The 229355-nt window shown below is 35.5% G+C and overlaps 11 protein-coding genes across 22 annotated transcripts; 4 read left to right on the top strand and 7 right to left on the bottom strand.

Moving 5' to 3' along the window:
• Positions 1–4551: 4551 nt before the first annotated feature.
• On the bottom strand, positions 4552–58361 carry fig4a (FIG4 phosphoinositide 5-phosphatase a). 2 transcript variants are annotated; one of them, XM_028439592.1, is made up of 24 exons: positions 58202–58361; positions 57978–58084; positions 54855–54953; positions 53053–53176; positions 47077–47233; positions 45790–45840; positions 45333–45502; positions 43242–43370; positions 41510–41610; positions 39150–39312; positions 37150–37247; positions 33562–33695; positions 31943–32059; positions 30899–30944; positions 29891–30039; positions 28599–28765; positions 25731–25869; positions 24036–24094; positions 22668–22815; positions 21862–21945; positions 19694–19892; positions 15824–15915; positions 14487–14561; positions 4552–5191 (listed from the first exon to the last, which is right to left on the bottom strand). In XM_028439592.1, the coding sequence occupies exons 2-24, from the start codon at positions 58038–58040 to the stop codon at positions 5014–5016; spliced, it is 2742 nt and encodes a 913-aa protein (XP_028295393.1). In that variant the 5' UTR covers positions 58041–58084; positions 58202–58361; the 3' UTR covers positions 4552–5013. The 2 variants fall into 2 exon arrangements, with proteins under 2 accessions (XP_028295393.1, XP_028295394.1); XM_028439593.1 differs by having other exon boundaries at positions 19694–19889.
• Positions 58362–58621: 260 nt separating this feature from the next.
• Positions 58622–77488, top strand: ak9 (adenylate kinase 9). Its single transcript, XM_028439675.1, has 35 exons — positions 58622–58665; positions 60144–60242; positions 60400–60463; positions 60547–60599; positions 60682–60778; positions 61559–61671; positions 61757–61894; positions 62056–62178; positions 63346–63420; positions 63550–63651; positions 63732–63871; positions 64453–64775; positions 65681–65802; positions 65988–66135; positions 66224–66320; positions 66425–66489; positions 67174–67224; positions 67367–67567; positions 67685–67818; positions 68698–68901; positions 68985–69245; positions 69367–69488; positions 70446–70665; positions 70743–70988; positions 71065–71283; positions 71349–71565; positions 72300–72501; positions 72716–72862; positions 72958–73175; positions 73916–74112; positions 74186–74355; positions 74627–74725; positions 75091–75193; positions 75273–75387; positions 76644–77488. Exons 2-35 carry the CDS (start codon positions 60150–60152, stop codon positions 76850–76852), a joined length of 5088 nt encoding a protein of 1695 aa, XP_028295476.1. The 5' UTR covers positions 58622–58665; positions 60144–60149; the 3' UTR covers positions 76853–77488.
• A 1426-nt stretch (positions 77489–78914) lies between these two features.
• On the bottom strand, positions 78915–104992 carry ppp1r13bb (protein phosphatase 1, regulatory subunit 13Bb). Of its 5 annotated transcripts, none has more exons than XM_028439426.1 (19): positions 104593–104992; positions 104244–104369; positions 97874–98021; positions 95943–96062; positions 94884–94954; positions 90854–90955; positions 88442–88616; positions 87547–87746; positions 87320–87460; positions 86603–86795; positions 86115–86243; positions 84801–84940; positions 83720–84170; positions 81605–82356; positions 80957–81094; positions 80663–80796; positions 80416–80582; positions 79209–79408; positions 78915–79119 (listed from the first exon to the last, which is right to left on the bottom strand). In XM_028439426.1, exons 2-19 carry the CDS (start codon positions 104250–104252, stop codon positions 79078–79080), a joined length of 3312 nt encoding a protein of 1103 aa, XP_028295227.1. In that variant the 5' UTR covers positions 104253–104369; positions 104593–104992; the 3' UTR covers positions 78915–79077. The 5 variants fall into 5 exon arrangements, with proteins under 5 accessions (XP_028295227.1, XP_028295225.1, XP_028295226.1 ...); XM_028439424.1 differs by having other exon boundaries at positions 87296–87460; positions 104593–104991; XM_028439425.1 differs by lacking the exon at positions 104244–104369 and having other exon boundaries at positions 87296–87460.
• Positions 104993–105000: 8 nt separating this feature from the next.
• On the top strand, positions 105001–108061 carry LOC114457510 (nuclear cap-binding protein subunit 2-like). Of its 2 annotated transcripts, none has more exons than XM_028439431.1 (5): positions 105001–105187; positions 105928–106014; positions 106165–106259; positions 106346–106492; positions 107448–108061. In XM_028439431.1, exons 1-5 carry the CDS (start codon positions 105113–105115, stop codon positions 107449–107451), a joined length of 408 nt encoding a protein of 135 aa, XP_028295232.1. In that variant the 5' UTR covers positions 105001–105112; the 3' UTR covers positions 107452–108061. The 2 variants fall into 2 exon arrangements, with proteins under 2 accessions (XP_028295232.1, XP_028295231.1); XM_028439430.1 differs by having other exon boundaries at positions 105026–105187; positions 106354–106492.
• Positions 108062–108213: 152 nt separating this feature from the next.
• Positions 108214–110527, bottom strand: LOC114457887 (histidine triad nucleotide-binding protein 3-like). Its single transcript, XM_028440022.1, has 5 exons — positions 110260–110527; positions 110044–110161; positions 109016–109085; positions 108768–108894; positions 108214–108661 (listed from the first exon to the last, which is right to left on the bottom strand). Exons 1-5 carry the CDS (start codon positions 110338–110340, stop codon positions 108614–108616), a joined length of 444 nt encoding a protein of 147 aa, XP_028295823.1. The 5' UTR covers positions 110341–110527; the 3' UTR covers positions 108214–108613.
• A 698-nt stretch (positions 110528–111225) lies between these two features.
• On the bottom strand, positions 111226–115627 carry LOC114457843 (histidine triad nucleotide-binding protein 3-like). Its single transcript, XM_028439957.1, has 5 exons — positions 114908–115627; positions 113235–113352; positions 113049–113118; positions 111616–111742; positions 111226–111526 (listed from the first exon to the last, which is right to left on the bottom strand). The coding sequence occupies exons 1-5, from the start codon at positions 115109–115111 to the stop codon at positions 111449–111451; spliced, it is 597 nt and encodes a 198-aa protein (XP_028295758.1). The 5' UTR covers positions 115112–115627; the 3' UTR covers positions 111226–111448.
• A 436-nt stretch (positions 115628–116063) lies between these two features.
• Positions 116064–137686, bottom strand: ncoa7b (nuclear receptor coactivator 7b). Of its 4 annotated transcripts, none has more exons than XM_028439848.1 (17): positions 137640–137686; positions 136908–137031; positions 129575–129726; positions 127688–127758; positions 127491–127598; positions 127289–127390; positions 125541–125663; positions 125096–125280; positions 124202–124356; positions 122228–122725; positions 120981–121152; positions 120743–120890; positions 119652–119777; positions 119403–119555; positions 118425–118520; positions 118261–118334; positions 116064–117524 (listed from the first exon to the last, which is right to left on the bottom strand). In XM_028439848.1, exons 2-17 carry the CDS (start codon positions 136943–136945, stop codon positions 117389–117391), a joined length of 2337 nt encoding a protein of 778 aa, XP_028295649.1. In that variant the 5' UTR covers positions 136946–137031; positions 137640–137686; the 3' UTR covers positions 116064–117388. The 4 variants fall into 4 exon arrangements, with proteins under 4 accessions (XP_028295649.1, XP_028295652.1, XP_028295651.1 ...); XM_028439851.1 differs by having other exon boundaries at positions 124319–124356; XM_028439850.1 differs by having other exon boundaries at positions 124202–124323.
• A 24415-nt stretch (positions 137687–162101) lies between these two features.
• On the top strand, positions 162102–174662 carry gata4 (GATA binding protein 4). 2 transcript variants are annotated; one of them, XM_028440291.1, is made up of 6 exons: positions 162102–162838; positions 169351–169517; positions 169614–169739; positions 170529–170610; positions 170753–170892; positions 171750–174662. In XM_028440291.1, the coding sequence occupies exons 1-6, from the start codon at positions 162310–162312 to the stop codon at positions 171873–171875; spliced, it is 1170 nt and encodes a 389-aa protein (XP_028296092.1). In that variant the 5' UTR covers positions 162102–162309; the 3' UTR covers positions 171876–174662. The 2 variants fall into 2 exon arrangements, with proteins under 2 accessions (XP_028296092.1, XP_028296091.1); XM_028440290.1 differs by having other exon boundaries at positions 171747–174662.
• A 12603-nt stretch (positions 174663–187265) lies between these two features.
• LOC114457535 (NF-kappa-B inhibitor alpha-like) lies at positions 187266–189477 on the top strand. The gene is made up of 6 exons (XM_028439466.1): positions 187266–187579; positions 188047–188152; positions 188248–188455; positions 188547–188635; positions 188731–188991; positions 189080–189477. The coding sequence occupies exons 1-6, from the start codon at positions 187350–187352 to the stop codon at positions 189107–189109; spliced, it is 924 nt and encodes a 307-aa protein (XP_028295267.1). The 5' UTR covers positions 187266–187349; the 3' UTR covers positions 189110–189477.
• A 1599-nt stretch (positions 189478–191076) lies between these two features.
• Positions 191077–197768, bottom strand: LOC114457507 (proteasome subunit alpha type-6). The gene is made up of 7 exons (XM_028439411.1): positions 197590–197768; positions 196540–196634; positions 194794–194875; positions 193880–194035; positions 193609–193787; positions 192486–192580; positions 191077–191284 (listed from the first exon to the last, which is right to left on the bottom strand). Exons 1-7 carry the CDS (start codon positions 197663–197665, stop codon positions 191227–191229), a joined length of 741 nt encoding a protein of 246 aa, XP_028295212.1. The 5' UTR covers positions 197666–197768; the 3' UTR covers positions 191077–191226.
• A 22481-nt stretch (positions 197769–220249) lies between these two features.
• On the bottom strand, positions 220250–224678 carry LOC114457788 (protein FAM177A1-like). Of its 2 annotated transcripts, none has more exons than XM_028439858.1 (5): positions 224532–224678; positions 223120–223314; positions 222955–223021; positions 221856–221953; positions 220250–221014 (listed from the first exon to the last, which is right to left on the bottom strand). In XM_028439858.1, the coding sequence occupies exons 1-5, from the start codon at positions 224610–224612 to the stop codon at positions 220802–220804; spliced, it is 654 nt and encodes a 217-aa protein (XP_028295659.1). In that variant the 5' UTR covers positions 224613–224678; the 3' UTR covers positions 220250–220801. The 2 variants fall into 2 exon arrangements, with proteins under 2 accessions (XP_028295659.1, XP_028295660.1); XM_028439859.1 differs by having other exon boundaries at positions 223126–223314.
• Between the last annotated feature and the right edge of the window lie 4677 nt (positions 224679–229355).

Raw genomic sequence — 229355 nt, 5'->3', positions numbered from 1 at the left:
GAAGGAAATGTGGAACTAAAGAACTGCTTTTGAAATGATGCTAAAAACACAACTGGTTTCCGGGGCGACAGTTGTTGGCCTGCTTTTATCAATGAATGCAGAGAATGGACAAACACTGTGATTCATAACCAAAAAACATACACAGACACAAACAAACCCCCACCACCATCTCAACATATTTAGAAGCACTTTTCCCCTTCCCAACAACAAATGAAATCTTACGGAAATGTCACAAAAAAAAATAAAAATTGGGACGTTGCGTTACTGGAACCAAATGTTCTAACCTCTCCACTCCATTTATCAAACTGCCTGGAATAAAGGCTTTAGAATAGTTCTTATAATAAAGTTCAGTAACTGTCCTGTATATATAAGGACGTGTCCTCTGTGTGATGATGACACACTGGCCTGTGGGAACAGGATTTAAATACAAAAACACAGGACTTTACACAACAATCCTACTTTCCCATCACAAAGAGCTTCTTTCGGGAAACAGGCCTCGATTTGTAAACACACATCACCGCGCCTCACTCCACGAGCACACACACACACCTGGTCTGGTCTCACTAGTGCCAAACAATTATCATCAAACAAAAGTCACTGAGATATTAAAAAGAAAAAAAGGCTAAGTAGGAGAATAACACCTCAATTTATTTTTACACTTGACCTAGTTCTGAACAGAAAAGCTACTTTATCCTCTCAATGAGGCTCAGTGACACATTCAATAAATCAAGTGGATCATGAACAAATAAGTTCCAGAAGTAATGGAACCTAATCAGTCTATCTTTGTCCAGATACAGTGCGTCGATTTGACCCTGAACACATCGCTGCTTAAAATGAACCTTTAGAACAGTTTGAATCAAATAGAAAACACCAAAATACTGTAGTTTAACAACAAAAATGACAAAAACAGTAGTTGGATTTATTAATAACAAGCACACAGTCATCAAAATCCCCCGTCAGATTTGTTGTCATAACTCACAACCTTTTCCTAAATGTCCTAAATCTAAGAACTTAGATGTACACAAAAGACAATATTATCACATCAGAATATGAAATTACTATCTTAAAAGGTTTCTAAGCTGTCCTCTTTGAAGATACCTCAAACAGAGTAAAGAAAAACAGAACAAGGGCAATAACTCCGGAAAAAATATTAGCGCACTTCTCATTTTCGATCTCAATCAAGGTATTGATACCCTGAAGCCACATACCGAATTTGGTTCTCCTATCTTAAACGTTTTCTAAGAAAAGCTGTCCCTATTAACTCAGACAGACGGACGCACAAAGCTCAAACCTATGTCCCCGGGAGATAATAAATGGCGTCAATAGGTGGATGGAATGGGAAACTCTAAAAAGTTTTGTCAAAAATACTGTATTTAACAATGAACCGTGGCATTAAAACTGATTCCGGTTGTTTATTAACCTGTACCTGTCAGTCACACCCACTAACCCTACCATCAGAGGTGTAAACAGTCCTGATATGTGCTATACTGAGAATTCCAGGAGCCACAGTGGGGGACAGTCGCTTCAGTGGCATCTGTCATTGTGTCCTTGGGCAAGACACTTCACCCACATTGCCTAGTATGAATGTAGTGTGAGTGAGTGTTGGTGGTGGTCGGAGGGGCCGATTGCGCACAATGGCAGCCTCGCTTCTGTCTGTCTGCCCCAGGGCAGCTGTGGCTACAATAGTAGTTTACCACCACTAAGGGTGGAGTGAAAGAATAATGTCTTAATGTCTATGATGAAGAATAAATATAGAATCCAATGCATTATTATTATACTCAAGTAGAAGTACTGTTACTTGATTGAAATTGTACTTAAGTACAAGTAAGTCATACATAAATTCACTCAATTAAATAGTAATCAAAGTAAAAGTTACTAGTTACTTTCACCCTCCACGTTTATTTTTGGTAATAAATCTAAATCTTGCCACGGGTTCCCTTGAACAGAGGTTCTCAAATTGGGAAACTCGAATGGCACAATAAGAGAGTACTTCAGAGAGAGAGAGAGAGAGCGAGGGGGAAATTAGCAGAGCATTACTAATATGGGTTTTATGTTTATTTTTAGTTGAAAATTATAATACTAATTATTACGAGCAACACACAAAACGACAAAAAAAATACACTAAATTAGCAAAAAACACACAAGATCACAAAAAAAAATATACACAAATTAACAGAGAAACAACCAAACGGCACCAAAAACACACAGACTGTAGGAGAATAATTAAAATAATATAAACACGCAAAAACGACAACAAAAAACACACAAAATAGGAGAAAGTCAGGAAGGAGACGATCATAAATGATAAAAACCAGAGAAATGAATCTATTCAGGAAGCCTAAATACTACAAATATTTACAAAATAAGATTCTATAAAACTCATTCATCCATAATTATGCTCTTTAGTTGTTGTTTCATAGTATTCTGAGCAAAATGTAGTAGTCGAACATAAGGGGGTACTTGGTTTCAAAAGTAAGAGAAAGGGGGACTTAAGCCAATAAAGTGTGAGAACCCCTTTTAAACATCTTATGTATAAACTTAAAAAAATAGAGACCAAATCTTGCACTATTGTAACTTAATTCATTTTCCACAAAGGCATCTGTATAAAATAAATAATTGTCTAAATGTACAATTATTTTCTAAATAAAATAACACCAATGAATTCAATTCAAACAAAAAATAAATAAAGATTAAATGTATGAACTCTAAAACTGAGAAAATAACCTCTATTCAATTTAATTTTTTTGTAGTTTCACAATGTTCGTTGATCATTTTAAAACAAAAAATAATATCTGACTAATCACCTGCATTAAACATTGAATAATACAAGGAGATTAGGATGGATTCCAGGCGAGTTGGATGTAGAAATGGAACAAATTACTTTACTTCTTTTAAATCGTACTTAAGTACAAATAAAATGACTGATTTAGAAATATATTCAAAAAAGTACAAGTACTCCATAAAAGCAACTTCATTACAGTAACGTGAGTACTGGTAATCCATTACTTTCACCTTTGACTACAGCACAGCAACAGGAAAAGCACTTTTTGTTCAGAGTTCAGAGAGTGGAAAGTCATTAAGTATCGTCTGGAAAAAAAATTAATAATGTTTCAAACGTAAGAGGCTTTTCTTCTGTAATGACAGTAACTAGGAATTCACTGAAATCTACGAAAACATGTCCTCCATTTGAAAATGTATTTCATTCATCTCTCAAAAGTAGGTGAAGACCCAAACCCTGAGCTCTTTGCTGCTTTTCTGAGGCATGTCACTCCAATTCTCCCACGTGTGTCAAAGTCAAGGCCAGGGGGCCAAATCTGGACCTTTAAAGCATCCAATTCGTCCCGCAAAAGAAAGTGAAAATGACAGAAAACATTCACTATTGTGTAAATTACCAAATAATCCAGTTGTAGATATCTCAAATTTAACAATTTAATGAAACTCTACAATATTTTTAGGGGCTTTCATTTTTCATTTGTTTATATCACATGAATGCAGTCATTTTTAATTGTAAATTCTGGAATGAACTCTCAATATCTCCAGAAATCTTGCAATTTCACACCAGCAATTGCACTAAATTCCTTTAAATTGAAAACGAAATCTAGAAGTTTTATACAGAATTCTGACATTAGCATAAAGCCATCATGAAGACTGTCATTAAGTGTCAATCGCTAAATTATGACACCTTTGGAGCTATGTTGGCCTTTTTTTGGCTAGGTGGAGGGATCTCGTGGGGTTAGGGGTTAGGGTAACGAACAACAAATCTTGCAATTTCTCACAAACAAATGCAGAAACTTCCTCTAAATTACAAAAAGATTAGTAATAAAATCAATATTTTTTTTAAGTGAATTGAACTGATAATGAAAACTAGGGCACAATGATGTTAAAATGATTCTTTTTTCCCCAGCTAAAATCTACGGCCCACTTGAAATCAATGTGGTCCGTATTCGACCCCTGAACTTTGACACCCCTGAATCATCCCAACAGGGTTGCAGGTTTGAAAACCGTCCTTCCCCTGATTAATATTTGGAGTGAACAGGTTTTTAAACCAGAGCAGAGGTGTTCTCCTCCCATTACTTCCCCCCATGCTGCCCACCATCCCGTCACATGCACATGCAGCACTCCCACACTCCCCCAGGCTCAGGCTCACGAGGCACCAGTGGACCGGTGGTGGCCAGTGCGCCAGTATCTAAGTGCATGTGTGATGATGATGATTTCACACTTTGACACTAGTGGCTGCTGCTGTAGAATAAAGAGTGTGAGGGGAAATTAGGAACGAGGGAGGGAGAAGAAAAAAAAAATGAAGAACAATTCCACAAAGTTGGTAACAGGAGACATAAATAGAGTGGAGAGAGCTTTGAAATGTAGGAGAGAGAGAAAAGGAAACAACGAGCAACGCCAGGAGGGTAGCGTTAATAAATAAATGTTTAATTTACAATTTCTGTACAGAAACATAATGACATTATTTAAAAAAAAAAAAACAACAACAATCTAAGAAGGGTTTGAACAGCTTGTTTTAAACGTTATTAACAAAAAAACAAAAACAATCTGGTTCCTTTAAAACTTGAAAAAAAGACACTGGCCTTTTAAACAAAATAGAAAAATACAAAAAAAGAACATAAAACATTGGCTCCACGTACAAACTGCTACATCTTTAACTTTAAAGACCAAAAACTTTCATCTCATCATCATCAGATTTAGCTTGTAATCATCAATCATCAGGAATTATGTCTATAATATAATATCCAGTATTTCAACAACCCAGTTTTGAAATTCTGGCATAGATTTAATCATTTGATAATGATGAATTGCAATTCAAAAGCTTTAAAAGAGCAGCACGTCATTAAACTGTGAAAGCATGTGTCCTGTAATAAAAAAAAAAAAAAAAACTTAAATCTCCAGAAAAACATTTAAAAAAAACATTTAAAAGTGAAATGACTTTCTATGACCTTACAATAAAATAATGTTAATGTTTGCTTTTGAAACGGTCCAAAGTGAAAGCTTGTTGGTGGTGACTCACATGTACCTGTTCTTCACATACTCCCTGTACATTAACACGTCCTCTCGGCAAAGAACCCTCGCCTGGCCTTGACCCGTCAGCACGTGGCTCTCCAACGCCTCGTGAGTGTCTGCAGAGGACTGAGGAGGAGACACCGCGTAGACGCTGTCCTCTGAGAAGATGGACACTGGAGCTCTGGAAGAGGAGGAGGAGGAGGATGCTTGAGATTAAACGTTTGAAAAAAATACATTATGGCTGTGTTCAAAACCGCATACCAACATACTACTCATACTAAGTTGAAATTGCCCATGGATAGTTTGTTTTGATCTCGACTGTAAACATTAAGGTTTTTTTCAATATTTTTGTAAAACTTAAGCACTTTGCATTGTGGGATGTGGAGTCCACTAGACGGAGGCATATTTTCTTACTGTGATTTTTTTTTTTTTTTCTTAAATAAATGAATTTATTTAATCATATATAGGTGCGTTTACACTAAGCATGTGGCGATTAATCGATACGAATCGAAAATCTAGATACATACGTGCACAATGCGGGTGTACATGAAATGTTACTGTATTCTATGATCCCTATGTTTTTTGTTTTTTTTTCTGTCCTGTATGTAATCTTTTTATATATTGTTTTGTGTCTTGCCATGTCTTATTGTTAAGTGTAACATTTTATTACATCAGCCTGTCTAGGGACAGCAGATGGAAATTAGCCGTTGGCTACAATCTGGCATATTTACATTTTTTTGAATGTTCATTAATATGTATTGTCCCTACTTAAATAATGAAATTAATTATTTAATTCAGTGTGCATCGGTACAATTTACGAGTGGAATCGAGATGGGTCGGTCACTGCGTGCCTGCTTCAGTAAAATCCATGGTTGCATCGATTTTTTTCATCCATCCATTTTTTGACCCACTTGTTCCTGTTTTCAGGGACGAGGAGCGGGTCTTTCATGCTGTATTTCATTCTATCCTGTTTTTCCGTGGCACATTGAATGCACCACGTGCTTCTGTTTTGTTTTGAACACGGAAGCCGGGAAGCACGTTGGTATAGCAACAAAGTTATAACACGAAGGTCAGTGAGAGGAGCCGCAGCAGCTAGAGAAGCGATTTATAACACACCTAAATACTTTAAATCAGGCGTAGAAAGACAGTAAACCTGACCAGATGCAGGAGGTTTGTAAAAAATGCTGTGCTGCTAAACCTACACAAACTGAGGGGCTGACTTGTACACATACAGCGCCGCTATCGTATCGCTAATGTATTGTATCGCTGGCAGTGTATTGAGATACACATGCTTAGTTCATACCGTCTGCGACTGCAGTCACTTCAATCGCCCGTGATTAGTCGCTTGAACATAGAGGCGCTTTTTGGTCGCTCCATCACTTCATCGCTCCAGTGAAGTGATGACCAGGGAACAGTGTGTAGAGGAGAGAGAGGGCTGATTACTTCTTCTCTGGCCGTACGTTTACAGCACTTATCATAGACAGCGCCGCTTTCACGGTTTAAATGATTGATAAATTGAATTAACAATCTCAGCACAGCGGAAGTAGCAAAAATTAATTTTCCGGTAGTGCGCATGTGCATATGCAATCCCAGTACGTCACACTGACTTAGAGCTAAAAATCAAACGTCCCCTTTTCAAAATAAAAGCATTTCTTCTTGTCTTATATTCGTTTTCTGTACATAACTGTAAATAGGGCTCTTGTTTTGAAGTTAACAGGAAGTTTTGTCAGTAGTACTGAGAAAATCTCTGAAATGTCGCCATTAAATGTGTTCCCGTGAGTTTAATGAGTCAAATGAGTACATGTTGATATTGCTGAGATATCTAACCTCAGTGTGATTCAGGTTATTTTTCCTTGTAGGTTTCAAATGCATCTTGGGAAACTTGGAAATATACTTCATTGGGAACGCTCATCATCCTAATCATACTTATAGTATATAGTAGACAAAATTAACTAATTGAGTGTGTAGCACGTTAGTATGCAATTTCAAACACAGCCTGTGTGTGCGAGTGACACAAGGGCATTACACACATCTCCATATGAAGTAGATGACACTTCTAAGATGTGATGAAGAAGAGCTGCTGTTGAATGGAAGCAAGTGGCTGCTGATGGTGGTGGAGCTTTTATCAGAATGACCCTTTTTTTTTCCTTCCTCTCAGAAACCAGAGACTCAAGCATGTGTCATCGTCTCTGGGATGGATTATCAACCTCGTGTTTTATAGAGCCATCATTTTATGTGAAAAAAACTGCTCAGACACGTGTCTATACATTTTTTTTTAAAGAAGCAGGTGGATTCTAGAGGTAAATTCAACACGTGTCGAGTTGCTGCTGTGGTTCTACTAATAGAAATAAAAGCAACTAACACTGATTTTTGTGAATGTAAGATGATGAATTGTAGGATTGACCTGGGAATGCTGGGAACTTCACATCATATTATCAGCACATCAAAATGTGCAGATCTAAAACTTCCTTCAATAAATGAAATCATTTTGTTTTTTTCATTTTAGTCTCGTGAACTAAATTTACAAACTACAAAGCTAACTTCAGCAAGATTATTTCAGTCTTTTGTGAATAATATGTTAATTAGGAAATCCACTTTGATCTCCAGACATGTTTCAACTGTCAACTGCCAGTCTACGTGAGAGGAGTCTGCTGATCGCTTTGATGTTTCCTTTGAAGTTTTTGTCTTCTTTTTGATCTGATTAAAGCGATCAGCAGATGCCTCTCACGAAGACTGGCAGTTGTCAGTCAAAATATGTCAGGAGATCAAAGTAAATTTCCTAAAAAAAAGTCTGAATAAAAAAATACAACATATTTTTAAAAAGAAGACAAAATAAACTTGCTGGAATTATTATTTGTATGTTAGGGTTTAATTTATTCAGACAACTGTTCATCAGGAAATCCACTTTGATCTCCTGACAATCGACTGTCAACTGCCAGTCTTCGTCAGAGGCGTCTTCTGATCGCTTTGATGTTTCCTAAATTAATGAAACCATAACATAATATTCAAAATGAAGACTTGCTGGAATTACTACGCCAAAGTTAAAGAAACTTGAAAGGAAACATTAAAGCGATCAAAACATGTCAGAAGATCAAAGTGAACTTCCTGAAAAAAGGTTGTCTGAATAAAAGAAAACCTTTAACTATAAATAATTCTAATGACTGAATTATCTGGTGTTTACAAACTTCAAATTCTGCAATTATTTGAATATTCATTTTGTTCAATAAAAGCATTTGCCTAAGTAAAAAACTAATAAATTAATACATATTATATTTCATTTTTAAGAAGAGTTTTTGCCATGATTTTTCAAACAAAACAAATGAAATAGTCATGGTTTTAATTTAAAAACTTGAAAAGATTTCAAGGTTCTACGACAGTAATTTTTGTGCAAGTTATTAAATAAATAATTATTATTCTCTGTGTGAATATGCGTACATTTACCTTTTTAGGTATTAGATTAAGGGGAAATAATTTAATTGTGATACAGTAAAGGCTATTGAAAATGTGCTATAGAAATCTTATTGTATATTTCTTTTTTATTAATATTAAAAATGCAAGAAAAGCTTCATAATGTATGTATTTGCATGGGGAATTATTTTTGACTCCAGACTCTTAACAAGATGAGTACTAAATAACTGAAAAATATACAAAAGGACACAAAAACACCTAAATCGACAACAAAAATACATATGCAGCGTCCCAAAGTAATCACAAAATAACTCTAAAAACACAAAAAACAAATAAAATAACTACGAATACGCACAAATAAAACTAAAAAATATAAAAAACACCACCAAAAATACACAAAATGATTCCAAAAAATATGAAAAAAAGCACAAAAGAACAACAAAAATCATTTTTGTATTTTAATTAAAGTAACAAAGAGCTTAGTGTTTAGAAATATACACTCATAACTCAAATATTTTAAGTAAATAAAAGATTTTCAAGGTCAAACCTTTTGTGTTTTTTTGTTTTGTGATGCTAGAATTGATATGTTGTCTAATTTCTAACGATCCAGCTTATTCCCTAATGGACCCACAGAGGAATCGCACGGCGGGAGGCAGATCAGCTTCTGGCGGCGGAAACACGTTTGGGCTTCTGTAACATCCTAGAATAGCACACTGTTTCATAACAACACGCGCACACCTGTCGCGCCGCATGGACCCGACAGAGGGGCGGGGAAGGGTGGAGGGACGGACACAGGAAAGAAAGGTTTGGAGTGATGAGAGGCCGACAAACAGGGGGAGAATAGGAGAGATTACCCACTGGCGAGCATAAAGGATCACATTTATACGTCTAGCGCCTCCGTAGAATATGCAACACCTGACATCTGTGCTTTTAAATACTGTATATAAGTATATCTATTTATACACTCACGTGTTTTCTCAAAGTTACATATTTATTGCACAGCGTGTGCTCAGCAAAAAGTAGCGAAGGCTGCAAAGGACATCTGAAAGTAGAATGAAGATCTTTTGATTCTCCTTTAAATTACATTTCAATTTAGGGCAGAAGTTAAAACGAATTATGTTTTATTGAATCTCAGCAGGCACACTTCAAAAAATGTGATAGAAAAACAACAGATTTAGATTGAAAACTTTAAAAAAAAAAAATCTAAATCAGGGATATTTCAAAATGAATTGAACAGAAACGTGTATGAAGTATTGGAAACAGTTATTCTTCAGCAGACATGGCCACCTAAATAATAAGAAAATGAAATAAAAAAATAAATAAATAAATAAAAATAACTTAAAAAAACATGCAAAAATCACAAATAAATACACAAAAGGACAACAAAACACATGAATTTACTCTAAAAGCAGACAAGACGACTACAAATATACACAAAAATAACCCAAAAAATATAGAAAAGGACACAAAAATATACAAAACCCCAATAAAGATAGATAAACCAACATCAGAAATGCATATGCAGCCACCAAAATAATCACAAAACAACTAAAATCCACGATAACTATGAATATGCACAAATATAATCAAAAAACATAAAAACACCAAGAACACACAAAAAAACCCCAACATCCAAAAAAAGCACAGAAAAAAAACAAAAACAAAATGCATACATTTTACTCTAAAAACACATGACAATAAAAAATACACAAATGACTTTAGAAACATGACAACAACAATACAAACAAATTCACAAAAATACACAAAACTTAAGCAGTTGATTTTGTAAAATAAATAAATAAATATTTTATAAAACCTTGGAAAATAAATAAGTCATTATTCTAAAAAGTATGGCATTGTTAAAATAATCATTATGAAATATTTCATTATAATAAAATAATGATCTCTTAAAATAATGATGAATGTATTTCATAATAATATTACCTTATATATATATATATATATATTTGTCTATTAGTTATCAAAATGTTGTTTTTATTTATTTAATTATGACTTTTTTGGGCTTCCATATTTTCTGCACAGGAACATTGATTACCCTTATATTTGATCCATGGATTATGTAAACAGATTCACTGTCTCACATGCGCACACTGCACACCTGTGTGTCTGACGTGCGCTGCTGATCTGGTCTGTAACATTAACAGTTGTTTTGGTGGTAAGCATTGCTTTTTATTAATAAACAAGCGTAAATATGTCATTTGTATGAGGAAAATAATAGGTTTTAACGGTCGGTTTCAGGTCGGGCTCTGATATACTGTAAATACCTGTAGGTTTAATTTTTGCTTTGTCGGGTTTGGGTCAAAGCTTGAAGGTTCATATCATAAAAAACAAAAAACAAAAGATCACAAAAAACGTTGAGACAAAGGCGTCAATACGCATCCGGGTCAGATTGAAGCCGTAAACCATCCACACCGGAGTCTGATACAAGTCACATTTTACTTAATTCAGTTCGTTAGTGTGTTCATTCTAACTTCCCCCTTAGAGCTAAAACAGTATTTAATAATAAAAAAAAAAGCTTAGAGGTTTAAAAACATAAATAAATCTAAATTTTGTAACTGACAACCTAATGGTTTCCCCTGCTAATAACGTCCTTTCACTTTCTTCAGCTCCATTCAAAAGACCCACTTCATGTCAAACATCCAGCCCTACATTCTATTCATGGACTTTCTCCTTTTTCCTCCTCACCTGCACGTTCGTTCACTCCTCACACAACATGGAGCACATGGAGGAAAAACTCAGACACGTGAAATTATTCTGGTCCTGCAATCGCCTGTTTTTTTTTTTTCATTTCCTTTAGATTTTAAAAAGGGATAATTTAAATAATGTCCCTCCCACATTTCATTCAGTTATCAGTTGTACAGACAGTCGCTGGATTTCCACCTACAGACTCTAAGTGTTACCTGAAGTAACAAAGTGCTTTTTTTCCACTCTTTTCTGTCCATGGTGGATCATCTGCTGTGTTCTTTATCAATAGTACAAGAAAAATGTGCAGTTTCAGGGTCATCAAGATGTTCTCCTCCCCCCTGTCTGTGCATTTTTATAAATGCTGTTTGATTGAACTAAACAAACCCTAAAATGCTTTTTACTTTCCACCTTTAACTTCTCCTCTTTGGTCTTTTTTTGTATAAATTTGCATAAAATAATTATTAAATTAGCGTAAAAACATCTTTTAACAAAAAAAACAAAAACAAAAAAACATCAGTGAGATATATAGTATGCATATAAATAACATGAATATGAACTAATAAAAAATAGGACGCATTTTGGGGTGGTGAATAAAACAAAAACATGTCAGGTAGTATGGAAAACCGTTATTCTACAGCAGACATGGCTCCCAAATTAATCAGAAAATGGCTCAAAAACAAAAAAAAATGAAGTAATAAAATAAAATGAACGAAAAATACAAAAAAACGACTCCAAAAAACAGGCCAAATCACAAATAAATGCACAAAAGGACACCAAAAATACACAAAAATAACCAAAAATATCTAAAACGAAAGCAAAAATGCACAAAACACAAAAAATACACGAAATGGCTCCAAAAAAACATGAATAAAATAACAGATAAAAGCTCAAAAGAACAACCAAAATGCATACATTTACTCTAAAAACACATCGCATGACTACAAAAATACAAACAAATGACTCCAGAAACACATTATGGCAACAAATACAGAAAAAAATTACTCCATTAAAGACCACCTTTATTATCGTAGTTAAGTCTCTAATTTAAAAATAAAAAAAAAATCACTAAGATGTATAGTACGAATATAAATTCCATAAACATAAACTAATAAAGAATTGAATGCACTATGGTAAATAATAGTGTGAAAGTGAAATCTTCAGTCCTGCCTTATGTAACTAAGGTTTATATTCTGTGAATTTTATTTCATTCACATCAAGTGTCTAACGTTAATTATTTTTGTTGTTGTTTTGTTTATTGTTGAACTTCGGAAACACAATTTTGTTATCCCTCAACTAAGCATCCGTCGTGCTCCATTTAGTGAAACAATCACATTATCACATTATCAACATTCATACATTTTTGTTGTTTTGGTGATTTTTTTGTGGTGATTTTTGCATATTTTGCCGTCAGTGAAACTTGTATTCTTTGGTGTGATTTGGGAGTCATTTAATCATTTCCCATCATCATTAGGGTTGATAATGGAAATCTGGTATTTTTGGACTATTTTTGAGTCCTTGTATATTTTTGTTGTCCATTTGAGTAATTGTCTATAATTTTGCAGTCATATCAATACATATTTACCACATCAAAGGACATTATTTGGTTAGATTCTTGTTTTTTTTTTTTTAAAGCTAGAGAGGAGTTCTTTTGTATCATGTAAGTTTATTAGCTTTGGAAAGAGGTCAAGAATTTAATCAAGGGGATTATTCAATTAATAAAATAACTGTTTACTGCAGTCTTCAGAGAAAACCAGGATCGCGAGTGCACGTGTACAGTCGTACCGAGCAGATAGGAAAGATGAAGTATTTAGAGAAATATTCAGACAAATTTCAATGACATGGCATTGAAAAGTGTACACTTCTATCTTAGGAATAAAAGAAAGCAAGGCCGAGGCAAAAACTTTCCTTATGTGCGGCTTCACATTGCAATTGCACATGTGGTTAATATTTCAATTGCTTAAAAAAAGAAAATGTTCCCTGTTTGAGCTGCAGGGCCTCAGCTGCTCTGTGCAGGAGGACTTTACACTGAATGATAAGAACTCAAAGAGTTCTGCACTGGTACAGAAGAAGCATCAGTACACCTGAAGACCACTTTGTCTCAAAACTCAGAAAAATTGTCGGTAGGTCTAGTTTAGGTACAATTTCTTTTTTTTTTTAACCTGATTTGACAACTTAAATTGGTTTTAATTAATTTCTTAACCATTTTAAGAAATAATCAGGTTCAGTTTTATTCAGTCAAGCATTACTGGACACCCAATAGTGGTATTGTTGGTTTGATATGGAGTAGGAAAATGTCTGACGGCAATTAAGCAATTTGAATATTTAGGGGAGTTTTAAGTTCTAAAATAAACTTCTGCACAATTTTTGACACGACTGTTATTCGGTGAAAACAACAGATGTGAAGGGAAGTGACTTTGCCAGAGTTTTGGGGGGAAAACACAAGACATCACAGCAAGAATGAAATAAAAACACTTCTATGAAACGCCACCTCCCACAATGCAATGCACGAAACTTAATATCATTAAGAGAGCATTTACAGTGGAGTAAATCTTCAAATTATTGATCCATGAGGCTTACGCTATCTAGAATCTCATTATCCGATAATAAAAAAAAATTAAAAAAGAATCATCTCAAGTTAATTTAGTTAATCAACAAAAAAAAAAAAAAAACTGATTAACACTTAATTAACACACTAAAAATTAAACCATTTAGATATGAGAAAAAAATAATGCAAAAACATATTACATGCGTATTATGCAAAATAGAAAAAGAAATAAAAAAATTGAGACAATATTTCACTACATATTTGTCAACCTAAGATGACAAATGCAGGCATGGTAAATGAAAAAATGTGAAAAAATAAATAAACAAACGAGGCAAACTTTATCGACCTTTTTTTGTTTTGTTTTTGTAATCGAGCAATTTGTAGACCTCGAGGAATCGTTGCAGCCTGACCAAAAATACAATGCAATCAGAATAGGTCAATATTTTTTTTTATCAATTTCTTTTTTTTATTTCTTCCATTTTTTCTCATTTCTTTCTTTCATTTTTATCCTCCTTTTTTGGAGTGAGGAAAAAAAAAAGCAGAAGGAAGGAATGTGGAGGAATCCATACATTCTATGGCTTAAAACTACTAATTTACTCAAAGTGAAAATAAAATACAGAGTTCCAGGCTGTTCCTGTGATTAACCAGTTCTGAATATTGACTCCAAATTATGACATCTGGAGTTTGAAGTCATTTCTTCAGAAAAAGTCTGAAAGTCTCAGCAGGCGTTGTGTGTGGTTAAAAGTTTCCTTATGAAAGGATCAGATTGTGTCAGATGTGGTGTGAGGAATAAAAAACAAACTGGACTTTTACTCACAGATTAATGGAGTTGGCCAGGCTTATATGCTCTGTTCTTTCCACAGTGTGCTGGTTCTCACCCAGATGTGCAAACCTGAAGGAAAAGCAGAATAAAAATATGAAACAAATAAACTGTTTATCTGATTTTCTTACAACTCGTTATATCACAGTTGAGATCTCTTAAGGTCATACTACATTATTATCAAAGCGCACATTTCCTCGATTGCCTATTTTCTCCGACAAAGACACGCTAATATACTGAAGCTAAGAGCTTCCTTCAAGCTGCTGCTTATGATTTTTAATATTAATGTATCAATTAGCGGAGCTCAGGCAGCAGCAGCAGCCAGCATCTCTGGAGCTGTGTCAACGTCTGCTTTAATAATGAATCCATTTCTTCTTTCGTTATGTGCCACTACTGTAAGAGAATTTGTTGGAAACATTTTCTCAATTCAATTCCTTTTACTTTGCTTTGTGCATCTAACGGTGCGCAGAACGTGCTTTTTGTATCAAAATTAGCTAAGTGTTATCTACCTGATTTACTTAAAGACAACTGTAATATTTATGCATCTGGCTTCAAAACAGGAATCTGTTTCTAGTTGCAATTACAAAAATAAAATCTTAATTATCAGTTTGAAATTATTTTAATCCTTCAAATTCTTCACTTTGATCCTTGTATGGTGTCTTGCACCCCAAACCTCTGCCCAGGATCATTGGATAATAAATCAGGCATGTGCAACTAACGGTTCTGGTGCTAAATGAGGCCCTTGGTCTAATTTTGTGCTGCCCCTAAAATGGAGCCCCCACCAATAATTGTAATCCAAAAAGTTGGAAGGAATATGAAGCTCAACATAATACACAAAATACTCCAAAAAACAACAAAATGTCAACAAATTTAACAACAAAAACGCAAAAAGATTCTAAAAACACCTAAAATGACTCCAAACACACAAAATAACAAGACACACAAAACAACCACTTATATAAACAAAATTAAAACAAAAAAAAATTATACACAAATTGAGAGACAAATACACAAAACAAGGATTCGGAAAATTATGGAAAAACACACAAGATAGCAAGAATACACACAATAATAATAATATAAAAAAAAAAAAAATTACTCAGAAACACAAAAAATGACAACAAAAATCCCTAAAATGACAGAAAAATACATAAAACTACTTCAAAAACAGACAAAATGTTTGCTATCACTGTAATTAACAGTTGCCCACCCCTGTGATATACATTAATACACAATAAATCAAAGATTTTAGCTGATTTGTCCATTATCTTTTAAGAAAAAGCTGAAGCATCATCTCTCATTGCTAAATTATAAAGGTACCAAGTTTGTCCTGCCTTTTGTAAATGTAGAGATCTTCTTCAGCAGGCAGTTGAGCCAGATTGCATCCATACGGGTCTTTAGTTGTCTGTTGCTGTGGCTGGATCTCCTAAAAAGAAAGAAATCAAAGAGACACGGAATTATGTGAGGTTGTTTTAAAAAAATGAAAAAAACAAAGCCCTGGCTAGTCAACATGTTATTTTCATGTTAATAAAGTTGATAAACTCTCCAATGTGGTGTGATGTTGCTTATAAGCACTTAATTATTCACAGTAAACTGTGATAAAATATACACCTTTCCATGAAAACTGTATTTTTCAAAGAGGAACACACTTCAACAAGGTAGACACTATTTAAAAGAATACTTCAAACCTATTGTGACTCAATGGATTAAGCACTGACCTAAATCATCCATTGAAACACCCTTTTCTCTCACCTCGTACGATAATATTGAAAGCTAATGTATATAAACAAGTACACTGTGCAGTAAATGTAACAATAGGGGTGAGTTGAAGTAGATGAATTGTACCATTGGTAAATTACATACGACCGAAAGGTCCTCGGACATACAATCTCCCACAAAAGCGAGGTTTACACACTCCTATTAACTAAGTTGAGCCGTGATGATGTTATGTAACAGTGTGCAGGGAAGGGGCGCCAACGTTTTTGCCTCTGCTAATGCTCTCGTTGACTTGTGTGACATTGCTGAGCATGAAATGCGGCTGTAAACGCACACATACACACAGAACTTTACTCACACGTGTGCACACGCCACGGGCAGACGCGCCGTCATAGGCTGCACAGGAGTCTGTGCGAGACCCACAAACACAGAAGGATCTACATAGACTCTCATCGCATCAGGCTTGAATACTAAACGAGTGCGTGTGTGTAATTGCACGGGCAAACGTGGTAATGATCCAACGTTTAAATATTTCAACAGTGGAGTGTTGCCGTGGCGCCCAGGTAATCCATTCTCAGGGACACGAAATGCGAGGCCAGGGAGTGTGTGCGGCAGACACGTGAGCCACAAATATTCATAAGCAGCTCATCGTTCACAGTCGTTAAAGTGAAGCATAAGACGTCATTAGTTAAGAGATGGATTCACTTGTTCAGTGTCTCTCACTCACGAGTCACTTCATATAATCAGTATATGTAAGTGATACAGTGAAGTGGGAGGAGGTCTTAACCGTACATAACTCACTTGTCAATACCTTTACTGGCCTTACATTCAATCATTATGGAAAGTCGTTTAAGCATAAATCTAATATGAGTCACATCAACCATAGTTAAGATCTACTAGTAATAATATTGGTGTAAATAAAAATTTATTCAGCAATATATTGTGATATTTCACTGCACGATTATTGTATCGATCCAAAAAAAGTCCAAATGTTTTTGTTTTTTTAAATCGTGTTTTTAACCAAAAAAAACACATTTAATTGTGCAAACATACATAACACGTAAACGGCCGGTCACTAAGTGTCAGTGAACCACATCACTCATCAATACATTTTAGTTTGGAATTTGATTGCATACATACATACTGAGCACTTTTATAGATGTATATGGTTATTCTTTATTTATTTTTTTAACGAATTTAAGAACCTAAGGGAATCAGAATTTGTTGTAGAAGCAAAAGTTAAACTTTTTTGAAAAATGTAATTTCACAGTTTGAAAACATACCATTTTTTGATGTTGATACTTGAATTACAAATCGTTACCATTTACTTGTTCTCGCAAGTTTAAAAAAATGAAATAAATTCTACTTGTAATGGTGAAATTTGTAATTATTGATATTGTGATATATATCGTATCGTTTAGTAGCAGGATGTATCGTATCGTGACATGCAAATCGTGAATCTCATCATATCGTCAGATTCATGGCAATGTACACCCCTATCTAGTATTACATTTTGGAGTACATGTACTTAATTTAAAGGGGACATATCATGGTTTTAAATCCTTCCTTTTTACATATAAATCATACAGTTGTGGTCTATATAAAGCAGAACTGCAATGCTTAGGTCTGAATTCCTCATTATTATTATAGCTCCACCCCTTTTCTACCCTTTTCTGATATGCTTCTGGTGCGGTCTCTTTAAATGCAAATGAGACAATTCATACCCCGCCCCCTCTCCAGGTTGCTGAGGTGACACTCGGTTCAACTCCACCCTGTTCGGCCATTTTTGTCGTTTGATAGAAGAGATACGATTATTTAGCGGCGCAGAAACTTTTTATTCACGTTATTTACAAAATGTAAACAACAGAAGACTTGTCCATCCAGCCTTACATGTTAGAGCCAGAGTCGGACCCGGTGGAGCGAGATGAAAATGAAGATGATGAACCTGCAGAACCCTAACAAGTGAGCTAACACAAGCACCGAGCTAACGCTAGCGCCAAGCTAACTTCACAAAATGCATTTTAATACAGTCTTTTCGGAGACAAAAACGGCAAAATGAAATGACTAATGAAAACTTTAGACTTAAATTAAATCACGTAGGCCATATCATCAAGGATCTAAAACGAGCACACAGCGCTAACATATGAAGACGGTGCAACTGCTAATGCTAACAAAACAATGACAGGGACGTCTTATCATCATACTTTTTAGCGTTATTTACATCTTACCTAAGTGCTCTGTTCGTCGTCTCCAAAGATAGAAGGAATTGAACCCTCAATCAGACAAAGTCTTTCAGCAAATCCTTCTTTATACTGGTGGAGGTTGATGAAGCAGTCATCCTTCAAGTGTTCGCGCGCACAAAAATGACCTTACCCACAGATGTGGATACATTTCCATAAAAAACAAAACTTAACCAGGCACTTTGAAAAGGTTCTGATGCTGGGAGACGGTGTAATGAAGCGTGTGGGTTACTACATCCAACAACCCAACATTTTGATTTCGCCTCTCGTAACTTCGGCATCCTTGAGCTTGGACTACAAAATAAAAGCGAGAGATAAAAATGGCGGATTGCTTGAAGTGTTGGGCCTGGAGTCGATGTCCTGGTGTCGTTATTGTTCAAAAAACGTAATAGAAAATAGAAAAATTTAAACAGATTGAAAAATATGACCAAAACAGAATATAAAGATATCAACGGAGCACCTGAAGAGACTAATTTGAACTTTTCTGTGCTTCTAAACACTCTAAATATACAACAAAATGCATTTAAGGGCTAAAAAACTGGATTTAGCATGATATGTCCGCTTTAAGTATACTAGTGCGCGAGTAGACGAGCCTAGTGAAGTAAAAAGTGCTTCATGTAAGCACTTGATTCTAATAAGGGGGCGGGGAAAGTAAATTCAGGCTTGCCATTGGCTTTCCAAAGTATTGCAACCAATCAGAGAGCTGGATTTGGTTATAATCCCTCCTACTTTACTTGTAGGTCTACCAGTACTACTAGTGAATTTTTTGGCTTTACCAGTTAGTACAAGTAGACTAAAAACAGTCTACTTGTACTACTAGTAAGGTATTTTATGTACTAGTATTAGTACAAGTAGACAAAGAACAATGACAAGCCTGAATTTGCTTTCCCGCCCCCTTAAAGGCATATGATGCTTACTGGTGACCAACATTTTGGTTTAAAAGTGCGCAAGTAGACTTAAGGCCGTTTTTTTTTTTTTGTTTTTTAGCAAAATATCATTGATTTATTGACATATGAGGCCTACACTATTAACTATATCTAGTAAAAAATATTGTCTCAAGCAGCTTTTCAGGAAACAACTAGTATGGAACTGAATAATGGAAAAGGTTTAAAACAACAATCAGGACAATAACAAAAATAAAAAATAAAAACATAATATTTTGGAGGGAATATTAATCTAAAATAAAAGAGCAAACATACTTTTCATGACTGCATGCGTTTAGCACTATTCCAACATGTGTAGCTGTACCTCGTGTATGCGATTGCTTTCCCCAGAATCCGTCAGCAGTTTGATGGGAGTGGATCGCTGCGACACGGAGCCGTCGTCATCGCGATCCTCCTCAGAGTCGTCCTCTGATGAGCTGGAGATGGCCTCTTCACTGGGGGGAGGAGGAGCGCTGGCCGCCGTCTTCCTTTGGAGCACCGTCTCTTCTTTGCTGCTCTTGCTGCTGCCACAATATTACACTCATTAGCGTGTAGCATTAGCACGTGTGTTACAAATTGCAGCGGGGGAACAAAATTTAGTTATTAACTTGTAGCCTCGCCTGTGCAAGGAAAGCCGGACCTTCTGTAAAAACATCTGAATGCCATGAAGGCAATTTATTCTTTAGCTTTAATGATCGACTACAAACTGGTTGTTCGTCTGCTATTTGAAAAGCTTTGTCTCACTCACAATCTGAGTTGCTGTCAGACCAAAAATACCCTTTCCACATTTTATTTCCCACGTTACTGAAATTGTTCCTGCAAACACCGCCATGGCACCACTTTCAGCATGACAATAACCGTCAGCTGCGTCAGCAACTGAATCTCAAACCAATGATGCTGGGCTCAACACAAGTGGGTTGTTAGGTTGCAATCAGTGCAGACACAAGGACAGCTTCCTTTACCGTGGACGATTGATTGATGATGACCCTCACAGTATGCATGGCCCCTTGTGCCTAATACAGTTCATTGCGTTTGATCCAAAGTTCAGGAAGGAAATATGGTCTAGGCCTGGGCAATATGGACCAAAATTCTTATCTAGATGTTTTTTCTCAAAATGGCGATATACAATATAAATCTCGATATTTTTAACTCAATTAAGTCTTACCAGAAATACAATTCTGGGTTAAATTTGCTCATGCAAAATGCCAGACAAGCACATTTCTTAACAAACAGCTGCACAATATGTGCCACTTTTGACTTTTTCGCCATTTGTGAGTGAGTTCTGTAGTGTGCCTTGTTTAGGGGAAGGTCTGGCGTAGGACGCACTCCGAAATCCATAACTGTGTTTTTCGTGCTCTTCTGAGAAATAGTGAAAGCAGCGACTCTTATAACAACATTTTTCACCCATTTTCATTTGTTCTAAGAACCCCAAAAATATAGTTCATGAGGTTTATTTTCTCAAACTCGCCTGTTTCCCAAAGTGTTAGCCCACTGAAAAGTGTCTTACAGAGCAACTGGCTGTTTGGTGCCTGCTTATACATATTCACGAGTGGGCGTGTCTACAGACGCTGACTTCATGACTCGCTCTTAAAAGGGAGATCGGTGATCACCAAAGCAATTTTCTTTTGCTATTGACACACTTATTGTTTTCAGCCAAAAAACTGCACATTACAGTAAAACACATGGATACTGAGGGCTGTGAAGAGGAGGAAACATAGTCCCTCCTACAAGCTTTTATAGGATAAATCTCTTAATTTCCAGCCTACTCGCACATCAGCGAAAACATCAGGGTTTAGTTACTTTAATATGCATGGAACTGTTGTTGACATCCTAGAGCGGACATTTTGTCCACTTTGGTGCTTCTACCAGAATGACTCTGGTGGGGAGTACGAAAACATAAAAATAACGCGACGAGGACAATGAAAATGTATGCAATCAAGCTTGCAAGTTGATCAAACAAAAAATACAGCAGAGAGCAGCTGCAGCTTTAAAGCCTTGATTAGCAGGATAAGATTGAAAACAAAGATTTAATAGCAAAATAGTCTTTTCTATTTAATAGACTACAATGTATTTAAGAAATGTACTGTAGGATGTGTACAGAATCAGTGCTAAATGTACTGAGATGTAAATTTATCAAATATTATTCTATAGGATGAGAAAGCTGACACAAAAATAGTTCAACAGAATCCAAATTCTGTCAAATATTTCAAAACTTGTTTCCTTCAGCGCAGGCCTGCCTGTTGGCAGAACCTCATTTATTGTTTTGGTGTACGCATACACAGATAGCTCATCAATATCAAAGCTCTGTGTTCTCAACAATAACAAAGAAAAGGTCACCGCGATGTTGTTTGGTTACCTGAGAACACAGTTCTGCTAAACAAGGCCTGTGTGTATATAAGGGCACAATGACATGGAACTTACAGCATGAAAAAAACAAAGATCAAAAAAAAAAAAAAAAAAAAACCAAGGATCAAAACATTTAGATCAACTCACCCCAGCACTGATTTCCCGGTTTCATCCGGCTTACGAACTGTGAATGGACTCGGATCCACTCCGACTGTTTTAGGCATGAACACCCTTAATGAAGACAAACATGGAGGTTTATTAGCTCACACCAGGCAGTATTATAAAAATAAAAGTCATACCTTTGTATTGAAGGTAGTGTGCAAGGTTTTGTACAAACTAACTTTACTGAAATACAATTTCCTCACCACATGAGTTAGAAAAGACATGAAAAACTGGAGGCCCAGGGGCCACATGCGGCCCTTAATCTAAGCTGTACAACCCTCAGTGGCCCTAAATGACTCCCAAAACACACAAAATGATAGAAAAATACAACAAAATCTCAAGACAAAAACAAATCTACAAAACGACAAAAAAAAAAAATGCCAGAAAAATACAGAAAATAACACAACACACAAAATTAGAGAAACATTTAAAAACAATAAAGTTTACACAAAACTACTCTAAAATTACATAAATAACAACTGTAATACACTAAAAAGAGAAATATTGAAAAATATACAAAACAAAAACGCACAAAATTAGATAAATAATATAATAAGCAAAAAAATACAGATAAAAAATTGAAAACTATCCAAAAAAGCACTTTGTTCTTTTCTGTATTAAAGCTCAGGTTGGTCATTATTCTAAATGCTGACATAAACTTTAATGTGGCTTTCAAAACAAACAATCCTATTTTTGTGGCCCCCCGATGTGGTAAAAGTTGCTCATCTCTGGCGTGTAAATATGAGTAAAAGGGTGTGTGTGTGTGTGTGTGTGTGTGTGTGTGTGTTCACCATGCAGAGTTGGTCATGGCAATGCAGAAGGTCTCATCAAAAGAGGTGAGTTCGAAGGGTCTGAAGAATTCAGTGTAAGTGTCGATCTCCTCATTGAAGCGGTTCACTCTCCTCACTTTCACCGTCTTCATGGTTTCCTCACAGGGAACTGCAATCACGCAGAAGTTCAATAACAAAGTCATTAGTCCACATGCCACACCATTGAAATCAGAAACATGAAAACATCTACTTGTTTTTCTTGAACTTTACTATGAAAAGCATCTCAGCTTACATTTGATTTTGGTGATATCAACAATAGTTAAAGTTAATGTGTGTACTGTGCACATTAATACGACGGCTTAATAGGGCAACATTAAAATAAAAAGAAATCTGTGCTCTATGTGATTAAGGTAGTAATATTTTGGGAATAAAGTCGTAATATTTCAAGATTAAAGAAGTAATGTCTCGACATTAAAACATTTTGAGAATAGAGTTGGAATTTCATGAGAATAAAGCCTAGAAACATAAACTCAACAAATGCTCCACATTCGCCATAACGCACAAGTGACAACACACACAACATCCTGTTGGTATTTGAATTTTTTTCTCATGAAATTATAACTTTATTCTAGAAATATTACATCTTTGATCTTGAAATATTATGACTTTGATATCAAAATATTACAACTTTAATCTTGAAATATGACTAATCTCAAATATTGAAATATTACAACTTATAATACGACTTTAATATTGACGTATTATGACTTTGATCTCAAAACATTACGACTCATCTCGAAATATTATGTCTTTAATCTCGTAAGATTACAACTTTAATCTTAAAATACTACGACTTTAATCTTAACATATTATGACTTTAATCTTAACATATTATGACTTTAATCTTAACATATTATGACTTTAATCTTAACATATGACTTTTATCTCGAAATATTACAACTTTAATCTTACTCACATAAAATTAAGATTTTATTAAGACACGACTTTATTCTCATAAATTACAATTTTATTCTCAAAATATTAAGACTTTAATCTCACAAAGTTTCGATTTTATTAACATCCGACTTTATTCTCATAAAATTCCAATTTTGTTCTCGAAATATTAAGACTTTAATCTCAAAATATGTTTTAATCTAAAGAATTTACAATTTTAATAGGATATGACAATTTTCATAAAATTACAACTTTATTCTCGAATCATTACAACTATACTTGTAGTGCCCAGATGTTTTTTTAGTTTAATGTGGCCCTAAAATACGCTGTCATACATTAAAAATGAATAGTATCAACATTTTGAAAATAGGAAGTAGACTTTTCAAAAAGAGTTTTGGTTTGAATTGATGGGTATTTAATAAGTTTGAAGAATACCTTCGTCGTAGGGTACAGGCAGGTAGGTAAGAACACCTGATGTCCACCATAGTGTGTAGCTGAACACAGAGCACACAGACATTTTTGTGTTAGAGACGACACCAATAAATTTCCAAAGATTCGGGTTCACGCTGCTGCTCAGTGGCTTTGGATAACCTAGATTTAAAAATTGGTTTGAGTCGACCCCCCGATGCACAACTTTAGCCTTTTATTCAATAAGAGCAATTTCAACCAATGTGCTTCGCTAAAAAGAGTGGAGCGAAATGCAGTTTCAGAGGAGACAAAGCTCAGCAAGACACAGTTAAGATAATAATGGTCGTGGGTTTCGTGGTGTATTTAGGCTAGATAAACGGGTGAAAGTAGGTCGTCTCTTATGCAAGTGTGAATTTAAAGAAAGGTAAGCAAAACAAATACATTCATCAACATGTATTGCAAAGAAGAATCAACGTATGACCTAGAATGAAACACAAAAGGCAAAATTGGATCATGAGCAACACATTTAAGTTGAAGAGATAAAGGAGATTTGTACGACAGCATTTAGACATTTAGGGAATGGTGTCAAATATGTTTTATTTCACATTATGAACACAGGAATATCTGGTAATGGTAATGATGAGAAGGAAAATCACATTAAGCTGCATTCATGCTCCTGATAGCTTGATGAAATGTAGCGTGAGCAACTAAATATTCACAAATGTCGGTGTGTGGGTGACACGTCATTTACTCGCTGTGCAAAAAAAAAAAAACAACAACAAAGAACAATGATTGCCATTTTTGATATTGACATTGTGACTGCTAAATGAGAGATTTTTACCACAGGGAAATGGAGCAACAATGGATGAAATGGAGATGGAGCTGATAATGAAGATGATAATAAAAGGGAATAAAGTGATAAACAGGAAATGAGAGTAGGGCTGTGCATTGTCATGAATCTGACGATTCACAATATGCATGTCACGATATGATGTGTTCCAACATATCCCTACACTAAACAATACGATATGCATCGTGATATCGATAATTACCGGTACGAATTTCACCTTTACAAGTACAAAATGGTATGAAATACAATTTTTAATTTTACTTTAAACTTGCAAAAACAAGTAAATAGTAACAAACTGTAATTAAAGTACCAATAACAAAAACAAGTGGTATGTTCATCAAACTGTTACACTGTTATTACAAGTGTTGCTTTACAACAGATTCTCATTCTAAGTTCTTAAATTATTAAAAAAATAAAAGTGCCCAGTATGAAACCTAGTGACCGGGATATTACGTGCTAATCATATGCATAAAAACATGACTTAAAAAAATTCAATTTGCATATTTTTTAGATCGATACGATAATCGTGCGGTGAAATATCGCGATATATAGCCAAATCGATTTTTTCTTACACCCTTAAATGAGAAATTACGAACATGTTTGTCGCGATTAAAATATTTTTCTCTCATGGTCGAAAAATAGATATTGTTGGTGAATTTAAGCTTCTGAACGATGTGTGTGTGTGTGTGTGTGTGTGTGTGTGTGTGTGTGTGTTTGTTTACCAGTCCAGAAGACAAATGTTACCGATAATCTATTAACAACTGTTAAAGAAGATATATAATTTTTTTTAATCCACTGATCATTTAGATTTTTTCTTTTTTTTTTTTAAAGAAAATGTGCATGAGGTGTGGTGTGTGCTTAGATTAGTTTACCTGCGTCTCTCTTGGGGGAGGGCCATGGTGTTCTTCTGATGGAGGTAGAAATCAGTGGGAAGCTCCCAGAGGTGCGGCTTGGACTCCGACGGCTGGAAAACTTGGAGGAACAGATTGATGGCATCTTGTCTGTCTGCGTCTGGACGAGACAGATGAGAACAACACTTGGTGAGGACAAAACATGTAGGACATCTACCATAGGGTTGCAAAGGGGTGGAACCTTTCCGGTAAATGTGGAGTTTTTGGTTAAGAGTGGGATTTTGGAGAAAATTCCAAAATCTAAATTTTTTATCTGAATTATTTATGGGAATTAACCAAATTTAAATTTTAAATCTCACGCTATGTAATCACACTGCAAAATGTGAATGTCATTCGCCGTTTTGTGGTTTTTCTCCAAAAAATGAAGTGGAAATTGATATATGACAAAGACTGAACCCTCACATTCTTGCGATGTAATCTCGTAGTTATGGAATGAATGACTGATAACAGACATTTTAAAGAATCTCATTTTGTAAATTAGTGAATGAAACAGTATTTAGTGCCTCCTGATTAAAGTTTTTTCTTTAGTTTTTATCATTTACGGTCATCTCCCTCAGTCAACAACTTGAGTAAGTAATAGTATCTCACGCAAAAGTGGGGAACCATGTTACAGTTCTGTGCACATTTCTACACATATGTAGTTAACAGTTATTAAAATATGTTTCATATCAACCTTTTCCACATTTTAACATTTGGGAAAAAAATTAGATCGAGGGGTATACTGACACAAAAAAGGCTCAGACACCCACACCATAATCATTAATACCTATATTTTCATTTATTAGGAGGCCTAACAAAATAATTAATAGATTGGACAGAAATTAGATGATAGATATTTGTTTTTAGTAGAGCTCGACCGATATATCGGACCAATATATTGGTCTAGTTTTTAGTGTATTTTACAGCTGATTTAGGACCTGTTTAGAGATGAAAACAGAAAGACAAAAAACTTTTATTAGGTTACTTATTTCAGGCTCAGTAATTGAACTTAAGTAAGTGAGAACGGAATTGTAATTGATATTCTGAGGATAAAAAAAATATTGTAAATGCAGGTCACTGTAATCGTAATTGAATTGTAATTGAACACGGGTAACGGAAAACATGATAGTAACTAAAAAAAGCAATTGACCCCAAGTATGATGAGGCCTACATTATGTCTTTATCTGATGTATTTATTTTTCACAGTAAATGGTAGATTAGAGGAAGATTGATGCTATTATGGGGTGTAAAAATAAAAAGGCTAATGACGGTAAATTTGCTAAAGAAACTTGTAGTGATTTTTAAAATAGGTCATCCACATTGTGATTACATCCCTCAGCCTGAGTCTAGTTGAATGAACAGTATTGTGATACGACTAAATATATTTGCTCCATCTTACAAAAGATATCATACAAATTATAATATTTTGATGGAAAGCAATCAGTGCTTTAAAAAAAATGAAGGATTTTCAAAGATTCATATAATTTTACCATAATTTTGTAGGCGGTCAAGTACCGTAGATATTATCTATGACAAAATTAGACCCATTTTGACATTAGACCCAGTTTTTCTTACATAAGCGTGTTTTTTTTTTTTTATACATGCATCTATCATTTTAGGATTCAACGAAGATTACATTTTCAGGTGTTGACAAAGGCACTTTGTCATCCATGCTTTTGATGACAACTTGGTAAAGCTTTGTTACATAGAAAACGACTGTCCCAAAAATGAAGAGGATAATTGTGCACGGCGAACTCAGCCAGTAGATACAGAGCCACGACCCTTGACCTAATTTTAAGCTTCGACTCTTGTATGGCTCGTCTTTGTGAATTATTGAATGCTTTTTGAACAAAACATGAATTCATCTGTTGTTGGTTTTGTAGAAAAAGAGGGGAGCAGTGTGTGTTCATCTAAATGTCAAGCGTGGGAGAAGCTTATATAACCTTTGAAAGTCCATGGCACACACTGTTTTGAAATAGACAATAAGTAACTTTCTGACCTACATCAGGTCTTACAACTTTAAGGAGGTAATCAAAGTGGATTGTTGCCTAGAATCCAAAGTATAAAGCCAAAAAGGACAATCCTGATTCATCCAGTGCACTCGATTCTTTGTTATGCAATTTCATTTTACAATTATAAACTGTTTATTATACAGTTACAACAATAACAAGACCGTGTATTTTAGCAAAACTGGCACAATTCATACAATCAATCTTTGAAATAGATTTATTTAATTATACCAATTGCTAAGGCTGCACGATTATGGCCAAAATGATAATCACAATTATTTGGATCAATATTATAATCACGGTTATAATCACAATTATCATCATATTAGGGAAAAATCTGGATTTTTATTGCACTGCTTTTAAAGAAACCATATGCGTACAGTTTACAGTGCAAAATTAAGCTTTGAAATGGAATTATAACTAAAAGAAATAATAATAACCCAAGAATTTAAAATTTACCAAAACTCTAACTAAATAACTACACTATTCCAGGGTGCAGGGCCAGAATATTAAATGTAAATAATGCAGACAATCAGGTTAATTTAATCGTGGCAACTGAAATCGTGATCACGAATAAAATTCAATTGATTGTGCAGCCCTACTATTTGCTCATTAGAAATTTGTGTTTGTTGGGCCAAAATAGTCGAGTGCCAAAAAATAGAGAACAGGTGATGTGTAATGGCAAAAAGTTGCTTAAATGCGCAAAATGTGGCAAACAATACTGAAAATGTAGAAAAAAAGAGGCAAAATATGGGGAAAAAAAAAAATCAACGGAGACGTGGAGGAAACGCAAAAAATAAAAAATAAAATGATGATGTCAAACATTGTGTTTGTAACACACCTGAGAAAGCATTGCTGTAGTAGCGCGACAGTGTCTGCATGATGTCCTTAGAGTGCTGGGTCCACGGTGCGATCTTGCGGTAGGTCTTGACCCTGTGGACGAGCTGTGATCCACCGTACTGCAGGGATAACGTGTCGCCATGGTCCTCGTACAGCTCCTCAAATAACCTGAACACACCAACGAAAACAACGGCAATGATTAAACATTCACAGCGCTGCTTGGAAAAACAAAAACGCTACCCTGCTTTTATCAGCTGATTAAACCTGGCAGTAATACCATCAACTATGCGTTTCCAAAAACAGATGTCAGAAACTAAAGTGAACTGCTCTGCTGATTTTGTTTCTCTACTTAAAAGGAACATTTGCTCATGTTGTGGGTTAGTGTATGTTTTGGTCATTGAATCAAATAACAATTGGTTATTTGATTTTCATTTTCAAATTGAAAAACAACCAGAAAACAGACATCAACATTCAAAATCTACCTTAGATGTATACATAAGAAAATATCACCACATCAGAATCTAAACTTACAAACTATCTTAAACGTTTTCTAAGAAAGGGGGTCCCCTTTGAAGATACCTCGAACATAGTAAAGAAAAACGGAACAAGGGCAATAACTCCGGGAAAAAATATTGCGCGCTTCTCATTTTCAAACTCCATCAAGGCATTGGTACCCTGAAGCCACACACCAAATTTGGTTATCCTATCTTAAACAGTTTCAGAAAAAAGCTGTCCACTTTAACTCGGACAGACGGACGCACGGATTTTTATCCCCCTTTCACTTTGTGGCGGGGGATAAAAATTAAAGGCACATTCCTTTATTAGGGTTAAGAAGGAATAACAAACCATTCAAAAATCGGTTGATTTTCAATTTTTGCTTCTTAAACCAAAAAACAGAAATACCAGTGGACAGAAACTAAAAAATGCCAGTTTTTCATGACGGCAAGACCGGAAGTTGTTCTTTTCAAAATAAGAACGCATATATTTATCTTTTCTTGACCATGAAAAAAAAATGTGTCTGGAATTTTAATTTGAGGTCTTCAATTTGAAAACAAAAATCTAATAACCAAAGGTTTTAGGTTTTGTATTTTCTTTTCTGAACGAAAAATTCAAGGACCAAAAACATACACAGACCGTTGTGCTGCAACAAAATGTGATAATGATTGAAGAATTTGGGCAGAAAATAGTACGATTGTGATGGAAAATTCCATACGAGTCCATTTCAATAATGTAGGTCCTAAAAATATCAACTGGAAATGTGGAAAACTTGCTGCAAAATGACAAAAATTTTACCTAACACAGTCAGTGTCAAATTGGAGCTTTGGCTTGTCAATCATTCCCAAAGCATAAAGCTGGTAGGCAAGGGCACACTTGCCCACCATGAACTGGGCAGTGTTGGTTCGGTCGAGACAGTCAACGCAGTTAGTCCTCAGCACGCCAGTCTAGAAATAATAGCAAATAGATCAATAACTTTAGATTTTGACTTAAATACAAATAGATCATTCCATGTAATTTCAACACATTTTCAGGACATCCCACACACCAATTGTTTCATGGTTATTCAATAGTCACACTGTACATTTTTAGTTTGATTGGATGAGCCCTTTTTGAGATATGGTCCATTTAGTGAGGTGGGTATGTGTCAATTTACGCAAGTCCTTTTTCTTCCATTTTCAGTTTCCATTATTTCAGGAACTACATCACATGGGAAACTGACAATTGGTTTAGTAATACAGCTCCACATACTCTCTCAGAATATACAAAAAGATCTGCTATAAATCCTATCTGGTGGACATGACAGCCCATCAAATTTGGAAAAAAGTTTGTTGGGGTTTTTGGTCTGGAACAACAATATAGTAAAAAAAAGTGGTTGTGGGTTTGGTTCTGGAACATGTTTGGGCCTTTATTAAACAACTTTACATATGCCTCAGCTCCCTGTAATTTATCAGTTTTGAGCTATGTACATACTGTAGACTGTTCACATCACTAATGATTAGTCACATATGCATTGGTTCTTGGGTGACAGTCTCTTGAAATCCAAAAATTGGCCCATAACTGCATGTGGGAATGTAGGAAAATTTCTGATCTCTGTTTTAATTCACAGTATAAACATGACTCTTTCTTGAGATATAAAAACTTTTCTTTAAGCGACTTTGGGCTACTTCACCACACGTGAATATTGAAAACCCTTTACACAAGGCCATTGTAGCTTTTCTCTGCGTCTTATAATCATGCATTGCTTAATAGTTTTTCATTAAGTCATCAAAAGCAAGTATTAAGCAACAAAAACTTGTCACGAACCTGCACACGTCCATTGAACGTGATATGTCCACCAAGATCTCCCCACCTGGAAATATAAGTTGGCTTAGATGAATTGGAGACGAGACACAACGAAAGAACCAGAGATTCACATATTTCTATACGCATCAGAAAGGGTGTGACACACTTTGAGTGTAGCCGTTAAAGAGATGTGTACGATCGTTATTTGAAAATCATGTCTAAATTGAGCCAAGCAGTGCAGTGATGCATCATTGTGGAGAAAGGAAAACGGTGAATGAAGATAGATAATGAAAATAAGTTTAAAAAAATGCACAGTGGAGTACGTCTGAAATTGGTGTAGTTATCAATGATCTAAAAATCAAAACAGAGGGTGTGAAAAAATAAACGAGACCTGACAGTAAATCATCAGGATTTAATGGATTTATGATTTAATTTAGAGTAAAGAATTAATTTACTCATGCTGTAATTCCACTGCGAGTGTAAAATTCTCTTGTTTTGTTTACTGTGTGTGAAGCTGGCTGCACAGAAAAAGACCAGACGTTTCCCTTCCTTTTAAAAAGTTTTATCTCATTGCATTGATTTTAAACTTGGTCATGCAAGTCGAGGAAACATCAAAGTGATCAGCAGACACCTCTGAAGAAGACTGGCAGTCGAAACATGTCAGATCAAAGTGAATTTCCTGAAAAAACTGTTGTTTGAATAAATGAAACCATAACATATTAAAAAAAGGTTAGCAAAAATCCCTCCACAATTCATCCGCCATCAGTCCTAATGTCCGATTCAAATTCAATGGCGGACAATTTTAAAATTAGCCATGCTCAATAAGTGCGCTAATGAATGAGTGCGCTAATGAATATGAATGACAAGCAGATCTAGAAACAATGGTTGTGTGCTTGGACACGAGGTTTCATTTATTTATTTATGTTTTACTCTTTTTATTTTTTTAGTCCCTCGTGTGCAGGACCTAACCAACCAAGTAGCACAGGTTTATCTTCAGGTTTCATTCAAGCTTTTCTAGAACTTTCAACATTTAAAGCACAGAGGAGAAGTGCAGCTTGGACTCACCTGTCATCAGGTCTGAGGGTGTGGCAGTAAAAGTCGGAGCGGTTGATGAAGAAACCTGTTCGTTTCACCACGTTCTCTGCAATCACGCTTAGGCGGTCCAGAACATTGCACAACTTACTGAGAAAAAAAAACAACAAAAAAAAGATTCATACTGATGTTTTTTTAATTATAATCTGCTTTACAAATTGTAAAGCCTTTAGCATAAAGTGAACAAGTAAAAAACAAATGCCAGTGAATACTTCTTAATTACAAATGCTTTTAAAAAAAAGAAAACACTAATTTCTAACTTTTTGTGCGCCACACAAATAAATTCACCAGAAGATAGCATGCACGCACGCACGCAATTTCATTCTCCATAGATGAGGCCAAGGTCTGCTGTGACCGTATGCAATTGCATAATTCACCTATAGCCAGAAACGCCTCTGTGGAGGATCATTTGAAGACAGTGTAACGCAAATTTTGACATTTTCTTCTTAACACAATAAATAGGTCATAAATGTATTCCATAAAACATGTACAAAGCCATTCAAATATTTAGAATGTAATTGTGAAGCTAGGCTTCACAAACTGTGTTTCAAATTTCTGTTTTCTGGATTTAATGGTCAGAAATCATAGCCACGTTGCATAACAGAGCCATCATTAGCATAAACCCGACCCTGCTGCTGAAGCACACCAAACTTCTGCGGCCTCCAACAGGGGCAAATCGGCCCCTAGCTGAAAACAAACCACACATTCAGACTCAGGGGGCTGCAGTTCTGACTCTACCCAGGAGAGATGCACATATTCAAACTTGGGCGGAGAAGACCTTTCCGCCGACACTTCGTTTGGCCCGATCCGAGCACTTTTGGAAGCACTATCGATGCTTTCATATTACTCTCTCCCATAGACACAGTACACGTGGCGTGATTCCAGCGCATCAAACTGACACGCCCCCATTGTCTCAGAGCAGAGAGAAGTGCTTGTTTTTAAATGATTTTGAAACCTTATTTTAGACACTTTTTATTTTTTCAAATTGTCTGTGTTCAGCTTCTGTGGGGTGACTCCCAACACAAATCTATTTCTGCTTTACACAGCCTTTAATTATCTTCAAAGGCAGATGCTGACATATTGGAAATTAATAAATGTTTATTGTAATATCTTGTCGTTCAACGAGACGTGAGCTAGAATGGCCTTGAGCATGAAAAACAAAATGTTTTTTTCTATGCAGTATATTATTAAAGAGCTTTATTACTGTTCCAAAACATGAGTGCAAATTTTATTTTATTTTATGAGATATGAAGAATAGTCCAAAAAACATGTTTGTTTAAGAAAAGATCAGCAGAAGAAGTTTGGGAACTACTGCTCTAAGGGCTAGCAATAAGTTTACCATAAAATTAGGTTTTTATGAACATCAAAACACATTTTTTTAAACAGTATAATTACATTTTTTTACAGAAATATTGGACAAAGTGCATCCTGTATGAGTTCAACAAAGGACATATAGTTTTATGTCCAAATTTAGGACCAACCTATATTTTAAAGGATGATTGACAACCCTAGTTATCATTTTAACTAAATTCAGACTAAGAGAAAAAACACAATCCTAGCGTAACTGCACATAAAGGCACAGTCGTGCTAACCTCTTGGTGTAACGGGCCATGTCCCATGCAATGTAGTCGATGCAGTGTTCTGGAGGGAGGAACTGGTTCAGGTTGGTCACAGCTGGGTAAAGTTCTTCACTCAGAATCTTCTCGTGCTTCCTCTTTTCACGTTTCTATAGTAGAAGTACAGGAAAAGTTACATTCAGGACAAAATGAGTAAAGGTAATTAACTTTCTTTTAACTTCAATGCATTTACAAAGACCAAACGCATCTTTTCGTCCATTCAATGGATTCTTGTGGACACTAATATTTCTTTCATTGCCATAGTATAATCCATATCAACTGTATTGTAGAACTGTAATAACTTAACTGTTAGCAATAATTTCGCACTAAATCCAAGGAAAAAAGTAAAATTTTTTTAACAGTGTTTAAATGTCCATCCAGAACAAACAAGCATAGATAATATTTTATAGTGTATTTTACAGCTGATTTAAAATCGACCCATTATCATTAGAGATGCTAACATAAAGCTAACACAAGAGGAATGCTACATTTTATGGGCTCATTTATTTCAGACTCAGTAATTGTGATTAATTTCGGGGGAAAATAATAATAATAATAATAATAATAATAATAATAATAATAGGAAAAAATGCTGGTCAATGTAATCATGGATAATTGAAGACGTAATTGTAATTGACCATAACCCTGCTGTTAAATATATGAGTAAAAAACCATTCAGCGTTGAGAACACAAAAAACACTCAAAAGGACAACCAAAATACAAAAAATTACAGAAAAATAAAGAAAACAGAAATATGGGTAAAGCCCTTTGTCGTTTCCTGTTTTAATGCTCAGATTGGTCAATGCCAACATGCATGTTGATAATGTGGCCCTCACATCCAACAATCACATTATTGTGGCCCCCATGTAATAAAAGTTGTCCATCTCTGGTCTATTAGGTTACATCTCTCTGTACTCCATTCTAATGTGTCTTTATGGCTCATAATCCTTGATGTAAATCAACACCAAAGCGTTATTTGTTATTAATGTCCAGCAACGACAACAGGTGGAATCACCAATCATTAAAGTCCTTCACACATTTGGGCAGAGCTGAGACACGGGTGTGCGCTTGACACATGGGCACACACTCACAAAAATACAATTACTTGATCAATAATTAGGAGGTAAAGAAGTGCAGTCACAGTACATGAACACAACATTAGCACTCAGACTGCACATGTACAAACAGGAGAGAACAGGAGAATTGCATTGATTTTGAGGTGATCGATAAAGGCGTTGGCCTCTTTAAGTCTTTAAATGATTCTTCAAGGTTATATTTGATTCAGTCTTCTTAAATTAAAAAAGATATCCTTGGAGGGTTGCAGCAATCGAAAAAAGGATTCATTCACATGCTCAACCACGTGCACCTTTACTTTTCCTGCTGCACACCATTGTATACGGATAAACCCATAAAAATAAAACATATCCACTGCAAGAGATTACAAGGCCAAGCAAACACCAGTCAGGAACAAAGTAATGCACAGTTGTTGCTTTATGGTTAAATTGTTTTTGAGTTATTCCTCCTTCGGCCTCTCGGGGAACCAGGGATGTACCACAAAGGCGGGGGGTACCCCCTCCCACATTTCCCGCAGATTGAAAATTTCACATGGCTCTGGCTGGTGTGCACCTCTGAGGTCTGTGATTGGTTCCCCGAGCTCACAGCCTCTCCTTGTGAGTGACAACGTGAGCTGGAAAGCCTGGCTGCACAATTGGAGCAGTGTGCAGAGAAGTAACTGTGTGATGTAATAGGCAATAAGAAGAAGGCGTCGGCAAACTGTTAGTCACGGCGTCTTTTTTGACTTGTTCGGAAGTGAGTGAGTGGGTTTAATGAAAAGACCTCCGAGTCCGTTTGGGCCATTGTTTCATCACAACGGCTTAAAGTATTGAATGAAACAAACCTTGCCTTCTAAAACGTTTCCCACGTGCCGTCATTAGACTATTGACTGCTTGGCTCTTTCATGGCCACTTATTGCTTCCTGTACAGGTTAGAGTTCCTTTCAGGTGCTTTTATTGCGAGTTCAACTTTTAATACAGCAGAATTCTAAAGTCTTTCAAGCAATATTCAGCCTGCCTTTCATTTTCAAAGGACAAAAGTGTAAGAAAAATGAGCACAAAGAGCAGGAACAGTCAAGAGCTGAAGCAGAGAACTAGAACAAAACACATGTCCCTGAATTGAATGAAAATGACCAAAGTTTAAACTTGAAGGAGATCTGTCCTCTCCTTTTTTGAGAGAGAGATTGAACATTTCAGTCAAAATGTATTGTGTCAATTGTGACCTGAAGTCCTAAACCAATGTACTGCAAAGGATAAAACCCTAATGCTTTGTCAGTCAGTTAATTTGAGAATATTTAATGCACAATTACAATAACTGCAACTTTACAGTATAACAATGGTTGTTTTTTTCAGTTTTACATATTCATAAAAGGAGAGAAGATGCTTATGTGTATTTAATCCCACCCCTTCTCCCCAAGTAAATCAAAGTTGCTCATTTCTTAAGCTTTCCTTATCAGAAATTAAATTACATTATTTGCAGTAGTGCCAAAATTAATTTGTCAGATATTGGCAGTTATCTGGATCAGTGATTCTGATCATGGGGCAAGTCCAAATGTATGGACACGCCCATGCTTCCGAAAAATCGCGATGAAATGCGTAATCCAGATCCGATCTTCATAAAACTTGGTGGGGTAATTCAGAAACCAATCAGACATACCTGAGTACAATTTCATAAAAGATCAGTCAATTACGAACTGAGATATGATTTTGTGATTTTTCGTCGATGATAAAAGATAGGGATTTTTCGATTTTTCAAACTGATCCAAAATCAGTATATTGATCTGGATCCCCTCCCAAATTTAATGGAATCTTCCATGGTGTAAGACAGGGGTTTCAAAATCATTTTAGATCAGGGGCCAAATATAAAGTAGTATGTATACATAAATTACAAAATATGTAAGAAACCGACCACAACCAACCAACAATTGATGAAAATCAGTCCCGACAGGATCTTCATTTTAAATTTCCTAGATTTTGTCACCATTTTTGTGTAAATTTGGGGGAAGATATGTGTAAACATTTCTGGAAAATGTAGTTCTTTAAATAATTTCAGATTTAAAATGACTTCCGTCAGGTGATAAAAGCGTGGGAAAGTTGCGATCCTCCAAATATTGTTGAGTTTCATTAAATTTGTGTATTTAGAAAGGCTGAGATATCTACAGTACAACAGAAATATTTGGGAGTTTAGACAATTATTTATGTTTTTTCTTTCTTTTTAACTTTCTCCTGTGGGACAAATTGGACGGTCTATTCTAAATGGCCAGATTTGGCCCCCAGGCCTCAAGTTTGACACATTTACTTAATATTTTGTTCAGTACTTTTGAAGTAATTCTGCTAACAGACAAACTAATACATAACTTCGACAATACATCTCGTCCTGTTTTATTATTGCGACATCTTGTAGCGCGATATATCGTCCCAACTTTGGGAGTTATTGCATTTTACTGCCATCAAGACTGTTTATTAAAAATGTTTTGAAGCAAGGGCTACAGCATCGGTCTGGAATAATTACCTTCACCAGGTTGAGGATGATGATGGGGGATCCAAATCGCTGCAGCATCTGGTCAAAATGAAGGGCAGCAACATGGGCGTATGGATCCGCTTGGTCCACTAGAGAAATACCAAAAAAGTAATTCATGCTGAGTTAAAACCCTTCATTGATCGCATTAATCAAGTGGAATTCAACTTTCCCAGATTGGTGCATGATGGGAAATGAGTTGTAAAGCAGTCTAAATAGTAAATAACCAACAGAGCAGCAGTTTGATTATCATTTTACTTTGAATGGAATGTAATTAAAATATTTTACCTCTTCAAACTGTATTTTACCAGATTCCTGTTGGTGGTCATGTTCAGTGATGGACACACTCTTTTGTACCTTTATTTGTTTGTTAAAAAAAATGTATTGCTTCAATTCAACAATCACTTACTGCTTCCAACTAAATTGGACTAGAAGAGAAGTTAGAGAATATAGGTCAGGTTGCGCGCTGCTCATTCCATACTGTCGCTTTCGTGCAGTTCCAATTCGATTTTTAGCTACTTTATCAAACTTTTCTCTCTTCTCATGTGAAATTATCATGTAAACAATCACTAATGGTGATGGCCAAGAAACGTAAGAAATTAGGATAGCGCAGATAAGAACAAAATTACATGCACTGGCTCATAGCGCAGGATAAAAAACAGCAGCAAGTTACGAAGCTATTGTATAAATAATTGGGGTCAAGACTCGCGAGACACTGGGAGGAGGTCGCCAGTTACCTTCAAAATACTGAGAATATTTTTTGAACAATTTGAGCCCATTTTTGCTCATTTTTAACATTTTTCTGCAACTACACCAAACTTGCTGTATTTTAACCTATTTTCATCACTTTTTATTGACATATTTTTGCTCCTTTTAATGCATTTTTGCTACATTACTCCCATTTCTGTCACTTCTGAATTCAATTTCAATGCATTTTCTGCACATCGTTTTCCACTTTCAAGACATTGTCCTCACTTATAAACCCTTTCCACCACTTTTTCCACCTAAAGTCACATATGTTTAATCAATGGTTATTTATAAAAAGCCATTTTCAAAGAAAGAATCACAAAACTCCAAATGGCAAATACAGATATTAAGGAATATAAAGTCAAATTTAAGGTGCAACTTTTGTCTTGTTTCACTGACAAAACTTGTGCTTGAAAAGACCTCATTGATGGCACTTAAGAGCAGGCTAAATATCAGAGAAAGAAAACAGCCCATCATCAAACTTGCAATTAGGCACAAACACAATGTCACAGCTGATCAGAGAAGGTTTGGGCAACACTTAGGGACAGGGTTTCAATGTTAAATTGTTGAGGAAAGCTTTTTGTCACAAAAGGATCTTAAGGACAGACTAGTCATCATGGAGGAAATTGTCCCCTGAGGATCTTTTCAGGGTATATTAGATGGGATAAAAGATGATGATTTAATAGAGGCATTGGACACGTCGTATACACAAGATAAAAACACAAACAGGAAATGGATTTCAAGGAGCTCTCACTCCCTCTGGCAGTGGCTTTGTACTTTTATGCTGCTCATATTGAGATGCTAGACTAGAGTCAAGGAAGTAAAACAACAGGGGGTTATCCTGCCTTCACCCATGTGTGAATTTTAAATCTGGGTATTAAAAATAAAAAGCTTGTAAAGAAAAAAAATGGACTTGATTTCTTTTTAAGAGCTTAACGAAATTGGAATTTGTTGTAGAAGCAAAAGTTTAACTTTTTTTTAAACTATTGATTTGACAGTTTGATAAACATACCACTTGATTTTGATATTTAAAAAAATGTATGTATTTCATACCATTTTGTACTTGTAAAGGTGCAATTTGTAATTATTGATAGTGCGATATACAGTATAATCATTTAGTATCAGGCTATATTGTATCGTGACATGCAAATCGTAATTCGCATTGTCAGATTTATGGCAATGTACACCCCTAGTAACAATGTAAAAAACTGATAAAAAAAAACAATATGAAAAAAAGGAAGCCTTACGTCGTATTGGTGGTTTTGGCATCATGGTGGAAATGTCCTGGGACCAATAAAGCGGCACTGAGCCTCGCACTTGTACATAAGAAGAGTAACTTCCTGCAGTAAAAGACATCACTGATGCATCGTGAATGATCTGCTCAGTCTCCACTTCATTAGCCACGTCTCCCTGGAACGACATAGGACAAACATTCAGAGGGTTCAAACGCAGCAAAATACGATACAAATATTTTATTCTAATGATTGAATACCTGGTGAGGGCTTTTTTTAAAAAATATTTTTAATGATAAATTTGGTCCAAATAAATTGGTCAAGTTCATGGAGCCTTACAAAAGAACTCTTAGTCTAATATAAGGTTTTAAAGTGCTATTTTATTTTATTATTCTAATATTGAAATAAAAACCTTCCCTAGAGCTTTAAAAGCTGCAAGGGACGATAATTTCCTTATCAGATAAAGACAGTGTAGGCTTTAAAAATCAATATTGAAGATTGTTTGCTTAACAAAATGACATTAAAGGCTGAAATTGGAACTCCAAAAGGTTATTTTAATCTCCACTGTAAACACTCTTTTTGATTAGTTTTGTGCATTGCATTGTTTGATGTGGAGTCCTGTAGATGGATACACAGAAGAGTTTTTACTTCATTTTTACTATGATTTCTTGTGTTTCTTTGATAGACATGGAAGACAGTGATACTCTTGACACGACTTTTGATCTAGTTTGTTCCTGGTGTTCACCGTGATATCACCTCCTTCCACGAGACATTACATTTCAGCCATATTCAGATCTTTCTGGGTAAGCCTCAAAATAAACCTCCGCCATAGTTTGTCTTCCTCAACTTTTCCCAAATTATTTTCGATTTATTGATCTATAGCACGTGTCAAACTCAAGGCACGGGGGCCAAATCCGGCCCTTTAGAGAATCAAATTTGGCCTGCTCCAGATAGTAAAAATGATAGAAAAAACATCAAACATTTTGTGACTTGCCAGCTAATTCAGTAGTAGATATTTCAGCTCCTCCAAATACAAAAAGTCAATTAAAATCCACTATATTTGCAGAGTTCAGTTTTCAACTTCTTATATCACAATCTCACAAATTTTCCTCAAATTAATCCACGAAAATTCCCAAAATCAGGGTAATTTAAGTGAAGTTCCTACAGGGATCGATATACTATATCATTTATATACAATTTATACGTGGAAGTGCAAACCAGGGCACATTAAAGTCTATGTAAAGCAGAAATAAGTTTGTTTTGAGTTAGTCACACCACAGAATTATGTGTCATTGACCACTGAACCAAATTTGAAAAAAGTCGCCAAGCATACTAAAATTAGGTCTCATGAAAAAAACAAGCACTTCTCTCTGCGACACTGCGGGTGTGTCAGATAGAGACGCGGGAAGGGCACCGCCTACTTACAGTGTCTATGGGAAAAAACAATGTTAAAGCGGCTCCAGCGTTAATTGTGCTTCCAAAAGTGCTTGGATCGGGCCAAATGCGGAATGTTCTTCTCCGCCCAAGTCCGAATATGTGCATTCCTACCGGATACAGTCAAAACTGCGCCCACTAGAGGCGAAAAACAAAATCGCGGTGTATAAACGTGCTAATTTCATGGAAAATGTGGCACCAGTGGATGCGTTATATTCTCCTGAGGGGGCCGAACTGCGCACGCTGGAGGCCAAGGAAGTCTGGTGTGCTGCTGCAGCTGGGATGGGTTTATGCTAATGAGGGTCGCGTTATGTAACGTGTCCCTGATTTCTCACCCGCCCATTAAATCCGAAACACAGATTTTGGAAATACAGTTTTTCAAGCCTAGCTCCACAATTAAATTATAAATGTCAGAATTTGCTTTACACGGTCTTTAATGTTGAATTTGTTCTTTTTTCCCCACCTACAATCTTAATCCACTTAAGATCAAACTGGTCCGTATTTGGCCCCTGAACTAAAATGAGTTTGACACCCCTGCACTATGTCTATTTTGATTTTTTTTTCTTTAAATCATCTCCTCAAGGTATGTTTTTCACAAGGTGTTTTTTTTTTTTTAACTACAATGATTTTGCTTAATGAGAATTAAGACATTTTATTAAGATGGCACATGGCAAACCCTTCAAACAAACAAATATTCATTAAACCAGCAAACGTCAGATGGTTTTTACACTGTAAGATACAGCCTCAAAAGAAAATGCTAGCTCCTAATGCTCCCCCTTTCATCTTTTCATCCATCTCACACCCACGCAGACGGCCATGAATTCTGGAGAAAAGCAGCAGTGGGTCAATTTAACCCCCCGTTAAGACCGTGAGTCATCTCAATCATCCCAATGGCCCACCACTATCTATTCTTCCATTTGTTGCCCCAGCAACGTCCGTACCTCGCAGTTGGCTCCTCTCTTCAGGAAGCGGGTACCGGCAAATTTACTGGAGCGCCTAGCGATGAGGGTGATGAGGACAGGTCGCCCGAAGATCAGGAGCTCTGGGGTCAGTGGATAAAAGACGAATAACAAAAGCAACTACAAAAATACAGTGGTGGGCCTTCATAGGTACAAAAACAGGTAATTCATTTTTTTAAAATATACTATTTCATCTATGACCTTAGAGAATACAAACGAGCTATGAACACAAGGTCTAAAGTACATTTCATTGCAAATACAGTGTCTAAATAATCTAATTTCTCCAAGAAAGTGTCATTTGGATTAAGCCTTCCTTTAACAAAACAATATATAGGTGATCAATCAAAATCTGGAGAGGCAAGAAAGGAAAATCTTATTTTGCCCTAAAATTTAGCATAAACTAAAAAAAAATGAAAATAATCATGTATTATATATAGAAAAAAATAGAAAAATAAATTACATATATATATATATATATATATATATACTAAAAGAAAAAAATACTTAATATATATATATATACAAAAATAGAAAAATAAAAATGCTTTATATATATACAAAAATCAAAAAGAAAAAAACTTAAAATATGGTATTTTAAAAAATATATGCAGTATATATATTGCCACTAACAATTTCTTTGAGCACATTTTGCAAGGTAATTCATAAATAATAATTGTACTGTGATAGCATGAAAAACACTAAAATGATAAGATCAGGTAAAAAAAAAAAAAATTTAAATAAAAAAGGACAAAATTATTTAATTTAACTGTCAAATAAATTAACTTCACAGTCGTGTGTTTACAAGCCAAACTATTTGGTTTTTTGTCTATTTCTCACTCATTTCTATGTTTTTAAAGCGATATGATACAAGCGAAGGGTTCTCATACATCAATAAAGGTTGTATATTTGTTAAAGCATATTTACAGCCTATTTATTCTATTTTCAGTTTATTGTTACAAGACATTAATGTCTTTCAACCTCATATTTTTCCATACCTCCAACCACTCCTAAGAGCAGGAATTATTACATATAAAAAAAAGGCAAAAAAACTAATATTCAAGTAGATTAACGGCACAAACTTTTGTTTAATGACTGAAATCTGCAGTATAAGCCTCAGGCAGACTTTAACACTCATAAATCAGACTATTTATTCAGGCAGAAAAACCTGCTGTTGCACTAACTCATACATCAATAAAACAAAAGCTTTAGAAAATAATTCATGTGCCGTCGAGTTTATCATTCTGGACTCAAAACCTGAAAATAGATGAAAACGCTTCCTGATTTATAACGAAATCCAGTCCCACAGGATGCAAAAAACAGTACCGTTAGTACCTAAACTAATTAATATGCACAACAGGAGCCCCTACAGATAAGAGGTGAAGCAGCAGTTTAGCCATCTGCTAACTATCGCCTAACACCCTCACACTGGCTTTGCTGTAGCCATCAAAGCAAACACTCACTGATTCCACAGTTTTTACAGTGAATCACATGCGTGCACTGCTTTGCCACGTGCTATGATAAAAGCTGAAAACAGCTCCACAGGTCAGAGTGATGCACAAAATGCATCACACACACATGTGGGTTCCATCTAACATCCCAACGGCTCTGTGCAAATTGCCCTTTACTTTTAAAAAGAAGTCACTCAAATCCATTTAAACAAAAAAAAGCAAGACTTTTTTTTTTTTTTCCCCAACACAGCTGAATGAAAGGATACTAGACTGGCCACAAAAGCCGTAAATGATGTACGTGAGCCAGTCATGATGCACAATGTCCTTCACGCGCTCTAGGAGCTTCCCGTTCCACACATACTTGTAGTACGGCTCGTTCTGCAGGCCGTGCACCACTGCAGTGGAGGACAAGAACAACTGATATTAGACACACTGCAATGAACTAGTGTCAGGTCAGCAGGCAAAATAAAAACAATTAGAGGCGACACTCAGACGATTGAAGAACTGCACAAAGACGCTTCAGGGTGAGGCGACCTTTGAGGGAAGGAAATCAATGAAGGAATGTTCACAGAAAGTTTATTTGTGGAAAAAAAATCCTACATTTTCGGAAGTGTAACTTTAGACAATTCTACAAACTTTAGCCAAAAAGTCTCATTACATTTTATCAACCTTTTTTTTTTTTTTTTTTAAGTAAAGCAGTGCTACAAAAGGTTACTTTTATTTGTTTAAACCTTTACGGATCAACTAAATTAAAGTAAATAGTAAACGTTTCTTGTTTTGCACATTTTATACGTTTTACATGATTTAAATACTAATATTTTTGATGCTCTACAACAGACATTTGCAACAAATTTCGTGCAGCCCCCAAAGAAAATGCACAAAATGACTCCAAAAGTTGACAAAATGGCTCTATAAAAACATTTTTTTTTTTTTAAAGACAGAAACACACGAAAGACCCCTCAAATAGCCAAAATGACTCCACAAACAAAAATACAGAATTACATTGTGAAATTAGCAAATTTTGACACAAAATGACGACGCAGAACGGCAACTGAAACAAGATAAGAAAAAAGATCTTTTATTCGTCTCACGGGGGTGGGGGGGTGGTTAACTTTGTAGTTAAAGTTTCAATAATCATTGGATTTTTTTATCGAGTGTGAATGGATTGTCTTCTGTGTGAATTAAACACCATGATCTGACACGTCGTGTTATGTTATGATGGTGATAGCGTTAATCTCGCAATTACTGTAAAGCAGGGGTGTCAAACCCATTTTAGTTCAGGGGCCAAACACAGACTAGTTTTCTATATCAGCATAATTCATTTAAAAAAACATTGATTTTGCTACCAATTTTTGTGTAATTTAGAGGAGATAATTTTGAGAAAAATGCAAGATGTGTGGAAATATTTAGACTTCTTTCCACAATTTGCAATTAAAAATGACTTAATAAATGTGATATAAACAAAGGAAAAATGCAAGCCCCTACAAATATTGTTGAGTTTCATTAAATTGGTGAAGTTAAGATATCTACAACTGGATTTTTTTTTAATTTACTCAATTATCTGTCATTTATACTTTCATCTGTGGGCTGAATTGGATGCTGTAAAGCATTTCTTTCAACACTAGTGGTGTTGGAAAGAAATGATTCGGCAATATATCGCGATATTACGTTGCGCGATTCTTGGATTGATTCAAAATGCATCCATATTGAATATTTTTTTTTCCCTTCATTTAACCAGGAAAGTGTTCTCCACCGCAGGAGACATTGTAACTGCACAAAAAAGTGCTGAAACCTGGGCATGTTGACCAGCTTGTGTTTTTTCAATAAAATCTAAAAAGAAAGTACTAACTTTCTGCATTTATTTGTTGTTCTACACATATACCTCAGTTAAGTTGGACCAAAGTCATGTTGCACTAAAGTCAAAGTTGGTTTAAAAGCCACAGGCAGATTGTATATTATTTTTTTTATTTTAAGTTGTTGGCACATGGCATGTTAAAGCCTATGTTTTGAGTGTAAAATATGCCAATAAAATATATTTCATACATAATGTTTTCATGAAGGTGTACACATTTACAGATTAGCTGTTTCTTAAGTCATATCAAAAAAGGGCCGAATTTGAGTTTGACACATGCTATAAAGTAACACATGTAGCATTTAATATATAATGTGTCAATAAAACCTTTTTATAACTGGAAATAAAGCACTGATCATTCTGCATGTTTCTTGCTCTCATTCTGTGTTTGACATTCTGACAAACTGGATTCATTTCTCTTTAATGCTGCCGTGCTGAAACCACATCTCCTGGCCTTAGGCTCAAAGATTAAATATGACAACATGAAATAACTTCATCATCTCACCTTGTGTGGGCAAGCCCTCATCCTCAAAGATGTCAAAACTGTCGTGTTTGCTGGCTGTATGAACCTCCTCCTCAGCAGAGGGGGCTGCTGCTGATGATGACCACAGTTCAAAGGGCCTCTGCAGCAGAGTCAGGTTGTATTGTAGCGAGTGACTCAGATCATAGCTGTAGCTGCACAAAAAAAAAACAAGTCAAGTCATGTGTAATATCCATCTGAATTAGGAAATTATGTTCCATTATCTCAAAACATCAATAAATCAACAAACTCAATAATTAGGGATGTTTGATATCAGATATGTCGATAATGACCAACGCAAATAAACAAAACATCCTCTGGAACACTAACTCAGTGGGAAAACTGATACCAACGTCAATCAATATAAGCCAATAATATCGACCCATCTCTAACATTATAATAATAATTTAATGCTAAAATAGAAGCATACACATGTACTTACCTAAAGTAGAAGTTGCTGGAAAGGTCGACGCTCTGAAATATCCGAACATATCTGCAAAAGAAAGAACTTGGTCAACCTGATCAGTTTAGTGCAGATATATCGCGATATTTCACCACACGTTTATTGTATCGATCGAAGAAGACAAAAAAAAAAAAAAAAAAATCATGTTTTTTAACAAAAAGAGACATTTAATTGCACTGACATATGCATAGCACGAAACACCCAGTCACTAGGTGTCAGTGAACCACATCAGACCTTATTAAACTACCTCACAACTCAATGGAAGTTTATTGCACTTTATTTTCATAAAACATACTGGGCACTTTTACAGATGTACTGTGTGTGGAAACTTTCTTTCTGTTCTTTTTTTTTTATATATAATTTAAGAACTTAGAATCAGAATCTGTTGTCGAAGCAAAAGTCAAACTTTTTTGAAAAATGTAATTTGACAGTTTGATAAACATACTACTTGTTTTTTTATATTGGTACTTCAATTACAGTCAGTTACCACTTACTTCGGGATATGACGTATCGTGACACGCAAATGGTATCGTCAGATTCCTGGCAATGTACATCCCTAGTTGAGAGTATGAACTGAGCGTGACCTTCATGTGCCAGAGAGGTGATGAGGTGATACGTGATCACGTGTTTGGCATTGATGAAGTTGCTGTATAACCAAGAAGAAAAAGTTTTTTATTTTTCCTCCCTTGCTGCTGGCCCTGGGACGCAGAATAATAACTTTAGCCCATTTCAATAGCTGCGTTTTCGATCACTCTTGCAAGTGCGCAAAATCTGGTCACTCAAATATCGCTAATAGGTTTTTACAATTTCGAGGAGGTTTTTCAGACGTTTCGATATTTAAATGTATCGCAAAAGCACAATGTTAACACTTTTTCCGCAATTACACATTACAGGACGCGACGTACTTGGTCACATGAACACTTCTCTCCGAGAAAAGATTTCTTAGCATTATACTTAAAAAATTATTACTGCCACATTAGACATGAAACAACAAAGGAATGTGGAGTGTTATAAAAAGGTTTGGAGCGTCCGTCTTCCTGCAGCAAAGTCTCGAAGATTTCACGGCACTTACGAGGTTCCAAAACAACCTTCAATGGGAAAGCGTTCAAAGCGCGATTATGCTTTGTTGAAACTTCAGAAATATAGCTTTTATTTTGCGAAAAACTGCTACGGAAACACAACTAATGATGTATAGGTCGGATAAATTGGACAGGGCGACACATTGCAAAATATTCAGATAAGTCAGTCTTTTATGACAACACGTACCTTGCTTCGTCGGGGTGTGTCACTCTGACTGAGTCATTGGGGATGTAGATCATAGTCGTGTCTTCGATCTTGTATATAGAATGGCCTCCGATGTCAGCCATCTTTCTGTGCTTGGTGATTAACACCATGTAGTAGCCTTCGAGGAAACGTACAAAGCCTGCCAAGGAAGTAAAAAAACAAACAAATATTGTATTCTGGGTGATACAATCTAAATAAACGAAGGAAAAAAAAAATCGTTTAGGTAATTTGTGGGTCAACTTTCTTATCGTCTTGTGTTCCCTGATGGCATTTGTTATAATTTGCAAAGGTGACTCATCAAGGTCATAACTAACAATTCTGATGCAATCCACTCTTTGTTCTTGCATAACTAAAGCCCGACCCTGAAAATGTTTGTTGTTTCTATTCAGCATTGTAATATAAATGCCGTGACCTTTACTACACAGTGTATTATGTTCAGTGAGCAGTTCTAGATTAACTACTCATGTTTACCTCCTTATGCTACTGGGACAATTGGTAGCCTTCATATAATAAATAATTAGAAAATTGTGCAGTGGTTTTTTTGTGATTGCAGATGAATAGTCTACTAACAACTTATAAATGATCACTTTTAAAAAAAAAAAAAAAGGGAAAGAACAAGGTTATTGTTGAGAGCTAAAAGCAGTTAGTAGTCTTTTTGCAACCAAAGACTGTAATTTACTCGACAAAACACTGTGGGAGAAAACGAGTGTTTTACAACATTATCAGTATAGGATACATAAAATACAAAATATTCAAGCAGATATCCGTCCCAACAGGGTCTTCGCTTTATATTTCCTAGATTTGTGACCAATTTCTAATTAATTAAGGAAAATGTTATGTAATAATATGAGGAAAATTAAAAGATTTTAAAAGAATTCGTTTTTTTTCCAACAGTTTAACATGACTGCAATAATGTGCTATATGCACTGGCAAAAATGTGAGTTTCATTTAAACAATACAAGTCATTTTTACGTTTTCCTGTGGGGCGTATTGGATGCTCCAAAGGGACGAATTTGGCCCCCGGGCCTTGAATTTGACAGTGTTGTAAATCAACAGAAATAAGAGACACTCAACAATCTCAAAGTAGAATTATTCGCTGTATTTACTGATTTTGAAAAGCTTGGATCTTGTAAAAATGCCATTTTTACCACTCAAATACATAATTTAAGTATATAAGGAGGTAGTAGCTTAAGTGTTTAGAGTAGGATAGGCTGCAAGTACCTAAATTATTTAGTTTTATTTAAATATGACATGTTTTACAGAATGTAAGTTAAGGTATTTTTCTTATTATGCAGAAGGAACGATTAAGGACATTCTGTAATTTTTAGCTTTGTCTTATGTCTGAATTTGTCAGTATAATAAAAATTCTGCAAAAATAATTCTGTATGTAAATTCCACTACAGAAAGTAGATGATCTCAGAGGGGAAAAATATCGGTATCGGCCAAAAGTGTTGTAAAATATCTGCCAAAACCCCAATATCGTGCATCCCTGGATAAAACCTGTTTCATGACGATTATAACCGAGCTCACGTTCCCTAATGGTGGGTAAACAACCCAATGCTTGTTAAGCATTTACTGTCAAACACTGTTTTCTATTCGTGCTTCCATTTCATTCCATTGACTCAATTATCCTAATATCTGATCTAATAATAGTCAGCGAAATCAATTAACAGGAGTTCATCTTACTTTTTGACTTCATTTTGTCGCCTTGTAGATGACTCAACAGTGCATTTGAAGCTTGTTATTTATCCTCTCTCTTTTACTTAGGCTCAAGTGTATTTTCTCAAGGAACAGAGAGGTCAGAATGACAAAACTGGCAAAGAAAAAATAATGATACTCATTAGACGAAGTAATAAGAAAGATAACAGGAAAAAAGGCCTCTCTCGGGATATTCTGTTCCATCAACACAGCCTTTTATTCCTCGTAAATGCTAAATAACATCTTGTGAACAAAAGAAAGAAAGCATCTCATCAGAAGGAAGATGTCCAAAGTCGGAAACCATCTGTGTCGATGAAACCATCCCATCTGTTGGCGTGAGATGAGCCCGTGACCCCGGACAAGAGAACTGTTTAGAGGCATTAAGGAACTCCAAGTGTTGGAAAAAGGTTATAAATATAAATATAATTCTGTATTCAGTATTTTCTTTTAAGAAAATCTAAAGTTTCCCCAGTACAAAAATGTTTGACCCAACCTGGCAACGTGGGAGGGTCCCTGTCAACACCTTTCACATTTAAAAACCTAAAATAAAAAGACTTTTTATAAGCAACACAACTAAAAACATATCGGAGCAAGAAAATCATCCAATAAATAAATAAATAAAAACTACTTGTAGGTTTTTTTATTTTTCTGAAATAGAATCTTGGGGGAGGTACAAAGCTTGAAGCTGCTGGAGACAAAAACTTTTTTATCAGTTAAGAACATAATGTAGAGGCCTAATAGATCAATAAAATCAAAGATCATTTTCCCAAAATAAAGGAAAAAAAAGTTTAAATTGCTCCACTGAGAACACTCCGTTATTGACGTTGTCTAAAAAGTTTGGTGCATTGCATTGTGTGATGTGAAGTCCCGTAGACCGCCAGAAGCCTTAAAAAAAACTAAGAATCTTTTTTTAACAATTTGAGCCCATTTCTACTTATTTTTACCCTTTTTCTGTAACTACACCAAACTTGCCAAATATTAACCCATTTTCATCACTTTTTATTGCCATATTTTTGCTCCTTTTAATGCATTTTTGCTACATTACCCCATTTCTGACAATTCTGCGAAATTTCAATGCCTTTTCTGAAAATGTTTTCTACTTTCAAGACATTTTCGTCACTTCTAAACCCTTTCCACCACTTTCCCACCTAATGTCACATATATTGACCCATTATAGTCACTTTTAACCTCTTTTCACCATACTTCCTGCTTATTTTTGCCAATTTAACCACATTCACGATTTGTCATGCCCATTATGTATCAGTTTAAACTAACTGTTCCAATATTGACTCTAAAAACCCTTTTTAACCACTTTGTGTAAGTTTTTGGCCACTTTAATTTACAACTTTTAACCAATTTCTGTGGCTTTTAAAATACCATTTCACCAAATTTTTTTACCATTTATTGTCACTCTTAACCCATTTCATTTCTGATCTGATCCGTCCGTCTTCAACCACCTTCATGTACAGTGGGGGTCTCTGGAACCTTTATTTTTTGATTTACCATGATTTATAATGATACAGATACATCATTACAAGGTCTACTGTTTGCTGATTGTGGTGCTGTTTCTGGGAGTAAACATCATTTTCAGTATTTCAGAGTCCAAATCTATTGTGATAATTACTTTTTGGATATTTGGGAAACTAAAATGCAACTGCATATTCCTGAAGAAAATAAGCACTTAAAAATAAATAAGATCTGTGTCAGTTAATGAAAGATCTTAAAGCATTACAGGATACACACTAATACCGATTATAGGAAATGCTTTATATTCTATGTTATTGTATATTTTATCATTTTTATGCAGAATATTATATATTAATATTAACAAGAGCCTCTCTCTGCAACTCATCCAAAACCGGAATAATGGAACTAATTAGTTGGTCTCTCAGTGCTATCGATCAGATTTTTTCGACGCAAAGAACCAGGGGTGGTGACCCCGCATGTCCAAGCGGGACGTTTGCGGCTGGATACACACTTGACCCTTGGAACAAGTGGCGAGTTGTGTGTCTGTCCATCCTTTCCGTGGAAGACGTGGAGGACATCTACATGATTGGAATAATGATAGTAGGCATGCTGCTGATCGGAACTGGTGGCTTCCTAATCTATCGAAAAGTCCGTACTACGCTGGCGACTGTTTTGGAAAAGCTGCCAGTGATTTCTGAAGGATGTAGCAGGGCTCTGAACACTCAGACTCATGTGTTGATCGATATCAAAAGCTGCTTTTGGATCGTCTACGCGTTATGGATAACAACTGGGAGAAGTTCGAGACCCGGCTTGGAAGTGGAAACTAGGCCATTCATTGGATTACAGCAGAGAGACCCAGGACAGAAGGCTATTGGAAATTAACATAGCCTGTATCAAATCACATTGCTTATCTCCCTTTCGGCTCCCCAGCTGCCAAGGCTAAAGCCAAGGTTGTCTCAACTCTTATCACCAGGAAGTTTCTGCAGACGGCGGCTCTTACCCCCCACTCCCTCCCCCCGCTCCTTCCCTACATTCCTCCTGGAACTGTTGATGCTGAACTTTTCCACACGTCATCTGGTCATCAGTAACGCAGCTACAGGTCTTCAACTTCAAATGCCTCGTCGGCCATCTTTCCCCACCTCCCCATCCACAGCTGCATGGAGGCGTGGTTGCAGCGCCGACTGGCAGCACGCCCATGTCCCCAAACGGCTGGACTCCTGTTGTTCTTCCCACCTGACCCCCTCGCCCAGCCAACCTCCCACCCAACCCTTCCTACATGCCTTGTCTCGAGTTGTTTGACTGTGTCATGCTTACATTTATGTTTGCAGAGGCGGTTTTTTCCTGGTTTCACACTGTTTGAATAAAAGCATAATAGAGGACATTATATTACTCTTTGGAATATCAATATCTATAGAAAACTGCTAATAGCAATGTTTGCTACATTGAGCAGACAAGGCCAGTGCAAGAACATTGATTTAATCCATGAATTAAAAAAGCTTTTTTTAATATAACTTTTGATTATATCTGTAATGAGGTTAGTGGGACACAAGCACACACAAAAAGCAACAACAAGCGGATACATTCTTAGCCTGAACTGAATTAAATAGAATTTATTAGGACTGCAGTTTCATACAGACTTCAATTAATAACTCATTGACTCTTTTTTTTTAATTACACATCCTGAATAATTATTCATTCATCACCCATATAGGTGGTAATGACTAATTGATGAAGGAATACATTATCCTCTTATTACTCATCTTTGACATACAGTATTATAGTCTTCAATGCAAACAGATTCATAGAAACATGATTTCAATCTACCATAAAAACAGCCTTGATGAATAAATATTAGTCCTAACAGACACTGCAGACCCTTTTACCTCATGTGTACTTTAGTGTTGTTTCGTGTATTTTTGGTGCAGTTTTTCTATATATATTTGTAGTCATTATCTGTTTTTAAGATTAAATATGTGTATTTTCGCTGTTCTTTTGTGTATTTTTCTATGATTACCTTGGCAAAGGAAGGAATATTTGCAACAGTGTTTATTAATGTGTTACATTTTGGAGGGATCCCAGATCAATATACTGGTTCTGGAGCAGTTTGGGGAAATTTTTTTAAATAAATTGAAAAAAGCCATCTTCTCATCATTAGCGAAAGTTGAAAAATGAATATCTTGGCTTTCTAAATGACCCCATAGAGTTTCATCCAGATCGGATATTGATTGGGCATGTCATTGCGGTTTTGAGGGTGGCCATACATTTGGACCAACTGTATTGTTATTAATGAGGATAGAAATTTCTTACAAGCCTTTAAATTGTGAATGATCAGTTTTTTTTAAGTCGTTTTGCGTATTTTTCTGTTGATTTGTATATCTTTCTGTCATTTTATATGTTTCTGGAGTCATTTTATGCATTTTTCTGTCATTTTAAGTGTATTTGGAGTCATTTTGTGTATTTTTCTGTCATTTAGTACGTATTTGAAGTTCTTCTGTGCATTTTTCTGTGATTTTGAGTGTTTTAGGAGATTTTTTTTTTAACTTGCTTTTGGGAGCCGCATAGTACTAGTCGTAGAGACGCCAGTTGCCCATGTCAGCCGTGCGTCAAATAAATAGAGCAATTCTTAATGGATCTATATCTGTTCTCTCAGGCGTTCCTTTTAGTCTATACTTTTTCATTCCTCAAACTTAAAAAGTTAAATAAGGTGACACAGGTAGGTAGCATTGCTCTTTGTAGCAATTGTTGCTATGGCAGTGAGGGAGGAGAGAGGAGGAGAGCAGAGACTGCACATACCCACGATGCCAAAGGCCGTCACGGCACGAGACAAGCCTGACGAGCCCTTTTGGCCAATCTTGGTGCGGTTTCCCTGATCCAGGCGGCCCAGCAGCTCCTGCACATCCTGCTGGTTATACACGTGCTGTGGAGAAAACAATTAATCAACTACACATATTGATGTATGCAGTATATTTAATATTCATACTGCAGTCAATGAGAATCCTCTTCTGTTAACACAAGGTCTCGACCTTTTAAATGAAGAATGATCTGGTGGAAACTTTACTTATTTTCCTTGTATTGAAGCAACATTCACAGAATTAGGATCACATATGAAGAAATGCAATGTTTTGCACTGGACGATAGCGCCTCAAAAAAGATGCAACGTGTTTTTCAGCATAAAAAATTCAGCCTAAAAACATATACCTGGATATATTCTTATCAATTAGAAAAACTGCAGTGTTTCCCATAGATTCATTTAATGATTTTGATGCTGTTTGTCCTCGCTCTATAAATGTAGCATGTCATTACAACTCCTGTACATTTGGTGGCGGTATGCAACGCCTCCGCCAATAAAACCAAAGAAGAAGACGTGCTTTTCAAGGCACTTGGTACGACAGAGAAGAAGAAGAAGAAGTTGCAGAAGCAGGAGACGAGGCCTACAACTGCGTTTTCGGCTTTTAACCGAAACACTTTTCCCACCGAAACCTCCGCATAGGTTGTAGACCTAACGTTGAGACGGAGCGTTAAACAATGAAAATTACTCCTCTCAAACGCTATTTATGTTTCTGTCACGTCGAGACGTCCGACTCCAAAAAAACCCGACTGCATCAGCAGCAAGATTTCAGCTTTAGTCTATAGTCAGCGCACGTTTCACAGAGATTCCTTGTACTTCATTACCACTGATTTAATTTAACTCTTTCAGCAGCCCCAGTCAGTTATAGGCCTGTGCATTATTATTTAACATATACATGGATGGGTCAAGTAAAACATATTTAGTATTTTATATTATATTGTGCATTGTTGGAATGTCACTGCTAAATAAATCTTTTTTCAAGCATTAATATTAATTTATGCAATTGTAATGCTTTAATTTTAGTGAGGTGAGTAACATTCAGAGCCATAAATGCATCGGTACAAATAAATGGAATTATTTGTTTTGGTTTTCGAACTTCGTTATCGGGCAATAATTGTCATTTGGGTGCATTTCTAATTATCAAAAATATTATGTTGGTACAAACATGTGGCAACCAAGCCTAGAAGTCTGAACAGCTCAAACTCATGTTATATTAACCTGTGTTTATATAAATGTAGCTGGAAATTCAACATAAACATTCACTCATGCTGTTTCTGTCACCACTTAATGTGTGTTGAGCTGCTGCCAGTTAGGCAGTTAAGTTACCAAATGTATTATTTTATTTGAGGTTTTTATTTTATCTAAGTTTATATATATATATATATTTTAATTTATTTTAATTTGAGTTTATTTCTAACTCCTTGTTAGCACACGTGGTAATAAGAGCTCCCTTCCACACCTTCACTAACTCATTACAAAGTGAAACCTCTGCAGAAGTGAGAGCATGGAGTGATGATGAATGAGTATTATTCACGAGTGCTCGCTAACAGCACACATCATAATCATAATCCTCTACGACGTGAGCACACAAATCAACAAACAGCTCGAGGAGAGAAAGACCTGCACTCTGCACACTTCATGGACAATACAGCAGCGACAGGCTGAGGGATTGGACCATTTCCTATGGGCGTACTGTACTCTACTCTGTATTATATAACCATCTGTAATAGCAATGTACAGAACTCACCTTATCATCGATTATGACCAGGTCTCTGGGCTCAGTGCGATCAATCTTTAACACTCGGTGTTTGGTCTTCGCCAGGTTGCTTCCCACCAAAAAATATCTCTAGAAAGAAGAACATAAAAAAAATCAGTATAAGCAGTCATATATACAATATTCATATATATGTAAGTGTCTGTATGGGGGACACATAGCAAAAAAGATGCTTTGCGTTTTTTGGTGTATTTGTAGTCATTTCGTGTGTATTCAGAGTACATTTGTGTATTATTATTGCCCTCTTGTGCATCTGTCCATGACTTTAAATTTATTACAGGAAAAGAACAAGGGGTTTTGTGCATTTTTGAGTGATTTCATGAAAGTTTCTCCCATTTCTGGGTTTTTGGAATACACAAGACAACACCAAAAATACACATTTTGACTCCAAACATACACAAATGGGAGAAAATTTAACGAAATGACAGAAAATACACAAAACCACACCAAAAATACACATTTTGACACCAGAAACACAAATTGACAACAAAAATATAGAAAACGGTTCCAAAAAGACACAAATGGGAGAATATTTCACAAAATGACAGAATAAATACACAACACCACATTAAAACTACATAACACTACACCACAAATACACATTGGTGTCGTTCTGTGTTTCTGGAGTCAAAATGTATATTTTTGATGTTGTCTTGTGTATTTTTAGGATCGTTTGATGTATTTTTGTATATTTTTCAGGGTTTTTTGTGGTTATTTGTAGTGAGTTGTGTGTTTTAGAGTAAAATTGTGTAATTTTGTCTCCCTATTGTGCACTTTTCTGTGACTTTTGGAGTTTCTTTTAATTTAATACATGTAAAACACAAAGGCTTTTGTGTATTTCTTTAAATAATCTTGTGAAATTTTCTCCCATTTGTGTGATTTTGTGTCTTTTTGGAGAGTAAATGCATATTTTTGGTGTTGTCTTGTGTATTATAAAGGCTGTTTCTTTTATTTTTGTAAATTTTTTGGTTATTTTTGGATACATTTGTAGTCCTCTGGTGGTTTGTCAATTTTTGTTGCCCTTTTGTGCAGTTTTCTGTGACTTTGCTTTTTCCCTGTATTAAATTCATAAACATTCAAAGGCTTTTGTGCATTTTTGAGTCATTTCATGAAATTTCCTCCCATTTGTGTGTTTATGGAGTCATTTTGTGTATTTTTGATGTCATTTTGCTTTTCTGGAGTCAAAATATGTATTTTCGGTGTCGTCTAGAGTAGTCTCTGTGTCGTTTTGTGTATTTTCTGTGTCGTTTTGTGTAGTCATAGGTTTTAACAACCCTTGTAGACATGGTTTCATGCTTATGTTTTCCATTATTTTTAGTCTAATATGTATCCCACAATAAGCAACACAAACAGCAAAGAAAGTGTGAGAAAATAAGACGCATATAACAAAGCCTGGACAAACTGTTGAAATTAGCCATTTGCAAAGATCTTTGTAGATCTGCAGCTTTTTCCTCAAGTCATTATTTTTCTCACACGCCACTGAAAGAGACTCTAAAATATTGAGTCCACAATAGAGCATTGAAATGGAACATGGTGTATCAGTACAGTCTGCAACCATTAAAGCCATCTTGTCCTGTTCCACACTTCCCAGTATTATACAGGGCTCTCTCTTTATCTGCAATAACGAGGCAGCCTATGAGTGCACTGTTGGTTAAAATGCTTTAAAAAAAAAAAAAAAACGGATATATCAACTCCTGAAAACTTCTGACAACGTCTGAAATGTGTCACCTCTGTTTTTTGTTCCTAAATGTAAACACAACCCTTTAACATTGTAGTTTATTGCTATTATTAAGCAGTCAAAAGGTGTGAGTGAAATTGTGTTACTGATTTTATGAATTAAAATGGTTGCAAAGCAGCAGAACATTTTGAATACATTTTCACAAGAACTTAAACTACAATTAATGATTGGAAATGACTTGAAATTAGGCCTAATTTTCAATAACTGATGCTGATGTTTAGATGAAATGATGCAAAAACACTTTCTTTTCCTGTTTATTCCCATTGGAAAGTTTCCAACTTTAAAAACTTTTAGAATTTTACAACCCTAGTTGAAATGTTCTGTTTTTAATAAAATTTCTAATAAAATCTTAAATACATTTTCATGGGACATTAAGCTCGGTAATTTTGGGAATATAAAAATAAAAAACTTTACAAGGGACTTAATGATGGGAATTCACTGAAAATTTGCTCTAATTTAAAATAACTCATGCTAATATTTAGTTGAAATGATGCTAGAATATATTTTCCGAACTATTTTAAACATCCAACCTCCAATTTTGTAAATTCACATTTTTTTCCCCCAGTTAATTCTTATTGGAAAGTTTCCAACTTTAATCAATTCTGAATTTTTAAAAAGGTTTTTTTAATTGCATTATTTTAAATAAATGCTTTACGTTTGGATTTTATACAGTTGTTTGAAATTAATCTAAATTTCTGGTGAATTCCAATAAATATTTCCCATAAAAAGTTGATATTTTTGAATATTGCCAACGTTTCTGAGTTTATGTTTGTGTAGAAAGTTACAGGAAATGTTTCCAACCATTTCCAACCCATAGGTATAAGTATGTGTTTAATGCTACAAGGTCAAGGTTTAGATCAGGGATGCATATATGGTTGGAGGATGTGTGTGCTTCCATTTTTTCATTGTAAACAAGTATTTTAGATCTGATTGCAGTCTCAAAAACGGCTGTAGGAATGATCTTTAAATAAAAAGACCAATAGACTGACTGTTGACCTGCACATGGTAACTGGGATGGATGTCAGCAGACAAATGTCTTTAACAGAGATATCGTTCTCTGATTGTGGGAGTAAGGGGAACATAAAAATAAATGTTTTGCTGCCATCTAGTGCTGTACACAACTACTATGTCCGAGTTTGCACTTTGTTGTATAACTCATGTATGTAAGGCACAAGCAATAAATGACTGATGTCAGTCAATGCAGGAAATGCGCTACAAAAAGTTTCTTCATTTTGTGACAAATTTTCATGTGAAATAAGGGAAAAATGATTGTGCAAAAAAGGACTGAACACTAGTACTGTTGCTACCTCTGTTTACTAGGGATAAATAAAGTACTTCTGATTAAATAGTGAACTTACGGCTCTGGTTTCGTACAAATCCATCCTCTGGATCCCACTGATAACTGCTGCTGATTGATGCATTTTGAGTCCAATGTTGTCCTTTAACCACGATGCAAACAAGACACCTGCAGAAGAAAAACGACCGTAGGTTAATAATTTACAAAATTAAACACGCATTGCGCATAGTGAAGTTTAAAACTGTCACTGTTTACACGCTATATCTCGGAGCTAAAGCTACTCACTTTAAAATCAGCTGCTGAGCTGCTTTAACCGTGAAGAACGTTCAGTTTTAAATCGCATTCCTTCCAAAAAAATACGATTATTTTCCCTGTTTGACAGCTAACAGCTACATACTATGTAGCACTTAGCATAAAACGGGAAAGTGCATGATGCTGTTTGAGTCAGGTGACTCGCGTGAATGACTCATCAGCTGATACGGTGGCCCGCAGCGGTCAAATATACCGGAAGCAAACACCATTTAAGAAAAAGTCTTTAAAAAGTGTCTTTTTTCACACTGTATTCAGATTATATCGCGAAAACATGGTTGTGTATTGTATTATTAGTTATAAAAAAGAGGACAATTAAAGCAGCGGCTGCACCTCCTTTTCGTTTGTGTTGCTATAGTAACAGGGTCTCTACCGTCTTGAGTAGCGGAGTTAGCTTTAAAGCTATTAAAAGCTATATAAAACGCGGTTTTGAAGTAACAGTAAGTATGAAATATTATTACATTTCACTTGTAGCGATGGTTTTCATGTGTGGTTGTCGAAATTACCCGTTAAATTGCGGAATCCAGTGTTTATTGTGTTATGTTTCCCCTCAAATGTTTCTATTTTATTTTGATACTCGAGTGAGAAACATAAAATAATGTTTAAAATTATCTTTATGAAGACAACTTCAAGACAAAAACATTTAATTTAATTTTAATTTATTTCTGTATTTTTGTGTAACCTGCCTAGGAACTGCGAATGCAAATTAGCATTTTTGCTACGATTATTTCTGTATAAATGTTTTTTTAAATAAATAAACAAATAATTCTCAAAACTTCTTCTTTTCAGTTTTGGTAAGATTTAAAAAAAAAAAAATCAAATGTTGTCACAAAAATAAATAATTCTAAAAGTAAAACAACTGCCTTGTTCCTGGCTGTTTAAAGTCATAGTTTAGCAATTTAATAATACTCATTTATAAACAATACCACAGTTCAAAACTGACCGATAGTGTGTAAAAATCCCAAAAAATCTTTTCACAATAAATTTTTTTTTTAATATGCAGCAATTGAAACAAAATTATTTTCACAATAATAAAATGTTTTTTAAATGCAGTAATTCAAAAATAAACTAAGATATTTTTTGACACAGTTACCCAGTAATTGTACAAGCCACGCCCTCAAAGCTCTGATAAAAAAAAACTGTTTACAATCTTCATGGTACCAGAGAAATATGAACTAATTATGATAATAAATCAATGGAATATACAGAATAAGTAGAAGCAAGTAGCTCATATGCTGACTTCCTAATCAATATTTTATGGTTAATTAAATACCATCCCAACAAAGGTTTGACTTAACTGCTTTCTCTGTGACTGTGACCATTTTTATTCTGTTAAAGTTTGTCACGGCAAATTTGCGGTTGACCTCATTTGGAGACATGATTTATTGCTCTGGTTGAATGATGGAGTCCAGGCGAGGCATTGATGATTTTATAAAAAAGGTTTATTATAAAACTAAATAAAAAAGGAGTACAAAGATGGACAAAATTAGTGACCGCCCCGGGCGGACGTCCGATGACAGAGTGGCATCATGTATATTCCCCCTCAGTCCCCCTCCCTCCTCCCCCCAGGAGATAAAGAGGACAGGGTGGAGGTGAAAGAAGAGGGTGAAAAGAGACAGTTTCTTCTTTAGGTCAAAACAGCCAGTTCTCTGGTATCTCCTGATTGTCGTGAGTGTTGGAGGTGTGTGCGTGTATGGTGTTTGTGTGTATGAATGGATGTGTATTGGGTGTGTATGTGTGACTATGTGAGTGTGTGATGCCTCTGTGTCTGAGGGATAAGATGTGTTTTGGGAAGCTGACCTCGAGAAGAGAGCAGAAAACATGAGACAGCAGAAATGAAAAGTCTCAACTTAAAGCCTCAAAAAGAATAAGGAGTAAATATGTTAATAAACATAACTAACAATTTTGCCCTGACAAGTTGAAAATGGAAGAGTTCGTGGACAACCTTTCAGAAGATGACGCTGAGACAAACAGCCTTCTCGCCAAACCCACTTGCTTCATAATAGTTGGAAAACCGGTAACTAATTTCTCTTCTAGTTGTTATTAATACACCCAATAGAAACACATTTTATTTATTACATAAAAATAAAACAAATACATATTGCCTGTACTGCATTGCTATCCTGCATTTGTGTATTATTATTAACTAATATATGACTATTAATGTGTGGAAGGGTGTCGGTAAATCCATGCTGGCCAAATTAATTGCTGAGTCCTGGAAATGTGTTCTGGTTGATGGTAAGTAAAGTTTTGTACTTTACATGATGCGTGAATTATATTTTATTTACTTTATTCTCCATTTGTCTCCTGTTCTTCTATAGATGCTGATCTGCTGAATGCCCACATATCAGAACAAACAGAGAATGGTAAAAAGGTGAACATAGCATTAATTCAATGTTCAATATGTGTTTCACAGTTAAGATAATCTAAACGTTGAATATTTAAACAAATTGTAGCTCTTGGACATCCTGTGTGAGGGGAAAAGTGTTCCAGAAGATGCCGTTCTGCAGATAATTCTGGATAAGATCAACTCGCCAGAAGTGGAACATTATGGTAATGCAAAATAATAATGCAAAAAATTGTTAAAAAAGAAATAATAATAACAATAATAATAATAATAATTATTATTATAAACACATTTTTGAAATTTTGTTCACAAGCCAACAAGTTTTTCAACCTTGGGGTCGGGACCCCATGTGGGATTGCCTGGAGATTAAATGGGGTTGTCTGAAATGTTTAGTAATTAATTAATTCTTTTTTTTAAACTTTTTAAATTATTATATAAGAGGGCAGATCATTTTTGACAAGATAAACTCCCCAGAAGTGAAACATTATGGTAAAGTATAAGGCAAAAAAAATAAAAATAATAAAAAAATAAAAAATAAATAAATAAAATAAAATAATAACAATAATAACAATAATAATTATGATGATAATAATAATAATAATAACGCTAAAAATGTATATTTTTTAAATACGTTTATTATTATTATTAGTATTATTATTATTATTATTATTATTATTATTATAGCCAACAAGACATTTTTCTTTATTAGAATGTTTTTCAACCAAATACCAATGTAGTACAAATAAAAATGCAGTGAAAAAAAATAATAATAATAAAAATTCTTAAAAAAAATAAAAAGTCTTTGGGATCGCCAGAAAAATTTGGTATCAAAATGGTGTCACTATCCAAAAAAGTTTGGGAACCATGTCTCTAATAGAATATATTTGCCCTTTTTTGATCAACTTATTGTTTGGTAACGTGTTATTGCAGGTATTCCTTGTAAGCTTATTAAAATAAATGTAATTCTGAAATGCTCTGTGACACAGGATATGTGCTGAGCTGTCTTCCCTTCATACACGAGGACAGTTTGAAAGTTAAAGAGCAAATTGAACTGATCCAAAACCTCCAGTTAAAACCTGATTTCATCATTCATCTCAAGGTCAAACTAACACACTTATAAATCATTTTAGTGTATTTATTAAATCATGGAAGTGGTTTAATTTTCAATATATGTCCACCGTCAGTGTGCTGATGTGGACCTGGTCCAGAGGGTGTCAGCACTAAAGCAGCACCCACAGACAGGGCAGCTGCATCACACAGATCAATTAGACAAAGAAGAGGTGTACGACAAATATGAAGATGGAGAAGAAGAGGAGGAGCCGGTATGGACACACGGAAATCAGCTTTTGAACTGTAAAATAATAGAATTGTGATACCGCAAACCTCTTTCTGCTGTTTCTTTCTTTCTTTCTTTTTTTAATATGAGTTGAATAAGTAGTCTTCCACTATTTGCTCTGCTTTAATACATTGTGTTGGTTTTTAGGTTGAAACAGGAGAACACCTGAAGGATGACACCGATCAGATGGTGTGGACGCCTGAGAATGTAGCAAACAGTGTGTGGAGGAGGATAAACATGTACAAAGATACTGTGTTCAAACCATTAGAGGTACGTTATCCTCCACTCTGTTATTACTTTATCACACAAATCCCTGCTACATCTGTCCCAAGATGCCAGAAAATGCAAATATGCTGATATTGTTGAAAAAGAACATGTCATTTTTAGTTCAGAGGCCACATATGGAGCAGTTTGATCTCAAGTGGGTCACAGATTTTATGCAGGAAAATTAGTAATTTCAACATTATTGTGCCCTAGTTCGCACTTGTAGACATGAAATACAAATTATGTAAGAAACCATTCATATTCAAGCAATAACTGATAGATATCAATCCCAACAAGATCTGCACTTTAAATTTTCTAGATTTTGTGACCAATTTACATTTAATTAATGGATGTATTATGTCATAATTTGAGGAAAATTTAAGGAATTTGTATGAATTTTGAGTTTTTTCCCCTGTTAAACATTAAAAATGACAGCAATCATGCAATATAAACTGGGGAGAATGGGAGCCCCCTGCAAACATTGTTGACTTTTATTTACACAATTATTCTTGTTTTCTCTGTCAATTTTAGTGACAGACTTTGGATGCTCCAAAGGGCCAGACTTGGCCCCCGGGCCATGAGTTTGACACATATGGTGTAGAATGTTCTATTTTGGTGTTTTAAATATTATCAAAGTTCACAAACTGATAGGAATATTTTTTTTGAAGAATTTCATGATGATGACATGATGTGTTTAAATTTTAGACTGGCATGAATTTTCAGTCTCAATTTTCAGAGTGGCACTTTTAAATAGGAAATATTGGTCTTATTGATGTTATTGTTTATTTAATTTATTCATATTCCTGTTCGGTCCAGTTTTTTTTTTTTTGTCCTTTTCCCCTGTCCAAAATATCATATTGTTATCATGAACCCATTATTATTTATCGCATCATATCTTTAACGCTGTCTTTCTTTTAAATCTTATTTTATTTTCATACAACTTTTGATCTTGCAAAAATAATATAATACATTTATTATATTAGATAGTAGTGACCTTCCCTACACACTAGTGAGGGGGGAGAAAAAAAGGGAGAGGGAGTTAGGGAGGGAGGGATATTAAACTCTGTATATCATCCTAGCCCTAAATCAGACATATCAAAGTAGATCATCCAGTTTTATTCATATTTCTGTGTTTATTTTTTTCAACTTAGATATTAATAATTGATTTTTCAGAAATACATGAATGACCACAATCCCTTCTACATGATGGAGCTGGATGCAAACAATACTCCAAAAGAGCTGCTGTTGGTAGGAAATTAATCATCTTTCAATAAATATGTTTATATTGTAAGAATACGTTAATCAAAAAAAAACATTTGTGGAGTGAGAATAGTGATTTATATTCTGAATTTTCTTTGTTTGTTGGTTTCCTTTCAGTCTGTTATGTATCGTCTTGGATCAATGGCTATAAAACACGTTCCTATTCCAACTGTGATCCCTCAGCCTAATGAAGAGGAGCTACCAGAGGATATAGACACAGTCTGGATATTTTTAAAGTTCACAAACCCTATGAACTGAGACACAAATATGAAAGTGTACATGTGATTTTTTTTTTTCAGGAGGAACTACTGAGAGCGATGTCCGCCTCACGAAGCGTCGCTCCAGGATTTAAATGGAAAAGAAGCCGCTGGGGTTGCAATTGTCCCGTTGCTCTAAAAGAGGGAAAAATCATCCCTGGAAAGCCTGAGTTTTGTTTAGGGTGAGTTATTCTCTGTCGGCTAGTGAGTTTTGTCTCAAAAATATTTACAAATATACACAATTTTCACATGTATTTTTTAGATTTTCATGTTTTTTAGATTTTCACGTGTTTTTCAGATTGTCACATTTTTCAAATCCACAAATATATCCACAATTTTCAATGTATTTCTTAGATTTTTACACATTTTTCAGATTTTCACATGTACTTTTTCGATTTTCACGCGTTTTTAAAATCTACAAATACATCCACAATTTTCACATGTATTTTTAAGATTTTCACAAGTATTTCAGATTTTCACATGTATTTTTAGGTTTTCATGTGTTTTGCAAATTTACAAATACATCCACAATTTTCACATGTATTTTTTAGATTTTCACATGTTTTTCAAATCCACAATTACAGGATATCCACAATTAGTATTTGTGGATCTGAAAACGTGAAAATGTGAAAATCGTGTAAAAATCTGGAAAAAACACATGTAAAAATTGTGGATATATTTCTGAATATTTCTGAGACAAATCTCCATAAGTGAGAAGCGAAATTTCAAGTGACATTTACCTCTGAGCTCTACTTCTGTGTAGATTTCAAGACAAATTCTACATCCTCTCATCTCAAGAGGCCTACCAGAAATTTGTCACAAACCCCCGACGGTATTTACTCCCCCCAATGCCGAGGCCACACTGCAAGGTTTCCATCATTGGGCCTCCGCTTTCAGGGAAGAGCACCATCAGTCAGCTACTAGCTCAGCACTACAGTGCAGTGTTAGTGGATGTGGAGGAGCTACTGCAGCCAGTGCTAGAGGCGCAAGAACAAGAAAGGATTGACAGAATTAAAGAGGAGACGACACAGGCTGCAGTTGAAAAAATTAAAAGGCAGATGGAGTCGGATGAAGGACAGAAATCTGGTAAGTTGAAAATCAGTGTTGCATAGACCAGTGTTTGTCAGCGTTTACAATAATTACCTATCTGAGCAATAATACCAGAAATAACAACTCATTTTGTGTATTCTTGTTGTAGTTTTGTGTGTTATGAGTCATTTTGTGTTTGTTTTGTACATTATTTTTGTGTATTTTTCAAGTTCTCGTGTGTTTCAGAATAATTTTGTGCATTTTTGTGTATTATGAGTAATTTTGTGTTTTTTTTTTTTTGTACATTTTACTATCATCTTTATGTATTTTTATAGTTATCTTGTTTGTTTTCTGAGTCATTGTGTGTATTTTTGTGTTCATTTTGTGCATTTCGCTGTAATTTTTGTATATTTCTCTCGTTGTCTTTTGTGTTTTTGGAGTAATTTTGCGGTATTTTTGTGTTATTTTGTTATACATTTCTGTAATTTTGTGGGTTTTGTTGGAGACATTTACATTTACTTTGGGAGCCGCATAAAATTAGCTGGAGAGCCGCATGTCACCCACGAGCCAACAGTTTGGATGCCCATGTCTGCCTTAAATCAAAATAAGCCACTGATTAGAAATAAATATTGTTTTGCTTCTGATTGTAATTTACATTTTTGACAAAAAATGACCCTTTCGTCATAGTTCTCGGCATTCTGTCTTTGTTTACAATCAGTCTTAATCCTGATTAAGTCAGATCAGAATCAGAATCAGAATCAGAATCAGCTTTATTGACCAGGTACAGTTTAGAACAATACGAGGAATTTGACTTGGTAGTTGCAGTGAAAGAAGACACATCAACACACCGGAGCAGCCATTTGCGGCGCCCACAGATTAAATACTATGAGGAAAACCAGAGCATTGAAAGAGCACAAACCTCCACCAAGCGCCAAATCAAATTCAATGATGTTTCCTCTCAGTAACAGAGGATCATCCTGAAGTCCAGGCCTTGGTGCTCAGTGCAGTGGAGGAAGCCAAGAAAGCAAAGTGGTCTCAATCCGACCACCTCTGCGCTACGGTCCTGCAGCGTCACATTAAAGAGGTTTGTTCCATATCTGAGACACTACGAGAATAAAATCATAATTTTATTATATTAAAGTCATAGTATTTTGAGAATAGAGTCATTATTTCAGAAAGTCCAATCTTACAAATCTTGTAATGTTAACACGCCGTTGTAGACTCGTGGGTAAAACTCTATAAACTAATGATGATGTTTTGTGGCCAAAGATTGAAAAGTCCACCTCAGATGATGAGGGAACACCTGGATGGGTGCTTGACAACTTTCCCCCGAATGTTTCCCAAGTGGACGTCTTACAGGAAGCTGGAATCCAACCCGACACTATTATCTGTCTCACAGACGGTGACGACCATCAAGGTAAAGGAGAAAAAACAGTCTTTACATTTACAGTATTCTGCTTCCTTTTCTTTGTGACATCTTTGTTGATATGCTTTCATTTGAGAAGTTTTAAAAAGACTTTATGAGGCAAACAAGGAAACTGTGGACAGAGCCATAATGAGGAGGATACAGGAAGAAAAGATCCAGAAAGAAAACCAAGACTTGTAAGTCCTGAAAATGGAATAATAGCATCAGATTTAGTATTAAATCAAACTAGAGATATTTGCTCTTCAATCTTTTATTTTTGTTTCATATTTCTTGTTTCTAGGACCCAAAAAGAGCAAGAATTTGAGGTTCCATCGGCTCTGAAAACAGTTCCAGAGGAGATTGAGGGTATCACTGATCCTACTACCGCAGTTCTCCAAACCAGGGTTCTCAACCTTGGGGTCAAGACACTGGGAGGGGTTCACCAGATGCCTTGAAGAAACTAGGAATATTTTTTTTAACAAACTGAGCCCATTTTTGCTAATTTTTTTTTTACAACTAAACCACACTTTCCACATTTTAACCTATTTTTACAACTTTTTCTTGCCATATTTGTGCTCCTTTTGCTACATTACTCCCATTTCTGTCACTTCTCCATCCCATTTCAATGACTTTATTGAACATTTTTTTCACTTTCAAGCTATTTTTAGCACTTTAAAACACATTCCATCACTTTTCCACCTAATGTTACACATGTTAACCCATTATTGTCACTTTTAAGCTCATTTCACCGTATTTTATGCATATTTTTGTCAGTTTAGCCACGTTCACGATTTGTTAAGCCCATTATTTGCCGCATTTCTGCCACTATTGACACTTATAACCTTTTTTTGGTATCCACGTCTGTGTTCAACCACCCTCAGGTACAGTGGGGTGTCCCTTGTCTCTAACATCTTTATTTTGGGGGCTGTGGGTTGAAAAGGTTGAGAACCACTGCTTTAAACCCTCATTTTTTCAATGTAAATGTAGATTTCAGACCAAACTTTGTTTTTTGTCCCTTTCCTCTTTTTTCTTCTTTTTTTTTTTTTGCAGAAAATCCTGAAATTCCAAACACAGCAGAAAATGGCAAAACAAAAAATGAATGTGAGACATTATAACACAATAAGGATAAATGTAGTGTGAAGTTTGGATTATTGGATGATTTTGGCTTCAGTTTGACTCTAATGAAGCAGAGGAGAGAAAAGAATGTTCATCACAGTCTGTGTTTTTTCTCTCGTCCGTGTAGCTCAAGCTGTGGTTCCACAGGATCATTTGGGTTTGGGTTATCCTGACTGTCCAGAGATGAATGAATACAAGCTGCTTTTAAAGCATTTTGTGGCTGAATGGGAGAAAATGCAGTTTGCGTTAAATGTTACTCACTGTGAAGTGAATATTGGCAAGAAAAGTCCTGGCGAACTTCTGCAAGAAGTGCTCCAACACATGGAGAGTGAGTGTTCACTTTGTGTATTCACACTTACACATTAAGTGTCAAAGATGTTCAAATTAAGAGTTAGTTTTTTGTTCTGTTTTGGACAATACTTTGTCTTGTGTGTTTGACTTAAAGAGCCCTTCTGCTATGAATCCTGGGAGCTTTCTGCAGAAGATTTGGAAGAGGAATCAGAGGAAATGAATGCCTTAAATGAACAGGAAAGAGGAGAGGACAGCATCAGTGAAAGCTTTTCTGCAGAAGAGGAGGAAGTCAGTGCAACGAGGAGCTTATCTCAATGATTTTCTACTTTAGATTGAACATTAAAGCTGCTGCAGATGATAATGTCTGATCAGATAGAGAGTTATAGTGTAGGGTAAAAGTGATGCTGATCTCCACTGTAATTGACATTGTCGGAAAAGTGTTGCGCATTGCTTTTTGTCAATTTCAACCCTTTTTATTTTTCTTTAATCTTTAATACTTGATCTATGAGGCCTACACAATGTCTTTATCTGATACAAACTTAACTTACCAACTTAAAAAAGCATATAGGCCACCATTAATACAGTCTGCCTCCCTCTGATATGCAAGGTGTAGCATCAAAGTTGCACACTTTAAAACAGAAACCAACTTCTAGACAACAATGTAGGAATAGATCAAACAAATCTATACTGGCATATGAAGTATAGGGTTAGGGTTAGGGTTAATTTATTCAGACAATCTTTTTCAGAAAGTTGACTTTGATCTCCTGACATGTTTTGACTTCCGACTGTCAATCATCCTCAGAGGCGTCTGCTGATCGCTTTGATGCGTCCTTATGAGGGGGCATGGCCAGCCTGACAGAACTGTTACGTTGGCCACGCCCAAAAAGAACTCACAAAGACACGTCACTCTGATGCAGACTCACAATCACGCAGATCAAAGTAAATGTCTTTAAAAAAGTTGTCTGAATAAATTTAACCATTACAAATTATTAGCAATATTTAAATACAAGATCTATTTTTATTTTTGAATAGAACAGATCATTCAACACAAACATTTTCCAAATTTGTATCGATATTTGAAGCTTTAGAGGCAAAAGATGCAGATCGTGCTGCTTTTTTTCTTGCTCATAATATTTTAAAGATACGGTGCATGTTTTCATCTCCCAGGTGGACACAACAGCTCAAAGAACCCTTGGCGACACACAACATTTCTGCCCCGTTGCTTTACAAACTCACAATGTCCTGTGGCCATGTGGGGACCAAATTGCAGCAAAGTATCGTGAGAAGATCTATTACTTCTCCAGTCAAGAAGCAAAGGACTTATTCCTGCAAAACCCTGCAAAGTTTGTCTCACAGACGGTGCCTCTAAAGGTACAAACTCACAGAAAAGGGAAAATATCACACAGAGATTGAGTAAAAAAAAGTTGTTATGTGTTACTCTGTCTCTGTTGAAGCCACCTGCTCTCAGGATCTTTATGCTGGGCACCCGAGGGTCGGGCAAAACCACTCAAGGTGCTTGGCTCGCTCAGCAACTTGGACTCTTTCACATTCAATTCAGGGAGCAGCTACAAATGCTAATCATGGCCAAGACAAAGAGACAAGTGCCTAAAACAGATGAGCTTGTTTCTTTAGAGGATAATTCAGAGGATTTAGATGCTAAAATAAAAGAAGCCCAGGGTATGGAAGACACCTCTGCCAACGACAATGACTGTGAGGTAGGCTGCACAATGAAATGTAAATGTGCTAATATTTCTAGTTATTAAGGATCTGAATGTGAGTGTAATTATTTATTTTGTGTGTGTGTGTCTGTGTGTGTGTGTGTGCGTGTGTTAACAGAAAGAAGGTGCACTGACAGATGAGGAAATGGCCATCAAAGCCTACCTATCAAATGATGAACCACTGGCTCCAAACATCCTGGATACAGTAGTGGCTCCTTTCTGGACAAAGGAACCATACAAGTACGTACATGACTTACTGGATACTTATTATCTTACTGTTCATTTATACATTTATTTTTCCAAATTAGTTAGTTCAGGAGCCAAATACAGACCAGTTTGATTTCAAGCGGGCCACAGATTTTAGGCGGGAAAACAACTAATTCTAACACTATTGTGCCCTAGTTTGTACTTCCACATATAAATGATACATATAAAGTATGCAAGGCACAGATATTATCCAATAAGTGACATAATTCATAGATAAATAGATAAATAGATGGATAGATGGATAGATAGATGCATAAATAGATGGATAGATAGATAGATAGATAGATAGATAGATAGATAGATAGATAGATAGATAGATAGATAGATAGAGGGGTAGATAGATAGATAGATAGATAGATAGATAGATAGATGGGTAGATGGGTAGATGGGTAGATGGATAGATAGATAGATAGATAGATAAATAGGTACTGTAGAGATATGGTGCGTTTCCACTAGCGGTATCGGCTCTACTCGGCTCGGCCCTACTCTCCTTTTTGTGCGTTTCCACTGGTATAAAGTACCTCCTCCGTGGTTCCTAGAGCTGCTTTTAGTACCTCCTTTGTTGAGGTTCCTGAGAATCATCACGGCGTAGAGTCATCAACTCACGCACAGAGAGGAAGCTTTTGGCCACCGTTGAATTTTATTGGCGATCTTGTGAGGATGGCAGCAAAAAAAGTGCATTTCATGGAGTCTGGCAGTTTCGTGTGTCAGGTTGGTGCTCAATGGAAACGCTCCAGAAAAACAGTATCGGGTCCCGAAAGCGAGGAGTGCGGAGCCGTGGAGAGACGATATCGCCAATGGAAACGCACCAATAGATAAGTAGATGGGTAGAGTAGATAGATAGATGGATAGGTAGATGGATAGGTAGGTAAGTAGGTAAGTAGGTAGATAATAATAAATAAATAAATCATTTATGTTTTTCATTTGTAGGTCCACAGGCTTCATTCTGGAGGGCTTCCCCAATGATTCCAGTGAGGTGCAGTACATGCTGCAGGAAGCACTTTTACCTGATGTTGTGGTCGTTCTTGAGGTTGACGTCACAGAGGTTCAGAAGCGTCTGTTGCATAAATACTTGGAACACTGGCAGGAGAGCAGCAACACCCGGAAAGCCCAGCTAGGCCTTCTTCATGAGCTGCTGAACAAACAGCGTGTGAGAAAGCACGGGCTGATAAAGAATCTACAAGGAGAGAATATCTTTGTTATTATGTGATGTATTGTTTGTAACAGGAGGAGAACATCTCCAAAAGAAGAGCTGAACTTCTGGCAGAGAGAAAAACCAATGAGGAAGAAGACACAGAAAGTGCAGATGATGAAGAAGATGAAATAGAGGTCAAGCTGGAGGAGGAGTTTCCAGTGGAGGAGGATGAGGAAGATGTGAAAGATGAAGAGACGGAGGACGCAGCTGCTGAAAAGCTGGAGTTGGAAATCGAAGAACGTTTCGCGACAGACGAAAGCAACCTCGCGGCGATAAGAGTACGCACATTGAATTGATTGTTTCACAGGAAATACAAGCTCCACAATGTCCCCATTTTGTGTTTTTCATCTTCAGGAACTCCTAGTTGAACTAAATATACCTATAATGGAAATAAATGCATCTCAGAAGCTGCAGATCTCTCAGAGGCAGTTACTTCGTAGGATTCTTCCTCTGGTTGACCACAGAGAGTCGCTCTTCCTAAAGTGTCGGCCCGTCTCCTGCAGCCTGGCCCGTAAACTGTTGGACTCCTGCTACAAGTTCCACAGCAGCTTTGGTTGCTGGGATCCTGTCCAGGTAGAAAAACGCTGCTGTCGTCACTTTCTCACACTGCTAACTTCATGCATTTTTCACACTTACAGCTATATAAAGATAAAGATGTAATCCAAGCGCTGCAGTGGCCCTTGAGTACCACATACCCCCTGCTCTTCCAGCAGTATGTCTACTTTTTTGTATCAAAGGACAACCGCAATACTTTTATGCTCAACCCTTTGAAGTATCTTCGTCAGCCGAGGCCCAGATTGTCACATCCTGTTGAAATCGCGATCATTGGTCCTCCAAAATCAGGAAAAACCACAGGTGAGACTTTACACTCTAACTAAAACCTGAGGTTTTCATGAAGTGCTGAATGTCACTGTTTATTAGCCGACATATTTTGAACATTTAGCTCACTTTCCTTACATTTAGCTAATTTTTCTTTCATTTGAGACAGAAATTCACGTGAAACAGCATGCTCTAAATCTACATCATTGTTAAAAATGTGTACACATGAAAAATAAGACTAAATCTAAATGTTAAATGTAAATCTAAATTTTAAATGCAAATCTGAATATTAAATGTAAATCTAAATATTAAATTTAAATCTAAATGTTAAATGTAAATGTAAATCTAAACGTTAATTCTTATTCTAAATCTAAATGTTAAATTGCTCACCAAGTGTAAAGCTAAATGTTTAGAAATTATGCAAAGCAGGTCAGTGCTGGTCGATCACGCAATTTAAAATTTAGATATACATTAAACATCTACATTACAAATATTTTGTCATAAAAAAGCATAATATGGCCAAATCACAAAAAATTTACTTCAATAAATAATAATTTTTTTTTTTTTTAAATACTTTATGTGTCAAAAGTTGGACAAGAATTAATTAACAACACTACTTCACACCTAAATAGATTTGTTTTCAGCACAAAAAAGTGGTTTTGGAGTTTAGTTACTATTTAAAAGTCAAACAAAGATGCTATAAATGGTGTTTAATTTTTGTTGTTGTGCACACTACTAGTGTTGATGATTGTTGCTCTGTGTGTCTGCAGCAGCTCAAATATTTGCCCAAACGTATGGTTTGGAGCGTCTGTCCATGGGTGGAGCGATGCGCTCTGTGCTCACCTCTCAGCCTCACACAGATCTGGCTGTTCAGATGAAAACTCGTCTGGATCAGGGCCTCGTCGTGCCCGATGAGTTGGTCCTTCGGTGTCTGGAGGTGGTTCTCATGAGCCCAGTGTGTAGCACCAAAGGGTAGGGCACAGTTTCATCACATTCATGTTGTCATGTATTTGGCGTCTGAGCTTCTTTATTTTCCCTGGTTAAAGTTGTACATAAGATATTCACTGGAGGCAGATTTATGTCTTTATTATTAAATCAAAGAAACAAAGTATCTAAATGCTATTTTTTTTTTTTTATTCAATAATAAAAACACAAATCTACGTCTGTATTCACTCTGATATTCCAGGTACGTACTGGATGGCTTTCCTAACACCCTCAAACAGGCTGAACTGATGGGATCCCACGGCATCATCCCCATGCTAGTTGTCGAGCTTCAACTGGAAACAGTGGAAATGCTGAAAAGAGGCCAAGCAGACAAGATGAACCCCAACAAGTCAGAAAAACGCTTAATTTCTTCAACCTAAATATCATAAAGACTAAAACGACTACTTCAAATCGAATCTGCCTGTAAATCCTTTCCCACTAAAGGCCTCACCTGACACACGACAGCTCTGAGATCCTCCAGATCGCCAACAACTGCTACGAGGAGGAGGCCACGCACGTCAGACGTCACTTCCAGAAGCAACACCACAACTGGATTCTCCTCGATGGTTTGAAGAGCAAGTGGTGGATCTGGGACAGGATTTTAAAGGAGGTCAGCCGCAGCATGAAATGTAGGAACACTTACCTGGAGAGGACGCAGAGAGGTCAGTGAGATATACAACACTTACTGACGTTATGTTAAGGTTTCATTTGTTCAGGCAACTTCTTTTCAGGAAATCTACTTTGATCTCCTGACAAGTTTCGACTGTCAACTGCCAGTCTTCTTCAGAGGCGTCTGATCGCTTTGATGTTTTCTTGACTTCCGCATAATAAGTCTAGCAAGTTCATTTTGTCTTCTTTTTTAATATTATGTTAAGGCTTCATTTATTCAGGAATTGTACTTTGATCTACTGACATGTTTTCGACTGTCAACTGCCAGTCTTCTTCAGAGGCGTCTGCTGATCGCTTTGATGTTTTCTTGACTTCCTCTTAATAATTCTAGCAAGTTCCTTTTCTCTTCTTTATGAATAATATGTTAAGGTTTCATTTATTCAGGAAATATACTTTGATCTACTGACTTATTTTGACTGTCAACTCTGCCAGTCTTCTTCAGAGGTGTTTGCTGATCGCTTTGATGTGTCCTTGACTTCCGTGTAGTAATTCCAGCAAGTTCATTTTGAATGATATCAAAAGTTTTAATTTATTCAGACAACTTTTTTTCAGGAAATTTTCTGATCGCTTTGATGTTTTCTTGACTTCCGCGTGATAATGATCATAAAAACATCAAAGCGATCAGCACATTTCCTGAAAAAAAAAGAAGAAATGAAACCCTAACATATTATTCAAAAACAAGACAAATTTAACTTACTGGGATTATTACTTACTGATGTTACTGACCCCACAGGTCAGGCAGCCTGCGTCCATAGGCTGTGTTTCACACCCACACAGATGGAGAGCAGCATGGGAGAGTTTGGTCACTACTGTCCAGTCTGCTTAGCTCTACTGCACCACCTCGTGGACTGTTCAGGTCATGCAGCCTGGACTTATACAGCCCAGTACAGACAACACTACTACAGGATGTGCAACGAGGACCATTTAGGGGTCAGTGACCATGTGGTGGTCCGAGTCTGAATCCTAAACGCTGCAGGTTTTAATGCTGAGCTGTGATCCACAGAAGTTCCTGTCCTGTCCTGAGGGCTTTGTGAGCCCCCACTGCCCACACACACTCCCAGCAGCCCACCTGCTGCCAAGGAGGCTCACTGAGATCCAGGTGAGAGACAGATTCCCACAGCAGGTTGAGCTCAAAGGCTTCTGTCCCGTCACCTACAAGGATGGAAAACAAAGGTAAACCTACTGACTACTTTTAGAAGTTATCTGATGTTAGATATCAAGACTGTTTCCAATTTGATGTCATTCCAGGCCAAATTAAATCAATTTCAAGGTTGATTTTTAGGGATTTTCACATCTGAGGCTGATGCTGTGTAATTATTCTTACATGAAAAGAATTAGTTCCAGGCAGCTAGTGACAAAAAACTAAAAATTGCCATCTCTGTTTTATAAATGTTTAACATGTGAGGTAAACGTTTTTTATTTATTTATTTATTTATTTTTCCAGATATGAATTCCTGGTCCGAGGAAAGATTGAATTTGCAGCTGAATACAGAAACCGTATTTATGTTTTTGAGACGAGTCACAAACAGGATCAGTTTCTGAGGTGAGTTATGATCAGAGCCGTATAGAGAGAACTCTGGTTAATGTGACAGTGACACTGTCACAGTAAAAGTGAAGTGACTCAACTGGTAAGATTATGAGCTTTTAATTTGATGGGGTTTTAGTCATGCAGCAACGTGTAATAAATTCACAAAAGCAAGACTAATGATGGTTGTGGTAGTTTAGTGCATTTTATACTGATAGTGCTTTTACTTTAAATCTAGTTTTTCATTCAAATCACTGCTTCTTTAATTTGTATTTACATTCTGATTTTATAATATTAAAGTAGTATGTTTATTTTGTATGTTAAAACACTTTAATCCTCTTTTTTATTCCATAAATTTGACATAATTGAAACATTTCCCTAAGAATGCCTGAAGCTTATTGGGACCAGCAGCTTCCCACTAAAGTCCCTCCTTTACTGGACCCCGTCCCACTCACCTCCCTCCCAACACTAGGCTACCTGGAGCAGGTGAGGATGAGAACTGTGTGCGTGTGTGTGTATCTTACTTTGAAAGGTTGTGTATCTAGTAAGTGATCTTCTCTGACAGGGCGTGTCTGTGGCAGTGATCAAAGCTCTGACAGCTGTCGGGCGTCTCAAACCAAAGTTTCCGTTCCTCAGCGCACAAACGTCTGCTGTCGTCTACGTAGCTTTTTACCTGAAAGGTAGGAATTAATCAAGTGAAATACTAGGGATACACGCTTTATAGGTGTTTGGGTGACATCATCCTGCAGGGATGAGGTCAATTACATTTTTCACTTACAATTACATACATATGTGTAGTACTGTACATAGAACTGTAACATGGTTCCCCAGTTTTGTGTTTTTTTAGAATTTTCATAGCAATTACAATTAAGTCAATTATCTAAACTTAATTACAATTATGACAGCAACAGCATTCTTCATATGCAATTACAATTATACTATAGTTGTAATTAATTATCAATTACACAAATGCAACTATAATTGACCCTAACCCTGATATTTGTTATTAGTGTATTTTGCAGCTGATTTAGGACCAGTTATCATTAGAGATGCTAACAGAAAGCTAACACAAGAGGACTAGGCTAACTCTTATTAGTTATTTATTTCAGGCTCTGTAATTGTGATTAATTGTAATTGAACTTTAGTAATTGAGAGGGTTATGGTTAGGGTTAACCCTAACCCTAACATAACTGTAATTGACTTATTGAGGATAAAAAAAACAATTGTAAATTAATCAAAATTGGAAAAAATGCTGGTTGCTAATTGTAATTGTAATTGAATTGTTTCCAACCCTGACAAATACTGATCATCTAATTTCTTTCCAATCGACTGGCAGGGTTGGCTCTGGGCATAGGCGAACCAGGTGGTAGCCTGGGGCTCCATCTGCTGGAGGGGCGCACAAATTTAATTCTTAAAGTGAAATTTAAGAATTTAAAATAATACAATATAATAATACATTTCAACCCATCCTTCACATTTACTTTTAAATAAATAATAATTAAAAAAAAAAAAAACAGTTCAATATGAAAAACCTATGTACTGACCCACCAGTCTACTCTCACCTGGAGCATCATATTACCCAGAGCCTGTCTTTTGTTTACCTCGTTAGGCTTCCTAATAAATGAAAATATAGGTTTATTTTATTTTTTAAATGGCATAATGTGGAAAAGCTTGATATGAAACATTTTAATAATTGTTAACATGTGTACAACTGTACATACACCCGTAACATGGTTCCCCAGTTTAGCGTTAAACTACAATTGACAATTTCAATAGATTTTTAATGACAATTACAACTACAAACTCAATTATTACAATTTAACTGCAATTACAACAGCAACATATTTTTAAAATTAAAATTTTTGGCATAATTGTAATTATCAATTACGCGCCTACAATTATAATTGACCCCAACCCTGCTGTCGTTTTTTTGCAGCGTTCAACCCAAAGAACCCACAACACACACGAGAGATGTACAAGAGGAAGTTGGCTTTGTTTGAAGAGAACTGTGCTCTCATTCCATACTTAGGATCAGTGATGGTAGGGAAATACAAACCTCCCAGTGAACGCCCACTGGACTATGACTTTAAAATGCATCGCTTCCTGGCCTTGGCTGGACCGCCTGCTGCTGGTCTAGATAGATAGAGTAGCTATTGATCCCACAGTGGGGATCAATAGCCGTCATTACAGCTCAGATAAAATGTAAGAAAAAAAGACAACAGGAACAACATACAAAAAATAGTGCAATAAGAAAGGAGATAAAATAAACAGTACAATTATAGAGGCGATATATAAATAGAAAAATATAAAGAATATAGACATTTACAGACAGTGCAACTATTGTAGCTACAAGGATACGTTTGGTTTTTAAGAACCACCCTGTGCAAGAAAATATTAAAACTAACATTCTTGATCGCCTAAATTCATGCAATTATCTTTTTATCTTCTATAAATAACAGAATCAATGCATAAACGGGTTAATTTGAGCGCCTTAAATGCAAACACAAAGTAGGTTACATGACATAGAAGTGATGTTAACGATTTATATTGTAATTCTGATTTATTAAAACTACTGGAGACAAGTTTAAAAAAATAGTGTAGGCCTCATAATTATTATTTTTCTACTGTAATGCGTGCACTTGTATTTAATTACCAGTCTTTCACTTCATTATGTACATTTTCTTTTCTTTGTTTAGCGTTTCTTTTCATCTGTAATATTTCTCGAGCCTCTGTAACAAAAATTATTTCCCCCTTGGATCAATAAAGTATTTCTGATTCTGACAGATCAATAAATGCAAGATCGTTATATCGGGGAGAAAGAAAAAAAAAAGATTCAAATGGTTGAACATTCCACTCCAAAGTTAGTTTTTATCCCCACTGTAAACACTGACCTTGTTGGAAATGTTTCACGCTTGCATTGCATTGTGGGATTTGGAGTCTCATAGATGGATGCATAGAAGTATTTTTACTTCATTCATACTGTGATTTATTGTGTTTACACCCAAAACCTCTGCAAAAAGTACTTTCAATTGCAATAGCAAGTTAAAAATGCTCAGTTTAAATACTTAGACTAAAACGTGATTAGTGGGATTAGGATAAATAAACCACATGAATTAATACCTAATAAGATTTAGTAAAACAAACAGTCAGTTGCATTAATGCATAAACATACTGTAAAATATACAATGTTTCATTACTTGAATCTCACACAGAAAAAAACAAACAAACCAATGAGTTTAGTCCAAAAGCTCACTTATACTTTATTTATGTTCTTGCCACACAACCAAAAATAATCCTGCATCCAACAGCAAATGAAAAAAAAAAAAAAAAACGCATCTCGTTGCAATGTTTGTGAAATGTAAATGATGACGTAAACAGTCAAAACTCAGTCATCGGTGCAAACAACCCAGACTGGAAAAGTTAGGACCGTGTGTAGCGTGTCCAAAAAATGAAAATGAAAAATAGAATACAATGAAACCTGGAAAACCAGACATGAAACTGGTTTTATTTTGTTAAAACGAAAAATATTCCGTTGTTTTAAAACAGATCAAAACACGTTACTAACTGCTTTTTTAGTAATTGTTTTAAACTTTAAATATCTGGCAACAACTGGATTCTCTGGTGGAAACCTAGAGGTGTTTCCTCTAGTATAAATGTTTTTTTATCTACACAATGTAAGACAAACACATACAGTATGTGACTTAACTGTAGATATTTCGTAGGTTTATTTGGGTTTAATACATTGTATTTATTCAATTTTTACATTTTACACAATGTCCCAACCTTTTAAAATCTGGGGTTGTATTAATTTAATTTTTTTTAACACAGAGGAATTCTTCCAGTAGGCCTGTGTAGATATTATTATACATATTTGTTGTAATTTTTGTTTCCCCCACTTTAAAAGCTCCAAAGAAGGCTGTGTTTGTCTTTGGCGTTTAGCCTTTGGGTCAAAGCATTTTAATCTGGAATAACAATTTATTTCAGGAGACCAAAATACATTTTATCCAATAGCTTTACTGATTAAAATTCAGCAATTTCATATTAACAGATACACGGAGCTCTTTGAGAGGATGGGCTGAGGAACAAACCGCATTCCCAAAAAATATGAAAATAAAAAGTCAAAATAAAAAAAGTGAGACGAGAATATTTAGTGTTTGAGTTGTTTGTTACAAAGCTGGCACTGAACTGGGAGTCGATGGGAAAGCTGGGATGAAGGAAGGTCATGTACAAGACTTTGGAGTGCTTGTGTGTGTCGACGTGTGTGTGTGTGTGAGAGAGAGGGGGAGGAGTTTAGTGTTGGGAAAGGAACGCGGAGCACCAGGCTCTTTGTTTTTTGTTCTCTGCTCTGGGTTTAGCCGTTAGCGTCGATGTTACGCCAGCGAGCGCTGACGGGGTTTGATCCTTGGGCAGAGCTGCAACGACAGAAACACAAGGAAAAGTGACAGTGAAGCAGCGATGATGTAACTGATGACAACACAGCAGGATTAAAAATGTTGGGTACCCCCAGCAGGTTGCGGGGCACGAAGCCCTCGTGGTCCTCCAGCCTGGCCCACCACCACTCCGTCTCACTATCGTCCTGCCGTCGTAGGATGGTGATGGCGTCGCCCTCGCTGAATGACAGCTCGTCGGGATTCTGGGCGTCGTAGTCCCAGAGGGCGTAGACGCACCCTTTGTTCATCACGCCCAACTTCTCCTGAACACCTGCACGAAAAACCAGTCACAGAATTTCAACTTCCAATCAAAAACAGGAGTCGAGCTTGAGTCTATGAACCTCCAGACACTTTTCTCTGAAAACCACATACCCATAACAAATAACATTTTTCTAAGTTTCTACATGACCTACATGTCACATTTTTGTTCAGATTGAAGTAGGACCCTTAGTGGTTACAGATGATGTGAAATTTTGGAAATACATGATACTTAGTGACAATAAATCATGTTTTAAATACAGAAATCTGTAGTCCACCCAAAAAAACCTAGAGATTTACATCAAATATAAAGCCAATTCTCAATAGGGAAGGCTACAAAGGCAGAAATAATTGCTTTCTGTTATGGACATTATATGGACATTAACTACAGCAAGTTTGGTGATATAATAAATATAAGGTTTTTGTAAAAAAAAAAAAAAGTCCAGGCGGAGTCCCACTTTGTTAAAACTCTGCTAAAGTTTTTCACAAGTTTGGGAACAAGTGTGAAACTGTAATGTCAGTCAAATTGATTCCAATCATTATTAGCCTTATGTTTGACCACTAGGTGGTGCAATTTGGCTTGAAATAAACAAATCCATTTTATTCGGTTTCTGCAGTGCCATGCGTAACGCTATTTTTCGTTCCACTCTTTGATGCCGTTCGATATTAATTACAAAGTCTCTAATTAATTAGATACATTTTAATTGAGTCCCACTACTACTTTTATTGTTTAGTTTTCGATGATCACAGATAACTGACAAAAAAAAAACGTTCTAAAATTTAAAAAAATTAAAAGCAAATTGACCCATTTTTTTCTCTCTCTATTTAAAATCAGGCCAAAAAATTACATACACAAATGTACAAATGGTGATTAGTTTAGCAGTTGATTCTATTAATCCTATTTAGCATGTTTGCTACGATTTTAAGACGATTTATAGCCAGTAAAGCCTCTAACAAGGAAAGATGATTAAACATAAATAGTAAACCCTGAAAGAGAATTAAAATCCAGTCCCTCCTCACCGTATAGAAACTGGGAGCATGTGATGAATCCTTCCTCCATTTCTTCACATTTATCTGCAGCCGTCTCTACGTCACTGATGGTGCTGGCAAAGATGGCGGCCCCCGACTCCACCAGCATCCTGCAGAGGAGGACACTGTTGCAGGAGGCTGCACAGTGCAGAGGAGTCCTGATGGAAACGAGCAACACTATCACACTCCACTATAAACTAAACTGTGTTTGTTGTTGTGGTGGTTCAGTTCTACTCACCATCCGTCACTGTCTGCAGCATTAACGTTCACACCAAAATCCAACAGGAACTTGACGATGTGATGATGTCCTGCACACACCGAGTTGTGCAATGGGGTGATGCCCTCATCGTTAGGAGTGCTGGGGTTCTCCACCTGCACAGGGAGCAGGGTTGGGGTAATTGACTTACAGAGGAAAAATAATAATGGTAATTGTAGTAGAAAAAAATGCCGGTCACCGTTATCATAAATGAGTTGTAATTTAACATGGATAATTGAAGACGTAATTGTAATTGACCCCAACCCTGCAACAGACCTCGTAGATGATCCTCTGGACGAGATCAAACTCTCCTTCCAGCGACGCGTCCAGAAGCAGCGCCAGAGGGTTGAACTTTACTCTGAAACCATGACCCGTGCGTTCTGAGTCGGGCTTTTTTAGGTTCGTTCGTTTCTCCTGTTTCAGAGGAAATAGAGGCTCAGTCACACACTCTTTAACGTCCACAAAAAGGCTCAAACCAGGGGTTTTCAATGTGGGGTTGCCTGAAATGTCTAGTAATAATAAAACAATAAATGAATAAAATTGTATTTTTACATAACAAATTCCTTTTTTTTTTAAAGTTAAAATACAATTAAATTTTAGTTTGATTCATAATTTCTAAAATATTTTTTGTTTATTTATCCATTTTACACAATTAGAAAAAACAATACATAACATCACAGATATAGATATACAGTGCAGGAAATGGTAGAAAGCGCACGTATTCTATACTTTCACTTTGTCAAATTTAAATCTAGTTAAAATAAAATGCAGTATAAAAAGATCTGCGCTGAGGTTTATTGTTACATTGTGCACTGATACTGGCTACTCTGTATTTGTAAAATTAAAGAACAAAAAATAAAAAAACTAATTTGATAAAAAAAAAAAAAGGTTGGGAACCACTGGGTTAAACCTCTGATTTCTCACCAGTGGCTGAGCGGTGCCAGGGCTGCTTTCCTCTGGGGTGCTGACCTCTAACACGGGGCTCGGTAAAGATGCGTCTGAGCCTCCTACGCTGTTGTTGTTGTCGTCCTCTGGTCGTTCTGCGTCTGTGGGCGCTGAGGCTCCCGACTCGTTGTCGTTGGTGTCGGTGGACGATGACGATGACGTAGCCTTAGAGCCCAGTTCCTCCTCGCCCGGCGGTGGAGGCAGGAGCGTTTCCCCGAGGTTCCCGTTGTCTGTGTCAGCCAGAGAGTAACCAGGAGGATTAGCCGGTTGGTAGAACGGCGTCCCGTTACCGGCGCCGCCACCACTTCCTGAGCCGCTGACGCCACTGCCCTCGATGCCTCCCGCTAACGTGTTGAACCTCTGGTAGAGAAGCTTCTGGATGTTGGGGCCACTGGGCCCTTCAGGCTCCGTGATGGAGCTGCGTTTCTTCAGAGGTCGAGGAGCGTTGGCCAGCTTCTTCCTCAGCACCTCCAGGTCGGCGTCGCTCTGGTAGCGCAGCGGCGAGTGCACCATGGGCGTTAGCTTGGTGGGGCTGAGCGGGCGTGGGATATTCTCCACACTGGGAGGGACCACCGAAGGCTCCAGGTTCTGGTAGATTTCCTGCTCGTCGAACTCTCCGTCTAACGCGTCCTCACCACCGGGCTGGAGTAGAGGAAACGCTCCTCCTATTGGAGCAAACGGCAGCGGCGAGGGGGGCGTGGAGCTGGAGGGGAGCACGGGCTTCCCATAGACTGGGAGGAAACAGAGGAGTTTTATTTTGAAAGAACATAATTTACAAGAGTTAAACAACTAAAATATAAACAGTAATTCAGGACAACATAAAAAACTATTCAATTTTAAACACAAAATGTGGAAAAAAAAAAAAAAGAAAACTATCCACAGCTTATAAAAAAAAACTTACCACAATAAAGCTCTACTCGTACTGAGTACATGGACTCAATATGATTTACTAGTGAAGTAAAAACAGTCACTAGTACTATTAGTAAGCCTTACTGGCTTTTGGAGATAATGAAACTAACCAAAAGAGCTGGATTTGTTTAATACCTTTCCTCCTTCATTTACAGTAGGTTCACTAGCACGACTAGTGAGATTTTGAGTGTATTACTAGTCTAGTCTAGACTAGACTAGACTAGTAATACACTAGACTAGACAAGATCTTGATGCCCTAGAGCAGGGGTTTCAAACTCATTTTAGTTCAGGGGTCAAATACGGAGCAGTTACTCTTTAATCGGCCGTAGATTTTAAGTAGGAAAATCAGCACTAAAATCTGCACAGCAATTTGAACATTATTGTGCTCTCGTTTGCACTTCTACGTATAAATAAATCATAAAATATCTATGGCACCGATAATATCAAAGCAATCAGTGACAAACATCAGTCCCTGCAGGAACTTCACTTTAATTTTTTTTTAGATTTTGTGACCAATTTTTAAGAATTTGAGTTAAAAATTGACTGCCATCATGTGATATAAGGATGGGAAAAATGTGAGCTCTTCAAATATTGTAGTTTCACTGAATTTGTGTATAATCTTTTATATATCTACAACTGAATTAGCTTGTAATTTCAACAATGATTCGTGGTTTCTCTGACTTTTTTTTAAACTTTCTGCTGTAGGGCCTAAGTGGACCGTCTAAATAGCTAGATTTGGCCCCCGCGACTCAAATTCGACACATGTGTGCCTTAGAGCCTAAGTTGACCTTACTAGTGAAGCAAAAGCCTTTACCTTTACTAGTAAAAAAACATTTCCTATTTACTAGTGCCAGTAGTACACTCAAAATCTCACTAGTAGTAGTAGTAAACTGCTTTTAGTCTATTAGTATCACGAGTGAAGAATGGTACGAGAAGACCTATGCAAATGAAATGTTAGGGATTAGAACCAAATCCAGCTCCCTGATTAGTTGTAATATTTTGGAAAAATCAATGACAAGCCTCAATTTTCTTTTCCCACCTCCCTATTAGCATATAAAGCTTACTAGTAGTACTAGTGACTGTTTTTATTCACTAATAAAGTGTACTCGTGCACTAATAAACCTAACTTGATCACGAGTTGCTTTATTTTGGTAAACTGATGCTCCTACGTGTGTACCAGCTCACCTGCTTTGAGCGCAGGCTTCAGTGGAGCCTTGGGCGCAGCCTGCTGGAGGTACATGTGATAGATGGAGCTGGAGTTCATGGTGGGCGGACCTTTGCGGGGCGACTGAGGCCGCGACCCTCTGTCTGGGATAAAGGGGCGCACTGCCACGGCCGGCGGGGGATCCAGCCGCTCGCTGAGCCCCGGGGGGAAGTGGGGGGCGCTGGGCTGGAAGGTGGGGCTCGGGGGCACCGAGATGCGCTGCTGGATCTGCTGGGATGACGAACCCGTGGTGGAAGGGACGCGGGGCCACACGGGAGGGGGCGGGTTGGGAAGCGGACGCGGAGGTGGAGCTGCGTCTTTGCGGCGCTCCAGCGAGCTGGCTGAGTTTGCTGAGGTGAGATGGGAGCCGTACGGCGGGGGCTGGGGCTTCGTGATGGCAGGAGATGACACCACCAGTTTGGAATCTGGCACCTAGAAAAAAACCAGAATACAACAATTATCATCTTAGAATCTCTACAACGTTCATCATTAAATGGATCAGCCTCTGTTTTTACAAATGTGGCCTAAAAAACACGCATTACTTTGCACCATATTCTTATTCAATAACTTTTAAAAATGGGACCACTTTATCATTTTAGAGCCTGTGTTCCACCATCTTGAAATCACATGATTGATGATGTCACACGGCCCCAATGCCTGTAAACATCCCATTGTTTTCTATTGGAGGGAAGCATTCAGCCTGATTTTTAAATCATTTTGAAGATTTTTCGGTCAAAATTACAACTTGTGGTACTTTTGGTTGCTCTAAATAATCAGGAAAAGATGTCGATATAACCCTATTTTGTTTACCGGAAGAAAACTGTGACCCGAAAAAATCTGTGACCGTAGAGGGCGACAGTTCCAACTCTGCGGTTTAGTAGTAAACAATGAAGCAGAGAAGAATAACTCTCTTAAGGGACCTGTACTTCCCCCCTAAACAGTGTGCTGACACGCTCTGGTGGCTGAAGTTAGCAAATAAATCACGGTTTTAGGCCACATTTGTAAAAACAGTGGAGGATCCCTTTAACACAAGTGGAACAACAACAGAACAGTGGACGTTACCTTCTCTGCACTGGGAGCGACAGGAGAGCCTGAGGGGGGGCTCTTCCCCTGTGTGTCAGACCCTGAGTCTCGTCTATCAGGAGGCTTTAGCGATGTTGTTGATCCAGTTTTACCAACAAGAGGCCAGCCCGTGTCATTAGCTATAGGACACAAACAGGACACAGTGAAACACATGAGAGACACAAAGAGACAAAACATTGCAAACAGCAGCTTTTAGTCATTTCTAATGACAAAATGACATGAAGATGGGCTTAAAGAAGATGACAATGAAAAGCTGACCTTGGTTTGGCTTTAAACGGAGACTCTGTGAGTTTTAGAAGTCAATTGTGTTTGCCAGAATAAGAACTTATAATAAAAACCTCCCGTAATGAAAGCATTGAATTTTATAACGTCCTATACTTGAAAAAACAGATGTCACTTCTCTTAAAAAAAAAAAAAAAAAGTAATCAGTTTTATGGAAACACAACATACCTTTACATCAAATTTTTATTTTATTTAAAATTAATTATTAATGGAAATTAAAATGTAATTAACAAATTAAAATTAAATTATTATAAATAATGAATGACAAATTTAATTAAATTATAAATGGAAAACAAAATAATAATGATATAATTAAATAAAAATAATATAATAATAGTAATACATTTAAAAACAATAATTTCATTCTTTTCAAATAAAATTATACATATTTCAATATGAGAAAAATCCTCACAAGCATGATGAAGATGAAGGTCTTAATTTTAAATACAAACGTAAAACCAAAACAAAGAGAGGACAGATTGATGGAGAAATAATGGTCAGTAAGTCTGTGGCTGTATGTCAGTGATTGCAGGGATGGGTTGGAATCCAGAGTCCTTTTGAGGCGATTCTCAATTTGTTTCCACAAATCAAGTCGGTTTAAAGGCATGTGAAACTTAAATATGGCTGTGAGTGCTGAGCACAAGATGGGAATAATGATGAGGTAAAAAGTAAAGAAACTGCTTGAATGTTTCAGGTTTCATCAGTGATTCTCTCTGTTTTCAGTCTACACTGAAAGATTGTAGCAATCTATTATTAATGTTTATTTAATGTAATGATACATTCATGTGTTCACAGCAGGTCTGATCTAATCCCAATATATCACATGGCTTGTGATTAACAGGATTAGTATTTCTGTCTCTCTTCATTTGAACTAAAAGCTCATCTAATAAATAATTTTGTGATATTTACACAAAAAGTCATTTTTGAAACCAACAAAAAAAGGCAAAACATCCAAAAGTAATAATGGTTAAACTGGGATTTGGATGCACATGCGCAGCACTGCGCACTCACGGGACGTGCCATCAGAGCCAGTGGGGGCCCCGGGGCCCAGGTGGGACTCTGGGAGGGTCGGGACTACTGGATCCACCACGATGTCTAAATCAGACACTTTCCAAGGGCTCGGAGGCTTTCGCACGCCGTCTGCCCCACAACCCCCACACCCCCCAGTGAAACAGAGACGTTACAGAAAAAGACGGGACGGGTGGGAAAAGGGAGGGAAGGACAGTTCACACACCACACAAAAAGAATGAAGTTAGAGGAAGGTTGGAAAAAAAAACAGAGTTCAGTCCAGTAGAGGAAATACAGAAAAACAAGGAAAAGGGAAAGAGAGTTCAGGATATAAACATGCAGGATGTGCTGGGATTAAAACTACATTCAAAGTTTTTCTCCCACGGTTTTTCCTTTTTTTCAATCTTTATCTTTTTTTTAACCTAATATTTGGACTTTCACACCAACATTTAAGGCATTCTGAGGACAAACGTGTAGTAACTCCTTCGTACCTGATTTGGTGCGACCGTGGTTGGCCTGGTTATTCACGCCCAGCGTCTGTGGCTTCAGAGGTTCTGGTGGTAAATTGTAGCCCCCTTCCTGTCGACTCGGTACGGGAACTTGGATGTACGGCCCCACGGCGGCAACACGGCCCAAAGTCCCCGGAGCAGGATGAGGGGAGGGAGGCCCGTTGGCTCTATTTAGCTATAGAGAAGAAAAAAGAAAGAAAGAAAGAGTAGGAGAATAAGAAAGAAAAAGAAGACGACGGTGGAAGAAATAGAAGAAGAATAAAACGTAAACAAGGGAAGTAAAAGAAGAAGAAAAGAAGAAGACAAAGACGGGGAAAGAAAAAGAATACGGAGGAAGAAGAAGAAAAAAGAAGACGGAAGAAGAAAAAGAAGACGGAAGAAGAAAAAGAAGACAAAAAGAAGAAGATGAAAATGGGGGAAGAAAAAGAAGGAGGAAAAGAAGACAAAGACGAAAGAAGAAAAAGAAGGAGGAGGAGGAGGAAAAAGAATAACAAAAGTTTCACATCAACACCTGAAACGATCTTTGTATCCAGAGGGACACAGAGGAAAGTGAAAAAAACTATTTTAAAATGTTTCCAAACTAAAACCTTTAAACCTTATATTGTTTTAGAAAAGCATGAGGAAGTTTTGGAAAAGAAAAGATATTTTGTCGATGTGTTGAGTGCCTAGTCTTACAGGAAGGTTCTCTTTTTGACGTGCCTCAGCTTTTTTCTTGTAGAGACGTTCCCGCAGCTCGCTGATGCGTTTGTCCATCAGCGTCACTTCCATGTTGCGCTTGTTCAGCACCTCCTTCTGCTGCTGCAGCTTGCTGTTCTGCTCCTGGTTCAACTTGTTCCGGATCTGAAATAAATCGGAAACAAACCTTCGTGTCGTCATTGTTTTGTCGTGCCCGTGAGAAACCCTGTGTCATGCCTTCTCCTCGTTACCTGAAGTTCCTGGTAAAGTTTACGGAGCTCCAGGGCAGCCGCGCCCGTCACCTGGCCGCCCAGCGTCGTTTGCACGCCGTTGAGCTTCCCTCGCCGCAGGTCCTCCAACTGCAGACTGAGCTGCTCCACACGCAGCACTGCAGCCTGGAGCTCCGTCTGCTTCTCCTGGAACAAACCGCTGACTTGCTCGATCTCCGCCGCTGCAAGAAATAAAAAAAAAACACAAGGTTTTGTGTAATTTGTGTTAAAAAGGTGAATAAAAATGTGTTATTTTCAAAAGGGATATGGATAGATGGGGGGTTCTACCCTTAACACTGTGTTAAGACTACTGTTCTATTTTTCCCCCAATAGTTTCCAGTTATGTTCCCACAATCCACCTTTTAGAATATGGGACAAAAATATATCAAGGTTTTTATGGCAAAACAAAAAAGCGAGAATTAAATATGACATTATTGCTTCCGAAACACAATAGAGGATTCAGTCAGCAAAGCGACTAAAATCACAACCATGAAGGACACAAGGAATTTCAAAAATCGTGTCTTTAAGAGACAAATTTTTGAACAACTCAAACAGGAATTCAGTTGACCAAATGGTGACTTTTACAAATATTTGCAATTGAGACATTATCTCCAGAAACACAAGGAGTGGAAAAAACTAGAAAAACGTAGAGGAATTAAAAATAGGAACTTGAAGCGAATGTTATACAAATATTATGATAACAAGGATTGGGAGGACACTTTGGCTCCAGGACATAAACTACAAACAGTCCTTCATGAAGGGAATTTGAATGTTTTGAATGAAAAATGTTCTATATAAATAAAAAATATAGTTACATTAGCTATCAAAGGGGGAGGAAACAAAGAGGATGTCTTGTCTGCACGTGTTGTGTACATACACAGGTTTCCATTGATGACCTTGCTGTAGTCCACCTGGCCCCGCATCGCTCTGATCTTCTTCAGTTTGGCCTCCTGGCTCTCCACGCGCTCCTTCAGCCTCTGCAGCTTCTCGCTCTCTGACACGGTCTGCTGCTGACGCCGCTCCTGCTGCTTCAGGTAACGCAGACGCTGCTCCTTCAGGATGTTCACACAGAGACTTTAGATTCAAACACATGCTGCTGCAGATTGTAGTGATGCACCGAAATTTCGGAAATACCGTTTTAAAACAGAAAAATGCTGCTTATCTGGTTTTTGATATTTCTGTTTTGGTTATAAGTCAGTATAACAAAATAATCACACCGGTTATTTATTATTTTGAAACGGAAAAACCACAGAATGAAGGGTACACAGAAACTGCCCAAAAGTGCGTTTTTGGTTTTCGGCCAAAAGACTTTTCTCACCGAAACAAGGCGATCAAAAGAGGATGTTGAAAAGGTCAGCTTCCCGATTCACGGAGCAACTGTATTTCAATACAAACGAGCACTAAAGAGTCTTCTGAAAAGAAGTTTGACAAAGAGCACATAAGTGTGATTTATGTTTCTGTGTCACATCAACACTGTAGTTATGCATCGCTCTCCGTTAACACGGACCCCTACACCGCAACCTGATGCATGGTTGCACATCAGCTACATTCATCCGGTTTCAGAGTGTGCATCTCCAAGAACATATTTGGATAATATTAATAATAATTTGTATAATAATTTTTTTCGAAGCATTTTTGGTTTTGGTCAAGAATTTTCATTTCGGTGCATCCCTAACAGATTGTATGGCAGTGTACGTGTATGATTACTGCTACAATTGAAACATCAGCAAGAATATCAAAGCTGTAAACACAGGCTCTGTGTGGTATTCTCCTACTAAAACTAGGCTAAGTCATTCAACCATGTGCGAGAACTGAAATGCTCTTCTTTGTCACAACGTGCTGAAGTCTAAGGAAAGGGTCAGATGACTTCATCTCGAGCCGACTGAGAAATGCTCCAGTTTGTTTCCTAAAATAAGAAATGACAGCTTTATTAAATGACTGCAGGGCTTGGCGCGAGTCTACTATTCAGACGCCACAACAAAGCCAATCAATAGCGGTTTCTATTGGCTCGTCCACAGCGACCTCCATCTTGCATGAGTGAGCAGCCCCACCATGAGGACAGGCCACTGAACCACTCAGTGCACCACAGATCTACTGAGTGACAGCACAGACAGTCGGGAGTGAAAGCCCAAGTCAAACAACTCGGTCCAGATCCAAATATATGGGACAGAAGGAAGAGGAAATGAACGCAGCTTGTTTTGCACCAACTCTGAATAATAATTCCACAGGATTGTTATGGAGCGTTGGTCATGCTCGAGTTCACACAGCACAGGCTGAGCAAGTGTTCCAATCTGTCAGACTGGACGATCCCGGCACCATGACTCATCGTGCATCTCGTCTCTGTTCTTACGTAACGGTAATTTCATCGCTCGGGTTCTGCCTCAGTCTTTGGGGGAAATACAAACATCAACACTGCGTTTTCCTTCTAATGCGTCAGGTTGGAAAGTATAACTGTGATATCAGTGATATCAACCCTACTAGTGCTCACATTTAGAGCACATCTACTGGTACACTTTACTAGTGAAACAAAAAGAGTCACCAGTACTACTAGTAAGTATTATATGCTAATAATGGGAGATGGAAAAGCTAATTCAATTACAACCAATCAGGGAGCTGGATTTGGTTATAATCCCTCCTACTTCATTTGAATTACATCTACTAGTATTACAAGTGACTCTTTTCACTTTACTAGTACTACTAGTAGACTATAAACAGTCCACTAGTACCACTAGTGAGATTTTGAGTGTACTAGTAGTACTAGTAAACTTTATTTTTTTTACTAGTAAAGGCTTTTGGGTGAATTACTACGAGTAGACTTAACACATGAAAAAACAAAAAATTAAGTTTTGTTTTTGGAGCCAATTATGTGTATTTTTGACATCATTTTGTTTATTTTCTGAGTCGTTTTTTGGATAATATACACTGTATTATGTATTTGTAGTTGTCTTGTGTGTCACTTTTGTGTATCTCTGTTGTCATTTTGTGTTTTATGTCTTTTCTGTTATTGTTTTTAAAGTAATTTATTTTTGTGTATATTCGTTTTCCGTTATTGTGTATGTTTCTGTATGTTTAAATTTGAGTGTTTACTTTGGGGGCCAAACCATACCAGATCGATACACATGTCTGACTCCACCATTGTTTTCCATGACAATGTTTCTCAGTTGAAAATAAAAGCAGCCTACTTTACCCACGTCAACAGGAATAAACATACCAAGTCACCGCATGCCGTTGGCGAATTAGAAACAAATGTAAGAAAACCTTTTCCAAACTATATCTCGGGTGATGTTACCTTTGCAACAAGCATCTGCTGCTGAGCTTCAATTTGTTGCTGTTGCCGTGTTGCCATTTCCTGCAGCTCTGACAGAGTGAGCTCCACACGCTGATTCCCCACCTACACACAAACACACACACACACAGATACACAATAAGCACCCTCCTCACAGTAAAATATAAGTGTCTCATAATAATAATATCATTACAATTTCAGATTAATTTCGAATATGACTGGAACATTGGAGAAGTTAAATTCAAATGACATTAAATCATTGTCTTTTGAATGGATAATGGAACGCTGTCAAGGATTTACCCATATAATTCTGTATTTCCTAGAGGGTCCCTCGTGAATAATATGTAGTTATTAAAATCTTATGTCTGCTATACAAGATTCCAATGAAGTAGAACAATTTTTAAATCCTTTAAAGATGCTGCACAATGAGGTTAATAGACTGGTTTCTTTTCTTTAAATGTGGATAAAGTGTTATTTCCTTTCTAGGGATAAACACTGAAAACAATGAGCAGAAGAACAGATTATTTTTTTAATTATTTGTGGGTAATGTAGCTAAAACCAGCAGAATTTCAAGGGTGAGCTTTGAATCCCATGCAAAAAAACCAAGCAAACCAATGCTTTTGCCATATTAATAAAATCATTAAAAACCTGCCTAGCATTTTTCACATTCTCCTCTTCAGCCCAATTTCCAAAATAAGTGTTTCTCACCTCCTGAAAAAGCCCAAAACCCTGATCTGTTTTTCTGCATATTTCATAATTCCCAAAAAGCAGTTTCTACCAAGTTGAGAGAAGCCTTTGAATAAAACATGCTGAGAGAACACGCTGCTCCAGTAGAAAAGCTTAACGCTGGGTAAAAATGAAGACTTTACAGTTTGCACAGATAATCTGTGAATATTGTGTTTAAAGTAGAGTTGGGGTCAATTACATTTTTCATTTACAATTGCTACGGTCAATTGCAACTCATGTACGATTACAATGACCAGCATTTTTTTTTTTCCAATTACAATTAAAATTGCAATTATTGCTTTTCCCCCTCAAGTAAATGACAATAATGTTCTCAATTACTAAAGTTTAATTACAATTAATCACAACTACTGAGCCTTTAAAACATAAACCCATAAAACATAACCTTCCTCTTGATTTTAAATGTTTTTGCGGCTGATTTTAATATTCGTATTGATTTTTAAGCTGTTGAATGTTTTCTGTTGCACTTTTTGATCATGTAAAGTTGTACTCAATAACTGACTGTACAAATAAATTTGCCTTGCGTTAGCTTTCTGTTGTCATCTCTTATGATAACGGGTCAGTTTTGACCAATGTCTTAAATCAGCTGTAAAATACACTAAAGCATTATCTATCATCTAATATAATTTAAATATTGATAATATTTTTGGTGTGGGCATCTGAGTCTTTTTTCTGTCAGTGTCCCCCTTGAAGTATATATAATTTATTTAATTTCTTTAAATGGTAAAATGATCCTGGACAGAATGGACAGGTAGCAGGAAAAGTTGATATTAAACACATTTTACTAATTGTTAACTACATAAAATGTACATGTAAATTACAGTTTTTATATAATTTACAATTACAAAGTAAAATACCTAAACTCAATATGAATTAAATTATGGTTACAAACATAAAAAAAAAAATTCTAATTACAATTACAGTTATAATTACGTCATAATTGTATTTCATTATCAATTTCGCAATTGCAATTATAATTGACCCAATCCCTGGTTTAAAGTAGAATTAGATGGAGTCTTAACGCTGGGACGTGCTCTCATCCTTTAAAGCTACATGGATCAGACTGGGTTTTCCTTCCTGTCATTTTGATATAATGATGTCTAAGGAGACTGTGGGAGAAGGGGGGAGGGAGACCAGGTGACGTGATGGAGGCTGAGATGTGAGCAAGACGAGACTGGCACGCACAGAACGCCAAGCACAGTCAGTGCGTTTAGCACGATTCACTCGAGGGAGACACGGCCACGAGAGCAGGAGGAAAACCTGAGCGTGAGACGCATCCCAGGAATCCAACATATCAGTCACATGATGGTGCAAAAAGTCTTTTAGTCACAATTTTAAAATATAACAAGTCTTTAGAAATCACTGTGAAGATTTTCTACTTGGATTTAGATTAGGAGACTTTCAGGTTCAGCACGCACAACAACACTACGAGACGTGTCCTCATTCCAGGGTTACTTCAATTACAACTAAATTACACTTATGTTTACGTTCCTTATTGCTGAAGTTCCATTACAATTAATTGTAAAATAATGAATCCCATAAAATGTAATGTTCCTCTTGTGTTAACAAAAAAAGCAACTTCCATCACAGTAGGGGCCACAAATTCTTAACATTCATTCACGTCACTGTTTAGAATGAGGATCAATCTGAGCATTAATATAATATAAAAGACAACAAAGGGTTTGAGTGTCTGTCTGTTGTTTTGTGTGCTTTTCTGTCATTTTTGTATATTTCTCCTGTCATTTAATGTGTTGTTGTTGTTTTGTGTGTTTTTGGAGTCATTTTGCACATTTTTCTTGTTGTTTTGTCATACTGTATAGTTTTGTTGTTTGGTATGTTATTTTTTAATTCATTTGTCGTCATCTTATGTGTTTTTTGTTGTCCTTTTTGCGTATTTTCCTAGTCATTTTTTTTGGTATTTCTTTTTGTCATTTGTGTTTGGGGGCCACACAAAATTAGACTGAGGGCCCAACACTAAAAACATTCATATATCATCCAATTTGTTCTTTAGCTCTTGGTTTCCTTGTTAGGCTTCCTTATCCATGAAAACATTGGTATTAATATTTTTGGTGTGGGCGTCTGAGCCTTTTTTGTCTTTTTTTTAAAATGGTAAAATGGATCATTAAGAGAACTGACAGGTAAATTTGATATGAGACTTATTCTAATAATTGCCATAGAACTGTAACATGGTTCTCCAGTTTTTGCGTTTAATTAAATTGTAACTGAAATTTTTTTAATAAAAATTCCATACCAATTGCAATGTTAATTATCTGAACTAAATTACATTTGCAACATATTTTTTCCATATCCAATTATAATTGTCATAATTGTAACTAATTATCAATTACGCCATTATAATTATAATTGATTCCAATTAATTCATAAAAATTATTTTCTACGTTGAGTAATCTGTTTAAACCAAAGCAGCAGATTATCAAAGACACAGACGTGAAGAAAATGGAAATCTTAACACCGTCACTGAGCTGTCATCAGTCGTTACTGTTATTATTAATAATATTAATAATGATAATTAAAGGTCTGTGCTTGTTGGAGCTTTCCCTGGAGGCTCCTCTGTTCTTTAAGAAGCGCAATCACACTCAGATGAAGATCAGCTCAGCTCGTTGGAGAGAGAAAGCCTCTGGGATTTGAGCAACAGCCCGTAACAAACCCAAAGCATTGATCCTCTTAGGGGCCGTTATTTCATCATCCAACAGATCCATGGATATAATCCTCTAATTCAGACACGCAACAATAAATACAACCCTTTTCAGATACTTGTGTGCAATCCTTAGATATCGTGACTTCATCCACACAAAAAAAGCGAAAGCTCCAGAGTCCTCCTCTGAAAACAAAAACCACTAACCTCCATGCCTCAGTGAGCTAGGCTCCTCCCACAACCCTGAAGGTTAAATTAGCTACGTTTCCTTGACTGCAACGCATTCTTTTTGTAAAATCTGGGACACACGGTGGAGCCTCAGGGCTGCTCTTAATATTGGAGTCATCAACATGTCTATGTGCACGTATCGCAGCGTAGACAACACAGACTGTAAAGGAATTCTATTTTCCCTTAGACAACATTTACTTTACTACCCACTGTTCAAAGGGTGATACAAATATGGCATAAAGCCTCCAAAGAAAGCACAGACAACAATGTTCTCCAAAAGAATGAAATCGTACAGGTTACATTATTTATTATTATTATTATTATTACAGGCTAACACCCTGACAGGTGACAGAGAATACGTTGCATTATTTGAACAATATCTAGGCACTGCTGCTAAAGACGTACCCCGTTTTCATTGTGCTTCTCTGCAGGATTCCCACTTCTGCGGTTCGTTTGATCCTGAGATTGCTGACTTCCTGCAAAAAAAAAAAAAAAGACTAAAATCATCAGAAACTTTCACAAAAACATACATATATACCAGTAAGCCACAACAAAGTAACCACTGGTAAAGGAAATAAGAGTAGTTATTCAACACGTGTCCAAATGTGATGGTTGGATAACAGCGTTTAATTATCATTATTATTATTATTTTATTTTATTTGCTTTACATATACACATAATGAAATGAAGAGTTCACGTCGGGGGTATACAGAGATATCATTTTTAAACCTATTTTGGTTTTAGTTTTCTGACAAGATTTTGGTTTTTCTTAATCTTTTTTAAATTAGTAGAATTCTTTTCACTTTAATTGTTAATTTAGTCAACTTTAGTAAAATTTAGGTGATTAAAATTTCAACTTAGTTGACAAAATGATTAAACAATAATAAAATGATTAATGTTTACGTTTATTATTACAAGTAATCTCCGACCAGGAACATAAATTCATATCACCTCATTTAACATCATGTACGCCCTTTTTACATGAAGTCACAATGTGCATCGGATTTATTTTGAAAAACTTGAGTTTGTCACGTGTTTAAGAGGTAAAAACAAAAAATATGGCAAAATGAATTGAAAACCAAATATATACAGTAGATGACTATTGTTACTTAAATGTGAACACACCACAAGACTTTAGGACAATCTGGATGAAAACTAAATTAATGTCGTTAATACTCAAATTCAAACACCAGATCCAAATAAAATAATGTCAAGGTTACAAATAAATTTAGCCATTCATTTTGGATTGTTCATTTTAACGTCATAAACATGTTTTTTTTTTAAAGAAATTCTACTAAGTTTTAAAGCAAAAATGTTAAACTGAAGTTGAGGATGTGAATGTGGAAAATCATTCTGTAAATATCACAAAGTGCAGCGAGAGAAAAAGCTAAATATTTGCTGGCTCCTCAGATGTAACAATGAGTTTAGATCTGTATAGCGAGTGTCTAACTTCTTCTGCCGCACCTTGGTCACTGCTTTCAGTCGGTGAGTCTTCGTGTCGAAGAAAGAACTTGACCTCTTGTTTCCTGGGTCCCCATTTCTGTAGGTGTTCATACATCATGTGCTCGAATGGGATGGCTCGCTCTGAGAGGAACAAAGAAGAGAGTGCAGTCGTATTATTATCTACAGTATTGAGTCAGTTTCAGGTTTTATCTCATACCCACTAATCATAAAGATAATAACTTGTGTTCTTGTGTAAGCCAGGAGAGTCAAACTCATTTTTAGTTCAGAGGCCAAATACAGAGCAGTCTGATCTCAAGTGTGCCACAGAATTTATGTAAGAAAACAAGTAATTTCAACATTATTGGGTCCTAGTTTTCACTTCTTCATATACATAAAATACAAAATGTGTAAGAAGCCGACCATATCAATGCAATAAGTGATAAATATCAGTCCCCATAGGATCTCCACTTTAAATTTCCTAGATTTTGTGAGCAATTTTTATTTAATTAAGGGAAATATAATGTCTTAAGTAGTAGAAAATGTAAGGATTTTGTAAGAATTTTGAGTTTTTTCTACTATTTAACCTTATAAAAGACTGCAATCATGTGATACACACACCGGGAAAACTGTGAGCATCTGCAAATATTGCTGAGTTTCATTTACACAATGATTCATGTTTTCTCTGTCATTTTTACTTCCTCCTGTGGACCAAATTGGATGCTCCAAAGAGCCAGGATTTGGCCCCCGGGCCATGAGTTTGACACATGTGGTGTAAGCTGTAGGTCATTTAAATGAACTTGGAACATGAACAACCATCCACATGCTGACTATGTACCCTGAGAATATAATCAGACACAGACCACCTGATGAGGAGCCCACTGAGTCTGATCCAAACCAATGCCTGCTGAACGTGTGAAGCTTAATATAAGAGATACGAAGGTTTCATGCATCATCACAATGTGACACAATTGCATAACATGAGTTATTAATGCCCTGAGTGTGAAGTGAGCCCTTGGTGAAAAACGCTGATGACTCTGGGTGTGTCAGCACATTGAGCACAGTGAGACAGACAGAGAGAGAGAGAGATCAGTGTGGATAGTGAGGTAGACTCTGCTCCATAATACTTTTTAGACAATTACACAATCTGAATGTAATTAACACAATAGGAATCCTTTTATGATACATGTGTTTTTAACTTGTTATGTGGACACATGATCTTTCATTATTACAGTAATTTTGTGTACATTTTGTTCTTATTGTGTATTGCTGTTTTTTTCTTGTTTGGAGAAATGTTTGCGTATTTTTGTGGTCATTTTGTATATTTTTCTTTTTTTTCTGTGTTTTTGAAGTAATTTTGTATATTTTTCCATTTTTTGTGTATATTTGTTTGTTTTTGTAGTTATTTGGTATATCATTGCTATTTGTCCATTTTCTTGTAATTTTGAGTGTTTTTGTTGTTGTGTTGTATATTTCTTTGTCTTATCGTTTAGTTTTGTTGTGGTTTTGTTTATTTTTCTGTCCTATTTGTATATTTTGGCTCTGTGTTTTTTTTCCTTTTCGTTCCGTGTGTTTTTGTTTTCATTTTGCATACTTTTTTCTCTAATTGTGTATTGTTGTTTGGAGACACGTTTGTGTATTTGTCATCATTTTGTATATTTTTCTTTCATTCTCTGTTTTTTGAGTCACTTTGTTGTGCATATTTTTAGTCATTTGGTGTGTTTTTGTTGTGTGTTATATATTTTATATCATTTAGTTTATTTGTGTTGTAGTTTAGTTTTGTTTTTTTGTCCCATTACATATTTTTGTTCTGTGGATTTTACTTTTTTTTGTTTTTTTCTTCTATTTTTCTGTCATTTTGTGCATACAATAAAGGGATTAAAGGCTACTGTGCATCACCCTCTACATCTACTATCGACACAAAGAGGAGAAAGGAGAAAAGGAACACATCTTACCGTTGCCTCTCCACACCTCAGCCAGGTGACAGCCACTCTCTCCGGGTTCTTTGCAGAACTCGACCACATCCCGGCACGTCGTCTCAGGAGTGATGGGCACCTCGGAGACGCTCTGTTCCTGGTCACTGAGGTAAACTGTCAAGATCATCTGGAGATGAGAAAAAAATGCAAAAATTAATCAACTGTTAGTAATTAACACAGAAAAGCAGCTCATGATTTAGAGACATTAGAACAAACACAATGTAGATAGAATAGGTTTATTTTGGGAATTATTACATATTTATTGATAGAATTTAATGCTCGAATTAAAAAAAAAATCAAAAAATAATAAAGCACATTAATAGCTACAATTAAAATATCTAATGATTTAAAAATTTTGCTTTCACCAAGCATGGCTTTCATGTTTAAACTGCTCATTCTCGTGCCTGTGGCTGCCACGGTTCTGTTTATGACGAATGTGAAAAAGACAAGCACAGATTTGACGAGAATGTGAAAAAGTCGCAACGCATGCCCTCACATGCTTGTGCCCTTAAAAATAAAATAAATGTGTTGCTGCATGTATAAACACTGTGAAAATGTAACACCACAAACACTGCATGCACACTTCAGCTTTTTTAGGTAAGTAGTTCTCTGAGTAAATAAAGTTTTGTCACCATCACGACACTTGTACATACTGCGTCTTTAATCCAAGACAAAATAATAATCTTACCTGTGATTTTACAAAAAATTATTCAGAATTAAAGTTAAATCCTTTTTAAAAAGATGAAAAATCACCTTGTGAACACAAAATAAAAGTAAAATAGTACTTATGTGAACTTCGATGTTGTAGCTGAAAAGAAAAGGTTTGTTTTGTGTTTTTTAGACCACTGTCCAATCAGAAACCTTCCCAACCCACAGACGTAATGCAGAATTAAAGTCGAATAAACGTGTTTTCATCCAAACCTCAATTCGGAATTACTATTTCCATGTAAACACGAAGCAGAACACTTTAATTCCAAATTATTTAATTCTGAATTTAAAAAAAAAAAAAAAACATCATACTGTATAACCGTGGCTAGTGAATGACTCTTCAAAAAACATCCTTTACTTCCTGCCATTGTCAGAGTACATTATCATCAATTACAGCATCCGTCAGTAAACCCATGCTGTCATATAATATCCAGCTTTAGTCACTATCTATAGATGTATCATTTTTTTTCAAGACGAGGTGACTCATCCTTTGTAACGATGCAGCTGTGTGATTCATTAACACTTTTATGCAGCCAACGAAATCAACCACTGGTGGACTTAGAAAGACTGATCTCTCTAGAAATAAGAGCCAATTTTAGGAGCCTTTTAATTCTGTTTTATTTATAAATTTAGAGAAACTCAGAGAGAGAGCTGAAAAGATGGATAATTACAAAGTTGGTGCTATGGTAACTAAAAAAACTTTCCATCAACAGCACTGTGCCCACATCCAAGAGATGCCAAATCACAAAGTCTAGAAACTACCAGTAAGTGACAACTGGAGACATACGAACCGCCCGCACTAAGTTGCGTCTGCCCATGATTTTGGCTCTTTTGGCCGCTCTTCGTTTCTTCCTGTTCTCCTTTTTTGAAAGCCGGTGATGCTCCTTTGCCCAGACAGACTTCTCCTTTGAGAGGCTGACAAGGCCACGCAACACCAGAGCAGCAAACCTCTTCATTATAGTGTCGAGAATTAATCGTTACGCAATTCCGAGCAGAGAGACCGCCAAAGCTGGCAATGTTGGAAGCAAAAAAAAAAAGTGCTGCAAAGGATTCTTGGAAGGACGGTATATATCTTGGCTGGATGTGCAAGATAGAGAGAGCTAGTGCAAAACTAAGAGCCAAAAGAGAAAGAGAGAGAAGAAGAAGAAGACCGAGAGATAGAGTGAAGTCACGTGTTGATGGAGGAAAGAGTGGACGAGTTGCCGGCAGTTAGAACACGAATGGAATGACTACCAAGTATTAACATCAGCTTGGTCACAGTGTTGACCTGCAGGCATGTCAGCATACCGTTATACATTCACTACATTAGTGACCATGCTAACACTATATCTATCTACTAGAATGGCCAGATTTTGACTTCCAAAATAGAGGACTCTTGGGTTGACCTCGATATACTCAATGTTTTATTGAATCTACCTTAAAACTGAAAAATACAACATAGTAGATACTAGATAGCTGATAACTTGTTATTGTCCATAAGGCTTAAAAAGCAGAAAAATCCATGTAGACACGTAAAGACCAGCTACACAAAAGCTGAACAACATTTATTCATCCAGAAATTGAACTTTTCGACAAAACAAAATTGGCATCTTAATGATTCCGTCACGTGTTCGTAAAGTCACCGTAATGACATGATACTGACTCTAAGGCAGGGGTCCCCAATCCTGGTCGTCAAGGGTCACTATCCAGCATGTTTTAGATGTTTCCCTCTTCCAACACACCTGATTGAAATGACCAGGATCGTTATCAGGCTTCTGCAGAGCTTGATGATGAGTTAATCATTTCAATCAGGTGTGTTGGAAGAGGGAAACATCTAAAACATGCTGGATAGTGACCCTTGAGGACCAGGATTGGGGACCCCTGCTCTAAGGGGTAACTCCTTAGCATTAAAAAAACTCCTGGAATTTCTCAGAAAGTGCAAATATTACCAGAGTTACGGTCTTTTAAAATAACATCTGCCTGAGATGCATTCAGGGCTCCTTGGAAACCAGGACATTTTCACCAGTATTTAAAATCTGGGCAGACGTCACGTTTAAGACATGAAAAGCACATGTCCGGGTAGAACCGGGCATATGGGTCACCCTATATCTACTGAACATATCAAACTGTTTCTCACTACAGTAAGCGTCACCATGGCGATCATTTTATCTGCGTGTAGGTCGAGGATTAGTCTCTCTAATTACATTTACAACACTCAAACGCATCAAGCGCCTAGGTGTGTCCCAAAACCACTTTTTCACTTCCGATACGTCACCGATTTTGATCTGATATCTGCATCAATCATAGATAGTTCCATTAATAATTTTGTAGTGTAGAATGTTAGAAAAGAGAATAGTCAGCAACAATACGTATGAGAAAAACTGACCCATGCAGTAATTACAGCCAGTTCTTTTTGTCTTCTTTTTGAATATGTTATGGTTTCATTTATTCTGACAAAAGTTCTTCAGGAAATTTATTTTCATCTCCTGATATGTTTCCACTGTCAACTGCCAGTCTTCTTCAGAGGTGCCTGCTGATTGCTTTGATGTTTCCATGACTTCCATGTAATTACAGAATTGATGCCTGAGGGGAAATTGGGTGATATTATTGCTGCTCTCATAAATCTTAATATGACATGATTAAGATTAATATTTATAAAGGAGCAGTCAGAATAATCCATGTCAGTAGAACTTATATCTACCTTTTAATTGTAGCTTACATGTGGTTGTAAATTCAAAAAACATTTTGACATATGGTTTCCTCACAGGAGTAAAAGTAAAAAACTACTATTTTCTGGAAAAAAATGACAAAATATTTTTTTAAATCTGAATTAAAAAAAATTGTTAAAAACATGGAATTTAGGGGGGAAAAAAAAGGATTTTATAGGGAAATATACAAAGACAAAAAACCAAAAACCAAGGTTATGTTTATTTTTCTGTAAGTCGTGCTCTGTCCAGTCCCACCATGTGAGATTAATACCACGCGACAATCCACTCAGCTCAAAAGTTCCTCGTAACAACAACAGAACATGCATTAGTGGACGACGCAACCCCACAGCGTCTCATTGGCTGCCGTGGTCACACGAGAACACATTATTATAGGGCAGCCTCTCTGCTCCACTGATCGCTTGTTTGTGCCACGGGGTACAACTGTCCACAGAGGGAGTCAAGCACTGCAGCAAATATGGACCTGCTACTGTTACTTCCATGGATGCTGATAAATACTGAAAAACATTGTGCCTGTACTTGTTTAAAAGCACTTAATCAGTTAAATGAAGAAAAAAATCCTCTAGAACTGATTCTTCTTCATTTACAATATGACCACGGTTTTGTGAACCTACTGTAAACAAATCCACCTTTAGAGTTCAGGTTCTCTGCAGTAATCACAGTTTACCACAGCAGCAGCAGCAATGCGTTCTCAGCATTTCAGATAACAAAAGATATCCCAACAAAGCAAACTCCACTGGAACTGCCATACAGGTTATTCTATTCTGTGCGACACAAGCCCCAGCTCACACAAAACCAACAACTGCAAGAGCAGAATGAAACCAGTCAGCCACTTGTTTCATTTACATTGAAGCAAAACTGCAACAATAGCTTTAGGTGCACCCTATCAGTTTCACTGTCTCACAACACAAAACAGGCATCATAAATATCACCAGTTGTAAACCAAATACGGAGCTCTTTAAGTGTGCAAGTGGTCATGCATTTACATTTTTATTTTATTTTTGAAAGCGCCTACAACAGCGTATACGGCCACATTAAAATTAAAATAAAAATCTGGGCACTACAAGATTAAAATTGTAATATTTCAAGAATAGAGTTGTAATTTTATGAAAAATAAAGTCATACCTTAATGAAATCGTAATTTTATGAGATTAAAGTCATAATAGTTCAAGATTAAAGTCGCAATCTTTCAAGAATAAAGTTGTAATTTTACGAGAATACATTTGTCTTAACAAAATCGCAATTTTATTAGATTAAAGTCAAAATATTTCAAGATTAAAATTGTAATATTTTGAGATTAAAGTCGCAATATTTCAAGAATAAAGTTGTAAATTTATAAGAATAATTTAGTCTCTTAATAATAAAAAAGAATTTAGGAAATAAACTCAAACTACAATTATTGTGATAAACGTAGAAGGTTCGCTGATAAAGTAAGATTTAGATTATTTTACAGCTACAGCATTGATTCCTTGAAAGATTTTTTGTGGTCTCCAAGGTAGAAATGCCGAGTCAGCTGCTAAAACTAATGCTGCACAAGAGCTGAAAATGCAGGTTTTTCCTGCTTTTTAAACAGTGACCAATCAGAAGTTTCACCTATGGGCCTGTTTAGTGTCTATCTTGTGCACTTCCTTTAAATTTGTAAATTGAATTAAAATAATAGCTTAATAAAAAAAATAAACATGGACCTGTTAGTGAAAGGTGTACTTCGTAAATGTACCTTTTCAAAGTGAGAACTCATACTGTTCTTTTCACACTCAGGAATCTCACTTGTCTCATCAATAATAATGATACATTTCATTAGACATTTTACAGTTGTTAAAACAATTAAACAAATAAAAAAAAGAAACTAACAATAATGAAGATAAATACAGAAAAAAATACATAATCACAATTTAAAAGCTTCGGAGAAGGCATGTGGAAGCAGAGGAGCCTGTCACTCTGATACTGCTTCTCTCATCGGTTTTACAAAAGTGCTTGAATATGTGCATCATTCCCGAGTAGAGTCCAAACTCCACCCGCTGGAGACCCAGGTAGTCTGTGTTTTCATGCACCAGGGGTCACCTGTGTGGAAGCGAGGGGACTGACTCGCTTCAATCCTGCTGCAGCTGCCGCATCGGTTTATAAAATGAAGCGGCTATCTACACGTAGCCATATGGACAACCCCCAGTGCTATTCGTACGTGGCCTATGACATTACCGGAAGTCATGTGACCATTCCGTGCAAGAAATTCAAATAAACTTCAGAAGGTTAGGGTTAGTTAGTCCATAACGTAGTTTAGAAATCTAGGTATTAATAGCCAACAGAAGTACGTAACCCACCCATCACGTCATATAAAGTGGCCAATGAGGGGCGCTACAAACAGATAGAATGTCGGTATATTGAATCGGCTAGGTAAGGATAGCCACTGCCTTTTTTAAAAGTGCTCGGATCGGCCAAAAGTGGCTTCAGCGGACGTCCCTGGTCCTTCCTCGAGTCCGAATATGTGTAATATTAATAATATAAACACTATTAAAACACTAAGGATCTCTGGAATAAAATTAGAAATGCTGTTAGGTTGGAAATATCAACAGAGTGAACGAGTTTGTTTACGTTTACATCCCTCTGACCTATGACTCCATGTGCAGTTCCAGAGTGTGAAAATGATTATTAGCAAACCTTTGATTACAATCACAACATTGTATTTTCAGAAATTTCGACATTAATCTCAACATTATATTTCAACTTTGTTCAATAAATTTCTACTTTATTCTCAAAATTTTAACTTTATTCTTGATTTGCCCAACATTATTTTCTTTATCAAAACGGGCCCTAATCAGCTTCCGTATGATTAGGAACAATGTACGAAAAATAATTCTTACTTTGTTATATGTGATTGTGATCAAAGCAAAGACAGGCATTGTATTTATTCAGAATGAATTCATACTAATGACACTCACAGGCATCATACTGGCAGCTGTGGAGGATCAAATCCAGCGCACATCGGCAGATCACCGATTATCTCTGGTGACGAGAGCCGCCTCACAGGGTATGAGCTGTGATAAACGTGACAACCAACTGGGCCTCTGTCAAGAATAAGATCATGTATTGATGTGATAGTTAGTTCACGGTGTGTAAAAAATGACAGGATAATCATCATGGTAAAACAACAAACACATTTAAATGGCTCAGGAGCGGCTCTGTGTGGCTGCTGCTACAAAGAAGCTGATCGGTAATAATCAGTTAGTAAAACAATTAGCAAATGGCTAATGCTAACACAATATAACTAATAATATAACATGGACTTACCGCTGTCAGAGTGTATTCATTATTCCAGTGTGAGATTGTCAACTATGTTGAAGTTGAAGGTGCCAAGTCAAACCGAGCCAGCTGTCAGCCTCTCGGCTAGCGCTAGCTAGCTGTGTTAGCTTGTGCCAGTGACGGCTAAAGGACGGTACGTTGCTCGCTCTTTCCACTTTCCTCCGTCCTTTGGTTCGCAATAGCCGCACATCGACACAATCTGTCGACTAATGGAGTTTCACGCAACGGAAAATGAGTAAACGTCCACCAGAATCGGATGACTCGCTTGTTTAGGGGCGATGTGGTTCATCGTTAGCGGATTAGCTCGGCTAGTTGTCGAAAATACACATAGCTGGAATCCAGTTGTTGACGCTCAGAGGGGCGGGGCCTGCGTCGCAACGCAGGGAGTCACGTGAACGAAGATGTGCGGAATAAAAACTCCTGCGCCTCAGTTCCTACCCGGAGGCATTAAGTGGACGCACACAAACATTGGCGGCGGTAACTCAGGCGATATTTTTCTTGTTTAACGATGTCTGTTAAACTTAGCGCATTATATAGTGACTCATATGTGGACATTGGTCAGTACAGAGACCAACACTTCAAGGTAAGCAAATAAATATGGCTTCCCGAGTTATGATTATTGGCTTTACAATTCACAGGCGACCGCAAACAAAGCCAAAAATAAAACGTGTCTTGTGTATTTTTTATTCTTTTTTTTTTTTAAATTACACTTTGGCAAAAGTATGCAAATAAATGTTTATAGACCCCCCCACACTTATTTAGCCAACTTTCTCTTGTCTTTAGAAGAATAACTGGATTATGAAACATATATATATATATATATAAAAAAAATAAATCAGAGTAATATTATCAGCAATAATATTAACTTTAACTGTAGAAACAACTGTAAACTGTTCGTTTTCATATCTGTAGGATTACACTTTCCCCATTGTGGGATTAATAGTATAATCTAAAGAAAATGCTACAGTTGAAATGTAATGTGTATGTGGGTGATTGTGCATTTTTGTTTTAAAAACGTGATTGGCATTACAAGAATTAGGTATTCAAAAGTTTGAAAATGTTATTTAAAAAAAACTGATTTAATGGTATCAGATCAGATGTATGTGAAATAATCATGGTAAATGGAAATACCTGAATATGGTGTACCTGGAAAAAAAAACAATATATAACAGAAATCCAGGTGCATGCAGTAAAAAAAAAAAAAAAACACATTATTCATTTTTAACCAATTTTAACCCTCTTGACTTGTTGAATTGGTTCAGAATGCATTTATTCGTTCCTTCTCCTTTTGATCTTTTCAACATGTTTTGCTTGTGTTTTTAGGGTCAGCTGGGTGAACAGGAATCACTGCTGAAGTACAGCCCGACACTGTATGTAGGAAACCTGTCCTTCTACACCACTGAGGAGCAGGTAAGACACTGTTAGCTTCTCATTATAACAGGTAGATGTGACCAATTCATGAAGGAATATTCAGTCTTTGTGGATGATTTCAAACTGTACTTTTAAAGAAAAGCTTATTAGAACCATCTGTTAAACTGTTGCATGGTTTTTCTGTTCCAGGTCCATGAACTGTTTTCCAAAGCTGGGGACGTCAAGCGCATCATCATCGGTCTGGATAAAGTCAAAAAGACGGCGTGTGGCTTCTGTTTTGTAGAGTATCCATTTTTTTAGGAGCATAACTTTCTGAATTTAAATCAAAATGTAATGGAGTACTATCAGAGTTTATCATCTTAACTCGTAGCACACCAGGTACTACACGCGTGCAGATGCTGAGAACGCAATGCGCTTCATTAACGGCACACGGCTGGACGACCGCATCATCAGGACGGACTGGGACGCCGGCTTTAAGGAGGGGCGCCAGTACGGTCGAGGCAAATCTGGAGGACAGGTTAGAACAGTGTTTTTCAAATGGGGGTACGCGGTGGCACTACAGGTGGTACTTGAGAGAGGAAGATGCACAAATGTAATAATTAAAAGAATAGGGTTTTATAATGTTTATTTTTAGTTACAAATTTTAATTATACTAGATATTAGCAGCAACTCACAAAACGATAACAAAAACACACAAAATAGGAGAAAACGACACTGAATAATAAAAAGAACAGACAAATAACAACAAAATATACATTAACTGACACCAAAAAACACACACAGTAAGAGAAGAATATTTACTACAACACACACGACGACAACAAAGACGCACAATAAATGAAAGAAAAATACAGATTAGTACAGAATACACAAAAATAACAGAAACAATCAGATGACACAAAAACACACACAGAGAATAAATAAAATAATACCACGAAGACACAAAATAAGAGAAAAATATACTGCCTATCCAATCCACTTTATTTACAGTATATAGCACATTTTATAAACAAGTGCTTCCAAAGTGCTACACATAAGATCAACAATATTAAATAAGATACAATAAAGACATAAAAAGATAAATACAATTGTAAAAACAATTAAACATAATAAAAGACAGAGAGGACCACACAACTCACGCGGTGTTAAAAGCCCGACAATAACAGTGGGTCTTAGACGAGACTTAAAACACTCCACTGTGAATAATAAAATAAACAGAAGCAACACAAAATGATGACAAATGATCTTGATTAGAACATGAACTGGGTGTTTGTCCCACATCAGAAAGGAAATGACCGGAAACAATTTAAAAAGTTCGAGAACACTTGGGTTAGAGCTCTCATGTTGTTTTTTAACTTTTAAAATAGATTTTTCTGTTTTCAGATTTCAGGCTATCAAAGTAAGAATTCCAAGTTTTTTGTCTCTTTGATCATAACCTCGTTTGTAATATCTGCTCTTTTCTTGGTGTGTAGGTGAGAGACGAGTACAGACAGGACTACGATCCAGCCAGAGGTGGCTACGGCAAGTTAGCTCAGCAGCATCGACCTGGGGAGGCGCGCAATAGTTTTTAGATCTTCTTCTGCAGTCTTAGATTAGAGCCCGACCGATTGGAGCCGATACCAGTTTTGTGGCGGCTTAAAAATAAGTACATGTAAGTACACCCTAAAACCATTTTTTTCTAGTGACAGGTCAGTAAAAACCTGGGGGTGTACTTACACTTTAAAGAAAGCCGGTATGTTTATCTGTGGGGCTGAAAAATCTCCCTGCATCTGAAACTAAAAGAAGCCACAGGGCAGGGATTTATCACTTTAAATTTAACCCCGTTTATCATTTAAAAAAAAAACTTTGATACTGTTATTTAAATCATGCAGTGGTTTATTCATAACTTCAACTCACATTCTGTAAAAACTGTGTGAATTCACCAATAATGCGCTCTTAAGCTACATCAGTGTTGATTAATCGGTCGGCACTACTATAGACCTTTTGGCCTAGTGACTGTTTAGTATCTTAAATGCTGTTTGGATCTCTGGATTGTACAAATGACACATGATTTAGTTTTTTTTAATAAAGTCTTTTTAATTCATTATTGCAGTGTGTAGTTTTTACCCACATATTCACCTCTAGAGCTAAAAAAGCAAGTTATTCAATATAATAGATTAGTAAAACAGTACAAATGTGTCGTAAACGTTTGACCAAAACAGATTCAACATTAAATTGAAATAAATCCTTATTACTGTAATTCCGTTTTTATGTCGATTTAAATTATTTAGTTGCTTGTGTATTGTGAAGGTGAAAAAATAAACATTTAGTCCACCTATGTTTGAAGCCGTTTTATTAATATTATTTTTTAAATATATATGAAAGAAAACATGGTGAATAAATCAGCAGCAGGTTTGATTGGTTTACATTCTCATACAAAAAAGTTTCAATAACAATGATTTTTTTTTCAAAAGATATTGCATAAGTTTGTGCAAAAGGTACAATTTCAGGATAAAAAATGAATAAATATTAACCCTCATTCAACTTATTTCCCGTTAAATGGAATTGTAATTCCAATTCAAGTTATTAGTCAGATAGTAAAGTGAGTAAATATAATATAAACCTAATATTACTGTACATTCCAACAGTATCCAAGTCATTATCTGACCTTACCACGAGTTCTTAACTGAGAAAGTACTTTGTCCACCTGCAATAAAGCAAAAACAAGACACGTTAAAAAAAAACCAACCGGTTTAAAGAAGAATTATCATTTTATGAATTTTCATGGCACAATTCAGACATGTGGGACCCACTGTGATAAACCAGTGACTTTTTGGTCCGTAATGAAGCTGCGACTTCAGGTCCATCTCACTGACTGGAGCCAGAGCGTGAAGATGAAGATGAGGAACAGAAACCATTGGAGGAATATGGAAACCAAACCTACACAAGACATCATCATCATCATCATCATCAATGGGATTTATTTGTTTTCCTTTTAGAAAAGAAAGAAAAAAGTCCAGATGAATTTTATGACAAATCTCATCTCAGGGAAATGACTTACCAAACATCTTTGGTGTCGCACACTTCGTTCCTTGCCAGAATATTTCTTCCCATTTCCTTCATCCGTTCAACTAAAAATAAACGTAAAACCCCAGGATTACAGAAGAAAGTATTCAATCATTTGGTCAGAAAAAAAAGATGTAAAAGAATAAAATTGTTGCTTGAAAGTTTGTTTTGATCTCCACTGTAAACACTTGATTTGTTGACAGCGTTGGAAACGTGTTGCCCATTGCATTGTGGGATGTGGAGTCTCGTAGACGGATGTGTTTTAACTTCATTCTTACTGTGATTTCTGGTGTTTCCAAAGTGACTTCCCAACACATTTCTGGTGTTTTCATTGAACGTTAAGGCGAAAACAATGGTGGATGTTTGTTTTAAGCTTAGGGTCAAACTTTCAAGCAACAATTTGATTCTTTTTTTCCCGACCAAATTATGTGATGCGGGAATTTCAACCTTATACAACTTTTTTTTTGCTAGCAAATGATCTTCAATTTACGAGGCTGACAGTATGTTTTTATCTGATACAAAATGATTGTCTCCAGCAGCTTATTATATCATATTGTACGAACAACATAATTAAATTGTACAAACATTATATTGTACAGACAATATAATTATATTGTAAAAAACATATATTGTACATATATGTTTGTTAGACAATATAACTATATTGTACAGATAACATAACCATATTATAAAAACATGATATTATATTGTACGAACAATATAAAATATTGTTCGTACAATATAATATTCCAAAATATTTTTCTCAGTGGCAGCTCTACGCTTCCATCTATATTGTGATTTTTATCATTTATTCTAAATATGTCGTAATCATATGTTTCAAAGTGATTCAACCTTTAAGAATGCAAAAATACAAAGAAATGTTACACATCGGAAGTTTAAACTTACGAGCAATTCTTAAAAAATTAACTCTATATTTGTTGTTTGCATTTTGTAATCTCACATTTCATATAAACGTATATGTGAAAAAAATAATGATCAAAACATAAATATATGTGTAATCACCGAGGCCCACGTGGTCTCCATTGAGAGCTTTGCAGTCGTCGATGTGACGTCTGGTAATGATGAGGTAATGATGAGCAGCGCCGGGTCTGACGTCACGGAAACAGAGCAGCTCGTCATCCTACGTCACAGACGGACATTCACAGAGTTTAAAATAAATATATCAGTGTCCGAACTGTTAATAATAAATAATAATAATAATAATCAGTGTTTACTTACCGACAGTAGCACCTCAGTGTCACTCTCATTATTCGCTATTTTACAGAAGGAACAACAGTCTTCCGACTCCTCGCTCGCCATAATGAGTTAAGCTGAGTCACAGCTGGGAGTGGGTGAAGGGCCCGTGTTGCCAGATACAGCAGATGGAATCCCGCAGTGAATGTTTTACGAGATAACAGCTGTTTGGTATGGAGTCAAAATCATGCCAAAGCCTCACAAAAACGAATAAAACATGTTTCAATTAAGCCCAGAGATTCACAAACAAATACAAAACATCATTCACAAAGAAATGCATTTTGTTTTGCAAATAAAAAATGCCACCAAATCAAACAAATACATGTTTTACACATACTAAGAAACATTTATTGAATTACAAAATAAATAAATAAATAAATCATTAAATACAAACTAAAAAAGTTCAAAACAGGACATTTCCATGGAGGTAGATTTGTGTCTTTATTATTCAATGAAAAAATAAAATAAAATAAACTTTTCAAATGCAATTATTTAGGACTCAAATAATTATTTTTTTTTTTAACACTTTATTTTCTTAAATAAGTAAACGTTTTAAAATAATGTGCAAAGGTAGATTTGTAGATTCAATAAAAAAAATAATTTCTACTAAAAACATCTTTTCAATAAAAAAAAATCAATCAATCAATTGAAGAACCAAAGTGTTAAATATATATATATATATATATATATATATATATATATATATATATATTTTTTTTTTGCATTTTCTTCAATGAAAAATATATTTTTTGAAGTAAACTTTTTTTTTTTTTGATTGACTTATATTATATACATTTATTGTTGTGGAAATATTATTTTGTACTTGAAGAAATATTTTGTGTAAAACATGCTGCATTTTTTTAAGTAACGTTTTATTAATTACAAAATAACCAAAGCATAAAATGTGTTTTTAAACAATATTATTAAAAGGATGACAAGCATTACAAATTGTTAAAATATAAATATCAATATTTATTCTTATTCCTTCACACACATAAGAAAAATGTTCAGTGGAAACAACCTGTAGTTAATTTACGTTTCTATTTTTATGATGTAAACACCTTCATTTTTGCCCAGTTTGGTTCCATATTGGGTTATCAACCTGTTTCAGAGACTTTTAGCCTATTCCTTTTCTATTACTTCACAGTGACACGTGTGTTTTGAAGCTGCTGGGTCAAAAGAATGACAAACAGTCAAATAAACAGTTATGAGGAGGTGTAATTTCCTGCAGACAACGTCGAAGAGTCCTTTCCTGGGAAAGAAAAGATAAGAGTAAGACAATTTTATAATTTTCCTCTCAAAATGTGTCTAAGAAGAGTCGCTGTCAGTAGCAACACTTACAGTTATAAAGCGGGGAGAATCAGGAATGAATTTATGTGCAAATAGTGTTGAAATTTGACTTTTCGGGGCGAGTACGTGGAGGTGGAGGTGATCTACTGAGGTGTAGGGCGGCTGGTGGAAGCCCAGACTGTGGAAGAAAAACATGTGATTAAGAAGGACAAACATGCATGTGTTTGTGCAGCTTCACTCCATAAACAATAATTAAACTCTGTCCACAAGACCAGAGAGCAACAATTTTAGGATGACTGAAATATACTTTAATACCTTTACTTTTTTTATTTATTTTCCTATTTTACTTTGCAACACACAAGACAAAGACGGAGAAAACAGTGCAATACACTGATAGGACGCCCGGAACGAAATTTACAAATATTTACAAATCCTTCATATTACAATAAACAGTGTGTGTGCGTGTATGTGTGTGTGTGAGGCAGGAAGGAAGGGATGGAGAATGTAAATAAATAAATGAATAAAAAGTCGATAAGTCAATGCAGTAGTTTGCCATTGATGGTGGAAGAAAGATACATAGATAAATATACAGATAAACAGATAGATAGATAGATAGATAGATAGATAGATAGATAGATAGACATTTTTTTCACTGCATTGTTGGTTCTAGTGTGGTGCGGTGTTTGTCTACAAAATTAAATAAATAAAAATTCTAATTTCACTTGTTTACAAAAATTCACTCGACAGAATAAAAGCTGGATAAATTAAAACTAATTTAAAATTTGCTCTTTAAACACTTCTGTCTAGACTTCATTATTATTATTATTATTATTATTATTATTAATACTTTGAACCATTTTGTTATATTTTACTTGTTGACTTGTTTGTGTGGTGCAGTATGTTTACAAAATGAAAAAAATAAAATTCTAATTTCACTTGTTTATTGAAACACTCGTCAGAATAAAAGCTGGAATAATAAAAACAAGTTTAAAATTTGCTCTTGAAATAAACACTTCTGTCTAGAATCTCTTCTTCTTATTACTATTATTTTCAACATTTTTGTTATATTTTACTTGCTGCATTCTTGGTTGTAGTGTTGCGCAGTGTTTTTTTTCTTTCTTTCTTTTTTTTTTTACAAAATGAAAGAAATAAAATGTTTAATTTCACTTGTTTACAGAAATTCACTCGTCAGAATAAAAGCTGGAACAATAATTAATTAATTTCAATTTTTCTTTTAAAATAAACACTTCTGTCTAGAAGTTTTTCTCCTTCTTCTTCTTCTAATTATTATTTTGAACCTTTGGTGCATTACATTTTTATTGTTTGACCAATCGACAATTTCATTGATTGTTTGAAGCTTAAACCAAACCATAATTTGAAATATTTCAGTAAATTTTAATTCATATAGCAATCGTTAAATATACAGTGTACATACAAAACACACACAGACCCCACTTGGCACCAAATGATGAACACAAACCTACCTAATATCATTCATATCAGTGACACCTCGGGCACGCAGAACATCTTTCCCCATTTCAGCCATTTTTTCAACTGTGGAATAAAACCCATTATTGGCTCATGAAGATGTGATGAAATCAGATGTTAAGTAAATTCACTGGAAATATATATATATATATATATATATATATATATATATTTTCACTGACCGAGACCAATTTGTTCTTTGTTCAGCAACAGGCATGACATGATGTGTTTTCTGGGAACCACCAGGTAGTGGTGAGGAGCAGCAGGACAAATGTCTTTAAAACAAACCAGTTCGTTACTCTGTAGAGAGAGAAGAAAAAAGAAACAGGCTGAATACAATCATTAATAATATTATTTTATTCTTGAGTACACATTTAGTTTAAAAGAAGTGGTGCAGATGCTGGTCAATAGGCAAGGCAAATGGCAAGGCAAATTTATTTGTATAGCGCATTTCATACACAAGGCAACTCAATGTGCTTTACATGATAAAACATTCAATTGTTTAAAATCAATACAAACAATTAAAATCACCAGTAAAATCAATTAAAATAAATTTAAATCACCAGTAAAATCAATTAAAATCATCAGTAAAATCATCAACAAACACATTACATCAACAACAACATGACCAAAAATCTCTCTCTCAATCATACGCAGTAGAGAAAAAAAGTGCCTTTAATTTTGATTTAAAAATGTTCACATTAGATACTGACTTCAGCTCTGCTGGCAGTTTGTTCCACTTCTTTGCAGCATAACAACTAAAAGCAGCATCACCATGTTTACTGTGAGCTCTGAGCTCCACTATCTGACCTGTGTCCATAGATCTGAGAGACCTGCTGGGTTCATACCTGACTAACATGTCACTGATGTATTCTGGACCAAACCCATTCACACATTTATAACCAGCAGCAGAACTTTGAAGTCTATTCTGAGGCTGACTGGGAGCCAGTGTAAAGACTTTAAAACTGGAGTAATGTGTTCTGACCTCTTTGTTCTGGTTAAGATATAAATAAACCTCTTTTAAAAGCTTTAATGCCCTCTTGTAATTTACATATGTATAAGACTCTTATTATGTAAGTGCTTTCTTGATCACTATATGATTAATGAGGATAACGCTCATTTTCTGAACAACTGCATTTAACTTGAATTTGGTATATTTCATTACTTTTTTTTGTATTAAATGTTTTTACTATCATATATGAAACCCACATATAACAAATCACATTACATACTATATTATATGGTATATATATTAAACATAATGAAAGCCATGTTACATGTTGCATATTAACAAAAAAAGACAGAAAAATATTTTTTCATTATTTTTCGAAAAAAAAAATCAAAATATGAAAATAGTCAAAAAGTAATTTTTTTATTTATTGGATGAACTAGCATTCAAATTACTTATTTAATGTGCATTGACTTTGTTTAATAAACTTGTACGGCGCACTGCATTTCTTTTAATACATTTGTTTATGTTTACATATTTTGATTGTTTTCCAAACTCTGTCATGTATTCATAGTTTAACACATAATTTATAAAGGAAACCCCCAAAATATATTATATATAGCATAAATGGGATAAAGAGCAGTGATACAGATTCCGTCTCTGCAGATGTTACGTAATTTATGTCATGTGCGTCATAACATGTAGCGCCGCCCCTTAAAATACAAACATTTAAGACGAAAAAATAAAAGTAGGAAAGTATACAGTAATAAACACTGTTTAATACATAGGCTGGACGTACAACTAAAGAAAACTAACTTACAGTGTGATTTAATAACCTGAATATTTATTTTACAGCACTGTTTGGAATAAAAAACCACAATAAGTCTTTCTTTTAGAGAATCTTACCCTTTGAATTACTTCCGCCTCTTTGTCTTCTTCGTTTGCGATTAAACAGAAAATACAACCGTCGTCTAAGAATTCTTCTTCGTCTGTTGTTTCTTTCCCACTTGCCATGTCGACTCGCGCGTTCCTGGAGTGTTGACGATTTCCCGTAAGTACGTAAAGCCGACACAACAAAGAGGGACTATCGGTACTCTGTACTTCCCTCATGTTCAGTTTATTGGTTTATACACATACAGTCTGATTAAAAATAAATAGTTTGTGTAAATATTTATATATTAAAAAAAAGTCAAAACATTAAATTTACATTTACCTCGCATAAAAAAATACTTCCTCTTACAAAAATAAAAAATGAATACAATGGTTTTTAAAAGATCAAAACAGGAAAATAAATGACTTACCATTAAGGTGATCAATCCCATTAGAGGACTCGACAAAGCCTGGATTAATACTGAAAAATAATAACAAACCAATAACTTTATGCATCTTTGAGCGAGTAAATGGGAGTCGCACTGTATATTAAAAACACAATTAAGTCTTCAGATACTTTACTTTTACTGTAGTTTCATACATCAGTTACAGTCTGTCTCACGTTAAATATTTAAAGTGGAAATTTTAATCAAAATATTGATCCCCAAAATAGAATTTCTTCATTTCAGTATTTCTGTGTTAAAATTAACACTTTATTATTGTTATTTTTTACTTATTAAGCAGTTATTTTCTGCACAAATTTACCCCTAAAGCAGCAGCTGATTTCAGCAGATAACTTGTTTCAAATGTATCTTCATACATTAATAACACAAGTATTTAACTATCAAAACAAAGCTCTAATTTTGCATTTGATGTGCTCTGAATAAAGTATTTTAAGTCCATGAATGAGTGAGTAGTTTGTCTGTTTATTTACCTTCAAACATGATGCTCAGAGTTGCCAGATAGAGCTGTCAAAATTCAGAAACTGTCAAAAATCCACCTTTACCACGCAATCTAAAACCAACCTGGCAACACAGCTTCTGCAGCAGTTTGCTCTCCTGTCTCAAATGCTGTTTCGATACTTTTCTCATGCCCATTTTTCGCTATTCATTAATTATATACAATAAAATAAAACAAAATGTATTATCTTAAAAATGCCCCCCCACCCAATGAACACCACAACCCCAAATCATACAGGTATATATTCAACATTTATTCAGGATTAAATGTAGTCGCAAACAACACAATAAATAAAAGTGGTCTCACAATACACAGCAGTTTCAAATTCACAGGAAATAATATTGGGGGGGAGGGGGGTACATTCACAGTTGCAACACTAAACATAAAAAAAAAAGCTTAATTTTTACATGAAGCCATAACAGGGCCTTAATGGAGGATGAGGCTGGGGATGGAATAGTGTCAGACAATTGATTACTGCAATACACGACAACAAACCTCTGTGTCGCATACAAACCGCATAAACATACGTTTGTAAATGTCGTTGTTTATTAGTGGCATATGATAGCAGGCCATCCCTTCCTAACAAAGGCAGAAACATTTTACCCTGAAGTAAACAATTAATCTGACTGTAAGATGTGGAATAATATGACTAAAAATAAGATTGGCCAGTAGGGGGAGATATGACTTTAATACTGATATCAACAAAAATATTTCTATCATAACAAAACATACTTATAATAACACAACTATAAAAAAAGCCACTGTAAAAATAAAAAAATTATTAAAAAAACTAAGAAAATATGTTGAATTTTACAAAATATGCAATACAACAAATGTGAGATTAAAAAGCGTCATATTTGGTCAACGCAAAACATTTTTGGATCGCAGATGACGCTCTTTGATTATGTATATTAAAAAAAAAAAGTGAAAATAAGACAACAGCGCATCGTTTTTGGGGGAAGTCAGTCAGCACTTCCACTGTAAACAGTTTTATCTTTCTAAAACACCATGTTTAAAAAAAAAAAAAACTAAAACCATCGCTGAAAACGTTCCTTTTCCCTTTGTCTTCGTCTTCTTACATTTCACCATGACAACGGTTTTACGACATTCCCCAGAAAAACACAAACTTTACCATCAGACGAGCTGATTTCGGCTACGTTTCCTACTTTCATACAGAAGTATGACGCGCTCTTTTTTGTCAAGGGAAAACCTCAACGCGACGTTTTTCAAAATCCCTCACATCCAGATGTCAAACCTGGCAACACGTCGTAATCTTTTAACGCTTAGCGTATGGCAGGAAGGCAGACTGCATGCTAACGAAGGCTGAAGTCTAAGGCAGCCAATCAACTGAGAGCAACATACGCACGTCTGAGCCAATCAACAAAGCCCTCCTCGGTAGAAACTCCACGAGCTTTCTTCATCTGGAGTCTGGACACCTCACACACAACATTTAGTGCTAATCGAGGGTGGTCGGGTTCACCGAGTGAAGCAGCGAAGGAAGGCGTAGGGGGAGTTTTTAAATCTGAAGGTGAGCACAGCTAGAGCAGCTGGTGGCGACTACTCAAAGCTCCACACCTCCAGACTGTGGATGTTGAAGTCCTGCTGTGACGACAGAGGCTGGTTGTTGAAGGTGGAACAGGTTTTAGTGGTGCCTCGGTACAGCTCGGCGTCCAGCCACAGACCCAGCTGCCCTCTGCAGGGGGGAGGGGGAGAGGATGGACACGGGCAGGGGGGGGGTCGGGGGCGTTATAAACATCACTGTGAACATCTGCGGACTCCTATAGCGTATTAGGACCACATTTAAAATAAAAACAAATCTGAGCACTATGAGAATAAAGATGAAATAGTTTGAGAATAAAGTCTTCATTTTATCAGATTAAAGTCTTCATTTTATCAGATTAAAATCATAATATTTCGAGAATTAAGTCATAATTTTATCAGATTTAATTACTTTAATCTCAGAATATTACAACTTTATTCTTGAAATAATTACTTTAATCTCGAAATAATATGACTTTAATCTCAAAATATTACAACTTTAATCATGAAATATTATGACTTTAATATCAAAATATTCCAACTTTAATCATGAAATACTACGACTTTAATCTTGAAATATTCTGACTTTAATATTAACATTTTATGACTAACCTTGAAATAATGACTTTAATCTTAAAATTTTACAATTTGAACCTTGAAATTTTATGACTCTCATCTTGAAATAATATGACTTTAGTCTCAAAATTTTACAATTTGAAATTTTATGACTTTCATCTTGAAATTTTACAATTTTAATCTCGAAATACTCCAACTTTAATATAAAACTATCATGACTTTAATCATGAAAGATTTTTATTTTTGTTAATGTGGCTCTAATATGCCGTCACAGCTGACACTAACTGGACAGATGTCATTATATCATAACATACCCTCCTCCGCCCATCTGCAGGGAGTCAATATTGCCTTTCACAAAGTAAGAATTCTCCCCCGTCCACAGATAGACCTAAAATTTCATGCAAAATTTGTCTGAGATTAAAAACGTTAGAAAAACAAAATATAAAAACATTAACTGCTCAACAACTGAGGCTCAAACCTTCATTTCAGGACAGAAGCTGAACAGGAACGTCTCTCCCGTGCCGTAGCAGTGTTCACTGACTCTGAAGGGATGAGTGGAAAAAGCTCCAAATATCTGGAATGAAAATCAGATTCAATTTAAAAGCATTATGATAGTAGTACTAATAATTGATGTATAAATGTGAATTTTGTGAATAAAAATGAACAATTTTAATTCTCTCAATAGCAAGTTACTATTGTGACACCCCCCAAAATAATCAAAAAATGACTCCAAAAACACAGAAAATCACAGAAAAATACACAAAAAGACATAAATATACTCTAAAACACACAAAAAGACAACAAATATATATAAAAAAAATATATATATATTTTTAAAATCACACAAAAATATACACAAAACGACACCAAAAACACATAGAATATTGAAAAATACACAAAATAACCCCTAAAAACATGCAGAAATCACAGAAAAATGCACAAAACGATAGCAACGTTACATAAATATACTCTAAAAACACACAAAACAACAACAAATATACACTAAAATATACAAAATAACATCATAATTACACAAAATCGACTCCAGAAACACAAAATGAAAGAAAAATTCACAAAATGACTACAAAAATACACAAAATCCTTCATTGTTTTCTTGCATTAATGCTCAGATTGGTCGTTATTCTAAATATCAATGTTGATCATGTGGCCCATGGATCAGACAATGGCATTTTTGTGGCCCCTGCTGTAATAAAAGTGGTCCATCTCTGCAGTAAAGTGTGATTTCACCACAAAAATCTAACCAAAGAAATTTTTTTCCAAACAAATTAAATGATCAAGTTAAATACAATATTAAGTTAAGATTAATATCCTGTGTAATGTGCAAGTTCTGTGACTCATTTGTTGGAAATTGCAAGCAAAACCAAACAGAAAAATGTGTGTTTGTGTCATTTTCACACTAATGTGGACATTTTAACGCTGATCAAACCTCGTCTACCTGATGGTCCATGTCTTTAATGACCAGCAGCACAGGACTGTCCACATCTGCCAGGTTTCTGTAGAGCGTCTTCAGACTGCTCCCGTGTTTCTCCGTGCTGTAGCTCAGCCTCCACGGGTAACCCTGCACACGGGCCGGCAGACGATGGGCGAGCTGCAGAGCGGAAAGTTCATTAGAGAGTCAGACGTGGAGCGGATGGAGGAGGAAGAGGAGGAAGCTCACTGTGCTGAAGGTCCTGCTTCATGGTACCTTTTCGATGTGCGTGTCCTCCAGCAGGTCACTAGCTTCGCTAAGCAATGGCAGCGCGTCCGCCGACAGCTCTCCATCACAGCTGCCAAAACTCTGACGGCGCATCGCCTCATCGATGGTGATAATCTGCACAATTTTAAAGACACAATGATGCAACATTTTAACTGTCAACTGCCTTTTTCTCCTCTAAGGGACAGCACGTGTGAGTGAGTTCTGTAGTGTGGCTTGTTTAGGTGAAGGTCTGGGTTAGGACGCACTCAGAAATCCATATAATGCTGTTCTGAAAAGTAACGAATGCAGCGACTCCTAAAACAAGCAACAATAAGTGGGGAATGTGGTGGAAATGTCTTAAAAGTGGAAAAAACTTGCAGAAAAGGCATCGAAATTTGATGACGAAGTGGCAGAAATGGGAGTAATGTAGCACAAATGCATTAAAAAAAGCAAAAATATGGCAAGAAAAAGTGATGAAAAGTTTGATGCAATTGCAGAAAAATGGTAAAGAAAGAGGCTCAAATTGTTAGAAAAAAAATCTTAGTTTTTTAAAGTATTTTAATACAAAAATAGCTATAAAATATATATCTTACATTTGGAAAAGTTGCAAATAAGGATACTGTTTGACTTGATCTAAAATCATACAGACTCTCAGGTGGTATTTTCCTCCGAAAACTAACTTTTTGTTGCCGTGATGTGTGTTTGTGAGGTATTTTTGTTGTCTGTGAATTTTTGCTGTGGTTTTGTGTCTTTTCTTTCATTTTGTGTGTTTTTAAGAGTCCTTTCTGTGAATTTTTGTTGTAGTTTTTAAGAAATATTTTTGTCATTTAGTGTTTTTTTCTCTTATATTTTTGTTGTCTTCTTTTTTTAAAAATTATTCATTAAGTTTGTTTTTGTCATTTTGTATCCAGTTCCGTTTTGTGTTCCATTTTTCTCACACTGGTTACATTATTATTTTAGCTAAAAAGTTACTGAATCGATTTCAGATCAAATTGTTCTAAATTAACCAATGTCGTCCATGAGTCGAATCGGCAACAACAAATCGTGATTTGAATCGAATTGTTGCTAAACATGGAGGCAGAAGGTGTGTGACCTCTGACCTCCCAGCTGCAGGACGCAGGGTCGCTGAAGAAGTTATCGATCATGTCCAACTCTTCTTTCTCCACCACCACAAAGCCCTGCTCTCGCGCATCCTTCCCGTACACGTCAGGAGACCATTGGACGAAAAACGAGTACAGGTCGTTCACCCTGGTGCAAAGACAATGAAGGGCTTTTTGTTGAGTTTCTCATGAAGACAACAGGAAGAGGATGAGTTTCCCACTTATCATCCAGCCTCACCTTTCCTGTGGCACAGCAAACCAATACTCAGGCTGCTTTCCTTGGTTTCCAAAGGAGGGGGCGGGGCTGGAAGTCATGCCAATCACAAAGGACTTCCTCATGGGCTTTCCCACTTTGAAGCAGAGGAACATGGGCGGGTTTTTGCTTTTCTCCTCTGATGAAAACAGCATGTCTGGAAAAAAGTCAAGTTTTCATCAGTAATCGTTTTCTTTTATCATCAGAGAAAGGTTTCTTTAACCCTCCTATTATTCTTGGGGTCAATATGACCCCATTAAATGTTTATCATTTAAAAAGTGGACTTGTTTTTTTGTTTGTTTCATATTTCATGACTTTTCCTAATTTCATGGGTACAACTGATTAAGCATGCAATTATCATGATGATATATTTTGTGTTGAATGCATATTGCACGCATTGGTGTTCCTCTGGGGTCAAACTGACCCCAAGCTGTTTTAGCTGTGTAAAACTTCATTGAGGTTTTGGAACAGCTCTTTCACAGTAAAAGTGACGTAGAGGAGGATGTGTCTGAAACTTTATAGTGAATAGCCACAAATATTGATAAAAGGAAATAAAAATAAGTAAATAAACATGTTTATGAGAGGAAAATGGGAGGGTCATCAACATCAATCAAAATGGCTTGTTCTGTGAGTCACGAATGTGCACCACAAATTAGAAAAGATTTGAATGAAAGGGAATATCATCACCACAACCAATAGGGTTCATACTCGTTTGATCAATAATGTCTGTAAATTTGAGAAAATTTGGATGAAATCTATTTAGGATAAATTAATTCTAATTTAAAAGTTTGGCCCAAAGGTGGCGCTAGAACACAGGTTAAGGTTTCATTATCACTGGCCTATTTACTGTATGTATTCAACAAATAAACAAAGTGCCTGATACAAAAACTTGATCAACAATTTTCTGAAGGCAATTATCGCTGGGGTCAAATTGACCCCAAGGGTAAAATGTGTTACAAATATTTAATACATTTATTTTTTTTTTAAAGATATTCGAAAATGTTTCAAAGCAAAAATGTTAAACTGAAGCTGGGGGATGTGAATGAGGAAAATCATTCTATAAATATGACTGACACAAAAACTTGATAAACAATTTTCTGAAAATCCTTTTCTGGGGGCAAATATCCCTGGGGTCAGATTGACCACTGGGGGTCAGATTGACTCCAAAGGTAAAATGTGTTAATATTTGCAGATAATAGGAGGGTTAAGTCTGTTTTTGACAACATGCGTACCTTCTATTGGAGCCTGCATCTTCTGCAGCAGCCAGGACTTCATCTCTGCTTCGTAGAGCTTCTTCCTTTTCTCCTCCTCACTCAGTCCCTCAGCTCGCTCAGAGTTCTCTCCCTCTGATTCCGTCTTCTTACAAACCTCTGCAACCTCCTGCAGACTCACCTTTCTGCTCCCAGAGGCTTCCACTAGCTTTTCTTCAGATTCTTTGGTCTCACCCTGCGTGCGCTCTACTTCCTCGATGGAGCTGTTCTGAGCCACACCTTCATCCTCTTCGTCGTCCAGCTTCCCCTTGGTTTGGTGGAGGGTCGCGTTCCCCTGGATGTCGGTCAGACCAGAGGAGGAGCTTGGCTCTGAGGGCTTGCGATGGTCGTTGGTGTTGGCGCGGTGCGTTTTGGAGGAGGCGCTCTCCAGCTCCTCCGTGCTCCCGTTAAAAGTCGGCTCCAGCTCTGTAAATCCTTCATCGGACGGAGATTTCTCCATCTGCTCCGCCTGTGAACTCACTGAAGACAAAAATATACTTCATATATATTGCTGTATTTTTTTTTTTTACTTTGGGGTGGTTTCAAATAAGTTTTATCCCATTCTATTTTGGGAATTTATGTTTTATTTTTTTATCTTGTTTCAAGAGCCAGATACAGACATAATGCATTTCCATTTTTGCGTTTGTTTTATGGCCTGGCTTGAATAATAAAAAAAAAAAAACAACACACATATATATATATATATATATATATATATATATATATATGTTGTTTTTTTTTTTTAAATGCATGATTGGTCAAGTGAATTAATTTATTTACTCCATGGTTTTTGTTTCACTTTTTAAAATAAATCTGTATTAATACTGAAAAATGTGAATTTGATATTTACACAAAATTATAAAAACAAATATAAATAAAAGTTTGGAAAATAACTTTTCCAGTTTCTGACTGAAATGAAAAATGTCTTCTCCATATTGAAATATTGTCATGAATATCATACCTGATATTTTCATGTTCAGATTTTTCACAATAGGTAAATCAATACTACAAACAGTGTCAATTTTAAGTTGAAGTCAATGGACGTTGTTGGAAAAGTTTGGCACATTGCATTATGGGATGTGGAGTCCCATAGATGGTTGCATCTAATTTTTGTTGTAGTTTGTTACCGTTAATTCTATCACTTCTATCTGCGAGACATTTAACACCAAAAATGTGTTGGCATAAAGTGGGTTAAAAGTGACCAAAATGGCAGAAATGGGGGTTGAAATGGGATTTTAAAAACCACAGAAATTGGTTAAAGTTACAACTTATAGTGGCCAAAAATGAACAGAAAAAGTGTTAAAAGTGTCAATATTGGCTTAAAAATGGGGGATTAGAGTAATGTAATTTAAAAAGTAGGAACAATTACTGGTAAATAATGGGCATGACAAATCATGAATGTGGTTAAATTGGCAAAAATAATCATGAAATATGGTGAAAAGAGGTTAAAAGTGACAATAATGGGTCAACATATGCAACATTAGGTGGAAAAGTGGTGAAAAGGGATTATAAGTGCTGAAAATATATTGAAAGTGGAAAAATATTTGCAAAAAGGCATTAAAATTTGATGGAGAAGTGTCAGAAATGGGAGTAATGTAGCAAAAATGCATTAGAAGCAGCAAAAATATGATGAAAATAGGTTAAAATGTGGCAAGTTTGGTGTAGTTGCAGAAAAAGGGTAAAAATAAGCAAAAATTAGCTCAAATTGTTCAAAAAATATTCTTAGTTTCTTGAATGCATCTGGCGACCCCCTCCCTGTTGAAAACACCTGGTCTACAGGACTCCACATCCCACAATGCAATGCGCAAAACCTTCATGAAAATGTCAAAAAAAGAGTGTTTGCATTCAATTTCATGCTTTTTCATCTTTTCCAAGCAAATGATCTTCGATTTATTGACCTTCATCGTCCGGAGCAGCTTTAACAAAAGCCGTGCAAACCTGTGTATCTAATCTCACCATTTTCAGAGAGCGTGGATTCGAAATCATCCAACACTATGGGCCGTTTTGGATCCAGAGCCTCGTAGCGGCTGAAGGGGTTTAAGTCGCACTCTGAGGGCAGCTGCTCCCACTCACCAGGCCTGTACACAGGACACAGATCCTGGGGTAGGTCTCTGCGCAGCCGGTTCCAAGGAGGAAAACACACCGACAAAGACGATGGTGGAGGGTGGAGACAACAAGAAAAACCAAAAACAAAAACAAAATATGCAACAAAAATTAACATGACATGTAACATAAAAAAACCACAAAATAATATGGTGTAATGCAGGGGTGTCTAACTCATTCTAGGTCAGGGGCCAAATACGGACCAGACTGAAGGAAAAAGAGCAAATTTAACATTATTGGTTTGCACTTTCACGTATATCCGTCCCTGCAGGATTTTCACTTACCTTTCCCTGACTTTGGGAATTTCGGGAAATTTTGTGGAATAGTTTGAAGAAAATTTGCCCAATTTTGGAAACAATTTTAGATTAAAAATGGCTGCTGTCATGTGATATAAGAACTGGAAAACTGAGTTCTGTATATATTGAAGACTAGAACTGAATTAGTTGGTCATTTACAAAAACTTTCAAGCTTTTTTCCTATCATTTTTACTTGAGCGGTGTCCTAAAGGGCTGGATTTGGCCCCCGGCCCTTGAGTTTGACATGTGTGGTGTAATGTGTTTAAATTAAAGTCATGACGAATCAAATAGCTTGAATTAACGATGGAAATGATCAGCAGTGAAATAAAGATGATTCATCAAAAGGAAAACTGATAAATATGAACAAGCACACTGATTGGATGAGAAAACATGAAAGGAAGTGGAGTTGCCATGGTTACAGCCAGGGATGATGTTCGGACCGAGGGCTTACGATGGCAGAGCGTCTTTGAGTTTCATACGCGATACGTCGTCGTACAGCGCCACAGACACCACTTCCTCCATGGGGCAGATGAGGCCGTACTCCTCACAGCCGTGCTCGATCACCAGGGGGTCTGACTTGTGGGGGTCAAACATGATATTGTTGGGCGTCACAATGAGCACGCCTCCCACCACTCCCTGTAACATAAAAACAACACAAACACACCGACTGGTGATGAATGAGCATTTCCTCCTCCTACTTCCTGGATTCCTTCCCCCTCCTCCAACACTTCCTGCTCCTAGTTTCCCTAATTCCTTCCCTCCTGCCGATACTCCTCATTTGCAATTTTTCTATTTCCTTCCTGGCTTCTTCTTTTTGTTGAGGGAGAGATTTTATCTTCTGTTAAAGTAATTGGGAGGAAAGGTTGGCCAGTTGACGTCAGTATAAAACTTCTCACCATCCCGTCAGTGAAGTACTTGCAGCTCATTTTGATGAATTTAACGGTCGCCGGGCTCTCATCCTCAGAGTTTGGGGACAGCACTCGTCTGATGGACCTCGCTGACATGCAGTTTAGCCCGTCCTGTGAGATGAGAAACATCAGTGAGAAAACAATACGGGTGGGACTTGATACATTTTAAAAAAATCTAATTAATTAGACACTTTTTAATTAAGTAATTAATCTTGTTTAATCACATAATATTTGACATGAGAAGCCATGTTTTAACAATTTAAATAGATTTTGGTGTATGACTCAATCAATGAAAACAATAAATGAGCCTAAACAACAAAATTGTGTGTATTTTTTTTCATCACCGAGCGCTAACATAATGTGGAATATGAATAAAGAATATTATGATTGCATTGTTCACAAAGCACAAACTTAAATTTAACCTCTTAAGCCGCAGCCACTTTTCTCCGAAAATCACATATTCGTAACAAATAACATTTTTCTAAGCTTCTAGCTCTTAGTGGTTACAGACAATGTGAAATTTTGGAAATACTGAGTGATAATAAATCATGTTTCAAATACAGAAATCTGTAGTCCGTCCAAAACATTTTTAAGATTTACATCAAATATAAAGCCAATTCTCAATACGGAAGGCTACAAAAGCAGTAAAAAAATAAACTAATGTATGGACATCAACTGCAGCAAGTTTGGTGATAATAATAAACATTAAGCCAAAGATAAACATGTTTTTGTACAAAAAAAGTTCAGGCAGAAGCCCACTTTGCCACAACTGTGCCAAAGCTTTCAATAAGTTTGGAAACAAGTGTGTAACTGTAATATGTCAGTCAAATTGATTCCAATCATTGCTAGTTTTATTTTTGACCACTAGGTGTTGCAATTTGGCTTGAAATAAACTCATATCCATTTTCATTGCGGTTTATGCTGTGCCATGCGTAAATAATATTTTTCAATCCACTCTTTGGTGCCGTTACGCAGGGCTGTTATTCAGTATTGTTTTGACCAATCGGAATGTTTGACACAGCGTTGTAAAGCTCAGAGCCTGTAGAAATTGGTAATATCAAACACTACTAAGGGGGTGGGTTTTAGCTCTGGCCAATCAGAGTTGGATAAAGGAGGGACCTGCCATTTTATGCATGAGCGCTATGCGCCACATTGGACGAATTTCTCGACTGAGAAATGCCTAGATATCTGTAATGGTGGTATCTATCTGACGACATGATTTGGATTTATCAAAATATGGAGTTTTTTGCACATTGGAGCAACTTTTGATAATTAACAACAAAGGAAAGACACAATTTGTCATCACTGCTGACTTTTGCCGCTGTGTATTTTCTGATTTTGTGTTTTGGTACGTAACATACCCGACTTGTATATCAGTGGATTCAGCTTGGCCTATAGTTTCACGTAGGCTCTTGTTACAGAGCTCTGTGTTTATTTTGTGAAGCATAGGACTGAAAAAGGAAGGGTTTATGGAGTTGTCGTCTTTTCCCTCTTTGAACTTAATGGCCTGGTGTGTGTGCTGTGGTGTTTTGTTCTGAATGTGGGTTGGCTACAGTTTTAGCTGAGTTTCCTAGGATTACGGAGAGGTATAGAATGCGTGATTTAATTCATTATTCTCAACATTTAGATCTGTGATAGTCATGGAAGCTGGAGCTGCCCCCGCGGGCGGGTCCGTTGGGGCTGAAGAGGCAGCATGTAATTGCTAACCAGCATTTTTTAAAGCTGCATGATCTTACATGTGACGATTCCTCTGAAACACCATTAGGGAGGGAGAGGTCTGAGGAAGTTGGAGACTTAGAGTTACTCTCTGACTGCAACACATCAGGAACAAACAGCTTCTGTAATCGTGAAGAACAGGCAATCCTCAGCACATTTTATTATGAAGGTCTTTGAACAACGTGCACGTCACGCAGGACAGAGCAGGGGGGAATGTCTCACCTGACCCGTGTACACGCTGCGTGAGAAGAGCTTGTTCAGCTGAACCAGTTTGTTTGGGGTGATGTTGAACTTGAGTGCGACACTGTTCAACGAGTCGTCTGGTCCCACCTGTGAAAAAGAGAGAGAGAGAGAGAGACCAACCATTCTGTGAAGTAGCATTTAAAAACACCAAACCTGCATGTGTTTGTTGTTCTCACGGTGAACTCCACGGTCCCTGGTGGTCTCCTCTTCTCCATCTTGGCCTGATTGTTGCTTTTACTTTCATGATCTGTGAGCGAATCAGAGAGTGAGGACAACATTACATCCATTTAAACTAAAAAGCAGATCCTAAATATCCAAAGGTTACTTTCTCTCCCCCTCTCTCCGTTGCTGTGCATGATGGAACACTTATTGTAAACAAACACAGCCCGACCCTTGTACGAGAGAACATGCAGTGTCAGCAGAAACAAAGGAGCCATTAATGCAATGCTGGACTTTCAGTGGAAACACAGAGACCATGACTAAGTGTCAGACAGCCTGTCTCCAGCTGTGTGGGCTTCATCTTTCCCCAGGATGTCGTTGCTTCTACTGGTGTATTAGTCCACGGTATATGCGGCGTACAGTCGATATTGCAGTATACTCATCATTCAGTGTGATAATTTCATAGTAAAAGTGGCATCTGATTGGTCAATCTAGTGGAAGGGAGGGGCTATACACAGCATGGTGAGCAGGGCACCAAACAGAAGCCAGAAGGGAGGGAGATGGCTTTTTGTTGCCATTTTGTGTATTTTCTTTTCATTTTGTGTTTTAGTTGTTGTTTTTTTGTGTCTTGGAGTCATTATTTATATTTTTATTGTTTTGTATATTCTTATGTTTATTTTTTGTGTGGTCGTCTTTGTGCGTTTTTTGTTGTGATTTCATTAATTTGTTGTCGTTTTGTTTGGAATGATTTTGTGTATTTTCTTTTCCAATTCTAGGTGTTTTAGTTGTTGTTTTGTGTGTTTTAGAAGTCGTTTTGTTGTTTTTGTGCACATGTGTAGTCTTCTGTGTGTTTTTGGTATTGTGTTGTTGGTTTGTGCGTATTTGGAATATTTTTGTGTATTTTTGTTCTATTCTTGTGTACACGTCATGTAGTTGTCTGTGTGTGTTTTTGTTGTCATTTTGTGCGTATTTGGAATGATTTTCTTTTCATTTTATGTCTTTTAGTTGTAGTTTCTTTGTGTTTTAGAGTAATTTTTTATATATATATATACTGTATATATATATTTTTTATGTTTATTTTGTGTGGTCGTCTTTGTGTGTTTTTGTTGTCATTTTATTTATTCGTTGTCGTTTTGTGGATGTTTGGAATTATTCTGTGCATTTTTCTTTTCACTTTATTTGTTTTAGCTGTATTTTCGTGTGTTTTAGAGTCATTTTGCTAATTTTTGTTTTCTTTTCGTGTATTCTAGTTATTTTTGTCTACACTCCTAATCATTTGGGTGTTTTTGTTGTCATTTTGTTAATTTCTTGTCGTTTTGTGCGTGTTTGGAATAATTTTGTGTATTTTCCTTTTTTATTTTATGTGTTTTAGTTTCTAGTTTTGTGTATTTTGGAGTCATTTTGTTTTCATTTCGTAAATTCTAATGTTATTTTTGCGTACACTTGTAATCGTTTTTGTGTGTTTTTTTGTTGTCATTTTGTGTACTTTTTTTTTCATGTGATTTAGTTTTGTCTGTTTTGGAGTCACTTTGTGCCATGTTTTAGAGTTTTGATGAACTTTTCACGCTGCATTGGCTGCATTTTGTCCCGTCTGCTTTGTTTTGTTTTGTATTGTAATTTTTTCTGCATCTTGTATTTTGAAAGGGGGCTTATCTTACACTTTGTGGAAAGTCTCTGTCACGGTTTCCAACAAGTGTAAAACAGAACAGGATAGGGATTTTGCAACATCCTGCCTGTCTAAAACTGCTGACGCTGTTCCACTAACAAGGATTTCGCCCTCATTGAGGCTTTAATTAGTGATGTTGCTATAAAAAAAAGAATTTAATCAACCCCTAAAAAAAGACTTTCAACAGAAAATCAGCACATGCAAAGTTCTAAATTCCAAGATGGACAACAAGTATTACCTGAACCAGCCACAGGCTTGGCCGTCACACTCTTTACGTCGGTTTTCTTGTTTACATTGCCGTCGTGTGGGAAATCAGCGCAGGAGATAATCGCTAAGTTCTGCTCATTCTTCCCAGATTGGCTTTGCTTCAGCTGGCGTCGCCTTTTCAGCCTGTAGGGAATGGGATACAAATGTCTGTTTATATTCTGCTGTTACGTAATGGAAGCAAAACTCATGTGGTTTTCTTACTTTCCATTTATCTTTTGTTTCAATCTGAAGAGAAAACCGGGACTTCAAAAATGTTTACACAGAAATCATACGTTTTTAAAAACCTTCCAAAAAAACAAACCTTGGTTTGTTGGGGTTTGGGTCTGAAACATGTTTGGGTCTTCAGTAAATAACTTATCATATGTCTCAGCTCAGATAAGACTGTTCACATCACTAATGATTAGTCACAGATATGCATTGGTTGGTGGGCGACCGTCTCTTGAAATCTGAAAAAATACTTAAAATAATCTGATCTCATTCCCATTTTAATTTATAGTATAAAGACGACAGTTTCTTGGGATATAAAACATTTTTTCTTTATGCAACTTCTTTCTTTTTTATTTTGGACCCTAATTTTGGGTTAATTCACTGCTCGCAAATATTGAAAATCATTTACATGAGGCCAAATTTCAGTTTCCTATGTGGTGTAGTTCCTGAGATATCGGAAGCCCCCCCCCTTCACTAAATTGACCATATCTCAAAAGTATTCATCCGATCAAACTAAAAATGTACAGTGTAAATATTGAATAATCATGGAACGATTGGTAAAAATATTCAGAATTGTTTTAGACCGAAGTATGTGGGATGAAAATGTGTTGAAATGACATAGAAACACCCGCTTTCTTTTAAGAGAACTGGCTCTTTTGGCTCCTCAAATGTTTTGTCACATACAAAATTATCAAGTACAAAAGATTACCGTACTTTCTGCAGGTTTTTTTGTGGAGTGGAGTGACGGATATCAGTTTCTGCAGGATCTTCACTTCACATTTATTAGATTTTGTGGCCAATTTTTCAGTAATTTGGGAACATTTTGTGGAATAATTTAAAGAAAATTGCATAAAACACACAAAAACAACAAATACACACAAAAATGACTTCAAAATAACCACAAATGTACACAATGACTCATAACACATAAAACAACAATGTAAAATCCCTAAAATAACAGGAAAATATAAAAAATTACTTTAAAAACATAAAATGACCATATAAAACACACAAACCCCTATGTTCTTTCCTGCATTACTGCTCAGATTGGACATTATTCTAAAAAGTGACCAAACATGGTGCTACAATAATAAATGTTAACATACTAAAAGTAAAAAGTTTTTTTGTTGAGCAGAGTGACAGATATCAGTCTCAGCAGGATCTTTACATTTTTTAGATATTGTGGCCAATTTTTTTGTAATTTGAAGGAATAATTTGAAAACAATTGCAGGAATTGGGAAAAATTAAGAGTTATTTTAACAATTTCGGAGAAAAAATCAATGCCATCATGTGACATAAGCATGGGAAAAATGTGAGCCCTGCTAATATTGAATTTGTGTATTAATTTGCAGATATCTACAACTGAATTCATTTGTAATTTACACAGTGATTCATAGTTTCTCAAAAAATGTTTAATACTTTAAGACTTTTTAATACGTTTTAAAGCCTTGCTTTTCCAACATTTGATTTATCATTCATTTTTAACACATTTTAAAACCCCGTGGACACCCTGTTATCATCGTGGCAACAACAACGACAAACAATTCAACCACTTTTCGGAGGTTTATCGTGAGCTCTTGATGCTGACTCTGAGCTAAAAGATTAGCAGAAGTATCTGAGTGTGCAAATGTTCATCTCACAACCCCAAATTATCTACTTTAGCTCAACTGACGCCACTATTTTTGTCCGTACCTGACTCAGGCCACGAGTAAACAAGGCCAGCCAGAAACTTTGATCAGAATATAAAGATAGACGGATTTGTGTTTGGATAAAACAAAGGTCTCTGAAAGAGTTGTCAAAGTTTTCCCTTGTACCTTGGCCAACTGCGCTGTCTTTTACCTACTGATGGGTAAAGAGGATGTCAAAGGTATTTGCTAAGTGCAAACCCTAGAGTCTACGATGCACTCTGAGACTTTTTTTTTTGTATGCCAAGCAAAAGATACGACTGCGTTGAGGAAGGATCTCAGCAAAGTGATTGGTGGAAAGCTGTTAAAAGCTATTTTGTGCAGCTGGTAAAGTAGCAGCATATAGAGTAGCGTAAGTGTTGAAGTGCTTTAATGGAAAAGGAGCGATGGGTCGATAAGGCTGCAGAATATCTGAGCTCAGGCCTTTCCAAAAGGCAACGGCACACATCTGGGAAGCAACTAAAATATCACATTTCAATGCATTTCTCATGCTGTGTTTAGACCCTCTCTCTCTCTCTCTCTCTCTCTCTCTCTCTCTAGGTAAGACACAACATCAGCTCCAAATGAACAACAAAAATACAAATGCAAAAACTTTGTTTCACCAACAGTATCTTAAAGCTCAAGAATTTAGCATAAAAAGTCACTGGTAACAAAAGCTGACTGGACTTTACAGCATGTTATTATCATTATTATAATGACTACAAAAACCACATAATGACAAGAAATATACACAAAAAAGACTTCAAAATTACCACAAATATGCACAAAATGACTCATAACACAAAATGACAGGAAAATACACAAATTTACTTCTAAAACATACGAAAAGCCAATAAAATACACAAAATGACAACAAATATACACAAAAATGACATCAAAATGACCACAAATAAATGCAAAATAATTCCACAGAACAAAGCAACCCCCCCCCCATTACAGTAAATACACAAAATGACTTCAAAAACACATATAGGCTAACAAAATACACAAAATGACAAGAAATCTACACAAAAATATTTTAAAACTACCACAAAATACACAAAAAATTACTACAAAATACACAAAAAATTACCACATAATCAACATATACAAAAATGACTCATAACACAAAACAACAATGCAAAACCCCCAAAATGACAGGAAAACACACAAAACACCAACAAAATACAGAAAAAGACAACAATAAACACATAATGACAACAAATTTACACAAAGATGACTTCAAAATCACCACAAATAGACACAATTACTCATAACACAAAACAACAACGCAAAACCAGAGTCAACTTACACAGAAATACATTATTGACTTACATAGAAGCAACTGATGCAATTCTACTCATTAAAAATTAAAACGCACACAACAACCAAAACAACAAATATCTACAAAAATTACTTCAAAATGACCACAAATACACACAAAACGACAACACAAAAACCCCAAATGACAGGAAAATACACAAAAACACTTCACAAACACACAAAACGCCAGCAAAATACACACTGATGCAATTCTACTCATTAAAAAATCATGACTCATAACACACAAAACAACACAAAAATTACAACAATAAACATATGACAACAAATATATACAAAAATGACTCATAACATGTAAAACCACCAAAATGACAGGAAAATACACAAAATAACTTCAAAAACAAACAAAATGACAACAAAAAAAAGCAAAGAAACCTTTGTTCTTTCCTGTATTAAAGCTCATATTGGTCATTATTCTAAATGTTAACATGAATATGGCCCTCAGATCAGAAACAATCACAATCAACCCCCCCCCCCCCCCCCATCTGTTAATAATACACTATGATGTCATATTAAAGTGGTCTGCACGTGACCCCTGAGCTACAATGAGTTCTGCACTGAAATGTCCAAAGCAACCTGTACTTGAGGGGAAGTGTCTCTGTCGGCAGCTGTGAGCTCAAATAAAGAAACAAACCTGCTGCTCACGAATAGAGTTGTTACTAAATAGCAAAATATTTGTCTCAACGTTTTGAATGAATGTGTAAACAATAATGTTTGAACAACTTTTATTGGCATCACAAATGTGCAGCTTAAAGTGACCTTTGTATTGTTGGTGAGGAAGCAGAGAAGCATTGCATTGTGATGTGTTTGTTAGAGATAAGGCATCAGTTTTACCCCCCCAACATGTCCTTTCTCCGTTTAAACAGGCCCATTAAGGAAAATCAGTGACTAACAACAAGTTTAAGTCGTTGGGATTATGGCTGAAAAGGGGCTGAACATTTCTGGTAAATTCCAATGGGAATTTAAACTCTGGAATTTTAGCAATATTCAAAAAAATAAACTTTTTAAGGGAATTACTTATTGGAATTTACTGAAAATGTAGAAATAAATGATAAATTATGTACAACACTGACAGATATCAGTCCCTGCAGGATCTTCACTTTAATTTTTTGGCCAATTTTTTTGTAATTTGGGGAAATTTTGTGGAATAATTTGAAGAAAATTGCAGGATTTGGGAAAAATGTTGGGTTCTTTAACAATTTGAGATTAAAAATGACTGCCATCATGTGATGTAAATATGGGGGAAAGTATGAGCACTGCTAAAATTGCTAAAACTGAATTGGTTGGTAATTTACACAATGATTAATAGTTTCTCTGACTTTTTTTATTTAACTTTCTGCTGCAGGCTGAATTGGATGCTTTGAGTTTTAATTTGTGTGTTTTAGATGATACTGAAATATATTTTCCCAACTATATTTAAAGTCCCCTTTACGGGTCAACCTACAATTTTCTAAATTACCTGTAATTCACATTAATTCTCAAGGAAAGATTCTAAATTTTAAAATTCCTGGTATTTTAGAACTCTAGGTTCAAACATAATGTTTTTTTTTGTAATTGTTATTTCTTAAATTGATTCTAATATTTATGTTTGGATATGACGTAGTTTTTTAAAATTACTCCAAATTTCCAGTTGATTCCAATAAATAATTTCAATGAAAAGTTTGTATTTTTGAATATTCCCAAAATTCCTGAGCTTCCCGTCGAAACTTACAGAAAATTTCCCGCCCCTTTGCAACCCTAGTTGAGATCATATTTTCTTCTTGTCATGTCGTGCGCAACAAAATTGAACAACAGATCAGGAGCTTTTTAAATAAATACCAGATTAGATTGAAAGAACTCCAGGGTGGATTATTATGTCTAATTGAGGAAGTTCAAGGTCTACATCACATTACGCTCTAATGCACAGCATCCCTGACAATGAGAGGCTGACTTAATATTGCACACCATCATTTATTTTCATACAAAGTGACCGACATAAATCAATTAAATGATGACACAAGACAAATAGCAGATTTGCAACAAGCTGTCAGTGCAGTCCAAGCTAGAAATCTGAGACGATAAGACTGAACGTAGTTAATGGGTAAGCTAATCCAACAGTGTCATTTTACACAAAATACATTATTCGCCTCGAAGCAAATAATGCAATTCTACTCATTAAAGAATAAATGATTCATAACACACAAAACGACAACGACAAACTGACAGGAAAACTCACAAAAATTACTTTAAAATGACCACAAATACACACAAAATGACTCATAACACAAAAAAACGACAACAGAAGAAACCCGAAATGACAGGAAAATATACAAAATTTCTTCAAAAACACACAGAACGACAGCAAAATACACAAAATGACAACAAATATCTACAAAAACTACTTCAAAATGACCACAAATACACACAAAGTGACTCACAACACACAAAACGACAACACAAAAACCTCAAAATGACAGGAAAAAAAACAAAAACACAGAACGCCAGCAAAATACAAAAAAAGGCAACAAACATCTACAAAAATTACTTCAAAATGGCCACAAATACACATAAAATGACTCATAACACACAAAACGACAACACAATAACCCCAAAATGTAAGGAAAATACACAAAATTACTTAAAAATAACCACAAATACACACAAAATGACTCATAACACAAAACAACAACACAAAACCCCCAAAATGACAGGAAAATACACAAAAACACAGAACGCCAGCAAAATACACACAATGACAACAAATATCTACAAAAATTACTTCAAAATGACCAGAAATACACATAAAATGACTCATAACACACAAAACAACAACACAATAACCCCAAAATGACAGGAAAACGCATGTTTGAATCTTTTCTCATTTCCTGGTCCACACACCATAATTTCCTGATATCTTAGTTCACAGTGATGCCAAAAGCATTGAGTGTAAATGTGAGATGTTGCTAACGGAAACGTATGACTAATATAAAGTGGATGCAGCTGTGATGAGACGATGGTAATGATCGCAGCACTGAGCCATGACTCAAAACGCTGGCATATTTAACAGGATGTAAACCATAGAATGTTGGGAACAGTAGCAATGCAAGGATTTTCATTGTAAGTGGGCTCACGTAAAATAAAAAAAATAGAAAAAGCCTTTAAAATTAATTTTAAAACCACAAAAACAGCTCATTTTGTGCATTTATTTTGATACACAAAAATACAGTAAAAGACAAGAAAAACCCAGAAAATACTCCAGAAACACTAAAAATGACCACAAACATTTACAAAAAGACAACAGACATACACAAAAAACTCTAAATAACACAAAAATGATAATTAAAAATACACAAAACTACTAAGTACATAAAAAGTCAAGAAAAACACCCAAACCCATAATACTACAAATAAACAAACAAACCGACAGCAGAAAAACAGAAGAAAAAAAAGACTCCCAAAAAAAAATACACAATATGATATGACATATATTATTTTAATATAATTTTGTGCGTTTACTTTGGGGGCCGCATACAATTAGACCAAGGACCGCACGAGGCCCCCGGGCCGCCAGTTGACTATATCTGCTCTAAAGAGCCGGATACACACACACACACACACACACACAAAATGGCAAGAATACACTAAAATATACAACGTTTAAAAAAAATACAGTAAAACACAAAAAATAAAAACTGAAAATACTACACAAACATAAAAAAATACCACAAAAATTTACAAAAAGAGAACAGACATATACAAAAATATCCAAATTACACAAAAAGATAATAAGAAATACACAAAATGATTAAAAAAAAAAAAAAAAAAACACCCAAAAATTACTCTGCAAACCCACAGTACTACAAAAAACAAACCAACAGCAGAAATACACAATATGACTCCAAAAGAGATATATTATTTTAATATAATTTTGTGCATTTACTTTGGGGGCCACATACAATTAAACTAAGGACCGCATGTGGCCCCCGGGCCGCCAGTTGACTATGGCTGCACTAAAGGGCCGGAATTGCAGGTTGATATAATCTGAAATAATACTATTTTTCAGGTAAAAGCTGTATATGTATGAATAGATGGATGGACATGTGAGTTGCTCACCTGGCCAAATATCCCAGCTTCCGATCTCTCTTTTCCATCAGGACAGTTTCATTAAATCTGCATGAGGTTCAGTCAGTGAATCCATGCAAACACCCAGATAATTTAAAGTAGATCCTCTTTCATTCTGCAGAAGATTATAAAACGGAAAAACACAGGTTTTCTCATCAGATATGTGTGACCATGGAGTTCCATCATCAGCCTAATAAAGTGGAAGGCGATGAAAGCATCCCTCAGTAGAGATGATGGAGGAAAACAGGAAGGCCCACAGCGTGCATTTAATGTAGCTAAAATATGACATTTACAGACTGGAAATATAGGATTAACCGTATTAAAACTGAGTCACATAACGGGGAAAAAAGAAGGAAATCCTTAAACCTGAAGCAGCACATACTCACCCGGACTCAAACTACGTGTTTATAACCTATTCCTGGTTGTAAAAATCCACAAATACGGTGTTTAATCCAATGCTAAACACGAGCAGCACTAGTCCCATTAGCTACAGCAGCTAGCTACTTTGTTTACAACACAATAGCAAACCTGGCTTTAACGTCGAGGGCGTTTCTTAGTTATTGTTCTTGTTGTTGTTTTTTTAATTTTATATCCTACAAACCTCCCCCCCAACGTAACAACACGCTAATATTCAGACAACGTGTTCAAACACTAGAAATCAACAATAACGGTACAATTAGATAATTTTACGTTGGAGCAGAAAGCAGAAAAATGCTCACATACCTTTCGTTCATCCTCAAAGACAGTGACTGTCACTTTAAGAAATGAAGCTAGTCTGTGTATAGAGCCCCCTGCTGGCAGGAGTGTGTTAGTGCATAGAGCCCCCTGCTGGTAGGAGTGTGTTAGTGCATAGAGCCCCCTGCTGGTAGGAGTGTGTTAGTGCATAGAGCCCCCTGTTGGTAGGAGTGTGTTAGTGCATAGAGCCCCCTGCTGGTAGGAGTGTGTTAGTGCAAGCAGAGGTCGGCACATGTCTGTGACCAACATAAGGCTGGCGGGCAAAATGAGGCCCGTTTAACACGACTTTATACAGGATAAAGAACAGTAAGTCAAAAGTAATACTCTAAAATGTGTATTTTGCAGAGGTGGCAAAAGTACTAGTCTTCAGTACTCAAGTAAAAGTATAGATATTTGAATAAAAAATGACTCTGGCAAAAGAAAAAGTATTGAAGTCACTCTCTTACATGAGTAAAAGTAAAAAAGTACATGCTACCGAATGTACTTAAGTAGAAAAATAAAACAAAACAAATAATAATAATAATAATAATAATAATAATAATAATAATAATAATAATAATAATACTATATATTTTATTTTTTAAGAACTTGTAGAAAACGGATACATGGAAACAAATTAAATGTTACCTTTGAACACCTGGATAATTAAGCACTCATAATAAATACAATTTGTAAATAAAATGTATCAAGAAAAACAAAAAAGTGCAAATGCAGCTTTGAGTTTAACATTTTTAAGAACTTGTAGAAAACCTGTACATGGAAATAAATTAAACATGTTATCCTTTATGAACACCTGGATAATTTAGCACTTATTATAGATATAGATGTTAGCACATTGACAAGCACTAGCATCTCCTCCAGCTCTGCGGTTGTTGGTTTGCGTCTTTTTACGCCATGACGTCATCATCAAAGGTTTTAAAAGTAACGAGCTAATTTTTAAAATGTAATCGGTAGAAAGTACAGATATTTGTTTCAAAAAAAGTAAAGAGTAAAAGCCCAAAAAAAAAAAAAAAATATTCAGGCAAAGTACAGATACCAGAAAAAGTACAATAACAAAGGATTTGTACTTCGTTACTTGTCACCTCTGGGTACTGAATAATCCAAAGGGCTACCGGTTGGATACATTCTTCTTAAAATTTAACGTTTAGGTAAATGGAAGTAAAGTAGCAGGTAGCGTAAAATGACTATCAGAGATGTAAAGAGTACTGATATATCTAGAGGTGAAAGTAATAGATTACAAGTACTCACGTTACTGTAACTGAGTTGCTTTTATGGGTACTTGTACGTTTTTGAGTATATTGCTAAATCAGTAATTTTACTTGTACTTAAGTACATTTTAAAAGAGGCAAAGTCATTTGTTACATTTATACACCCAACCGTTACTGAGTAAAATATATTGATTTTTTTGTTTTAAAATGATCAAAGGACATAGTGAAACTACAAAAAATGAAATAACCATACAGCAATCAAACGCATCACATCATAGCCGACCAATCAGAATAACAACACACTTTATGGCTGATAATATTGCTACAGGTAACCAATCATTACATAACACAACCACTGTACTGCTGTTTCATGAGAACATGCAATAATCTGAAAATGACGCCATGATATGTTGAGGTTTCATATATTCAGACAACTTTTTTCATGGAAATTTAACACAAATGACAGAAAAATAACTCAAAAATAACTCCCAAAATGACCAAAAATACACAACTTTTTTCAGGAAATGCACTTTAATCTCCTGACACGTTTCAACTGCCAACTATAGTCTTCTTCCGAATAATCCCTTCTATCTCTTTTCCTATCCACCTTTCCTTAACCCCGTGGATGATGTCACGGGGTTAAGGAAAGGTGTTAGGAGAGGAGTTAGGAAACGGCCATCACGTTTGTTTTGACAATCAGACGCACTTCCACTAGGTGACGTAATTATCTGACGGCCGCGAATGTTAGTGACGTCTGGCGTGGTGAAAAAACTACACATTTCCAAAAACACTTTCCTCTGATATAATCCCAAAAATCACAGGGTTTGAATGTAAATCAAAGAAAAAGAGGTTACCATGGCTACGAGGAACAAAAGTGAAACGTCACATTGAGAATGGTTGCTCACACTCACCTTCCACTCATAAACATAAATGATGTTGAATAAAACATAATGTGGCTAAAAATGTCTCTGATCACTTTTTATTGTCAGTTATAATCTGATAATATGTGTTACATATAATAATATATGGGTTTTACATTATTTATTTGAAGCTGTTCAAGGCATACTATTATATTGGTAACTTACGTGATCTCCGTTACTTGTCGGTCATCGTGAGTTTCCGTGAGCTCTCGGGTGTGCGTTTCCCTTTAAATGTTGTCGCCGTAAAGAATTGTGGGTCAGCATTATGTGGTCTCCTTTGGTAAAGGATGTATCAGTGTTTCCTAGGCTAAAGGAGGTTATAAAGGAAGCGTTGAGCCTCCTTTCCTCAGCTTAAAGAGAACTTGAACGCTCTTTATCATGGCCGCCACCTAAACACTTCCGGGGGTAAAGGAAAAGTGGATAGGAAAGGAGATAGGAGGGAATACAGCCACTGTCTTCTTCAGAGGCGTCTGCTGATCACTTTGATGACATGTCCTTATGACTTCTTACCGTAATGAAACTGTAACATTTTATTTTAAAAAAAATATGACAAAATGAACTTGCTGGAGTTATAACGCCATGGTATTGTTTACTAACTGCCCACATTCATTTCATATAATTGTATCTACTCAACCACTAGGTGGCAGCAGTTCCCATCACATGTGAACCAAAGGGGCTCAGAGAATAAATATTAATGCAACCCATCCCAGCAGAAAGATGGGACAGAAACACTGTAACACACTGATCTTTCCTTGAGTTTATTTCAACGTTATCTTGACACACAAAGACAAGCTCCATGCAGCTCCAGTCACAAACAGAAACAGCTTCTGCCATACCAGGTACAGTATACACGTCTGAAGCTTATCCACAGCTTTACATTTCATTCCCTTGATAATGTTCATGAGTTAAACTAATTTAGCCAAGTGAAACAAACATGTTTGAGTAACCGAGAGCAGAGATAAGGCCGGTGGTCTGTGGTCAGAGACTGGCTCTCTAAGAAAGAAAGCACCTTGACTGGGATGGTCTGAGAGTATTAGTCTGCAGTTCCCTGCTGCCTGTGTATCTTGGCAGTTATTTTGACAGGCACTATCATTGACAGAAAGGAGATAAGTTGTCTTAGGAATCACCATGGCGCCTGTGTGTCCCTCCTATGGCCTGTTCAGACTCTTGTCAAAGCCCCATATCTGTCCTGCCCCCTTTTTTCTCCTTTACTTCAGCACAAGGGAAAGGGTTATGGGAGGGGTGAACTATGGGGGTTTGTGTTGGCAAAGGACCGAGTGTTTCTGGGTATCATCGTCCCCCTTTCAAGACATCTGGAACATCAGTGTGACTTTAGAAATAGGAGCACTCATGTGCAGGCCACCCTCGCTCTTCTTTGGTCACTACAAACGCATCGTTTTAACTGTAAATCTACGTTTCTTTGACATTTTATTACGCACAAATGAAGTCAAAGATGAACTACTATAAATGCTTACTTCCTCAAGTCTCTTTATTAATTGAAAGTTATGAATTTGGTAAAAAAAAACCCCACAGTTTTCTGTCTTTTTTTCAAATACACTCACAAAAAAGCCCAACTAAGGGTTTTTTATTTTTATTTTTATTTTTTACTTCTTCTTAAATATAAAGTATTATTTTTATTTGTTTAAATCTGAAATAAAAAATAAACCACTATACATTTTAAATCCTTCTATAATTCATTTTACTGAAAGTCATGAATTTGGTAAAAGAAAAAAAACCCAACAAAAAAATGTTTTTGTCTCTTTGTCAAATACACTCAAAAAAAGTCCATCTAAGGGATTTGTTACTTCAACTTAAGTATAGAGTATTACTTTTATTCATTTAAATCTGAAGTTAAAGATAAACTACTGTAAATATTAAGTCCTTCTAGAATTTATTTTATTTAAAGTCATGATTTTGGTAAAAAAAAACAAACAAACACTGTTTTCTGTCTTTTTGTCAAATACACAAAAAAGTCCAACTAAGAGGTTTGTTATTTAACACATTTTCCATGTAAAGTCATTTTGTTAATGTATCAGTTCAACATGGGTTAATGTGATTATTTAGACATACATTGCATATGTAAGGGTTATTGTAACATATTTAGCAAAATATGATCAGACTTTTAGACTACTTGGGCTATTTAAAGTTGCTGGAGTCTATCTTTTTATTTACTTATTTTATATAGATCAATAAATCAAAGGTCATTTGTTCGAAAAAGATCAAAATTGCCATAATTAGTTTCCGTATGACAGAAACACAGCTCGTAAGAATGAAGTAAAAACACTTCTATGCATCCGTCTACAAGACTCCACCTCCCACAATGCAATGCACGAAACTTTTCCAACAATGTCAATAAAAAAGTGTTGAAAATCAACCTTCGAGTGACATATTTGAACCTTTTTTGTCTTTTTTTCCGAAACAAATGTTGGATTTATTGATCTGTGAGGCCTACACTGTCTTTATCTGATATAAAAAATCAAGCTTATAGGATATGATTGTGTCTTAATTCCATAGGGTCGTTACAAATGCTATAGAAGTATATACAAGTCATTTCCATATTTTGTTTTATAGCATTATGTATTATTTAAACTAGTGGTTCTAAAAGGTTTTTGGCTCAAGTACCCCCCTTTTGTCCAACAACAACAACATTTTGCTCAGAATACGATTTAAAACAACTATAGATCATTTTGATGGAATAAATGAGTGATAACACACATTTTAAATAAGCCCATTTTGTAAATAAAACAGTATTTAGTGCCTTATTATCATTTCTTGCGTGGTGTGGAACCAAGACTGACCTTTGTATTTTCAGTTCATGTTCTAATTAAGATCATTTACTGATTTAAGCAAATTAATCTAGAGGTAGGCACCTTTTATCACAGCGGGGCCACAAAAATGTGTTTGTTTGATCGGAGGGTCACATGATCAACGTTCATGTCAGCATTTAGACTAATGAGTGATCTGAGCATTATTAAAGGAAAGAAAAAAGTCATTTTGTGTGTTTTTCTCTCATTCTGTGCACGTTTGTTGTCGTCTTGCTCGTTGTGAGGCATTTTGTGCATTTCTGTGGTCCATTTGTGTATTTTTCCTGTAAAATATATGTTTTTTGGAGTCATTTTGAGTTTTTTGGTGTAATTTTTGTGTATTTGTGTTGTCGCTTTGCTTTTTTGTTAGTTCTGTGGGTTTGCAGAATCATTTTTCATGTTTTTCTTGTCTTTTGGTGTACTTTTGTTGTCATTTTCTGTAATTCAGTAAATTTTTCTGAGTAATTTTGTGTATAACTATTGTTGTTTTGTTCATTTTTGTAGTAGTTTGGAGAATTTTCTGTGTTTTTCTCTTGTCTTTTACTAGATCTTTCTGCAATGTTGTAATTATTCATGTTTTTTTTTTTTTTTAATGTATTTTTGCTCTTGTTTTGTGTATTTTTCTGTCATTTTGTGCATTCACTTTGGGGGCCGCATGAAATTAGACCGAAATTAGACCTTTCAAATGTAGTTTTTCTTCTTGACCCATGTAATATATACCTGAATGAACCGATATATGTACATTTAGATTGAAATCAACACATTTCTTTTGAATGGTAACGCTTTCCACTCATTTATTTGGTTCATCCATTTTTTTTCCGTGTAAAAAGAGTTTGTGATTTTAATTCTAATGTCGGATCTGTTTCCTTCAGTCTCATTAAATGTCACATTTTAACCAAAGTCTGGTGTCAAAGTGACAACGACAGCAGCACAAACCCAACCCTCTATCGCTCCATCCTGTCCTTTGTTTATGCTAACTCACAGAAAAAAAAACATGGAGGATATATTTCTTGTATCTTTTAAAAAACAGTCAGGGTGGGGGTGGTGTGGGGGGGGGGGTCACCCATGGTGAGCGTCGTTCGTTTTGGCCTTGAGGAGATTTAAAATCATTTCTGCTCAGATGTCACACTTGAAGCTTAGACTATGACCGCTGATAATTTCAAGTACACCGTCGCAGCAAAGAAGACACCGAACCTAAACAAGAGAATAAGGAAATGTCACACAAATGATAAGTGATTGGTAGAAAGAGACGAGACGGGCCTCATCATTCTTAATAATGAGTGGAAATGCGTGTTAAAAATGTGCTGTCATACAGTATTTCAGTGGGGAAAAATGGGCGCTTTTTATCAGCGTGTTTAGTCGGAGATTTACTGCTGACAGACTGTTGTGCAACAAAGCAATTAGAAAAAGACACACTTAAAACTAAGTGAATGAGTGAAATACTTCTGTCGAGGCAACGGCCGACACTTTTGGCGTGCTGATAAGCTTTAGACAGATGAGACGGAGACACAAATAGGTTCAGGCTGTTTTAAATTCACGTCAGTACTTCATCTTTCTTATCATTCCACTGAATAGTGAATAGTATGCACTTCTTTCCCCTCGACTTTATTCTTTCTCTTGTCTCGTTTGTAATGAATACGTTATATTGACTCTTTTTTTTTTTTTTAAAAACTTCTTTAAGTGAACGTTTTTAACCTTTAGGATTGTTTTCATTATGTGTGAAACCAAAGGTGATAAGACAACAACAATTATAGTGAAATGATGTCATAAATGATGGCTGTGCCTAGGCCGTAGATACGGACTTTTATGGCAAAAAAAGCAGTTTTTATGTGTATTTTCCCTAAACTTTCACCTTCTTCTAACTTTAAAACATGAATAAAGTGACACTAAAGTTGTTTTCAACTGGTCCAACATCAGGATCCAAAATTACTCCTAAGTAACAATATGGTTTTTTTCTTTTTAAATAAATAAGCTATTAAGACCACATATGAAATTGATTAGATGTCAGTTAATATTTGTATATATAGAGAGAATATTTTATTTTACCATTTTGTTAAAATATGAACTCACTTTGAGCAGTTTATGGCTGATTTAGAAAAGTATTGGGTTTTTTACTTAAATTTTTACCGTACATGCCCTAATATTAGAGTATTTTTAATCAAAATTTAAATTTTTTTATTTTAACAATATCCTGTAGTACATATATGTTTAATTTTGTGCGTCCCCGAAAATAAAACTACAAAATGATCACCAAAACATACAGAATGACAGAAAAATACACACAATGACCAGAAAATACACAAAGTGATGACAAAACATGATATATGACAGAAGAAATAACCTAAAATAACTCCAGAAACACACAAAATGACAGAAAAATGAACAAAATGACAACAAAAAAATACAAAATGACAGAAAAATAACTCCAGAAATACACAAAATGACAGAAAAATACAATGACTAGAATACACAAAATGACAACAAAAACACACAAAATGACAGAAAAATAAACAAAATGACAAGAGAAACATACCAAATGACAGAAAAATAACCAAAAATCACAAAAAAAACACAAACAATGACAAATTGACAAAAAAAATCTCACAAAATGACACAAAACCATTGTTAAATTCCTTTAATTTTGTTCCGATTGGTCATTATTCTATTCTGTGGTTCTCATATTGGTCAATTACACTTTTGTGATGGTAATTGTAATAATAATTGTAATAAAAGTTGCCCATCTCTGCTGTAATATATATTTCAGATTGTTTTTGTTTTTTTTAATAAAACGGTCATCGGTCTGGATCATATTTTGAGCATTTTATTATTTGTAAATATTTTCTTTAACTTTTATTTCAACTGCAGAAATCCCATTGGAACACAAAAAAAAAAGAAAAAAGAAAGTTTGGTGTATTGTTTTTGCGTGAATTCATATAAATTATTAAAAGCGTGTTCCAATCGAAGCGTCCAGTTAAATGTAAAATAAAGTAATTTATTGTACAGACTGAGTTCAGCTCGTAGTCATGAGTTTGTGATCTCAGCAGCAGTATATTATTCATCTTATCACATTTTCTTTTGATGACACATTAAAAAATGTGATGGTTTGGACGGTACGGAGACACCGCCTCTTCTTTGGTGGTCTCTGACACATCAGACTGACTCAAAGACCACCTTCTGGGTTATTTTAAGGGTAATGACCCTCGACACACACGCACACGCACACACACACAACTATTTGCACAACTCCGCTCCCAAAGACAAAGGGAGGAATGAAAGTGAAGAAGAGATGGTTGGAGGCAGGTCGATACTGTATCCCATCCAGTGTCACTACACCTACTGTCAATCTGACTAGTCAGCTGAGGCAATGCAGCCGCGACCTTTGACCCCCGACGCTGAACAGCAGGGAAAAGGTTATCAAAGCTAAGGTTGGACTTCTTCAGACTATAGCGATCAGCCTACGGAGGAGCGGCACCTTACTGTGTCCAAACCCCACGGGATGATGGACGTAAACAGAATAAAATCCCTCTCAGACACAAAGACACGCAGCCTATCATCTGGGCTTTTTGATCATGTGACAGTGAGAGGGGAGCAAACAGAGCATGCATGTTTACTCTGCTTATCAGTGGTGTTGTAACAAGTAGAGAAACACACAAGCTGACCCCAACACATGCACACAAGGTAGGAAAAAAACATCTTGGACAAACGCTACAGTGTCAAAAAAGAGTTTCATCCATCAAACTTTTAAATAAAATAATGACATATTCACACTTACTTCTGTTCTATTTTTACTGAAATCTACGGAGGCCTTAAGCGGCCATGCATTCATATTATTTTTTTTTGGTCCGTTTCCCAAGATAACTAGATCATTTTCAGGTAGGAATATTTTTATTTGGCTCAATTTTCTGGGTAAACAAGATAATTTTTAGGTATTTATTTGGTCTGTTTTCCTGAGATAACAAGAATATTTTCTGGTATTAATATTTTCATTTGGTCCATTTTGCCGAGATAACGATATAATTTTCAGGTAATAATATATTTTGATTTGAAAACAAGATAATTTTAAGACATTAATATTTTTAATTTGATGCGTTTTCCCGTAATAACAAGACAACTTTCAGGCACTAATATTTTTATGTGGTCTGTTTTTCTGAGAAAACAAGATAATTTTAAGGTTTTCATATTGTTATTTAGTCCGTTTTCCTATAAGGCATTCATATATACATGTATATGTATAAAAGTTTGGCCCATCTGATGTTCAATCTCGTTATCAAGGGAAAACGAATCCAAATCATGAAGGAAACATTTAACCAAGTAGAGGTAATCATCTATTGCAGGGCCGTCCAATTTGGGGCCCGCGGGCCAAAGTTGGACACTTGGCTAAAAGCTAAAGCTAACCACTTCATAAAAGTTAGAGACCAGTAAAAAGAACGCGTCTTACTGTCATCAAACCACAAAAATCTGTGTATCATTCGTTTTTCATTATGTAACAAAAACATGAAAAACAAAAAAAACACTCATTATTTCATATTTGTTTCCAAAACCAAAATAAAAAAGAAAACGGAAAACGCCTTGTTTTTCAAAATCAAGCTCTTTTGCTTTGGTAAAGAAAATGAAAAACGGAAAACGAACACCGTTATTTGTTTTCTCCATTACCGAGTACGTGACCTGGAAGTGAAGCGTTACACATTCTGAGAAATCTTTAGCTCTGCAACACTTAGGAGTCTCTAAATCCTCTGAAATGTCTGTGAGGAGGTTCTGTGTCCAACACCAGCTAAAGCGAAAAGGACACGTTTCTGATGCACAGTTGGAAGCAGCGATCTTGTCATGCTGAACTGCCGTTAGCATAGCCGTTAGCGTCGGATGACCGTACACTTCCGGGTCACGTACTTTGGCAAATCGGTAATGGAGAAAACGAATTAAGTTGTTCGTTTTCCGTTTTTCGTTTTCTGTACCGACGCAAAAGAGCTTGATTTTGAAAAACAAGGCGTTTTCCGTTTTTTTTTTTTCATTTTGGTTTTGGAAACAAATATGAAATAATGAGTGTTTTTTTTCGTTTTTTCATATTTTTGTTACATAATGAAAAACGAATGATACACGGATTCACAAAGAGCCACTGATTTGTTTATGGTAAGATTGAACTTTTAAAAACCAGGAACAGGCTTCATGTCTCCCACTAAAAGGCCTCCTGCGTGTGCGCTGAGGATTGTCTGCATAAAAATGGATGTTCCTCGTAGTGATGGATGCAGCATTTTGTATCTCATGTTTCTCCGTGCACCAAATGTCTTTCTTTTTCTCATCTTTTTCAGTCACATTGGAACATGTTCTGCTCTCTATAGTTAATATTATGAAATGAATGTAATACAGTACAGTGATTTCAAAAATAAACAAAAAAATATTAAGCTGATGATCAATGACATTATTTTTCTTGAGTTTTAATGATTCAAGGCAGTGGAAAATGTAGTGTTTTGATCGTATAGGCGAGGTATGTTGTGTCCCATTTTGTTAAATTTATATTGTCTTTAAAGACATTTAGATGTTTCATAATTTTATGCAATGAAACACAATTCTTCGATTTCAAAACTACTGTAAGTGTTAATTTTTCACAGTGATGTCATTGGCATATTTAATTTCATGTGCGCCAACATGAATGTTTAGTTTGGGTCCGCGGCCCTCCACCGCGATTCATTTTCGGGATTTCAATTAAAAGAATTTGGGCACCTCTGCTCTATTGGTCAATATTACCAACAAGTGGACCATTCTGCCATCCTGTTACTGACATTTTTATTTTATTTTGGCGAGGCAAAATTCTTTCTAAAACACATTTCATATTCAGGCTGGAAGAAAGACTCCTGTTTTTGATGAACTGATGGTTCGAGCCACTAATGCTAATACATAGCCATTTGTGTGTTTTTAAATTTGTGTGTGTGCACGTGTGTGTGTGTGTGTGCGTCCCGCTTAGTTTTCACGCCACTGCCACATCAGTCCATCATCACAGATATGCTTTGCGGTCAGATAGCAAGTCTGGCGGCGCACAAGACATTTTGTCCACTCTGTCATGTTTACTTAAAATGATAAGGTTTTGATGGATTCCCCACGAACACACACATACATGCACACACATACATGCACACACATGACATGCACACAAATACAAATCAATATCTAAATCATTCAGATCATGTGAGCAAAAAAAAAAACACAAGTTTAAAGGTTGAACTTGTAATTTTGCTCATCATGTGATGAAAAACTGTTAAAAATCATCATAAAAGTCCATTTTTATGTGCAACTTTTAATCACAGCATCTTTAGTGAAACCCACAAAAAGTGAGATGATTCTTCTTCTTCAAGAATTTGAATTTAATTGATCAAACGTTTGTTCAAATATATGAAAAAACTCTCCCGTCCTCCTCTCAGTCTCTGTTTAGTGTCTCCACTCACTCAGTTTACTTTAGTCTGGCCAGCAGCCAGAATGTAGTCCAGTTCAGTGTAAATGTTCAGAACCAATTTAAAAAAGGCTAATGACGCCCAAAGCTTCTCATGTCATGTCAAATAATAGAGCAGATGTGGGCAACAGGCGGCCCAGGGGCCACATGTGGCCCCCGCTTTAAATTTGTGTTTACAAAATGACTTAAAATTAACATACAAAGTTCAAAAATTCACAAAATGACAACAAACCAAAAACACAAAAAGAGCGAATATACAAAATGACAGAAATGTACAAAACGACAAGAAAATCACAATTAAGAAAAACAAAAAAATGAAAGAATTTCCACAGGAGGGAAAAAAAGAATGTACAACATGAGAGAAATAACAAAATATATAAAATGACATTACAAAATGACAAGAAAAACACAAAAAGAAAGAATATACAAAATGACAAAAATGTCAGCAAAAATACAAAAAAATCTCAAAAATTACATAAAATGACTCCAAAATCACACAAAACGACAATTAAGAAAAACACAAAATGAGAGAATTTACAACATGAAGGGAAAAACAAGAATGTACAAAAATGATAAAATAATAGGATGTACAAAATGACAAAGAAAATCACGAAAGTAACAGCAAAAATACACAAAATCACATAAAACGACAATTAAGAAAAACACAAAATGAGATAATTTACAACATGAGAAAAAAAAGAATATATAAAATGAGAAACTAATAGACAATACAAAATGACAGAGAAATTTACAAAAATACTGTAAACAAAAACACACAAAACAGCATCCACGCACAAAATGAGGGAAAATTGCACAAAGTGAGCACAAAAACACACAAAACGACACCAAAACACACATAATGACAACAACACACAAAATTACCACAAAATTACTTGAAATGACTCCAAAATCACACAAAACAAAGATTGAGAAAAACGCAAAAATGAAAGAATTTATAACATGAGGGGGAAAATATTAGAATATACAAAATGAGAAAATAATAGAATATACAAAATGACAGAGAAATGTACAAAAATGCTGAAAAATATACAAAATGACTTCAAAACGACACAGAAAATACACTAGACAACAGCAAAAATGCACAAGTGAGGGAAAATTCCACAAAGTGTACAAAGCTACATCTACTCAGGACGCTTTGGTGTTTAGTAAATAATGGTGTATTCTCTAAATAAATATAATTATGCAGGGATTTAGCACAAGTTTATATTAAAAACTCCTGTCTGTTATGTTAAACTCTCCAACAATCATGACAAAATGACAAATGAAGTGATTTCTGTTTAAATAACTGAATATCAGTGTATTAAATGAAGTGATAAATCATACGTGCATCCCTAAAACTACCTCCAGTATATAGGCTGGAGTCAAGGACAGTATGTTCACTGGTTGAACAAAGAGATGAAATAATCAGGAGCAAAAACAACGGTTTCCTTCTTCTGATTCTTATTTTGCATCTCACCCCCCCTTCTCTCGCTCTGTCAAGGCCACACTTTTTCCTCCTCCTACTTGCACCCTGGAGAAGAGGTCAGAGTAACGGAGACAATCACACACACACACACACAGATTCAGCAGTGACTGAATACAAGCGCTACAAATCTTCTCCGTCTTATCGAGAACAACACACTGATAAGTGTGTCTCCACTCCCCATCCGACAGATCCATCTCCGAAAACATCTGTGACAAAACGAGGAAATATATGTGCGAGCGAACGACACGTTGATGCTTCCATTCACGTGAAACTAGCAAAGTTTAGATGACATGTGTGTGTGTTTGCGTGTTTTGGGAGATGAGCACCTGCAGCTAATGATGTGAAACCTGCTAACTTCATCTGCTACAGTTGGCCATGCATGCATTCACTCCCCACATATCAGCCCTGCACCTGTTGGGCTGGAACAACACACACACACTCACACACACACACTCACACTCTTATTTTGAAGCCCAGTGCCCTTAAGATGTTTCCTCTGATTTCACAAAGCCATGTGAATTTATTCCTCCCAGATTTAAAACCAACTCTGATATGAAAATATGGGCTGAGATTTGTGCCGCTAGAAACTGAATTTGAATAGTTGGTATTGAATTTGAAAGTGACAGCTTGAAATTTAATTTACAGTTTTGAAAGTGAATTAGTAACATGAAATTGTAGTTTTTGTAGACGTAAACAGGAGTTCTATGAATCAGTGATTGATTGCTCAACCTAACGCATGTCTCCATGTAGTCAAATTGAATTGCATGCAGTGAATCTGAATTTAAGTAGCAGAAATGTATTGAATTTTTGTAATGTACTTAGATGTTTTTTGCTTTTTTTTTTAACTTTCAAGTTACTAATTCAGTGGGAAATTAGTAAGCTGGTGGGAAAAGTGGTGGAAAGAGTGTCAAAAATGTCTTGAATCTGTAAAAAATGTGTAGAAAAGGCTTTGAAATTTGATGGAAATGTGACAGAAATGGGAGTAATGTAGCAAAATGCATTAAAAGGAGCAAAAATGTAGCAAAAAAAATGATGAAAATAGGTTAAAATACCGCAAGTTTGGTTTAGTTGCAGAAAAATGGTAAAAAAAATAAGCACAAATGGGTTCCAACTTTTCTGTAAATTAAAATTTGATGGAAAAGTGGCAGAAATGGGAGTAATGTAGCAAAAATGCATTAAAAGAAGCAGAAATATGGCAAGAAAAGGTGAAATATAATACAAAATGTGGCAATATTGGTGTAGTTGCAGAAAACTGGTAAAAAAAAATAAGCAAAGATTGTTTTGAAATGGGTCAAACAAATGCAACGTTAGGTGGTAAAAGTGGCAAAAAGGATTTATAAGTGGCAAAAATGTCTTTAAAGTGGAAAATATTTGGAGAAAAAACATTGAAATTTGATGGAAAAGTGGCAAAAATGGCAAGAAAAGTGATGGAAATGGGTAAAAAAATTGCAAGTTTGGTGTAGTTGGTAGAAAAGAAGCAAATATTTTCTCAGATTGTTCCAAAAATATTCTTAGTTTCTTGCAGGCATCTGGCGACCCCCTCCTAGCGTCTGTGTAAGTGACAGTGATGGGTCAACATATGCGACATTAGGAGGGAAAAGTGGTAAAAAAAGGGTTAATAAGTGGCAAAAATGTCTTGAAAGTGGAAACATTTGCAGAAAATGCATTGAAATTTAATGGGGAAGTGGCAGAAATGGGAGTAATGTAGCAAAAATGCATTAAAAGGAGCAAAAATATGGCAAAAAAAGTGATGAAAATACGTTAAAATATGGCAATATTGGTGTAGTTGCAGGTATAAGTTTGGTTTAGTTGCAGAAAAACGATAAAAAATAAGCAAAAATGGGCTCAAATGGTCAAGGCCAAAGCTTTAACTTCTCATTAATCTCCTGGAGCTGTTGAAGCTACAGCATTAATTAGCCAATGTGCGTGTGTTCCTCTTTAAATAATCATAAATCCTGTGTGTGTGTTGTTGTGGAGGACGTGCGGGGCCACATGGGTCGACGGGGGCTGGGTCCGTGGTTCCCACAGCCTCTTTGGAGGCAGTCTCTGCTGCACTATCAGCCTCTGTCTCCGGCCCCCCAGCACCAACGGGCCCCCCTGACGTCACCCTGGCCTGATAACGGGGGTCCACAGCAAGCGTGGAGGGTTGGTAGGAAATGATGAGGGGAAAGGAGGGGGGGTTGCTGAGGATGGAGGGATGAAGTGGAAGGAGAGCGAGGGAGGGAGGGAGGGAGTGGGGTTACACTAACAGAGCCAGGGCTGGATAAGCTGCTCAGACAGATAAGAAAGGAGAAAAGTGTGGAGCCTCTTTTGTTTTCCACTGCTCCTCCTGTGTCTGCTGGCATCTCCCTGTTCTCCTCCCTCTCCCTGTTCTCCTCCTTTTCCTTTCACTTCTCTCATCTTTTTCAGTCAGCTCTTCTCCTCCTCCTCCTCCTCTATACCAGAGCTTGTCTCTTTGTCCAAACAGAACTACAGTATTCCTGCTGTTATCAGGCTTTTCTATTGGTGCACCTTTTCTCCTCGTGCTTCCTTATTGTGCTTTTCCCTTGTTTTGGTTTGGTATCTATCACTAGCTGGGTTTCCATTACCCTTGGACATGTGCAAAATCTAAATAGTGCAATAAACGCTTACATGAGGAGGAATTTCAGACGTTTGGATATTGAAATGTGTCGCAAACGCGCCATGGAAACACTTTTACCGCAATTACACGTCACATGACCACTTCTCTCCGAGAAAACATGACGCGGTCGACAGAAGAGGAGGTTAGCACATTTCTTCGCGTTATACAAGCCTCCTGCTCAAAACACTTTCAGACTTTGTCGACATTTAGAAATATCGCTTTTATTTTGCGAAAATCTGTAACGCAAACCCAGCTACTGACACACAGCGTTAGTTTTGTTCATCTTCGTCATAGCTTTTGTCGACTAGATTCCTTTAAGTGACAATAACGAGGCTACAACTAATTAAGAAAAATACATGTGGACAAAAGCCGCAGCACAATATATAAAAAAACGTTCCGTCAACTAATAAAAACAAAACTGTAATGTTTACGTTTGATGAAATCCAATCAGAACTACTTTTGTTGCGTGGAAGGCGGGACAAGCCGTTAAGTGATCCAATAAGAAGTGAACTGATTGTCTTTGTGGACTCAAGACGAGTTACTTGGTATTGATCACATCAAATCTTTGTGTGTGTGTGTGTGTGTACATTAATACCATCCAATATCAGTTTGATCAACGATAATTTAATCTTTAAAAAAATCAAGTTGCATTTTAGTTCAAATTAAATTGATGAAATCAAAATTTGCTCTCAAAATTACCACTTACAGGCACATTTTTTTTTCTTGAATTAGTTTTTAATCATGTTTGTTATGCTGCGTTAAAAATACAGAGTTGCTAGGATTATAGTGCACATTCACAAAGTGACAAAATCCACCAGCTTAGATATTTCTATTCTGAATTTTTTTAATTTTTATATTTGAGAAAGTGAAAGTATAGAATAGTTATTTGAGATAATCGGTGATGTTTTAATTGACAGAATGCACCAGCTCAGATATTTCTTTTTTTTTTAGCTCAGATATTTCTATACTGAAATTGAGAAAGTGAAAACCTAGAATACAGTTGGTTGAGATAATGGATGGTGTTTTATTTTGAAAATATGACGAAAAAAACGTCATTTTCATCAGTATTTTTTTTTTATCAATTACTTATACTAGACATTTCAAGCGGCCTAATTTTATATCCAGGCGACCCCTCATTAGGTCACGACTCCAAGGTTGAGAAACACTGCTTTATACGTTCCTGGGCGTGGCTAAAAGCTCTCTCTCGTTTAGCATCTCACACCGTTAAAACCTTTTTCTAGCGTCGTGAGTTTGAACTCCAGGTGAACTCTTCATTAGCGCTGGTTTCTATTGTTTTGATGACGTCACCTCACCTTTACCTAACCTGAATCTTACCCTTTTCTTGCCCTCGCGGACAAACAAACAGCATTCCCCCATGCACGCCACATCACACAGCAGCTAAGCCCCCATGTATGAGCATATTAAACACTGGGCTCCAGTCTGCATGTGTGTGTGTGTGTGTGTGTGCTCTTTCGCTGTTTGCTCTCCAGGCCTGTGCTAGCTAGCCAGCGGACTTTGGCCCCTGCTTATCACATGCTAGGGAGAGGTCCTGGGATCCCTTGGTCTTCACGGCTAAAAATACACTCATTATTGCTTGCATACAATGACCCTCTCAGCAACATGATGAGGTTTCTGAAAAACCGCTCATCATTTCAGTATTTGGCTGGAGCGATTAGCAGAAACGTGAATGCTAACAAATTAGCCACTCGGATGACTTGGTCTGGATTTTTTACGTCCAGACGATGAGATGTAAACTTTTCTTTTAGTGCTAAACGGTAATAAACTTTAAAAGTCCATTTAATTCTTTCTAGATGACTGAAAGACTCGTTTGCCGCTGCGCTCACAGTGAAGATCATCAGGACAAAAGAAGTTTTTGATAACCCCAAGTGCTTATCTGGCTCTAATTGAGCGTTGTGCGACATGTTTGCGCTGCTCTTTAAGTTGTGTGAATCAAGAGTTTAGTTTAGCACTTGTGCCTATAACTGTCTGAGTTAGAGAGGCTGGAAAAGTTAATGATTTATTCCCCCAAACACACTCCTGGTTAATGGTGTGTGTGTTGGTCTGTCACAGAGATGATTTGCATTGCTGTATTCCAGGTGTCTCGCTGTGAAAATGTGTGGTCAACCAGTGGTTCTTAATCTTTTTTGTCCCGTGTACCACCTTTGTATTTTTGTCAAATCCCGTGTACCCCCTCTTCCTATCATTAGTACCCTCTACATAATTTCAGATAGTTTTTCATTAGTGGAACAGCGGGTTCTCGTAAACCTATGAATGTGTCTTGAACATTGGTTGCCTAAGGCTTGCTGCACAACAACAGTAGCTTGGAAACTCTAAACTCTAAATAGCGCCATAAAAAAAAGGTGATGGGTGAATTTCGAAAAAAAACACTGAAATATCGCAAAAAAAGTTGAACTGTGTCACAAAAGCGCAATCGAAAACACTTTTTCCCGCAAATACACGTCACAGGACGTGACGTACCTGGTCACATGACCATTTCTTTCCGAGTAAACATGACGCGGTATGTGTAGACAGAAGAGGAGACCTGGACATTTCTTAATGTGTTATACTTAAAAATCAATTACTGCCACATTATACGTGAATCAACAAAGGAATAATACAGAGTGTTATAAGGAAGTTTGGAGCATCTGACTTCCTGTGGCGAAGTCTCGCAGCGAGCCCCCTGCCCAAAACAGCGTTCAACGGAAACACGTTCAAAGCACAATTATACTTTGTCGAGATTTAGAAATATCGCTTTTGTTTTGAGAAAATCTGTAATGGAAACCCAGCTAATGAGTAATTTATTTATTTTCTAAAATACAATGCAACTTTTATGTGATGACTTCAATAGTAAGTAAATATGGTCTCCTTTGTAGTTAATTATTGTCTCCTATTCTCAGAAGGGTGATAAAAAATGATCATGCTTCAATAAATTACAACATAGAATTTTATTGAGCAATTGTTTTGTTAGCATCTGGTGAATTTGTCCAAAAAAAATAGCATAAAAGGAACTGGGAACATTTTCCGATTATTTTTAAATTCACACAGAATTCTCAAGAATTAAAGACAGATACCTTAAAAAAAAACAAAAAACCATCCAAATACTTTCAAATATTTTCATCCGTATTTATAAATCGATACGTTCAGACTAAACGTTCTGATAATCTAATCCAATCACCTAATCTCATCACTTTATCACCAGTAATGTCATTGCTTTGGCATCTCTGACGTCTTTAACATCAGAAATCTCCACAAACACTGTTAGTTTGCAGGGGAGTTAAACTTATTTTAGTTCAGGGGCCAAATACAGACAAGCTTGATTTTGAGTGGGCAGCAGATTTTAGGCAGGAAAACAAACAATTGCGACATTAACGTGCTATAGTTTGCAGTTCCACATAAAATGTGGACGGCACCGACAATATCTATACAATAAGTGACAAATATCAGTCCCTGCAAGATCTTTTCTTTGACTTTTTGACCAATTTTTATTTAATTTAGGTAAATTGTGTTGAATAATTTGTGGAAAATTGCAGAATTTTGGAAAAATTGAGAGTTCTTTCAAAAATTTGCGATTAGAAGTGGCAGCCATAATGTGATATAAGCAATTTTAAGCTTATAGTTTCATATCCATACCTGAATTAGATCATATATATTTTACACAATAATTTTTTTACTTTTTTATTCTAATGTGGAGGAGCAATATGTTTGTTTTAAAATGTCTTAAAATAAATAAACAAACAAAAATACAAAAACAATATATCAATATAATCCAGTTTTTTTCAAAATAAAGTGATTAAAATACAAACTGACAGCATTACTTTTCCCTATCACCAAGTGATAGCATCAGGCTAATCTTATTTATAGCTGATAACTCAGATTTAAACAGAAAGAAAGCATTTATGCTAGGTGTTTGCTCAATTGTAAGCTGTAAAAACAGTATTTTGGTTCATTATCAAACATATTATTAGCACCTAAACCAGTTAAATGAGTTGATTTAATCAGTGTAAAAAGTAAAGATAAAGTTGATCAAACAAATCAGACAAAATCCTCTAAGTTTTTTTTTAATCTTCATGCATCTGATGTAAAGAATTACAAGATTGGATAAGACTGAATTGATTGATATCTATTGTTTCACTTCTATCAGTCATTGATGAGCTCCCATTAATCCCATCAGATCAAACAAAACAAACTGGTGACGTCAGTGAGAACAGATGCTGGGAGGATAAAACAGTGCTGGGCTACTTTCTGCTTACTCTGCAAAAACCTAAATACCATTCAGGAGTAAGACTGTCACAACTGTGTGTGTGTGTGTGTGTGTGTGTGTGTGTGTTTCTCTGGGTTCATATCAATCCCCCTTGCCAGGTTTTCCTGCTCCACCATTTGAAGTCCTCTTCCTGGAGCCAGGAGTCTACTGGCCTGTGTGTGTGTGTGTGTGTGTGTGTGTTGGTTGTAAGTGTGTGTGCGTGTGTGTGTGTGTGTGTTGGTGTAAGTGTGTGTGTCAAAGGAAGAAGGGCCAAAGTAAGTCATCGACCCCAAATGATTGAATCTTTGCCCCAGCCAAGACGGGGACAGTTTTCCTGGTGCCTGGCTCTGACACACACACACACACACAGACACTTACAACCAACGCACACACACACCTCTATGTGTATTCTTAGTGTAGTTTTGTATATTTTTGTTGTCCTTTAGTGTCTGTGATTTGGCATATTTTTTTAATTCATTTTATGTTTTTTTGTTTGTCATTTAGTGTTTCTCAAGTCATTTATGTGAATCTTTGGTATCGTTTGGAAATTGTTTTCATGCTTTTGTGTATTTTTCTGGGACTTTGCATAATTTTGGATACATTTTGTGTATTTTTGTTGTTGTTTAGTGTATTTTTCTGTCATTTTGTACTTGTTTGTTGTCATTTTGTGTTTCTTGAGTCATTTATGTGTATCCTTGGTGTCATTTTGTATATTTTTGTTATGCTTTTATGTATTTTTCTGTGATTTTGCATATTTTTTGGAGTCAATTGGTGTCTTTTTGTTGTTGTTAAGTGTATTTTTCTTTCATTTTGTATTTTTTTGTTGTCATTTTGTGTTTCCTGAGTCATTTATGTGTATCCTTGGTGTCATTTTGTATATTTTTGTTATGCTTTTGTGTATTTTTCTGTCATTTTGCATATTTTTTGAAGTCAGTTGGTGTCTTTTTGTTGTTGTTAAGTGTATTTTTCTGTCATTTTGTGCTTTTTTGTTGTCATTTTGTGTTTCCTGAGTCATTTATGTGTATCCTTGGTGTCGTTTTGTATATTTTTGTTGTCCATTCTCTGTGATTTTGCAAATCACTGACCCCAAATGATCGACGCTTTGCCCCAGCCAAGACGGGGACAGTTTTCCTGGTGCCTGGCTCAGACACACACACACTAACACACACACACCCACACACACACACAGTCTTCGGACACATACCGGCATCTCTATCCCTCACCCAACACCTCATTCTTAAACACTGACAGAAAACACACACTGAGCTCTAACGGTTGCACACAATCATCATCATACACACACACGCACACATGCACACACACACAGTTTACAGGCTCTGTCTCCTGTCACTGTCAGCGCTATAGTTTAGCATCCACAAACACAAACACATTTAAAAACACTCAAAGTACTGAACTGAACTTTGCTTATTTTAACATAAATTCTGCTTAATTGGAGCAAAATTTGTTTTAATCTTTGGAAAAAGTCTCAAATAAGTGCAGAATTGACTTGACTTTTGCACTTCTATGCGTGAGCAAAGGAAAATACCAAATTTTGTGAGGAATATCAGTGCATGCTTCCTCCAGAACACTCTGTGTCTGTGCAGAGTAAATTTTTACAACAAAAAATGTAATTACAGAGGGGTGAAATGGTAATTTTGTAGCACATTTTGTGTTTTTTGAGTCATTTGTGTGCAACCTTGCTGTTGTTTCGTATATTTTTGTTGTCCTTTAGTGTATTTCTCAGTGATTTTGCATAGTTTTTGGGGTCATTGGGTATATTTCTGTTGTTGTTCAATGTTTAGTGTGCAAAATCGGATTTTTTTTATTCTAGTTTTGAATTATTTTTCAGTTAAAATCATGAATATGCTAACATGCTAACACATGACAGTAGAAACACTATACTGCAGGTTTAACCTCTATATAATAACTGAAGCCATAAAAGCACGAGTCGTCTTTGAGCCTTTCTTGGACTTGGAATCCCACGCCTTGATATTATTAGCAAAGTAATTTGCAGCTGGATTATTGACCTGCAGTTACACATTGATGACACTTCCCCATTTTCACTGAGGCAGCAATTGCAACAAAGCCTTGACTTTTGCACTTCTGCGTGAGCAAAGGAAAATAACAACTACACGAGGAGTATTAGTGCATGCTCCCTCCAGAACACAAAATGCATTAAAAGTTTTCATGCAGAATACATTATTATAACAAAAACGTGATTAGAGATGGGTCAAAACATGAACTCGTATAGCCTTAAAACTCAAAGTTTATATAATGTATGCACCTCAAATTATACATCATAATGACTCGTGTTGTCTAAAACAGAGATATGCCACTTTTATCACAGCGGGGGCCACAAAAATATACTTGTTTGCATGATCCAAGGGCCACATTATCAACTTGCTCACAACATTTAGAATAATGACCAATCTGAGCATGAACACATGGAAACAACAAAGGGTTGTGTGTATTTTCTGAATCATTTTGTTGAATATTCTTGAGTATTTTTGTTGTTTTTTCTCGAGTGATTTAAACGTATTTTAGTGCCGTTTTCTTGTCATTTTGTGTTTCTTGTGTCTTTTTGTTGTTGTTTGGTGTATTTTCCTGTTATTTTGTGTGTTTTTGTCATCATTTAGTGTTTCTTGAGTCATTTATCTGTATTCTTGGTGATGTTTTGTATATTTTTGTTATCCTTTTGTGTATTGTTCTGTGATTTTGCATATTTTTGGAGTCATTTTATGTATTTTTGTTGTTGTTTAGTGTATTTTTCTGTCATTTTGTGTGTTTTTGGAGTGTTTTAGTGATTACTTTCAGGGGCCGCACATTAGACGAAGGGTCTTCTGCTCTACGAGATGAAATGTGAAAGAAAATGCCTTCACTTATGGTGTTATGAATTTCACATGCAGAGTTTGCAGGTTCTCCTCTGATTTTTATTTGTGGGAACTCTGGTTTCTTTGCAAAATAAAAGAATAAATCAATAAAATAATAAAAAAAGGAGTGATATAATTAATATCAACGTTGATATCAAGCCAATTTGCATGTCGAAAACTGGACAACATGCACATGGGAATACATAACCTTCCTTATAATAATAATAATAATAATAATAATAATAATAATAATAATATCTATTTCATCAACAACAATCTGCAATTTTAGGTTACCTTGTGAATTTTAATTTCACGCACACACACGCACACACACGCACACACACACACACACACACACACACACACACACACACACACACACACACACACACACACACACACACACACACACACACACACACACACACACACACACACACACACACACACACACATCCTTCAGGTGTCAGCTGGAAGTGGCTGCACAATGACTGTTTACGTCCACTGGTGTCAATGACAGCCATTAATCCATGAATTCATTCTACTGAGGACAACAACGGCAACTCACTTCCGACTCAAGCATAATTCATTTTGACACAATCCCAAAGCCAACGGAGGAAAAAAACAGCTCAAATACTGTAATATTGATCATGTATAATGGCAAAAGTAAGAGTTAACAATATTAACATTAACGTTTTTTTTTTTTTAAAAAAAACAAAAAAAAAACACACTCATTGGAATAATAACATTATTTTACTCAAATGCTTTCTAGTTTTGGTTCTGAGCTTTTATTTTGATAGGCACAATATATGCCACTATGACAACATTGCATTCAATATTGAAACCGTTTTTTATGCAACTTCTGTAACTTCAGTGATTGACTGGGCAACATTCTCAAAGAGAATCAGTTGCAATGAGGAGTGATTTTAGATTTTATAAATGTTTGCCAATGTGTGAAAAATAGCAAAAGGCCTGATCATTTACAAAAAAATTAAAAATAAATATTAAAAAATGTGGCCATCAACAAATTCACTTTTAAAATTTATTAGGAACATATATATATATATATATATAAAGATATATAAAATGATATAACTATATATATATATTTTTTAATGACCATTGCCGTCAGTTTTCGCATTCAAAAGGTAAAGTGTAAAATCACACTTAATATGCAAACATACTTTTAAGGAAGAAAAAAAAAGATTAATTTGAAAAATCAACAGCAATAATGATTTCCCGATTAAAAAATATATATTGAAAGAATTTTATTCGGTCAAAAAATTTTATTAAAAAAAAAAAAATCTCATATATATATATATATATATATATATCATTCTTTATATATATATATATATATATATATATATATATATATATATATATATATATATATATATATATATATATATATATATATATAATTAGACAATTATCACGTTATCACGGGAAAACAGACCAAAAAAAAAAAAAAAAAAAAAAAAAAAAAAAAGGAATGCATGGCCACTTAGGGCTTCCGTACAAGAATGCCAGAAAATTATCTCGTTATCACAGGAAAACGGACCAAATAAAAATATGAATATCTGAATATTATCGCGTTATCACGGGGAGATTGACCTAAAATAAATATATGAATGCATGGCTGCTTAGGGCTTAAGTTGAGATAGAAAAATATTAAAAACTGAATTATCTGGACCTCTAAGGATGAGATGATCATTGGAAATATCTGGAATAACAGGAAGGTGAGAGAGAGAGAGAGAGAGAGAGAGAGAGAGAGAGAGAGAGAGAGAGAGAGAGAGAGAGAGAGAGAGAGGTACAGATGATAACAGCTGGAACTTGATCACAGAGAATCGTCAGCTCTTCACTCCTCCTCTCATGTGTCCTCCTCCCTCTTTTAGCTTTATTTTAATTTTCTGGATGCCTTTCTGGACCTGAATCCCCTCTCAGGGCTTTGCAGGCCGTTTTCTCCTCCTGACCACCTGTATCTGTATCCATAACTATCCACACACCTCCACCTCCTCCTCACATCTCCCACACATCCACGGATGTCCAGCACCGAGCAGAGGACATGTATCAGGGCATAATGACCACCAACCACGGGCCCCCGTCCTACGAGGCCGGATTCCTCCACAACGCCTCGGCGGGAGCGTCGCCGGTTTACGTGCCCACGACCCGGGTGGTGACCCCCATGATCCCGACGCTGCCCTACCTGCAGACGCCCGTCGCTCCGCAGCAGAGCAGCCCGGTGTCGAGCCACTCCGCCTGGACGCAGCCACCGTGCGCGGACTCGGTGTCGTCGTACAACCACTCCCACTCCTCCCCGGTGTCCCCGCGGTTCACCTTCTCCACCAGCCCTCCGCTGTCCTCGGGGATGCCCGCGGCCCGCGACGCGGTGACCGGGGTGTCCTACAACATCTCCGGGAACGGACGGGATCATTACGGAGCTCGGAGCCTCGGCGGCTCGTACCACAGCCACTATCCGACCTACATGAACCCAAACGTGGGTGGAACGTGGGCCGCGTCCCCTTTTGATAGCCCGGTTCTCCACGGCCTCCAAAGCGGTGGTTCTCCCGGTGCAGCACGGCACCCAAACATAGGTGAGCATAACTTAAAAAAACAAAACCTAACAAAAATACTTTACATTTATTAACATGTTTAATAAAAAGTGTAGATAGACTTTGTAAATATTTTTTTTCTACTTATAAATTGGTTTTACGGACATTTTACGCAATTATATAGAGCTTTGTATTTATTTTATACATATTTATTATCTATTTATACACGAAATTTCAGTTTCAAAGCTAATTTGGGATTTACTTACTTTTCGTCTTCCATTTTTCCTTTTCTTTTTTCTTTATGAAGCGTAAATTATTTATGAGCCATTGAAGGCCAATTATTTGTTGTTGATTAATAAAACAATGTATATAGACTTTGTAAATAGTGGTTTTTTTCCACTTATTAATTTGTTCTATAGACAATTTACGCAAATAAATAGAGCTAATTGTTAATTTTAATACATGAACAATTAATGGGGAAGATGTGGAGTTTTATCTTTTTTTTTTTAAAGGTAGATTTGTGTCGTTTTCATTCAATGAGAAAAAATACTTTTCAATAAGAAAAACACAGCATTTTAACATTTTTTTTTAAAAAAAATATTTATTTTTAATTGAAGTAAACTTTTTTCTTTTTTTTAGATTGAAGTGATTTTCTTGTGATTGAAAAGTTTTTAGTTTTATTATTCAATAATAAAGACACAAATCTATCTTTTTTTTTTTTTTTTTTTTTTTTAGCGGAAATTATTTACGAGCCATTGAAGGCCAATCATTTCAATAACTCTTTTTTTTAAGGGTTTCGGGCTTAAATATGTTTTTATCAATAAAAACTAATCAAATTTCAGTGTGTTGCATTGATTAAACAGTTTTTAAAGTCAAATTGCATATACATTAAAAAGCCATTTTTCTGACTGTAGGCCTCAATATTTCATAGATTTGACTGTGACATGCTCACAAATAAACATTTAACTCTAACCTGTAGGCCTAAATGAACAAACTACTTTCTAATATATTTTTGAGAATATAAATGCATCCATTGATTTTGTAAAATAGCATTGAAAGAGCAAAAACATTGTATTTTATCATTTATTTAATTCGTTTATGGATGTCTATTTAAATATTAAATGTGCAACCTTTTACCAAAACACCAGAATGTTTTTTTTTTTTTACTTTTTTATGAACTAAATAAATAACTATTGTGTGATAAAATCTAATGTTAAACAGATAACAGGGTGGATAAATATTGTCTTTATTATCTTGTCTTGCATTTAAATCATTTTTTAAACACAATTTTTTATTTTATTTTAGGATGAAACAGCATTTTAGTTTTAGTTTTGTATCAATAAAGAGGAGTTCCTTTAAAATTGGAAATAAAAAGGTAAAATCATCATTTTTAAATTATAGATCCATGGTTTCTAAGGCAATCAGAAAGTAATCTATGATTTCAAACCCATACTCTGGCCACTATTTGATAAAGAAATAAAATGAATCAACAAGTGCTTTCCACATGTGATAAGAGCATTGATCCCTGTCTTGTTCTAATCAGCTGCGTCTCATTGTTTCTCAATCACAACAAATTCAATCAAACCTCAGGATACAGTCAGCAGAACGTCACATATCACAGATGTGCTGGTGAAAGTCCATTGTTCCGCTCAGGAATGAAGAGAATGGAAACAAAATGTAGCAAAAAGGAAATAAAGATTCCTTTGCGGGCATGTTTTCAGTTTTTTTCTAACTTTAACACTTGTTCGAAATCATAGAAATCATCATCATTTTTAAATTTAAATAAATACTACACAATTTAAGTCATTTAAAACAAAATGCCTTTAAAAAAAGAATCCTAAAAGGCCTAATCTGACCAAAATTAACCGAGTTTCTGTTCGTTTTACAAATTCCCCTATTTTCAGAATTTATTAATCATGTCACTAATTAACATGTTGAACATTAAAAGTTATAGTCTGTTTTTACCTATTACATTGGTATTTCATTTGATTGTTTTTAACACATTTTTATTTTGTTGATGAAAGACTATGTATTAAAAAAATAAAAAATGTAATTAAACATTTAGAAATGCATTATCATTTAAAAAAATGAAATGACATAGTTTTTATGAAAGTAATAAAATCATTGATTTATTTGTGTATTATTCTTTAGAAAACCATAAATTCAAACTCAGTTTAAATTAGTTCAGTGGACTTTAAACTACTGCACGTTAACTTCATTTTTTCTTAACATTATCATCGTCCAAATCGCAAAAATCCTTATTTATCATAGTCATTCCTTTGATCTTTCTACCACCAATATATATAATAAACGACATTGCAGATTTACATGTGTACATTAGAATTAGAAAATGTTTAAAACATCACATGAGATGCTTTTTAAAAGCGAAACCATGATTTAATATAAATATATGTGACAATTTTCACAGTCTTTACTGCTTTTAATCAAATCAAATTAAGTGAAATAATAACTAAGGCATTCAGATGATCAAAGCTGACATTCTGGCATTTCACGCAACAGTGTTGGAATTCGAAGAAAGCGGTTGAGTTAAGATAATCAGTAATAATTGTAAAAATGATAAGAAAAGGAGATTAATTCCTGTTTTTTTTTTTTTTTTTTTTTTTTGGTTTGTTGTTTTCATCACACCACATTTACCTAAATCTAAAATAAAAAAAAATAATAATTCATACATAAAAATAAGTTCAAAAACAAATTCTTCATTTTCATATTCCTGATTCAGAAAATACAGGTTATGGTTTCACATTCAATTTTAAAAAGAAAAAAAACCTGCAAATGTAATTAAAATAATTGAGAATTTTATTTTAAATACAAAAAAACCTTCAGTAGAATATAAATCCTGAACAAATACAACAAAAGTACATTTCATTTATTTGCATACGTGCAGTTCTAATTATCTTTTTTTTTTTTACAGTTGTCATTGTGCAGTGATCACAGCCTCTCTCTCTGTCGCCAAAGTAAAATATTGATGCCACGTATCACTGTTTAGTTAAGATTAGTTTTTATAACAACTATTAACATCCCATCTGTGTACATTTAGCGATGGGATCAAACATTTCAATTGCACCCTTTATCTATTTTTTTTCCCTGATCAATAGCCTCCTATTGTCACCTTAAGACGACTTATTTTAACTACGGTATCTGTTGGCTGTATTTCTTAGCGTTTGGTGTGTTTTTAAAGACACCTTGATAATAACACACACACTTTCCAAACAGTTTAAAGGGAAGATAAAGTCTTTTTTCTGCGTGTATGTATTGTCTTGAGTTGCTCCATTGTGTTGGCTACACATGGTGCCAAGCTCAAGGTTAGCGCGCCCTGCCAGAACTGTTTGGCTCCCTCTCGTCATTATTAGGGACGTCGGTATATAGTAAATGTCAGCCTGCTTTTTTTGTGCTGTGCAGAATAAAAGGGGAAACAGTCAAAGGCTGATTAGCATTATCTGGTCAAGAGTTATTATGTGCACAGCTCGGTGATAATTTGATGATCCTTGTTTTAGTCTTAACTCCTCATAATTAATATCCCAGTTTATGGCTGTAGATGTGATGGATTATGAAGGAAAATCCCAGGTTTATGTATTTCTAAATGAACTGGTGCAGATGATATAAATCAGAGGAAGAAGCAACGATGTGGACAGAGTTGGAGGTTGGATATCATGCGGTGGCGGCTCTATTCCATCTCTATTTCCAGCTGGTTTTTTATCTGAGCTTAGAGATAAGGACTGAATGCACTCATAGTGCTGCCTGCCTACACTCTCTGCTGGTGTATCAATGGCATTGCATTTACATTACGAAACAGTAATTGGAAATACGTTCAATTTATGGAAAGTAGACTATAGTAAATACAGGCTTTCAGAGGATCTATTCAGGATTTTTAAGTACCAGGCAAATGTATTTGTATAGCGCATTTCATACACAAGGCAACTCAATGTGGTTTACATGATGAAAAAGTGCAACAGAAAACATTCAACAGCTTAATATTAAGAACATGAAAGTCGGCAAAAAAAAAAAGGAGATTGTAGGGAACGACTAATTCTGTAATCACTGTTTGCACTGATTTATTTTATTAAAATGTGTGAATAAACAGTGAAATTAAATACAAAGGTAATAGGTAAAACAGACAGACCAGTTGCAACTATAACTATTAATGTTCACCGCGTTAAATTTATTCTGTAAATGGTGAAATTATGCCTATACTGTACAGCTTTTTTTCTTTTTCTAAAGGCATTTTGTTTGAAATTATTAAATGCATCGTGTATCATTTATTTCTGTTTCATTGAGCAAAACGAGCATCTATTTATATATATTTTTGTTTGTCTTTTAGCAGGATTACCTCAAAATTTATTCACAGATTTTGACAAAATTCCGGTTCAATAAGTGATTTTGGATCAGTTCTGAAAAAAACTCTCTTAACCAATCTTTATGACATTTGATGGGTTGGTTCCTCAATTACCAAGTTCCATCTGCATCAGATCTAGATTGTGCATTTTATCACAATTAAAATAAATAAATGGTGGTGCCCATACATTCAGACCTACTGTACTGTTATCAATACATTTCATCCAAGCCTTTAAAGTGTGATTGATCACTGTACCATGATCAAAATCACTGATCATTCATCCCGATAACTGCCAATATCGCTGATTTTTGGTGCTTGGCGAAGGTTTTGCGCTCTCTGAGTGCTTTTATTTTGTTTTGTTTCTACATTCCAAGAATAAGAAATCGTTGATTTAAAATCAAGAAATAAATTGAGAACAGCAACAGTTTTACGCACAACAAGCAGGACACAGACATTATCTGGAGAGGGAAGAAATAATGTAAGCCCATTGACAACTATGCAATTTAGATCCCGGACAAGCCCCCATTTGTGTCTTGGTGTCTAGGAGGGGCCAGGCCTAAAAGATAAGATCTCTACTGAGATCAGTGGACTTGAAAAGTATCAGAATCAGAAATACTTTATTGATCCCAGGGGGAAATAACTTTTTTTTTTTTTTTACTGAGGCTCCAGAAATAGCAAAGGGTTTATTGACCAAAAAGCAACAAATCAGAAGGTTTTTAATAAAAAAAAAAAAGTAAAACCAATTCCCAGCAGGGATGCAATGATAACTTAAACAGAAAAACACTCCAATGGAAAACACAACAAACTACACAACACTTCCAACTCTAATTCACAACTCACGCTAATAACACAAAAAGGCACCTAACGGCATAACGCACTAAATCACTGTACACAAATCAACACAGGCTACAGTCACTGGCCCTCAGTAGTGTTTTAGCTGATCTTTTGTATCTGAAATGAGAGCACACACACACACACACACACACACACACACACACACACACACACACACACACACACACACACACACACACACACACACACACACACACACACACACACACACACACACACACACACACACACACACACACACACACACAAGCCAAGACACACACTGACAAACATAGACACACACTACATAGTGCGTAATGCAAACATTAAAACCCAGAAATGGACCAACTCTGCCATATTTCTAACACCTGGGCCCGATTTTTCAAAAGATTTTATCCGGATAATTACAATTTTTGGCCTGAAATCAATGTTGAATCCACCCTTCTGTTCTGATTAGGGGTGGGAACCTCTGGGTGCCTCACGATACGATACAATACGCGATACAAAGCTCACGATAACAATTGTCTCACGATATGACGATACTGCGATTATCAATAAGTTGGTCAGAAATCAATCTACGATAATCTATGACATAACAAGAAAAAAAAAAGATTAAGTGAAAAAATACAATTTGTATTTCATATCTCTGAAAGACATTACATTGAAAAAGTGTCCTATGAACAGTGGCACTATTTTAGTGCAACATTTCTGTAAATAAGTGTCAACATACCAATGTAAATGAATTAGTATCTCCAATCGTGCTTTCTGTAAACAAAAAATAGGGTCTTTCTTACCAGTGACACCATTATAGTGTAATATTCCAGTAAACAATATATTGGTGCCTTCAACAAACAGTGACAAAATTCCTGCGAAGACGTACCTGCACATTTTAGTGAAAAAGCAAAAAAGGTTTAGAAAAAAAAAAATCGATACTTAGCGCGAGCATATCGATAGTCGATCGTGCGAAAAATTTCGCGATATATCGCCGTATCGAGATATCGTCACACTCCTACTTCTGATTGGATTAATTTAATCCAGATTGTTTGGGTCAAAGCGATTCCAATCCAGCTAAAAAGTTCTGTAAAAACCCAAACTAAAGATCTGGATCAAATCCGAGATTGAATTACGTGATCTAATCCATGTTCCAGAATCCAAGTAGATAACTTTTGAAAAACCGGGATTTAAAGACAGATCCCACAGTACTTTCTAGAAATCTTGAAATAATAGTTTGTTAGATCTGCTAATGCAACAGGAGTTTTTATTCTTACGATCACTTTAAGTTTCCTTGTGCTGTTTAAATACATTTGGCCTTTTTTTCTTTGCCGGTTTGAATCCAGAAATTCCATGTTTTTAATTTTCCCACCAGATTATTTCGATGACTTCGCCGAGGGTCGAGAGTGCGTGAACTGCGGGGCGATGTCCACTCCTCTGTGGAGGCGCGACGGTACCGGTCACTACCTGTGCAACGCATGTGGACTTTACCACAAGATGAACGGGATCAACAGACCTCTCATCAAACCCCAGCGACGCCTGGTGAGTCACAGCGGAAATAAGACGTGTTTCTACAGTGTTTATACTTCATTCCTTCCTCTGTTCACTTTACTGACGACGTGCACGTGTCATGCACAGTCTGCGTCCAGGAGGGTGGGCCTGTCCTGCACAAACTGTCACACCACCACGACCACCCTGTGGCGACGGAACGCAGAGGGAGAGCCCGTCTGCAACGCCTGTGGGCTCTACATGAAACTCCACGGGGTACGACCACGTGCAACACGTGCACTCGCTCATGCATTGTTTTACGATGTGTGTTACAAAATGAATGAAAGACATTTTAACACATGTATCAATTGAGGGTGAGAGAAAAAAAAATCGATTTGGTGATATATCGCAATATTTTACTGCGAAATTATCGTATCGATCCAAAAAATGTCAAAATAGATTTTTTTTTAATCCTGTTTTTTAACAAAAAAAAGATTAATTGCGCTAACATACACATAGAACGTAAACGCCGATAGAACCACATGAGACTGGAAATTTAGACTAAAATTGTGATTCGTGTGGGTTCATTTATTTAAAAAATTAGGTATTTGGGATGAGTCTTATAAAGATTATAAATATTTGATATATTATATATTATTATGTTCTTGATCTTTACCATATTTATTAATATTGATAGAGAACGGGACCTATTTTTGATTATTAGTGTTGTACTAACACTTAGTGTGTCATATCAACAGCAATAAATGAACAAAAATGGACCATGTGGATTGTTTGTAGCAAAAAGCTTGTCTTTCCTAATCAATCTAAAATCCCTACAATTACCATAAATCGCCAAATCAACCATTTGGTGGACCATCATTTCCAAAACATTTTTTAGACATTTAATTTGAGATTTTTTGTCTGATGGAGCAGGCAGTTAAAGGTTTAAGCAGCTTTAACTAGAATAACATGTGATGTATAAGCTTATAAGCAGAGATTGTAGTGTTTTTCGTGTGTGCCAATAATGCCACATTTAAATATTTGTTTTCCCCATGTTCTGAACAGGTCCCTCGACCTCTGGCTATGAAGAAAGAGGGGATCCAAACCCGCAAACGCAAACCCAAGAACCTCAACAAGTCCCAAACTGGTGAGCTCATAAAACGAGTAGTGGGCACTGGGCTCGCTTTCGTAAACCATTATCTGTAAATCGTCATTTATTCACGTTTTTTTTGCTAACTTCTGCACACGCTCATTCACGTATTATTACATGTTTACTACCCTCCCCTCAGGGACTCCAGGCAGTGAGGGAACTCCAGTCACTCCCAGTAGCACTCCTTGTTCCACCAGCTCCACCTCGGAGGCGTCTCGACAGATCAAGACAGAGCCAGAGAACCACAGCTTGTACACACACCACAGCACACACGCACAGGTGAGAAGATGGGATTATGGACTACAATCCAAAGCTTCAGGAAGATGATTAGACTGTCTAGATCAGACATGGGAAACTGGCGGCCCCCAGGGGCCACAGTCGGCCCTCGGTGTAATTTTCTAAAGCATAGAATTACAGAAAAATACAAAAAGCTGAAAGAAAAACAAAAAAAAAACCCACACAAAATGACTCCAAAAACACACAAAACAAGATGAAAACAAACAAAAACAAAAAATGCAAAAACAAAATTTTACACAAAATGACACAAAACAAGAACAAAAAAACTTAAAATGAGGGAAAAATGCTGCAAAAATACAAATATTCAAAAATGGACAAAAACACAACAGTTAACAAAAATAATAAAGAAGATGACTCAAAAAAAAAAAACACAAAACAAGAACAAAAAAATAAATGAAAACAGAAATATACACAAAATGACAACAAACTACACAAAACAACCTATGAAATAAAACAAAATTACACATGACTGCAAAAATCAAAAATATACATTAAATGACATCAAAAGTGCACAAAATGACCCCAAAAATAAACAAACAAAACAAGAGAAAAATACACAAAACGACTCCAAAAACTCACAAAACGACAACAGAAACACAAAAAAAGTATTTGTTATTTTCTGTATTAATGCTCAGATTGGGCACTAATATGAATGTTAATAACTTGGTCCTCAAATTAGATACAATCAGAGTTCCGTGACCCCCACTGTGATAAAAGTTGGCCATCTCTGGTCTGAATGATATACACTTTGTGGCGTGTTTAAGCCTAAAAACATAAGGATCTACAGATCAAACATGGAAAACAATCCAACAGGTTTTGTCTTTGATGTGTCCCAGCAGATTTCAGCCCTGCCAGCCTACATGGCCACTCAGGGGGGGGTACTTCCTGTTAAAGCATCTCCTGGAGGACACGGCGGCTCCTCCGGCACCAAAGCTGAGCCGTGGAACAACCTTATCCTGGCTTAGGAGAACGCTGCAACATCTCAAAGATCGTTCACTGACAAATAAGACGATGAAACTCTCTTAAAGGAGCAAGTTGTCGCTGGCAAACTGTGGGTGTCGATTCAGCCGATCACGTTATTGATTAACACGGTGGACGAGACACTGAACAAGCACCGCAGCGACAACCAGAGCAAACCAAGACGGAGCCAAGTTTTGGTCAAAACAGGGTAACTTCGGAAAACGATTACATTTCCGACATCGTCAGAAGCTGTATTCCAAGAGAGGATTTTTTCTATTACATCATCACATGTTCTTAGTTGTATTAATTTGATTGTGATTGTCAAAGATTTTGCCAGAAATAATGATGGACGTGAACATTTCTACTGGTGTTCGATGGATGGCTGATGTTTTAGTGATTGCATTAAAAAAAAAGAGGTCAGTTCTCATCAGAAACAGAGCTCGTGGTGTCTACGTAACACAGCAATGCATTGATATGTGTTTGTTTGAGGTGCTAAAAGTGTGTTTAAAAAGCTCAAACCAGATGTTCACTTTCTAACGTGACCGAATACAGAATGAATCGGAAAAATTTGGACTAATAATGATGATGGTTTTGTTTTCTTTAGACTCGTATCACATCTGCAAATGCAAACTTATGACATTGTCCATGAATCCACTGTAAGCTACATCTGTAGCTACATCTGTCCTGGTGCAGTCGCACAGAGACACAATTCCTGCCTGCAGAGAAGAATTTGGATCTCTGGTTGCAATTGACTTCATCTCATGATGAATAAACGTGATTACGCAACACGACCTCACGGGAAACATGTGTTCACACAGAACGTGACTTTAGCGACTACAGTTGCTTATTTAAATCATTCGTAATGAGTTGCTTGAACATAGTCGCGCTTTTTGGTCGTATCGTCGCTTTATCAGTGACGTGACGTGGGAAGAAACCAATTGCCGATTGGATGTAGCAACACAGCGTCACTTGAAGTTGCTTAAAAACTTCAAAATGTTCAAATTTGAGCGACTTCCAGCGACTCAGATTGCGCGATTGAGTCTCTGGAATTGTGTGAGTCGCGTCACTTGAAGGGAGGTCGCATCATTTACATTGATTTTGAAAGTAATCTAGTTGCCAGAGTCGCTGAAGTCCTTTTTGTCGAGAACACACTTTAAAGGTGCGTTCACACAGAATGCGACTTTAGCTACTATAGCAGCTTAAATCACCCGTAATGAGTCGCTTGAACATAGTCGCGCTTTTTTGCTCGTATCATCGCTTTATCAGTGACCAATGACGTGACGTGGGGAGAAACCAATTGCCGAGTGGATGTCGCAACACGGCGTCACTTGAAGTTGCTTAAAAACTTCAAAATGTTCAAATTTGAACGACTTCCAGCGACTCAGATTGCACGATTGCGTGTTTCGCATTTAGACTGATTTTGAATGTAATCTAGTCGCCAGAGTCGCTTTCGCCGTTAACGCCCCTTAAGATGGCTAATAGTTTAAAGAGTAACTAAACCCAGAGGTTATGGCTGACGGCTGTCTAGATTGGAAATAAATAAAAAAAATACTGTTCTTATCGGCACCTGGAACAGTTAAGACACGCCCAGTTTATGCTATAATATCTCTAAAGAACAATTTCATTTCATTCATGTATTTGTTACAATCATGGAAATATTCAAAATCTTCCATATATTAAAGGAAAACACACAAAATACCAAAACAAGACGAAACGAATATCAGCTGAAACATTCCATGACCAAAAAGGTGCAGAAATCTATGCTATGCTAACTAGCTACTCAATACTCACTTATTATCTCAATCCAAACTACTCCCCACAGAGTGTAGAGTCCACAGGTGCTAGTTTTTATAAAAGGGGCGTGGCCAACAATGACGATTCTCACCCAGTAAATCTAAATACTTTGACTAAAATGTGAAGGTAATTCCTGAAAGTTCTTTTTGTCTTGTTTTTTTTAATACTATGTTCAGGTTTTCTTTTATTCAGAAAATGTACTTTGATGTCCTGAGAAAGGACATATCAAAGGGTATCAGCAGACGCCTCTGAGGAAGACTGGCAGTTAACAGGAGATCAAAGTACATTTCCTGAAAAACAGTTGTCTGGATAAATGAAAACTTAACATATTAAAAAATAACTTGCTGGAATTATTACGCGGAAGTCAAGGAAACATCAAAGCAATCAGCAGACGCCTCTGAAGAAGACTGGCAGTCGAAACATGTCAGGAGATCAGAGTACATTTCCTGAAAAAAAGTAGTCTGAATCAAAGAAAACCACGTAAAATGTGAAGGGTTGGACTAGAATCAACAAACAACACAAATTAATACTAAATACATTTGTTTTCAGCAGATAAAAAGTATTTATGGGGTTTAGTTACTCTTTAAGTTGATAAATCCTAATGATATACATCGATTCCCAGCACCTCCACACAAATTTGTGCCGCGCCGCACGAAAAAAGTGAGAAAATTGTGTTGTCGCGCACAAATAAATGACTAAGTGTTGCGAAATGAGCTACTTCTGTTCATATTCCCTGTAAACCTGATTTGATTTGTGCAATCCCAGCAGCTCGAGATGAAGGTTCGAGTTTCAAAAACAACAACAACACAACATGTCAAAACTACCTACGCAGCACGAATGTTGCACCTTGTTGGATATGAATGTGAAGTGATTGTTACAAATGTTGCTCCAGATGTACAGTACCTCTGCTTTGCTTTAAAAAAAATAAGAAAAAAGCTGAAACAATCTGTTAAAACCCTCCAAGTATTTATAAAGAAATAAACCTAGACGTCAAAGTGTATCATCTATGCATGGATGTGTTAAGGGTTGCCACAGTATGTGATATATTGTCATTGCAATTGCAAAGAAATAAGAAATATATGGGCTTTTTTTTTTGTTTTTTTGTAAAAACTCCACTCCAGCATAGTCATGCACTTCTCCTTTTTTGTGATATTTTGTAGATGGAGAATAATAAATACCAAGAAAAAGCTTCTCAAATCTGACTGATAAAATGGTGTCACGGTAGTTTTTTTTTTTCATTTTGTTTCTGCACATAGAAATGATCATAATTTATATAAAAAATACCTTGATCTTAACTGTATTTTCTGCTCTGTGATAGAAAATTAGATTATTTTCTCTGTTTTCTTATTTAAGAAACATATTTAACCAAACATATGACATTTATATTCAATAATTAATACATTTATATCTCTTCTAAAATAAATCCTATATTCATGTTACCATTTATCTGTGGTTTAATATTAAAGAATTGAGGTTATGGAATGCAAATCTTGAGAAGATGGTTTCTTTTATAGATTATTACAGTGATTCTCAGTTATTTCATGTTGCTTTAATTGTCATATTATTGGTCTATTATTGTTTAATCCTGGTTTTAAAAAAACACCAGTACTTTAAATACGGTTAAATGTATATAAAAAAGATTATTTTATCAACCAATTGATTTGATTCATACTTTTATCATACGTCAAAAACTAATGATGGGGTTTTAATTACATCTTTAGGTACTTCAAAAGCCAGTTATTGAGATGTATTAATTCTAATTCATTTAAATATTTGTTTGTTTGTTTTTTTAAATATGCAGCATTTTTGTTTTGGCTTAAATCTAAATCTAAACCAGAGATGGGCAATTTTTAATTACAGTCGGGGGCCAAAATATCAACATTCATGTAAATGTTTAGAATAATGACAAATCTAAGCATTAATACAGGAAAGAACAAAGGGTTTTGTGTGTTATGAGTCATTTTGTGTATTTGTGGTGTCATTTTGTCAATTTTTTCAGTTATTTTTGTCTATAACTGTAGTCATCGTGTGTGTTTTTGTTTCCGTCCTGTGTTTCAGGAGTCATTTATGTGTAATTTTAGCATTGTTTTGTTTTTTTTTTTATGTCAATTTTGGTATACTATATTCTATTCTATAATTTCTGTTATTTTAAATGGCTTTTGCTGTCATTTTGTGTATTTTTGCTGCCATTTAGTGTTTCTGGAGTTATTTCTGTCGTCATTGGTGTCGTTTTGTTTTTTTCTTTATGTCTTTTTGTACCGTATATTTCTCAGTTAACATCTGTGTAAATTTGTAATCGGGTTACGGTATTTTTAAAGTAAATTTGTGCATTTTTCAGTTATATTTTATATTTCTGCTGTTGTTTCGTGTATATTTTTCCATCATTTTGTGTATTTTTGTTGTCATTTAGTGTTTCTTGATTAATTTCTGTGTATTTTTGGTGTTGTTTTGTTTATTCTTTTACGTCTTTTTGTATATTTATCAGTTATTTTTGTGCATGTTTGAAATCGTGTTACGGATACTGTAATCTAATGTGTTTTTGGAGTAAATTTTTGAGTAATTTTTTTGTATTTCTGCCGTTGTTTTGTCCATATTTTTCCTTCATTCCGTGTCTTTCTAGAGTCATTTTGTCTGCTAACTTTGGGGGCCGCAAAACACTGTACCTAGGGCCGAATGTGGCCCCCGGGCCGCCAGTTTCCTACGTCTGATATAGACGGAATGGTGTCGCAATTCATACACAAGTGTCCACAAGATGGTGCACCGTCGAGATCATTATTTTTTGCTTTATTACACAAATTTACTCCAAAAAGACACAAACGACGACTACAAAATATACTCAAGAATAAATGAAAAACATACAGAACGACACCGAAAAATACAAAAGAAATACTTGATGACTTTATTATTAAATTTTTTGTTTATCTCTTTAATTACACCACTTCTTTTCTTTCTTTTAATTCAATAAATTGTATTTGTTGTAAAATCCAACATTTCACCATTCCACCACATGAGGGCAGTATAGATCCTTAAAACACTTTAAGGTAAATTTTCCTCTGGAGAATAATTTAATGTTAGAATCATAAAACACAAAGTGTAAAAGGATGAAGAGCAAAGAACGGATGAGTGCATATTACGGGGAAAAGGACGTTTAAAAGACTGGGAGATCACAGTGTAATTAATTCTGACACGGTACAAAAAGCTGCAGAAAATTAATAAGCTAATGAAATATGATATTCCTCTAGCCATCGGCTTGTTTTTCTAGTTCAGAAGAATAATGGATAAGAAGGAACTTTTTACACCGACTCAGCATTTTCTGCGTGAAAGCTTGACTGATTATTTCCATGAATGCCAAAGTCTGTGAGTTGTTTTCAATAGAAATAATAAATAAAGATTCAGGAAGTTTAACTTCCTTATGAGAAAAATCCCTTTGTTTTTTAATTGTAGCAGCGTGTCAAACTCGAGGCCTGCAGGCCAAATCCGGCCTGGCAGAACATCCGGTTTGGCCCGCGAGAGGATTTCAAAGTTAAAATGATTTTAAAAAAATAGTCTCTCCAAATTCATAAAATCAATAAAAACAAAATATGTAAATGTTGTCCCATTTTTCTCTGCATATTTACTACATGTAATAAAAATTGTACATATTTTTGTTGCAAATAATGCCACACTGAATTTCATTGAAAATTTAGCAGAAAATTTGTTTTAGTTTAAAGTATTACCGTAAACATTTTTTGCTTAAATGATCTAATAATCGAGTTATATGAATTTCTAAAATACATTATGGAAGTGCATTATATTGTTGAAATTGCTCTTTCAAAAATCTGCATTTTCCTGTCCAGCCCAGTAATTAATAAATTAGACCGGTGTTTTTCAACCTTGGGGTCGTGACCCCATGCGTGGTCGCCTGAAATTTAAACGGGGTCGCCTGGAATGTGTTACAATAAAAACCAATTGGGAAAAAAAATAAAAAATTATATATATGTATATATATATTTATTAATTAGTATTCCTTTTCAAATTAAAACACAACACACATCTTAAGTATTAACTGTATGCTGTACCTTCACTTTGTCAAATATAAATCTAGTTAAAATAAAATACAGTATAAAGAGAAGGAGTAAGATAAAAAGGAAGTAAAAAAAAAAAAATAGACAAATTTCACAAGAAATTGAGGATATAAAAATCAGGTCACGATACAAAAAAATAAATTTGAGAACCACTGAATTAGACACTCCTGATTTAAAGCGACATTCATACAAAATTTATGTACAAAAAACTAAATAAATAATACCAAAAATGTCCATACCTCGATTTAAACTTCTCATGTACTTAAGATCCACACTAATGTAAATAAGCCAAATTACAGCCATTTTAATGAGGATTTCTTTATTTTATTTTTATTTTTTCCCCTTATTTTATCAATTTTAGGATTTTTGATTTTTTTTTTGTTTTTTGAAGAAAATGCAATAAATTAGAGCTAAGTGACGTTATTATACTGCCCTCTGGTGGTTTTAGACAGTCTGACAAAGACAATGTAAAGAAAACAGGGAAAAGTCACATCATAATTCTTCAGTGTAAATTATATATAGGTTAATTATCATTATACAGTACATAATGTTCACATGCATCCATTTGTATTTAAAAGAAAGTGAGTGTATTTCTTTGTTCTGGGGACACAATGTTAAAAAAGAAGAGATTTTTGTTTCATTTGTGGTTTGTTCAGCAGTCGTGCTGTTTGTGTAACGCGTCGCTTCCTGCCAGGTACATTCATTCTTTACGGCTGTAACCGTGTCAGGATCATTTGTGGTTTTCTTCTTATATTTGGGGCAGTACAAAGTACAAACCATGTGTGAGCACAAAGTCTGGGCTGTCAGTGTGGTTTAGCTCACGAAGCACCACTAAAGTTTCAACACAAGCAAAGACTTCATACAGATTTTTCTATTGGATTATGAAGTTTAGAGAATTTAAGAAAAGTCCAAAAGTCACAGCTATGATATTAACATTTAGAACAAAGAGCATTAATACAGGAAAGAACATTTTTGTTGGCGTTGTGTATATTTTAGTTGGTGTTTGGTGTGTTATTAGTCACTTTTATGAATTTATGCTGTCATTTTGTGAGTTTTTTGCTGTTGTTTTGGATATTTTCAGTTATTTTTGTCGTCGTCTTGTATAGTTTTGAAATTATTTTATGTATTTGTGTTTTTGTTTTAGATACTTTTATGTCATTCTGTGTATTTTGGTTGGTGATCAGTGTGTTTTTAGTCATTTTTATTGTCATTTTGTTTCATTCTTATTGTTCTTTCATGTATTTTTGTTGTTTTCTGTAATTTTCTGCTATTTTTGCGTATTTTTGTGGCCATCTTCTGTGTTTTTGGAATAATTTTGTGTTTTTTTTAAACTGTTGTCGTTATATATATATTTTTCTACCACTGTGTGTATTTTAGTTGGTTTGTTGTGTTTTTAGTAATTTTTTGTGTATTTTTATTGTTATTTTGTTTAATTCTTATTGTTGTTTTGTGTATTTTTGTTGCAAATTTTGCAAATTTTGTTGTTTTTGGGTAATTTTCAGTTATTGTTGTGATCAGCGTCTCTGTTTTTGGAGTCTTTTTCTGTTATTGTTATATATATTTTCCTGCCATTGTGTGTTTTTTAGTTGGATTCAGTTTGTTTTTAGTCATTTTTGTGTATTTTTATTGTCAGTTTGTTTAATTCTTATTGTTGTTTTGTGTGTTTTTTTTTTTGCCATTTTTGCTATTTTTGTTGTTTTGGGTAATTTTCTGCTATTTTTGTGGTCATCTTTTGTGTATCCCTAGTTTTATATGTTTTTCTAGTATTTTGTGTACTATGGTTGGTGTTTAGTTTGTTTTTAGTCATTTTTGTGCATCTTTATTGTCATTTTGTTTCATTCTTATTGTTGTTTTGTGTATTTTTGTTGTTTACTGCAATTTTCTGCTATTTTTGTGTATTTTTTGTGGTCATCTTCTGTGTTTTTGGACTCATTTTGTGCTTTTTCTGTTGTCGTTTGATATATTTTTCTACCATTGTGTGTATTTTGGTTTGTTTTCAGTGTTTTTTTTGTGTATTTTTTATTGACTAATGATTGATCATCCGGATAATGCTAACAGGTAAAACCTTTTGTTACAGTGAACGGTTGTATAATATAAAGGTGTGTTTGTGCTGCTGTGACTCAGAATACTTTACCTGCTTTGAATCTAAAAGAAACGTTTGGCACGATATAATCCACGTACCGACGCCACCCTACGTGTGTTGGAATAGATACGACTACGTAAATCACTGGAGCCAGACTATTTTCATACAGCTCACAGGATAAAAATAGTGTCCTCCTATTTAGAGAAGAGTTATTGAATAAATCATACCAGTACAATGAGGAAGACAAAGCAATGACATAATAACAAGCCATAAAAAAAGGTAAATGTGATGCTTTTTTTAGGAATAACTAATGATTTAGTGTAAAAAATGACAGGTAAGGTTCCACTAAGACAACTTATTGTTTGGCCCCCAAATAGAACACACAAAATAACTCCATAAACACACAAAATGATGGAACAAATACACAAAACAACAGGAAAAATACACAAATCGACTCCAAAAAACTTATAAAGTCACAGATAAACACACACATGGACAACGAAAACACACACAACACCTATAAATACACACACACGACACCTATAAATACACACAAAACTAACTATAACATGTATGAAACGACACCAGGACCTCCAGGAAACATGTGTTTCCAGGAAATATCAAGCCGAACCTATTTCTCAAGCAAACCATGCTCTACTTTCACGGTTCTAGGCTAAAACAGACTCATCACTTCTCTGTGAGTTACAGAAACTAAATAATCATCATAGATGACATGTCATTGTACATTCCATAATAATGTCATAAAAATCAATCATTTGCCACCAACAGTTTTGGGACATTTTAAACATTATTGCTTATTGTTACCAATCTGCACCAGTAACAGTAGTGTAGTGTCTTTTTCTCCACCACAGCCCTATTTTAGTCAACATCTGCAGCCTAAAATAAACCTCAGCTAATAGACGATTTGTTCTACATTCACGTCAGCATTCATAATAATGACCAATCTGAACAAAGTGATGTTAGAGTCATTCTGTGTATGTGTGTTTATTCTGTGCACTTCTGTTGTTGCTTTGAGATGACTTTGTTGTATTCTGCGCTATATAAATAAAGTTGAATTGAATTGTTGCGCTTTTGTGTGTATTTCTCCTGTAAAATGTACCTCTTTTGGAGTAATATTGTGTATTTGTGATGTCATTTTTTAGTCTTTTTTGTGTGTTTGTTTGTAGTACTGAGTCATTTTTGGCTGTTTTTCTTGACTCTTTGTGTACTTTTGTTGTCAATTTCTGTAATTTTGTATATTTTTTGAGTCATTTTGTGTATTTTTATTTGTCATTTTGTGTTATTTAGAGTTTTTTGTGTATTTCCGTTGTCGTTTTGTTAACTTTTCTGGTAGTTTTGTGGGTTTCTGGAGTATTTCCTGTATTTCTCTTGTCTTTTATTGTCTTTGTTTTAATGATTCAGCATGTTTTAGTGTATTCTGGTTGTTGTTTTGTTTGTTAGTAGGGTTTGTAGAGTCATTTTTGGCTGTTTTTCTTGACTCTTTGTGTACTTTTGTTGTGGTTTTTTGTAATTTTGTACATTTTTTTAGTCATTTTGTGTAACTTTATTTGTCGTTTTGTGTTATTTAGAGTTTTTTTTTGTGTATTTTGTTGTCGTTTTGTTAACTTTTCTGGTAGTTTTGTGGGTTTCTGGAGTATTTCCTGTATTTCTCTTGTCTTTTATTGTTTTTGTTGTAATGTTTCAATATATTTTAATGTATTCTGGCTGTTGTTTTATTTGTTCGTGGTCATTTTTGACTGTTTTTCTTGTATTTCGTGTATTTTAATATAATTTGGTGCTTTTACTTTACATATTCTTATACCATATATGGACATTTCTTTGATTGCATTTTAAGTAGAGATTAATCATCCTGGTATTTAAGTTACTTTGCACCAGTATCAGTAAACTGGGTGTAATGATGACTCAGCTATAATTGACATTTTCTCTTACACACACAATCACAGCTAATAGGATGATGTGCTTCGACTTGTTCAACTGGCGTCAGTGTACTTTCTCAGTGGTTGGTATCCATAGCAACCATAGGTAAACAAACCAGTGGCTGCCAAAGCGTGTGGTGCATATGAAAAAGAACAATAGGATGTGGAAGTCCCAGAGTGGCCCATGTGATGCATTCAGACGTACATACTGTATTTGACCATAAATTACATGACAATGAATTAAAAAAAATAATCAAAGGAAAAATGTGACTGGAATGCTGAACATTTTGTTCCAGTGTGAAGGAAGAATGAAAAGCATGTGATACCAGCACCACTGGTACATACTGGTAGTGTGACACATAGTTGAAAGGTTTATAGGGCGTGTAGCTACGTTCATGTGTGTGTGTGTGTGTGTGTCATTGTTGCCATGTTATCACTAAGCTTGGCTTTGGCAGTGTAAACAAAGGCTGTCCTGGGAATTTCTGGATAAAATGTCAGGGAAACCCAGACAAAAATCTCTCAAGCCGTGACTTTTGTATCTTGTTATGCAAGAAAATATATTTCCTGTCTGTTGGAAATCTTAGATCAGAGACGAGATTGCCTCCATGGAAATTCACCTGAGATTTAGCAAAGAAATCTCACAGAAATGTGCAAACTTTCCCCCCCTTTTTTAATCAAACTTTTAAATTGCGATTCAGTTTTTTTCGTTTTTCCTACGAAAGACGTTGAAATTCTATATAATTCTTTATTTACATGTATGTTTAGTTTTATACCATTATATGGAAGCTTGTTTCTGCAATTAAAAAAAAAAAAAAAAAAAAAATCACTATGGAAAGTTAGTAAAATTTGCAAAGAAACACAAAAATGTGCCAGAATCATTTTAGCAATAAATACGTATTTAAATACTTTAACTATTTTCTACACTATGTACCATATGTTAGATTTTAAGAACTTTAAACAGCCAAAACATGTTTTAAATAATAGTATTATTCAATTAAGAATGGTAACAGTCAGTGTTAGTAGACTGCTCCATTTGTATCTCTTTTTTTCTCATAATTATGACTTTTATTGTCATAATTATGACATTCTATCTTATAATTGGAATTTTTTTCCCCTAAATTATGACTTTTTTGTCACAATTATGACTTTTTTCTCATAAATATGACCTTTTTCACGTAATGATGACTTTCTATCTCATAATTATGACTTTCTATCTCATAATTATGACTTTACTAACTCATTATTATGACTTACCGTGGTGATTTTTACTTTATTTTACTTTTTTTTAGTGGCATAAACAGGCTTCCATATTAAAAGTTGGTACCAGTGTTAATTTTGTCGACTAAGAATTTTTGTTGACTCGTTTTTTTAAGTGACGTTAACTAGATTATAAATACATTTTTAAAAAATTACATGTGGACAAAAATTACATCAAAACATATAGATTTTTTTGTTAACTAATAAAAACGAGACTCTAATTTTGTCCCATTGAGAACTCTTCTTAGTTTATGTTTAATTTTTTAAATGTATTTTGTTATTATGGACACAGAATTGGTTACACTTTAACATACATTGTCTCTTACGTTGGACGTGTCTTTTATTTTGAAAGAAACATTTCTTTTGACAGGCATGCTGTGAAATACATGCACAGGAAAATTTATAGATTTATTTTTTTTAAAAAAAGATCACGTGTGTTTTCAACAGGTATTTTTGAAAAACTAAATTTGGTTGTTTGAATTCTAAAAAAAATGTACATACAGTAAAAAAAAAAACAAGGAAAAACACAGAAAATACTCCAGAAACGTGAAACTACTACAAAAGTTAACAAAATGACAACAAAAATACACAAAATGACTCAAAAAATATACAAAACTCTATTAAAAAATGTAAAAACTCTTATTTATTAAAATATTTTAGCCTATTATATCTGTAACGCATTTAGTCAACTAAAATCTTAATGTCATTTTTAAATGAAACTAAATTTGGTTGTTTGAATTAAAAAAAAAAAAAAAAAAAAAAAAGTGGGTCGCGATTGAATGACAATGGAAAATTTTGGGTCCCAAGGTGAGACCAGTTGAGAACCCCTGCACTAAAAAAAACAAACAAAAAATACAGTAAAAGACAAAAGAAAAAAAAAAAAACACAGAAAAACTACAAAAGTTAACAAAACGACAACAGAAATACACACAAAAAAACTCAAAATAACACTAAAAAACAACAAAATGACTCAAAAAACATACAAAATTATTTTTCTTTCAATGCCACAACTCTTATTTTTCATATTTTAGCTACTATATATGTGACAGATTTAGTCGACTACAATCTGTCATTTATAAATGAAATAGTCCTGATGACTACATTTCCTGTTTGTAGATCACCATGGAAATTCACCTGAAATTTAGCAAAAAGATAAGAAAATTGTGCAAACGCATTCTTCCAGTAGTTTGATAAGGTTTTTTTTTTTTGCAAAGTGTTTCCGCGATTCAGGAATATAAAGTGTGTATTAAAAAGGATGGGTATTTCCCTGACTGTTCTATGGCACATGCTGTTCTAAATGTTCTAAAGAAATCACTCTAGCTGTAGTGATTTCAACATACTGTGTTCTCCCACCTTATAAAAATTTGTGATTAGAGAAGTGCTGAAATCCTGCCACTTTCCTCTCTCTCTATTCTATGAACAAAACACACAACATGGCTAATAATAATGTGCATGTAAATATCTCTCACACACACACACACACACACACACTCATTTACACTGACACTGCGAGAGGAAATCTGATCTATTTGCTGTGTCGGTTATTCCATGGTCAGCCCAGAGCAGCAGAGGTGGGCAACTTTAATCCCGGGGGGGGTTTGTTTGATGGAAGGGCCACATTATGATTATTCATGTAAGCATTCAGAATAATGAGCAAAGGAAAACGTCATGTTGTGTGTTTTTCTGTGTAGGTTTGTCTATTGTGTACATTCATGTTCTCCTTTTGTTTATCTTTTCCTGTAAAGTGTATCCTTTTTGGAGTCATATTGTATATTTGTGTTGTCATTTTACATTTTTTTGCCTTTCTATTGTTTTGTTTATAGTACTGTGGGTTTTCAGAGTCATTTTTGGGTGTTTTGCTTGAAGTTGTGTTCTTTTGGTGGGTTTCTGTAATTTTGTATGTTTTTTGAGTCATTTTGTGTGTTTTTGTTGTCGTTTTGTGTATTTCTGTTGTCGTTTAATGTATTTTTCCTGTAAAATGCATCTTTATGAAGTCATATTGTGTATTTGCGTTGTCATTTTGCTTTTTTTGGAGTCTTTTTTGTGTATTTATGTTGTTTTGTTTGTTTGTAGCACTGTGGCTACAGTTTGCAGAGTCATTTGTGGGTGTTTTTCTTGACTTTTTGTGTACTTTTGTTGTCATTTTCTGTAATTTTGAGGTTTTTTTTGGTGTATTTCTGTTGTTGTTTTGATCATTTTTGTGTCACTCTTGCTATTGTAGTTTGTGATTTTATTGTCGTTTGTTGTTGTAATGCCTTTTTTAAGCATATTTTAAAATGCATGAAAAACATATTGACATGGTATTAATCATTATAAAACAATTTTTTTTTTTTTTTTTAATTTACATTCACTAAAAATCATGTCTATGTATCCCAGAATGCAACAGGGCCTTATAGCCAGCTACAGGTACAGAAACTACCAGCAGGGGTCACGCTTTTACCCTTTTGCAGTGCATTGCTCTTTAACCTACACAAGCTTTTATCTTCACAATATTTCATTATTATTATTATTATTATTATTATTATTATTTCATTCCTCCAAATTGGACATTTTCCCGGATTTCCTTTCTGATAATAGTCATCTTTTCTTAGTGTAATTGTAGGATTAAACAGAACTAAGAGTAGTAAACATGGTTTATAGTTAAGATTATGCATTAAAGCTATTAAAGATATTCAAATGTCAAACTCAATGTCCGGGGGCCAAATCCGGCCCTTTAGAGAATTTAAAAATGGACCCAGAAGAAAGTGAAAATGAGAATGAAAGCATTCATCACTGTGTGAATCACCAATTCATTCAGTTGCAGATAACTCACATATTCAGAATATTGTCAAAAATCCAGTATATTTGCAGGGGCTCATTTTCCCTGTGTGTACATCACACAACTGTGATCACAAATAGTCCATTTTTCTAAAAATCCTGCAATTTCTCACAAACAATCCTACAAAATTGCGCTGAATTACAGAAAATGCTCTGACAAAATCAAGTTTTGGGACTGATATCTGTCATTTGTTGGATACTGTTGGTGCCTTAAAATACACACACACACACATATATATATATATATATATATATATATATACATAGCCATGAAGCAGGTGACAATAAAGACATGGAAACAACAAATCTCAGACAAAAAAAAAACAAAAAAAACAATAGAACAAAATTTAGATGCTGAAAAAATAATGTTAAAAATGTGAGATAACTTGCAAAAAAGAATAAAATGTACTCTGCAAATAGACTAAGTAGACTACATAATTACATCATCAAAAGATGTGTGATAACAGGTACTTCCCCTCTTTATTTATCCCACATTTCCTATTATACATTTCTTTTAAACTTTTGCTTCACCTTTTTCTCTCTTTTGTATGTAGGTGGTGTGTGTGTGTGTGTCTCTTGTCTTATTTAATTAATATACTACTTGCAGTGTAGTCTCAATGACAGCTGTCTGTTACAAGGATTTTTTTTTTGTTACTTATTGCAATAAAGTATAAAAAAATTGTTAGTTAGTTTATCTTCAAAAAACAAACAGATTTTGTAGGAAAATATGCTCACGTTATTATTTTTTCCACTAATGCCATTTAATATTACTCATTATGTTGGAAATACATTTGTGAAAGTTTCCTTCGAGAGCAGGGTGTTTTTCAGCCTTGGGGTCGTAACCCCCTGTGGGGTCACCTGGAAATAAAACGGGGTCGGATGAAATGTCTAGTAATTACAAAATAGAATACAGATTAAAATTATGCATATATTTAAAAATGAAATTGTATTATTTATTTGTATAAATATTGTATTTACTTATAAAACAATACATAATTTCACAGAAATAGATATACAGTGTAAAACTATCTGAGCTGGAGCATTTATATCGCACTGATCTGTGTTTGTAACACAGTATAAAAATATGTTTAAAAAACCAATTTTAGAGGGAAAAAAGTCTCTGGGTTCGCCAGAAATGTGTAAATATAAAAATGGGGTCACGACCCGAAAAAGGTTGGGAACTATGGCCCCACGTACCCCTGTTTGGGAACCATTTGTGCTCCTCATTCATGCTCAGACAGTCATTAATGAAACGTCCTTTAACCTACATCAGAGGTGAAAATAGACCCAAGAGGAAACTACAGGTTTTCTTTCTGACTGTTTAATGGGGGGTTTCTCACAAAAGCACAGTCAGGTGCTTTTCTTTCTTTTCTTTTTTTTAAAAGATAACTCCAAGTGGAAACCCCCTTTTTTAGGCTCCGCCCACCCGAGCACAGCAAAGGCACAGCGCTCGAGCCTTCCGTGCACAGTCTGATCTGAACCTTCCCTGGAACACACTGAGCTCTTAAAGTGTCCTACCGAGTCGTCATGGACGTGCGCAGAGTGTCGAACCACAACAGGACGGATTACCCGCTGAGCATGGAGCACAAACACGGGAAAGTCAACCCGTGCCACGAGGATCGCTTTGACAGCGGCCTGGATTCACTGAAGGAAGACGAGCCGATGATCGATGCCGAGGAATCGCCGATATTCACCGACAAGGATCATGCGCACGAGTGCCAGCCTTGGATGTCCGTCGTGAGCGAGGACGGAGACACGTAAGTGGACCATTCACGCGTATTTACGCATTTTGGATTTTTACGCACCACGGGTTTTTATTTTATCTTTTTTTTTATTTTTATTTTTTTTCTGCACTTTGCACAATTTGAAAGTGTTAGACGATGCTTTTGGGAAAAAAAATGCGTTAAATTATAGTTTAGAAGCATTTTTTTGTTTTGCATGTTTGCAAATAATGTGTGTGCGTGTGTGTACTTGCTAAAAAAAATGGGCGGGGCTTAGGTCTCTGTGCGCGTTCAGGAAAGTCCCTGGCCTCGTGCCAGTAACTGATAAAGCATCAGATGTGTCAAGCCACAACTGGTGGAAATAACCTGACAAAAAAGTCCATTCTTGCGTAACGCCCCACGGCTTTGTTCTGCCATCAAATAACTACAGCCATTCAGGGTTTTGTTTTAAAATAAAAGTCTATTTTAAACTCATTAGATGTTTCTTCTTCTTCATGCTACAGGTTTCTCCACTTGGCTGTTATACACGAAGCTGATGACAACGTTCTCAATATGATCAAACTGTCCCAAAATCACCCTTTCCTCAACGTCCAGAACCATCAGAGACAGGTTCGTCCCAATTCCTCTGCCTTTGTTTAGAATTCTTTCACATTTGCCATTTTCTTGAACCCAGACTAACGTGTGTAAATTCTGGTTCTCCGCAGACTGCCCTTCACCTCGCAGTGATCACAGAACAGCCTCATTTGGTGGAGAGACTCCTGAAGGCCGGCGCCGACCCGCTTCTGGTCGACAACAGCGGCAACACGGCCCTCCACATCGCCTGCAAACGAGGCTCGCTTGCATGCTTCGGGGTCATCTCCCAGAACTGCCAACGGCATCTCAACGCAATTGTGTCCTTCCACAACTACAGCGGTAAGAAGCAGGACTAAAAAGCGCACATTTAACGGTAAATTATTATATGTATTTTGGCTGAGACTGACTCTCCCGAAATATTCCGCTACAGGGCACAACTGTCTTCACTTGGCGTCCATCAATGGCTTCGTTTCGTTGGTGGAAAGTCTCGTGAAACTCGGCGCAGACATTAACGCACAGGTATGTTCCGAAAAACAAGGAGAACTTTCCTACTAGGTTCTTGGTCCAAAGTCGCAAGTGTCAAGCTAACTTTTTCTCTACGTTTCTCCGAACAGGAACAATGCAGCGGTCGCACGGCGCTCCACCTGGCTGTTGACCTACAGAACCTTTCCCTCGTTCGTCAGCTCATCGATCTCGGTGCCGACGTCAACTGCTCGAACTACGGCGGCTTCACGCCGTACCACCTCACGTACGGCCGCCAGAACGAAGAGATCCGCTCGCAGTTGTTCGAGAGGACGGCTCACGAGCTGAGAGATCTTCCCGAAAGCGAAACGGACGAGAGCGACTTAGAGGACCTGGAACTATCGGAAGACGAGGTCAGTATCTTGTTTAAAAGCGTCAAGAATCTTCTTTTTTTTCTTCTTTCGTGCAACTCGCTAACATTGCGTCTGTGCTTTCCTACAGATGTACGACGACATAAAATTCGGAAAGTAAAGCACCCAAACCGCTTCTGCGGTGTTGAATTTCAAGCTGCTACTGGGTCCGTCCTTGACCCCTTACCCTGGATCGGGGCTCAAGTCCCTCGCATGTGCTGGCCCCCCCGAGGTCGCCAAGAAAACAAGAAGGAAGATGGAGCAAGTGTGGTCACGGTCACTGAAGGAACCAAAAAAAGACTGTCTGTCTGGTTGTAACTACGTGTGTAATATAATGTAAATACAAAGCTATTATTATTTTTCTACGTGTATAGAAAAAAAGTGTGAATTTCAACACTATTAACAAGTGTTGGAAATATTAAAGAACGTTTATGAATAACATAAGGATGGCAATGGCGTGTTTTCCTTGGTAAACTTTCCCAATCATGACTTGACTGTTGTGCAGCCATAAAAAAAGAGTTCAAACAACGTAATGAGGGGACTTCACTCAGACTTGTGAAACACACACACATAAATCCCACACTGAAAACACTATGGGATTTCCTATGTTGGGCGAGGTCACCGGGTAACTGAGTCATGGCGCTGAAAGTCCCGTCTAGGCACAGCAGGAACACAGCGTGCCTGAATATTCCAGAAGTGGAACAAGCCAGACAAGGGTAGAAATACCCAACAATTTATACAGACGGGGATTTTTTTTTCTTTCCCAAATATGGAAAAACGGGACATACCGAGTCAGGATTTAGTTACTTGTGATTAAAGTGCCAGGAAACCTTGCCAGAGATTGAATAACATTCCCTTATTACAGTAGTTAATTAATGCAGTAAAACCAGGAATTTTCTTGGAACCATTTAACATTTTCAAGTTTGAAGTAAACCAAGAACAAAGATTTTTTTTTTTTACATTTATGGGGATGTTTGCGTTACACAACAATTCTTTTCAAGTCTGTATTCATTCAGGATGTGGTAAACTTCTGCTGTATTCTATCTTTAACACCACAAATGTACAAAAACAGAAGTAAGAGACCAAAGGTGAAGTCATTGGACTGACTAAACAAGTGAAATGACTTGCTGATGACGCATATTTTATTGCGCATATTACAGAATTGGAGATTTTTTTTTATTTCCCGACTACGCACACAAAACAAAAAACACCCTCGGAATCATTAGATTTGTTCACGCAAATAATTGGATTCTTAAAAAGTTTTGATGTTAAAATATAAACTTTGCCGTTACCCAGAGGTGGCAAAAGTACTAGTCTTCAGTACTCAAGTAAAAGTATAGATATTTGAATAAAAATGACTCTAGTAAAAGTATTTAAGTTGCTCCCTTACTTGAGTAAAAGTAAAAGTAGATGCTACTAAACGTACTTAAGTAAAAAAGTAAAACAAACGTCCCTTCAATAATAAGACAGGGTTTTTAAACCAGAAAATTCAATGTTTTATTTTTTGAAGAACTCGTAGAAAACTGGTACATGAAAACAAGTTAAATCTGTTACCCTTCATAAACACCTGGAGAATTTAGCATTCAATTATAAATAAAATGTGTAAATAATATTTTAAGAGAAAAAAAAGGAGCAGCTTTGAGTTTAACATGAAAATGTTAACCATAAAACAAAAGGACCTGCCCAACAGAAAAAAAAAAGCTTAAACTACCAAAATGTTGCGTCTTTTTACGTCGTCTTCGAAGATCTTAAAAGTAACGAGCTCATTTTTTAAATGCAAGGATTAGAAAGTACAGATATTTGTTTAAAATAAGTGAAGTAAAAGTAAAGTGGCCAAAAAATAAACACTCAGGTAAAGTAAAGATACCAGAAAAAACTACTTAAGTACAGTAACAAAATATTTGTGCGTCGTTTAATTTTTTGCAGTCAGCCACAACAGGAAGCTCAGAGACAGAACTGTGCACACGCTCATGTTCTTAGAAACATTACCACATTGCTTATAAAACACAGGCATCACTTTACCAAAGCCAGGAGGGAAAAATGACCAAAGTGGGAGTGTTTTTAGGAAAAGGAGCACACACAGCACAGTGTTTTTACTCCAAAACTTGTTTTTATTCTTGAATCAAACGGTTGGTGAATGTACAGCAAACAAAGATAACACCAGCTTTTAGCATAGAGAGGAACTACATGTCCCATCATGCTCAACTCCAATCAGACAAGTGAAAGCTCGCTGCTCGCTCAATCCCGCTCTGCCAGGGCCATCAGGTGGGTGTCCACTTCAGACTCTGTCAGAATCCTGTTGGACATCATAAATTAAAGCAGCTTTAGCTTTACTGTATCCATATAATGCACATATGTAACGATAAACTGGTGACATACACAAAGAAAAGCTACAAGTTTGTCGCAAAGACTTGCAACCAAATAAAATAGTAAGACATATGTAATTAACAATTATTAAAATATGTTTCATGTCAAGCTTTCCCACATTTCTAGGGGTATACGGACACAAAAAGGGGCTCAGACGCCCACACCATAATTATTAAAACCTATATTTTCATTGATTAGGAAGCCTAACAAGGTAATCAATAGATAGGAAATAAATTAGATGATAGATAAGTTAGTTTTTAGTGTATTTTACAGCTGATTTAGGACTCATTAGCATTAGAGATGCTAACAGAAAGCGAACACGAGAGGAAGGTTAACTTTTATTAGGTTATTTATTTCACGCTCAGTAATTGTGAGTAATTGTAATTGACTTTCTAAAGATAAAATATTATTGTCATCTAATTGTAATTTGAAAAAATGCTGGTCACTGTAATAGTAACTGAATTGTAATTGAACACGGATAATTGAAAACGTAATTGTAACTTAACAATGTAATTGACCCCAACCCTGATCCACACATGATCAAATCATTTTCTACAAGTTAGATGTGGGACTTGATTAAAAAAAACATCTAATCTAATTAGAGACTTTGTAATTAATTAATTAATTAATCGTGATTAATGTAAATTAATCTCATAACAGTATTTGACACGAGAAGCAAAGTTTTTCTAAATTAACTGAATCAATGAAAACAATAAATGAGCTTAAACAACAAACCAGTGTTTATTATTTCCATCACTGAGTGCTAACATAATGTGTAATATGAATAAAGAATATTATGATTGCACAAACTTCAATTTAATAAATCTATATTCATGCTTTTCTGGATTTTTTTTTGGTAAACTTTCGAAAACAAAAAGTGTTTTTGTGTATTAAAATTTAAATAAAAAACAGCACTTAGTACAGAACATTCCAGAGAAGTGGAAACTGAACATTGTAAAAACTAATTGAAATATCTGTGGCATTAAATAAACAGACCAACTGATGAATTTTGTTTAAAAATTGTCTAGGTTCTACTGTTGTAGTCTGTGCATCAGTATTATGGGTATTTTTCTGCAAGTCAAAAATGGTGATTAATGCATTTAAGTCCCAGCCTTAATAATTTTTTTTACCTGAATTTAGGTTCCTGTGTTGTGATAACACCCACTTCCAGCTCCGAGGGCTTGAAATCGATGGAGAGAACAGTTGTTAGGCAGGAGATGGCCGTCTGAGAATGAGAAAACAAACAAAACATTGATTTAAAAAACTAAACAAAAACCGGGCTTTAATTGGAAGTTTTATTCTGAAAAACTTCCATTAATTAATAAAAAAACAGCGTTTTGCTGAGAATTTGTTACTTCATTAGATATTAGACGGGGGCAACCTTAAACCATTTTTTTGGAATTTTTGTTTTCTAACATTTAGCAGAAATCACTATTTTTAGCCACGCAACCACAGACACTGTATGTAAACATGCCAACACAATCACTTTCATTTTTAAAACAGGGTTCCTACAGCTTTAGTCAAATTAAATACAGGACTTTTTATTGCCATTTGAAATTGAATTTAAGACCAACTTCACAGTAAACATAATTGGGAAAAAACCAAAAAACAACAACAAAAAAAACATCAATTCCTTAGTATACATTTTTTTCTAGTGTCTAGTGCAGACGTGCAACTGGCGGCCCTAAAGTAAACACACAAAAATACACAAAATGACAGTAAAATACACAAAAAGAACCACACTAAAATAATCAAAATCATTCCAAAAACACAATATGACTAAATAATAGCCAGAAATCCATAAAACAACAAAAATACAAAAAATAAAAACCTTTCAGAAAAATCTACATTTTCCCACGTTGTTAATGCATTTAAAAAAATAAAAATAAAATAATGTTGGCATTTATTTTGAAATGTGAGACTATTTACAATCATAAAATCATGTCTTTTAAAATGTCTCAAAATTTAAGACATTTTAATGACAATTAAGATGTTATTTTTCGATTCATGAATTTAATGCCTTTTAAGACTTCAACCCTGTAAACAGAAGCTACGCTGAGAAAAAGAAGCTATACATGATGCACATTGGTTGGATGTTTGTTAAAAAAGAATCTACTAGATTATCCTTGTTGTTCATTAGTCACGTGCACGTGACTTGAAAGCTAAAAACATTCCTGGGAAACTACCTCCAAGTCCTTCTAATTACTTTCACATTGAAAACCAGTAAAACCAGCTGCAGATTAGAACTCGTACCTCGATGGTTTGCTCAAAGGTCCAGTCCAGTTTCTTTTTCACCTTCTTCTCCAGGAAGCTGGTGGCTTCCGTCTGCTTCACTCCTGCAGCCGTGGCCTTAAAGCCGCAGTAGTAGCCCGCCGGGTCACATTTATACACCTGTGGTCCCAGTTCCTCGTCGATGCCGATCACAATCATACCTGACGGAGGGAGAGAGGACGGAGGAGGGTCAGATGAGACTCTACACATACACACAGATGATCCACCACTGGAGAGGAACGGTCGTACTCACAGCAGCCGAGTGGTCGCATCTCAGCGTTCTGCGTGTACACTTGTGAGATGTCGGCGATTCTCTTACACAACATGTCCACGGGGATCTCGTAGCCGTACTTGTACTGCCAGTTGGCCGCCTCATAGCGAGCTCGCTGCACCTGAGACCTGCTGTCAGCTGAGAGTGATTTGAAAAAAAAAACACAACAGATGAGGCTGTTTATGTCCAACCAACACTTTGAAATCACTCTATCCAAATAACTATGACTAAAGAACACAGGTTTGGAAAAAGAAACATATTCCTGGCATTGTAATTTAGTTTCACTATTTTAAAAAAGAAACACATCGTATTTAGAACAGGGGTGTCCCACTTCTGATACAATATCGATATAATGCCAGCACAAATCATACATACTTTTAATTGTAATTTTATTAGATTAAAGTCATAATATTTCAAGATTAAAGTAAAATGAAACATGTATTATTAAAATATGAACATTCTCAGATTTGTTTTTCTTTTAATGTGGCCATAATAAGCTGTCGTAGAAAAGGTTTGATCAAGTAATATTAACAGAAAACATTAGTAACAGTAGATATGAGAAAAAAATGACTCATTTATTATTTACCAATGCGTTACATACATTTTAACCTTAAAACATAACATTCTACAATACACTAAAATAAAAAAAAATAAAAGACTGCAAAATAAACTCAATAAATCCAATAAAAACAAATGATCAGAGTGCTTATCGGAGATTTTAGATGCAGGCCAATATAATCTTAAGATTGTTATTATGGTGATTATGGATCGATATCAGATCAGGACACTCCTCGTTTAGAGCCAAAGAAAAAACGTTCAACTATATAAACGGTTAATAAAGCCCTTATTAATGAAAGGTAAAATATCAAAAGTCTGTATTTCACCCTGAAACTCACCCGTCATCCCAGACATTACACATCCAATGTTATCTGTTATTCTGAAAAGGTGGGTCACTGTGGAGGCGTCCAGTAGCTTGTCCTGCAAAACAAAGAACACATAGGTTGAATTTTGTTCTCAATGTTTTCAGAAGATTAACTAACGACTAAACTGCTAAAATCCATCATGGCAAATCAGATTGTCATTAAAGTGCACACACAGGGCTACTCAGTAAATCAAGGTTAGCATCAGTGGTTAACGCTCGGAGCATCTTTGTGACCAAACGTGATCGATTTCTGTGTTTTTATTTTTTGGGCTCTGAATATTCTGGTGATATTAAAAGTCCTATATTATTCTAAATCAACTGTTTTGAGCTTTTAACCTTGTTAAAATGTATTATTGGGCATCCTTCCTGCATCTCTGAACAATCCTCACTAATCCTGCTCCACAGTGAACATACACGCCCACTCTCTCGAAGCTAAAGACATGCAAGCTATCCCTGAAAAGCAGTGGGCAGCAACAGTAGCACCCAGGGATCAGTTCCATTTTTAGTAACCGTTATATCGCCTCGTATCGCCTTTGACTTGATTTGACGTGTTTGTGACACAATGTGACGCATCGGTTGGACAAAACAAATATGACTTTAAATGCACTATTCCTGTAGTTAATAGAGATGAGGAAGTAAAAAAGTGACTTAGCAGCTTAACACTCCAGTGATTGAAGCAGCTAATTTACTCCGCTGCTGTTGCGATAAACCCAGCATGAAGCGCTGAGACAGACTCACAATCACAATAGCCGCTTAAATATCCATGTGTTTCACTGTAATGTGCAGTTTTTTGGCCGAAAACAACAGTGTGTGGATAGCAAAAAAAAAATAGCTTTGATCAATGATCAAAGCTATTTTTTGTGAAAATAAAGCTTAAAATGCTATGTTGTTGGGGTTCTTAGAACAAATGGAGATGGGTGAAAATAGCATGATATAAGACTTTTAAAGGCTGGCTGTATTAATTTTTTTCCAGTATTAATTTTTCATTTTTATTTGCTAAATTCCAATGTCCTGTGTATAGAATAACATGCATCATACTACACTTAGTAACCTTGTGACCAAATTTGCCCCCTTGACTCCCATTGTAACCACATACGGTATCTTTCATATACTGTAATCATTACATATTATAATGCTTTTTCAACCAATACCCAATAGTGCTTTGAGATGACTTTTGTTGTAATTTGCACTATATAAATAAAGTTGAATTGAATTGATAGATCCAAGCCTCGACCTTCAAAATATAGGGAAAATGTGGTATAAGTGTAATGCCCCCCTACCAACCAGAGACCATTGCATAAGTTTCAGGGAAATTTCAGTGAAGGCCTGGATATATTGCAAAATGCTTTGCGTTAAAGCAGAACAAGGCTTATTTTTGGAGATATTGCATTTTTAGTATTTTTGCTGTTAAAAAAAATAAAAAAATCAGGGGTTGTCATGGCAAAAATTCCATACAAACATAAAAACAGTGCGAAAATGTATGTAGTATATCTCTAGACAATGTTCATGCTTTAAAAGGCTTTTATGGTTCCACCCTCATTTTTGGGAAATATTTTTAGGTTTAATGAAATCATAATTTTAGTCCAGTCTCATTTGTAGTATGTACTTTTTCCACAGCCTAAAAACATGTGACCACAGGAGTCAGTTTCTCTGTACATGCTGCTCATACAGAAACCAATCCACACAACATTTTTTATTATTATCAAAGCTTTTGACTCACCGGTACTTTTTTCTGTGTGACGACCACTGCACAGTCCTTTCCTCTGACTGCAACTGATGTCAGTCCGCCTTGGTTTATAGCCTTAAAAGCATATTCTACGAAAACAAAGAGCACACAGTGTCTCAGCAACCAACATTGGAAAATAAGATGCACCACACACACACAAGTACAAATGTATAATGTCAATAAAGGGCAGAAATAATCTGGGATGGCCACTAAACTCAATCTGAAGTGGGAATTCCATAAATAAATCCCATAATAAAATTTTATTTCCCCTTTGTTTTTTTGTCTGTGCTAGTTTGTTTTTTTTCCTCAGCCTAATTTGAATTTTATTTTTATTTGATTGTTTTACAATTATATGTACAGCAATTTGGTGAATACCTACATGTAAAATGTGCTATATAAACAAATAAAGTAGACTGCAAGCTGTGATTTACTGCATTTCATATACAACCACACAATTGAATTTGAGTAAATACGTATGTTTCAGAGTGCACATAGTGTTTACTATATCGCCCACCCGATTAGACTGTAAATACTAAATCTAAGACTTAAATTCGTTACTATTTCATGGAAAATTGGAAGTAAACAAAAAATGACCTGAACGTATTTAAAATTTCACTTTTAGAAATCCGAACAGCCGTAAAAAATATAATTACATTTAAATGAATAATTTATTGCTGAAGCCATATTTAAAACACGAAAAAAGTTGTGAAATAAGCTTTAAATGTCCATATCTCAAAGTGTGGACTGCATGATTCAGCTTACTTTTGCTGCATTGCTAACCATGCTAACTAGCCACCTAGCTAGCTAGCTTCTGTCCTATTATTTTGTTTAACAGATCGGCAAACACGTTCACATCATATATCATTTTGTACACAACTACACACAAATCCACGATCACACATCCCGTTTATTTCACTTCCCCGCGGTGAAATATTTGAAATATAAATCGGGCGAAGCCAACCATGACAGAGCATTTAGCTAGCTAGCTAGTAAACAAGACGAGCCCAAAACCCGGCTTCTGCACAAACAAAGCTCATCACTGACCAACTTGATAAAGCCTTCCTTCAGGAGAAAAGATGGTAATGTGTCGGTCAAAGCCTGCACTCGAGCCTCGGGACATCTCAGAAGCTTCAAATTTACGGATAAGATCGTCCGAATGAATTGAAGTGCTAATTTGACTTCATGCACAATTTTTCCACCCGGAAGTTGAAGAGAATGGACGGAACCACATCCGGTTCAGAGTGACGGCGCTTGTTTCCATAGAGACAAAAACTGTAAAACTCAGACCAAAAACATATATAAAATACTTTTCGAAAAATCATGTTTAAGTGGTCTGCAAATGTAAAAAAATATGCAAAATGACTTAAAAAACAAACAAAACTACATTGAAAACACAAAACAACAACCAAAATGAAAAAACTCACAAAACAACAATAACATACAAAACAAAAATATACAAAAACAAACCCTCCAAAAACAAACAAAACAACAGTAGAACCACACAAAACAACAAAAATGAAAGGAATTTACACAAAAAACAAAATCATACAAAACAACAGTCAAAACACACAAATCCTTTGCTCTTTCCGAGTTATTGTTCATATTGGTCATTATTCTAAATGCTGACATGAATGTATATAATGTGGCCCTCGGATCAGACTATCACATTTTTGTGGCCCCTGTTGTGATAAAAGTTTCCCATCTCTACATTACAGACACTTCTTCGTGGTGCAAACCATTAAATGAAAAACTACTCAACACTCCATCAAGTAACTCTAAAAAGTGAAATATGTTCCATGCACAATAAGGTAAGGTGGAAGTTATACAAGGTAAGTACTATGTAAAGTAATATGTGTCACTAATCATTGTGATGGTCCAAGGTTTATTGAGGTGAGATCTTATAAAATCTAATCAACGCTGTGCCAAAATGAAAGCAGTATTTCAGGTGACTCAACATATTTTAATCTATACAGCAAGAAAAATCATTAACTGTTAATTATCCAACAACTTGTTCTTAAAAGGAAGTATGTTGTTTTATTACCAGACCACATGATGATGATGGATCTTTCTAAAAAGTCCAATTCCTTCCTCCTTGTTCCTGAAAACGTATGTGCATAACCAGGGCGTTTCTTCTGGTTCCATAGAGCAGATTAGAGGATGTTTGCACTCATATTTTACAAGTTATACTTACATGTTTGGATTATGACTCATGGGGTGTCATACTGTACGATAAGTCACATTCATAGGTTTCATCTTGGGTTTGCAATGCCAGTTGTGGTCAGTGGTTTCATTGTAATAAATCCCTGTTTTTATTGATCACTTTTAATACAGCAGGGGCCACAAAAATAATTATTTGTCCCTGGAGCAACAGCGGTGTAAAAAAAAAACAATTTTTCAATCTTAAAATTAGTTGACTGTTCGTGCCACACACACATACACACAAAAAATAAATTTGAATTCTAAAAAGAAACCCAAATTGTGCATTAGGACCTGCTGTCTGAACGTTTAGCTATGAAGCTCAACTCTTATATTAAGCCAGTGCAATTACGTCTCTATTAGCTAACATCTCTCTGCTAGCATTTCTCTATGAGCTAACATGTCTCTGGTAGCTAACATGTCTCTGCTAGCATGTTGTTGATAGCTAACATGTCTCTGCTAGCATGTCTCTGGTAGCTAACATGTCTCTGCTATCATGTCTCTGGTAACTAACCTGTCTCTGCTAGCATGTCTCTGGTAGCTAACATGTCTCTGCTAGCATGTTGCTGGTAGCTAACATGTCTCTGGTAGCTAACATGTCTCTGCTACCATGTTGCTGATAGCTAACATGTCTCTGCTAGCATGTTGCTGCTAGCTAACATGTCTCTGCTAGCATGTTGCTGGTAGCTAACATGTCTCTGCTAGCATGTCTCTGGTAGCTAACATGTCTCTGCTAGCATGTCGCTGGTAGCTAACATGTCTCTGCTAGCATGTCTCTGCTAGCATGTTGCTGATAGCTAACATGTCTCTGCTAGCATGTTGCTGGTAGCTAACATGTCTCTTATAGCTAACATGTCTCTGCTAGCATGTCTCTGGTAGCTAACATGTCTCTGCTAGCATGTCGCTGGTAGCTAACATGTCTCTGCTAGCATGTCGCTGGTAGCTAACATGTCTCTGCTAGCATGTTGCTGATAGCTAACATGTCTCTGCTAGCATGTCTCTGGTAGCTAACATGTCTCTGCTAGCATGTCTCTGGTAGCTAACATGTCTCTGCTAGCATGTCGCTGGTAGCTAACATGTCTCTGCTAGCATGTCTCTGCTAGCTAACATGTCTCTGCTAGCATGTCTCTGCTAGCTAAACTGTCTGTGATAACCTCTAATTCACCTGCCTCTGCATATTCAACATTTGAACCTACTTTAACAGCATCCCACCCACTGACATCTTTTCATCCTGACACCATTTACCAACCTCCCCCTCCTCTGCCCTGATCTCAACCTTTCTTTTCTTTTTTAAAGCTGTGTACTTTTACTCCTGAGACCAGAAAGACCCCCGCCCCCCAGTCACATGGCAAGAGGCGTAGGGGGGAAGTGAGAGCAGATTTCTGGAGTGCAGGGGGATCTCCACCATCGACGAAAAAAATCATTTAAATACATATTCACAGAGAAAAGCCACAGTTGGGCTAATGTTTTCCATGAACAAAGGTTGAAAAGTTTAAAAAAGGTGAGAAACATAATTGAGAAAACCCTCTGAATGAAGTGTGAGGGACCAAAAACCACGAGTCATACTGATTCGCCCACAGCTTTATTCATAAAAATACATGTCGATTTCTCTGAAACATCGCAATAGTTTTTTATCTGCTGAGATTTTATTGGTTTCTACATAAAAATAGAAACATGATTTTAACTAACTGGGGGGGTATTTCATCAAACCCAGCTCAGAGTTAAGGAAAAAGGAGATTTCTGTTATACTTATTTTAAATACCGCTTTAATACTGTATTTTAAAAGGAAATTAAACAGAATATCATGGTAAATGTTTTAATAGGGCTGGGCAAAAAAATTGAATTAATCAATAAATTGAATTTGTAGATAAAAACGATTTTTATTTTGCAAATTTGAGTTTAAAAAAAAAATATATATATATTTTTTTGTTTTAATTGTAATGTTACATGTTATAGAATATGTAGTTATTACAGCAACAAAGCTAGTTCTATTATTTTATTCTTAAAAAAAAAAAAAAAAGTTTCAAAGTTTCATGTACAGCAGGCCTAATCATGTGCATCCACCAAAATAACACACTAAATAACTCCAGGAACACAGAAATGACAGAAATATACACAAAATAAAAGACAAAATACACAAAATGACTCCAAAAAAATACAATATTACAGAAAAATGTACTAAATGATGACAAAAACACTTAAAATAACTCATTAAAAAAACAGCAACAAAATTACACCAAAATTTACAAAATGACTCCAAAAACACACAAAGCAACAACAATAAATGTATACAAATTTATTCTAAATTCTTGTGGCCCCCGCTGTGATAAAAGTTGCGTATATCTGAGGACTTTATTTCATTTGTAAAAACCAACCACTGGTAACTCACTGGTAATCTAGGTCAAATTCTTATTTTGGACCAAATGATTTATGAATATTATTTAATGAGTTATTGTGGTGCCACTGGTAAACTTCCTTGTAGTACAAAGACAAAGACAAAGTGCGTGTACTGTACACGTGGTGAAAGACCAGTTATGATACTGTAAACGGTCCAACTGTTACAGGAATATCCTTGGCTCAAAGCATGTAATTATTATAATTTATGATGTTTGAAATGTCTAATACATTGTTACGTCTGTCAAGGAAACGATGGTTTGTTTGTTTGTTTGTGAACAGTCAGACTCACAAATGAATGGACAGGTTTTAATGGAATTTTCAAGAAATATCCAGAATGGGAAAATAAACAATTGATTAAATTCTGGAGGAGATCTGGATCAATATACTGATTCTGGATCAGTTTAATAAACCAATGATTCCCTATGTTCAGCTCTTTCTGCTGGTTCTACAGCGCCTCCTGCTGGTGACGTTGTGCCTTTTTTTTAAAAGTGTAAAATAATCTTGATACCATGTGGTGTTCATTTTGTTGACTTAAATAAAATGTTTGGCATAGTTTTCTTCAAATATCTATTTTTTAAAGTGATAATAACGAGACTAAGACTAATTTAAGAATTTCGTTTTTTTTTCTTTTCTTAAATTAATAAAAACGAAACAAAAAATTTGGTCACAAAATCTAATCAGATCTCATGTGATCATGTGTTCTTATGCGTTGATCTATGAATTATAAAGTTGCGTATGCTAAAATGAACAACTTTTTTTTTGCAAAATTTAGCAACAAACCATGTTTAAAAATTGGTTGTGAATTTTTAACTTTTTACCAGATTTACAGCAATATTTGTGAAATTTGTTTTATAATTTTTTTTTCATAAAAATATTTTGTCAATGTTAAATGTAGATTTAAATATCAAATGTAAATCTAAATGTTAAATTGTGAAACTAAATATTTAGCTAATATGCAAATTCACCAATACTACCAAAATAAAAGCTCATTGACGTGAACTGGTGCTATTTCACCTGTGACATTTAGAATTAACATTTAACATTTAGATTTTAGATTTAGATTTAACATTTAGATTTTAGATTTAGATTTAACATTTATATTTAGATTTAACATTTTTATTTAGATAAAATATTAACATTTAGATTTAGATTTACCGTTTAGTTTTACAATTGCCATCATATTTTTACGAGAAAAAAAAGCACAAATTTCTCAAGTATTGCTGTAAATCTGGTCAAAAGTAACATACATTTTGTAACAAAGTTTCTGTTTATTTTAGCATGTGCAACTTTCCAATCGGCGTCCCATAGTGATCACATCAAATCTCTCTGTGTATTTATAAACATTAATACCATCCTATATCAGGTTGAAATAGTATTTTAATCTTTTAAAAAATGCACTACTTCTATGCTTTTTAGCTTTACTCGACTGTTTTCTGTAATTAACTTTGTATAGGAAACATGTAGATTTGGGGCCGTTTGCTGCGTTTCTGAACATTTGGGGAAAAATAGATGAACTCATCATCTACTGAGATGAACTCAGATGAACTCAGAAAGATGAACTCATCTTTCTGTAAAAGTGGGGGGTGTTACAACACTCTCATCACACCCTGTGGTGAAGCCCCATCAGGTCAACCCACAGCTCCACAAACACTTATTAATAACACTTGTGTTTTTAATAAAAATGTGCTTCTTTAACATTCATGTCAGCATTTAAAATAATGACCAATTTGAACAAACACGCAGGGTTTTTGATGTTATTTGGCATATTGAAGTTGTAATTTGGGGTATTTTTTTTGTCATTTTGTGTATTAATATTGTAGTTTTGTGTGTTTTTAGAGTCATTTTAGTGTATTGAAGTCCTTTTGTTCACTTCTATTGACATTTTGTGTGAATTTTGACTAATTTCATGCATTTTTGTGTGGTTTTGGAGTCATTTTAGTGTTTTCTAAGTCATTTCGTGCATTACTATTGTAGTTTTGTTGTCACTTTGCATATTTTAGTTTTCATTTTGTGCATTTTTCTGTTGTGTATTTCTTATAATAATAATGTCATTATTGTAATTCTGTGTGCTTTTGTTTAAATCTGTGTTTATGGAGTCCTTTCAGTTTTTTTATTGTAGTTTTTGTTTCCATTTTGTGTGTTTTTTGAGTCATTTTTTGTGTTTTTTGAGTCATTTTGTGCAATTCTATTGTCATTTTGTGTGTTTTTTGACTAATATCATGCATTTTGTTGCCATATTGTGTGGTTTTTGAGCCATTTCAGTGTTTTAGGAGTCATTTAGATTTTTCCAACTCATTTTGTGCATTTTTATTGTAGTTTTGTGTGTTTTTCTTTCAATTTTGTGTGTTTTTGGTGTCATTTTGTGCACTTTTATTTTAATTTTGTGTGTTTTTGGACTTATTTAATGTGTTTTTGAAGTTATTTTAGTATTTTCTGAATCATTTTGTGCATTTCTATTGTCATATTATGTGTTTTTGTTTCCTATTTGTGTGTTTTTGGACTAATTTCATGCGTTTTTATTGCCATTTTGTGTGGTTTTGCTCCCACCGGTGCCAAAGTTTGATTTAATGTAGTTTGTGTTGAGTTCCTCCCTCAAACCTGTCAAATTCTGAAAACCTCTTAAGCTAAGCATTGTTGTATGCACTCTGTTTAACTCATTTGTGTTTTGTTCAGCAGAAACTAGAGGAAGAAAAGGATAAGCAGGAGTAATTTTCTGTCATTTTCAATTGCTTTTGTTGCCATTTTGTTTGTTTTTGTTGCTATTTGTATATTTTGGAGTCATTTGAGGCATTTTTGTTGTCATTTTCTGCACTTGTTGTCATCATTTTATGTATTTTCCTGTCATATTGTGTGTGTTTTACATTTATTTTAAGCACCCATTTTGTTCTTTCTGTGCAATAGGTCATTGCTTCCAACCAGCTCTTTCCATTACCACACAAAGTGGCACCAAAATCTAATGTGTGGTGTTATGAAAGCTGCAAAAAAAGAGCTGAATTTACACGAAAGCCTGCAGATTGTGGAAGTTCTGAATGTTGTGCAATTGCAACATGCACTGTGAAGAAACCACTGGCTGTAATAAACAAACACAGTTGTACCGTGAGACATGCTAATGATTTATCTTGTGGTTTTCTGCTCAGCACTAAAGTAAACAGCAAATATGAATGAGTGGGATTAGGTCAGGTAAAGCCACACTATACTGCATGAATGTATTCATGACACACATTTGTTTGCGTGCCTTTTTTAGAACAATTCAAGATGAATGGTCTGTGGTAATAATAGTGAAAGCACTAAAGGGGTCAAAAAAAGCTCAAACTAACAAACAGATGAAATCCCCGTAGCACACATTTAAATTGTGTTTTAAATATACATATAAATATGAATATGCAGAGAGAAATCTCCATGAAAGGAGTATTGGATGAGTAATTCTGTGCAGTCTTATAATTCATTTTCTGTATTTTTATTGTCATTTTGTGTGTCTTTCTGTTATTTTTGTTGTTGTCCTGTATGTTTGTGTGTCTTTCTGTTATTTTTGTTGTTGTCCTGTATGTTTGTGTATTTTTGTTGTTATTTTGTATATCTTCTCTTAATTTTTGTGTTATTTAGATGTATTTTTGTAGTCTTTTTGTGTATTTTGGTGTTTTTTTGTATATTTTAAAGTAATTTTGTATGTTTTTGGAGTCGCTTTGCCCATGAACCTATAAAATAAAATAATGTAATCAAATAATGACTCAAAAAACATACAAAATGACTCCAAAAAAACAAAATGACATAAAAATATACAAAATAACAACACCAATACACAAAATAACCACAAAAATACACCTAAATAACACTAACTATACAAAATAACAATAAAAATGGGCAACTAACCTCCACATAAAACATCTAAAACAATCTAGAGTACATTATTCAAAGCTTAAGGAAGTAAATAACCCGTCTCCTCTGTGCCATAGAGCAGCAGGAAACCCAAAACCTTCCTGTTTTTTTTTATTTTCAGGGCCTGGGACATTTCACATCTACAGGCACATTCACACAGACTTTCTGGTAGGTTTTTTTAAGCGATACCTCAGTCATACTTTACTCACTGTATTACCTTCCCTACAGCCAGCAGCGTCTCACACGGTAACAATAAAAAAAATCACCTTGACAACAGAAACGAGAATAGAACAAGTGTGGACAAGATGCTGTTTCCAGTAAAAGACAGTCATGACTTCAATTATCTTCATTAAAAAATAATATTTAGGTGAAGCAAGTTTGAAGAATTAAAAAAACCAAACATGCACACTGTAACACCACAGCTAAAGTATTAGCATCCATTAGAATAGAGACAACAACAACTTCTATCCACAAAATTATGATTGTTTGATCAGATGGCCACGCTATCAATATTCATGTCAGCGTTTTGTGTGTTGTTGTTCATTTGAGTATTGTTGTGGTTCTTTTGTGTGTTTTTCTGTCATTTTTGTCATTCCTTTTGTGGAGTTTTGGAGTCATTTTGCATTTTTTTTTACTGTCGTTTTGAACATCTTTGTTGTCTGCGTGTTTTTTGTTGTTGTCTGTGTGTTTTTTGTTGTTGTTTTGTGTGTTTTTGCTGTTTGAGTATTTTAGTTGTTCTTTTGCAGGTTTTTTTGTCAGCCTTTTGTGGATTTTTGTTGTTTTTTGTGTATTTTTAGTGTTGTTTTGAACATCTTTGCTTTCAGTTTGCGTGTTTTTTGTTTTGTGTGTTTTTGTTGTTCATTTGAGTATTTTTGTGGTTCTTTTGTGTGTTTTTCTGTCATTTTTGTCATCCTTTTGTGGAGATTTGGAGTCATTTGCATTTTTTTTTACTGTCGTTTTGAACATCTTTATTGTCTGTGTGTTTTTGTTGTTGTTATGGGAATTTTAGAGTCACTACATATTTTTATTATTATTTATTTTTCTTTGTTGTTGGTTTCTGTGTTTTTTGTTGTTGCTTTTGTTGTTTTGTGTGTTCTGACAATTTTGTTTTGTGTGCTTGCCTTTGGAGTCATTTTGTATATTTTTGTTGTTATTTTTTTCTTTATTGCTTCGTGTGTTATGAATTATTTTGTGTGTTTTTGGAGTCATTTTGTGTGTTTATGCTGTTTTTTGTGTAGTTTTGTGTGTTTTTGGAAGTATTTTACTGTTTTCTGAATAATTTTGTCCATTTCTGTTGTAATTTTCTGTGTTTTTGGACTCCTTTCATGTGTTTTTGAACTCATTTCATATGTTCTTGGAGTTATTTTGTATTTTCTGAGTCATTTTGTGCATTTTATTTATCATTTTGTGTGCTTTTGGACTCATTTACATTTTTTCCTAAAAAGTACATAAGTAATCTTTATTTATAACACGCTTTTCTCAGATAAAAAAAAAAACAACCACAAAGTGCTTTACACAAATTTCAGTATCATCCTGTCTAAAGAGAACATGGAAGAACAGCAACAAGCAACATGGGAGACAAGAACGGGAGAACTGTTTAAAACTGTCTAAATGCATGGAAATCACCCAAATAACAATCTTTGCTGCCAGGCTTTTACCACTTCTCTGGAAAAACAAACCAAATATAACAATAGTCACACAGTCTTACTACTTGTGTATTGGAAGGGAAATATAATCTACATTATACCAATCCAATTAGCCTTGGGGAACCGTCTCAAATTCAAGGCTACGGCACACAAACCTGAACAGTTGCAGAATATAAATGTGAATAAAAACATCTTTTTCTGCCAGGAAAAGACAAAATTCAAATGCATTTCCATGTATTTCTTGCATTCTTTGAGGTTTTAAGAGAGAAACAAACCGTGCTGCGTTGCATATTATACTGTTGAGCTAAACATTAAACCAACAAGTTGGAAATGAACACGAACAAAGGAATTTTCTATGTTCGATCAAACAGTGCATCTTTATAACCATGTCAGGTGACTGCAAGGGTGACTAGCCCGAGTGAGCTGATGCTATGATTCATACTCATTCATTAATTATATACTTTTATTGTCTACAATAAAAAAAACAATGACAGTAAAAAAGGCTTAAATTTGTGAAGCAATTTTTGGGAATTGTGAAAATAACCGAGATGAGACAGTAATTCCGATAAGATCAGGCTGTAATTTATTGTTGCTAGCTGGTGAAAAACATGCAAAAGGAATACGTTACATTTTCAAACGCATGAACATGCAAAAACCTAAAAAAATGCCCATATTCCCTAACGGGCTCAAAGTTTGGTGCTTTCAGGAGATTTAGTCGCTGTGAGCTAACAATACAAGCTAGGTTGTCAAACCAGAAAGATTGATTGTTAGCTTAAGGCTACTCTGGAGTTTTTTATTTCTAAAGAAATGCCCCATCACTGGAGCTTTGACTTTCATTTCAGCTGTGAGATGTTATGAAGAAAACAGGAATGTGCTCACAGAGGACTGGTGGAGTGGAATTTTTGCTGGGAATTTCCCATTAGTGTGTGTGTGTGTGTGTGTGTGTGTGTTTGCACAGCCGTGCTGTGTGTCTCAGAGCAGGGATAATCCAGTCACTGACTCAGGTATGAATCCTTCAATTTGAACAAGAGCGACTGGTTATTCGTGCAACGGTGAGCAGCTAAACTGGAATTTTTCACTTTAGTTTTTTTTTTTTTATTACTGTTGTTGCTTTGGAAACGATGCAAGTCAATAACATTTGAAATAATCTAAAATATAAGGCTGTGTTCAAAATGGCACACTCCATACTATACACTACATACAAACTCAATGAGTATATACTGTCTACAAGATACTGTAAGTGTGATTAGGATGATGAGCGTTCCCACTGAAGAATACTATACTTCCAAGTTTCCCAAGATGCATTTGGAACCTACGATGACCAAAACCTGAATCACACTGAGGCTAAATATCTCTGTTGATTCTCCATCTTTGAAAGTTCTGGAAAGTAGAATATCAACATGTGCTCATTTGATCCATAAAACTCATGGAAACACATTTTATGCCGACATCTCACAGATTTTCAGAGACCCTCCATTGTGCTACTGACAAAACTTCCAGTTAACTTTAAAACAAGAGCCCTATTTACAAAAAATAATGGAAGACAAGAAGAGATCCTTTTATTTTGAAAAGGGGATGTTGGATTTTTTAGCTTGAGGCGGGTGTCACGGTCTGAGTTTACCTCCGTACTGAGATTGTAACCCTAACTTAACCCTAACATAATCCAATAAACAAATTAAACACGTGTCTGTTCACTTTGACAACAAAACTAAACAAAAATGAATACATTTTTTTTAGCAAAAATTAATTTTTCGGTAGTGTGCATGAGCATATACAATCTCAGTATGATGATATCACTCAGTCTGTGACACCGGTGTCATGTACTGAGTTCACATGGTACTGAGATTGTATATGCGCATGCGCGCACATGCGCACTACCAAAAAATGAATTTTTGCTTTGAACGGACACATGTTTTATTTGTTTATTGGATTGTGTCAGGGTTAGGTTAGGGTTATAATCTCAGTACGGAGGTAAACTCAGACCGTGACACTGTTCCCAGGACCATTTTACGTTCGGCTTGCAATGCATCATGGGACGGTTGAGTATCACTAGTGTGCCCACTGTGCAAACTTAAAAATTTCCAGATATTGCATACATCCGGGTATTTCTCACTTACTCAATCTTTTCGTGCTATCTAATGTGAACGCACTACATACTAATTTTGACATCAGACTTAGTATGAGTAGCACGCAGAGGTGAAAGTAACAAATTTTAAATACTCACATTACTGTATTTAGATTACTTTTATGGCTACTTGTATTTTTTAGAGTACATTTCTAAATCAGTCATTTTACTTGTACTTAAGTATGTTTTAAAAGAAGTAATTTGCTACATTTTTACATCCAACCGTTACTGAGTAAATTTAATATGTTTTTGTTTTAAAATGATTAACGGACATTGTGAAACTACAAAAGAATGAAATGACCAGACGACAATCAAATGCATCACATCATAGCCGACCAATCAGATTAAGCGTAACCAAACAGCATTAAACAGAGGTTATCTCATAAATGTAGCTATACTTAGAGCCTGAGAATTTTTTTTTTTTAAAATTTTGAATCAAATTCATTGGTGTTATTTAATTTTTCAAAAGAACTGTAAATTTTGACAAAGCTTTTATTATAAAATAAGTTTTTATGCTTTCATGAGGAGCTTTTTCATACGTTTCGATATTGGAACGTATCGCAAACGCACGTGGACCAAAGAGGACACTTAAAAAATTACTACTGCCACATTAGACGTGAAACAACACACGAACATGAGTGTCATAAGGAGGTTCGTAGCGTCCATGTTTCTGTAGCAAATTCTCACGGAAGTTACGAGGCTCCAAAACGACCTCTAATGGAAACACGTTCAAAGCGACATTTGGAAATATCGCTTTTATTTTACAAAAATCTGCAACGAAAACAGCTACGAGAGAAGAGAAAATCGACAGAATTCTCCCTGCTTTCGATTTGAAACCAGACATTTTAGGCCATATTCAACTGCTTATTATTAAGTTACAAAACCTTCAATTCATACAGGGTAATTTTAGGCACATTAAAGTCTATTTAATGTCAATAAAACTGAGCGCTCGTAGTTGAAATCAGGTGTAAAACCCATGATATCAGCTTTACAGCTCAGGGTTTGTTTTTCCTCTGCTCTACTTACACAAAGCTGTATATTTACAGAACGTTCCGAGTCTTTCATCTCCCTTTTATATTTCCTCCACACAAAAGCACCCCCACCCCCCCACCCCGACACCCCCCCAATGCCTCCTGGTGCCATTACCACACCAGCCTGTTTGTCCATCATGACACACAAAGAGAAATATGAGAGGAAGAACAGAGGGGAGTAAGTCAGGCCATCTATTGTCCTGATGTGAGGATCCAACGGGGATGCACAGAGAGGTGACAAATAACAAAGTACATATCATTTGTTACTGTACTGAAGTAGTTTTTTTTTTTTTTTTTCTGGTGTCTGTACTTTACTTGAGTGCTTATTTTTTAGGCAACTTTTTACTTTTACGTCATACTTTTTAAAAAAATATCTGTACTTTCGACTCTTTACATTTTAAAAATCATCTCGTTGCTTTTAAGAGCTCCAAAGATGACGCCACGACGTGAAAAGACGCCACATTTTTAGTAGTTTGAGCTTTTTTTCTGTTAGCTTTATGGTAAACATTTTCAAATTTAAAAAATGTTAAATTCAAAGCTGCTCAGGGTTTAATTGGGCAATTGCAATTTTCTTTGTTCTTTGAATATTTTATTAACAAATTTACGGAAGAGGATTAGGGCCACTGGGGAAAAAAACCCCCCAAAAAACAAAAAAAAAACAGTCAGTTGTGGAAGAAGAAAAAAACATCACAATTGCAATCAAAGTAGTTTTTTTGTCTGATTTTTTTTTCCTTTTTTGTCTTCATTTGGATTTAATTTGATCTATAATTAGTGCTAAATTATCCAGGTGTTAAAGAAGGTAAAATATTAAACTTATTTCCATGTACCAGCTTTCTAAAAGTTCTTAAAAATGTTAAACTCTGGGTTTTATTGAGCATTTTCACTCATTTTATTTTTTGACACATTTTATTTATTATGAATACTAAATTCTCCAGGTGTTTAGATTCAAAGGTAACATTTAACTTGTTTCCATGTACCAGTTTTCTGGTTTAAAACCTTGTTTTTTTTAATTAAGTACATTTAGTAGCATGTACTTTTTTTTTTCCATTCAAATAAAGGAGCAACTTGAACTCTTTTACCAGAGTCATTTTTTATTCAAGTATCTACACTATTACTTGAGGACTACTGACCAGTACTTTTGCCACCTCTGTCTGATGCGCATAGAGCAGAGGAACGCAGAGGAATTCCCCCTTGAAGTTGAAATGTTTGCAGATGTGCTCCTGGCTATGCCCACTGCGGCGTCCAAAAAAAGCTTCCCCTTCCATCCTCTGAGTCCTTTTGTGTCTTGTCTTTGTGTCTTTGTGTCGTGGCCCTGCCCCGCATGTTGTAAAATCATTAAATGGAACACATGGCAGCCGTAAAAATTATATACGCGGGCCTGCAGTGGAACGGCGAGCAGGACGTGTATCATCATGGTAGGCCTGAAAAGACCATTATCCTCCTCCTGGCAGCTGGGGGAGAGCTTTGGCTGCAGGAAAGTTTGGGGGATTTCAGAAGGGAGCTAAACGTCTCTGAGTAACAGTGCTACTGGAGGTCAGACAGAGGAGCATGGAAAAAACACACATCCACCAAATATAATATACAGAGGTGTAAGTAATGGATTACAAGTACTCAAGTTACTGTACTGAGATGCTTTCATGGGTACTTGTATCAGTAAATCAGTCATTTACAAATGCCACAACAAATTTACACTTTTGAAAACAAATATACATAATTATCAAAGAAAAAAATACAAAGAGCAAAAGACTTTTACAAATGTTGAAACAGATTTACAACAGCGCATTGTAAGTGCAAAAGTGTTTCCATATTTGTTTTGACCTTTTGTAAAAGTGTTTCGGTAATTTGTAAATTTGTTTTGGGCACTTGTTAATTTGTTGTAATCATTTGTTGATGTGTTGTGATCATTATGCTCTAGATCTAGATCATTATATCCTGGATTGATCTCCATTAGAGGGATTCAACAAACCAAACCTTCCCTGTCAGAGTGAAGCTGTCCTACGACGATTGATCACAACACGCTAATTTAAGCCCAGTGATTTCAGCCTCGGTACGTGTGCGTTCACGTAAAAGGGGTGGAGACTGCAGCGTCTGACCAATCACAGGAGGAACAGCTTGTGATCAGAGGGCAGATTAGATTATTGTAATGTTGTGTTTGCAGGTCAAAACAAAACAAAACTGTAGATTCAGCAGGTCCAAAATTTTAACGCACTGTCGTTTAATGCAGCATTTCCCAAAAATAATAATTCTTCTATAATCAATGCTTTTATTTTGAAATGCTCGTTAAGGATGAAGCTTAATTACCTGATTTTATTGTTGCTTTTCTTAACTCTGTTTGGCATGTTCACTATTTTACTGATGAATTTTACAATAATTTAATATTGTAAATTAATGAACATATATTGTAATAAAAATTTGGTACCGTCTGATTTTCTGGTTTTATATTGTCTGTCTGAAGTGTGTACATGTGTGATATTGTCGCAATTGTGAGGCATTTCTGTGACATGTTGGGGCCCGATTAAAAAATAAAAGTAAAATGTGAGTTTCATTTTTTTCGTCAGTTTTTCGCTAAAATCTGAGCCCATGTATTTCTTTTAAAGTTCATGTAAGGTGTGAATTGCCACACGTTAGCCTGAAATGCCTTTTGCTGCTAGAATAACGAGGATCCTTCATTCCAACAATGTTCCCAGTGTCACATTCTGTGCTGTTTCACTCCATCCCAGACATATTTATAGTGTTCTCTGGTTAGTTGTATATGAGCTCTGTGAACAGGGAGACACAAAGGGTGGTGTTTGTGATGGTGGGAGTTACTTTTTTTGACCAAGGAAAGTACCTAAAGAATACAGTTGGACTTCGATGTGGTTTCCACCCATGGTTGTTCGATCTGCGGAGGATGTTTCACGACCGTTTCGCCCTGTGCGTTACATAAGGACGTCCTGCAAAAGGCCACTATAGTCCAACCTGCAAATAAAACAGCCTAAACTTCCTAAACGTGTCCCCAATTTGCATTTAAATTGAAGAATATATCACCAATTCCTTAACAAAACTGCGCAATATTAACTTTTATGTTTAAATGAAGCATCACAGGGTCAGCAGCACAAAGACAGTGAGTGTTATGATATGACTAATCAACACAGACATGGTAAACATTTCCTTTTGTCCTTCCTACACTGCGGCTTTAACACCCATACTGAAAAACCCACATCTTTCTCTTTTTTAATCATTTAGCACCTTTTTAAATCACCATCACTGTCTGGCCTGCAGTCGTAATTCATCAGAACAGTTTTTTATTTGCTGTTTTGTTAAAAGAATACTGAGCTCATTTGTCTTTTTGCACAATCAAAATATAGTATTATGTAGTTATGCATTACTAATGAACAAAAACACACATTAAAAACTACTGTCCTGATAAATTTCATTCCGCAGTTATTTTCTGTGGACACATCCTTTGACTTTCCTCTTTAATTACATTTTTTTTCAGTGATTGTGTTTATTACGGACAACATAAGGATGTGTGTCTGGAGTTGTTGTGCCTCCAAGCAGCCACAGCTCACTATTAATATTCCATTTACAGTTGAGAGGATATTCTAGTGATTCCGAGGTGGACCAAACCAACAGAGATGTGCAAGATGGCACATTCAAAACAAAAAAAGCTTCAATAGACACCGTAATTCAACATGTTTGGGCTTAAATGTTTTGGAGATTATCTAAAAAATGTCAGTGTTTTTATACATTTAAAAAAAAAAAAAAAAAAAAAAAAAAGCATGACATTTTTAATTAATAGAAAAAAGTTCAGGTTTGATTTAAAAAAAAAAAGATTAAAAATCATGTGTATTTAATGTTGGACTTGACCAAATATAATGGAAAAGAGCATTAAATATGCAAGTTGCAAGACATAGCTCAAGTTTTTACATTAAAAAAGAGTAAACTTTAAAAAAAAAAAAAATATATATATATATATATATATATATATATATATATATATATATCAATCCATCTATTTTCTGACCTGCTTGTTTATTTTTTCAGGGTCACAAGGGTCTGCTGGTGCCTTATTTAAATATATATTTATGACATTATATAAAATAATGGTTATTATTATATTCCCAACCAAACCCACCAACTATTGATGTATTGATTTTTTAAGTTTTGCAAGTTGCAGCAAATGAAAAATTCTCAGGCTCTAAGTACAGATACATTTATGAAATAACCAGCATTCAAAGCTGTTTTGGCGCCATGCATTACGTTTAATCTGATTGGTCGCTATGATGTGATGCATTTCATTGTTGTGTCTGATCACTTCAAGGTCATGATCATTATAAAACAAAAAATATATATAATTTACTCAGTAACGGTTGGGTGTAGAATTGTAACAAATGACTTTACTTCTTTTAAAACGTACTTAAGTACAAGTATAATGACTGATTTAGAAATATACTCCAAAAAGTACAAGTACCCAACTAAATTGCAGTAACGTGAGTACTTGTAATCCATTACTTTCACCTCTGGAAATGTGCAATACAAAGCTGCCTTTGATGCCTTCAACCTTATGATGTTACAGGAGCTGGATGTACGATGCACTTGACTATAAAAAAGGGATCAAATTTAACTTTGCGTGTTATTGCGAGCTGCAGAGGCCTTTGTGTGTGTGCAGAGGGACTGTGTGTGTGTGTGTGTGTGTGTGTGTGTGTGTGTGTTATTACACTGCCTGCCTGCAGCCCATGAAGAAGCTAAAGGCTAAGGGGGCGAGACAAGCAGAGCATAGCTGGAAATCCCCTTGTACTTGTAGAGCTGCCTAGTTGTGTGGACACACACACACACACACACACACACACACACACACACACACACACACACACACACACACACACACACACACCCGGAGCCACATCAAAGCCACTCCTGCTGCTGTTCCTTTCTGTCTCAGTCTGTGTGCAGTTACCTCTTCACCCTCTTTTTTCTATTTATACACCACTAAACTCTTCTGAGTCGTCCTCACCCAACGCATGTCTGCACTGTCACATGTACTGTACATGCTGCACCTCTCTCTAACAACAACAACAACAACAACAATGTACCAACTGCTCATTGCACACGACTAACCTGCACAAAACGCACCAATTTTTCACGAATGAATCAGCACATTTTAGCAAACCTGGTCAAACGTGTACAAAGTTGGACAAAATCGGAAGTAAATTAAAAAAAAAACAAAACACACAGGCGTGCAAAACTGGTCAGCCCAGATGATTAGCAATTTAATTCCAACAAGTGATCATTTTGTCTTCTTTTTGAATACTAATATGTTAAGGTTTCATTTATTCATTACTTTTTTTACCCCCAGGAAATTTACTTTGATCTCCTGACAAATTTCCTGGAAAAAAAAGTTTTCTGCATAAATTAAACCTTCTCATAGTGTTAAAAAAGAAGAAGAAAAATGAACTTGCTGGAATTGCTACGCAGAAGTCAAGGGCAAATCAAAGCATTCGGCAGACGCCTGTGAAGAGAACTGGCAGTTGTCAGGAGATCAACGTACATTTTCTGAAAAAAAAAGTTGTCTGAATAAATGACACATTATTGAACTTGAGGGAATTACCATGCGGAAGTCACAAGGACACATCAAAGCAATCAGCAGACAACCCTGAAGAAGTCTGGCAGTTGGCAGTCAAAACATGGAGATCAAAGTAAATTTGTCTGCATAAATAAAACCTTAACATATTATTAAAAAAAGAAGACAAATTAAACTTGAGGGATCGATTATGCGGAACTAAAGGACATATCAAAGCGATTGGCAGATGCCTCTGAAGAATGGCAGTTGACAGGAGATCAGAGTAAATTCCCTAAAAAAGATGTCTGAATAAATGAAAACATAACATATTATTAAAAAAGAAGACAAAATTAACTTGAGGGAATTTCTACGCGTAAGTCAAAGATACATTAAAGCGATCACCAGATGCCTATGAAGAGAACTGGCAGTTGTCAGGAGATCAAAGTACATTTTCTGAAAAAACGTTGTCTGAATAAATGACACTTTAACACCTTATTAAAAAAAAGAGAAATTGAACTTGAGGGAATTACCATGCGGAAGTCACAAGGACACATCAAAGCTATCAGCAGACAACCCTGAAGAAGTCTGGCAGTTGGCAGTCAAAACATGTCAGGAGATCAAAGTAAATTTGTCTGCATAAATAAAACCTTAACATATTATTCAAAAAGAAGACAAATTAAACTTGAGGGATTGATTATGCGGAACTAAAGGACATATCAAAGCGATTGGTAGATGCCTCTGAAGAAGACTGGCAGTTGACAGGAGTCCCTGAAAAAAAATGGTCTGAATAAATGAAAAATTAACATATTAAAAAAGAAGACAAAATTAACTTGAGGGAATTTCTACGTGGAAGTCAAAGACACATCAAAGCGATCAGCAGATGCCTATGAAGAAGACTGGTAGTTGACAGTAGAAACCTGTCAGGAGATCAAAGTAAATTTCATGAGAAAAAGTTGCCTGACTAAATGAAGCATTACCTTATTATTCAGATCATTAGAAACAGAAAGTGAGCAACATCTTCCACCTAAACTGAAGCCAACGTATCTCAGAGAAAAGTCTGGTGTGTGAAGGACAGACAAGGAAACAAGGTTAATGAATTTGGGACTTTTACCCTTTTTGCATACAAAAGAAAAAAATGCATATAAGTTAATCGCTGCATACATGTTACAAGAAATGTTAATTTAAACACTCAACTCTGGAGTTTCCATTTTCAATTACTGAATGTCTCATTAGGCAGGATGAGGATGTTGTTGAAGGTATACTTTTCTATTTGTTTTTTTTTTTTTAGAAAATTAATGTGAAAAGATACATATTTTATTATTTATGTGCATTTCCATCCCTTTTATCAAATGTTTTTTTTTGTTTTTTTTTTTTGCATTTGTTCACTGAGTTATGCTGTCCCTGTAAATCCAGTGGCGCCCTCTAGTGGACAGTTAATAAACTGTTGATTTCAGCCTTTCAGAGCTAGAATCTTCCTTCTCAGCCAATAAAATCCCAGTAGAGATTCTTTTTTTTGTGTAAAAAGGGAGGCAGAATACACAATGTACTAGACAGACAAATAAAAAAAGAGGAAGCTAGAATTGGCTGTGCACAGTAGCCAAGTACTCTCTGGTTAGGGAATACAGATGTTTATGCTGGAAAAAAAAAAGCTACTTCTGGGGCTCTAGTTCTACATTAGCTTCTTTTTTTTTGTTTTTTTTTTTTGCTTTAATTACAAAGTTTATAATGCTTTCAGGACTTTTCCCCCATTTACATATTTAATTCCCATAATTTTGCAGTCTGTTGAATTCAGATGCAGTCAATTAATTTTAGGCTGACACAGCTGAAGCAAAAACTCACACCAAAAAAAAAATGAAATAATAAAATAAATGTTCATGCAGCACAGAGTCGGCTGCTGCCAGGCAGGAAATGCAAATCCTCAGTAAGATGATCATTTTAGGGGAAGGAAAGATTTCCAGGAAATAAAAAAAGAAATGGTCTTTAAATCAATGACGAGGAACTTTGGCAACTTTTTTTCAGAAAATTTACTTTGATCTTCTGACATGTTTCGACTGTCAACTGCCAGTCTTCTTCAGAGGCGTCTGCTAATCAATTTGATGTGTCCTCAACTTCTGCGTAATAATAAATGTCTTCTTTTTTTAAAAATAATATGTAAAGGTTTTATTTATTCAGACATTTTTTCAGAAAATCTGTCAGGAGATCAAAGCAAATTTCCTGAAAAAAAGTTTTATTGTTAATGTTAATTATCATTGTTAATGACACCTTAAAACATATTAAAAAAAGAACTTGCTGGATTTACTTGCTGAATCTGTTGTGAAACTTTTCTACTCCGTCACCCGTCTTTGCATTCCTCTACGGGATTTCCAATCCCACAATGCAATGCGTGAACATTTTTTGAACTTCAAGTTACACCATCATTTGTCAACAAACCAAATAATATATTAAGGTTTCATTTATTCAGGCAACTTTTTTCAGGAAATGTACTATGATCTCCTGATGTTTTGACTGTCAACTGCCAGTCTTCTTCAGAGGTGACTGCTGATCGCTTTGTTGTGTCCTTATGAGTTTTTTTTAGGGTGTAGCCAATTTGACAAACGGGACTCACTTCTCCAGAGACCATTGAGCAACAGGGGGCGTGGCCAGCAAGACAACTGTCAAGTTAGCCACGCTCAATAAGTACTTATAGGACATGAGTAAATAAAAAAAAAAGCTTGATTTACAACAATCACAAAAAGATGGAAAACTATTTTAGAGAACATCAAAGGAAGAGATCAAAGAGCAGACACTTTCTAGAGAGAAAAAAGGTCAAAGGGCACAGATCAAGAGATTGGAGAAAGAGAGAAACAGTTATGAGACGGAAGCCCAAGCTTGATCACCCTGTAGCTGACCACCTTTGATGAGGGTGTCTTGTGTTAAAAAGGCCGAAACGTCCCCAGATTGTTTTTTTTTTTAAACGTTTGATCACAAAAATGCAATATAACGTACAAAACAATCAAAAATGCAACAACCATTGATGAATAACTGATGTGAGCATTGAGGAATGGACACACAACACATGCAAAAAAAATTTGTGGCACCAAAGATTGATAAAATACCACTAAGTGTTCAACTCATAAAAAATGTATAAACGTTTGCTCGATTGCCTTCAAAGGAACTTTTATCAAGCACTTCCCCCACTGTGTGTGAACTGCTGTCGTTCACACGCATCATTTTGTGAATAAACAAGTCCCGAAGAACGAGTTCAATCAGAAAGAAAACCTCAGGCTTAGCTGGCACTTTATGTATGTACATAATTGACTCCAAAGCACATAAATAACTGATGGATGAAAGCAGCCAAGAGCTGTTTGTGAAGGATCCGACAAGACTTTTTCATTCAATTATGCTACAACAGGTTTAAAAAAGGGGACCCTGACACGATCCAAACCTGGAGGCATCAGCATCAGTGTGAGAGTGAATGATCAGCATGGTGTCATGACACTGAAACACTGAGCCTGTCAGTGTGCGGAGAAGCCTCATGTGCCTCATGGAGACATGAGATCAGTGGAATTATGTGGTGCCAAGAAATGGAGCTCCAGTCACTCTCCTGTTTCCACACAAAGGCTCAAATGTGAGACTTGAGCTGATAAATGACAAACAAACACAATCTACAAAAATGAGATCAAAGTCTACAATAAACAGTCTCTACTTTCTGTGGTTTGCATTTTTTCCCTGAGGCAGACATGAAAAACCTAGCCCTCAAAATAAATACACAAAATGACCAATAAAAACCAATGTACACCACCAAAAATACAGTACAGACAAAATTACACTACTCACACACAAATATAACAAAACTTAATACATAAAATGACAGAAACATACATTAAAGTACAGAAAACTGCATGAAAGGACAACAAAACTATAGGCAAAAAATTATTCAAATCAACAAAAATGCACCAAAAAGTCACACAAGCCAACAACAAATATGCACAAAATTAACAGAAAATACAACAAAAAAACACAAAATCGCTTCAAAAACACACAAAAAGACAAATACTTGAAAAATTATAGGAAAAAAAAAAGAACACAAATGCACAAAATTACATCAAAAAACAAGACAACCACAAATGTACACAAAAAAGGGATAAAATACACAAATTGACTCAAAATGACAGAAACACACACATAAAATACAAAAAAAACCACACAAGACACCAACAAATATACACAAAATATCAGAAAACAATACACAACAGAAATAAACAAAATGGCAGAAAAATACCAAGTATAGAAAAAACACCAAAGGAGAACAAAAAGGCATAAAATTACACCAAAAACACACAAATATACATTAAAAATACACTAAAGTACAGAAAACTACACAGAAGGACAACAAAACTATGCAAAACCACAAATATACACAAAAATAATGGAAAAATAAACAAATTGAATTAACCCCCCCCCCCACACAAAATAACTTTCAAATTGCTCTAAATAAAAAAAAAAAAAAAAAATACAGAAAATCACTCCCAAAATCTTTTACTTCTGTGTGTTTTTGTCCAATATTGTGCTTATATTCTATAAAACGGGTAGCTATTAAAGGTGTCAGTGACACAAGATTAGAAATGTGTTGAGCACATAGTGAGACAAACAGCAGCTGCTGACTGACTTCACGTCTCTGTAACCCTGTGTGTCATTGACAGACAATGACGGCGTAATGATCGTAAACTCGTTTGGTTTCCTCAGAATGAACGTTTTGTGACGTCGGAGCGTCTGAACGCACGCACTCACTCACACTGGCTCTTTATGAGCAGCGACAAAGCCGGGCCTTCTTTTCGCTCACTAATAGAATTCGATATAAAATCCATGCTTATTTGTACCTTAAATACAATCAAAACACAAAACAATGATACTTTTTTACTAACAGTTTAATGCAGTAGTAAATACAATAAAAATGTGCATAAATTATGTATAGTTAGTTCAATAAATTGATAAATACATATAAAAAAATGCAATAAAAACCGATATGACGTACATCGCTGAGGAATAACACATTGCGACTGTTGTGATCAGTTCTCTTTCTTCACATTAGTTAAGTGCAATCAATCCACAATAATAACAGTAATAATAAAACCCAAACATTTCATTTGATGTGAGTGTCAGACAGTGTTACAAAGATCTGTGCATGTTGGCTGCGTTTTAAGGCTGTTTCATGGATGCCGTGCACAGATCTGTGGTGATTCAGGCACAGTGTGCGGTCCGTCCCGTCCACATTTCACTCCACAGCTCATTGAAAGGCAGCTGTGACAATGTAACAAAAAAAACAACAACAGCTTTGCATTCACATCATTTGGCACGTGACATTTTTCCCTGTGCGTTTACACCATTTTGACAAAAGAAAACAAACATAGAAAAGGACAACAAACAAAAACATTTGAGTTCAAATGACTGTATTGAAGGTACGTTAGGTTGCCATGACGATAGCAGGCACTCTGATGGTGCGTGAGCTCGTCTGGTGTTCGTTCTCGACCTCGTACGTCACTTCAACGCGAGCTGTGGCTTTGGTTGCCAGGTCTGACGTGTCCTTCATGATGGGTTCGTCCTCCTGGTCAGAATGTTGGATGAAAGATCGCTCGGCTTCCTCCGACAGACGGTTGTCCTCTTCTTCCTCTTCCCTCTGGACAACAAAAACACACTAAATTATATAAAAATAGAGACTAAAGTATAGAAAAAATACAAAAGGAGAACAAAAATACACAAAAGGAGAACAAAAATACACAAAATTACAACAAAAAAACACAAGACAACTATAAATATACATTAAAATTATCATAAAAATATACAGATTGACAACAGAAAAACACAAAATAACAGAATCCCACACAAAAGTAAATAAAACCACACAAAAGGGGGCAACACAAATAAATAAATGACACCAAAAACACAGAAGACAAAACGCCAAAAATAACAACAAAAATACACAAAATGAGAGAAAAATACATTTTAAATTATAGAAAAAACACAAAAGCTGAACAAGAATACCATAAAAATATACAAATTGACAAAAAATAAACAAAATGACAGAAACACACACAAAAGTACAGAAAACCACACTAACAGAAGAACAAAAATAAACAAAATTACACCAAAAACACACAAGATAACAAATATGCACAAAAACAACAAAATTACACAAAATAAAACAAACAATACCAATAAAAGTAAAGCAAAACACAAAAGGAGAACAAAAATACATAAAATTACAATAAAAACACAAAAGGAGAACAACTACAAATACGCATTAAAAATACCATAAACATATACAAATTGACATAAAAGTCAACAAAATGACACCAAAAACACACAAGAAAACAACAAATAACACAGCAAAATTACACAAAAACACCCACAAAAATATAGGAAAACAATATATATCCAAATTAAAAATAGGACAAACATTTTAATCCCATCAGCCCAATGATGTCATACACAGACTGTAAAAAAACAAACAAACCTACCTCTTTCTTTATTCTGTAATACTCGTCAATTGCATATTGATATTTGGCAGATGTTAAGCCAAACAGGGACGCCATCCTCTCCCCGATGTAATCACAGGCTGACAAGGAAATAATAAAAACTGATTAGAAACTACAGGTTTTATTTTGGAAGGCCTCTAATTTTCTGTTTAAACATTTCACAAATTCTGTTTCAGGGTATATCAACAACCCTGTCATTTCCAAGTTAATGAAATCTCGTATGAAATCAAAAAATCGACAAATGAAAACAAAATCCACTGTTGGACGTGGACATTGACAGATTGTGAATGATGTTTATTTATTGTTTAATTATTCATTTTGTTTCCTCACAGGAGTTACAAACTAATATTTTCTAAAAAAAATATACAAATATTTCTAAAAAAAAATGGAATTAAAAAAATTAAATGTATTTTATAGGGCCCTATATATCCATTTCCGCATCACTTTACACTTTTGTTTTTCCTCATCTTTCGCTGTTTAAATGACTTTACTGGCTATTAAACTTCCTGAAATCACACCAAACATTCTAAATAGGGTTAATACAATCAACTAAGGTTATTAATTTAATTTCATATGCTTCAGAGAATTGACGAAAACACGATAGTTACGTTTCTAGAGCGTCATCAGCCACACTGCCCCGTTTAACGGGAAAAATCCCACTGAAATGTGATATGGTCATAATATTCTGAAGCGCTTGTTCATCACGACACATTAAAAACACACTTCAGATGAAGCGCTGCATTCATTTTCAATCACAGGATAACACCATCACTAGTTGATCCGTTACATGTAGCAATTATGGGCCGACTTTGACATATTTTGTCCATTTTTCCCACTTTCTAGACATTTAATCACTTTTTTTCTGATTAAAAATAGCATGTAAATGTGTATGTGCGTCATGTGAGGCATTTCTTTGTCCTGTTAGGACCCAATTTTAAATAAAGTCATGATAAAAAACATGAATTCAGAACGTAAAATTCCAGTTTTTTTCCCGTGATCACAGAAAATCGAAGGCCCCACTTCAGTCACACACTCATTGAGATGTGATTCTTCTTTAGTTTTTTTTTTTTTTTACACCAACCTGAGATCGTTGATGTGGCTGCTCTCCACATGTGGAACCACACGTACGGACCCCACGTCATCTTGGACTGCAACACAAACACAGAATTTGCCATTTTCCCTTATAGCCACACACACACATTCAATTTAACCCCCTGCTTCCCATCCGTTCGTCATCATTCCTCACCCTCACCCCATCCATATGGGTGGACAGCAGGTCCTTCCTCTCAAGCTCCTTCTCCTCATCCTCCTCTTCGTCGGTGCTGTACTCCTCCATGGTCTCACCGCTGGAGAAATGGATGATCCTACGAGGGACTTTCTCTCTCCGCTTCTGCTCTTCAACTCTTTGCTCAATTTCTTCGAGCTCCACACACTGAAATTCCTACAAATAACAGACAGAGGAGTTAGTGATAAATGACGAACAAGCACATAATCTACAAAAAAGTCATCAATACACAAAGCACACAAAAAAAAATCACACATTACTCCAAAAATACACAAATGTACATTCAAATACACAAAACATACATAAAAATATACGGAAGGATTTCAGAATTACACAAAAAGAACAACAAAAATAAACATAATTACACAACAAACACACAAGACAAGGACAAATACACACAAAAAATATTTAATGACAAAAAAAATACTGACTAAAGTATGAAAAAAAAACCACAAAAAACACAAAACAACAACAAAATATAACATAAATATAATACACAGCAACACAAACACACATAATGGCACAAAACACACACAAAATGACTCTAAAAACACACAAAAAGACATTAAAATGCACAAAAAGTACATAAAAAAAACACGGAAGGAATTCAAAACCACACAAAAGAACAAAAATTAACATAGTTACACAACAAACACACAAGACAAGAACATATATACACAAAAATAACAGAAAATAATCTGACAGCAAAAATACACAAAATGGCTAAAAAACCTACACAAAATTACAAAAAATAAAATAAAAATACTGACAAATATAGAAAAAAACACAAAAAAAAGAACACAAATGTACAGTTACACAAAAAACACAACACAACTACAAATATACATTAGAAATATCATAAAAAACATACCGATTGAAAATAAAATTATAGTTAACACACAAAAGTACAGAAAACTACACAAAAGGACAACAAAACTATGCAAAAGGAGAAAAAAATACACACAAATCTACACTAAAAACACAAGACAACTACAAATATATACAAAAATGTAAAAAAAGAAAACACAATAGTTCCTTCTTAATCATTTGAAAAAAAAAAAAACATTATTTCACAAAGAAATTATAAGTTAGTCATCATATCACACACATTTCACAATAAATCATCTTATTTTGTGAACAAAATAAAATAAAAAAATAATAGGAGCGAGTAAGTGTCAACATATTAGTTAAATTGTCATCATATTTGATATAAACATCATGGAATGTAGCGACAAGCATCTCTGAGAGGCCGACATGACACAATGTAAACAATAGACAAGACACAGTGACGTTAGCAATAGCATCCTACCATTAGCTTAATAATACCATTGCTAAACGGGGTTTAAGATGGAATTAAAGATGCGTTTACTGACCGGAATAACCTCCATGTTTCGTGATGCTTTTTGGTGAACGTTGGTGGATAAATGTGAAATATCTCGTTTCAACTCGGTCATCTCTGTGACTGAAGGTTCCACAGGTTCCCCACAGCATGAGACGGAGGAGACGCGCCCGTTGACGCACGAAACGTCATGACGTCATGACGTCAAACCACAAAATGTAGATTAAAAAAAGAATTATATAAATTATTTGTATTTTATATTAATCATTTAAACCTGATACTTTGTGTCTTCGTTTGGTTTGTACAAATATTTAAAAAATTGGAAAATAATAAAAAAAATATACAACTAAATAATTTGCACCCAATAAATGACAAATAAATATTAAAAATAAACATTTTCGAAAACCATTTTTCTACACGTTTTCTGCATTTGAAACGTGTTTTCATATTTGTAATTTAGCTTTTTGCATTTTTACATTTATTTCCCCACATTTGCAAATTGGGACAAAGCAGGTGGATGGACTTTTGTAAATTCGGTTTTGTTTTTGTTTTTAAACAGTAAATGAGAACTGGTTGAATTGTTTTTTTTTTTTTTTTTTTTTGCAATAATGCATTGACATTTAATTTCTTTATTTTTGTAGTTTGTATATATAAAATGTAACCAATTTTGTGTATTTTTGGAGTAATTGTATGCATTTTTTTTGAATTTTTAAAAATAATTTTTACTGTAAACCATAACTGTTTCTTATTGATCAACCTGGTAAACTACAAGTAAAATAAAAAAAAAAAAGTGTAAAAGTGTTATAATCATTTGTTTATGCGTTCGTAAAAATGTTTTTGTGTAATATTCTTTTTAAAATTACAATATGACACACAATCTTACACAGTTATACTATTTCACTTTGTGAAATATAAATATAGCTCAAATAAAACTGTCTGAGTTGGCACATCTTGTCACTTTGTGCACTAATCCTATCTACTCTTACTTTATACTTGTAACACAGCATAAATATTTAGGGTCACCAGAAATTTGTGATATCAAAATGGGGTCACGATCCAAAAATGGTTGAGAACCACTGGTATAGATGGATTCTACTCTGTGGTTTCTCTCCATGCTGGAACTTTCCCCACCACTAGATGTCAGTAGACCTTTATCAAACACTGTAAAATGGTGTATCAGACTGTTGGTTTCCCCCTTGAGCACATTGTGAGTTATTCGGGGGTCTGCTTTGTCAGTTTTATACAAATCACCAGCAGGAACCTAAACAGCCACACATCAAATAATCATTAACAGAGCCCAGCTATTCCCTCTCCCTCTCAGAGCTCCATACTGACTCCAACAGGAGGGATTTAACCTCAGGTGACATCCACAGGACTCATCAACCTGTAAACTTCAGTTTTGCATTCATTTATTGAGTTGCATGAGGAAAATCACTTTATTTCTTAATATATTTATTAGTTCTGACCAAAAAAATCTACTTTAAAATCCATAGATCCCTTTCACACCTCGGTTTTTTTCCACCAATTTCCTTATATTATAATTTCTTTAGATTAAATCCAAACACACACACACATACACACACACACATTATTAATATTAAACCAAAGGTGTAAAGAATACCGATATATCCTACTCAAGTAGAAGTACCGTTACTTGATTGAAGTTGTACTTAAGTACAAGTAAAAAGTAGCTAAATAGTATGTTTAGGTTTCATTCATTCAGACAACTGTTCCATAGGATATCCACAATCGAATAAAGGGATATTTATGGGCAAAAAGAAGCTAAAGTCTGAAAAAAAAAGACAAAAATGAGGCAAAAATGAAGCAAAAATAGGACAAAAGAAGTTGCAAAATGGCCAAAGGAAATGTACAAAGAGGTTACAAAGTTCCCCCTTTTAAGGTTTTCTGTGTCTGATAATGTAGTGCGCTGGTCTGGACACAAAATGCCAGGGCTGAGTTTTTGTCCATGGTCCAGTCCATCCATGCTGTTCTATGTTCAGATCTGAAAGTACGAATGGTTGATAAATGAAAATTTAGTGATTTTGGCTGTAAAAAGGTTAAAATCATACATAAAACTAATGTATAGAGCAGTCAAGTGGACAGATACACATGATCTTTTAATTGTTGGCATTTTACGTGCCTCCCCTGACTACACGTCACTGGTTTAAATACAGATGTGGTGATTCCACTCCATGTACTTACAAGATAAGAGCATATTTACAAAATCTTGTCCAATATCGGAGATCTGGGTGCAGATATGTGTTCTCCACAGAACTTTTTTCCCCTCCTAAACCTTGAGTATGACGACTATTCAGGGTCCTGCAGAAACTGCAAAACCTGAGTGTGACTATGTGTGTGTGTGTGTGTGAGGAATACAGATGTGTCTACAGCAGCTTTGAGGTGCATAAGCAGTGGCACAGTCCCAGATTTAATGACAGCATCCATATCACAGAACAATCTCTAGTGATGATGCCTATTTTACAACCACGGCTGATATGAGCTCTGATGCTGATGGGATTCCTCCTCCCCGTCGCTCCCACACACAGCTAAAGGTCGACGAGGCGTCACAAACGCACCTCACCAGGGCACACACATGGGAAAGTTGTATTGGAATATACACCAGGACATAAGACACAGGTGATGATGCATGGTCTCAGAGAGGTGCTGAACATTTCCTACATCTTAAAGAAAGTGCCTCAATTATGTAATTTCCTGTCGTATAGATGATATGATTAGTTTTAGTCTTTTTTATTCGACACACGGATGAGCCATAACAATAGGACGACTCAGAGGTAAAATGGATAACGCTGATGGTCTCATTACGAGGCAGAGATGGGATACAGAAATGGGATTTTCTGATCCGAGAGCCACATTATCAAAATGATCAACATTATTAATATTCATGTCAGCATTTAGAATAATAACAAATCTGAGTATTAACACAGGAAACACACAACAAAGGGTTTTGTACATTTTCAGAGTAATTTTGTGCATTGTTGCTGTAATTTTTGCATATTTTTGTCTTATTTTGTAAGTTTTTTTTAATGTCATTTAGTGTATTTTTATCGTTTTTTTGCATTTTTTGAGTCATTTTGTATGTTTTTGCTGTAATTTTGTATATATTTCTCATATTTTGTATGTTTTTTAATGTCATTTAGTGTATTTTTGTTGTCCTTTTGCATTCTTTGACTAATTTTGTATGTTTTTGCCATAATTTTGTATATTTTTGTCTTTTGTTGTATGTTTTTAAATGTCAATGAGTGTATTTTTTTGCATATTTTGTGTTATTGTATTCCCATATTTTGGTTGTTTGGTGTATTTTTGTTGTCATTTTGTATATTTTCTTATTATTTGTTCATCTTTTAATGATGTTTTGAGTCATTTTGTGTCTTTGGAGTCGTTTTGCATATTCTTTGTTGACATTTTGTAAATTTCTTTCTTAATTTGTATGTTTTTTTGTGTGTTTTTGTTGTCACTTATCTTTATGGAGCAATTTTTGTGTATTTTTTGTTGTAATTTTGTACATTGTCTGTTTTTGTTGTATTTTTCTGTGTTTTTGGAGCCATTTTTTGGGGGGGATAAGTCTCTGATATGAGAAAAAATAATGCTCCCACTCTTTGATCACATGGATCGACAGTAGTTTCATTTATTTTAGCTGGTTTCACACTGCGCTGCACTACAAAAACAAAACAAATTGCCAGGGCAAAGTCACAACAATATCAACGACAGCGTATTGCTGCGATTAATCTTTATTGAAATAATACACAAAATCAGTGCTAACTATCTTACTTCCCATTCTGGCGTCGGGATGGGACATAAAATGCATAACCTCAGCAGCAAGTGATTAAACATGTTTTAACCCTCTTTCACCTACGAAGCAAAACAGATTCAACCAATAAACCTTTCAATAAAAACAGCTGTGCTAAAAGCGTGAGCTTTATTCTGCTTTTGGGAATCCTTCCTGCAACCTTCAACTAATAAATGTCACAAAGCTGACACGCTGGTATCCTCTATATAAGAAACAATAGCCTTCATCATCCCCAACTTCTTTATTATCACTAATAAAAGTCCCATTAATCAGACACGGGGTGATTCTCAGACTTCTAAAATTCCTCGCGTGGTTGAGGGTCACTACTTATGAATCATAAAATAAACGCCATGAAGCCGCCGTGCATAACCTCAGTTATTCCTCACCAATACAACAACTAAGTGCACTTCATGCTAACGAGCTAGCCAGCTACGCAATCAGACTGGAGCTACTTGAGAGAGAATATATAGGGTGACCATATTTTGACTTCCACAAAAGAGGACATTTGGGCAGAACTCAAAGTACTCAATGTTTTCTTTAATCTAACAGCAAGACACAATATAGTAGATAAATAAAGTTGTAATTTTCCATAAGGTTTAAAAATTAATTTCTTTCTTTATAGCAGACTTAAAAAAACCCATCTGAAATCAGTGGTGACTCGAGTCAATCACCTTTATTATGCATTAGAACAATCTGTCCTTGAATAATCTCAAATTAACCTTCTTAAAATCTCTCAGTCATTGAAACAATATGAGAAACATCTCCAACGGCTTACAGAACATTAAATAATCATTAAATATACACTTCAATAAATAACCGTGACCTTAACTTCCTATAGGATAAGTTTCTCCTCCCATTCCTCCTTTTGTGTTCAAATCCCTCTCTGAACCCCCATCCATGGAGGTTTTATCATCTAAGAAGGGTTTTCCTGCTGACATTTTTCTAATAAAACCACCAGTATTTGGTCTTTTTCAGTCCTTCTCTCTTCTGCACGTCTGACGATTTAAGTCAAAACAAAGCATCATCTTTAATGATTCCATGACGTGTGAG

This window comes from Gouania willdenowi, chromosome 24, assembly GCF_900634775.1.
Source record: "Gouania willdenowi chromosome 24, fGouWil2.1, whole genome shotgun sequence".
NCBI classification, from domain to species: domain Eukaryota; kingdom Metazoa; phylum Chordata; class Actinopteri; order Blenniiformes; family Gobiesocidae; genus Gouania; species Gouania willdenowi.
Note: the sequence above shows the minus strand (reverse complement) of the source record. Positions and strands in the feature narration are given on the sequence as shown.

What these genes read in the sequence shown, in the direction of transcription:
- fig4a (XM_028439592.1), bottom strand. Translation starts at nt 58,040, where the DNA reads ATGCATCAATCAGCAGCAGTTATCAGTGGGATCCAGAGGATGGATTTG. An exon ending in TGGTCATAATCGATGATAAG is followed by an intron (nt 53,177 to 54,854) that starts GTGAGTTCTGTA and finishes TTTTCTCCACAG; the next exon opens with CACGTGTATAACCAGCAGGA. An exon ending in AAAGCAATCGCATACACGAG is followed by an intron (nt 15,916 to 19,693) that starts GTACAGCTACAC and finishes CTTTCTTTTTAG; the next exon opens with GAGATCCAGCCACAGCAACA.
- ak9 (XM_028439675.1), top strand. Translation starts at nt 60,150, where the DNA reads ATGGAAGAGTTCGTGGACAACCTTTCAGAAGATGACGCTGAGACAAAC. An exon ending in AAGCCTGAGTTTTGTTTAGG is followed by an intron (nt 63,872 to 64,452) that starts GTGAGTTATTCT and finishes ACTTCTGTGTAG; the next exon opens with ATTTCAAGACAAATTCTACA. An exon ending in AAAATCAGGAAAAACCACAG is followed by an intron (nt 71,566 to 72,299) that starts GTGAGACTTTAC and finishes GTGTGTCTGCAG; the next exon opens with CAGCTCAAATATTTGCCCAA.
- ppp1r13bb (XM_028439424.1), bottom strand. An exon ending in AACTTTACCAGGAACTTCAG is followed by an intron (nt 87,461 to 87,546) that starts GTAACGAGGAGA and finishes GATTTATTTCAG; the next exon opens with ATCCGGAACAAGTTGAACCA. An exon ending in TGCCCCGCAACCTGCTGGGG is followed by an intron (nt 79,120 to 79,208) that starts GTACCCAACATT and finishes CTGTCGTTGCAG; the next exon opens with CTCTGCCCAAGGATCAAACC.
- LOC114457510 (XM_028439430.1), top strand. Translation starts at nt 105,113, where the DNA reads ATGTCTGTTAAACTTAGCGCATTATATAGTGACTCATATGTGGACATT. An exon ending in ACAGAGACCAACACTTCAAG is followed by an intron (nt 105,188 to 105,927) that starts GTAAGCAAATAA and finishes TTGTGTTTTTAG; the next exon opens with GGTCAGCTGGGTGAACAGGA. An exon ending in TCTACACCACTGAGGAGCAG is followed by an intron (nt 106,015 to 106,164) that starts GTAAGACACTGT and finishes TTTCTGTTCCAG; the next exon opens with GTCCATGAACTGTTTTCCAA.
- LOC114457887 (XM_028440022.1), bottom strand. Translation starts at nt 110,340, where the DNA reads ATGGCGAGCGAGGAGTCGGAAGACTGTTGTTCCTTCTGTAAAATAGCG. An exon ending in ACACTGAGGTGCTACTGTCG is followed by an intron (nt 110,162 to 110,259) that starts GTAAGTAAACAC and finishes TCTGTGACGTAG; the next exon opens with GATGACGAGCTGCTCTGTTT. An exon ending in TGCGACACCAAAGATGTTTG is followed by an intron (nt 108,895 to 109,015) that starts GTAAGTCATTTC and finishes TGTCTTGTGTAG; the next exon opens with GTTTGGTTTCCATATTCCTC.
- LOC114457843 (XM_028439957.1), bottom strand. Translation starts at nt 115,111, where the DNA reads ATGAGGGAAGTACAGAGTACCGATAGTCCCTCTTTGTTGTGTCGGCTT. An exon ending in AGGCGGAAGTAATTCAAAGG is followed by an intron (nt 113,353 to 114,907) that starts GTAAGATTCTCT and finishes CTCTCTCTACAG; the next exon opens with AGTAACGAACTGGTTTGTTT. An exon ending in ATTCTCCCCGCTTTATAACT is followed by an intron (nt 111,527 to 111,615) that starts GTAAGTGTTGCT and finishes TTTCTTTCCCAG; the next exon opens with GAAAGGACTCTTCGACGTTG.
- ncoa7b (XM_028439848.1), bottom strand. Translation starts at nt 136,945, where the DNA reads ATGGAAAAGAGAGATCGGAAGCTGGGATATTTGGCCAG. An exon ending in GATGCAGGCTCCAATAGAAG is followed by an intron (nt 121,153 to 122,227) that starts GTACGCATGTTG and finishes ACTTTTTTCCAG; the next exon opens with ACATGCTGTTTTCATCAGAG. An exon ending in CTGCGTCCTGCAGCTGGGAG is followed by an intron (nt 119,778 to 120,742) that starts GTCAGAGGTCAC and finishes AAAATTGTGCAG; the next exon opens with ATTATCACCATCGATGAGGC.
- gata4 (XM_028440290.1), top strand. Translation starts at nt 162,310, where the DNA reads ATGTATCAGGGCATAATGACCACCAACCACGGGCCCCCGTCCTACGAG. An exon ending in TCTACATGAAACTCCACGGG is followed by an intron (nt 169,740 to 170,528) that starts GTACGACCACGT and finishes TGTTCTGAACAG; the next exon opens with GTCCCTCGACCTCTGGCTAT. An exon ending in ACCACAGCACACACGCACAG is followed by an intron (nt 170,893 to 171,746) that starts GTGAGAAGATGG and finishes GATGTGTCCCAG; the next exon opens with CAGATTTCAGCCCTGCCAGC.
- LOC114457535 (XM_028439466.1), top strand. Translation starts at nt 187,350, where the DNA reads ATGGACGTGCGCAGAGTGTCGAACCACAACAGGACGGATTACCCGCTG. An exon ending in GTGAGCGAGGACGGAGACAC is followed by an intron (nt 187,580 to 188,046) that starts GTAAGTGGACCA and finishes TTCATGCTACAG; the next exon opens with GTTTCTCCACTTGGCTGTTA. An exon ending in GTCCTTCCACAACTACAGCG is followed by an intron (nt 188,456 to 188,546) that starts GTAAGAAGCAGG and finishes ATTCCGCTACAG; the next exon opens with GGCACAACTGTCTTCACTTG.
- LOC114457507 (XM_028439411.1), bottom strand. Translation starts at nt 197,665, where the DNA reads ATGTCCCGAGGCTCGAGTGCAGGCTTTGACCGACACATTACCATCTTT. An exon ending in AGGAAGGCTTTATCAAGTTG is followed by an intron (nt 196,635 to 197,589) that starts GTCAGTGATGAG and finishes TTGTTTTCGTAG; the next exon opens with AATATGCTTTTAAGGCTATA. An exon ending in TCACACAGAAAAAAGTACCG is followed by an intron (nt 194,876 to 196,539) that starts GTGAGTCAAAAG and finishes TTTGTTTTGCAG; the next exon opens with GACAAGCTACTGGACGCCTC.
- LOC114457788 (XM_028439858.1), bottom strand. Translation starts at nt 224,612, where the DNA reads ATGACCGAGTTGAAACGAGATATTTCACATTTATCCACCAACGTTCAC. An exon ending in CCCATATGGATGGGGTGAGG is followed by an intron (nt 223,022 to 223,119) that starts GTGAGGAATGAT and finishes TTTGTGTTGCAG; the next exon opens with TCCAAGATGACGTGGGGTCC. An exon ending in ATTACAGAATAAAGAAAGAG is followed by an intron (nt 221,015 to 221,855) that starts GTAGGTTTGTTT and finishes TTTGTTGTCCAG; the next exon opens with AGGGAAGAGGAAGAAGAGGA.